General features: G+C 46.0%; 3 protein-coding genes and 2 long non-coding RNA genes across 10 annotated transcripts; 3 read left to right on the forward strand and 2 right to left on the reverse strand.

Moving 5' to 3' along the window:
• Positions 1-472: 472 nt before the first annotated feature.
• Positions 473-8,734, reverse strand: LOC140709637 (uncharacterized). Its single transcript, XR_012090300.1, has 2 exons — positions 8,627-8,734; positions 473-6,162 (listed from the first exon to the last, which is right to left on the reverse strand). It is a non-coding gene; the product is annotated as an uncharacterized lncRNA (long non-coding RNA).
• Positions 8,735-8,916: 182 nt separating this feature from the next.
• LOC103215732 (tyrosine-protein phosphatase non-receptor type substrate 1) lies at positions 8,917-54,894 on the forward strand. 4 transcript variants are annotated; one of them, XM_007962392.3, is made up of 9 exons: positions 8,917-9,024; positions 10,002-10,089; positions 29,823-30,176; positions 36,448-36,765; positions 37,362-37,694; positions 39,816-39,929; positions 42,936-42,960; positions 49,865-49,916; positions 52,457-54,894. In XM_007962392.3, exons 2-9 carry the CDS (start codon positions 10,011-10,013, stop codon positions 52,703-52,705), a joined length of 1,524 nt encoding a protein of 507 aa, XP_007960583.2. In that variant the 5' UTR covers positions 8,917-9,024; positions 10,002-10,010; the 3' UTR covers positions 52,706-54,894. The 4 variants fall into 4 exon arrangements, with proteins under 4 accessions (XP_007960583.2, XP_037850914.2, XP_007960587.2 ...); XM_037994986.2 differs by lacking the exon at positions 8,917-9,024 and adding an exon at positions 9,320-9,338; XM_007962396.3 differs by lacking the exon at positions 8,917-9,024 and adding an exon at positions 9,442-9,509.
• Positions 54,895-62,212: 7,318 nt separating this feature from the next.
• Positions 62,213-123,207, forward strand: LOC119622617 (uncharacterized). Its single transcript, XR_012091449.1, has 4 exons — positions 62,213-62,655; positions 66,492-66,561; positions 81,288-82,025; positions 122,622-123,207. It is a non-coding gene; the product is annotated as an uncharacterized lncRNA (long non-coding RNA).
• PDYN (prodynorphin) lies at positions 94,513-110,418 on the reverse strand. Of its 3 annotated transcripts, none has more exons than XM_007962382.3 (4): positions 109,505-110,418; positions 108,142-108,201; positions 98,650-98,794; positions 94,513-96,678 (listed from the first exon to the last, which is right to left on the reverse strand). In XM_007962382.3, exons 3-4 carry the CDS (start codon positions 98,776-98,778, stop codon positions 96,046-96,048), a joined length of 762 nt encoding a protein of 253 aa, XP_007960573.3. In that variant the 5' UTR covers positions 98,779-98,794; positions 108,142-108,201; positions 109,505-110,418; the 3' UTR covers positions 94,513-96,045. The 3 variants fall into 3 exon arrangements, with proteins under 3 accessions (XP_007960573.3, XP_007960570.3, XP_072868129.1); XM_007962379.3 differs by having other exon boundaries at positions 98,650-98,797; XM_073012028.1 differs by lacking the exon at positions 109,505-110,418 and having other exon boundaries at positions 98,650-98,797; positions 108,142-108,623.
• Positions 123,208-215,663: 92,456 nt separating the features above from the next.
• STK35 (serine/threonine kinase 35) lies at positions 215,664-262,616 on the forward strand. The gene is made up of 4 exons (XM_007962370.3): positions 215,664-216,213; positions 216,806-217,403; positions 231,051-231,800; positions 257,843-262,616. The coding sequence occupies exons 1-3, from the start codon at positions 215,920-215,922 to the stop codon at positions 231,761-231,763; spliced, it is 1,605 nt and encodes a 534-aa protein (XP_007960561.1). The 5' UTR covers positions 215,664-215,919; the 3' UTR covers positions 231,764-231,800; positions 257,843-262,616.
• The last annotated feature ends 463 nt before the right edge of the window (positions 262,617-263,079 follow it).

The following is a 263,079-nucleotide window of genomic DNA, read 5'->3' on the forward strand; positions in this document are numbered from 1 at the left end:
TGAGTAAAAACGTTTTAAACATGTATTCCTCAATGTATGTACATTTGATACTTTTTACAAATTTTTATATATTTCTTTATTGTGTACTTCATAGAACATACACAAAAATAGAAAAATTTGAAATAATGAGATAAAGGTATATAGATCACTACTTTAAAGGACAGGTGAAACTGAAGGGAAAGTGATATAACATTTATTAAGTCCCTCCTGTGTGCCAGACTTTTGTTATGTATTATTCCTTTGAATCTTCAAATAGCTCTGTAAAGAAGCTATCATGAATTTTCCATTTTGCAGATGAGAAACTAAATGATAAGACAAATAAAATCATTTCCCCACAGTCTTGCCACCTGTAGCTGCCACGGCTGGAATCTGGACCCAAGTAAGCTGGCTCCGGAGCCCACTGCCCACGCTAACCACTCCCGTGTCATACAGGAAGCAGGGAGCTGGGGAAACACCCATTTGGTTTTGGAGGCAACAGGCTGAGTGGAGGGCCTGCACAATTTGTCAAGAGCCCTTAATGACAGCCTTGAAGCCGAGCAACAGGTATGAGTCTCAAACCACAGACACAGCTGGGCCAGAAGTGGCCATTTCTTTCCTTTAAATCTTCACTGCTCAAAGCGCAGTCCAGGGACCAGCAGCTTCAACCTCACCGAGAAGTTTACCAGAAATGCAGAATCTTGGCCCCGCTACAAACCTACTAAGTCAGAATCTGCATTTAACAAGAATAAAGTTTGAGAAGCCGCAAATTACTTAAATTCATCTGGTCTGTGAATGTATCCCATGGGGGTGACGTGAAGCAAGCCCAACCTTGGTCATTCTTGGGGCTCTCTCCTCTCCAGAGCCTGCTCAGATCCAGGGTCTGAGAGAGTCTCTGGACATTTGAGGTGGCTTCCACGAATCTGTCCACACTGCTTGCCTACAGCTCCTTGGCTCCTAATCCCACAGTGGCTCCCATCTGGTTCTGAGTAAAAGCTGAAGGCCTCACCTTGGCCTGCATGGGCCCTGCTTCCTCTCTAACCTCATCACCTGCCTCACTCCTGACTAGTTTCCCGTTGCCTGGCTGCCCAGCTGCGCTTGAACTTGTCATCCCAGGGTCTTCCCAGGGTCTTCACACCGGCCGTTCCTTTCACCTGGTGTTCCTGTGGCTCTCCTTCATACTTTCCTTAGGAAACCACTCCCTGAGTGAGACCTCCATGCATCGAACAGCATCCCCTCCCCCTAACTCACGTGTTTATCTTTCCATCTCCCTCACTAGAATGCGAATGCCTTGAGTGCAGGAACTGTGACTATCTCATTTCCAGCATCCAGCTGAGCCCCTGGCCATAGTAGGTGCTCAATAAATATCTGTTGACTGATGGAGGCTGCGCCCATTGTTCCATGCTGAGGGACCCGCATCTCAGCCACCCGGTGAGGTTGTGGGGTCTTCCATGAGGGCAGAGGCCTTGAGACACAGGTATGGCTACCTGGAGCCACCATGAGGCCTGCCCTGGAGGCCTTGTCCCCTCCCCAATCCTGCTGGAGTGGGGGCAGCACCCCCTGTCAGCCTGACCCCCTCCAGCTTCTCCAATGTGCTTGCCCCCAACCTCTCCCAGTCTTTCCTGGGAATCTCTTTGGTTTTAGACCTCACTAAAGACTAAGGGGCCTTCATTTTTCTGCCTAAATCCTTGCAGCACCTGTTTACTAAGCCCAACTATTTGCTTGAAGCCGAAGAGAAGAAACATAAAGAGGACAAACAGACTAATATTTTCTAACGTGGCCTGTCATGCCTACAGGCCGTGAGAGCGCAGGCCACCCATTTCCCTCTCTGCACCTCAGTCTCCTCATCTATTCCCAGAGATTCATAGGGATAGTTACCACCTTTTTTGCTGAAGAGGGAATGAGACACAGTGAGAAAGAAAACTATAATGGTGGAATTTCAAGTATGAACCAGCCCAGGGTTGTAGGCATTGGGGCAGCAGGGTGTGAGTTGGGAGTAACGAGGGAGACTAAGGGATCTGCTATCAAAAGATCTGGGTTTATGGCCTTGCTGTGCCACTAACCCAGTATGTTAGTCAGGTAGAGCCTCTGTTTCCTCATTTGTACAGCTATGAGGCTCCCATCAGGTACAGACCAAAGGGCTCTGGGAGACTTCCCAATCCACTTCCCTCCTTGCTCCAGCAGCAGCGGCAGCATGAAGGCTGGTGTGGCCAACTGCTACCCAGAGGCCATCGTCCCAATCAGAAGCTGCAGCAGCAGAGAAAGTGGTATGTGTCATTTAGGCTTTTCCTGAGAGCCAAACTAGTTCCTACCCAGGGACAGACACTTCCTCTCTTGGGTACAGGAATGAAGCCAACTAGAGTCTTGGCTTCCCTGCCCAGGAAAGCAGCCGGGAGTTCAACGAGGACACCTGTTCCTTCAGGAAGCCCAGGCCACGCCAGGCCCTCAGGGTGGCAGAGCCTAAGCCCCTGGATCCAGCCACCAGTGCCCTCATGGACAGAGCTGCATCTTGCTTCCTGCTCCTTCTTTCACTCTATCAGTAGTTTTGCATGAGGCCCTGCTCTGTGTGGGCTCAGCTCCAGGTGCTGGGGAACAAAGGCAAAGAGCTCTTATGGAGTTCAAAGATCAGTGGGAGAGAGCCATGCAACCAATCAAACGTATAACATTGATATGCTGTCAAGAAATGGAAATGCTATCAAAAAATAAAGTGGAGTAGGGAATAGGAAGTGATGGGACAGTTTTAGCCGAGTGGTCAGGACATGCTTCTCGGCAGAGGTGACATTTGAGCAGAGACCCTAAGGAAGAGTCAGGGGCAAACTAGGCAGCTAGCTGGGGAAGAGGGTTCTAGGCACAGGGAACAGTGCGTGCAAAGGTCCTGAGGTAGGCACCTGCTGGGCATGTTCAAGGAATAGTGAGATGAATTAACTGGAGTGGAGTGAGCAAGGGAGAGAGTGTGGGGAGACCAGGTCAGTGAAGCAGGGTATCACAGGGGGCCTTTTGAGCTGCATCAAGAACTTCAGGTTTTACTCCAAGAGAAGGAATGGAAGGCCATTGGGGGGCTTTTATTGAAGAAGCAACAAGGTGTGGAGTCCAGGAAGTAGGGAGCCAGTGAGGAAGTGACTGCACTAATCCAGGTGAGAAATGAAGGTACTGGGACCACAGTGTGATGCAGGTGGGAAGGAGTGGTTGGATTCTGGGTTTATTTTGAAGGTAGAGCCAAGAGGATTGGCTGGCAGAGAAGAAAGAGAAAGAGATGAGTCAAGGAGGGCACTAAGGTATTTTGCCTGAGAAACTGCATGAACAGAACGAGATGGAGTAGGCAACAAACATCATTCTCAGCTGCCATGCATTGGTGCATATTTTCTCTGTCTCTTCCTATCTCTGTCTCTCGATCTCCTCTTTATGCATTAATCCTGCCCTTACATATTTTCAGATGAGAAAACTGAGGCTGAGACCCATTTGAGATCATGCAGATAGTGAGGGGCAGAGTCTGGAATTGCATGCATATCTCTTAGCCACCGAGCTATACTGTCCCATCAGAACTGGAGTGAGCGTCATCTGTTCATTCCTTATTTCATCCACCAGATCCTTGTGCATCTAAGAACTTTCAGCAGGCCCGGTGCTGGGCACCAGAGAAGGACCCGGAAATCATCAAGCCCAGGTCTCTCAGTGATGGCTGAGGCAATCAGCTCTCTGCCCCTGCAACACCACCAGTACAGGGATGCCCACCCAGAGGTTTTGGGGAGGGCTCAGCTCAGCACAGCTAGGCTCGGCTCTGGGTGGAGCCAGGTCCCCAGAGCCTGAGAACAATGTTTAGGATCTGACAGTGTGGTCCCACCCTTGATGGGCTCCTATGAGCTGCCTGCCTGCTGCGTTGCTCAATTGCTGACTTCCCCAGGAAAGCACTAATTACAGCAAAGCTCCCCGGGCCCTGGCTTGGCGATCTGTCACTGCCCCTAGGCTTCGGAGCACTGGTTACAGTCTCTACAGCAAGCCAAGCGCTGTCCTGCTCTCTGCCTTCATGCTAAGGGGAAGACAGAAACCAGAGGGATGGACAGACTAACCAACAGGGAAACTGGCGCTGGGCTTACAAAGGAGTCTCACCTTGGCTTGAATGGTAGTCTATTCAGCGGTTCTCAAAGTGTGATCCCTGAATCAGTAGCATCAGTATCACCTGGGACCGTGTTAGAAATGCAAATTTTCAGACCTTACCTAAGACCTCCTGAATCAGACACTCCATGGCTGGGGCCCTGGAATCAGTGTTTTAACAATCCCTCCAGGGGCTGTTGGTATCAGCTCACATTGTAGAACCAAAGCTCTGATTCCTGTACAGCTGTGGTTGGAGGGAGGCCTGTGGAGAGGTGATTATGAAGTGGGATGCATTGAAGCACAGGCTCATAGAGACCCACCTTCAAATCCAGGTTGTGCCAATTCCTTGCCCTGAGATTGGATCATAGGCAGAGCACTTCATTTATTTACTTATTATTTTTACTTTTTTAGATAGGGTCTCGCTCTGTTGCCCAGGCTGGAGTGCAGTGGAGCAATCATAGGTCACTGCAGCCTAGAATTCCCGGGCTCAAGCAATCCTCCCACCTCTGCCTCCCAAAGTGCTGGGATTACAGGTGTAAGCCACCATGCCCAGCTCAGTTTTAAAATTTAATACATATTTATTGACAACCTACTGTTTACTGTTGAAAGGGCCTGGGGCTGCAGCTCTGGGACAAAACAATGGCAGTGGCCAACACTTAACCTATATTAACTCATTTAACCCTCACAAGAACCCTTTCAGGTAAGGTCCTATCATTACCCCAAAGGAAGCACAGATCATCAAAATAACTTGCCCTACGGGGCTAGTCTGAGAGACCACTGGAGTGCAAGCCACTAGGATAAACTGACCTGGAGCTAGTTAGGGAGACAGAAAAAATGCAATGGAGACACACAATATTAGCAGGTCGTGATGCATGCTATGAAGATAAAGTAGGGAAGAGGGTAGGGCATACTGGGGAGGGGTGGGGGTGACTACTTTAACAGGGTGGTCTGGCAAGACCTCTCAAGGAGGTGGCGTGTGAGCAGAGCTGCCTCATTTGTAAAATGAGGGAATGATTAGCTCACCCTCCCAGGTGTGGTATGAATGTAACAGTCTGTAAAGCATAGTAGATGCTGAACAGATGGGAATTGTTTGGAAAACTGAGTTCAAATCCTGACTGGTTTGGCAACCCAGAGAAAGGGGCTGTTGTGAGCCTTGGAGATTATCCTTACTCTGCAAGGGCCAGAGGACACAGCAGGGGCTCAGTAAGGTCACTCCCATCTCCCATCCCCTCACCCCACTTGTTCTTCAGCCTGGTGAGCAGCAACTCTTGGGGCAGTTGGTTCCCTGGTCCAGGCTGCCCAGGAGTCCACGCTGTTTTTATTTTTATTGTTCTGGCTCCACAGCTGAGACCTCTAACTCCAAATGGCTCTTCTTGCCCAGAAAAATAGGTCGTTGGCAGCTCCAGCCTCCTGGCAGGCCTGCCTGCTGACGCCAGCCCAGGGTTATGGGAAGTGGGGAGCAGAGCGCGGGCAGGGCTGGAACCAGGTGAAGTTGGGCTGTGCAGGTGCCAGCGTGCCCCACAGGGTGGCCCTGGTGAAGTCGTGTTCTGTCTCTGGGCATGTTTCCTCACCTCTGGGAACCCCGTGGAGTTGCTGAGGCTTCAGATAACATATTTCAAAGGGCCTAGAACACACAAGGGTGTCATCCACCCCCCTGCAATGGCCAAACTCCAGATAGGCCCTGCCATGCTATCATGGCTGCTTTCACTTCTTTGTCACTATTGACCCCATCATATCAGAGTTTGTTATCCCCATTTCACAGATGAAAAGACTGAGGCTCAACATTTTGTTTTGCCCAAGTTGCATAAGTCAAATTGGCAAAATCTTGGCTTCCAAGCCCCTGATCCTCTCCTCCTCATGCCCATTTGTCTTCTTCCCTTGACAACAGGGAAGGAATGTGATCTGACTTCTGTGCAAGGATTCCTCAGGCTGCTGAGTCGAGGAATCGACAGAAGGCGCAAGGTGGAAATAGGGCGCCCAGGTGAGAGCCGTGGAGGCTCAGACGAGGGCGGAAGCAGCGGAGGTGCTGAGAAGTGGTTTGGCTCTGGTTGTGATGAGAAGGCCCAGCAGGCAGGATTTGCTGACAGATTGTGCCCTCTAGGAGTAAGAGGAAGAGTCAAACAGCAAATGCAGGGATGCAACCACCCCTGGCTTCCCATCTCACCTCCTCGGTGAGACCTTCCTTGATCCCTTTTCAAAACTGCAATCTATCCCTCTCATCAGCGCTCCTGGGCCGCTTCCCTGGCTAATTCCTCCACCCCGTAGCACCCATCCCATTTGACGAACTTATCAGTTCGTTTCCTCCCACTAGAATGTCAGCTCCTTGAGGGCAGGGATTTTTATCTGTTTTCCAACTGTTGCATTCCCAGTGCCTGGCACCCAGCAGATGCTTAATAAACATTGTTGAGTGCATGAATGAATATGTGTGAAGGCAGTTAGATTTTAAAGTAGGGCAGCCCAGACCTGCTGTGGCGGTGGCTGATTCACGTCAATTATCTGCCATAATCTCTCTGTGTGGCCTCAGATAAGTTGCCCCTCACCTCAGTTTACCCATGGCCCGTGGGTCTCAGTGGCTTCTCAGCCTTGAGATTGGCCAAGGATGATTTTTATGTGGACAGAGAACAAGGCTCAGGGCCCCCTCCTGAGGGAGAGGTGAGGGAAGCCCTGCTGAGCGCCTTTGCCAAAGGTACTATATATAAATAGCAGGTGGTTCAATTATTATCCTTCCCTAATCCCCAGTTTCCTAATCCCTGGGCAGGTTTGTGAGTGTGTGTGTGTCTTGGGGAACTGAACAGCAGAGCCTTCTGGAAGTCCAGGGCAGGAGGCTGCCTCTTCTCTGACTTCATCAGCAGCCCCCATCTCCACTCCCACCCCAGATAGAGTCTGGTGACAGATTTTCCCAGGAGCCTCCCTGGTCACCTTCATGGTCTAGACCAGATGTGGCCTGAAGAGATGGAGACCTTCCCTGCCCCCACATCAGATACCAGGATAATCCCAGAACAATATCCTTTCTCATTGGTGCCCAATTCCACGCTCCTCTCCCCAGTCCACCCTACGCTTGGAGAGTGGCCTTTTGGACACATAAATCAGACATGGCCCTCCCATGCTGAAAACCCTCTAGGGGTCTCCCAACTGCAGAATAAATGCAGGCTCTTTACCCAGGTCTTGGAGACCGTCCCACCCTCCCCACTCCTGCATGCTGTGCTCTCTCTCCTCCAGCCTAGCCACCAGGGGCCTTCCCCTCCTTGTGCTGGGCCCTCTTCCTGGAACATCTTTCTCCCCAAATCTTCCCCTTGTTGATCCTACTTGTGATTCAGCAACCCATGTCTCAGGGAGGTCCTACTGGCCCCCTTAATAAAATACGCTCACCCCTCTCCTTCTCTAAGTTCAGTCTTCCGTTTTTCATTAATTATTTCTACTTGTCCACTTATCTGTCTCCCCTACTAGAATATAAATTCCTCATGGACAGGGACCTCGTCCTCTCCCACACCCAAAGAAATGAAAATTCCCTTGCACTTCAAATGCTGCCCAAAACCCTGTGGGTTCTCAAGGACTGCTGTCAAACACTTCACTTATTTATCAAATGCTTATGCTGCACTTGGTATATGCTAGGCTCTTTTTAACATGTCTTACAAATATTAACTCATCTAATCCTCACAATTGAGACTCACGCTGGCCTCATTTCAGATGAAGAAGCTGAGGCACAGAAGAGGTAAGGTACTTTCCAGTCTACCCAGCTCATAACAGTAGCCAGGAGATTTGAACCCAGGGAGTTCAGCCCATGTTCTCAAGTGTGGCACCCTCCCTGCCCCCCTGCACAACAGCAGGACCAGGCATTTAACCAGGAGGTTTGGGGCAGGAGGGGAGGTGGTGGTGCTACTTTGCATAGGTCTTTAACCTGGGAATCAGGAATTCAAATCTTGTTGCTACCCCAAGCTTTGCTGTGTGGCCTTAAGCAAACCTATCCCCTCTCTGGGCCTCAACTTTCCGTCCATTTACAGGGCTGGACCTTCTCTCACCTTGTGTTATTCCTATCCTCTTAACTGCCACTGTGTGAAGCAAAATTCTCTCCCATTAGCAGCGGGTCTTGAACTTGTGTTCCTCCCACAGTGCGGAGCCTTCTTCTGCCAGGTGACCAGGACACTGACACTCCCCATCACTGACCTGGCTGCTACAGGAACGGCGTTCCCTCCAGGAAAACCGAGATTCTGTCCTCTCCAACTCCAAGCCTCTGGCCCCGGCTCCCACCCCTCATCTTCTTCTGGGCCGGTCCTTCTCCTGGAACCCATGCCTTCAGGGCCCCGCTCTCCCACACACGCCCTGGCCTGGGCCTCCCCACCCCCTCAATCTGCCCTCCACCACCGAGACACCTGGCCAGGGGGCTCCCACCTCCCTGGGAAGGCCCCGGCCCTTCCCCTCTGTTTCCCCGCCACAGCCCCCTTCTCGCTCCCTCTCCTCCCCGCGCCTCTTTTCCAGGCGGCACCGAAGTCCTTCCTACACACACGCTATTTTTGTACCATCACTCTCTTCTTCCTCTCCCCTTCCCCCTGCGTTCACTTACTTCCTTCTTTTCCTTCACCTCGGCCCGGCTCTGAAAGGATCGGGCCCCTCCGGCCCGCACCCATCCCCAAGAGGGGCCTTCAGCTTTGGGGCTCAGAGGCACGACCTCTTGGGGAGGGTTAAAAGGCAGACACCCCCCGACCCCCGCGCCTCCACTCCCCGACTCCTTCGCCGCCTCCAGCCTCTCGCCAGTGGGAAGCGGGGAGTAGACGCGCGGCCAGAATCCGGAGGCGAGGGGAGGTCGGCCGCAACTTCCCCAGTCCACCTTAAGAGGACGATGTAGCCAGCTCGCGGCGCTGACCTTAGAAAAACAAGTTTGCGCAAAGTGGAGCGGGGACCCGGCCTCTGGGTAGCCCCGGCGGCGCTTCTAGTGCCTTCCAGCCCTAGCGGGCGGCGCAGGTCCGAGCCTGGCAGGGACGGGGAGGGGCAGAGCGGGACGGGTCGGGGCTGGGGACGAACCGCGCGGGCTTCTGAACTGGCACATTGTCGGAGCCGGAGGCTCGTCTAGTTCCGAGCCCAAGCGGGCTGCGGCGGCTCGCGGGGCCGCCTTCACGGGCAGCAGCCGGGGGCCCGCCCGGGGGTGCCGGGGCCCGGGCGCCGGCGCGGGGGGCGACGCTGCCCTCCCCGGCCGGGCGCGCTGCTCGCAGCCCTCGCTCCCTCCCCCGGGGCGCGCTGCTGGCTGGCGCGCAGGCGGGCGCTCGCTCGCCGAGAAGGTGCCGGCGGGGCCGGAGCCCCGAAGCCTCCCCGGGCGGCGGGAAGACGGGAGGAGGGGGGAAGGGAAGGAGGGAGGGGGCCGGGCTGCCGGGAGGGCGGGGGCAGCGGCCGGGACTGCGGGCCGGGAGCGAGCCCAGCCGCCCGCGCCGTGTGGAGCCCGGGCGGGGCAGGTGGGCAGCGGCGGGGGCGGCTCCGCGCGGCCGGGCTTGGCCGTGCTGCCCCTCGCCCCTGCTCGCGCGGTCCTCTCTCCCGCGCTGTCTGTCTCGATCTGCGCGCCGCCTTGCTCACTCCTCGCTCGCTCGCTCGCTCTCCCCCTCTTTCTCCCCCTCTCGCCTCTCTGTGTCTCTGGCTCTCTGCCTGGCTCCCTTGGGTCTGTTTCTCTCTCCTGCCGCCTCTCTCTGGCCGCCCCTGGCTTTATTTCTCGCGCGCTTGGGGTCTCTCCCCGTCTCCGTCTCTCGATTTCTCCTGGGGGGCGGGGAGGGGGGGGTCTCCAAAAACCGCGGCGGCTACAGCGGCTCCTAAGCCGCTCCAGGCGCCCGTTCGGGAGTCGGGGGGAGGCCCAGCCGGGAGGGGGGAAGGGGGGGAGTCTTAGTCATTTCCCCGCTCCAGCCTGCTCCCGCCCGAGCGCGCACTCACGGCCGCTCTCCCTCCTCGCTCCGCAGCCGCGGCCCATGGAGCCCGCCGGCCCGGCCCCCGGCCGCCTCGGGCCGCTGCTCTGCCTGCTGCTCACCGCGTCCTGCGCCTGGTCAGGTAAGCACCCCCCGGTCCCCACCAATGCCCTCCCCAAACTGCGGGCTCAGGCCTCTCAGACTAGCACTGGGACCCATTCAGCTAATGCTGAGCAGTAATAGGGAGAGAGACGCCTGTAACCAGCGTTATAGATGCGGAAACTGAGGCCCAGAGAGGGCCAGCGACATGTCCAAGGTCACACAGCCAAGGGTAGAATCCAAGTCTCTTCTCTGAGAGTTTGTCTCTGTGGACTCTTGACTGTGTGCACTGTGCTGGGCACTGAGACAAAAGAGCTGAGTTGCTTCACTCAGCCCCTGCCCAGTCCAATGGGGAAGGCTGACTGACAGTGGCTTTCAGAGTAGGGCGGTCCTCCTTCCCCAGAATCTCTCCCCATGGACATACGGCTTTCCACGTTTGACTTCAGGGTGTGAGGGGAGGAGGTGAGGGCAGAGGTTCCCCCAATGCTGCCTGGAATGGAACAGAGACAAGCTGTTGCAATTAGGGAAGAGTGAGCCCTCCCTCTGGTGCGCCGAGTAAACCAGTGTTAGTGTGTGCCTGGGAGAGAGGGAACCGGGAGGCCACGGTAACCCCACAGCGAGCTGCTGCGAGCAACAGATCCTTATGTAAAAACACGGTGAATTGTCCCTGTGGTTGCCAAAGCCTCTCCCTGGTGGTCTTGCTCCTTGAGGCGCTCCCAGCTCCCACTTCCTCCTGCCTTCCCCGAGCTTCCAGGCAGCTCCCTGCAGTTCAGGTGCTCCGTGGGGATGTTACCTGTGGCTCTGAGCATGTCTTTCTGTTGGCCTACATCAAACACCTGGCTGTCGCCGGCAGGCGGGCTCTGAAGGCTACTGTGTATGTTCACCAAAGGGTGAGGTCACCATTCAGGAGTCCTTCTTCTTAAATGGGTTTTGCAGAACCATGGGTCTCCTGGGAGGGCACGGGGTTGGGGGCGGGGGGAGCAGAGAAATGGCGTTAAGGGAGTTGGGAGGGAGAGAAGAATGGGGATCCTGTTTTTTGTCCTCTTGAAGCTATGTTGTAGGCAGAGGGGTCTCTCTGTACCTCCCACCCTTGAGGAGGGAAGTAAAGATGAGCTCAGTGTCCAACACCCCCTTTTCCATTTGCCTAGAGATGGTAACCATCTGATAGCAGGGAGAAAGGGAGAACTAGCAAAGAGTGGGTGGAAGAAGAAGTGGGGGGTGGACAGCTGCTTCTCCCTGCCCTGCAGTTTCCCCTGAAACCCAGGAATTCACATAGGTATCACCCCACCCCACTCCCCCCCAACCCCACCCCCAGTTGTTTTCAGTTATAGTTGGGTCCTTGCTGGGTGGAAGGGAGCACTGATACAGTTCACGTCTCTCCAGTGAGTGGCATCTCCTATCTGCTCCTTCCTGCCTGAGCCGGCCATTTGTACCCTGCAAAAGTCTGAGTTCCTGCCCTGCCATCCTTCCTGGCCTGGAAATGCACAAGTGTCAATCACAAGTGCTTAATTTTCCTGAAGAAGGGAATTGGGCCCGAGTTAATTTCTAAATGTCTATTCCAGACCCTTCTCCGACCAGGAGCCTGTGGTTCAGTCCCTGGCAAATGAGCAGTGACGCTGATTAGCAAGTGTTCGGATGGGCAGCCTGCCTTTCCTGGGGCGCTAGCTGGGAACACCAACACCTTTCTTGTGAGCACATCTCCCCCTTTTGCCTATAAAAACAATCTATAAAATGGTAAAGATTGGGCCATAAAACTTCTGTTCCAATCCATTCAGCATCAATAGCCTGAAAAAGTGGGAGCAGCGGAGGGGCCCAGATTAGCTTTGAAATAAATAAATCTTAGGAGGTAAGAATGAATTTCTTGGTCGAGGGTGGTGGGGAAGGGATGGGGTACGACCATCATAGCTCAAGCCTCCCAGCATCCTTCAGTCTCTGTTCTTCGGGGTCCTGGTCACACCATGGGCCTGGGTAGGGAAGTCACCTGGTTTGGCTGAAGGATGGGGCCTCAGGCCCCTCCTCCTGTTGCTCCAGACATGGAATTTACAACAAAGAAGTAGACAGGATATGCGGGTAGGAAGGTACAAGGAGGCAGTTGTCCAATTTTCTAAGAAAATGGATTTGTTCGAGTGAGAAACTGAAATGTCAGGTTTAGGAAGGCGGCTTTGGATTGAATGACTACTAGTGTCTCAGGCAGAACTGTCAGCCTGGGAGGTGTCACATGATTGCTGTGTCTTCACATGATCACTGTTTTTGGGGGGGTGGGGCCAATCATGTGAATTATCTTGGTTGGGGGAGGCAAGGGAAGAAGTTTCTAAAGATTGCTTTTAGCACAAATGCTGCCAAAGGGAAATTCTAAAAAGATCCCAGTGAAGTCACCAACCTATGTTTTTGGACCCAATGTGAGGCCTGTTTCCTAAAACAACTGCACTGAGGGAGATTCTGAGGCTGGGAGAAGGGCAAGGGACTGGGGCCTGGGGACACCTGGCACCTGATTTTGTGTCAGCAGGGCCTGACGCTGAACCCACAGGATGCCTGCTTGGCCCTAGCGAGGTCTTGAGACCTCTAAGTCACTCCCCAGGCCGACCTCAGATAAACTCCCATTCATTTCTTCTGTCTGGCCTGGAGGAGGCCAAGCCAAGTTGCAGTTCAGGATCTGGGGAGAAGCAGAGCCCCCCAGTGAACCTCTGACTCTTTGGTAGAGGGTGACACTCGGGGACTCCTCTGTACTTTCCTAAATGGTAAAGTTAATCTCACTTCCTCTTTCATAAGAAGAGACAACGGGGCGGGGCGGGAGTGCTTTGGCTCGACACGCTCAGGCCGTTGGAAGCTCCTTTAAAGCTATAGTTTTCTCTGAGTACTTTCTGGCCTTTACCAACCCCTCGGGATCTCACCGTAATTCATGTCTGTACTTGCAGTCATGCAGCACCTATGAAGTGCTGGTGTGAACCATGTGTTGAGAGAAGGGAGGAGAACCAACGTTCATTAAACAGTTAACGGCATTCCAAGCTAGATGCTGCACCTGCATCATCTCATCCACAAAACATGAATTGGCTCTTATCCCCATTTTGCAGATGCGGAAAATTGAGTCCCAAACTGGGGAAGCAACTTACAAGTGATAGAGAGGAGCCAGGATTTTGGATACTGGCCTTCCTGCTGGGTGGCTTCTAAGGAATAAGTTCAGTGACTTAATCAGGATGATTTAGTCCAAGCTGGAGAGGGAGTGAGAGAGGCCTCTCTCTGGGCTTGGGCGGTGGATTGTGGAAGAGTTCTTTCTCTGGGCAGAGGTTTCGATGAAGTCACAAGCATTTCTCTGAAAGCCTGCTGAGGGTGGAAATACTGACAGTCCCTTGGTCTTCACCAGTAACAACACATGAGGGGTGATGTGGCTCCCGTAAGCGCCCCCCATCTGGGCTGCTGAGCTCTGGAGCCCCCAGAGCTGGAATATTCCTCCTTGCATCTTCCTGGTGCCCTTTGCGACAGATGGAGAGGGGGTGTGCGAGAGGAAGGGAGTCTAAAAGTGTTGTACGGATCCCACACGCGCTCGCTTGCTGCTTCCAATGGCTCCGTGCGACAGGTTATTTTCTTATTTGTAGTCTTGGACTGACGGAAGGTTTCCCCCCTCTCTCTCTCTTTTTAAATGTGCTCAGATTTCTGGCCTGTCAACACAACTCAGATCATGTCACTCCCCAGCTCAAAACTGTTGAGTGGGTCCAAGTTTTCTTTAAAAAAACCACAAAGCTGCCGTGAGGCCTGGGCTTCCTCCCTGCCAGGCCTGATTTCCAGCCACATGTTTTCCAACAAGCTGACCTGTTGAGATGCTGCAGGATAACAAGGCTTCCTCCCTGCAGACCGGAGCTTTGCTGGCTACTCAGCCATGCGAGCACCCCGAAGACCCTGAGCAGCCCTGCATTGTAGAATCCCGAGCTGGGTCACATTTACTCCAGTGTTCCCTGAACATACGAACAAGAGGTATTTGATTTGTAGAACGCCCATTAGCATGCGGCCTCACTCCGTTTGGTAAATGCTTTTGTACGGATCCATGCCCTCAGCTGAACTCTCAGCTCTGGGCCTCGGCCCGTGCTGTTCCTGCCATCAGAAATGCCCTTCCTGTACCTCCTTGTCTTCCTATGTCCGAATCCTACTCATCCTTAGAGGTTCAACTTAATGTGCCTCCTGCAGGGAGGTCAGAGGAGCCTCTCCTCGCAGACACACAACCTAGCGTAGTGCTAAGACAGTGCTGAGACCCCTGGGTGTTGATCTGAACCCTGCTACTGACTTGGACTATTTGCAGAAATCTGTGTTTTATTTTGCTCATCTGTAAAAGAGGAATGGTATTAGCCACTCTATTGCAAGGATTAAGTTAATTAATGCATGTATAATGCTGGAAGCCATGCCTTGTATGTAGTAAGCACTCAGTACATATTAACCAGTGTTGTAATTAGCATGGCTTTATTCTGTTTTGATTCCTCATTTGTAACATTGGGATGGATTTTCATAAAGCATCTAGCACAGTTGCTTACACATAGAGGGTACTTAAAAAACAGCAAAGGCTGTTACAGTGCACAAATGTCCTTCAGCTTGATATCTTCCTTGTAGCTTTTTCTTTTTTTTTGGACGGAGTTTTGCTGTTGTTGCCCAGGCTGGAGTGCAATGGTGCAATCTCAGCTCAACCGCAGCCTCTGCCTCCCAGGTTCAAGCGATTCTCCTGCCTCAGCCTCCTGAGTAGCTGGGATTACAGGGATGCACCACCACGCCCAGCTAATTTTGTATTTTTAGTAGAGATGAGGTTTCTTCATGTTGGTCAGGCTGGTCTCGAACTCCGGACCCCAGGTGATCTGCCTCCCAAAGTGCTGGGATTACAGGGGTGAGCCACCGCGTCGCCCAGCTTTTATGCTGTTGGGGAATGGACAAGTTGAGTAGGAACCCAGGCTAGAGTGATTTAATTGCCTGTTACTAGGGACTGAGCGCTGTGGGCACAGCCTGCCTCTAGGTGTCTCTGTCTGGATCCACAGGTCTGCAGTTGTGGATTCCCGGACCTGCAAAGCCCTAGGGGGCCTGAGAGAGCCCTCTGTGCTTTCATCCAGTGCCTTACTGTGCGGCCAAAAGAACAGAGAGAAAAAAACTGGCTAGGCCCACGCAGGAGATCCATGGCAAGGCCCGGCTGGAATGCCAAGCCTCCTGTGGTCCAGGCCAAGGCTTTTAAACACTGGACTGTGCTGGAACTTTCCACTGTTTCAGCCAGAAATCTGACAGGATCCCGAATTCCGTGGGAAAACACTACAGTAATACTTATAGGAACCATCTGGGTTCTCTGCTTCCTGGGCTCAGCACTTGGTGTGTGCGACCCTGGTGGTGCTCACAGCCACCTGGTGATACGCATCGGTATCTTCGGACCCATTCGATCGGCGAGGAAACTGAGGCTCTGAACGGTGAAGCAGCTTGCCCAAGGCCACACAGTAAGCACCGGATTTGGATAACCACCGTCAGCCTCATCACAGAGCCTATGTGGTTAACTGTTGTGCCATTCCTTAGCCGTCACTGAGGCTTGCTTGACAGGTAGGGAAACTGAGGCCCAGGTGTGACGGCACCTTGCTCCCTTAGTGCTCCTCTCGTTTTGTTTTTGTTTTTTTGGTTTGTTTGTTTTTTGTCTTTTGATTTTTTTTTCTGAGATGGAGTCTCACTTCGTCGCCCAGGCTGGAGTGCAGTGGTGCAATCTAGGCTCACTACAGCCTCTGCCTCCTGGGTCCAAGCAATTCTCCTATCTCAGCCTCCCCAGGAGCTAGGACTACAGACACACACCACCACACCCGGCTAATTTTTGTATTTTTAGTAGAGACTGAGTTTCTCCATATTGGTCAGGCTGGTCTCGAACTCCTGACCTCAAGTGATCTGCCCACCTCGGCCTCCCAATGTGCTGCGATTACAGGCATGAGCCACCGCACCCGGCCTCCTCTCATATTTCTATCAGTGCACCTTCCTATGAGGTGGGGGCAGTGTGTGTCCCCAAGGTGTGTCCCTGTCACCGTACTAGAGAAGGAAGCATCTATTTTCACAGCTGAATCTGCTTTCCTGTTAACTTTGGGTGTTCCTGGGGTGGTTATTCTGATGAAGCCCTCCATGAGATAGATTTTCCCTGCCAGGTGTCTTGCCAGGCCCTCGGTCCAGAGAGATGCAAAACAGCTGAGGTGGAAGTCGGAAACGCTGCAGAATTGGTTCTTTGTGTCTGTAAGATTTCCTGGCACATTCATTCGGGGGCGCAGGGTGTTAGATGGCTGCAGATTAGCGCCAAGAGCCCAAGGAGATCAGGTGCTCGGATCAGGAGGGAGATTGGAAGCTGGGAGTGAGCGATGGGCCTCCTAGCCAGGAGGGACGGCTGGAGCAGGTGGGCGGTGATACCAGCGCCGTTTCTACAGTTCCATTCTTCAGGCCGACCATCGGTGTTCTCCAGAAATGGAAGCCTGTGGTGGAAGGAAATACTCGGTACACGATGTGCTCGGCACAGGCTGAGCCTTGAACATGTGTTAGCTCTTCCTTATCTTTTTATTTTGGAAAATTTCAAACATATGCAAAATGAGAAGGAATGATGTAATGAGCCTCAGCTTTGACACTGATCAACTCTCTACCATGCTTGTCCCCTGCCCCTATTTTTGCTGGGGAGAGGAGAATCGGGGAGTATCATAAAGCGAGTGCTAGACATGGGGTGTCATTTCACCCACCCATACTCTCTCCACATCCCTTCCTGTGAGCTGTTGTCTGACCCTCACCACGAACCAAACAGTATGGTCCTTCATCCCCACTTTACAGATAAGGAAACTGTGGCTTCCCAAGGCCAAGTGGGGCTCATCCTTAGGCCACACAGCCAGTGAGAGGTAAAGCCAGGCTCCACTCCTCACTTTACCCTTAACCACTTTACAGTCATTATTAGGGTCATTTTAATTGTAAATATTCATTCAACAAATATTTTTGAGCATCTACTATGTGCCAGGGAGGGCTCTAGGTGCTTGGAGGATACAAATGTGAACAAGACAGACAAAAACACCTGCTCTCGTGCAGCGGACATTCTAGTGAGGAAGAAAAAAACACACCCAGGTAAACAAATGATGCCAGGTAGCTGGGGAGAAAAGCAGGAGGAGGGAAGGGAGAAGGTTAGGACAGAGAGAGGGCTGCTCTAAAGAGCACAGGCCTCAAGAAAATGGAGAAGTAAGGCCAGGCACGGTGGCTCACACCTGTAATCCCAGCACTTTGGGAGGCTGAGCTGGGCAGATCACCTGAGGTCAGGAGTTTGAGACCAGTCAGGCCAACATGGCGAAACCCCATCTCCACTAAAAATACAAAAATTAGCCGGGCATGGTGGCGTGTGCCTGTAATCCCAGCTACTCTGGAGGCTACGACAGGTGAATCGCTTGACCCCAGGAGGCAGAGGTTGCAGTGAGCCGAGATTGCACTCCAACCTGGGTGACAGAGCAAGACTCTGTCTCAAAAAAAAAAAAAGAAAAGAAAAGAAAAGAAAAGAAAATGGAGGAGTAGCCAGTAGCCACGGGGATAGCAGGAAAAGAGCCCTCCATGTGGGAGGCATGGCAGGTACAAAGGCCCTGAGGCAGGAATGAGCTTGTATGTTCCAGGAATTGCAAAGAGGCCAGTGGGGCTGGAGTGAAAGGAGAAGAGGTGGGGGAGTGAGCAGGGGTCAGGGCCAGACCAGCAGGATGTGGCTCATTGAGCACCTGACATGGAGCATGTCTGGCTTGTGACAGGATCATTATGCATTCTCTCATTTAATTCTCACCACAGTTCTGTAAGATAGGAAATACCATTAACCCATTGGACATATGAAGAAACTGAGACTCAGAGAGGTAAAGTGACTTGCCCAAGGTCACACAGCTTTTATGTGCAGAGCTAGGATTTAGGCCCCTGAATGCTGCAGCATCCCCATTGGCTGCTTTCCATGGCCACCCTTACACCCTTCAGGCTCTTCACCCATAGCAGCTGGACTGAATCAAGTCATCTTTGGTTCTGCTGAAACCTTTTTCGGTGGTTCCCACCACCCTTAATAGAAAATCAAAGTCCTTACCCCATGGCATTTCTGGACCATGTCTGTCTCTTCATCCTTACCTCTTACCACTCTCCTTCCTCCCTGGGCTTCAGCCTTGGCAGCCTCCTTTCTGGCCCTTCACCAGGTTCTTTCCCACCCCAGGACCTTTGCACCGGTTGTCTCTTCTACAGGAACATCTTCCCTGGTCTTTGCTTCCTTTGGGTCTCAGGTGCCACCTCCCTTCCTCGGATGCTTTCCCAACCATCCCATTCCAAAAGAGGTTCTCGCTTGTGATTTTCTATCACTGGGCCAAATCTGCCTGTTGCCTAGTGCTCCTAGCCATTTCTATATTAATTCGTTACATTATTTCAGCCTTGTCTCCCCCACTAGGATATAAGTTGCAAGAGAGATGGGCTGTGTCTCTTACTCACCGTTGGGCCTCCCAGGACCTCAGTACCTGGCCAGAGTAGGTGGGTTAAAAGATACTGATTGAATAAAAGAACAAGGTGGGTACTAAAAGCCCCCTTTTAAAGAGCAGGCTTGGAGTTATGAGGTTGTACAAGCAAAGCTTATTCCCTAACTACCACACAGTCCCACCTCTGCGGCCAGGGCCAGGATCATACCACAATTCCCTGCCCATCAAGCTGTCATAAAGAACCCTAAGATATCAGGAAGCACAAAGATATCAATACCAGGAGGGATAGGAGGAAGCAGCCAAGAAACCCCAGAATTCGTACTTAAAATTCTGGCTGTACAAACTGCTTGCCCCACTTTAGACACCATGATGAATGATCAGGTGCTGCAAACCATGAAACGTGACGTAATTAGTGCTGCACTCTAGGCTGGGGGTTGGCTTGGAGGCCCCACCTTGAGGTTAGCCTCCCCTAGTGGGTCACTGCATGAGGCAGTCTGGTACGGGGTAGGGGTTAGGACAGAGGGAGGTGGAATCAGACTGCTTGGCAGCCCTGTGACCTTGGCCAAATGGTTGTACCTCCCAAAGCTTCACATCTGGTCCTCTGTGAAGTGGGGGTGGTAACAGCCCTGTCTTACTGGGTTCCTGCAGAGGTTCCATGAGGCCTGCCTTGCTGTGGGCAGTGTCGGCGCTTATTAGCTATTGTTACTGCTGTTATGTGATTGTCATCATTTTATGGTTTGAGAATTTTGAAAGCTGGTGGAGTCCCCGCTCCATCTTTCGCCAGCAGGGAGACCTGAAACCCACTCTTCTGACCCTCAGCCTCAGTTTCTCCTTCTGTGACCAGGGGGCTCGGCTCGGCTCCTCTCTTGCAGGTCCCTTCCAGCCCTGATGCTCTAGCCTGCGTGTCCTCCTGGCCCTTCATCCTGATGACTCCACAGACTCCTCTGGCAGGAGAGGCCATGGAGGGGCTTCTACTTTGGGGCACATTCCTGAATTGGAGTCCAGCATGTGCCGCTTACTGGCTGTGTACTCTGGGGCAGGTGTCTTCCCAGCTCTGAACCTCCGTTTCCCCATCTGCAAAATGGAACTGCTAACGTTATTTCCTCCCAAATGGGTGACTATTGAGGGTTAAGGAATTAAGAGCCGTGGAAAGTGCTTTTGCAAGCTGCAAAATGCTCTATAAAAGGAATCAGTGAATAGTGTCAGCTTGGGGAAAAATCCCGTCAGTCCGGAGACTGACTGCTGCCGGCAGTGTGCTGAAACCCTGGCAAATGTCGTTTAATAAATGCGTGTCGCTTTTAAGGGAGCCTTTATCTTGGCTGGGAAAATGTGTGCGCATCCTTGGCAACCTGAGAATCCAGAAGCCTGAACTGGAGGGAACATGTCGCAGGGAGAAGCGATTGCATGGGGTGGCGCTAGGCTCCAGTGTTGGAAGCCCACCTCTGCCATTTCCCTGCCTCTCCAGGCTCTGCTTCCTCATCTGTAGGAGGGGATAGTGACAATAGCACCTGCCACTCTGGGCTGGAATGTCCTGAGGGCTAAATGAAGGCTTCTGGTTATCTGGCCTAGCCCATGCATTGCTCCCATGAAAGTGTAGCTGTGCAGCAGCAGGGCCTGTCTCAGGGCAATGGTTGGGGCCTGGAGGTTGGGAGAACCTCCCAAGCTCTCAGCCTCTCCAGGCCTCGGTTTCTTCCTCTGCAAAACGGGGAGAAGGAAAGAAGGTCCTTAGGTTGTCAAGGCACCAAGCCTAGTAGATGTCAATGTCCTCTACCTGCTCTTCCAGCCTCTGCTGGTCCCCCAAAAGCCTGTTAAGTCTAAAGGATATTTACACAGATTTGCAGTTCTTTTCCTGCCACTTTGCAAACACGGTCACACTGCAAGCATCGCTTCATCACCTCCAGATTCCATCTGAACCCAGCAAATGCTCCATAGGGCTCCCAGCACTGCCTGTCCCCCCTGACTCCTTGCCAGCAGTGTGCTCAGCCTGTTCACCTCATGCATGCGTTGAGGCAGAGCTGCTTCTCCCTCAGAGAGGATCCTGAGCCTCTCAGGCTGAAGGACGTGGTCATCTGTCGCCCCCATCATCTTTAGACACCCATCTGCATGGTGACAGCTGCTCTGCATTGAGTACTTACTCTGTGCCAGGCACGCTAGCCCGTTTCATTCTCAGAACAACCTTAGTATCATCATCATCATCATCATGAGACCCATTCTGCAGATAAAGAGCCAGAGGTCCAGAGGGGGTGAGACATTTCCCGGAGTCTCATGGGTAGCAGAGTTGGAATCCAAATCAAAACATACTTTCAACCAGTGCCAGGCACTGCTCCAACCCTAGGGAAGAAAACTCAGTTCCTGCTCTCAGAGGACTTATAAGAGTCTATGATAGGGAGATAAGCACTGTTAAAAAAAATTAACAAGGAAATGCGTAGTTTTTTGAGTGGGGATGATATACAGAACAATTAAGCAGAGCCAGGGACATTGAAGTGGATAATATTTTAGACAGAATGGCCAAGGAAGGCCTCTCAGATAGGCCCGAGGGAGGGGAGGGAGCCAGACACGTAGATATCTAGGGATGAGAGTGCCGGGCAGAGGCAATGGTGAGTGCAAAGGCCATGTGGTGAGTGGAGAATCCAGCACAATTGGGAAGAACAAGGCTGTAGGCCCCTGGGTCCACTGTAGAAATTCTGGATTTCACTCTGAGTGCAGTGGGGACTGCGGGAGGGTTTTGCACAAAGGAGGAATGTCACTTGACTTAGGTTTTAGAGGCTCCTCTGGCTGCTGGGGGAACGTGGCTGGTAGAGAGGTGAGGCAGAGGCAGGGAGGTCAGCGTGGAGGTTCAGTCAGGGTGGTAAGAAGAGGTCAGGGTCTGGCCATGTATTAGAAGTTGAGCCAGCAGGATCTACTAACTGATGGGTTGTGGGACGCAGATGAAAGGGAATCAAGGAAATGCCTCATTTTCAGTCCAGCACTTCTAACCACAGAGCATCTGACCTGGGGAGGGAGGGAGCTGCATTTCCTGTTTACAGGTGAGGAAACAGAGGCTTAGAGAAAAGCGACTTTGCCAATCACCCTGCTAGAGACAAGACATAAAGGTCATCCGGTCCCAGAGCCCGAGCTCCGGACGGTCTTACCACCTTAGTTTATCTACTGCATGGAAGGGGCCACCAGAGTCTGCCCCTTCCTTGCAGTGATATGGCACAGCACTGAGTTCTCAGAGCTACCCGGGGCAAGGGTGAAGGAGTGGGGACCCTGAGCCTCTGGGCCAGCCCTCAGCTCATTTACCAGGCCACATGCATCCCCATTTTTGGTGGCTTCAATGCAGGTAGCAGTTTCTACCGCAGCACCTGCTTTGTCCCTGCCCAATGGGTGTATCCAGTGGTGCTGGCAGAATGCTCCCAGTGCTGGCCTGTTCTTCAGATGGGCAACCAAAACCATCCTTCAGGGCGTTAGGTCAGCCCGGTCCCAGGTCCTCCCCATCTCAGCTTCCTTAGAGCCAGTGAGCATGTTCCATGGACTCTACCCTGAGTCCTGTCACCTCTGCATCTTTGCTCATGTGGTTACCTCCTCTTGGAATGCCTTCCTTCACCCTAGCCTCTGTCAACCTTTAAGACCTAGCTCAGGGGCCACCAGCTCCAGGAAGTCTTCCTGGGTTTCACTCTTCCGGAACCCCATTCCCAGACCTCCTCTTGCAACACTGATTGCCATGTGCGTGGTCATTGCTCATGTCCAGGACGGCCCCACATGCTAAGATATTCTCAAGGGCAAGGGCCTGTGTTATTTAGCTCTGTTTTCTATGGTATCTAGGACAGGGTCTGGCAGCAGAGTGAGGTTTGAGAGGGCATGAATGAATCATTCTGACTCCAGAGGAAATCGCTGTGTAGTCATGGCTGTTGGATCCCCAGGTCTCTTCTTGGGAACTGCGGCATCCATGCAGCCATCCACTGGTGCAGCCTCGACCATGAATGCAGCCCCAGCTACCTTTTGCCTCCCTGCATGGAGTCATGGGCTCCAGCAGATGGTTCTGGGCTGGCCTGTTCACTGCTGTGCCCTGCAGCCAGCACATAGTAAGTAGGTGCTCTAGAAAGGTTAGCACCTCCTATCAAGGGCAGGACCCTAGACAGATACCACACAGGGTGTTGACCACCAGGAGCCCATGGCAGACTTGAGGGAAGTGTGTCTTCTCACATCCTCCATCACCCTTGTGCTTGTGGAAACTTACACAGCAACCTCATCTATGCCAGGCACATTCCCAGCTGGACACACTCCCAAACACGGGCGCACGGACACCTGGGGTGCACACAAATAGTGGCATGTGCATACCTCCCTGCTTGTCAGTGCGCATGCCCTCACAATCACATTTACGCATTCACCACTCTGTCACACACGTGCCACCCCCACACGCACACCCTCTACACACACATACACACCACACGCACGTGCATGCCGCTCCTGCATCACCCTCCCACACACTCACACCCTCCCACGCATGCCCAGGCCACCGTGATTCAGACACTCTCCTGCACACAATTCACATGCCCACACCCATGATCCCTAGGCCCCCATCCAGGCACACTCCTGTGCTGCACTCTGACATATTCCGGCACACAGGCACCGTCTCTTTCACACTCCTCCTTGTGCCCACCCATGTGTACATGTGTGTGCAGGTGCTTATGCTCTGTACACTCATACATGTATGTACACATGTGTTCTCATGTGCATACTCTTATGCACACTCAGCACACTCATATTCACATGTTCTATTGCACAGCCCTGTACTACATCCTGTGTACATCCACTTTAATGCACACTTAATGTTCACATGTTCTCTGCATAGCCCTTTATTACATCCTGTATGCATCCGTTTTAATGCACATTTATGTTCACATGTGCTATTGCAAGGTCCTGTATTACATCCTGTGAGCACCCTCTTTAATGCACACTCTTGCACTGCATACTCTTGCACACAGCATTAAGTCACACCCAGAAGATAGTAGAGGCAGCACCTGATGAGGAGCTGCTATAAGTGTGGGGTGGAAAATCGCAGCCTTCTGAGGATGCTGAATAACAATAATGGTGAGGGAAGAAGGGAGCCGGGTATCACTGCAGCCACTCTAGAATGTTGAGCCCTGTGTACTGCCAGAGCTCCAGCCATAGCCTCCCAGGCCCTGGCCATCCTTGAGTACAAACAAACAATCTACAAAGAATCCAAACAGGTGGCCTCCAGCCTGTCCCTGTGACTCCTGCTGTGGTGGCCCACTGCTTCCAGGGGATGGGCATGCAATGGCAGTGAGCACCTGGGCAAGGCTGGCTCTTGGGAAATGTGTTTGTTAGCTTCATTATCCCTGCCCCATGAGACAGGCTTCTGGAAGACTCACATCCCCGGGCAAGGCAGCCCTCCCCACCCCCGCCTCAAGCTTCTGTTCTAAGTTGATATTTTTTCTATTAGGAAAAGCATCTATGTGGGCCGGGTGCAGTGGCTTATGCCTGTAATCCCAGCACTTTGGGAGGCTGAGGCGGGCAGATCGTCTGAGGTCAGGAGTTTGAGACCAGCCTGGCCAACATGGTGAAACCCCATCTCTACTAAAAATACAAAAATTAGCTGGGCGAGGTGGCAGGTGCCTGTAACCCCAGCTACTCGGGAGGCTGAGGCAGGAGAATCACTTGAACCCGGGAGGTGGAGGTTGCAGCGAGCTGAGATCGCGCCACTGCACTCCAGCCTGGGTGACAAGAGTGAGACTTGGTCTCAAAAAAAAAAGAAAAGAAAAGAAAAAGAAAAAAAGAAAAGTGACTATGCATAGTTTTTTTACTCTTTATGAAAATTATTTTCATCTTTTAATCTGAAAAGTCACACACGAACATTGTTTTTTAAGAAATCAAATATATTTTCTAAGTCCCAGTGGTCAGTTCTCAGCCCTCATCTTACTGCATCTCTCAGTGGCATTCGATGCAGGTGGTCGCACCATCCTTGGCCAGTTCAAAGAAGAGAAAGGAGATGTGGCAGGAGAAGCAGGTCACAGCATAGGGGTCAGGAGATGGGATCTAAGATGCCAGAAGGAGCCTCTTGCCTAAGGGTGTTAGATATATTCCGGATGTGATCATTTGAGTGATTTCTTTGAAATCCATCTTTGCCTCGAGGGTGGAAGCTCCATGAGGCCAGGGACACAGCCATTTCACAGCTCTTAGCTCAGGGCCTGGCACACAGAAGGATCCAGAATGCAGCACTGACTGCCCTTCCTGTGGACACTGAGTTGCTCTTACAACAAACATGGTGACTACCCACTGTGCTGACTTCTCCCCTTAGAAAACGTGTTCATGTGTTTTGTTTCATTACTTTAACTTTTTTCCAAAACCAATAAATGTTCACTGCAAAAAAAAATACAATATATGATTTATTATAAAGTAATAAGAAAACATGCCAACCCCCATGCTACCTCAGTCCCATTTCCCAGATGTAACACACCACAACAGTGCCATGTTTAACCTATCGTCCTTGCAAACCTTTTTCTCTAGACATGTGATTGACCAATCAACAAATATTTATTGAGCATCTACACTGTGCCAACCACAGTAGCAGGAGCTGAGGAAACAGCAGGGAACAAAACAGACTAAATCCCTTTAGGAGAGGTTCATTCAAACAGTACACATATGGTAACATACATCATTACATGTATAGGTTTTTTAAAAAACAAAATGAGATGCTATAAATATTCTTTTGTGTTCATCCAATTTAGAGAAGCTGAAAAATGCCCAAAGTAGGAGGGGAAAAAAGAGAAAACCCTCGTGAGGTTTAGATTCATGATCCAAAGAGAGTTACATTTTATAGCTTTTTTTAATACCCTCCAGTTGTTTATATATAGTTTTATTTTACAAAGTCATGATGATACAGAGTATAGATTTTCGTCATCTTTTTTTTTCTTACGAAAGAAGTGCAAACAGAAAACGTAAACAAGAGCAAAATTCCATGTAAATCTACCACTCAAAATAATCATGGCTACTCTTTAATATCATTTTTTCCCCAAAACTGGGAGTTTGGGATCACACCGGATCTACCACTTGGTAACAGACTCTGATCTTGTAACACATTTCCGCTGTAATTCTGTACCATCATTTTCATGGCTATAGACTTGGCCTATAGCTGTGAAAGTGGATTCACTGTAATGGGATCAGCCAGTCTCCTTTCCTGGGATATTAGGATATTTTCAATTTTTTATTTTCATGCAAACACTTAAGTGAATGCAAAGCAAAATGTCTGCACATATTCTTAGTTACCTAAAGGTATGATGTTAGATTGTTTTTCTTCACTCGTATTTTCACTACATCAAAATGTTGATTGCAGTTATCTTTGATGGTGTGATGTGAGATTATTACTTTGTTTTCATACTTCTTTATTTTCTCTAAATGCCTTGCAATGAACAGGTTTTATTTGCATAAACACAATATTATTTAAAATGATGCCATGAAAATTTCTATATGACCGCCGTTTTCATGGTAATGGCTTGTTACGGCTGCCTGTAATTCCACATAGGGGATAGGCCGTAATTCACTTAACCATCCCCTATCATTGACCGTCTGGGCTTTTTCCAACATCTTTAAGATCGTTATACAGGAAACCTACTCCATATCTGGGGTCACGTCCTCAGGGAGCAGCCCAGCAAAGGCTGGTGAACAGATTTCACACCTTTGGTTCATCCTGCCAAGCTGCTTTCCCAGAAGGATGTTCCAATTTCCACTCCCACCGGCAATGCGTGGGAATGCCTGCCCAGCCGCCCTCCTCTCCCTGAGACGGTTCAGGCCCCTGGACAGTTGCGTCCTCTGCCAGGCGGGCAAGAGAGAGCAGGAAATAATTTGGCCAGCAAGTGACCCCAGACCCAGAACCAGGAGTGATTTTTAACAAGCCTGATTCTCAGAACAGAACCTGCAGAGAAAAAGAAAGCAAGCAAGGAAAAAAAAAAAATAAAAAATAAAAAACCTCTCTACTGGAAAAAAACACACACATACACAGATTAAAATAATATTTGGCACTTACGTCGCACTTTTAAAATTCTTCAAACGCTTTATAAACACTAGCTAATTAATTAAGCCGCCTAAATCTGGCTGCAGTTGGTGGAGAGAGCTTGAGAGGAGCTAAAAAAAAAAAATGGGGGAGCCAACCCTACACAACTCCAGATTTTATTGTCGCCTGCCTGGGGTGTGATTACAGGCCTCCGGCTGCACCACAAGAATAGCCCTGCTCCAACATGCCGCACGCCTGACTCCGCAGCCTCTCCTGCGCCTCCTGCTCCCTCACCAACTGCTGACTCACAGCCCCGTGTGGTGTTATTGATAAGGATAATAATAACTGCAAGCCAGGCTCAGTCCCAGGCTCCAGGCCTGCACCCTCTCCTAGATATGCCAGTATCAACTCCATTTAACACAGGAAGAGAGGAGATTTGCCCAGGGTCATGGAGCCGACGAAATCCTTCCTTCATTCGTTACGGTATTCATTCTGCATATTTTTATCGATGACACTGTTTTAGGCAGGAGGTTGGAAACAGTCCCTTGTGGATCCTACATCCTACTATTGGGAATGTGACAATCCAGAGAAAATCAAATATATGAATAATACAGCTATGTGATGATAACGGGAATGAGAATTAAAACTTACCCAGCACCTATGCAGCAGTCTTACCACCGTGTTGGGGTCCTCATGACTGTGCTGGGGTGGATGCCAGAACCCCACTTTGTGGATGATGGAATGGGGGTCCAGGGAAGGTGGGTACAGAGGTGGCTAAGGCAGGAGCCATGCTGTCGCCCAGGCCTGCTGGCCGCAGCAGATGTGCTTCCTCAAGGCAGCCTTTCCAGTTGGTCCAGTCTCGAGGCTGAAATACAGACCTACTGGGAAAGTTCCTAGCTCAGTGCTGCTGGCAGCTGCTGCTGCTGCCTCTGATGTCCCCGCCTGGATGGGCCTCCCACACATCTGGCCACCAGCCTCACCCCTCTCAGGCTGTCTGATTCTGGCTAGGCCTCTGTCCACTGTGGGTTCTGATTTTTCTCCTGTGCCATGAAGATCTTGCCATATTCAATTTCAAATGGAAATGAAATGAGAAGCTGGACTTCCTGACAATAAAAGCAGTTGAGGTCTTAAGTGATTGGTCAGGAAAATAAAGTCGAAATGGTCATATTTACACCCAGAGCAGGTGAAGTGGTCTTAGGTACTCTGAGACTCCACTCACCTGCCATGAGAACTGGGCCGCAAGGGTGATCCCTTGCAGTCAAGACTGGGTGAGGCTGAGAATGGGAGAAAGAGGCAGGACAATGGGCAGATAGCCCTGGGCTTGCTGCAGCGAGGGCAGATAGGGGTCTGTGAGCCTCTTTCCCTGGCTGCCCTGCCCCTGCCAGTGGGGTGGTGCCAGGCCATGGGTTGCTGGGCAAATTCACAGGGTCTCTCTCCTGCCCAGCCAGAGCCAGAGGGGCTGCTCTGGACATCTGCCTCAGCCTTGTCTGATGTACAAGGCAAAGGTGGTCCAGGTCAGGGCAGGACAAGGTCAGTGGAGAGTCCAACTGGGGCCCCAAGTCACCTGTCACCTGCATACCAGGTAGCTGCCACTCCTCTGTCTACCTCATTCTCCTCCCCCATTCTAGCTCTTAGGCATGTGTTTCTCTGAGGTCTTTATGATCATGATCTGCCTTTTTTTTTGAGACAGAGTCTCACTCTGTCACCCAGACTGGAGTGCAGTGGCGCGGTCTCAGCTTACTGCCAGCTCCGCCTCCCGGGTTCATGCCATTCTTCTGCCTTAGCCTCCCGAGTAGCTGGGACTACAGGCGCCCGCCACCATGCCCGGCTAATTTATTTTGTGTTTTTAGTAGAGATGGAGTTTCACCGTGTTAGCCAGGATAGTCTCAATCTCTTGGCCTCGTGATCTGCCCGCCTCAGCCTCCCAAAGTGCTGGGATTACAGGCGTGAGCCACCGCGCCTGGCCTTTCTTTTTTTTGTTTCTTGTACCTCACCTTGTTCAGAATCAAGGCCCTGGCTGTGCCTTGCTCTGAACTGTTCTCACTCAGTCCCTAAGCATCTTCAACGCATCTCATGACAACCTCATCCTACCTTCCTCTTCCTATCTGGGCTCTCTCCCCTGCACCCCAGTCTTTCCACCCAGGGTCCCTGTCTTGTTTGCCCCAGTGTCTCTGATTGGAGCTCAGGCTCCTGCAGCTGACCTCTACAACTCCTTCCAGCTACACATTTGGAAGCCCTTGAGGCCTGGACTGGGTCCAGCTCCAGTGTGTCCCCATCACATTGAGGCCTGGGTCACAGGGCATCAGCAGGTGTTGGGGAGAGTGAAGTTTGAGCTGCAGCCACCGCCTCGTTTATTCAGTGTATGGTAACAACTTCTTCCTCAGTGCCCGGCTCCCAGCTAAGTGACTTCTATGTGTGATCTTGTTTTCTTTTCAGAACAAAGCAGAGGCCTCGGGGGTGTTCTACCCATCCTGTAGATAAGAAAACTGAGACTCAAAAGCAATGGATAAACTAAGGTCCCACAAGAACAAAGGGCGAGCCAGGTTTTAAACCAGGTCTGATGACTCTAAAAACCAGATGCTGCATTTGGACACTGTCCCCAGCCTTGGCTCGTTTTATCCTCCCAGAGATCCATCGAGGTGGGGTCATAGTAACTATTTTACAGACGAAGAAACCAATGCTGAGAGCAGTAAGGGCAAACTAAGGGCAGCTCTTGCATTTGTGTGGCACTTTGCTAGCTAGGCTCAGTCCTGGGCTCCAAGCGGGGACTCAAACACACTGGCATGAGTCTACATTGGATATTCTTAGTCACCTGAGTGGTGGCCCAAGGACACAGCTATAGGCCACTGATCCAGAACTCAAACCACATTCTCCTACTCTCCAAACCGCTGAGTACAGCCTCCATTCTCGGGGCCTGCATCCTGGACCAGGTCGGAAACAGAATCTAACGCCTTGTAGAGCCCCACACATGCCAGGCCCCTTCCTCTGAGACTTTGCCCAGCCTGTTCCCTGCGTCTGGAACACCAGGCTCCCTTCTGGCTCATTCAGATTAGAATTAGAGAGCCCAGCTCAGATGTGACTCTTCCAGAGAGGTTCCAAGCATTCAAACCCACTCTCTGCCATGTCACTTAGCTTTCTGTGCCTCAGTGTCCCCACTTAGAATATAGGCTCATGTTGCAGGTTTGTAGTGAGGGTTAAATGAGATAATACATGCAGTATGCTGACCTCACAGCCTGCTCCTGGTGTGCATCTAGTCAATAAAAGTTGTTGATAAACACTTGAGGCAACACAGAGGATCATGTAAGGATGAAAAAATGACTGCTTTGTGCTCCTTTCCAGGAGTCTTGGGTGAGGAGGAGCTGCAGGTGATTCAGCCTGAGAAGTCTGTGTCCGTCGCGGCTGGAGAGTCAGCCACTCTGAACTGCACTGCGACCTCCCTGATCCCTGTGGGGCCCATCCAGTGGTTCAGAGGAGCTGGACCAGGCCGGGAATTAATCTACAATCAGAAAGAAGGCCACTTTCCCCGAGTAACACCTGTTTCAGACCCCACAAAGAGAAACAACATGGACTTTACCATCCGCATCAGTAACATCACCCCAGCAGATGCCGGCACCTACTACTGTGTGAAGTTCCGGAAAGGGAGCCCCGACGTGGAGTTTAAGTCTGGAGCAGGCACTGAGCTCTCTGTGCGTGGTGAGTACAGCACGGGCCTCCTTTGTCCCCTGATGTGTGACAATGACTCAATAATAACACCCTCCATTCTTAGAGCAACAATCAGGTGTGGTGGTGGGTGCTCCTTTTCATGAATTAATGTCTCCCCCTTTTACAGATAAGGGAAGTTGAGGCCTGGAGATGTCATGCTATTTGCTCAAGGGTCCACGGCTGGTAAAGGGTGGGAACATCTGCATCCTTCATCTGCCTGGCTCTGTAGCCCTGGCCTCTTCAAATCGGGCCCAGCCCTTTGGTTCCACAGATGAGGGAACTGACAGAGTGACTTGCCCAGGCACAGGGCCAGAGCTCACCTGCTGCCTCCAGAGAGCACTTCCCCCTCAGTGTGGCCGAGTCTCCTCTATGCGACAGGCACTCCCTGAGAACCTACTGTGTGCCAGGCTCCACCAAGCTTGTGTTCTCATCCCTTCTGATAAGAATCCACGCAGGGCAGGGAGCAGCGAAGGTGTGCTTTCCTTTATTTCATCACCAAACATCAACTGAGAAGATTCCTAAAAGGCACAGATTTACTGTTTAGTCTGATGGCCCTGGTGAGAGGAGAAGCCAGAGGTTTGGGCATTTTCTGTGGGTCTTTTAGAAAAACCCTTGTATGGTTTAGGGACTGATTGATGCAGTCACTAAAGGCTCTGAACAAAGCTGGGTCATCCTAGAATGTCTCTCACCCCAGGGAGGAGGTCTCCCTTCTAGGTGACTTTGGGTTCCTCAGTTAAGGCAGCAAAGATGCGCATTTTGTATTTACTGCCAGAGCACCAGAATCCTTGTTCTAACTCCGGATCCTGGGACATTAGTGCAGGAAGGACCCTCAGACCATGCAGCCCAACCCCCAGTTACAGGTGGAAACTTGAAGTCAGGAGATGACAGGGGCCTTGCCCACAGTCACAGGACCAGCTGGTGACAGGATCTGGACCAGAGCCCACATCTGATTCCAGGAAGGCTCGTTCCTGCCCGTATTAGACATTGTTTCCGTAGAAGAGCCTGGTGCATCACAGGTGCTGACTGAAGCTCCTTAAACAGAACCGCTAAGCAGGGAGCCAGCACTTCTCCTTTTTGTCAGTTTCCTAAAGGTTCAGAATACTCACATTCAGACCGTTAGACCCATTGGTGATTGGAAAACCTCTCCCAAATGTAAGCCTTAGCATTCGATACTGAGATTTCTTATCAGGATGGAGACCTGCTGCATTGTGTAATAGCTACAGAATACTCCAGCTTATGGAAGTGTCAGATTTATTTTACAGTCTTCCATTGAGGGATACGTAAGTTGTCCCCAACCTTGAGCTATTAAAACAGTCCTGCAGTGGATGACCTTATACATGTGTGACCTTACTCAGGTGGGAGACACCCACTGGAAGTGCCATTGCTAGATCAGAGGGGGTGTGTGTTTTAATGTGTGTGGATATGGCCTAATTTCCCTCCTAGACATTATAACAATCAAGTCTCCCCATAACCGCTGGACATAGGCAGGGAGGGTGGCTTTATCCTGATTGTGCAGATATTACAGGAAGAGACATTGAAGTTCCTAGATGATGCATCCCGTGCCTAGACAGTCCCAGCAAGTAAGTGGCCTAGGTGTGACCCACATCTGCTGACTCCTAGTAGAGTGCTCACTCCTCTTTGCCATGCTGTCAGCCTAAATGATGCCCTGGATGAGAAAAGAGGGAGGTGGGAGGAGGCCATGGAGCAGCAACTGGGCCAGATCCTCATCCTGGCACTTTCTCCTTTTATAACAAGTACTATGAAGGAAAAGCCATTTCTTGCCCCTTTTACAGATAAGGACTCTGAGGCTCAGAGAGGAGACCTGTGTGGTGAGCAAGTGGGGGAGCCAAAGTTTGGTCCCCACCAGCCTGACTCACAGCCCCTGTCTCTGTAACACTCAGCTGTGCTTGTCAAAGTGTGGAGAAATGCTCCACCCTTCTCATTCCAAACTCTTACAATTCTATAGCAATAAGCATAGGCTGAGGCAGGAGAATTGCTCGAACCCAGGAGGTGGAGATTACAGTGAGCTGAGATTGTGCCACTGCACTCCAGCCTGGATGACAGAGCAAGATTCTGTCTCAAAAAAAGAAAGGAAAAACAAAACAACAAATCCTATGGGAGTAGGAGGGACTGGCCCCCATCAGAAAGGTCCTGCAGATGTCTCATGATATGGGAACCTGTTCCTAAAGGACAGGTCTCTGCACATCACTGAGCAGCATCCATGGAGCAGAGTTGGGCCTCCTGCAGCCCAGCAGACCACATGCTCACCTACTCATGGTGCTGAGGACTAAGGATAAGGAGATGAGTCATTTCCTGGTGGGTGCTTGGGGCTCACTGGAGCAAGAGTTTATATTCTCCCCTCAGGCTGTCAGGAGTCCACTGACTTCAGTTTATGGCTATAGGGTAACCAGATCTGGGTGCCCTGGCAAGAGACTTCTCCCTAGAATTGCATGAAGTCAAGGATCTCAAAGGGAAAAAGGGAAGGTGGTGGTTAGTGTCAGGGTTCATGAAGTTCAGGCACTTGCTCAACTGATAGACACGAGAGCTTGGGGAACGCTGGAAATGCCCATTGGGTACTTGGGGGATGAGGAGACAGTGCCTTTGCTTTTCTCAGCCTTGGTTTCCTCATCTGTAGAATCAGACTGGAGTGCAGTGGCGCGATCTTGGCTCACTGTAATTTCCACCTCCTGGGTTCAAGCAATTCTCCTGCCTCAGCCTATGCTTATTGCTATAGAACTGCAAGAGTTTGGAAAGAGAAGGGTGGAGCATCTCCACACTTTGACAAGCACAGCTGAGTGTTACAGAGACAGGGGCTGTAAGTCAGGCTGGTGGGGATCAAACCTTGGCTCCCCCACTTGCTCACCACACAGGTCTCCTCACTGAGCCTCAGAGTCCTTATCTATAAAAGGGTCAAGAAATGGCTCTTCCTTCATAGTACTTGTTATAAAAGGAGAAAGTGCCAGGATGGGGATCTGGCCCCGCTGCTGCTCCTTGGTGATAATCAGGGACTCCTTGGGGAGAATGGAAAGGATTTGAGTTCTTGTGTATAAATCACCCAGTGCAGAGTAGACACCCCCAAATCAAGGTGTTATTTTATTTTTTTTGAGATGAAGTTTCACTCTTGTTGCCCACGCTGGAGTGCAATGGCGCCATCTTGGCTCACTGCAGCCTCCACCTCCTGGGTTCAAGTGATTCTGCTTCAGCCTCCCGAGTAGCACCCACTACCACAACCAGCATTTTTTTTTTTTTTTTTTTTTTTTGTATTTTTAGTAGAGACAGTGTTTCATCATGTTGGCCAGGCTAGTCCTGAACTCCTGACCGCAGGTGATCCACCCACCTTGGCCTCACAAAGTGCTGGGATTACAGGTGTGAGCTACTGCGCCCTGCCATCAAGGTGTTATTTTAAGATGTGTTACCTTGGGCAACCCAGTTCCCCTTGCTGAGCCTCACTTTCCCCATGTGTAGAATGTCGATAATGGTACCAACCTTTCCAGCATGTTATGAGGATGCAGTGAGCCTGGGGAGACGATAGACCTTAGTAAGCAATGGGGTTTTCCCAAGATCATGTGATCTTGGGCGAATCCTGGCTTCCCTTGAGTCCTCAGCTTCCCTGTCTGTGAAATGGCGATGATGATTGCCAACCCTCAGGGGTTCTGTGAGGATTGGAGAGGATGTACACAGAGCCTTGAATGGTGGCAGTGTTCAGGTTGTCACTGAACTCCTGCAGAACTGTGGTTAGGAGAGCGTGGCCCGAGTCCAACTGCCTGGGCCACATCCCAGCTCTGCCACCTCCTGGCTCTGTGACCTGGGAGAAGGCACTCCACCACCATGGGCCTCAGTGTCCTCACTTGTAGGTGATAACACCAGCCTCACAGACCAGGAGTTGGGGCCGAATGAGTTAAATCCTGTAGAGTACTTAGGGCAGCACCTGGCCTGCAGTCAGTGTTCAACAGATGTGAGCTCTGTGATGCCGAAGCCATGCAACCTCAGATGGGTCAGTGTTCCTCCGGCCCTCAAGTAGAAATGGTGCTTAGGCTGTGCTCAGGTAGCTTTCAATCTTGGCTGCTCTTTAGGATCATCTGGGAATCTTGGAAATCAATCCCAGCCTCTACCACAGACATGCCTCTTCAATTGGCCTGACATGGGCCTAGGCATCTAAAGTTTTTAATTAATCCAGAAGATTCTAGTACAGAGCCAGGACTGAGAACCCCTGGGATAGACACCCTGAGGTCACAGAGGACAAGTTGGAAAAGACGGTCCTCTGTGGTACCAGATGGGAGAACAGCTTTTCAGGCTGTGGATGCTTCTGAACAACATGTACCCGGGACAGCTCTTTGGAGGCCCCAGTGGCCTGGCCAGACCCCCTCTTATAATACGGGCCTACGGGCACCAAGATAGGGGCCCCAGACAAAGCCTTGCTCAGATCCTGCCTCAGGGCGGGGGAACCTTCTATCTTGAAAATGTTTGTGTTTAAACAACCACCGGAATCCCAGCAAATCCTTCCAGTTCGGCCCCAAAACCCACCCTGCCTGGACACACCAAGCTGTCACGGAAGAATCTGTTCCCTCCTTTAAAATGCTTCCAGCTTCCGTAAATGGCTCCTCTGGAGGGAGGCGCCTGTGATCTTGTTTGTGTTTTGAAAGCCAATTCGCCAAACTTGTTTCCTGAGGGGCTTGTTTAGAAAAGGGGAGAGAATCCTCACTTGGTGGTTTCTGCTCCTTTTATCATTTGGGTTTGTCATGAGCTGCAGGGAGCAGGGTTTGAGCCTTTTCTTGGTGTTTCCGCTCTGCTTTGTTCTGCTGCCTAAAGGATAAATGTGTAGATTCAGAAGCAGTAATGACCAGACCTCCTGATAACAGGCACAGGGGTCATTTATTAAGCACCTGCTACATACCAGGCTCTGTGCTTGCATTCAACCTCCCTCATCTTACCAGGGTGGGGTTTGTATCCACTTTTGGCCCTGGGCCTCTCTGTGCTTCGTCCTAAAAGGGGCTCACACGAGGATCCCCTCACAGAGATGGAATGAGGATTAACAAGCTGAGGGGCATGGAGGGAGCAGCCAGTGTCCAGCTCCAGAGAACCCCTGGATAAATGGGAACTGATTGCAGCCCCTCAGCCCTGTGGGGACATCCAGGCTGCTGGCCTCGATGACTTGACTTCTTCAAATGACACCCTCCTTACTGTGCCCTCAAAATGTTTGACGGGTGTTAGGGAGCAAGTTAATGTTTACAAATGCAAGTATGTGTGATATGTGCTTCCTGGTGACTGCACTAGGAGGCACAAGGTAATAATTAGCAATTTGGAGACACGTTTAGGGCCCATCTGCAGGGAGAAACAGCCCACGTTCTGATTCAGCCATTTGTGTGCTTTCAGGACCCAGGAAGTGCTTCTGCCTGCTTGGGGGCCCTGTGTCTGTGTAATTATTGATAATTAAGAAATTAACCCCTTTGGCTTTCTCCACACTTGGTGATCTTTAATATCTATCCAAAGCTGACCCCAAAGAAGACCCCAGATTCAGAAAAGTATTCCTTCCTTTCAAATGTAGCACTTGGCACAGATTAGCCCCTGCTGGAATATTTGTGGAGAAAATGAAAAATATGAAGTAAATTCATAAATACCTGAAGAGAGAGCTTTGGATATGAATAAAGTCTGGGTTAAAGTTAGATCTGTTTTTGCTTATTTTTGTGAAGCATCTTCTGTTTATCCAAAGCAAAACTGCTTCTGTTGCCTCATTTAATCCTCGCTGCATCCCAGGAAGGAGAAATGCTGCTGTCCCATTTTATAGACAAGGAGCTGGGGGTGCCAGGCTGCCCCTCTCATGGGCTGAGCGGCCTGGTTCCAGCTGTCGGGGTGATGCCACTTTGCTACTTACTCCCTGTACTGACCTCTATAAATGCTGTCTCTGGGGTTGGCACTGTTTCTGGGGGGGCAGGGTAGAAAGAGTTAATACCAAGGATGAGATGGATCGTTAATTTTGATCCTGTGCCCAAATTGGTGGAAATCACCCTGTGTGGAGTGGAGAAATTTGAACTCAGGCCTGGACTTCCCTCTGGGCCCTGCCCCTACACTGTCTGACCTCACCTCTCCCAACCTTTGCATCCTGCTCTGTAAAATGAGAATAAGGACACCGCCCTCATTAATCCTTCCACATTATTGGAAGGGTAAAAAATAATGTCTCGGAAGGTGCTTAACATGACACACGCTTATCATTAGTGATGGTCATCTCAGTCATGTCTCCTGTTTATCGATGCTCCTTTTGTAGCCAAACCCTCTGCCCCTGTGGTATTGGGCCCCACAGCAAGGGCCACACCTGAGCACACAGTGAGCTTCACCTGCGAGTCCCACGGCTTCTCTCCCAAAGACATCACCCTGAAATGGTTCAAAAATGGGAACGAGCTCTCAGACTTCCAGACCAGCGTGGACCCCGAAGGAAAGAGCGTGTCCTACAGCATCCGCAGCACAGCCAGGGTGGTGCTGACCCGCAGAGACGTTCACTCTCAAGTCATCTGCGAGGTGGCCCACGTCACCTTGCAGGGGGACCCTCTTCGTGGGACTGCCAACTTGTCTGAGGCCATCCGAGGTAGAAGACCCTTACCCAGCCCGAGCCCACACCTGGCTGCCAAGCCCGTTCCCCACCACCCTCCACCCATCCAACTCTACTTTCGCTCCAGGGCTTGAAATGCCTAGAACCTAAATTCCTAACTGCCCACCTCCCATGCCCCTAGATGTGCCGGTCACTTACTAACATTTTAATGGCAGTGGCTAGGTGACCACCCACAGGGTGCGAAGGACTGCACTCGCAGTTTCATTTATTTCACCAATAGCAACTACAATTAATGAGCACCTACTATGAGCTAAGCCTCTGTGTGCTTGGTGGTTTTCTTTATTTTGCTACAGTTGTAACATTCCAACTGCATGCCAGGGGTGGTGCTTATAGATTTCACCCATTCTTAGCCTAGTAGGAGCTACCAGTCCTTGAGCACCTACTATGTGCTGGGCATTGTACTTAGTAATTTCACTCATATGCAAAGAGCACCCTCAATGTCTGAGCACGTGCTGCCTGCCTAGCACTGTCCTGGTGACGCCCTCACCGTGGTGGTGGGAGCTACATTATGGAGCCCTCCCTGTGATCTGTCTGTGCCACAAGGTCACAGCTTCTGCCCTGTGCTGTTTCAGTTCCACCCTTCTTGGAGGTTACTCAACAGTCCATGAGGGCAGAGAACCAGGTGAATGTCACCTGCCAGGTGACGAAGTTCTACCCCCAGAGACTACAGCTGACCTGGTTGGAGAACGGAAACGTGTCCCGGACAGAAATGGCCTCAGCCCTTCCAGAGAACAAGGATGGCACCTATAACTGGACGAGCTGGCTCCTGGTGAATGTGTCTGCCCATAGGGATGATGTGAAGCTCACCTGCCAGGTGGAGCATGACGGGCAGCCAGCAGTGAACAAAAGCTTTTCCGTGAAGGTCTCAGCCCACCCGAAGGAGCAGGGCTCAAATACCGCCGCTGGTGAGGCCTCTATTTCAGCTGACCCAGCTCTTTTAAACTTTTAGTTTTGTGGGTTTTTTAAATGTTAAAAGTAGTAATTCCTGCTTATTATAGAATAATCTAGAAGTCTATAAATATAAAGTAGAATTTTAATGTCAGCTCCATTTCCCCAAATCCCACACTCCAAGAGTCACCACTGGTAAGGGTTTGATGCACATCTTGATAGATCTTTTGACATAGATTTATATCACAGGAGGAAAGAGGGAGAGAGGGGGCCCATCTGTTCATGGCGTCCTGCATCTTGCCTTCTTCACCTGATAGTTGTCACGCTCCCCATTCCTCACTGGCCCAGCCCCTCTTCCCTACTCTTTCTAGCCTCTGCCTCATCTGCCTGGCTGCAACTGGGAGCCTGCCCCACTGGAAGCCGGGGTGGAGTCATTCAGGGTGTTTGCAGCTTGTCTCACGTACAGTCAGTGCTTCAGTGAACATCCTTGTACATGTTCCATCCCACATGTGATTATTTCTGTGTAATTGCCCAAGGAACACTTTAGGCCAAAGGGCATACTCATGTAAGGAGGAGATAATGCTGTCACTCCCCTGAGAGAGTGTGAGGGTGTCAAGGTATCATTTTCTCAGCCCCTGCAACGTGGTGTTGGTGTACATCTCTTCTGTTTGCAAATGGTGGCACCTGGTTGGCATTTCAATGCAGCCATGGAATATTTCATCACCTGTTATCAATGTGGCTGATGCCCTGTACACAGTAGAACCCTTGCGTGGATTAGTAATAGAAGCCATTTATGTCCTTCATGCACCCTTCAGGGAAGCTCTAAAAGAGAGTCTTGGGGCTGTGTCAAAGTGACCGTTTGGTTTCACCAGTGCCGGGTTTTCATAGGACGTGTAGGACATCGGCCAATGCCGGGTTTTCATAGGACGTGTAGGGCATCGGCCAATGCTGGGTTTTCATAGGACGTGTAGGGCATCGGCCAATGCCGGGTTTTCGTAGGACATGTAGGGCATCAGCCAATGCTGGGTTTTCATGGGACGTGTAGGGCATCGGCCAGTGCCAGGTTTTCCTAGGATGTATAGGGCATCGGGAGACAAGATGTGTGGCTTTCCATGCCAGCTGTGTCGCAGACTTGCTGTGTGACCTTGGACAAGTCAGTGCCTCTTTGGGCCTCCACTTGCTCATAGCTGTGCTGAAGGGGATGAGCTTCATGACCTCTCAGCTCTGAGTCTCAGGTGGTAGGGGCCATAATTATCTTGCTCAGCCTTGTAGCTTCAGGGCCTGGCCACAGTAGGCACTCAATAAATGCTTTTTGAGTGAAACAGGATGAAAGAGTTAGTTGGTTAGCTGGTTGGTTGGTTGGTTGGTTGGTTGGTTGGTTGGTTGGTTGGTTGGTTATATAATCCTTACTTAGCCAATGAGGTAGAGATGACCATTGGCCCCAATAACAGAAGCAGCAGCCAGGGTTTGGAGGGCGGTTTAACTGACTTCCCCAGGGTCACACAGCTACTTAGTGGCATTGATTTGAAAGCACTTTTCTGTGGCTTAGAGCCCTGCTCCTGATGAACCACTGTGTTCTAGTCTACAACCCCCTTACCTGTGCCCTGGGCAGCAAAGCCTCCATTGTCATTTCAGGAGTCCTGCTTCAGAGCCCCTGTGCTAACTCCTGAGCCCAATGTGACGGCCCAGGTGCCAGGCACAGATCAGTGGTGAGCCCCTGAGCTGTGCAGACCCTGGTAGCCACACTGCCCCTTCTTCCAGCTGCTGATTCAGTTTCCAGTGGATCTGGGGTACCCTCGTGACCGCTCTGTGGTTCACTCCAGATGAGAAGGAACGTTTCTGTTCCTCAGGAGTGAGATTTCTGCCTGTATCCTGCAGCAGGGGTTCCTCTGTAGCTGTCAGCGGCAAATATATTCCCCCCGGCACCTCAGCATGGTTTTTGTGCTGTTCATGGATGAGCCTCGTGGGCAAGTGTGTACAGACCCGTGAGTGTGCCCATGTGACTCGAGACATCTGAGAAGGCCCAGCCAGATGTTCTCAGCTAATGATGCCTGCTTAGTGGTGAAATGCTGTGGTGGGTTTGGTTTTCTCTGTTTTTAATCTGCATACGTGAAGCCTCTATTCCATGTGGTCCCTAGAGAATACTGGAACTAATGAACGGAACATCTATATTGTGGTGGGCGTGGTGTGCACCTTGCTGGTGGCCCTACTGATGGCAGCCCTCTACCTCGTCCGAATCAGACAGAAGAAAGGTGGGTGCATTCCCCTCTTCCTCCCTAAGGGTTTGTCCCTGGACTGTCCTCAGAGGGAGACGCCATTAGGTGTTTTGGGTTAAGGACATCATCTTCTGCCAGTAGCAAGAAGTCCAGAGGTAGTGGTGCTGGGGCTGGGGCAGTGGCCTCACCACGTTAGAGTCTGGGTGAGTCACTCCATGGCTTCTTCCTCATGGTTACAAGATGCTCATCACTGCCCCAGGCCCCATGTCCTCAAGAGGCCACTACTGAGCAAGGGAGCTGCCAACCTGGGAAGAGGGGAGGCAGGGACTCTTCTTACCTGTCTCAGGGAGGACATTGTCTTTCCCAGGAGCCTCCCGGCAGACTTCTGCTTTCCTGGTACAAATCTAGCTTATATGACCAGCCCCTGGACAGGAGGCCAGAGAGAATGGAGATAATAGCGCCACCATTTGATTGGGAGGACTTAACAAGTGATTGCATGGAAACTGTTAGGGAAGTAACCTGGCACACAAGCGCTCAATAAATGTTAGCCCTGAGTATTACCCATATTGTATGTGAGCCCAGAACTATGAGCCACTTGCCTAGAAAGCCCCCTCACAGGGCAAGGTGCATAATCTTTGACTGCACAGCAGGAGGGCACAGGGTCAAACCCAGGGCACAGCTTCCCCTTGTTCGTGTGCGTGTGTTATGTGTGTCTTGTGTCTGTGTGTGTGTGTTGGTTGTTGGGAGGGTTGGTTGTTGCTGTGGCAGGGCCTCTGACTTTGAAGTCAGACAAACCAGGGTTCCAGACCCTGGTTGTATCCGCTAAGCAATTTGGCCGCTAGAAGCCTCAGTTTCCCCATCTGTAAAATGGGTTTAGCAACGCCTGTCTTGGAGAAGTTACAAGATCCAAATAAGCCCATGTGAAATAACGGGTCTGACACATTCTAGAATCGCCATAAATACATGTTCTTTTTCCCACTCTTGTAGATGACAATTTTAAGCTGGTATTTCTGCAACCTTTTTTTATTACGAGATAGAAATACATTTCACATCTCAACCCAACACATACACACACCCTTTGTATATAAAATTAAAACTGATACTTTCTTTTTTGTCATATTCTTTTTTCTGTTTAAAATGCTGGTTGTGACCCACCACCTCCAAAGGGACAAGTGCTGTCCCGAGCTGCCTTTCTGTGGCTTGGCACAGCTGAGCTTGGATGGGCACTGTACACTAATCACACATCCCTTCGGTAGCTCTTTCACCTCTACCTCCCAGGTTTCCCTCCCTCCTGGGCTGGCTCTGAGATACTGGCCAAGCCTCATGCTCCTGTCTGGGAGGGTTGGAGTCAGGCCCTGCTTCTCCAGAATCTGCAAGATGTCCCACCAAGATGCCTACCCAATGGGTTCCCTAAAGTTCCTGGAGAGCCCCACACAGGGAGGACTCCTCCTTGGGTGGGGAAGCAGGTCCCTTCCCCACCAAAGGTGACAACCCATCCCATGGGATGAAGCATTCGTAGCGGCTGATAGTGAAATCCTGGCCATCCTTTCTGAGTCTCAGCCCCAGGCAGCTTGCCAGGCTCCTGACACGTGTGAGCTCATTACTGTGGGCTTAGGTGTTGCAGAGGAGGAATGGAGTTTGCAGAGCTGCAGCTCTGGTAAAGGGCACCCAGCCCAAGTGGCGGGTCTGTGTGCCGAGCTAGCTCTCAAACACAGGCTCCAGTGGCAGGGACGGCTAGTATCCCCCAGCAATTCCAATGTGCCAGGAACTGCTCACAGGGCTTTCCCTGTAGTAACAGTCAGTCTTCACCGCAGAAGACCTCATGGGTGACATTACTAACCCCACTTTACAGATGAGGAGACTGAGGCGTGGGAAAGTTATAAAACTTGTTCAGGGCCTCACAGCCAGGAGGTGGTGGGGCCAGAATTTAAACCCAAGGACCACGTCTAGGACCACCCTGCACGCTACCTCCCTCCACCATAACTAGATCCCCCTTCTCCCTCATTAGGCCCTGGTGGGGTCTGCCCAGCCTCTCAATGCCCACAGTGAAATGTCCTGATTTCAACTCAACCACTACCCAGCTGTGTGACCCTGAGGAGTCACCTAGTCTCTGGTGTAAAAGGGGGGTGACTGGTGTCCTGTCACTGGATTCCCAGAGATGACTTGTGTCCAGCACTTTGCAACCTGTCAGCCTCCACTCAGAACTCAGACGTTCGGTGCTGAGCAGAGCTTCCAACTGAGGTACTCCTCACCTGAAGATCCAGGACCTGCCCAGGCACCAAGCGTTAACCCGGCAGCAAGAATTCTTGCACTGTGGCAGCCTCCAGCCTATTAAAGTGCGGTGCAGAGTGCATTTGGGTGTGCATGTTGCTTTTAATTACAATTTTACAGCAAAATGGGAGTCAAATGGCTGCTGAACCCTGGAGGCTTCTCTGTGGGTTACCCCATATCACAGGTTTAAAACCTCTAAACCAGATGGACACTTTCTTTCCTTCCAAGATCCTTTTTTTGGAAAGTGGTGGCATGTAAATAAATGGATGCTCAGCCCAACCCTGCAAGTTATAGAAGCTCAGAGAGAGGAAGTGACCCACCCAGGGTCACACAGTGAGTGAATGGGTAGCAGACCCGGGGTTCACACTTGATCCCCGATTTGCAGCCCTGCTAGAATCTGTTTTCAAGCCACGAAGGGCACTGAATGGGACTAGGCTTACTGGAGGGTCTCCACTGAGGTTTGTGGTTGAACGGAGGTGAGACCCAGGCAGAGGTAGGGCGGTTGTCCCCTCCCAGGCTGAAGACTGCTTTTGGACTCCTGGCAGCTTCCGCAAGTGGAAAAGCAGGACCATCTAGCTTACTCCCTCACAGGCTTCCTTGGTGGAAGAGGATGCCCACTGGGTGGGCATGGGGGTCTCCTGTGGTTCCAAGGATGTGATTACAGTATTTCCTCTCCATGTCCCTAGAGGCAAACCTTTTGCCAGAAAATAGTTACATAAGAAAAGCGTGCTTCTAGTTAAACAACAGGCTTTTGTTTCTTTTGTCTTTCAGCCCAGGGCTCCACTTCCTCTACAAGGTAAGTGCATCATTGGTCCAGATCCTCTTGAAGTTATTATTTGGTTGTTTCACAGCCCCCCAGACTATAAAGCATAATCCACATCCACTGACCTCACCGATGTGTTGGTCAACATGTCTCTTTCTCTCCTCTGTAATCTCCTTGCACTGGGTCATGCTGTTTTTAATTATTGTCCCAAATGAGGGGTTTTATTTTGGTGCACAGAGGCGCTGATTTCTTGCGTGCTCTCCCCAGACGACGAGACCCTTGTCTACTTCCACGTGGACTGGGGCAGAGACCTCCTGGGCTTTCTGTCCTCACAGACATCCTGCACACGCCACCGGATGCATCCTCCCAGATCCAAGTTGTTTACTTTACTCTTTCCTTTGTTTAGTAAATATTTATTGAGTACCTTGGCGTGCTGTGGCCCTGGAATGCTGGGATGAGTCGGATAGAATCTGTGCCCTCTGCAAGCTCACAGCCTGGTCAGAGGCTCAGGCGGTGACGTTACGTCACCGATGGCACTTTAATTTGTTGATTCACATTTTTAGTGACTTGAGTCCCTACTGTGTGCCAGCCCTGCTCAGGACCAGCTGGTGATACAGCAGTAAATAAGAATCAGCCCAGGCTTTCACGGGGCTCAGACGCCAGCGAGAGAAACAGGCATAAACGCAGAAATAAAGTGATTCATGGTGTCCTATCAGGTGGCGACAACTCCTACCCTGCAAGGGGATGGAGGTGAATGGTGGGGGGCTGTCTTAGGCAGAGGAAGGGACTGCCTCTGAAAAGGGGATGCAAGCAGGTGCCTGAAACTAGTGAGCTACGATGGAGAGGAGCGTGCTGGGCCAGAGAGGAGGCTTGTGTGCTAGGCCAGAGGGAAGGAGAGGAAGAAGATGAGGTCAGGAAGACGCAGGTCCTCGGCATCTTGTTGTCCTTCGCAGATGCCCCTGTAGCAAGAGCTATTATGAACCATTTTGTGAAAAGCCTTTATCGGCTTTTTGGAAGGCCTCTGATCTTCATCCCCAGCAGAGCAGAGGCAGCACACCGTAATCTGCCATGTGAACCTATCTGCATAGAACCATGTAGACATCCGCGCTAAGGGTGATAAATAAAGCTATAAATAGCTTTGTGTTGGTTCAGACCAGGTTTTGCCAGCAACTGCATAGTGCCAGTCTTTCGATTGTTTAGAGCTTTCTGGGTTCCAGAATTACAGAATAGGAAATGATGATCTGGAGTGGGGCCTGTGGGTGTTAGAAGGACTCGGGATTTTATCCCCAGTGGGATGAAGAACCACAGGATGGACATGATCTGACTTTGGTTTAAAACTGTCACCTGGCTACATGTGGAGCCCATGCTACAGGAGGTGAGGGTGTGTAGGTGACCGTAGCGGTCCCGGTCCAGGCAGGAAAAGATGGTGAACTGGACCAAAGTGGTGGGATCGGCTGAGAAATGCTCAGATTCTAGATATATTTTGAAGGTAGACCCAAGAGGACTTGCTGATAGATTGACTGTAGGGTTAAGGACCACCTCAAGGTTGGGGGCGACAGAGTGCTGTATCCTGAGTTGGGGGGTGCAGGTGATGGGTGGAGTGATGGGGCAAATACCAGGCAAAGCAGTTGCATATAGCAGGAGCAGCTCTTCTGCCGGAGAAGGCTCTGGGAAGCATCGGGTGCCCCGCTCCTGCCCAGCAGTGTGAGTCCAAGGTACTCTTGGGATAAAGCCTTGCTTCTTGCTCTGATCTCCACAGGGACCCTCCTGGTCTGAGCCCTGCCCAACCTTCTGGCCTTCTCCTCCCCCGAACAAGCAGAGCCACCTCTCCAGCAAAACTAGGCTCTTCACTGCCTTCCGGGCACGTGTGTTTTCCTGTTGTCATGCTTGTGCCTGTCACACTCCCACACCTAGGACACTCTTCCAAGGGCAAGACTCATTTCTATCATTTGCCAAAAAGACCTTCAGTGGTTCTCTCTGTCCCTCCAGATAAAGTCCAGCCTCCCTGAGGCTCCTGGGCCCCTTGTGGTCCAGTTGCCTTGAACAGTTTCACTTCCTTCTACCCCCTGTCCTCACATTTCATGACTCAACCACACTGTGCTCCTCCCCTCCCCCACAGGCTGGGCCCTCACTCTCCTCCTCCCCCTTGCACACTGCCCTGTCTGCTGAGGTGTGCTCCCTGCCCCTGCTCATGCACTACCCAGGGTCCCCCAGCTCCAGGGGTGGCAGGCACAGTGGGCTCTGTGAATGGCACCCCCTGGAGTTATGCCATATGGTAGCTAGAGTGGGACCCCTCCTGTCACCTGGTCACCTCCTGCTCCTCCTGAGGTCAGCAAGGGCATGACATCCTCCAGAGTTGGGGGGCTTCCTGTGAACCTTCCTGGTGCCCCAGCATGGACACCCCAGTGTGTTCAAGGTGTCTCTGCACCTGTCCCATTTCATAACCCACTCCTTGAAGCCAGGGCCCATGTCCCTGAGGTTCACTGCAAATAGCTGCTAAACTTGGCACCATGCCTGGAATGGGATAGGTGCTTAGTAAAGGTTTATTGAATGAACAAATGAATGAATGAATGAGTGAATGAATGGATGAGTGACTGAATGAATGAATGGATGAATGAGTGAGTGGATGAATGAATGAGTGAATGAATGCCATCCTAAACCACTGTAGCACTTCCCACTCTGCCTTCTCTGAATCCCTAAAATACTGCTTCCTAGTGACTACACAGCCCCATCTAGAAGGATCTCTCTTTTTTGTTTTTGTTGTTATTATTTTTTTATTTTATTTTATTTTTTTTGAGACAGAGTTTTGCTCTTGTTGCCCAGGCTGGAGTGCAATGGTACAATCTCGGCTCACTGCAACCTCTGCTTCCTGGGTTCAGATGATTCTCCTGCCTCAGCTTCCTGAGTAGCTGGGATTATAGGCATGCACCACCACACCCAGCTAATTTTATATTTTTAATAGAGACGGGATTTCTCCTTGTTGGTCAGACTGGTCTTGAACTCCCGACCTCAGGTGATCCACCCACCTCGGCCTTCCAAAGTGCTGGAATTACAGGCGTGAGCCCCTGCGCCCCGCCCTGTTGTCATTATTTTTTACTTGTCTTACCTCCCTGATTAGACAATGAGTTTCTGGAAGAATAGGACATTGTCAATAATAATGGCATCATTAGCAGCTACCATTTATTGAGCACTTATTGTGCTCCTGGCACTGTCTATGCCTTTATGTATATTAGCCCAATTGTGACTTTAATTCTTGCAGAAACCCTATGATTTATCACTATCCCAATTTTATAGAACAGTGGTTTTCAAACTTGAGTGTGTTACGGAATCCCCAAAGACTTGTTAAAACACAGCTTACTGGGCCCCACCCTCAAAGTCCCTGATGGAGAATCTCTATTTCCACAAGTTCTCAGGTGGTGCTGATGCTGTTCTTCCCAAGCCACACTTTGAGAACCCCTGTTCTATCAGGTTCTTATTGTTCCCTATCCTATGGTTGAGGAAACTGAGGCCCAGAGAAGTCATGACATTCCCGAGGTCCTGCGGCTAGGAAGCACCAGAATGATGACTTCAGCCTTGACATCTCTTGCACGAAAGCTGGTGCCTTCATGACTGTTCCCATGCTTCTTGCTGTCTATTTCTTCTTCCCCAGAGAAACCAACCGTTTTCTGCCTGTTTTTTATTTTTCCAGTGTGAGCCTACCAAGGGAGCCATGAGATCACTTGCTCCCTTTCATCTCTTTAAACCAAAGCAATAGCTAGTGAGTGCTAATGGTGGTTCCCCATGCCTCAGCTGGCTTCGGCTTTGGTTTGCTGGGATCAGACACTTTCCAGAGGACATTGGTGTGAGTAACAGCCGAGCACCTCAGGGAGGCTGCAAGCCGGGAGGCTGCCACTTTGAGCTCAAAGGGTTCTTCAGGTTGCAGGGCTGGTGGAGGGATTGGCTCTCTCTAACTCCCTGGGTTAGGAATGTACAGACAGAACATTGTCTGTAATCTTCCCCAGCTCAGACGAGAGAAAAACGTGTCTCTCTGCTCCCTTAATTGGGCACTAGGGTTCATTCGATCAGCCATTTATTCACTTGTCAGACATTCACTGCATTTATTCTTGGAATATTTAGGGCTTCCCTGAGTCTTTCATTTATTCATCTGGACTGAGCCTAACTCAGTGCCAGGCCTTGAGCTGGGAGTTGCAAAGGGGAGGAGAAAAGGCCTACCCCTGGTCTCATGGCACTTAAGAGCCAGTGAGAAAGATTCATTCATTCATTCACTCACTCATTCATTCATTCATTCATTCAACAAATACATATGGACTGCTGATGATGTGTCAGCCCAGTTCTTAGTGCTGGGGCTTCAGCAGTGAATGAGACTGGCCCGGTTCCTCCCTGTGTGAAACTGATGGTCCGCTGAGGAGACAGGTTACCAGACAAGCTGGAAAGTTAATAAAGGATGTGGTGCAGCTGCTGACTAAATACAATGAAGCCAGGTAAGGGATAGAGCAGATCAAGGAGGTAGGGTCTTGGGTGAGCAGGGAGGGCTTATCTGCAAGGTGACATTTAGAAGGATGAGGAGGCTCCAGCCATGGGAATATCTGGGACAAGACTACACCAATCAGAGGGAACAGCCAGTGCCAAGACCCTGAGACAGGAGCAGTCAGATGCATGCACAGAGCGCAGAGGAGGCCAGAGGAGCTGGAGCGGAGCAGAGGCAGGAGAGGGATGGAGCCTAGAGCAGTCGGCCGGGCTGAGCCTTGGAGCTGGTGTCACTTGACCACCTTGGAGTGGTTATAGAGGGCTTGAGCATTGTGAGCAGAAAAGTAGCATGACATCACTTATGCATTTGAGATAGGGAGAATGGAGGGCAGGGAAGCAGGAATAGAGGTGGGGAGATCAAGGAGGAGGTTCTTCAGGAATCAGGGGTGTTAGGATGGTGGAGAGGATGGGGTGGCTGGCTTTGATGGATATTTTGGAGGTGGAGCCGACCAGTCCTAGGTTGGATTAGACGAGAGCTGTAAAGGAAGAGAGAGAAGAATCAGGGCTGACTCCTACTTCTCCAGCCTGAGCACAAGATGAGCAATGGTAGAGCTATTCACTAAAATAGGAAAATCCAGGGGAGAGACAAATATGGGGAAATGGGTAATTGGTTGTAGTCTGAAATTGCTTTGAAAGAGAAGAACACAGTGTTTTGAGAATGGAGTTTGGGGGTTCAGTTAACATTTCTCCAAGACAAGACTGTTTAAAATAGCATCTGAAGGAAGAAAAGGATTGAAGCAGATGAAGAGGCAGCAGCCCAAAGCATGCAAAGGCCCTGGGGCAGCCTGACTGGCATTCATTCCAAGTCACTGTTTTTGAGCACATGGTCACTGTTTTTGAGCACTGTTTTTGAGCACATGGTGGTGAGGAAGCATGGCAGGCAGGCAGACAGCAATAGAAACCAGATATGCAGATAGACAGGAGATCTGAGATTGTCACGGAGGGGCAGCCCAGCCAGCCCAGCACCGTCGGCAGAGCCATCACAAGGTGACACCATAGTTGAGTCTTGAAGGAGACACGAAAGTTAGCCAAGAAGAAAAATGATCAAGGGGGTCCTTCATGCTGCTATAAGCATGAAGTACATAACATCAAATGCACCCCCCCTGAAATATTTGGTGGGTAGATGAGTGGGTACATGAGGACAGGGCAGTGAATTAGCCTGGAGGCAGCACACCAGGCCACGTGGGACTCTGAGCAGGGCGATAAGTTGGACTTGAACCAGCCAGCCAGCGGGGAGCTCCAGGAAGGCTGGAGGCCAGTAGGGTGGGGACAGATCTGTGTGATCTTCCCCAGCGGACATGGCCCTGCTCCTGGAGGGTTCTTTCTGTGGCCACGTGGGGCTTGTCATGTTTCAGAACTGCTTTCGGAGCCAAGCACTCATGCCAAATCCATTAATAACCCTGCTGCCAAGCCCCACTGCTCATTTCTGACATTATCCATGCTAACATCCCCGGGGTTGCCGGCTTGAGAATTTACACAACTTCTGCCAAGCCAGTGGCTCTGGTTGTGCTCATCACCTTGACCGTGACCCTCCAGTGAGTCAAGCCGTGGCCTCCAATTACAGAAGCAAGTGCACGAACAACTTCTTTGATTAACTTGGACATCTTGGTCTTTTTCTTTTCTTCTTTAATGATGATACATAGATGTTTATAATACAGAACATTTGGAGAATATGGGAAACTAAAAAGGAGAAAAAAAATACCATGCAAAGACCACTGCAGTTTGCATTTTGCTATGTTTCCTTCCAGTGTTATCCACACATTTTTCATAATTGAGATAATCCCACAGAGAATTTTCCTTTTTCACTTATCATTTTAATGTAAGCATTTGTAACTTTAAAAAAAACCTCCTCATAAACCTTTTAAATCTTTATCTGTGGATTTATCCTAATTTCCCTAACCAGTCCCAATTGGCAGAACCCTAAGATATAAACCTCCTCCCCCATCCCGCCCTTGACAAATGCCTTTGTGTTGAAAGCTTTTTCTATATTTTGAATTCCCCCAAAAAAAGTGCAATTATGAGTCAAAAGGATGAGGACATCTTCCAAGCTCTTGATTTTGCCAGCTGCTTCCCAAAAGGGCTGTACTGGTTTGCCTCTCCCACCAGCGACGTATGCAAGCTCCAGTTCATTTCACCATAGCTTCCCCAGCACCAAGTATTATAATTTTTAAAGATCCTTGCCAATAGAGTAGGTTAAAAAAAAAATGATAGTGCATTGTTTACAATTCCTTTTTCGTGAGATTGACCCCTTTGTCCAAACATTTGATGTGCAGTTGTGTTTCTATTATAAGTCCTTCATCCATGTCCTCAACCCATATAGAAAGTAGAGCCTAAATGTTATTCTTATCAATTTGCATGAGCACTTTAGATAGTGAGGGTATTTTTATCTGTGTGTCTCTTTCCTTTTTAGGTTGCATGAGCCTGAGAAGAATGCCAGAGAAATAACCCAGGTACAATCCTTGGTGAGATGCCCTTCCTGGGAAACTCCATGGCATGGTTGCTTCACATCAACCGGAATTGCAGATCTGGTTCTAAATTAAGACTCCCTGTGGGGTGGAGGGTGGAGGATCTTACATTCCTAGCTTTCCCCATGTCCTGTGCATATTCCTTCTCTCTGCTGCAGCCAACAGTGGCTGTTGCAGCCTCCTGACTCAGTGCTACCCATTGCACAACTCCCCAGGGGTACCATTCACAATCCGTCCTATAAAATGCTGCCCTGGAGTCAGGCTGCAGCTCCCTTAGTGTGGATTGTGCCTTCCCACCTCTGTGCATTTGCCCAGACCCATCCCTCTACCAGGAGCGCCACTCCCAGCTCACTGCCCACTCCTCCTCACAGCCAGGCTTTTCTATGCTGTAACTGCACAGCCAGCCTGCCAGGGCCTCTCCCACCTTTGCTGATGGAAAGACCCCATGTCATTAATTACCTCACACAAGGGCACACTCGCTCAAGTTGGAGGTGTCTGGTCAACATTGCTGAGATGATTTTGCAGGCAACATGGTTTCTGAGAAACCTAGCCCTGCTTATCACCGGCTGACGCTGTCAGACCTTGAAGGCAGAGGGCTTCTCAGCATCTTGTAACAGACAGGTCCTGCTCTGAACCCGGAACGAGAGTGCGCCAGCTGTCCTTGACATTTCCAAGGCAGTTGTCATCTTTTTAGATGTAATCTGTTGTCGGGCTGGTGAAAGGCACAGCATTTGTAGACCAAAATGCCTTGGCCCTGCCCTTGTGACCTATGGGGTCCCCCGGCAGCCCCGGACATGAGCTTGGGTAGTAATTAGGAAAAACAAAACCATTTCCAGTCATGAGAGAGGGAGACCTTCTCCCCTGTCATTCTACTTCTGGACTTCCTCCTGGAATCTTCTGGGGGAAAAAAATGATGGTGGAAAAACGGGTCATGGACACCTGCACGAAATTCACATCAGCAGAGACTTACCGGGCACCCACTATGTGCCGCGCACTGGACAGCCAGACAGTCACGGCCCAACTGGCAGAGTGCCTGCGATTCCAGTGCTAGGTGCCAGCCCTGGCCAGGGAGGGAGTTGCATGCTATCAACGTGGATTTCCCAGACAGAAGTAAATGAGAGCACGCAGGGCTCAGGACAGGAGCTGTGCGCTAAGAGCACAGCCGCAGAGTCCAACACACTTTGGTTCTTTGCCAGCTGGACAACTTTGTCCACTTTATTTAACCTCCCTTGGTCTCAGTGTCTTCAGCTGTAAAGTGGAATAGATAATCCTTCCCAAGTAGGTTGTGGTAAGAGTGGATGGGTGATCTGTGTGGTTGTGTGCTGCTTGTAAGCCCTGAGAACTGAAATCGGCCATTACCGTGCACCAGCTAGGAGGTGTGCCGGTTGGTGGTAGCTTTATTCTGTTCTATCACGCAGGGGCCAGTCACAGAGGGAGCAAAGTTTATCATTCATAATGGGCGATTTTGAGGCGGCAGTGGCAGGTTGATAGGATTAGCACATCGGAGGTATCCAAGTTTGCTAGGTGGTTAATGATTGCGAACATTTATTGAAGACAGATGCTCAGTATGTACCAGGCTCTTTTCTAAATGCTTTACCTGGATAATCTCATTCCATTCTCACAGCAACCCTGGCAGTAGACGCTATTATCATCCCCTCTTTACAGATGGAGAAACTGAGACCCAGAGAGGTTAAGTGAATTGCTCAAAATCCCTGAGCTAGAACCAGGATTCAAACTCAGGCTTTCTGACTCCAGAACGTTTCCCGCTTTGCTAACTGGAGATCTCATTCTTACACTGCCCCTGTTCTCTGTCTCCCTGTCTCCAGCTTTGCCCTGAGTGAAGTTGAAATGATTGCCATCCTATTCATTCAGTATGAATCAGACTTCTTCTGTGCCAGCCTTGGTTTTTGAATCATAACAAATGCCCAGTGAATATTTGTGGAATAAATGCATACATTAATGAATGTCCCCACACACATCACCATCAGCACCTACTCAGGCCCCCAAACAGACACGGTCCTGGGTGGTGGGTCCTGTGATGGAAAACAAACATGGGCTGAGGAAGCACAAAGAAGGAACCTAGACCCTGCCAGGAAAGGGGAGGGCCAGGAAGGGTCTTAGGATGAGCCATGCTTCATCTGAAATTTACAGGGTGGATTGGGATTTGTTACAAGGGGAAGCAGGACAGATACCCTCAGCAGAGGCAGGAACATGAGAAATGGGCAAAGACTGCAGGTGGTTCAGGTTGGGAGGAGGCAGGAGCGGGAGGAGGTGACACTGAGGCGGGGCTGTGAGGGGACCACACTGTGTGGGTCAGAAAGACCCTTCAGGCAGGGTGAGGAGGAGGGTGGATGGGAAGGGGCAAGGCTGGAGGCAAGTAACATTGGCAAGAGATGAGGGGAACATGACTTATGGCTGAGCCAGTGTGGGCCGAGAGGACACAGAAGCATCCAGACTTGGTATTTAGTTTGAGTGAGTGGGCCAGGGCCTCTAGAATGACCTTCTCATGAGTTTCTCTTTGGGTATTTTAAATCCAGGACACAAATGATATCACATATGCAGACCTGAACCTGCCCAAGGGGAAGAAGCCTGCTCCCCGGGCCGCGGAGCCCAACAACCACACAGAGTATGCCAGTATTCAGACCAGCCCGCAGCCCGCATCGGAGGACACCCTCACCTACGCTGACCTGGACATGGTCCACCTCAACCGAACCCCCAAGCAGCCGGCCCCCAAGCCCGAGCCATCCTTCTCAGAGTATGCCAGCGTCCAGGTCCCGAGGAAGTGAATGGGACCGTGGTTTGCTCTAGCACCCATCTCCACGCGCTTTCTTGTCCCACAGGGAGCCGCCGTGATAAGCACAGCCAACCCAGTTCCCAGAGGGCTGGGGCGGTGCAGGCTCTGGGACCCAGGGGCCAGGGTGGCTCTTCTCTCCCCACCCCTCCTTGGCTCTCCAGCACTTCCTGGGCAGCCACGGCCCCCTCCCCCTACATTGCCACACACCTGGAGGCTGATGGTGCCAAACCAGCCAGGGAACCGACCTGGGAAGTGGCCAGAACTGCCTGGGGTCCAAGAACTCTTGTGCCTCCGTCCATCACCACGTGGGTCTCGAAGACCCTTGACTGCCTCCCCGATGCTCCGAAGCCTGAGCTTCCAGGGTGGCCCCCTGACCACCACCACCACCACCCCCACCCAACTGGGGCTTAAGTGGGGAAGATTTCCCCTTTAGATCAAACTGCCCCTTCCATGGAAAAGCTGGAAAAAAAAACTCTGGAACCCATATCCAGACTTGGTGAGGTTGCTGCCAACAGTCCTGGCCTCCCCCATCCCTAGGCTAAAGAGCCATGAGTCCTGGAGGAGGAAAGGACCCCTCCCAAAGGACTGGAGACAAAACCCTCCGCTTCCTTGGGTCTCTCCAAGACTCCCTGGGGCCCAACTGCGTTGCTCCACCCAGACCCATCTCTCCCTTCTAGACCTGAGCTTGCCCCTCCAGCTAGCACTAAGCAACATCTCGCTGTGGACGCCTGTAAATTACTGAGAAATGTGAAACGTGCAATCTTGAAACTGAGGTGTTAGAAAACTTGATCTGTGATGTTTTGTTTTGTTTTTTTCTTAAAACAACAGCAACGTGATCTTGGCTCTCTGTCATGTGTTGAAGTCCATGGTTGGGTCTTGTGAAGTCTGAGGTTTAACAGTTTGTTGTCCTGGAGGGATTTTCTTACAGCAAAGACTGAGTTCCTCCAAGTCCCAGAACCCCAAGAACGGGCAAGAAGGATCAGGTCAGCTGCTCCCTGGAGACACTTAGCCTTCTGACTGGGACTGACTTGGCCAAGTTCTCAGCCGAGCCACGCGGCTGGTACTGCAGCCTTCTGTGACCCCGCCGTGGTAAGTCCAGCCTGCTGAGGGCTGCCTCTTGACAGTGCAGTCTTGTCGAGACCTAACGCCTCAGTCTGCTCATCCGTAAAGTGGGGATAGTGAAGATGACACCCCTCCCCACCACCTCTCATAAGCACTTTAGGAACACATAGTAAAGGGTAGGGAGAGTGGCCCTGGCCGTCTATCCTACCCCTTTAGTGTCCACCCCCATCCCGGCTTTCCAAGCTGATCCTTGAAGAAGAAATCTTCCATTTCTGTGCTCAAACCCTACTGGGATCAAACTGGAATAAATTGAAGACAGCCAGCGGGGTGGTACAGCTGTGAAGCTTGGGCTGATTCCCACTCTGTCCCAGAAGGTTGGCCAGAGGGGTGACCCAGTATTCGGTCTTCACTATAACTCTTAAGAGTTGAGATGCTAATGTTCATGACTCCTGGCCTTGGGATGCCCAAGGGATTTCTGGCTCAGGCTGTAAAAGTGAGAAGCTGAGCCATCCTGCCCATTTCTGAAGGTCCTACAGGTGGAACTGCAGGAGCTCAGCACAGACCCAGCTCTCTGGGGCCTGGTCACTTGGTGATTTCAATGATGGCATCCAGGAATTAGCTGAGCCAACAGACCATGTGGACAGCTTTGGCCAGAGCTCCCGTGTGGCATCTGGGAGCCACAGTGGCCCAGCCACCTGGCTTGGGCTAGTTCCAAATTCCAAAAGATTGGCTTGTAAACCTTCGTCTCCCTCTCTTCTACCCAGAGATAGCACATACGTGTGCACACGCATGCACACACACACTTTCAGTATTTTAAAAGAATGTTTTCTTGGTGCCATTTTCATTTTATTTTAATTCTTGGAGGGGGAAATAAGGGAATAAGGCCAAGGAAGATGTATAGCTTTAGCTTTAGCCTGGCAACCTGGAGATTCCACATACCTTGTGTATTGAACCCCAGGAAAAGGAAGAGGTCGAACCAGCCCTGCGGAAGGAGCATGGTTTCAGGAGTTTATTTTAAGACTGCTGGGAAGGAAACAGGCCCCATTTTGTATATAGTTGCAACTTAAACTTTTTGGCTTGCAAAATATTTTTGTAATAAAGATTTCTGGGTAATAATGAGTCCTTCCGGTGTTCAGTATTCTTGTCTTTGTGAGTGTGTCCCGGGGCCGCCTCGGGGGCTGCCCGCCCTCCTGCCAAGGCCTGGAAGAGGATTGAATGGACCCCAGGGTTTGGAAACAACCTACAGCATTTGAGCTCCTCACTTAGGTTTTAGAGACATACAATTTTGGTTTCCCCTGGCTCAGAAGGAGCCAGTGTAAGGTTGAGATAAAATTCCATACAGACAACTGAGTTTGGATCTCGGCTCTGCTGCTTTGTAGCTATGGGAATTCAAACAGCACCTCTTTGAGACTTGGGCCCCACATCTGCACAGTGGGGCAGGAATAGTCCCTGCCAGGGTGACTGTGCGGATTCAAAGAGGTTGGGAGCACTGAGCCCATGCTTGGCACTGGGCAGGCCATCACTGAGGCTTGTGTCTTTCCTTCCTGCCCTGACCCTGCATAGCTGAGTCTCGTGGCCTCTTACCACTGATGGGATCTTGGACACCTGGCTCCCCGTCCTGGGGCCTCACTTTCCTTCCCCACCAAATGCAGAAATCTAATGCTTGTCCTGTAATATCCTTGCCAGATGACTGATGTCAAGTGCTGGTTTATAGTGGGTGCTCAATAAATGTTAGTTTCCTTTCTCTCCCTCCATTAGATCATTAATGATATTAGTGCTAATTATGTAATAAAGTTAAGGCATAAATATGTTAATATTTAGTGGTTACTATGTGTCAACACTTTGATGAATTCTTAAACCTTGTGACTCAAGGGCAATCATGTTACTGACTCTATTTTATAGATGACACAGAGAGGGGGTGTAACTTATACAAGGTCACAGAGCTAATGAGCGATGTTACTGAGCCTCCAATTCCAACTGGATGACTGCAGCGCCTGATGCTTAGCCACTGGGTTAATAATCAGTACATCATGTATTGAGCACTGACTGTAAAATTAACCACTATGATAGCTAATAACAGCTATGACAAGTGTGGTGCCAAGTGCTTCACAGTTATAACCCATTTCATTCTCCCAACTGCCACATGAGGGAGGGACTCTTGTTCTCTGTGCTTTACAGGTGAGGAAACTGAGACACGGAGAAGTCATTTCTCCAATGTCCCATGGCAGAGCAGTTTGAAGCCAGGGAATCTGACTCTTCCCCACACTGTACTTACTGCCTCATTTAATTCTCATGACTATCAGATCGCTCTGGTTGTGCCCATTTTGCAAAGAAGGAAAGATAAGGTTCTGGAAGTGCATGTGACATGACCAGTCTCACGCAATGAGTCTTTAGTCAAGTTGAGACTTGAACTCAGATCCACAAGCCCACTGGGGATCATCCCTACACCCTTGGCCTGGTCCATGTGATCAGAGACCACCTGAAACAAGGAGCTGCCTGCAGGGCTCAGAGAGGTCACCCTTCTCTCAGGCCAGGACCTTGGCTGTAACAGACAGCTCAGCAGTTTCCTGGCCTGTGGCCTGAGTTCAGCTTTCCACCTCCCTCTGGGAGCAACCCATGAAATATGTGCACTGCTTGCAGGAATGGGGTGTTCAAGGCATGAATCCAGGCCGAGTGGGTGGGGAAATGCCTTCCATTCTCTGGGAAGGTGGGGGATGATGGACTGCGTGTCCGGGCAAGGAGACTTGGGGGGTGTATTTTTAGGCAGCACCTGGGCCTTGCTTCTCCACAGCCAAATCTCCAGGGCTGGAGGTTGGCAAGCAAAATGAAAGTTGATGGGAGCTAAGTGGCCCTTGTCCAGCCCGCCAGGAAATCAATCAAGCATTTGGCATTTATCAGGCACCTCCTTGGGGTTCCTCCTGGTGCAAAGGAGAATGTTAAGACTCCCTTCCTCCATGAGGACCAGGCCAGAGTCCTCCGCCTCTACCCATTTTACGTGATAATCAGGAAAATCTCCACCAACCCCCAACCCCGAGATTCGAATGCCCAACTGTAAAAGCCCATGCATCTTCTAGCACATTTCCAACAGCCAAGTTTTGATGAAAGTTTATTGAATTTTGGCATAAGCACATACTACATATTAGACACTCTCCTAAACTCTGGGCAGGTATTTATTAAAATTAATTCACTTTATTCTCTTAACACACCTATGAGTTAAGTACTATGATTATCCCCCATTTAAGAAAGAAATGGAAACACAGAGATTAAGCATTTTGCTCCAAGGTCACCATCCAGGAAGCGACGCCACTGTGGGTATGGTCCAGTCCAGCACTGAATGGGCATATAATGGGGATTGGGGCTGCTGGAGAGAAAGTGGGGGGCATAGATAATGTTCAGGATACACTGGACACTGTCAGTAGCCAGGAAACACCACATCATCTCACCACCAAAGTGTTAGAATGTCAGGGTGGTATGGCTACCTGCCTGCTCACCAGCCAGCCAAGGCACCCTTGAGCCTGCCACTGCTGGGATCCCCAACACCACCCGCTTCACCACCCTCTTCACTGTGCCTGACCAGGTTCTTGGTTTCTTTTCTGAATACAAGATCATGACATTGAAGATGCTTTTTAAGAAGATGTGCTCCTGATGTTCAAAAACAGGCAAAACCTTGGCAACAGAGATCAGAAGAGTGACTGCCCTTGGAGGGAGGACAAGGAGAAGCCTGGGGTGGCACATACTCTACATCTTCCCGAGTCATGGTTATCTGGGGGTTGCATACGTAAAAAGTCTCCCAGCTGCACATTTAAGATGGGTGCATTTCCCTGTATATGTTATACCTTGAATTTTTTAAAAGATGGATGCGCCTGCCCTGCCCCCCTCAACCTTTGATGCCTGCCCCAATCTGTTTTTCAAAGTTAGTGTCAACACCTTATCTTTGGTCCCCGAACCCAGCCCAGGGCCTGGCCCCAGTGAGAGGCCCAAGGAGTGTGGCTGAGTTCATTTGAAAGATGAACATCCCTGTGATCAAAATAGCACACAAAACAGTGAAAGAAAAGATGTCAAACAGCACAAAGATTAAGGATGCCTACAAGGATAAGCCATTATCTGTCATCACTTCATCTCCTGAAATTCCCTCCATCACTTTTCCTCCTCCACCCATGGGAATTGGATACAACCTCACCCCGGAGTCCTTGCCCTGTGACCTTGGGCAAACAGATTCACCACTGAGCCTCTGCTTTGTCATCTGTGAAACAGGGATAGTAGCAGCCTTCACGTCCTAGGGTTCTGGTGAGGATTCGATGAGAAAGTAGATTTAAGACTCTTTGCAGCAGTGTGGTGCAGACAGCAGTCGACATATGCACACAAACACACGCTCACATTCACACTCACGTTGACACCCACACACTCACATGTCAGGCCAGGTTATTACAGCAGCTCTGCAATGGTGGGTCTTCTCTTCTGACAAATAATTTTATCAAGTCCCTCTCTTTCTCATTAGCCTGAGATAGGTCTCTCTTACCAACCTTTGGGGGATGGGGTCCAACACCCCAGCTTGGGTTTGGAGTCCTCTGCCTTACACCACCACCTGACCTGTTCAAGAACATTTCCTGCTCCTCCCCAGCCCCTACTGGACTCCCTGGCCAGGCTGATCTTCTTCTCCCGAGAAATACTAGATAGCAACTCCTTTGACTTCCCTAACCCCAACATGAGTCATTCCTCCAGTGACTCGGTGTCCTCTCAACCAGACATGAGCTCTGAAACCAGAACTTCACATTCTACCTTTGGGATTCAGCCCCTAGGATAAGGGAGACTAAAGCCCACCGTGTGCCACACTGGACTCTGGACACTCGAATTCTTTATTTCATGGAAACTTCACATTCTTTACAAATGGAATGTCAATTTCACAGAGAAGAAAATTGAGGCTTAGAGAGGTGGAGAGTTAATAAGTTCAAGATCTTTCAACCAGTAATTATTTCTCAAGCTCCTATTGGAACCTGGCCCTGTGCAAAATTCTGAGGACACAATGTTGACCAAAAATGGACCACACCCATATGAGCTCATATATGAGGGAGCCCGAGCCACTGGCAATCCCAGTGCCGGGATGAGTGCTGCTGAGAAGGGCGTGACAAACATGACATACAAGTGCAGAATTAACACACTAATGAGTGAGCCAGCAGGGGGGCAAGAGCTGGTTCCAAGAGTAAATGGGCATTTAGAGGCTTTGAAAAAGGAAGGTGAGAATAACATTTTCAAGTTAGAGATCAATCTGGTTAATGTTCTACAAGGCAACAAGGCCATATCTTTGGAGCTATTTTTTTCTGCCAGACAGAAGCCATTTGCACCCCCGCCAGACAGAAGTCTGCAAATCAGCCCCAATCTGGGCCTTAATCAAATACGAAAAACAAACTCAGGTATATTCTTCTACAGAACTAACTAATCCTTCAGTGGGGCTTTTAAACCATGCCCCAGTGTGGCAACGAAATGAAGCACTGTCTTATTTTGCCTTATTTCCAAATTTGGGATACTTTGTCTTATTAAAGGAAAATATACTGGCTTCATTCAGCCTGCACAGGGCAGAAAAGACTTCTTGAAGAGGAAATCCCTGAACTGAGATCTAAAAAATAAGTAAGAAGCCAGATCAGTGCAAAGGAGCCAGTGCAAAGGAGTTCCAAGGAGCCAGCGCCTGGCAGAGACCAGCCTTCCCTGTGTGCACTGGCCCCTACTGAGCTCTCCAGCCCGATTCACACCACTCTCTCCATCACTCCCTGCACTGGCAGCACCAGCTTCCTGCCAGTTTCTAAAATGAACTACAGGACCCCTGCATGAGCTACTCCCTCTGCCTGCAACACTCCCTGGATCTTTCCTGCTGGTCCTCCAATCCAGAGGCTGGGCTAAGTTCCCTTGTCAAACACTTCCATAGTAACCATGTCCAGCACTTCTTTGTAGCCCTCATCACGATTTGTAACTATAAATTGGCCCTGTGATTACGTGATTAATATCCCTCTCCTCTACCGCCCTAGTTGCTGCACTCATCAATGTAACTCTTATGCTAAGCCCATAGGAGGCACCCAACAAATATTAGAGGAATGGGAGGATGTATGGAGTGATGAGAAGAAGGAGGACGAGAGGATAGATGGATGGGAAGGAGGGAGTTTGAATGGGTGGCTGGATTGATGCAGGAGAGCATGGATGGGTGGATGGGTGGGAAGGAAGAAAGGAAGGCAGAGAGGGAGGGAGGGAAGAGAGCAAAAGGGGAGAAAGAAGAGCATAAAAGTTGGAGTCTGCTTGGCATCTTAGGAGAACTGAGAGTCCCTGGCCGGCAGGTTTGGAACTAGAAGCAAACTTCAGTACATCTGACTTTTCCCACTGAGTTTCTCTGCCTTTCATCATGATCCTGGGTTCAGGGCAATCACCTTTTTAAAAAAATGACGCACGATCCCCAACAGGCAAGAAGCCAATGACCCTTGTCTGAGCCTTTGGTTCCTCTCCTAGAGAAACTGGGGCTATACTTAGAAAACAGGATAAAAGATTGCAAAAAATCTGTCTACTCTCAAATTGCACAACCCTAGTGTGGCTGGTCAGTGGCTCAACTTTGGGAGCTTGCAGGGCTCAGCCTCTCAACAGACTTGTCCTCCTGGCTCTGCTTCAGTGACAACAGGCCAAGCCCTCATGGTAGAAGGTGCCGTTTCTACCAACCTGGGCCTTCTGTTCCCGCAGGCCCTCTCTGGGCAAGGTCAGATGGTGCGGCAGCCGGTCGCATGGATCTGGGCCACAGACCTGTCTCTAGAATGAGGTCGGGTGAGAGTTTAATGGCAAGAAGGCTGCAGCCTGACTAAGGCTGTGGGCTTGATTCTGCCATGGCTCCCCCCATGCCAGTAAATGGACCCTGTGCGCATGCAGATTAATGCATTATCACTAATGTTTTGTGCCAGATGCAAAGGCACTTGGGCAGCCAGGCCGAGAGCTGCCATTACCACAGGACCTTTTGCTGGAAAATTTTTCTTGGGGCAATTAAATCTTCAGCTGTCCCTCCAAGGGAGTGCCAGCTTGCATTTTAATTATCCTCAAAAGAGGGAAGTAGGGGAAAGGACACGAGGCAAAGAATGAAAAAATAACAACCCGCTTTATAAACTCAGTGGTTTCTCCCCCATCCACTCCACAGTGCCCTTGACCTTTAGACTCCTGCCTCCCAATACTCTTGGAAGGACCCCTTTAAGGGGAAGAAGAGAGAGGAGGTAGGAAAGAGCATTTCTTGAGTGTGGAATAAGTGTTAGTGCACTGCATTATGCCTGGTTAATTATTTATTTATTTATTAATTATTATTATTATTATTATTACTATTTTTGTAGAGACAAGGTTTTCCTATGTTGCCCAGACTGGTCTCAAACTCCTGGGCTCAAGTGATCTTCCTGCCTCAGCCGCCAAGTAGCTGGGACTACAGATGCATGCCAACAAGTCCAGCTAATTCTTTTAAAAAAATTTTGTAGAGACGGAGTCTCCCTGTGTTGCCCAGTCTGGTCTTAAATTCCTGGGCTCAAGTGATCCTCCTGCCTCCGTCTCCCAAAGTGCTGGGATTAGAGGCGTGAACCACCATTTCCAGCCTCATGGAAAGTTCGAGAACCGGCAAAACTCATCTCTCAGGTGCTGGTGAAAGGGAAGCAATTGACTAAAATCGACAAATGGAACTTTTGGGGAACTGGAAATGCTTATCTTGATTGAGGTGGTGCTTACATGGGTGTATATATCAGTCAAAACTCATCAAACTGTATACTTACAAACGAGTGCATTTTATTGTTTGTAAGTTAATACTTTAATAAAGTTGATTTTAAAATAAATAATAATAAAATAATACGTGTTAATATTTATCTAAACCTTACTATGTGCAGTCCTAGTTGTGCTTCCTATGTGTTAAGCCCTTTATCCCTCACTCCAATCTGTGACATAGGCACTGAGTGCCCCATTGCCCGGATGAGGACATTGAAACACAGAGAAGTTTAGCAACTTTCTAAAGTGACGCAGTTAGTAAGAGGCAGGGCCTGGGTTCAAATGGAGGCAGATTTTGAGCCTATAGCTGAACAGCGAAGTCCAAGATTCCCAATTGGTTATTACTAGAGGCAGAATTAAATCCAGGTGCCTTCCAACGTGACGTAACTGGTGGAAGAGGAAAATGCATTCATTCACTGGGGAAATATTTACTCAGCCTCTACTGCAGGTCGAACTGTAGACACAGAGAGGAACTTACAAATCCCAGGCCCTTGTCGGGGAGGAAAGGGATCATGAAATAATCAGAAAAATAAATGCGAAATGCGGCCAGCGATGAAAGCTCAGAAAGCGAGTTTACCCCTGACCGAAATGCGCGATACTAACCGGGAGTGTGAGGAAGCCACGCCCTCCTCACGTATTTGTGCCCAAATGAGCTGCCTCCCCAGCGTGCACCAAATTCCTGAGCCACCTGCTCCGAGCTCGATTTCCCTTTCAAGCTGTGTGTTGTGCGGGGGCAGCGCGAGTTGCAAGGGCTCATCTTTCAGGACAGGCTGCAAAGGTCCTTTGAAGTCATCCGCCCTGCTCTTGGCACCTTGCGCCTGGAGCTGAGCTCTTCCAAAAATGATCCCTGCGCCTTCCCCTGGTGCGGCAGTGCATCCCATACAGTCGCGGTCCAGAGCAGGGGAGGCAGCAGGGCGTGCGACAGCTGGGAGAGCCGAGGCCCTGAGGGAGGACTCTGCCTCCAGCCAAGCAACCAGGCCCTGCGGCCCTCTCCCCACCTCTCTGTGGCCCTGGCTCAAGGAACCGGGACGGGGCTTTCAGACCTTGAAGGGCAGACCTGCTCCACCAAACATTCCCATCGTTGGCAGATGGAGGGCCCCGAGCTGGGCACTGTGGGTATGTTATCCAATTTACTTCTCTCGGTAGCCCTGCACCATCGCCTCCGTTTCCCAGGTGAGCACAAAGAAGTAGATGACTTGCCCAAGATCACACAGTACTGCAGGAATAGAATTGGCGTCTGGATCTCTCCCCTAATATCCCACGGCCTCCAGAATCTCACCTTGGCCCCTTTCCATCCCCTGAAATAAACACTCTACACCACTTAGTGAATGGTCTTTCGGAAGTCAGAGCCTATAAATTCATTTCCTGGCTCCTCCATTTCCTGGCTGTGTGACCTTAAGCAAGTTTCTTAACCTCTCTGTGTCAGCGTCCTCCTCTGTAGAACGGTGCCAAAAACTGTACCTATCCCAGAAGGTTGCTGTGAAGACCAAATGAGACAAGACAATAAATGTAAAAGTGGTTAAAACTGTGCCCAGATGATAGTGAGCCCTCAAAAACTCATCACTATTCTAATTCCATAGACTTGATTAATTTCTGGCTTTTCATAAGTGAATTTACATCCATACATTTAAGGCACCTTTCCAAGTAAGACATACAGGTCTACCTCATTCTTTCAAGCAGCTTCATAACATTCTTATATTCATTCATTCATTCACTCATTCACCAAACATGTGTAGAGCGGGCAGCTCCTGTACACCAGGCAAGGGCACACAACACACTCAGTCCTTGCTCTGAGTTCTCGTGGGAGGGATAATTGACAAATGCATGAATAAATACTTGAGAGCATTTCACCTAACACTGAGTGCTATGAAGAAAATAAGATGGGGCCAGGCACTGTGGCTCATGCCTGCAATCCGAGCACTTTGGGAGGCCGAGGCAGGCAGATCATTTGAGGCCAGGCATTCAAGACCAGCCTAGGGTTTTAGTAGAGAAAATCCGTCTCTACTAAAAATACAAAAAAAAAAAAAAAAAGCTGGATGTGGTGGTGCATGCCTGTAATCCCAGCTACTCTGGAGGCTGAGGCACAAGGATTGTTTAAAACTGGGAGGCAGTTTGCAGTGAGCCGAGATCTCACCACCGCACTCCAGCCTGGGTGACAGAGTGAGACTCTGTCTCAAAAAAAAAAAAAAAAGAAAAAAGAAAAGATGGACAAAGTGTTAGAGAGACACTGGTTGGGAGAGGGAAAACAATTTACAGACAGTGTGTGAAGTCCCCAGGGATATGTCATTTTACTGCCACCGGAAGGAAGAGAAGGAAGGAGCATGGAGCAGTCCAGGCAGAGGAAGCAGCCAGGGCAAAGGCTAGGAGGCTGGACTAAGCTCAAGTGTGATTCAACTGGAAGTAGAGAATGAGCATTTTTGAAACCAGGTTGGAGAGTCAGGCCAGGGCCCAATGAGACAGTGCCTGTGGATTTTATCCTGAGAGACATGTGAAGTGCCTGAACCCGGGGGTCCTGCAGCTGGGTAGGAATGGATTGGAGAGGCACCAGTGGAGGAGCCAGGAAATTTGTCAGGCTACAGGATTCAGAGGCACGGGCAAGGGGCAATGGTGGCAGGGACTAGGGATGCAGCCTCCAGCCCGGAACTTGCCTCGGTGGCAGAGCCCACAGGACCAGCTGATGGGGAAGACAGAGTTGAAGGAAAAGAAGAAACAAGTTGCCACTGACAGACGTCACCATAATAATTTAATTAACGAATCCCCTATTGATGGAGAGCTGGACTGTTTCTATTTTTTCCCTACTTGCAACAATTTTGTCTTAAACATTATTGCATAGATATCCCCAGATGTGAGATGCTTGGATCAAAGGCGTGAATTTTTTTTGCTTTGTTTTGTTTTGTTTTTATCACATCCAGATGGCCACATTGCCTCCATTCCACTTGTGTCCAGCATGCAGGAGTTCCAGTTTCTACCCTGGAACTTTCTCCTCCTGCTGTGCTCCTGGGAACACTCTGCCCAACGCTGTGCTCCTGGGAACACTCTGCCCAACCCCTCCACCTCTGGCACAGACCCGGTCTCCAATGCATTTGTATTTCTTGCTGCAATCTGGAATTATAAGTTAAGAAGAAAACCTCAGAACCAGGCTAAGTGACTAAAAAGACTGCCCAGGGGCCTCTTTTTCCAGCAGGAGGCAGAGAGAGGCTTCCAACACCCTGAAGAGGGCCAATTTACCCCTATTCTTCCAAACACAAGGAATTGGCCTCCCCCCCCCCCCCCCCCCCCCCCCCCCCCCCCCCGTTCAGCCCTGAAAACAAGCCAGGGCATTGAGAAGGCCATGAAAACAAGCGGTGAAAACAAGCCCTGAGGTTACAGGAAACCCTTCTCCCCATCACTCTCTGAGCGGTGGGAAGGAAGGGAGCCACTGTCCTCTGGGTCCCCTGCCCTTCAGCCCCTCTGGAGCCCCACTGGCCTTCCCCATCTCACATCTGATCAATGCCCCCTGGTTGTGGCCACCACCTGCTGCCTGACCCCTGTTCCATGCCAGCTTTTGCTACCAGAGTTTCCTTTTCATAAGTGGCCTTTTTAAAGGAAGTATTTTCTTTTAATCAGCAGTCACTGCATCTGCAACAGTGCTGAAGCGGAATTTTGTTATTTTCCCATCACTTAGCGCTTATTCGTTCCATTTATTTCGGGGAAGAGTCGCTAAGATTTCAAAGACTCGTAACTAGCTTGTGCGCGGTATCTGATTTTCACTTTGGCATTTGGAGGTGCTTTTGAAGGTGGTTTATGTTATCTTTCCAAGACTTACCTGGTGAGTTACTTAATCAAGAGAGGATTTTGAAACATACTGCTTCTTAATATCTTGTCTTTTGTTTTTGTTTTTTTGAGACAGAGTCTCACTCTGTCACCCAGGCTGGAGTGCAGTGTCATGATCTCGGCTCACAGCAACCTCTGCCTCCCCAGTTCAAGCGATTCTCCCACCTCAGCCTCCCAAGTAGCTGGGATTACAGGTGCACACCAGCACACCTGGCTAATTTTTGTATTTTTAGTAGAGACGGGGTTTTGCCATGTTGGCCAGGCTGGTCTCGAACTCCTGACCTCAAGTGGTCCACCCACCTTGGCTCCCCTGAGTGCTGGGGTTACAGGCGTGAGCCATTGTACACGGCCTATCTTTTCTTTTAAAACAAGTGACTTTTTTTTTTTATAGCAAAATAAATGGATAGCAACTCTTTGACACTGCTAGTAACTATTATTAATTGACTGCTTAGGAAATGTCAGCTGCCAGCCTGGGCTCATTCCCATTGGATCTTCTCCACAACTCTCTAAGGGAGGTGTGAATTTTTGTATACATTTAATGTGTGAGGACACCAAGGCATGGAGAAGTTGACTACTATTAGTAACTTACCCAAAGTTACAGACCAGGGCAGAACTGAGGTGCAGATTTCATATTCCCCAGGGCCCTTCCTTTGTAACCATGGTTACAAAGCCTCTCGGAGGGAAGGTGGTGGGTTCTTCTGCAGGTCACTGCGGCAGTGACCTGGGTGGGGGTGGCAGACAGACACATGTTCTTGTTTGTCCTTACTCTTATCTGTGGCAGCTCTTCCTTCCGACTGCTGGTCCAGCTGATCCGTGGGCCTTCCAAGTCCACACTAGAGGTAGAATCCCTTGTTCTAGATGACTCCTAGAGGCTCAGCATCTCTAATTCTCTGATGGGATGCTGACTAAGGCACAGGGGTTTCAATTCTATTTGGGAAGTGACCCGTTCCCCTCCATCTAGACTAGATAGATTTAACAAATAAAACTATAGGACCCCCAATCACATTTGAATTTCATAAAAATAATGACCTTTTAGCATATATCATGCAATATTTGAGATATAAAAATCACTTGCTGTTTGTCTGAAGTTCAAATGGAACTGGGCATAGATATCCTGTATTTTCTCTGTCCCCCAATAGATTCCCTTCCGGAGAGACCTGCCAGACTGAGCTGCTTCCATCAGCCAGACATGAGAATAAGGGTATTTAGGTAAGTGCTTGGTCAGCGTGGAAGAGTCTTGGGGAACTGCGTGGGATGGGACAGGCTGACAAACCTTACAGGGCCTCAGTTTCCCTGTCTTGGGTTATAATGTGGAGCTTGGAAATCCCCAAGGAGCCCACTGTCCACACATTGACGGTCACTGCTTTTAACATAAAGTCCAGCTTCCCTAGCGAGGCATTGAAAGGTCCTGTCTGCCACCCCACCTCGCCTCCTGCCCAGCTCACACAGCCACCTGGAAGGACTTCAGAGTCCCCCTCAAAACAATCTCTTCTCACCTATACCTTCACTCTTCTTGCCTGGAGAGCCTCTCCCTCCCTCGTGTGCGGTTTAAACTCCTATCCACCCTTTATGCCTTTAATGCCCCCTCCTCCCAGAAGCCTTCCCTGAACACTGCAGGAAGAGAGGCAGTTGCTCTCACTTTCCTGTCTCTTTGGGCCTCTTTGACAGTTCGATTACAATAAAATTACACCTTATGCAAGTGTAACATGTTCTTCAGACAAAAGAAAAGAAAAAATACAGAAAAACAAGAAGAGAGAAAGAAATTAGGTAAGAACCATGTGACCCAATGGGCACACACCCTAAATGGTTATGAGATAGAGGCAGAATCTGCTCTCTAAGCCTCAGTCTCCATAGACCCCTCATCCTACAGCTACCTAAGGACAAGTCTTTTAAGATGAGCTGGAAAACAAACAAACAAACAAACAACAACAACAACAAAAAACTAGCAGTATAGTGGGAAAGAATGAGGGATTTGGTAGACCAGACTAGCTTAAATTCAGACTCCAGCTCTGCTGCTTCCTGGCTATATAACCCTGAACAGGTTGCTAACTCCTCTGTGCCTGGGGCTCCTCATCCGTAAAGTGGGCATAAGAAAAGTTCCAACCTCACAAGGTTGTTGAGAGGATAAAATGAGCTTAACACCTGTGAAGTGCTCACAGTAGCTCCTAATACACACTGGCATTAGATTATATTATGATCTAATATTACCCCAGCCAGTACCCTCTGTGGAAGCTCCAGGGCTGCAGGGAACCCTAACTGTGCTGGACTCACTAGGAGACAAAATATCAGTGCCCAACCTAGTGTCTCTGAGGATTTGCCGGGGGTACTTTTCATTACACTTGATTTTTGTTTTCCAAGCTGACTCGACTGAGTAGCACCCTCAGATAAATCTAACCATCAGATGGACAGTCCTGGGTGAAAATTCCCATCCACCATTTCTCTAATAGTTGTGTGACCTTTGGCGAGTCACACTTTGTGTGAGCTCTGCTCACTTCACCTGTCAAATGGAGACGATGACACCCACCCCCAGGGCATGAGGAGTTAACACCTGTGCTGATGCCTGCTACCTGGTAGATACCTGATACCAAGGCCGCTGTGATTAATTTACTCTTTCCACAGCAGCTGTTGTTACACTGTGTTTCATTTTCAGTTTACATGCTCTTCACCCCACAGTCTGGGAACCCACAAGGATGGGGATTCCTTCCAGTCAGCTCAGGCTCCCATGATCAAGTCTATACCAAAAACCAGGGAGGCACTCAATTAAGGGAGAGAGAGGGAGGGAGGGAGGAAAGAAGGAAGGAAGGAAGGAAGGAAGGAAGGAAGGAAGGAAGGAAGGAAGGAAGGAAGGAAGGAAAGAAGGAAAGAAGGAAAGAAGGAAAGAAGGAAAGAAGGAAGGAAGGAAGGAAGGAAGGAAGGAAGGAAGGAAGGAAGGAAGGAAAAGAAGAAGGAAGGGAGGGAGAGAGAGGGAGGGAGGGAGGAAGGAAGAAGAGGGGAAGGAAGGAAAGAAGGAAAAGAAGAAGGGAGGGAGGGAGAGAGAGAGAAGAAGGAAGAAGAGGGGAGGGAGGGAAGGAAGGAAAGAAGGAAGGAAGGAAGGAAGGAAGGAAGGAAGGAAGGAAAGAAGGAAAGAAGGAAAGAAGGAAGGAAGGAAGGAAGGAAGGAAGGAAGGAAAAGAAGAAGGAAGGGAGGGAGAGAGAGGGAGGGAGGGAGGAAGGAAGAAGAGGGGAAGGAAGGAAAGAAGGAAAAGAAGAAGGGAGGGAGGGAGAGAGAGAGAAGAAGGAAGAAGAGGGGAGGGAGGGAAGGAAGGAAAGAAGGAAGGAAGGAAGGAAGGAAGGAAGGAAGGAAGGAAAGAAGGAAAGAAGGAAGGAAGGAAGGAAGGAAGGAAGGAAGGAAGGAAAAGAAGAAGGAAGGGAGGGAGAGAGAGGGAGGGAGGGAGGAAGGAAGAAGAGGGGAAGGAAGGAAAGAAGGAAAAGAAGAAGGGAGGGAGGGAGAGAGAGAGAAGAAGGAAGAAGAGGGGAGGGAGGGAAGGAAGGAAAGAAGGAAGGAAGGAAGGAAGGGAAGGAAAGAAGGAAGGAAGGAAGAAAAAGAGAGGGAGGGAAGGAAGGAAGAAAGGGAGGGAAGGAAGAAGGAAGGGAGGGAAGGAAGAAGGGAGGGAGGGAAGGAAGAAGGGAGGGAGGGAGGAAGGAAGAAGAGAAGTAGAAGGGGAGGAAGGAAGAAGGGAAGGAAGGAAGACAGAAGAAAGGGGAAAGGAAGGAAAGAAGGGAGGGAGGGATGGAAGGAGGAAAAAGAGGGGAAGAAGGGAAGGAAGGAAGGAAAAGAGGGAGGAAGGGTAGGAAGGAAGGAAAGGAGGGATGGAGGAAGGAAGGAATAAGGAATCAAACTCTTCATTCTCAGGCTCCAGGCTTGTCTGACTGATCAGAGGAATGGATCAATAGCCCTCATTCATTCTCCTATCTCTTTCGGGAATCACAACTTAGGTTTGTAGGTGTCTAATTTATTATTATATGGTGCAGTGCAGGGTAATTATACACTGTGGTATAATTTGTTATAACTTGGACTGAGGCCTATAACTGTATAATTTAAATTATTATACAGTACAGTGTTGAATAATATGAAGAGTATATAATTTATTTCAGGCTTACGAGCCTAACCTGTAATCCAAATGCAACACGCAGCCTATGCAGATGAGTTAATGTTTCTACGGAAACCTCAACTTAGATATTTCTTCATCTCTAGTTCCTTTCTTTGGGTTTCTCAGAACACCTGTGTTACCAGGTCTGGTACTTTTTGTTTGGTGCAAGGCTCACATGTCGGGTAGCTAGCTCTGGCCCAGGTTGAACCGGTCTTGCATATTGGGTCATAGAAAAGAAGGGCCCAGAGCTGTCACCCTGCCCAATGACAGTTGTCATCACAGGGAGGCCACAGCTTGCCAAAGATATTGCTGGCAGCAGATGCAGAACCACGACCAGAGCCCCCATTTCTGGGTCTCCAGGAATGAGGAGGCTTGCAGCACCTCCATCTATTTATTAGATAACTATTCTTTGCTCTGTTCTCAGCACTGGAAATACATCATGGGACCGGGCCCCTCATGAAGCTTACATTCTGGAACTTAAGAGCCTCCATCTCGCTGGTCTCTTGTTTCTTAAAGTGTGGAGCCCAGGCCAGCATCGTCAGCATCCTCTGGGAGCTGGCTGGGAATGCAGCATCTTAGCCGCAAGTCCCACTGCGTCTGCATTTTCACAAGACCCCCGGTGATTCATCCACACTGGAGAAGCACTGCTGGAGTTGCTATATGATTTAGGGAATCATTTTCTTCTCTACTTCCCTTCTACCCAAAATACATACCATTTCACTGAGTTTTGAAGCAGAGTTCCTTTTTTTTTGTTTTGAGATGGAGCCTCACTGTGTCTCCCAGGCTGGAGTACAGTGGTGGGATCTCAGTTCCCTGTAATCTCCGCATCCCCAGTTCAAGCTCTCCTCCCACCTCAGCCTCCCAAGAAGCTGGGATTACAAGCCTGTGCCACCACACCTCGCTAAATTTTATATTTTTAATAGAGACAGGGTTTCACCATGTTAGCCAGGCTGGTCTTGAACTCCTGACCTCAAGTGATTCATCCACCTCGGCCTCCCAAAAAGTGCTGGGATAACAGCGTGAGCCTCCTTGCCTGACCCCTCCTTCTTCTTTTTTTTTTTTTTTTAAAGAAAATATATTTTTTTTCTTTTACCTTGGTCACCTTGGTACCTTTTGGAATTATAAAACAATATATATATAAAACTATATGTGTATATATATCTCTCACCCAGAACCCCACCATCCAGAAGTGACACTGTTAATATTTTAATAACCAATCCATCAGACTTTTTTGTACATACATATACTTTTTTTTCAAAATTTCAAGAAAAGATGCAATAGGGTTGTGTTCAGGCTCAGAAAACAATACCCCAGAATCTGGCACTTTGACGTGCTGAACTGAAGAAGTGGTTTCAAGGTCTCTCTCTGACCTTCCCCTACCTCCCTGTCTCTCTGATCCTCTCACTTTCCCACAGCACCAGGAGGGGCTCTCTCTGGAATTTTCTTATCTGCCTAAGAAAGCTTCTTTCCAGGAGAAATGCAATTTCTTAAAACTCCCCCTCCCTAGGAATCTCATCAAATATCCAGGAAAGATTAACCACTGGAAAGGAGGCTAGATGTAGTCACCACGTTCAGACAGACTTTCATCTATTTTTTCTGAGAGCAGCTCCTAGAGATTACCTGGGAAGCTTTATCTGCATAGTAAGACAATCTTTGTTACAGTGAAGTTCTGCCCATCACCTTCCCACCGCCTCCCCCAGAGCTCAGAAGAATTTTGCCTCAGGCAGTTGTTCTTTAGGCTCGTTGCATTTCCCCTAAAAAATCAGTTACTCCTATGCCTCCCATTTCCCCTTCCCTGATGAAAAAGGGTATATAAGTAGCTGGACCTCATTGGGTTATTGGGTAATCATTCTCCTGCAATTCCCCTGTGTTACTCACATTAAATAGTTTATTTTATTATTATTATTGTTTTTGAGAGACAAGGTGTTCTTCTGTTGCCTGGGCTGGAGTGCAGTGGCACAGTCATAGCTCACTGCAGCCCCAAACTCCTGGGTTGAAGTGATCCTCCTGCCTCTGATTACCAAGTAGCTGGGACTACAGATGCACATCACCATGCCTGGCTAATTTTTTAAAAAAAATTTTGTAGAGACAGAATCTTGTTTTGTTACCCAGGGTAGTCTCAAACTTTTGGCTTCAAGTGATCCTCCCACCTTGGCCTCCCAAAGTGCTGGAATTACAAGCATGAGCTACCATGCCCGGCCTCGTTAAATACAATTTCTTATACCTTTTTCTTCTACTAATATGTCTATTATAGTTCGTTTTCAGCAAACCTTCAGAGGACAGAGGAGAAGGTTCCCTTTGGCGCTTACAATTGCACAGTGGCTCTCAAAACTGAGCATGCATTCACCTGGAAGGGTTGCTCAAACATAGATTGCTGGGCCCTACCCCCAGAGCTTTTGATCAGAAGGTTTGGGACCAGGCCTGGGATTTGGCACTTCTAACAAGTTCCAGGTGATGTGGGGATGCTGGTCCACGGACCACACCTTGGGAAGCCCTGGCCTCAGTGTTCTGAGATTTCCTAAGCACCAGTAGTTGGAATCCAGCTCTGCCACCCACTACCAGCTCACAGGAAAGTCAGGCTGCCTCTCCGTGACACAACTTCTAAGTCCACAAGGACAGTCAGTACCTGCCTTATAAGATTATTATTATTATAAGGATTATATGAGTTAATTAAATTAGTAAAGCACAAAGGAAGTATTAATTATGATGAATATGCATATAATTGTGTAATCAAGATTTCTTAACAATTGTTCAAAAACATTTTTCAAGTCATTATTCTTCAACGTATTTGCTTTCAAAGGCTGTGGGCTTATCCTTCATAGTGATGTATTTATCTAGTCCACAGTCTTCAACTAAACAGTGCTGCAATGAGCATTCTCACGGATAAATCACAGTGCACCTGTCTGCTTATTTCCTTAGGATATAATGTGCTAAATGTGAAATTGCTGAGGAAAATTACATGAGCATATTTAAAACTTTTGATATGTTTTGCTAAATGGCCTTCCAGAAAAATTATACTGATTTATAATGCTACCAGCAGCGTATGAGGTCATCTTTTTCTTACCTTGTTATTAATATCCCATGTTATTGGTTTTTTAAAATTATGCCAATATTTTGTTTGTTAATTTGAATTTCTTTGATGACTACTGAAGTTGGATGTCCCAGCTCCAATATTTCAGGACTTTAAATATTTTTAAAAATCCCTCAAAGCTTGTGTTTACAGAATGTTAACCAGCTCTTTTCTCCTCTAATGAATGAACTCTGTGTCTTGGCGTCTGTCTTGTAGGAGCAGGGGCATCATCTCACAGGTAACAGGTGCTTCATTTAAATCCCACCTGTGCTGCTGGTAACATACCTCCCATTTAATAGACGTGTGTGGACCAGAGGAGGCATGAAACATTAAGAGGGCAAATAGAAGGAGAAAAGTTATTTGTTCCACAAAAATTCCCTCAACATCTTCCACAGGTCAGGCCCTCTGCTAAACTTAGAGGATGCAAAGACAAGGAAGTCTCAAAGTGCAGGGTGGTGGGGTGGAGGAATACACACAAAATAATGTGAAATGTAACAGTGTAAATGAGAACAATGGAGTAGGAATCTCATGAAAGAAATGATGGTATCTTTGAAGTCAGAGAGGACCTGAGTTCAAATTCTGTTTCTCTCAACTCCTAGCTTTGGGCAGTAAAATGCAAAGACTATCTATTTTTAGGCTTAAACTAGTTAAAATAACAGGCAAAAAATACCTGGAAACAGGTAAGGTTTCCTGTTTCCAGGAATCTCACAACTGCAGCCCAAGGGCCAAATATGGCATATAGAAGGTCTTGTTTGGTGCATCCAGTGTTTTTGAAAAAAAATTAATAGAGGAATTAGGATGGCTTAGACCAATAGTTCTCCATCCTGGTTGCCCCCCAACTGAAACACCTGGAAATATATTGGTTCCTTGAGAAGAGATCTGGGCTCATTCACTGACTTCTTCTGATCAAGGTGGAAAAACAGAGAATGGGTTTATCTTCTTAGCTGAAACAAAAAAATCTGGGGAAAATATATGAATCAACAGTTTTCAAGACGTTGGACATCAGGCAACACACAACTGTGATCCCTGAGAGAGACAAAACCAAAGAAAGCCTAGCAATTGCCTCTGCTTACTACTATCTGGAGAGAGTTTTCAGGCCATGGCACAGGACAGGGAGTCCAGGTAGAGCCCAGAGGTCTTCCTGAGTTGAAGAGATGGAGCTGGGTGGCTGCTACGGCTAGAATGTTTTTGTCCCCTGTAAAAATTTATGTTGAGGCTGGATGCAGTGGCTCACGCCCTTAATCCCAACACTTTGGGAGGCCAAGGCAGGAGGACTGCTTGAGGCCAGGAGTTCAAGATAAATGAGACCCCATCTCTACAAAATAATTTTTTTTTAATTAGCCAGGCATGGTGTTGCACACCTATAGTCCCAGCTACTCAGGAGGCTGAGGTTTTAGGAAAGGAAGTCTAGGAGGTTAAGGCTGCAACGAGCCATGATTACACCACTACACTCCAGCCTGGTTAACAGAGCAAAACCCTATCTCCAAAAAAAATAAATTAATTAATGTTGAAACTTAACCCCTAATGCAATAGTATTGGGAGATGGGGCCTTTTGGAACGTGTTTGGGTCATGAGGACTCTGCCCTCATGAATGGATTAATGTTGTTATAAAGGGAGTCTATCCTTTTGCCCTTCTGCCTTCTGCCATATGAAGACACAGCATTTCTCCCCTCTGGAGGACGCGGCATTCAAGGCATCATTTTGGAAGAAGAGAACAGCTCTCGCTAGACACCAACACTGGCATCTTGATCTTGAACTTCCCAGCCTCTAGAACCATGAGAAATAAATATCTGTTCTTTATAAATTACCCAGGCTTGGGTATTTTTGTTGTAGCAATGCAAACACATTAATCCAGAGGCCAAGGTGTCTGGAGTTCACAGGGCAGAGTATCACTGAGAAGAGAGCTTGTGAGGAGGAGTCGGTACAAGAGCACAGGTGAGCTCTGGAGATCAGCAGAGAGCTCCTCCTGTCTTCTGAGTATAATGAACACATGCATGTGTGAAACCTACCTGAGGCCAGCAAAGAACCACCTGAAAAGATTAGAGGGAACGACCCCAGGTACCCATACAGGACTGGGAATAGTTTCTGTTCTTAGGAGCTAGAGTGGAAAACCTCACAGGGCTTTAGGCAGAGGATTCACAAGGTTTTTGCCTTAGTCGTTGGACAAAATTTGCTCTGAACTAAGCATTGATATGGTCCCATCTAAAAATGTTTAAAAGCAAAGATTAAACTAATTCCAAGGAACTTAACTGTGTCCCAGAAAAAAGATCAAACATATTTATAGAAACACACACAAAAAAACCTAGCACACGATGATGTAAATTCAGTGTCTGGTATCCATTAAAAAATCGCCAGGCATGCAAAGAAGCAAGGAAATTCAATCCATTAATGAGGAGAAAATTCAATCATTGGAAACTGACCCAGAAATGACACAAATGATAGAACTGATAAATAAAGACATTAAAACCATGATTATAGCTATATTTCATAGGTTCAGGAAACTAGAGGAAGGACTGAGTATACTAAATTGTGACATGGAAGACAGCAAAAAGACTCGAATAAAAAAGATTAGTAACTTAAATATATAGCAAGAGAAACTATCCAAAATGAACCATAGAGAAAAAAAAAGACTGAAAGAAAATGAGCAGAGCATCAGCGAAATGTGGCACAACTTCTGGTATAATATATATATACACACAACACACAACACACAACACACACACTCATACATAGATGTATATAAGCAGACAGATACATTTATAAGCAGATAAATATATACATATGTATATATATGTTTGTATATATTTTTTTATATATATATACATATATATATATATATATATATATATATAAAAGAGAGCTTGAAGGAGAAGTAATGGTTGAAAAATTACCAAATTTGGTGTAAACAAAACTCACAGACACAAGAAACCCAATGAACCCCAAGCACGTTAATTTATCACAGTCTACCTTCCACTTCCAACTGATATTATACCACTTTGCCTTACAAGATTATACTTGAGAATCTCAGAACATTAAACAAATGACACCAAGGGCCATTTATAATCAAATAACTCAAAACTAGACATAAACAAAAAATCTTAAAAGTGGCCAGAAAATAAACAAACAACCCAGGTTATATATATACATGAACAAACATAAGGCTGGCATCAGATTTCTCGAAACAAACAATGTGAGTAAGAAGAAAATAGAGTAGCATCTTTAAAATGCTCAGAGAAAAAGAAAGTTGACCTAGAATTCTACATCCAGCAAACATGTTTTTTAAAAAATGAAAGGCTGGGCAACATGGCAAAACCCCATCTCTACCAAAAAAAAAAAAAAAAAAAAAAAAAAAAAAAAAAAAAAAAAACCACACACACACACACACACACAAATTAGCCAGGCATAGTGACAGCCTGTAGTCCCAGCTACTCAAGAGGCTGAGATGGGGAGAATCACCTGAGCCTGGGGAGATCGAGGCTGCAGTGAGCCAAGACCACACCACTGTACTCCAGCCTGAGTAACAGAGTGAGACCCTGTCTTAAAAAAAAAAAAAAAAAAAAAAAAAGTATTAATCACCAGCATACCTGTATACAAAAAAAGTGTTGATAAGTCCTTCACGCAAAAAAAAAAAAAAAAAAAAAAAAAAAAAAAAAAAAAAAAAAAAAATACCTGATGGGAGTCGGAATCTACACAAAGGAATGAAGAGCACTGGAAATGACAACTATGGGCAAATAAAACTCCTCTTTTCTCTTACTTTAAAATCACTCTAAAAATAAATTTGACTATTTAAAGCAAAAATAACAACAGTGTACTGTTGAGTTTATAATATGTGAAGCATACTATGTATAACAATAACAACACAAAGGTCAACAGGGGGGAAATGGGAGTATAAAGTTGCAAGGTTCTGATTCTATATGTGAAGTGGTATAATATCACTTGAAAGCAGATTGTGATAAGTTAAAGATGTGTATTATAAACTCTAAACAACTGCTAAAATAATTCAACAATTATAGCTAATAAGCCAACAAAGCAGATGAAATGGAATCATAAAAAGTATTAATTTAAAAAGGAACCAGAACAAAAAAGGAACAAATAACAAATGAGAGAAACAGAAAATAAATAGCAACATGGTGGATTTAAACCCAACCATATCAATTATCACATTAAATGTAAATGGTCTAAACACCCCAATTAAAGAGGCAGAAATGATCAGATTGGAACTTGCCAAGGTCATCTCCTAGACAGAGGTGGGGGTGGGCAGCCTGGCAGCTGTGCTCTAGCATCTCATTTTGTTGCCTCTTGGACATGTGGTCCCTTCTCTGTGGGCCAAAAGGGAAGGCAGGGCACTTTGTGCCAGGAGTAGAGAGTGGAGACTTCCCAGCGTGTGCTGCGGTAATGTCAATGCAGAGCAGCACTGAGTTAACCTCAGAAATCAGCTGCGAGCACCTCAGAATGAGTCTTCATCCACCTCCACCTTCTCCCCGAGATCATTGGCTCTGATTCCAGAGTTCACCTGACTACCATAATCCAAGCAGCTGGGTAACCTCTGGGTGGCCCATCCCACCCTCAGGACAGTGATCTGCCAGCCAGCATTAGAGACAGGATCTCCCTGTGAAGATAAACGCTTGGAAACCAGCCCTAAATGCCAAGCACCCGGATTGTTTTCCCCACTTGACGTCATGTGAGACTTTGTCCAATGTCTGCAGAGCTTCTCCCATGGAGGATAAGCGGCCAGGCTGGACACACAGTCTCAGAGGACCCAGGAAGCGTTACAGGCCTAATTTAAACCCAGACATCCATAGAGATATTTTGTTCATTCATTCATTTGATATTTTGTTCAGCATTCAGTCCATAGAATGCTGATTGAGTGAGTACCTTCTGTGTGTCAGGCACTGTTTTAGACACTGAGAAAGCAGTGAAGACTGTGAAAAGGCTTGTGCCTCCCAGCGGCTCGCAGTCTAGTGAAGGGAGACAGACAGACATGCAATGAACTGTGATGACTGGTAAAATAGCAATCCTGACAAGGTCTGATGGATGCACCCAACCGGGTTTTGAAGGATGAGCAAGAGTCTTCTGAGGTGACAAGGCAGGGAAATCCACCACAGGCAAAGGTCCAACAGTTACAAGGTGGCAAAGGTGAGTAGAAGTGGGATGTGTTGGGAACATCTGGGGCTCTGGTCTTCATGGATAGGACACGTGAGGAGGTAAGAGCCAGGCAAACTTGGAGAAATAGCATGTGCCAGATGATAAAGAACCCGAATACCTGGCCAGGGAGTTTAGACTTGACCCCCTGGCCTGGAACAAGGTGTCCTTAAAGGATTTTATGCAGGTGGATGGCATGAGGATATCAGAGCTTCAGAGAGGCTACTCTGGAGGCAGAGGAATGGGCATGCGGGGTCTAGGGGAAGCCGCTAGAGGCAGAGAGGTAAGAGACAGGGCTAGTAGGGAGAGGCTGGCATAATGGGGGTCAGAGTTACGTAAATATCTGTCTGGCTGACAAGGAGGAGGTGATGAAGAGGTGAAAGGGCAGGGCCTGGAAACTCATCAGACATGGAGGAGGCGTGGAAGCTGGGGAGGGCTGTGCTGGAGCAGATCTAGAAGATGTTTCTGTGGGGGTATCACAGCCCAGGGTATCACGACAGACAAAGGGGAGGGCTGGGGGGGCAGTGTTCTCTTCACCACTGGCTCTGACAGTGATGGAGAGAGGTGGGCCCTGTTACCCACAACACTATGGGTAGCCTGGATTTCTTGCAATCCTATGGGACTGCCCTCTGAAACTGATAGAGGAGGCCAGAGGGGGACTGGGGTAGACAGAGCACCAAATGTGGCCATCCTCACAATACACAAAGCTAAGAATCTCAGGAAGCAATGCCTGGGAGAGTAGTGGGTGTGATCTCTCCACTGCCTCCCTGCCCTTCCTAAACTCTAGCCACACTTGCCTGTCCCCAGGCACGCTGTGCCCACTCTGCCTCCAAGCATGTATATATGTGATTCCCTCTGCCTGAAACTCCTACTGCCTCCATCCTGCTCAATTTGGCTAATTTTTCCTTTAGGACTCAGAATGGATTTCCCAGCCCTCGGGTGACTTAGGGTTCCTCTGTGCCACCCTCCCCTACCTTCTAGTCACATTTCTAATCACAGTGATATGGTGCCCTTTCTTCTTGTCACTCACCACTACTAGACGGTGCGTGCCTTGGAAATTGGAAACGGGTTGTATTAGTTCTTAATTTTCAGGGTCAGCATGAGACCTGAAAGAATGGACAGGCAATGTAGGGGTGGATGGTGGGAAGAAGGGAGGGATTGATGGAGGAGTGATTGGAGGAACCAATAGATGGAAAGAAAGAAAGAAGGAAGGGAGGTAGAAAAGAAGAAGGGAGGGAGAAAGAGAAGGAAGGAAAGAAAGAAGACAGGGAGATATGGGTGGACAGAGGAATGGATGGATTTATGAGGGATTGATGGATGTATAGGAGGAAGGATGGATGGATGGATGGAGAGATTTACAGACACATGAGAGTATGAATTAGTGAAGGAATGAGTAAATGATTGATGGAGTAGGAGAATGAACAAATAATGAGCAGTTGAATAAATAAATGATCAAAAGAATGAATGAGCAAGTGAATCAATGTTTGAGTGGATGGATGAATAAGTAAATAAGAAAATAAGTGACTGAGAGAATGGATGAATAAATGAGTCAGTAAAATCTTTGCATAAAATAAGACAAAAAAATAAATGGATTGATGAATGAGCCGATAAACTAAAGTAGTTAGTAAAGAAATATCGTTGGTAATCTGAGCCTTCCCACCCAGCAATATTTGTAGCCCTAATTTCTTTAGCCAGTTGTGGATGTGGCTGTATTCCCAGTATTTGTAACTGTATCTGGTGCATAGTAGGTATTCAATAAACATTTGATGAATAAATCAATGGATGAATGAATGTTGGTAGACACATTGACCCAGTGCTGTGGCAAACACTGAGGTTGATATTAGGAGCCTGGTTTCTAATCCTAGCCCTTTGCTTTTCAATGATGTCACTCTGAGCTCAGCCCTTTTCTTCTCTGAGCCTGTTTCTCTATCTGTAAAATGGAAAAATTGCCTTTATTTGTCAAGGCTAAGATAAAGATGTCATTGTTACCAGAAAGGGGTCCTGATCCAGACCTCAAGAGGGGGTTCTTGGACCTCACACAGGAAAGAATTCAGGGGAAGTTCATAGAGTAAAGTGGAAGCGAGTTTTTTAGGAAAGTAAAGCATAAGCAGAGCAGTGGTGTGAGCTGCTCAACTGAGTATACTTAGAGTTATTTCTTGATTACATGCTAAACAAGGGGTAGATTATTCAAGAGTGCTCCAGGAAAGGGGTGGGCAATTTCCAGAACTGAGGGTTCCTTCCTGCTTTAGACCATATAGGGTAACTTCCTGACATTGCCATGACATTTGTAAATTGTAACGGAGCTGGTGGGAGTGTCTTTTAGCATGTTAATGCATCATAATTAGCACATAATGAGCAGTGAGGATGACCAGAGGTCACTTTCATCACCATCTTGGTTTCAGTGGGTTTTGGCCAGTGGTTTTTTGTTTTGTTTTGTTTTGTTTCCCACATCCTGTTTTATCAGCAGGGTCTTGTGACCTGTATCTTGTGATAGTAGTCCTGCCGACTTCCTATCTCATCCTGTGACTAAGATTGTCTGATCTCCTGGGAATGCAGCCCAGTAGGTCTCAGTCTTATTTTACCCAGCCCCTATTCAAGATGGAGTCACTCCTGTTCCAATGCCTCTGACACAATAATAAGAGCCACATGGCAACAATAAGGGCTCAACAAGTGTTCATTCACTCTGGTCCCCCAACTCTTTTTGTACTACCTGAAATCCCTTCTGGATAAAGCCCATACCATGTCTCTTCTCTCACAGAAGCACACTTTCTCATTTGCACATCTGAGCAGCTGAGTTTCACCCATAACACCTCTCAGGGCTTGGTCAAAGGAGACAAAGACTCTCTCCTTTGACACAAACTAGTCTGTCTCCTCTGAGTCCTCCACTTGCCTAGGCGACCTGTCTGTCCTTGTAGACTCCAGCTGGAGCAAGAATCCTGCTAAATCAGTTTAGCAAAAATCCCCACTCTTGGAATCCGACCACAGTGGATATCTGATCAGCTTGGCCTGCCTTCAGCAATAATCCTATCACATTAGTTTAGCCAGAAAATCCCTGAGGTTTCCTCTTAGTAATTTTCCATCCATGGACCCCCGCCCTGCTCCTTGGTTATAAATTCTCACTTGTCCCTGTTGGAGTCAGAACTGAGTCCCATCTTTCTCCCCACCGTGAGATCCTATTGCAGCGGTCCCTATACCTATCGCCAGGGATCCTTGAATTGGCCTCACCACCTTCAGCGAGTGCCACGAATAACGTTTTCTTTACGAGTTCTGGGCTCATGAAAAGCTCTTCCTCTCAGACGTTCCAACCTTAGTTGAGAGCTCTCAACATTTATAGTTTACTATTTTTGCTTTTATCATCATCATCATTATTGAAAATTTCCCCTAGAGCTTCAGGCAGAGCTAGGTAGACAAAATACTTCGGGCCTGTTTTTATCTTCGTTTTTAATTTTAAATGGAGAAAACATGGGATAGGCGGAGGAAGCAAAAGTGCTTTCTACTCGAGTGAGGCTTAGATTTCTGAACACCACTATCCAAGCTCACTCTCCACTGGTTCCAATGAGAGCTGGGGCAAACCACCTTTCCCTTTCTTTGCAGTGAGGAAATTGCTTAATTATTTGCAGGCTAAGAGGAAAAACCGCACTGCACAACAACATATTTTAATAGGAAGCACCAAGATTTCTCATCTTAATGCTAACGACCGCCCGTTTATATTAGATGATCCCTGAGCGCCTTTGTTTTTGTCTCATTGAGTTCGAACCGTTAAGACCACCTGGAAGGTAGGGACATCCTCCCTCAACGTGCATTGCTCATCTCGCCACAAGGGGGCGCTCCCACATCAGAGACATGCGGCTGCCGCCCACCCGCCTCGCGGCCGCCACCTCCTGTGCATGCAGCATCTTCGGGCACCGGCCCAGAAGGCGGGGCCAGGGATCTCCTGCCCCATTAGGACTCCCTGAAGTCCAGGTGCAGCCCTGAAGGCTAGAGCAAGGTCACTATCGAGGAACAAGATGTTGCTTGAGACGTCCCGGGATCTCTCTGAAAACTCTGAACCTCTGGGAAGTCAAAGGGGACTGCACTGAGGGCCTACTATGTGCCAGGGCTTTGTGTAACCCAAGTTATTCACTCCACAAACACTGAGGGCCTGCAGAGGTGGCTGTCCAAGAAGGGAAGGAAGCTGAGGGTGAAGGAGGGAGCCTGACCCTCAGACCAGTTTCCCTGGCAGCCAGCAGAGCATTCCGCAGCATGTTGCCAAGCAAGAAAGTGGTCTCAGCTGTGCACTAGCTTCAGCCTGCTCCCAGGGGAGCTCTGGAGCGGGCACTGCACTACCACGAGGTGAGCGACTGGTCTTTTGCACCCCCAGATCTGGAGTGGGGAGGGGTACGACAGCCAGAATTAGGGGCTGGGGTGTGACTCCCATAGCATCCACCCCAAATGTCGGCAATGATTGTTTTCGGATTGCGGTTACGTTGAGGATCCGTCCCTTAGGCAGAGAGCATGGAGGTAGCTCTCAGAGACACTGTCTTCCAGGGCTCCCCAGGGTTCCTCAGTGTCAGCCCCAACTCTTTCATGAGAGTGTGCTAGGACCTCCTTCTCCAAAAGAAAATCTCCAGTGAAGATCAATGTGTAACCTTGGGAGGTTGAGATGAGAGAGCTGATGAGATGATATGGTGGGGATCCTTTAGGAGTTCCCAAGGCCTGCTGGTGCTCTCTGCATACACACCTGTGCCCAAACTGCACCAAGCTCATTCTCGATGCTTTTCCTCTTTCTCTCTCCCAATCCAGTCAGGTGCCTTGTCCTGCCGATTCCATACCCTTAATGTTCGCTACCCAGACTGGCAGTTACCATGTAGTTAGCAGACAAGCAAGGACTTTGGGGGTTACCCCTAAACCCCAACTTAGCTCCTGAGTGGACTTGGGAATGTCAGCGTGGAAGGGATTTTTTGGATGCAGAAAAGGTTTCTTGCAAGTACTTGTTACTTAATATTCAATGTAATATAGTAGCTTTAAAAAAAACCCTAGTCATTCACTTTACAAAACTTATTATTTGATTTCTATGCAGTCAGTTTCAAGGGGCTTTTGATTAATGGTCAATCGACTCACTCGGTTAAACGATCCGTCCCATTTGCAAACTTGTTTAATTAAATTATCTTCAACATTTTACACAGGACTTACTAATTTAACATATTCAATTTCCTTTTTTAAACACTCTCATTGCCTGACCTGACAAGCAAAACTTTCCAAAGTACTTAAACCACTTTGGAAAATCTAATTTAAAAACTTATACAATAGTGAATCTCAAGATCTCTTACACATTCTGGAGTCATTTATAAATTTAGTATAAAAAGATTCATGTGCTTCTGAACAGAAGAATCACAAGTCTAAACTCAATTACACATTTTAAATAGGAGTCACAAGGCTAATTTGTTCATACTCTAATATGCAAAAAAAACCCTCTTCAATGTTATGAATACTTTAAATACCAACTACACAATAATATGAGTTTAACTTCTAAATCTTTGTGAGGTTAAAAGATATCTGCCCAGTGATGGAAAAGTTTTCCATTTTCAGGTAATTGGGGTGACATCTTTCAGTACATTGTACTACCTCAGGGGCAAAGGTTTCATATTGTGGCAGAAACTGCTGGATCCCCGATATCCATGCTCCCCTGCCTCCTTAGAAATAGAACCTCAGACTCTAAATGGGCCAGTTGTCCACCTAGAATAAAGATGGCATTTGCCAGCCTCCTTGCGTCTAAGTGTGGCCGTGTGACTCAGATCTGGCCAGTGAGATAAGCAGAAATATTATGTAGCAACTTCCAGAAAACTGTCTGAAAAGACAGCTGGCGTATATGTCCTTTCCTCCTCTTTTTTACTTGTTCCTCCATCTTGCCACCTGGACCACAGGCGTTGATGCAGTTTGGATATTTGCCCCGTCCACATTTCATGTTGTTTCTAATCTCCGATGTTGGAGATGGGGCCTGGTGGGAGGTGTTTGGATCATAAGGACGGATCCCTTGTGAGTGGCTTGGGCCATCCCCTTGGTGGTGAGTGAGCTCTCACTGAGTTCACATGAGATCTGGTCATTGAAAAGTGTGCGTGGCACCTCCCCCCACCCCTGTCTCTCTCTTGCTCCTGCTTTCGCTATGTGATGTGCCTGCTCCTCCTTCACGTTCCACCTTGGTTGTAAGCTTCCTGAGGCCTCCCTAGAAGCCAAGCAGATGCCAGCACTATGCTTCCTGTACGGCCCACAGAACCATAAGCCAATTAAACTGCTTTCTTTATAAATTACCCAGTATCAGGTATTTCTTTGTAGCAATGCAAGAACAGCCTAACACAGGTGGAATGGTTGGATTCCAGTCACTGTCTTGGACCTGGAGGTCCAGGGTCTCTCTTTAGGGTGGGTGGTGTGATGGATTAGAAGAATTCTGGGATTCTGACAACTTCATGAACAGAACATCCACTTCAACCTGTGAGAGATTGTTTGGGAAGATCCTTGCCATCTCAGTGCTTCTTGGCAATGTGACTTTGCCCTCTTCCCATCAAGAGACAAAGTTTGCTTCCCTCCCTTGAATCTGGATGTGTCCCTGAATCAACCCAGCACTGCGCTCCCACCTTCGTGTGGCAAAATTGACATTGGGTGACTTTTGGGGCCTGACACTCCATGTGAGAAAGCCAGCCTCGCCTCCCAGAAGATGAGAGTCTCCAGCCAGGAACATCAGCTGCTGGCACTGGAGTAAGCCCATGTAGGACCCTTCTGCCCAGGCCACCTTCCAGTTGCCTGCAGTTTCAGGAGGGAGCCCAGGAGAAACCCACAGGGGAAGTTCACCAGTGTGCAAAATATGAAGTGTAAATTGTTGTTTTCAGCCACTAAGTTTCAAGGTGGTTTGTTGAAGCAGTGAAAGCTAAATAAAATCCAGCCCTGTGCTGCCCACCTCTGACTTTTTCATGAGAAAGAAACTTTGATCTTGTTTAAGGCATGATGGTTTTGGGTCTTGGGTGAATGGAATCCTGATGCACACATGCACCTCTGGACCAGAGATTTTTGCTTTGATGTGATACCTCAGTGGCCAGGGTGATTCTCTCTTGCTGCTGATGGATGTGCTGAGCCCTTTTTTTTTTTTTTTTCAATTGGTTGCTATGACAACAAGGGACTCCATTTCCTCTAAAGAGGTTGGTATCTTGTGGGCAATTAGATTCTGGCCATACCATTACCTAATTCTTCCGTCTGATCTGAGATCAGAGTTCCCCCTACCTCCCCCCACCACCCCCTGACACCCCCGCCTTGCTCTCCTCCTGCCCAGGAGGTCAAAGCTGGCTTCCTTTGCTAATCTCCTTATTGCTTAATTGAATTCTGAAGCTGTTTCTTGCCCTTGCTGTCTGCTCAGGCTGCAACTCGGATAGATACTTAGAGGCTTCTTTTTGGTTTCTGCATCTCCCCCTTTCTGATCTCTGAGCTATAACATCCCTTAAGTCAAGTTAGATAGAGAATGAGAGCCTTCTCCTGCCCCAAGCCTCTGTTTTCTTATCTGCAAGATGGAGACAGTTTACCAACCTAGCAGGGTTGTTGGGAGGTCTCTGAGACTCTGTCTACAAACACCTTGCAGTTCTCAGCCCCCTCACTCCCTGCTAAGGCCCCGAATGGCTTCCTGAACATTGGCAACAAAATCGCAGATGCTCACTGTGGCCTTAGGTCCTGCTCACCTCTCACCTTCTACAGTCCTCACCAGCCTCACTGACCTTCCGAGGGTCTGCAGGCCAGCAGTGCTCCCACCTCTGGGCCCTTGCTCTTGCTCTTCTCTCTGCCTGGGGTGTCTTCCCCTCAGCTCTTTCATGGCCACTCCTTCCCCATTCTTCAGGTCTTATTTTATTTTATTTTATTTTATTTTATTTTATTTTATTATTTTATTTTGAGACAGTCTTGCTCTGTCACCCAGGCTGTAGTGCAGTGACGTGATCTCGGCTCGCTGCAACCTCCGCCTCCCGGGTTCAAACGGCTCTCTTGCCTCAGCCTCCCAAGTAGCTGGGAGCCTGCTACCACCACGCCTGGCTAATTTTTTGTACTTTTAGTAGAGACGGGGTTTCACCGTGTTAGCCAGGATGGTCTCGATCTCCTGACCTCGTGATCCGCCCACATCGGCCTCCCAAAGTGTTGAGATTACAGGCATAAGCCACCACGCCCGGCTAGGTCTTATTTTAAATGTCATCTCCCCAGAGAAGTTTTCCCTGACTATATCATCAGAAGAGCAGCCAACCCCATCAAAAGTAAAAAAAATAACATAATGAAATTATAACTTTAGTAAATAGTTCTTAGCTGAAAACTTATGTCCACACAAAAACCCACACATGAATGTCTGTAGCAGCTTTCTTCAAAATTGCCAAAACTTGGAAGCAACCAAGATGTCCTTCAGTAGGTGAATGGATGAACTGTGCAATATCCATCAACAGAATATTATTCAGCGCTAAAAAGAAATGAGCTATCAAGCCACAAAAAGACATGGAGGAACTTAAATGCACATTGCTAAGTGAAAGAAGCCAATCTGAAAACACTACATACTGTGTGACTCCAACTATAAGACATCGTGGAAAAGGCAAAACTATGACAGTACAAAGATCAGTGGTTTCCAAGGGTTTGAGAGGGAGGGATGAATAGGCAAAACACAGAGGGTTTTTAGGACAATGGGACTTTTATTTATATATTATATTACATATTATACATAAAACATATTTATATATTATATATTAATGGGACTAGTATTTTAATATTATTCTGTGTGTTACTGTAATGGTATATCCATGTCATTATGGGTTTTTCTCAAAACTTACAGAATATACGGTACAAAGAGTGAACTCTAGTAACTGTATCAATATTGGCCCATCAATTGTAACAAATGTTCCACACTAATGCAAGATGTTAATAACAAGGAGAACTGCAGGTGTTGGAAGTGAAGAGATGTATGGGGATTGGCTGAACTTTCATTCGAGTTTTCTGTAAACACAAAACTAAAAAATGGGCCGGGTGCAGTGGCTCACGCCTGTAATCCCAGCACTTTGGGAGGCTGAGGCGGTCGGATCACCTGAAGTCAGGAGTTCGAGACCAGCCTGGCCAACATGGTGAAACCCCATCTCTACTAAAAATACAAAAATTAGCCAAGCATGGTGGCCTGCGCCTATAATCCCAACCACTTGGGAGGCTAAGGTAGAAGAATCACTTGAACCCAGAAGGAGGAGGTTGCAGTGAGCCGAGATTGCGCCACTGCACCTAGACTGGGTGACAAAGTGTGATTCATTCTTGAAGAAAAAAAAAAATTAAGTCTATTGTTTTGTTTTGCTTTGTTTTGTTTTATTTTATTTTATTTTATTTTATTTTATTTTATTTTATTTTATTTTATTTTTTTATTTTATTTTTTAGAGACAGAGTCTCACTCTTGTCGCCCAGGCTGGAGTGCAATGGCATGATCTTGGCTCACTGCAACCTCCGCCTCTTAGATTCAAGCAATTCTCCTGCCTAAACCTCCTGAATAGCTGGGATTCCAGGTGCCTGCCACCACACCCGGCTAAATTTTTGTACTTTTAGTAGAGATGGGGTTTCACCATGTTGGCCAGGCTGGTTTCGAACTCTTGACTTCAAGTGATCTGCCCACCTCAGCCTCCCAAAGTGCTGGGATTGCAGGCGTGAACCACCGCGCCTGGCCTATTAATTAAAAAAAAATAATAATAAAGCTCTTACAGCCCTTAATGCATACACACTTACAGTGGGGTTTTCTTTGCTTATTCCTGTTTCATCTCCTAGAGAGTGACTTGATGCATCAGTTGATAGCCCAGGGCTTGGCGCCTGGGCAGCGTTTGTTACGTGGTAAGGGGGTAAAACTGTGCCACTCTCATGCTTAAAATGCAGGAGTAAATTCCAAGCTCATTACTGTGCTGCATAGAGGCTGTCCTGATCTGAGGCTACCTTAGCTGTTAACACATACAACTCCATCGGGTGATGTTGGGTCCAGACCTGCCACCTGGGACCCCAGAGGGAGGAAGCTTTCAATGCTCTTTAAAGCCTTCCAATTCTACTAAAGAGAAAGGCTCTGAGACTAGTAAGTCTTTAACACCCCTCTAATGCTTGCAAAGCTTCCTTTTGTCCTGTCCCTACCAGACTTCGGCTTAGAGCTGGTTCCTCATGGTATTGTTCCTTGAATTGTTGCTTGAATTCATTGTTATGCCACTTCTATTAATGGAATATGATACTGGTTTTCCATTCATGGTAATAACATTAAGCTTCTTTCTTAAATCAGCTCATTCATGGTTTTAAAAAAGTAAGTCGAATTGAAGAAAAATGTTAAAAGATAGTGTTGGCTATGGCAGATTGCATGTCTGAAGTTTAAGAAACACGACATGAATTCTAAGAGTCTTTGGAGCAATGACGTGATTATTTGGTTTTCAAGCTGAAATATGTTTATCACAGAGTTATTTATGATGCAATAATAATAGTAATAACAATGAAAGCAACTCAAATGTTTTTCCCATAGGAAGGGAGACCATATAATTTTTCATCCAGAACTCTTCCAAAAGTGAATGAGGTGCTATTAATAATGACACCGGAGGAAAGGCACAACCTCGGAACATTCTAGGCAAACCATCATGTTCATTAGGAAATGCTGAAGTAAACTATGGTATATCCAGTTTGTGAACTATTATGATTATGCAGATTTATAATTGACACTTACAATGAATGCATAAAAGTGCTTAAGACCTTATAACGTTAAACAAGAAAGGCATATCATCCAGTGTTCGGAGACACACAGAGGAACCACCCTGGGAGAATAGATGTTAAAATATTAATCAGAGCTAACTCTGAGAGGTGAGATCAAGGGCGATTTTTGTTTTCTTTGTTGGAGACTTATGTATAAATATGTATACCTCAGCTTGTTCTAGAAAACTCTTATTCGACACACCTGACCATGCCACTTCTCTTAAACTTCTCCACATCCTTCTTTTGTTCCTGAAACAAAGTCCACACATCATGGCCACGGCCTAGAGGTCTTGTGTGATCAAGGTCCCTGCAGTGTCTCTGCCCAGCCACCAAAGTCCTCCCTGCACTCACCCCCACTCACCCCAGCTCTGTCCTGCCCCTCCACAGGTCTCAGTCACCTCCTCAGGAATCCTCAACCCTTGCCAGGCCAGGTCTCTGCTCCTGACACCTGCAGTAACCTTTGCTGTTTAGTCTTCCCAAAGTAACTCTTTTTATTTTCCATAGTTATTTGCTCTGCAAGGTCTTTCCTGCTGAACTGCAAACTCCTTGAGCACAGAGGTCATGCGCTCATCTCCAATTTATCCCCATTAATGCGTTAATCCTCACGGTGCCTTGGCCTGGGCAGGGGCTCCATAAATGATCTTATCTGAACCTCTGACTGTTGATCAATTTCATGGGAACCTTCTTGATACTTTTCTGGGTTTTACCGATGTTTCTAAATGGACAAGAGATACTGTCACAATCTGTAAAATCAGTGAGGACATTGAATAGCAACATTCCCCAGTGGATTAAAATACAATTCGATTTGCCAAACTTTGATTTATACACTTTCCAATGATCTGTCTTTTATGTAAAGCAAGCCGCAATTCAGAGATTTTTCTCCCCAAAAACTCAAACTACGAGGCTACATTTTTCAAGGCTGAGACGGGAATGGGGAGAGGAGGGCTCCAGGCTGGCTTCTGCAGACTAGTTTCTTAAATGCCGTCCACCACTACCACTGGCAGTGTCTGAGAGTCCTGATGCCTGTGGCTGCATATTAAGGGGAGAACACTGTGACTGGGGCTTTGATCTCGAGAAAGAAAAGCTCCCAAGTCACTCCTGGTACCTCCGTCTCTCACGTTCACTTTGGAGAGTGCCATTCGCTGACAGGGACGCAGAACGTTCCCTCGAGCTCCCTGCAGCCTGCTCTTTATACAACGACCAGAACAGTCCCTTTAAATCTGGGTCAGATCAGGCCCCTCCTATGCTGAAAATCCTCCAGTGGCTTCCATCTCGCCATAGGTCAAAAGTCAATATCCATGGTCCATAAGTGAGGCATCAATACTACACATTATCCAAACCAGGATACTTTGAGAGTAAAAAAGCAGCTCCACAGTCACACGAGGTGACAGCGTAAAGCGGGACGGTGCAAGGTGCCGGACGCCCTCCACCATCTGGTCTCTTCCACTTCTGCACCCTGTTTCCCACCCTCTGCTCTGACTTGCTGCCGTAGCTCCTGACTCTTCTGTACACAAACAGCCACAAATCCTTCTCGAGGTCTTTGCATTTGCTGTTCCCTGTTCCTGGGAGGCTATTTCCCTCACTCCCTTACCCAGACACCCACAGGCTTACCTGCTGCACATCTCTGGTCAAATGTCACCTGCCAGAGAGCCTTGTGCCCTCTCTGAGTGATAGCCTTCCTGCCCCTGTCACTTGCATCCCTCATGCTGTATTTCCCTTCACAGCACAAGCAAGCGCCTGCAAGCTGGAGACCCTGGTTCATTTGTAGGCAACTGGTCTCCCTGTTAGAAAATGAGCCCCAGGAAGTACAGATTTTGCTTAATCACTGCTGAATCTCCTGCCGCTAGCCCAGCGCAGGGCACACAACAGCGGCTTAGTAAATGTTTATCAAAGATTGGAGGAATATGGGAGGGGAGGGCATGAACACTGACTATGCAACAACTTTGGGCCAGACACTATCCCTGTGTCTTCTCGCATGACCTCCCTCTATTCATCAGGGCAGAAACCATCATCCCCATTTTGGGATGAGGCAACTGAGGCCTTGTTGCTTAGTTGACTGACTGACAGGTACAGAGCAGGTGTTGTGTGTCAGCTCCTGAAAAGACAAAAGACCTTACCCTATTTCACCATCATTTTCTCTACCAAAGAGAAAACTCTTTGGGGGAGGCCACAGCCCACCTCCAGTGACTGGTTAGCAGAGCTGGGACTATCCTCACACTCCCAGGTGAGACTCTAACTCCAGTGCTCCTTCTTCAAGTCCAGACAGAGCATGGATCTTACAATAACCAGAAAACCCTTTCTGATTTCCCAAACCTGAGGACAGGCCTGTAGGGACTCACCAGGTGTAACTGGGGTTTAAGACTGAGACAGATGCACGTTTTCAGAAGGCATCCTTCCTGTCAAAGGTGATGAAGGATGAGGGGAGCCCTGAGAATAAAGAATAATGGGGCTTGGTGTAAGTTAGACAGAGATGAGCCAAATCGTGGGGGAATGCAACATAGATGCAGATTTACATATTAGAGGGGTGATTATAAATCTTTGTTATAAATCTGCATAGCTAACGGGAGGCGACATGGAGCCAGCACATGAATGAAGAATGACGAGATGACATCTATTAGGGAACCATTGTTCCTGACACTGTCGTGGGGATTTTTGTTGTTTTCACTTTGTGGCCTTTAATTAACAGACAAGCCCCATGGCCGGGCTCATTTGTGTGAAGGGCTTAGAGCTGGGGGTGGGGGCGGGGGGATCCAAATCCGAGGGATCATAATGATTGTCATGATCATTATGACAAGACTTTCCTCGCTAGTGATGGTGTACGGCGTTGTCGTGGAAACGGTGTGCTTATTAGTAACGTGCTCTTTTAAGGTTACCGGGATGTTGGCATCCCTTAACCAATGCCTGCTCTGTGATCACTGCACAGTGGCCTTTGTAGCATGGACAAAGAACCGGTAATCCACAAGGCCCTCAATGTTTTTGTTCCAATTCTAACTCTGCCTTGCTCCACATCCCCCACAAACAGCCTATTCAAATGATCTCCTTGAGCCCTCTGGTTGCTGGAAATGTTCTATAGTGTGATCTGAGTGGTGACCACACAGGTGTATGCAAATGCAAGATTCCTTTGAGTGCCACACTTAAGATAAGTACACTTTTATAGCACGTATGTTACAGCTCTATTAAAAAATTTTAATTTCACGCTTTTCTTACCACCAGCATAATTTTGTCCCTTCAACAGGTGTGTGCCTCACTCAGGTGACATCAGAAATACCACAATCAGAGGCACACACCTTTAAGAGGGAGCAACAGTGCAAAAATAGCATGCGGGTATAAACCAAAGCTTCTGCCAGTCATCTTAAAAGCACATGGAGCCTTAGAATGAACCCAACACAGAGGAGAAGAGAGCCTAGGGATGCAGAGATTGTGATGTCCTTATTGAGTCCCTTGATCAAACTCTACCTGAAGCTAAATATGCCTCGGTTTTTCATTTATATGAACCAACAAATTACTTGGGATTTTATTGTTGTTGTTTATTTGTTTAACCCATTTGAGATAGTTAGGAGTCATAAACTCTTATGTATCAAGTGCACTTCATATTACTGAATATATTACTGAATCCAGTGAAATCACTATTTTTCTCTCCATTTGACAGACTGCAAACTGAGGCACAGTGGCATTCAGGGGCTTGTTCAGAGTCACCCAGGGAAGCAGAATCTGAACCAGTTCTCTGTGGCTCCTACCATGCTTTTTCCATCCTATGCAGATGTGCTTCCTTGACCAAATGAAATCAGTCCAGAAAAGAAAGTCCAGAACAACAGTGTTCTGCAGTCCATAGCATAAGGGGAAAAGTACTAAAAATGAAAAAAGAGTATTTCTCATAAAAAAAGATTTAGAAAGAACTCACAAAATAATGTGAGAGGGTGATGTGTCTTATCCTAAACATGTTGTTTGTTTTACTCAGTACTTTAAAAAAATTACCTGCCTAGAGATTGAAAAACAGAGATGTCATATGCATCCTGAGATCTCTGTAATCTCTTGGAAATCAGAGAAGGTTTTGCCACTCTAGGGCCACATTTGCCACAGCATATACTCTCCAGTGGGCCCCAACCCCCACCAGTTCACCTTACTCATTGGCATCTACTTATGCTGTGTCAAAATTGATGTATTGATAATAAACTTTAATCTGCTTGAACACTTTTATTGACTTGGATTCCACAACATATTCCGACTCCATACCCTAGGAGGTCTAGCATTCGTTTGATGTCCTACTGGGAGCCATACTCCATTTTCCTCTTGAGAACAACCTACTTCCTTCCCCACTATTTCGAGTGGGGTCGAATCCATCCCTGGCTCCAGTGGTGTCCATGTGATTCAGTTCTGACTAAACAGAGCATCACATCCATCTGTCCACAGTGATTGGCATGAGCTCAGGATGGGACACATGACCCAATTAAAGCCAATGAGATGTCATGAAACTTTGATTGAGACTGCAGTGAAAATAGCATGCAGGTATAACCCAGAGCTTCTGCCAGTCATCTTAAAAGCACACAGAACCTTAGAATGAACCCAACACAGAGGAGAAGAGAGCCTAGGGATGCAGAGACCATGATGTCCTTATTGAGTCCCTTGATCAAACTCTATCTGAAGCTAAATATCCCTGGATTTTTAAATTTATGTGATACAACCAATTACTTGGGTTTTGTTGTTGTAGTTTCTTTGTTTAACCCATTTGAGAGAGTTAGGAGTCATTTGTTTTCAGGTGGCAGACAGTTCTTCCCTGGAGAATCTCCCAGGCTAGTGACAACAGGATCGGGACTCAGTGGGTAAAAATAACAGAAACCTGAACTTCAACCTAACATGAAGATGGAACTTTCCAACACTGAATCATTGAGGAATAGGAATATGTTGTGGAATCCAAGTCAACAAAAGTATTCAAGCACATTAAAGTTTCCTATCAATGTGTCAATTTTGGCACAGGGTAGGTGGATGGATAAGATGAACCCAAGCCTTAGGTTCCTTCCATCTTGATGAGCCTATGAATATGAAGAACGACACCCTCAGAGAAGGATTTCCTAAATACCCTAGGAAGGTTTCTCCTCTATCCTTGTTATCCTTTATCTCCACATCCCAACTATTTCCCAACAATTACCATTATTTTAAATGTTATATTTTTGTCTCTGTGTTTGTCTCCCCTACTAGACTGTTAGTTCCATAACAGAAGAGATCTTGTCCATTTCATTTTTATGTACTTCCACCACCTAGCAAAAGGCCTGCCAAACACAGTAGACCTTTAATTAAGAGTTTGTAGAATGAATGAGAGCTTCCTCACTCTGCATTTTCTATGAAGTCACTCAGAAAGCCAATGTCCAAATGGAACCCATGAGGTCTGTAGCCATTAAATCTCACATTCATCCTATTTAAAGACATCTCATTGACAACATTTAATGCAAAATGTCATTTTAGTCAAGGACATTATGCCACCCAAGGGCTAGAGCATCCTCCATCCTTAATTCACTCATCCTTGTCTAGAACATGTGTCTATCTCCTGTCCTGGTCATCCAGCATAGAAAACAGCCCATGGGAATTATGTGGGATGCAGACTCCCTCTGCAGCACCTCTCCCCACTCTCCTCATTGTGGTGCTCAAGGCTCAAGCTTTGTCACCGTCCCTTATGACAATGTAGGAAAGAAAACTCACTTACTGAGCACCTACTGTGTACCAGGATCTTTGCATATATGAGCTCATCTAATCCTCACAGCGACTCTACAAAATTGGCACTATTAGTCTTTATTTTATGGAGGCAGGAACTAAGGCTGAGAGAACCCAAATGGCTTACTCAAGGTCGCACAGATCCAATGTTCCAATTTAAAGCTGTGACACTCCACAGTTTTTGCTCTTTCTGTTATCCCACACTTGGTTTTCCAACCTGGATGTGTGTGTGTGTGTGTGTGTGTGTGTGTGTGTGTGTGTGTGTGTATGTAACTCTTCTTTATTTCCAGCACTCTTTTCTGCAATTTTTTTTCTCTCTGAGGACTGAGGCTCACACACATGTGCACGTGCACGTACACACACACCCACCAAGTCATCAACATCTTTCTTTTATTTATTGTACTGGAGGAGCAGGAAATTACACAGGCCTATTAAAGGCTAAGCAAATTCCAAGTAAATTGCATAAATGGGATTTTTTTAAAGCACACAAAATAACTCTAAAACAATCTATCCATTTCAGAATATCATCAGATACCTGGGGACTGCACATGAAGAGATGTGTTCAGCAGCATCTTATACAAATTATCCAAACTCAAGCCTGTTTCCTCTCCTATCCAGCCCCATCTCCTGGACCCACAAACCAAAAAAGAGTGCCTGGGAATGAGAGAGCAAGAGAGAGACAGACAGAGAGGACTTCGATTGAAATCAAGATCTCGGGAGGTCTCTGTCTATGAATCAGGGTTATTTGAATCAAGGGAACTCATTTGGCCTCAAGCACTTAATCATTTTATTCCTCTTTCTGGTTTTATTTTGAGACATTAAGAGGAAAGAAGCATCATGGGGACTGAAGAGAGCCTTTTTCTCTTTCTAGCTGCTACTTCTGGAGTCCCTTACCCAATGCCCAGTGCATATGTTGGGCCAGATGGCTTGGACTCTTGGCAGCCAATTCAGCTGCTCAAGAACATGGTCGTGCTTAACTTCATCAACTTGACTCTGCTTCAGTTCACCATGGAGTAGAAGCATGATACCGACCAGTTTAATTAGTTTAATGAGGGCTGAGGGAACTGGTCCACATTTTGAGTTTGTTGCACAGAACAAATTGGTTTGCCTTGCTCCCTCCTTGATCATTTAAGCATTCAAGAGGCTGCTCTCAATCATTTCCTAAAGGAGTTTTCACTCGCTTCTGTAAGGAGTACCAACATGACTAGGAGTTCAGGAAGTCAGTTCTTCAAGAGGTGCTTTTCTGAACAATGAAGACTCAGAGTACACTGACTAAACATTAAACCCACTAGAAGACTGGACCCTCTGCTGTAAGGGTTCCTGATCCAATATAAGGCAATGTTTAAGCTTTGTACCTAAAGCATCGTCCCCAAAGTGGGGTGCACAGGAGATCTTTTGAGATTTGGGAATATAATGTCAGGATTTCTGTGTATGATTATTTATCTTATGTTAAAGCTCTACTCTTTGTTTATGATGCGTATACTATCTGCATGAGGGAGCATGCTCATATTTCTTCTGAGAGAGGCATGTGATTGGTTAAGTTTGGAGATCCTAGACCTACAGGTGCAAAGAACAGGTCGCTCTGGTTCCCTGGAATTGAGGAGTCACGTGAACAGGTTGGAAGGACTGAGATCACAAGCTGCTGCTGCTGGTAGTTTTAGAGTTTAGGCATCTGAGCCAAGCATTAAGCCTGTTGTGGGGAAGGGACATCCACCCTTCCCCACCACAGACCCCAGAGAAATCCCGTACTCCCAGGCAGGAGAGAGACAGGCTGGGCTTGGATATTTTGTACACAGTGCTGAGCTGAGCATGGGGAAGGGGCACATACAAGAGGGATGAATGAGTGTACTCCAACCTGAAAAGGTGTCAGGGGATGCTCCTGACTCTACTCCATGATGAGAGGTGCTTATGCATCAAAAAGCTCTCCAGAGTAAGCATTCGGATCTTCCTGAGACCGAGTCACCACCTTGAACTGGCGCCGGAGAAAACCGCCATAGCGCTTCTGGTTGTCCCACTTGAGCTTGGGACGAATGCGCCGCAAGAAGCCCCCATAGCGTTTGTACAGGTCCTCGTGGCCCATGCTATCACCATCCCCCTCCCCAGCCACCTCTGAGCTCCTCTTGGGGTATTTGCGCAAAAAGCCCCCATAGCGTTTGACCTGCTCCTTGGGGTCCTCCTCAGCGAAATCGAGTGTGCCAGTCTCCATGGCGCCATTGTTCAGCTGGGCATCCCTCATCAGCTCAGACTCTGCTCCCTCCCCAAACCCACCAGAGAGACCCCTGAGCTTCTCCTCCAAGGTCTTGCTCAGAGTGTTCTCTGTTGAGATACTTGGGAGAAACTTGCTTTTCTCCAGCTCCTTCAGGAAGGACCCAGAGAGCTTGGCCAGCTCACTGTAGGGCCCTTCCCCAACCGACTTGCTCCCCAAGTCCCCCTTGTCATTGAGCCCAAGGGTGGAGGGGGTGAAAAAAGACAGAAAGCTCTGGCATCTCTCCCATTCATCAGAGGGCAGCAGGGCAGCCTGGCATTGCAGGGAGCAAATCTGTAAAAGACCCAAAAAGATCACAGTGGCAAATGATCAAAACACATGCACTGCTCTGCCCCAGGCTCCCCTGTCCAGTGTCTGACAAAATAAAAATGAGCACCACTGCTAAGCCCTGGGTTACCCATGTTCATACTCCTGGTGGTGCATAAAGGTAGGGGACTTTGTGCCTGTGAGAAAGAGAAGACAGACTTGGAGAAGTGAAATGGCTTTAGACCCAGGACACATGGCTGCGGGTGGCAATTGCCAGAATTGGAAGTAAGATCTTCCTGGAGTGTTCTGCATGCTCACCCTTCCCTTTCCACGTCTGACTCCCAGACAGGAAACCCCGCCTCCATTAAAAATACAGATTCTCTCCCAGGCTTCTGCAGGTGTGAGGCACGCTGCTAACTCTTGGTAGAGTAGGACAGAGAAGTACAGAATGGCAGAGAACACACAAGAAGACACAGGAGGGTTCATCAGGCTTGGGGTGGGGGGCAATGGCATCACGTCATAGGGCCATTGGGAGCATTCAATCATAATGACGATGACAATAGCAAAGAATACTGAAACTTGAACCCAGGCCATCCAGTGCCATGAGTCTTCATGCTTAAACACGGTGCTTTTTGAGATTGGGCATGGCCCATTGTGTGCATCTCTCAGTGACTAGAATTATGTATTAAATAACTTATTTTGCCAGGTGCAGTGGCTCACACCTGTAATCCCAGCACTTTGGGAGACCAAGGCGGGCGGATCACTTGAGACCAGGAGTTTGAAACCAGCCTGGTGGACATGGCAAAACCCCATCTCTACTAAAAATACAAAAATTAGCTGGGTGTGGTGGTGTGCACCTGCAGTCTCAGCTGCTCGGGAGGCTGATGTACAAGAATCACTTGAACCCAGGAGGCGGAGGTTGCAGTGAGCTGTGATAGTGCCACTGCACTCCAGCCTGGGCAACAGAGCAAGACTCTGTCTCAAACAAACCAAAATAAATAACTTCTGGCCAGGTGTGATAGCCCACGCCTGTAATCCCAGCACTTTGGGAGGCCGAGGTGGGCAAATCACTTGAGGTCAAGAGTCTAAGACCAGCCTGGCCAACATGGTGAACCCCTGTCTCTACTAAAAATACAAAAATTAGCCAGGTGTGGTGGTGGGTGCCCATAGTCCCAGTTATTTGGGAGGCTGAGGCAGGAGAATCATTTGAATTCGGGAGGCAGAGGTTTCAGTGAGACGACATCGCACCACTGCACTCAAGTCTGAGCTACTGAGTGAGACCCTGTCTCAGAAAAAGTAAATAAATAAATAACTTCTTTCACTATCTCATGGAATCACCTCCATTTTGCAGATGAAGAAACCTAGGCTTAGAGAGGGGGTTCCAAGGTCATGGAGCTAGAAAGGGGTAGAATCAAAGTCTGTGTTCTGTCCCCATGCCCTTGGTACCTCTATTCCAGCCTTTCTGCTGTCATGGGAGAGACACGTGGGGGAGCTTAACTCAAAGCAAAGCCAACAAGGTGGGGCCAAGAGGTGCTAAGGCCCAGGAGAGAGGTCAAAGCTTTGATTCTGTCAGCCAGATCTTTGCATTTAGGGGTGGTGGAGACAGCTCCTCTCATGGAACTGTCTAGATTTGGAGGTGCTCATCAGTCCGGGAATAAGAAGCCCTAAAAAGTCAATTTAGAGCTGCTGACTGCCAAAGTCAGCACCACCTCAGCAATGACACTCCCTGTTGCCAGGCGTCACTCTCCCTGGACACCTGAGTCTCTTGTCCTGGCCTGAGTGAACCCATGGTGGTGAGGTCTGGAGTGGGGATAGGAGATGGAAAACAGCAGCCCCTGGTGTCCAGGCCATCTACAGGGCAGGACGCCCGCCACCCTGCACAGGTGGGATGGATCTACAGGACAGCACACAGCTGCCAAGGCCTGCAACCTCCCCTTTCTGTGCTCCCTCACCCAGGCCCCAGGACCTGGGCATTAAAGACCCTTGCCTGAAACCTACCAGGGGGTTGATGGGTTTGGGCCCATCCTGGGTCTTTACCGCACACAAGGAGCACCGCGACAGGCAGTCTGCTGTGGCAGAGGGGAACACGAGGAGGCAGGCAGCCAGCACCAGCCCCTGCCAGGTCATCCTGTCTCAGCAATTCCTGCTGGGGAGGAAGAAAGAGAAGATAATGAAATCCGTGATCACCCCTCTGCAGGCTGTGTTCTGAGCCCACAAATTCATCTCTTTAACTCCTGCCCACAGCACTGCAAAGCATTCTGATTCCCATTCTACAGTCAAGAAAACAGGCCTAGGGAGGTAAAGTGGAGGCCCAAAGCCAAGGGTCAAGGAAGGGAATGAGCGCCTACTGTATACCCAGAGCTTTCCTGTACATTCACTTCCAATCTACACAATACTTCTTCAATGTGGGCTGTGTGCCAGTTTCATTCAACAGATGGGGAAGTTGAGGCTCAGAGCAGGGAAGTGGTTGCACACAGCTAGGAAGTGGACAAGCCACGACTTGCTCTGGGTCTTTCAGACTTCAAAACCCACTTTGGCCACCTGCCAAGCCAGAAGATACTTAGTTAAATGCTTTTCTGAGTTCTCCGAGGTCTTTGTCCCTGTGTCCCAGGCTGTCCCACATCAGTCCTTTCGGCTTTGTGTGGGCTCCAGAATTTTTCTCTCCCACTCTGGTACGGTCACTGATCTCAGCCACGGCTCCACCTTCACTCCCTCTCCTTGCTGGCCTCCCCGCCTGCCTCCAGTTCCTTCTTTGATTCTTCCTTCCCATTCTGAAATGCTCTTCCTGGCATTATCAATTCTGTGAACAGACTCATTGGGTGGGGTCAGGCCTGGCCCTTCTGCCTAAATGTCAGGGTACCCTCAGTCCCATTCCTGCAGTCCCACACTTCAGCTCTGGGCTTCAACCACATCAGCTTCTTGCAATCCCCTTAATGAATGCATCAGGCTCTGACCCACCCCCAGGCCTTTGCACATGCTGTTCCCTCTGCCTGGAGAACCCTTCATCTCCTCTTCTGTTACCTGTCATTTAGGTCCTGGATTAGATATTACTTCCTTCAGGCAGCTCTCCCTGATTGCCTAGGCTAGATGAGATGCTCCTCCTTTCTATTCTCCCAGCAGTGTGTCCCTCTTCCATGAAAATAGTCTATGTGAGTCTTCAGGCTTTGGTTCCATGTCTTGTCTTTTTCTCTGAAGTGGTCACTCGGTTCCTCAAATATGCCAAGCTTGCTCCTACCTCAGGGCTTTGCACTTTCTGTTCTTCCGCTGCAGTATTTTGACCTCAGACTTCTGCATCACTAGCTCCTTCTTTGTCATTAAATTAGTTGTCATACTGGCAGAGAGGCATTTACTGATCACTATGTGTCTAATGAGGCTTCTTTGGTCTCTCTCTTACATCACCCTTTGTTTGCATCAGAACACTCCCACCTCATAGTCTCCTACTTCTTTGATGTTTGGTTGTTGTTGGTGGTGTGTACGTTGTGGTTATCACCTCCCCAGTAGACTGTTAGCTCCTTGAGGGCACAGACCCTGTCTTATTCTCTGCTATATACTAGCTCCTAAAACCCTGGTCAGCACATCACAGGTCCTCAATAAATTCCTGGCAGATGAATTAATGCTTCATAAATACTCTGTTAAAAGTTGTCTGTTTTGCTAGGCATGGTGGCTCACACCTATAAACCCAGCACTTTGGGAGGCTGAGGCAGGCAGATCACTTGAGGTCAGGAGTTCCAGACCAGACTGGCCAACATAGTGAAACCCCATCTCCTTTAAAAATACAAAAATTAGCTGGGAAGAGTGACACGCACCTGTAGCCCCATCTACTCAGGAGACTGAGGCAGGAGAATCACTTGAACCCAGGAGGTAGAGGTTGCAGTGAGCAGAGATCGTGCCACTGCACCCCAGACTGGGCAACACAGTGAGACTCCATCTCAAAAAAAAAAAAAAAAAAAGGTTGTCTGTTTCATAGTCAGCCCTTTATAAATCAGATATCAAGACTCAGGGCCTTTATATTTGATTTGAGGGCACAGTACAGTTCTTTCAACTGGAAGTGCCTAGTTCCCCTAAGACACCCACCCCACCCTGGTCAGGGGCTTCACACTTGGCCCAGCATGGTCTTTGTAACCCAACACCAACAATCTACTCTCAGAAATGGCTGTCCTCTTTTCCTCCAACTTCCCCATCCCTGCAAACCACCTTGTTTGCTCAGGTGTTCAGGGTGTTTCAAAGCTTTCACCCCCTGGGCCCCAGAACCCCATGCTGTAGCCAAAGCAGGGTCTCTGTGTTAAAGCATGCAGTAGGCTCTCCCACCAGAGCATGCTTAATAGTGATCCCAGTCGCCATTTCTCAAACCCCTACTGCGCTAAGTTTTTCAATTCATCACCTCATTTATTCCTTCAGGGAAGTGGCCACTTCTGGTCTGGTGAATTGCCCATGTCCTACCTCGATAGTGAGGCTGGGGGGCAAGGCCTGTTCTGTTTGACCCCCTACACTTAATGACTACAATTTCTAAAGCAATTTCAATTCATTAACAGCTGCGCCCTCCATGAGATCCAAGGGACTTTATATACAAAGCCCCCACTTTATAGACAAGAAAACTGGTGCTCAGAGAGGCTTAGTAAATCTCCTGAGGTCACACAGCAATTCAAGGCACAAGCTCAGGTCCATGTGCCTTGCTTGAGGCTGGCAAGGTCTGCTCCCCTGAACCAGGGAGGCTCAGTGGAAAAGTCAGGGAAGCGGACTTGTGTCCATCCTGTGTCTTTCTCTTCCCCTTGAGTTTCTCTCACGCCCTATCAGCTGCAGAGCGGATTACGTTTCCCCACCAGTGAGCCGTACAGAGCAGGCAGCTCATGTTTTCTCTGATATCAACGATGGCAGGCTGGCCTGTTAGAAGATCAGCAGTGAATTAACCTACTGGGGAGGGAGTACCTACCACACCATCTAACTTTCATCCATTAACTTTATATTTATTGATAATTCTGGTTGATCTGATGGTAATTAAGTACTCACGATGTTCTGAGCAATTCTCATGGATTAACTCACACATATTCACAGAAACTCTACAGCATCGGTGCTATTGTCCTGCCCACTTTACAGATGAGGAAACTGAGTTAAGATTCTAGAGCCTGCCAAGATTCTACAGTGAATAAGTGGCAAAGTTGGGATTCGTACCACGCTGTCTGGCTCCAGAGTTACCTTCGTAACCGCTGTATACTGCCCAGGCCCCTTCAGTCCCCTCATCTCCAGCCTCCAGCTTCTCCCTCCAGGGTCCATTTCAAACTCCACCTGGTTCTGGAGTAGCCTCCAATCTTTCCCTCGTAGACACTTTCCACGCAGCAGCTGGAGGACCCTTCTGAAATGCAGATCTGACTGCACCTCTGCCCTGTGTCCTCTGGCTTCCAGAGGAAGGTCGTCCCTGTCACCAGCACCCCCAGGCTCTCCTAATACCGACAGCTGACATTTGCTAGTGCTCCCTGCGTGCCTGCCCGTGTGCTCAGAACTGTGCGTGTCTTATTGGAAGGGGGTCCTTATGACAACTCCATAAGGCTGGGACTCATATTCTCCCCATTCATGGATGAGAAAATGGAGACACAGAAAGATCACATAGTCTGTTCAAGGTATCCCAGCAAGTACACAGCACCCAGACAGACTGGATGTGAGTTCCGCCCATCCTGGGCTTGACCAAACCACCTGCAATTTCAAAACAAATACTCTATGCACCCCGCCCTCCAAGCCTTTGCACACAGGGTTTCCTCTGCCAGGAACCTCTCTGTCACCCCACTCATCCACTCCCATCACGTTTTGACCTGGCTAATTCTTATTCATAATTCAAAACTCAGCCTCAGTTGCCTCTTTCAGGAAGTGTGTCTGGATTAGTTCCCTCCTTTGAGATCCCACAGCCTCCTATGCTGGCTCCATCACAAAACGACCACTTACCTGTCTGAGTCCCTTATGGGCACATGGTGGGGGGAGGGGGTCGCTGAGGTGCGAGTGTGTTGTGCTTGAGGATGACAAAGAGGCCAGGGTGGATGAAGGGACGTAAGGGGAGAGACTGGGGTTGAAAAGCAAAGAGGTGGGCAGAGGACGGATAATGCCAGTTCTCACAGGCCAAGGGAGAGTTTGCATTTGATCTAAATGTAACTGGAAGACTAAGGAAGTTTGAGTGATGGATGAATGAATCAATGAATGAATGAATGGTGTCCCAGTATTTCACATAGGGCTAGAATGAGCAGGAGCTGCACACCAATTCGTTATGAAAATAAACAGGCAATATTTTTAAATTAGGAAATTTTACATTTAAAAAAAAATCTCAATTTTCAATTTGTCTTGAAAAAACAAAAGACCTGGGGACATTGAGCCTGTATTTCAATATGGCAACAGTCACAGAGGAAGAGCCGTGCTGCCCATCACCACCCGCAGAACCAGCCGGGGCTTCCCTCACTGCCAAGTACCTGACAGACATGTGAGTCTGCAGCCCCTGAATTACCCTTTCTAACTTGGAGAAGCAGCATGGGGTGGCGAGGACACAGCTGGTGAGAAAGGAGAGGTGGGACTGCAAATGCTTTCCTGACCCTGAAGCAGGATCAGCAAATGGTCAGTAACGTGGGCTCAGGTCTCAGCCCACCACTTACTACCACTTTAGGAAAATGACTTAGCTTTACTGTGCCTCAGTTTTCTCAGCTACAAAATGGGGCTAATAATAATGCTTCAGAGCATGGGCATAGGAATTAAATAAATGATCACATGTGAAGCACCTGGCATGTGCTTGAAGTACCTGGCACATAGTAGGTGCTTTGGAGAGTGGAGTACGAAGGCTCCAGTCTAGTCTTACTGGAGCTGTAGGAGATAGGAAAAGAAGAGGGCAAAAAAGAGAGATCATAAAGAGCTTGGCACACTGCAGAAATGAAAAATGCTGCTGCATGACTCACTGCTGTGGACGGAGGGCCTGCTGGGTGTTGGTCTGGGCTGAGTGCCCTTCATCCATGATCCTGTCAACCCAGCAACAGTCACCAATTCTCAGGAGCCTACTGGGAGCCAGGGTGTGCATTACTGCTTTGCACATATTAGCTCCAATCCTCACAGCAACCCCAGAGGTGCAAGTTTTTTTAATACCCATTTTACAGAGGGGCAGACTGAGGCCGAGAAAAGGGAACTTGCTCGTCCAAGTTCACCTGGACTCATGAATGGGGGAGTTGGGCTCCTGTCCAGATCCCTCTGGGTTAAAAGGCGACCCTAGTAGAGACACATTCGCCCTCACAATTTAATAGGTGATCCTATTTCCTTCCTTTTATAGGATAAATACTTTACTGAACAATGTCAGATGGGCCCCGGGGGAAGCATTGCAACCTTTCTGACGGGGATTTGCCAAGGAATGGAGCTGGGAAGTCATACATGAGAGAGAGCCCTGCCTGCCTATCATGTCTGCTTAGGGATGGGCCAAGGAGGAAAGGAACTTGGTCGATCACCAGGATGAGAAGTGGGAAGCAGGCCCCCTCGGTAAGCGGGAGGCGTGATGTCAGCGTCTCATCCTGATGGAGGGCCTGCATGGTGTTCTTTCACAGACTTGGCCGAGGACCCGGAGGCCACACAAAGCAAAGTCCTTTGCACTTGGCAGTTTGTGAAGCTTTATCTCAGCCGCTACCTTGGGTGCTTTGTAACAGCCCAGTAGGGGAAAGAGGGGCTGTTGGGGCAGTGGGGTGATTCTCCCCTAACAGGACGGGTTGTTTCAGACTCACCAGCCTCCCTAATCGCATCAGCCAATTCCTTCCGTAAATCTCTTTCTGTGGATGGGCACACCTTGTTGGTTCTGCCTCCCTGGAGAACCTTGGCTAATGCAACACCCATGCCCCTTTGTTTGCATCTATGTCTGTGGTTGTTTTCATGCTGCAAAAGTCATGTTAATTGTTGAAACAGGGACTGTGGGGCCCAGAAAGCCCAGAATATTTACTCTCTGGTCCTTTACAGACAAGGTTTGCTGACCATACTTTCACTGGTTTTATAAACATTTTACGATTCTAATAGTTTTAAGCTAACTTTCTTGAGTCCTCAGGCATGTGAACATATTCTCAAATAATGAAACATTTTTTATGTCTTGCTAGTGGATGGATCTCTCACAGGAGGTCAGGTGGGTTTCCCGATGGAAAAGGCAGGAAGCGACTGGCCCCGTTCTTCAGCCCTGAGCCCTTTCTAGTTGCCTGGGCTGCTCTCCCCGCAAATAGTGAGAGGACCTGGGGAGGCTTGCCTTGGGATTTTCCTTTCCCTTGAGAGGGAAAGGCATGGGCTCTGTGGTCATTTGGTGCCACCTCCCCCACAAGCCTCACAAGCCTCAGTCTTCTCATCTGTGAAAGGGGTGTATCATCTTCCTGCACTGAGACAGCACCGCTTAAAGGGCCAGCACAAAGTAGACCCTTTCTTCACCCAGGGCCCAGAGTTCCTTGAAAGGGAACAATCTTTTTGACCTCTCGGCTCCTCGATGATACTTCTATATTGTAGTCAACTGAGGGCTCAGAGGAGCCGCAAGCATTTTTATTTAAAAAGCCAGCACGGAATAATAATGGCTTGATTTAACATCGCAATTATCTCTGTGAGCACTTTAGCGCATATGATTATCCCTATTTGATGAAAGAGGAAATGGGAAAAGGTAGAAATGAAGTCACTTGTTTAAGGTCACATCATGAGTCAGGAGGGAAATGGAAACAGAACTCCAGCCTCCCACACCCGAACCATGACTCCCACTAAAGAGATGGCATTGTTTCAATGACCCTGCAATGACAACCATCCTAACAGCCAGCAAGGACTGAGACGCTGCTCTGCACCAAGCACCGCGCACTCCAGCTGCCTCCTGTGGACGCTACGGGGCAGGGGCTCATATTACAGGCTTGGGATCCAGATGGGAAGGTGAGGACCAAGTGATAAAGTACCTTTCTGTGGCCACAGAGCATGACAGAGCTGGGACTCTGAGTCCGTCGCATTCCCCATTTAGGGTGTAACTCTGAGAAGAGACAAGCTCTTCGCTATCCACTTTATCTCAATTATTTCTCTCTTCTCTTGAAGAGAATCCAGTGGGTTGGGAACTACGAGTTCCATTTCCAGATGGGGAAAACAGAGGCTCAGAGAATCTGAAAGACTGGGCCAAGACCAAGAAGCAAGGAAACAGCAGAATAAGATTTCAAAGTCAGTCTGCTGACTCCATGCCACAAACCATCCTGAGGCCTAAATATGTCTCAACTGTCTTTCAGATAACCTCCCAAACTCTCACACTCCTGATGTTGAAACCATTTCAGGAACTTTTACCCCACACTCAAAAGTATAAAGTTCACCCTTGTGGGTCTCCAGGAGGTTGGCAAAGGGAGCCCCTGAACTTGAAACAGTGGTGCCCCTTGTTAGGTGTTAGCGTCATAACAAAAGACGAATGATCAATGAGAAGGAGGCTTGGGTTCTGAACAGAAAGTAAACCCACCCTTTAGCCTGGCAAAGATCAAAGCACAGAATTGGACGAGGGTCCCATTTGGTGGTCAGCTGCATTTGCTGTGCAGAGACCAGAGGGAAAGACGGCCTTGCAGGCGATGGTCCTGGTGGGATCACTCACTGCATATTTAAAAGAATGTTTTTCAAGAGCAAGGCCTGCATGGAACCGCCACCCTTTTTGTTTTCTGGTGCAATTAAGGGATGGGGAGAAAGGCAAAAAGAGGATGAGCTAGAGAGATATGGAGATGAAGAGACACAGAGAGAGAGAGACATAAAAAGAGTTAGAGACAGAGACACAGAGAAAAAGACATGGGCCCAAAAGAATGGCAGAGGTGAGACCTGCACACACAGAAAAAGAGACCAAGACACCAGGAAAAAGCAGAGAGAGGTGGAGGACCATGTGGGAAAAAAACACAAGATGAGACATACAGATGGGGAGAGGACAAATAGGAATAGAAGGGGAGGGGATGAGGAGGAGGGAAAGAAGAGGGAAAAGAGAGAAGGGAAGTGAACAAAATCAGAGGGAGAAGTGGGGAGGGAAAGAAGATTTTGATTCAGGATGCTGACCTATTGTGTGAATCACAAACACCAATTCTCTCCCTCCTGCTGCTCTCTGAGTCTGCCCTTTGTTCCTAGGGACCAGTGGGCAAGAGACCCTGCCACATAATAACTGCTCAGTAAACCGTTGTCAAGTTAAATCAAATTGTCCAGGAATAGGACAGGGACCAAATGGCAGTTCAAGCCAATGCATCAACAGATTGCCTCGGTGCATATGTCTGCAGCTTGTGGCCAACCGCTCTGGCCAGTGGGATGACCTGGATGGACTCCGGGAGGAGCCCCCTGAGCCAAGCCATGTGCCTCATGGACCCGGGCCATTGTCCTTCTGCCAGAAGCATCAGTTTGGATCCAGCCTGGGAGGGACTGATGAGGCTGCGCTTCAAAGCACTAACAGACCTCAATCCATATCGAGCGTCTGATCCTGGGCTTACCTGGGTGTCTCCAGCCGATGTTTACTGCCTACCACAGTGGCTAGCTCTGTCTCAGGGTAACAGGTTTATCACTTTGTCAGACCCAGCAAGATTAGCCAACAATCACGGGCTGAGATGAGTGAATACGGTGAGAGAAATCAGCTGTGTAACCACACTTTCTCAGGCATGCATTGAAATCGAACCAGTAACTACTGATCTCTCTTACCATGATGGAAGAGACCTAATAAATACAACAATTGTGCAGGAATGACCCAAGGAGGTGGGTAGTGGGAGGGGGAGTTAGGGAGTATCGATCAAAAAGAGACTTCATGATCCTGATGCAGCAGATGACATAAAAAATCTTCTGTTGGGATGGGGAGGGGAAAGGAGCACCAGCCCCACAGATGAAAATTCTAGATGTTAGATCATATTTCCTGGACGTAGCACACAGCATGATGGAGTGGGATGATCAGCGATATGATAATCGATAGAGAGAAAAGTCCAACCTCACCACTTTGCAACAGTGAAAATCTGAGCAGTCATACCAGTATTTATTGAGCACCTACTGAATGCCAGGCATATTGCTGTATCCCGTGGAGGCTTGCAATAACCTTAGGAGGTGAATATTATTATTGTTCTCATCATACAGGTAAGGAAAGTGAGACTCAGGGAGGGACTGCTACTGTTCCAAAGTCACACAGTAAGTGTGTGGTAGGATCTGGGATTTCAGCCCAGCACTGTTTCAGGTGTTGTGAGACACACGTGTAGATGACAGATGGAAAATTCCTGGCTCCCAGGAGTTACTTCAAGAAACCTTAACTCCTTCCACGTGTTTTAAGATCACTAATTTCTCAAATAGCCCCAGAGCCGATCCCTTTGCCTGCTCCCTTAAAATGTGCTGCTTTCTGCCACAGAGCCTCGGGAACCAGTGTGACATCCCCCTCCCAGCTGCCAACAGAGACATAGGATTTGCCTGCCACCTATCACAGTTGGGGCAAAGCAGTGGGCTTGAGATCCCGTCAGTGAACGCAAACCACCCCCAGGCAGCATAACTCACCGGCTTGGGCTGCTGCAACAGCTCCCCCCACGCAGATCTCAAAGCCTGGAGATAAATGACCTGCAAAAATAGAACAAAGGCAAGGTGTGGTGGGACTGGGGGGAGGAGAGGAAGGGAAAAGAGAAGGAAGGTGCCACAGCAGGGTGGGAGTGAGGCCTGGGGTGAGAAAGAACAGAAAAGGATGGACACTCTGCAGTGCTTTGCAATGGATCTCAACTGGGATGCCTGTCAAATTAGAAAGGCAAGCCTTGTGTATTTCAGCAACCCTTGGAAGAAAGATGATAATGAAGACTTTCAGTCTGTGGGAGGGGAACTGAAATCAGATCCAATAATCGAAAGAGCTTGTTTCCCCTGGGAAGCCTGGAGACTTAATTAAGTAATGTTTGTAGAGCTTGGAGGGATTCTTGGATCCCCAGAAAAAAGTAAGCAGTTGCAGAATTTACTCTTCAACCTTGGAGTAGTCAGCAGGCTTTTCTTTCTTTCTTTCTTTCTTTTTTTTTTTTTTTTCTTTTTTTCCCAAAGCTCATCAGCTTTTTGCTAGAATCAAACTTTGAGACTCGGTACTTTTCTGAATATGGATCTCTGGACCAGTGAGCAAATGGCTTTCCCTTTGAGCTTCCTCCTGGCCTTGGACTCCTCTGGCTGTAATTAACAGGGGAGCAACAAGTCCTTTCCAAGTAAAATTGACAAGCAAACGCCTGCTAAGCCTGGGCCTCCTGGCTTGTTGTCACTCCCTTTTCCCATTCCCTTCCAACGAAACACCCCCAAACTTCATCCTGTATCAAATTCCATCGAAAGAAGCCACTCAAACCAGCACGCTGTCAGCAATTAAACACAATCCGAAAAGAATGAAAAGGCCGAAACTGGCTGTACATTGATGTACATGTTATGTGATAAATGCCAGAGCCTTAGATCTCATTAATGTCCCCAAGCCCTTGTTCTCTAAGTCCAGTGAGACTCATTGACCTTTAAAATCACCCTGATTAGTGAAACCTCTCACTTCTCCCACCCAGGGTGTCCCATTCCCCCCCGATCCTGGGAATGGTATGGGAACTGCTGTGTGGGAGACTGCAAGGGAATGGAGACCCTGGAGCTAAAGCCATAGTGTGGTCCTCTTGGGAGACAGCTTACCACCTGTTTAAGCTAGGACTGTGCAGAAAGGGAGATTCCAAAGAGCAGTCTCTCACTGGTCTGGCTTTTGTGAACTAGCCTCCTAACTGTAACTACCTTTGCCCCTTTGCTAGATAATCAGACCCAAACCTAAAATCCCCAGCCCGAGCTCCCACCATCTCTAGGTCCAGAGGACCAGGAATAAGCAAATAAAACCAAGAGATAGAATTCCAGTGTCCCCTCTGGATATTACCTGTGCTCTGCTTCGTCCCTGGGCAGCTTCTGACTGAGCAGGTCGGAGGTGGCAGGTGGCCGGTCCAAGGCTCAGGGGCCTCCCTGACTCCGGCTTGGGAGGAGGCGCTAAATAGGCAGCTGTGAACACCACCAAAGCCCCTTCGAATGGCAGTTCTGGTGCCTCTTCCCCTCTTTTATGGACGAGAGCCTCCCCTGTCGCTCAGCCCTTGCTGAGCACAGGCTGCTGGGAGCCAATGGGGAAGTGGCTGAGAGCAGTCAGAGCGCAGACCCCCAGGCCCTTCAACTCGAACTCCCTGGGCCCGACACAATAGGCTTCTCTTCGTGACAGGGATGTGGAGGAGGAAGGCAGCCGTGTTGGGGAGGGGGGCGGATTCTGGGTGTAGTGCTGTTTGTCACTTGAAATCCGGCCACTTCAGTATTTGATGCGTTTCTAGGAGAGTGTCATAGGAAAAAGGAGACAGGGAAGGACAGAGACAAAAGAGTTAGAGAACGAAAGAGAGAGAGAGTCAGAAAAACAGAATCAGAAATGGAGAAAGAGGCAATGTCAGACCTAGGGAGTGTTACAAAGGAGGGGAGAAAGAGAAAGAAAAACAGAGACAGAGAGTGGCAGAGATAGGGAGATGGGTAGAAACACAAGGAGAGAGGGACAGAGCAAGAGAAAAGGAAACCAACCGGGAAGACAGTCAGACTCAAAACACACTGATCCACAGACAGACAGACACGGAGATAGACAGAGGCTGAGAGAGTCTTCTGATCATGGAAGACAGTGGGGAGATGACAGCCGAGTCAGCAGGCACGTGCGTGGCCCGGTGTTGTGTGCCGTGGCAACTCTGTGTTGGCTGGTGCACGCGTGTGCTGGAATCTTTTTGTGTGTACATTTGCCTGCAAACAGTATTCAGCTCTGGTACATGCCTGAGCTGGTGCCAGGCACACTAGCCCTGGCAGACGCACAGCTCTTCCCCGACAGCCAGGAGCTGTAGTTTAGTTTTCTTTGGCGGCAACACAAAATGAATAGCAGGAAAAACCCCTCAAAATATGGGCTGCAATGTGCCTCAGCACACACTCTGGGTGAGAGACGGACCCACCTAGATATACCCTTGGCCTGGACCAGTAGCAGCTTGAAGTTAGCACTCCTCACTGCTACAAAGATCTTCCAGAACATAGGGGTCTCTGAGTTTGGAAGAGAACATGCTTCTCTTCTCAGTCAATAGCAGACAGTTTGTGGTGGGAGGCACAACTATTTCAGAAGTCTGGCAGGGCCGCCCATCTTGTGGGCACCTGGCTGTACCAGGCAGTTAGCTAGAGTCGTCAGATTTAATCCTCATGACCTAGTCAGTTGGTTAATATTATCCCCATCTTGCAGATGAGAAAACAGAGGTTTGAGAGCTGAGAAACTTGCCTAAAGACACACAGCAAGTCATCTAGCTAGAATCCAGTCAGGTTGACATGTCCTCCAAGTTTCTGCCCCATCCCTTGCCTCTCCCCAGGTTTGAATCTGCCCACACTGAGGGCTGGGGCCAGTTTCCTTCTCTGGGACTCAGCCTCTCCATATACAGGCTGTGCTTAATGACATTTAAGATGTGAATTTGACTCAGGTCTGCCACTCACCATCAGGGAGACCTTAAACAAGCTGACAACTTCAACCTCTAATTGCTCATCTGTACAATGGGGACAACAGTATCATGGGGCTCTTGGGCTCTTGAGCTCTTGTGAGGGTGAAAGGAGGATGTGTCAATAGCACTTAAAGCAGCCGGTATGGAGCGAGTGTTCTGCTCCCATCACTCCTGATAAACCACATCACTCCAGCTCTGATGCAGCAGGTTCTCCAGGGCATCCTCCTCTCCCTGCACCTGGCTCATTAAACTCTCACATAAGGGGGAAGGTAGAAGGGGCTGTTTGCTGAGCACTTACTATGCCTCAGACATTTCCACGTTCCATCACATCCTCACAACAAGAAAACCTGTGGTGTAAATCTCACAAATGCGTCCTCAGATGGAGAAGGCAGCAGAAGTTCAGAGAGCCCCAGCCACCCAGGGAGGGAGGAGGAACAGAGACCCATCCCTCAGGTCACAAAGCTGCAGCCCTGCCACACTCCCCTCTGGACCCACAGCCTCACTTTCCTTCTCCTCCCTGTCTCCTCTTCCCAAGGCAGCACAAGGTGTCTGACTGGCAGGTGCAAGCGACTCCTGGTGCCCTAAGGGCAAGCCCCTGTGCAGTGTGTGATAGCCAGTGCACAGGGTCCACAAGCACTTGACCACATCTCAGGCTGGCTTCTTGCATGGTGCCAGAGGACATGGGTGGAGTCTATTTGTTGCCACCCCGGGAATCTGGGAGCCCAAGAGTGAACGTCTTCTTCATCCCCAAGGCCAAAGCCTCACTCCAGCTGCTCTCTGTCTTCATTTTTCATTTCCTCCTTCTCCTAATCTCTGTCTCTATAAACTCTTGGCAATAACCTTCGAATACACGGAGACTCTTAGAGAGGGAGTACAATGGCTCCCATGGCTGGCAGTCAGCAGGCACTGGAAGAGCAGAGGAGCAGGGGCCTCTCCTGACTGTTATTCACCAGAGGGAAGTCGGGGCGGTGAGAGTAGAGACACTCGTGGATAATCCTCATTAAGCCATTGATGTTTAATATCCTTCACCCCTTGAGTCTACTGTCGCCTCAAGAGCAAATAGTTCCTGCATTTGCTTTTCCTTTCCTTCCGCAACCTCCTTTACACACACACACGTAGGAGGAGGCCAGGAGCAGCCTTCCTCCTCAGTCTTGGAGAACCTTGCCATAAAGCTCACCCTCTCCTGGGCTCAGTGATGCACCAGTCATGGTGCCGGCCCTGTGGCCAGCAGCCTGGGGGGTGGGTACCATGGCTCAGCCAGACTCACTTGGGCTTAGATCCCGACGCCACTGCTTCCTCACTGTGTGACAACTGATGGATACTTCACCTCTCTGAGTGCCTGAGTCATCTTCTGAAGACAGAAGGATGCTGCTACCTTTTATACAGACGTCAGGGCTCATTCCAAAACTCTAGCATGCTCCCTTCCCTGCACATCCTCCGTGCACAACCAGTCTCTACTGCAGATCTCGAGGTGGGCAAAAGGCAAAGAATAAAGAAAAGGAAATATTTAAAACAACCAGTCCTCAAATCATTCCATTAGGTAGGATTCAGGAAGCACAGGGTGGAAGATGGAAAAGTTACGAAACAAAGCCAGCATTTCTGAAGGGCTGTCTGCTACCAGGCCCCATTGTAAACACTTGACATGGATCAACACCTGATTCTCCCCACCATTCTGCCATTAGATGCAATTCCTGCCCCCACCTTACAGAGAAGGAAACAGAGGCTGGGAGAAGTTAAGTCACTTGCACAAAGCCATGTAGCTAGAAAGTGGCAGAGCACAGCCTGATCCCAGGCAATCCAACTCCAGGCTTGTACCCCAGCCATGAGCTGCACTGCGTCTGGGCTTCTGCTCCCTGCTCTGCTTCATGCACGGAGCTCTGTGTGCGTTCTCTATTCCCCTGTCGGCCTGGAAAAGTGGCGGCAGGCAACATGGATCACTCAGGAGGACTTCACTGGAATTAAGTTCCGGTCCTCTGGTCAGCATCAAGTCTCCCAAATCACTTTTCATGCTACAATGTGTCCAGCGTGAATGTCCACACCGGGGCTGGGTGGGCGAGTGCGTGAGAGACTCCCACTGCCCAAGCCATCTTGTTTGTGCCTCGCTGCTGCAAGAGGGAGTCAGGAGCTGTGCTCATTCTCTCTCTCTCTCTCTCTCTCTCTCTCTCTCTCTTATTCTTTTATATTGAAACATCCCAATGTACCATTCTCTGTGCTGAGTCCTTAGGGCTTAACACAACTTTGCCCTCTTTGTCCTCACCATCCAGGTTGAGGAGCAGATATAGGAACAGTCACTCACAGCAGTATGGCAAGTAGCGGCTAGGAGGCCTGGAAAACTGTGGGAACAGAAGAGGGGCTCCCAAGCCAGTCTGCTGAGGAGTTGGGAGAAGGCTTCCTGGAGAAAGTGAGCATGAAACTGAGGACTGAGGCACAGGTGGGAGTTTTCCAGGCAGAGGGCAGGAAAGGGCATCTTGGGCAGGGGGAACAGCTCAGGCAAAGGCCTAGAAGCAAGAAGAGTTGAGTGGGATGGTGGGGGAGTCACTCTTGACTCCCCTCTTTCTCTTGCCCTGACACCTCCTCAGCACATCTTCACTGCCTCTGGCTCTATTGCCTGGGCCCCCAGTCGCTGTCACTTCTCTCCTAGATGGCTGGCTCCTGCCTCTGCCCTTACCCATCCTAGTATTCGCTCCTCAGCAGCCAGAGAGATTCTTTTAAATGCAACTCAGGCCAGGTGATGTGGCTTATACCTGTAATCCCAGCACTTTGGGAGGCCGAGCAGGTGGATCACCTGAGGTTGGGAGTTCAAGACCAGCTTGGCCAACATGGTGAAATCCTGTCTCTACTAAAAATACAAAAATTAGCCAGGGATAGTGGTAGGTGCCTGTGATCCCAGCTACTTGGGAGGCTGAGGCAGGAGAATCGCTTGCACCTGGGAGGCAGAGGTTGCAGTTGAGCGGAGATCATGCCATTGCACTTCAGCCTGAGTGAAAGGAGTGAAACCTTGTCTCAAAAAAAAAAAAAAAAGCAACTCAGATTGTACTTCACCCTGCTTAAAACAATCCAGTGGTTTTCATCTGACTTGGAAGAAGGTCCACATGCCTCACTTGGAGGGTCTGCTCTCTGCTGACCTCCTGTCCTCCCCACTTCCTGTAGCTGCCCTGGCCTCGCTGCTGCTCCTCAAACCAAGCACGTTCCTGCTTCGGGGACTTTGCGCTTGCTGTGTCTTCTCTGAGGAACACACTATTCCCCATATTCCTTCCATCACTGCATCTGGTTTTGGGCTTAAACGTCACTTCCCGAAACAGGTCTCTTCTGCAAAATGTATGTTCTGTCCCTCTCCATCCCTCACCCACCTCTGTCAGTCTCCACAGCAATTATCCCTCCCTGATGCAATATATGTATTGGTTTATCTGATTATTGCCTGTTTCCACTGGTGGAGGGTAAACTCTAGGGAGGTAGGCCTTTTGTCTTGCCTGGCACATTGTGGGTGCTCAGTACACATTCGTTGAGTTAGTGACTAAGAGAACAACAAGTGGTTCAGTGTGGCTGGAGCATAGAGTGAAAGATGGGAAATGGAGAAGTCACACAGGACCCAAGGGCCAGGTCAACATAGCACTTTATCTGAAGCATGTTTGGAGCCTGGAAAAGGTTGGCAATGGCTCTCCATGTGGACAGAGAACTCAGAGATCTGGAGGGAAGTTACTCAATCATTTAATCTGGCTCATGAGCATTTCTTGTTGCTCTGGTGCTGGTGATTCAGATTCAAATCCAACATGATTCCTACGCTCAACAAGCTCACAGTCCAGTAAGGGATATCTGTTGTCATAAAATGCCATGGAGTGGGTGCAAAAGCAAAGCAATGCAAGATACAGAGGCAGCAGTGATGTACTCTGCCTGGGAACCCCTGAGTAGGTAAACTCTGAGGTGGGTTTTGAAGGATTAATAGGAGTTTGCCAAACAAAGATGGGTCTCCTAATGCACCTCAAAGAGCCAGTGTCAAGGAAATGGAGACATTGAAAACTTCATGTGTTATGACTGGAATGTAAAATGGTACAGTGCTATGGGAAAAAAAATTTTGATGGTTCCTCAAAATGTTAACCATAGAATTACCATATGACCCAGCAGTTTTATTCCTACATATATACCCAAAATAATTGAAAATAAGGACTCAAACAGATACCTGTACACCAACGTTTATAGCATCATTATCACTATCATCATCGCCATTAATTTAGAGACAGTGTTTCACTCTATCACCCAGGTTGGAGTATAGTAATGTGATCACAGTTCCCTGTAAGCCAGCTTATTTATTTATTTATTTATTTATTTATTTATTTTAGGGACAGGATCTCATTATGTTGCCCAGGCTGGTCTCAAACTCCTGGCCTCAAGTGATCCTCCCACTTCAGTCTCCCAAAGTGCTAGGATTGCAAGTGTGATCACCATGCCCCACCTATACCAGCATTATTCACAATCAGCAAAAGTTAAAAACAATCTGAGTGTTCATCAACAGAAGAATGGATAAACGACATGTGGCAGATGCACATACAACAAATAATTATTTAGTTATGAAAAGGAATAAAGTTCGGATCATGCTACAGCTTGGGCAAACCTTGAAAACATTATGCTAAGCGAAATAAACCAGACGCAAAAGGACAAATACTGTACGATTCCACCTCTATGAGGTACCTAGAACAGGAAAATTCAGAAAGACAGAGTAACGTTTATCAAGAGCTAGGCGGAGGGGAAGGGGGGAGTTACTGCTTAAATGGCCCGGAGTTTCTGCTTGGGGTGATGAAAACGTTCTGGTAGTAGATAGTGGTAATGGTTGCAACAGCATTATAAATCCACCTACCCAGTGGGCAAAATTTCACCTTCTCTCCTATTTTGCCTCAGCTGGCAGCACAACTTCCACACTCTAAGCTAATAGACATTGTCGTCTACTTGGTTCCCATCGCTCTGCTAGTTTGTCTCTATGTATTATTATCTCATTTAATCCTCATAGCAAATCAACAAGGTAGGTGCTATTTTTGCCTTCATCTGCCAGAGGAAGAAACTGAACTTAGAGAGGTGGCCAGTTGCCTGAGGTCATACAGCTCATAAATGGAATAGACCCCAAGTTCCTCTGACTGCAAAGACCATGCTTTGCACTACTACCTCACAGAGGCAAGCTGAAACCCAAAAGCAGCAAATGCATACATGCTATTATCCACCGAGAGTCACCCTGTGCCAGGCAGAACACTAAGAACAGGGATACATAATCTTTAGTAACCTCTCAGTAGCCCAGTTAGGCAGGCACTGTAAGTTCTACTTTGCAGATGAAGAAACTGAGACACTGAGAGTTGAAATGACTTCTCAAGTAGCACAGCAGGACAGGGACAGAGTCAGGACTCACATCAAGGTCTGTATAGCTCCAAAGTCTGTGCCCCTTTCTGCTTTGTCACATCCACCCATGATGCTCCTCTGTCCTTCCTAGCCTTCTGGGACCAAGACTTGAACAAGAATTTGACCAGCACATGGTAAGGAGGGACACCTGTTTACTGAGCACCTACTATGTTCTAGGTCCGGGCTGCAGGCTTAACATTTATGATCATGTGTCTGGAACATGCACCTGACCTCTGCTGCCAGTCAAACAAGAGGTCAGTGGCAGGACTGGATGCCTGGTCTAGACTTCACTGGGTAATACTGTGAAATGCTTTTAGCCCCCTGCAAAAATTAAAAAAAAAGAGAAAAACTTTACATCTAAAATCTAAAAATCTAAAAATCACTAAAATCTAATCACAGCCTCCACACATCAAGTCTCTGCTGGTGCCAGACACATCTCCTAAACTATCTCACTTAACTCTCACAACAACTCTAGGAGGTAAATATCGTTAGCTCCACTTTGTAGATGAGGAAACCGAGCTGAGGGCTCAGTCACTTGTCTGAGATTACACAGAATGTGTTATAGCTGGGATATAAACCCCAGTCTGTCTGCCTCAAAAGCCAGGGCTCTTTTCACTCATCAAGCTACCTCTCAAACACTACCAGCTCCTAATTCCTCAGCAGCAGCCTGGGCATCAGCAAGAGGATAGACCTGCCCAGAGATCCTGGGTATTTGATCTGAAATAAGACCCCTCATCTAAGACCTGCTCCTCATCATCCCATGAGCCCCATAATGTACCTCACTCCGAATAATAGCTCTGTATGCCAGGTAAGTTTCTTTTTGCCAAAGGGGGAGTTAAATTGCTTTTTTCTCAGTCATAAATCTTACAGTTTCTCCTAAATCCTATTGAGCGGACAAATTGTGTGGCCTTTTCTTTTTTTTTTTTTTTTTTTTTTTTGGCATAATCTCAGCTCACTGCAAGCTCCGCCTCCTGGGTTCACGCCATTCTCCTGCCTCAGCCTCCCTAGTAGCTGGGACTATGGGTGCCCGCCACCATGCCTGGCTAATTTTTTTTTTTTTTTTTTTTTTTTTTTAGTAGAGACGGGGCTTCACCGCGCTAGCCAGGATGGTCTCGATCTCCTGACCTCGTGATCCGCCCGCCTTGGCCTCCCAAAGTGCTGGGATTACAGGCATGAGCCACCGTGCCCGGCCAAATTGTGGCCTTTTCTGTATTAATTCCACAAAACACCTGGAGTATGTATTATAAGCCAGGTTTTCTGCTAAACACTCAGCTGCATGACTGAGATGACCCAGTTCCTATCCTCTGGGGATCACAAGCTGGCAGGGATGATAGCAAGTAAACAGTACTTCCAGTAATTTCAGCACCACCTGGACAGGGCTGAGATACAGGTATGGATATACAGAAGTACCCAGGCTAGTCTGTTCAATATGGGAAGTCATCCTGGAGCTGGAGACCAAGGCTGGGCTTTGAAGGCTGAGTAGAAGTGCTCCATGGTGATCAGAAATGGTTCTGTGCAGCCGAAAGAAATCATCCAGGCTTTTTAAAGCAAAAGTTGATTTAACATAGGGGATAAGGAACTCTAAAAGGTGCTAGGGGAGGGAAGGTGCTGGAGGAGTCAACAGGGCCTCCGTAAATGACTCCCAGAATGCTACCTGACCAACCAGGCATGCAATCAGACAGTCAGGCAAACGGGAGACCACCCCTGCAAATAGTGAGTTCAAGAACTTACTGTCACCCTTGGGTCCAGGGATCTGGAAGCTGCGGCTGGGGAGCCACCATGACATCATCACAACTGCCTCTCAACACCCATGAGGGTGGCCAGACTCTGAGATGTTGCTGCAAACCCCCTCATGCTGCCGTGATGGCTCTTGCTGGAGGAAAGAGCCACAGCAGCAGAGGGATGGCCTCTGTTTCAATTCCAGAGTCAAATCTCATACAGCCTAGATAATTGGTAGAATATAATCAACATCGAGAACTTTAGCTGCAAGGGAGGCTGGGGAAAATAGTTTTCAACTCCTATCTCTGCAATACAGGAAAGTGCACCAAGGAGAAGAGGGGGCATGGATGGGAATGGGGGCTGAGGCCCAGGCAGGTGCATCCCCCACAACTGGGAAGGAAAGGAGTGAGTGCCCTAGGCCAGGTGGACACAGATCTTGAATTTCCTCTTCTGTCTCCGCACAGAGACCCTTTTTCAGGTCAACAATCCCCAGGCGGTATAGGGACCACCCACAAAGACCCCATCCCTGTGGCCCTATCAGAGCAGGAGACAATGAATCCAGATTCTCACTTCGGTGATGAGGAAATGGAGGTGCAGAGGGAAGACTATTGTCTTAAGGTCACACAACTCCATGGGCAAGCAGGGCCTAGAACCTTGTTCTCCCTTTGTGTTGTGCCTGCTCTGCCATCCTCTTCTTCACGTTCCGGGGCTGGAGTCTGGCTAGAGCTGGGGGTGGTGGCTGGTGTAGGTGAAGAATTGCAGTCTGGAGAGGGTAAAAAACTCAGCCTCTGGTGTCAATTATGCCTGAGTTCTCCTCCGGGCTCCACTCCTGCTAACTGTGTGACCCTGGGCAAGTTACTCAACCTCTCTGAGCTCCAGTTGCCTCCTTGGTGAAATGGACATAGAGAAAAGCAGAGTTGTCATGAGAATGGCAGATGCTAAATATAATGAAGCATACAGTAGGTATTCTTGAAATGGGAGCTGATGTGACTGGTTCCACAATACTACTATTAATTATAAACTGCTATTATTATCAACAGTAACTGATCCTCCCCGAATTGAAGATGAAAACTTTTTAAAGGTTTTACATGTGGTGTAACCTCACCGCTTTTTATTTTCCTACCTCATTAGCAGCATCAAAAGACCTGCACTGTAACTATTTCCATTATTCTAGCCCACTTGCATTTGCCAATTTCTAACTAAACATCTAGGATTCCTCCCCTCATAGAGATCCTCACCCAGAGACCCACAAGTACCCACAGACCAATATACACAGATTCACACCAAACAAACACTCATACATACACCCGGTTTTGAACAGACACACAAGCATGGTCAAATACACAGACCCTCACTAGTACTCCGATTCACACACAAACTTATAGAAGCACAACCTCACCCAAATACACACAAACACACACAGAGAGAAACAACAGCAGCACTCATGCAAATACATCCTTCAACATGCACACTCCACACCCTCCCAGTTTTGTGACACACTCAGGAATATTAAAAGTTGCGGGGAATGGAAGTAGCTGGGAGCCTTGCTTCTGAGTTCTCTTTAAATAAATGGTCAGTGACAACTCAGGACTCCTTGGAGCCCTCGCTGAAGGACCTTTATCAGCCTAAAGCTGAGCCTTCAGCCTGGGTCCCATCTCAGATAAGATCATTAATTTTCCATTGCAGCTTCTCTCGCTCTCTCGCTCTCTCTCTGAGTCATCTTTACAAGCCCCTGAAACAATGGCATTTAAGGAGGGAGCTTTCTCAACACCCCAAATCCATACAGAAAGGTTCAGCTTCCTTGGTAAAGCATTTACATGCTGGGGTAGGGTGCATGGAGTGACATGGTTTTCACATTTGAGAAAGGTGAGTGGGAGGGAATATCAGACAACCGCACAGTGCAGATCATCATTTAAATACAGTCCCCATGGGGCTCGCTGGCAGCATTAAAATTGCTCCGTGCCTCTGTGGGGGTGTCACAGAACAGCCTTTCTCCTTTGTTCTGCTTTACCACAGAAAGAGGCAGTGTGGTGCAGTGGAAATACCCTAGGGCTAAATCCTAGGATTCAAGTCTGATCCATCATTTCTGGCCTGTGTATAACTAACTAGGCAATTCACTTACCTCTCCGACTAATGATGTTTTTATCAATAGAATACAGTGATTAGGAGCAATGAAGGGCTCCAGAGCCAGACTGCCTGGCTCGGCCCTGGACTAGCTGTGTGATCTTTGGCAAGTTGCTTAATCTCTCTGGGCTTCAATTTTCTTATCAGTGAAATAGAGGAATAACTTCACTTTCCTCATAGGGTTGACGCAAGTATGAAATTAATATATGTAAATGCTTAGCACAGTGTCTACTGCATACTCAGTGATCAATAAATGATAGCAGGTGCATCAGTAACTGTCATTTTGTGTTTTTCATATTCCGGACACCCTACTTTGTCCTCCTCAAGACCTACAGGATCTGGTCTTCGTGTCCCCTAATGTCTAATCTGCTCCACTCACACTGGCTCCCTTTCTGGTCCTTGGATATGCCATATTGTTCCCATCTCAGGGTGTTTGCTCTTGTTGTTGCTTCTAGTTAGAAAGCTGCCTCCCTTAATATTTGCATGTCTTATTCTCTCAATTCATTCACATCTGTGCTCAAATGACACCTCCTCAAAGAGGTCTCCCATGATCACCTTATCTAAAAGACACCTTATCTATCATCATCTATCCTCTTGCTTGGAATTATTCTACACATTTGTGTACTTGTTTATTCTTTCTCTCATCCACTAGAATGTAAGTTTCAGGAAGCCAGAAATCTTGTCTTTCTTGTACTTGACTGTATAGCTGTAGCTCCTATAACAGTTCTAGGCCATGGGAAGCACTCAATAAATATTTATAGAATGCATGAAATAAATATGGGTCAAAATGAAACACTTACTCAGTTGCAGCCTGTTAATCCCAGACCTATCTCTCTTGGGCTACTGTATACCACATATATGACTCTACCATATACATCTGAGTATCTGAGTCAGAACTTCCACAGCCCGTTCTGACTCAGAGCTGCCTACATTCTTGGGTGACAGACATGGATGAAAGCAGCTGGAGAAGGCATCGATGACTGCTGCCTTTTCCTTGCCCAGGAAGAATCTGGATAAAGAATCCACCATTTTTTCAGAACACTTTAAAATAGGACTTTATGGGGCTATGGACTCCCAGTACCCTCTCCCTCCCGCCGTTGTAGAGATGATCATCCTGCATCACCTATCTGCCCAGTGTTTCCAGTTAGCAAGAAATGCCAAGTGGGGACATCTGGAAAAAGAAATATCAGCTTTGGACTCCAAGAGCGGCAGAATGAAGATGTCACTAATAGTCAGTGAAAAGCTGGCTCATACTTCCTCTCTTTATTCACTTCCCCTGGGCTCCATTTTCTGCCTCAGCACCTGCGCCGCCTCATGCTCGGGAGCAGGAATTTGCTTTTCAGAACCACGGACAGCGATTGGCTTGCAGCCGGAGAGTCCAGGAAGCCAGAACGTGGGACTTTGATGCAACCAAACAAATGTTTACTGAGCACATCCTGGGGGCAGGCATACTGAAGAATACAGAGATTTATGTGGTCTTGACCTTTAAATAACTTAATCTCTTCGAGTCATCAATATTCCTAAATTGATACAGCTGGGGCAAGGCCCCAAGCCTCCTGATATTTGGAAAGTGGAGAATCAAAGGGAAAATGTTGCCCGTCTCAAATGAATTTATGCTGTATATTTGCATATGTTATCTAACACTCTCATTAGACTGCCACCCTAAAAACAAACAACAAAGCAAAAAACAGGTACTGCAATGTTCTATTCACCATTATACCGCAAGTACCCAGCATGGTGCATGGCCCACAGTAGACACTCAATAGGTTTTTAATAAATGTGTGGATGAATGAATCCTCACAAAATCCTATTTTACCCATTTTAATTTTACCCCGATTAATTTTACCCCTATTTCCTAGATGAGAAAACTGAGTCTCTGAGAACTCCCTTCTCATGACAGCTATTAAGTGGCACAGCTCAGGTTTGAATCCAGGACCTCCGAATTTCAAGCTGTGCTGTCAAGCAGAGCCACTTAACTATGCTCTGGGCACTCTCGGAGCCTAGAAAAGGCGCTAGCTTGGGAGAGGCTGATTCTAACAATAGCACTGACTCACTATTCAACCTTGAGGGAATCATGTTTTTCTTTCTGGCCTCAACTTCTCCATATGTAAAATGGAAAAGGAGATTGTGTGGCTAAGGGCTCCCCTCCCCACTCCACAAATGGCTTGTACGGTGCTTCCTCGAAGGCTTGGATCTTGCATCTGTTGCAGCTGGACAACGCGACCAGCAGGGGGCGCTACAAAATGAATTTAAAACATCCTTCCCTTGCCTCCGCAGGGCGTCAAAGGAGAAGTGTATTGATATCCCAGCAGACCTCAATATCCTTTTTCATCTTCCTGCTATAACCAGAATACGTGCGCAAGCAGTGCAGGCGCTCTTCTTTTTAGAGTGCAACAAATGAACTTCAACCCTTCTCGAGAAGTGAGTAAAGAGGCAGCCCTAGGACACAGAGACAGTGCAGTGAGGCTGCGGTGACTTATCGCCCAGGAACCCACTGATTGAGTAACTTTGGATAAAGCCTCGAGCAAAGATAACTGTTTAAATGGCTGCGGCAGCGGAAAAATCAGTTTGGCTGATTGATGTCCTGGGTTTCTTGTTAGTGGGTGGCTTCCAGCCATGGCTCTGCCTCAGCTCCCAGAATTACTCCAATAAGTGATTTGCTCATCCCTAACTCTTCCCAGGGGGTGGGGAGAGGGAGCTGAATCAGCCCTCTCACAACCCTGATTGGGACTTAATAGGGGACTAGTGGGCATTGGTGCACTGGGGGCAATGTAGGGAGAGAGGCAGATTTGTCAGGCTTGGCAAAAATATCTGGCTCCTGCCTGTGGGTGTGGAGGGGAAAATAAAGTCAGAAAAGAAGTGATTGCAGAGTGAATGTCTTTCAATTCTTTGAAAAGAATGCAAATCAAATGTGTCACGAAGGCTGTTTCTGTGACCAAATCCTAGTCATTGAAATCTAGATTGACCAAAGTGGGTCTCCAGATTGAAGGGCAGCAACGGGGGAGCTTGGGAGATGTTTGTCAGGGAGCCTTACTCAGTATAGGAGTCACCTGGGATCATCAGAAGGGAGCAGGCTCTGCAATTAACCAGACCTTGATTCAATCGTGGCTCTACCATTGACTGTCTGCAAGGCCTGAATCGAGTTGCTTCATCCTTCTGAAACTCAGCTTCCTCATTTGCAAGATGGGAGAATACTAATAATATATCAACTGTCTCAGCTCTCTATTCTTGCAGATTAAACCACATTAACACTTTGTGGAATAACAAAGCAATCACTTGATTGTGCTCACAGAGTCTCAGATCAGAAATTTAGACAGGACATAACAGGTATGGCTTGTGTCTGCAGCATGATGTCTGGGGTCTCAGATGGGAAAACTCAAATGGCTGGGGGTTGGAATAACCTGAGGCTTTTTCACATAGTCCCAGGCAGAGTTGCCTCAAAGGCTGGGTTCAGCTGGAACAATGACTTACCTGTGGCCTCTCCAGCAGGATTCTAAAAGCTAGTGTTCCAGTGAACAGGCGGAAGTTGCATGACCTTTTATGATCTAGCTTTGCAAGTCACATAATGTCACCTCCTTTGCACTCTGTTGGTCAAAACCATCACAAGCCCACTCAGATTAAGAGGAGGGGACATAGACCCTATCTCTAAGTGGGAGGAGTGTCAATTTAAAGCCAAGTTTGAAAACTACCACACCTACCATGCATGGGTATTACAATAATTAAATGCCAAGTACTTGACAGCAGCTACTACTCCTGTTCCCTCAGAGGATCAAACGGTTCTTGGTGAGAGCTTTTCATAATTCTTAGATAAAATCTGTACATCCTTACCTGGCCTACAAGGCCTGGCATGCTCTGGGCCTGATTTCTTCCCTAGCTTCTTTCGGCCCATCTCATCTCTCAAATGCTTTGCCATGTGCCTTCCTTCAGCAACTAAAAGGCATCATGCTCCTTCCCAACTGCCAAGTCCCTTTGCTCTGCTGCTCCCTCTGCCTGGAACACTCCTTGCCCATTTCATGGCCTGGCAAAAATTATGTATACCTAGGCCACTGCTTCAGGGAAATCCTTTCCAATTCTCCAGACCTACATCAGGACCCCCTTTATATGCTGTTAGAGAACCCAATACTTTTACATCATAGCACTAATCACAATCACTATATAATTATTTATCTAACAGCCCTCCCTTGCCCCATGCTCTACCTGACCACCATCATGTTAACTAACAGACAGGGGCCCCTGTCTGTCTTGTGTTCTCAGCACCTAGCACAGAGAATAGCACAGAGTAGATGCTCATTAAATATTTGCTGAATAAAGAGTGAATGGATGATTAGGCCACCAAAGCTTTGTGTTTGGGCTGGAATCACATTTACTAACAGTAATTAGCTCAAATTAATCAGAGACCTGGTTGGCTTTGATGTCACCATAGGGCTTACTGGTATTCCAGGGAGAAGATTTTGGTATTGAAATGAGACCTTCTGGGGTACACTTTTGAGGGTTGGTCTTCTGGAGAGGCCGCAATAGCTCCCATCTCAGTTGTTACACTCAGTACTCCCTGGGACAGCAGAGAATGTAGAGGATGTCTATCTGAACTCTGTAAGGTGCAGCAAGAATTTTGGTGTACTAATTCATCTGAGCCCAGCTTCTTTTCATCCAAGTGGTGCCAACAACACCAAAAGCATTAAATAAATAATTAAACAATAGAATTGTACACACTTAACACACTCTGTGTGCTAGGCACTGTGCTAGGCAGTAAAAATACTGTGAGAATGAGGGCAGACATATCCCCTGTTCTCCTGGGCCTTAGAGTCAAATGGGGAGAAAGATTCAAAGCAGATAACTAGAGAATAGTAAAAGTTACATAACACAGGCATCCCAAGGACCTGTGAGAGGACAGGGATGGCAACCATCCTACCTAGGATGGTCGGGGGAGGGGGTAGTTAAGGAAAGCTTTATTGAAAAGGTGATATCCAAACAAAGATCTTAAGAATGTTTAGGCAGTATTAGAGAAGGTGACAAAAAGGAGCTCCAAGAATGGGAATAGCGAAAAGCACTAAAGGAGAAAAATAGCATGGCTTTGTCAAGGAAGTACAAAAAGTGAGTGAGAAAGAGTGGCACAGGATGAGGCTACAGAGCAGGCAGAGGCCCTAGAATTAAGGACAAACTCTTGGCCATGTTAGGGAGCTTGTATTTTATCCTGAGAGCGATGGGAAGGCACTGAAGGATTTTGAGCATGGAGGTCACAGGCTTCAATGTGGAAAACAGGTTATACGGGAAGACACTGGAAGCAGGAAACCAGTTGGAAGGCTGATCATTGTCCACACAGGAGGTAATGGTGGCCTGTACCTGAGAGGCACGATGGAGTAAGAAGAAATTGGCAAGTTCCAGGGATGCCTGGGAAGAATAACAATGATTCGTTTTAAAATGAGGAATAGAGGAGACAGACGAGTCAAGGAGACCTCCAGAGTTCTGTCTTGAGCACCTGGATGAAAGAGGAGTCAGAGTCTCAAGAATAAAAACAGGTTTTGGCAGTGGAAGGTGATGCGCTCACCTTTTCATGTATCGGGCTGGAGGTGCCTGTGAACACCCTTGTGGAAATGCTATGCTGGTCCTGGAATTCCCTAAGGATTTGTCTTTATTTAGGGAGTGGCCGGAGTTATGAGGAGAGGGTTTCATTTTGGCCAAGAGTCTTCTTCAAACTCAAAACCTGACCAAATCTTCTGAGTTCTCAAATCCAATCAGCTTCCTCTGGGATCAGTTCAGGATGCAGACAATGTCCTGGCATGTGCCTGCCCTGTGGTATAAGAGAACACGGTGTAAAGAATCAGACACTAAGGGCTCTCATTAGAACTGGAAACTGAGTTCTCTCCCAGTAGATGCATTTAAGCATAGGCTTCAGAGAGCTGTTGTACAGGAGACTCAAGTACTGGATAAGGAATCAGAGCAGGTGACCTTTAAATACCCTTAGAGCCTTGACCTCCACTTATTGTAATTCTCTATCTGCCACCTAAAAAAACAAAACTAAAAAACTAAGTAGCTCATTATCTCACTCGCCTCATCTGCAGAAGAGGGTGCAGAGTATGATTTCAAAGGACTCTTCTAGTGTGGTAACTACAACTGTTTTTTCAACAGCCTCATGTTGATAGATCCCAAGGGCCCTTCTCAGTTCTCATCTTGACTGATCCCCTACAAGTATTTCACGCTGTTAATTACTCTCTATTTCTTGACTCATTCTCTTTCTGGGGCTTTCGTGACAAAGAACTCGCCTGTGTCTCTAAGTACTCCTCTCATTCTCTTCCACGGGCTCCTCTTCCTACCTGTCTTTTAAAATGGGCTTCTCTTTTCTTCTCTCTTGACACATTCTTGTTCCACAATCTCATTCACCATCATTGCTTCCATGCTCACAAGAGGCATACATATCACTCAAAACTCTTTTACTAGACCTGATCTCACCTAGTTTAGGAAATAAAAAAATTATTGGCACAAGTGATTGAGAAGTCTGGAGACCAAGCACAGATTGACCATGGGCTCAAACAATATCCCCTAGACTGGCTAGGGATTCTCATCATCCTCAGCTCTGGTGCTCACCTGCTGATGTATGGCTCGCTCTCTCTCTCTCTCTCTCTGCCACTTACCCTCAGAAGGCAGCCGAAGAAAGGGATCTAATAAAGTAGTCTATGTATCCCTGGGCTTATCTCTGAAATAAGCATATATGCATCCAATCCTAAACATATACCAAAGACTTTGAGAACTGAACTAGAGAACAGACCACCACCAAGATCCCAGGCTGGCCAATGGACAATAAATATATGCAGAATACATCTGACTAGCACCAGAAATCCGTTGAAAACTAAACTGATAATGAAACTACAGCCCACAGAAAGTGGATCAAAACTTGTAGCCCAAAACTAAGTGGGTCAATTTCCTGGCTAAAAATAATAATAACAATCAGCATTCTATATAGGATTTAAACAAATATGAGACCCAGAGTCTCATGCCATGACATTCCAATGGCCAGGATACAATACAAAAAGTACTCCACATATAAAGAATCAAGAAAAACTTTAACAATTTCAGGTTAAAAAAAACAACAGATGCCAATGGCAAGAGGGTCTAGATGTTGAAATGATTAGACAAAGACTTTAAGGTACTATAATCCAAGAAGGCAAACACTGTTGAAATGAATGAAAAGCTGAGAAGTCTTGGTAGAAAAATAGAAGCTATAAAAAATAACCAAATTAAATTTGAGAACTGAGAAATACAATAACCAAAATTTTAAAATGTGGCTACTTGATAAACTCAATAGCACAATGAAAATAACAGAGGGGAGTCAGTGAACTTGAAAACAGATTAATGGAAATTATCCAATCAAAAAAAATTGAAAAATTGAAGAGAGCCTCAGGAACCTATGGGGCAATACAGAAAGGTCTACTTTCGTGTTACTGGTGTCCCAGAAGGAGAGAGAAAATCACGTGGTACAGAAAAAAGAAGTATTAAAAATATAATGGCTGGAAAATTCCTATAGTTTGTGTAACACATAAACTTGATTCAAGAAAATAAGCAAATCCTAAACAGAATAAATTAAGAAATCCATGCTCAAGCATATTATAATAAAAATTGCTGAATGTTTAAGACAAATAAAAAAATCTTGGCTGGATACAGTGGCTCATGCCTGTAATCCCAGCACTTTGGGAGGCTGAGGCAGGAGAATCACTTGAGGCCAGGAGTTTGAGCCTAGACTGGGTAATATAGGGAGACTCTGCTTCTACAGAAAAGTTAAAAATTAGCTCAGCATGGTGATGCATGCCTGTAGCCCTAGCCACTTGGGAGGCTGAGATGGGAAGATCATTTGAGCCCAGGAGGTCAAGACTACAGTGAGCTATGATCATGCCTAGCCAGGGCAACAGAGCAAGAATCTCAGTCTAAAAAATAAATCATCTCAAAAGCGGCCAGAGAAAAATAATGTATGACATATAGAGAAACAATTATCCAAATGACTGCAGATTTCTCGTTAGGAATCACAGAGGCCAAGAGAAGGTATAACAACATTTTAAAGAGATAAAAGAATTGTCAACCCAGAATGCTATATCCAGCAAAAATATCCCTCAGGAGTAACAACAAAACAAAGGCATTCTTGGATGAAGGCAAACTAAGATTTTGTCACCAGAATACCTGTTCTAAAAGAACTATTAGAAGCTCTTCAGAAGGAAAGGAAATAATACCAGAAGGAAACTTGGAACATGAGCACTGAAGAAGGAGCAATAAGAATGGTAAATATCTGGATAAATAGATTGTCTGTCTCCTCTTAACTTTAAAATAGACTGGCACAGTGGCTCACGCCTGCAATCCCAGCACTTTGGGAGGCCAAGGCAGGTGGATGGTTTGAGGCCAGGAGTTAGAGATCAGCCTGGCTAACATGGAGAAACTCTGTCTCTACTAAAAACAAAATACAAAAAATAGCCAGGTGTGGTGGTGCATGCCTGTAATCCCAGCTACTCAGGAGGCTGAGGCTCAAGAATCTCTTGAACCCAGGAGGCGGAGGTTGCAGTGAGCCAAGATCACACCACTGCCCCCCAGCTTGGGCAACAGAGCGAGACTCGAAAGAAGGAAGGAAAGAAAGAAAGAAAGAAAGAAAGAAAGAAAGAAAGAAAGAAAGAAAGAAAGAAAGAAAGAAAGAAAGAAAGAAAGGAAGGAAGGAAGGAAGGAAGGAAGGAAGGAAGGAAGGAAGGAAGGAAGGAAGGAAGGAAGGAAGGAAGGAAGGGCAGTTGAAAGCAAAAAGTTATAACATTGTTTGGTTGGGTTACATACAGATGTAGTATGTATAATAGGAGGGCCCAGGGACCTGTTTAGGATAAGGTTACATGTAAGACCAGAAGTGGTAAAACACTGATTCTAGTAAACTGTAAAGTCATGTATGTACATTATAATCCCTAGAGCAACCATTAAAAACTATATACAAAGAGATATAGTAAAATAACAATAGAAAAATTTTAATGAAATACTAAAAAGTATTCAAATACTCCAAAAGAAGCCAGGAAAGAGAAAATACAGCAAAGAAAAACAGAGTTGACAACCAAAGAAAAAAAAAAACAACCCATAAAATAGTAGACCTAAATTCAAACGTGTCAGTAATTACAGTAAAGGAAAATTGTCTAAACACACCACACACCAGGTAAAGGACAGAGATTGCCAGATTTGGACAAAAAAAACAAACAAACAAAAAAAAAAACAAGATTCAACTATAAGTGTCTACAAGAATTCCATTTTTAATATAAGGACATAGGCATTGAAAAGTAAAAAGATGAAAAATAATATACCATGGAAATACTAATAAAAAGAAAAGTCACTGGAGTAGCTCTGTGAATATCAGACAAAGCAGACTTCAGAGAAAAGAAAATTACCAGAGATCAAGAGGGTTTTAAATAATGAAAAAGCATCAATCAGAAAGAAGTCATAACACTCTTAAAGATTATGTATTTAACAACAGAGTTTCAAAATATGTGATGCAAAAACGGCTAGAACTGAAAAGAGAAATGAACAAGCCCACAATTAGAGTTGAAGAAGTGAACGCTACTCACTCAGGAGCTGATAGGACAAGTACACAGAGAATCAGCAAGAACAGAGAAGAACCGAACAACACCGTCAGTAAACTCATCTAATTGACATTTACAGAATACTCCATTCAAGAACAGCAGAATTCACATTCTTTTCAAATGCTGAAGGAACAGTCACCAAAATAGATCATATTCTGTGCCATAAAACAAACGCTAACAGTTTAAAAGAGTTTAAATCATCCTAAGAATGTCTCTGAACACAATGGACTTAAATTAAAAATTAACATAGGAAAGTTATCTGGAAAATTCCCCTGACACTTAGAAATTTTTAAAAAGACCTTTCTAAATAATCGATAAGTCAGTGTGGAAGTCTTAAGGGAAATTACAAAATTTTTAACTGAAAGAAGATGAAAATACATCTCAAAGTTTGTGGGATGCTGCTACAGCAGTGTTCAGAAGAAAAATGTATATAATTAAATAATTATATTTGAAGAGAAGGAAAGTGTCAAATCAACAATCTAAGATTCCACTTTAAAGAACTAGAAAAAGGAGCAAAATAAACCCAAAGCAATCAGAAGAAAGGAAATAATAAAGATAAGGCCAGAAATCAATGAAATTGAAAACAGAAAAATAATAGAGAAAATCAATCAAACCAAAAGCTGTTTCTGTGAAAAGATCAATAAAATTGATAAACCTCTAGTCAGACTAAGAAAAATAGAGAGAAGACACAAATTACCAATCTCTAGAGTAAAAGTATTGGAATATTACTACAGACCGCACAGACATAAATGGATAATAAAAAATACTATGAACAACTCTATCCACTTAAATTTGACAACTTAGCTGAAATGGGACAACTTAGCTGAAATGGGCCAATTTCTTGAAAGCCACAAACTATCAAGACTCACCCAAGAAGAAATAGATGACCTAAATATTCCCATGTCCATTACAAAATTAAATTAATATTAATAGTTAAAAAAATTCAACAATATAACTCCAAACTCATACATATGGTTTCAACAAAATATCAGCAAATCATGTACAGTCATCCACCATGTAACAACTTTTTGGTCAATAATGGACCAAGTATACAACGGTGGTCTCATAAGATTATAACAACAAAAAGTTCCTAATACCTAGTGATGTTATAGCCATCCTAATGTCATAGTGAAACACCTTACTAGCATGTTTGTGTGGATGCTGTCATAAGCAAGCCTACAGTACTGCCAATCATATTAAAGTATAGCAATACAATTATGTACAGTACATAATATGTGGTAATGATAATAAAAGACTGTGTTATTGGTTTATGTGTTTATTATGCTATATTTTTAATCCTTATTTTAAAGTGCACTTCTATTTATTTTAAAAAGTTAACTTTAGGGCGGTCGTGGTGGCTTATGCCTGTAATCCCAGTACTTTGGGAGGCCAAGGCAGGCGGATCACAAGGTCAGGAGATCAAGACCATCCTGCCTAACAAGGTGAAACCCCCTCTCTACTAAAAATACAAAAAAATGAGCCAGGCATGGTGGCAGGCGCCTGTAGTCCCAGCTACTCAGGAGGCTGAGGCAGCAGAATGGCATGAACCCGGAAGGCGGAGCTTCCAGTGAGCCGAGATTGCACCACTGCACTCCAGCCTGGGCAACAGTGCAAGACTCCGTCTCAAAAATAAATAAATAAAATAAAAATTAAATAAAATAATTTTTTTTTTTTAAAAAAAGTTAACTTGAAAACAGCCTCAGGCAAATCTTTCAGGAAGTATTCTAGAAGAAGGCACTGTTATCGTAGGAGATGGCAGCTTCACGTGTGTTATTGCCCCTGAACACCTCCCCCTGCAACAAGATGTGGAAGCGAAAGACAGTGATGCTGATGATCGTGACCATGTGTAGCCCTAGGCTAATATAGGTGCTATGTTTTAATTTTTATCAAAAAAGTTTTAAAAAAATAAAAATTTTTAAAAAGGGAATAGAATAAAAATATAAAGAAATAAAATACTTTTGTGCAAATGTGCAATGTGTTTTAGGCTGTTCTTTCAAAAGAGTCAAAAAGTGTTTTAAATTAAAAAGGCTATAGTCCAGACACAGTGGGTGGCTCATGCCTGTAATCCCAGCACTTTGGGAGGGTGAGGCAGATGGATCACCTGAGGTAGGGAGTTCCAGACCAGCCTGACCAACATGGAGAAACCCTGTCTCTACTAAAAATGCAAAAAACTAGCCAAGCGTGGTGGCACATGCCTGTTATCCCAGCTACTCTCGAGGCTGAGGCAGGAGAATCGCTTGAACCCGGGAGGCTGAGGTTGCAGTGAGCCAAGATCGTGCCATTGCACTCCAGCCTGGGCAACGAGAGTGAAAGTCCATCTCAAAAATAAAAAATAAATAAAAATTAAAAGTCTATAAAGTTACAGTAAGCTAAGGGTTAATTTATTATGGAAGAAAGAAAAATGATTTTTATAAATTTTGTAGCCTAAGTATATAGTGTTTACAAAGTTCACAGTCATGTGCAGTAATATCATTCACATTCACTCAACACTCACTGACTCACCCAGAGCAACTTACAGTCCCGCAAGCTCCATTCATGAGAAGTGCCCTATACAGGTGTACTTTTTTTTTTTACCTCTTATACTATATTTTTACAGTACCTTTTTTATGTTTAGAAATATTTAGATACACAAACACCATTGTGTTAAAACTGCCTACAGCATTCAGTACAATAACGTATTATACAGGTTTGTAGCCTCAGAGCAATAAACTATACCACACATAGTAGTGTACAGTAGGCTATACCACCAAGATATATTTAAGTACACTCTATGATGTTCACACAGTGATGAAATCACCTGACAACACATTTCTCAGAACGTATCCTCATTGATAAGTGATACACGACTGTGTATATATGGATATGCAAATCACACACACACATACATGCACACACCCACACATGCATACTCACACACACAAAAATATATATATGTATGTTTTGGCCAAGTGAAATTTATCTTGGGAGTCCAATGACAGTTCAACACTTGAAAATCAACGTAATCTAACATATTAACACAGTAAGGAAGGAAACCAAATAATCATATTAATTGATGCAGAAAATGCATTTAACCACACTCAATATTCATCCTTTTTTTTAAATGTTTCTCAGCAAACTAGAATTAAAAGGCAGCTTCCTTAACCTAATAAAGGGCATCTACAAAAAGCCTTCAACTAACATAATACTTAATGGTGCAAGAGGGAGCTTTTCCTCTGAGATTGGGACCCAGGCAAGGAGGTCCACCATCACCACTCCTATTCCACATTGTACTGAAGGTCTTAGCCACTGCAATAAGTCAAGAAAAGAAATAAAAGGCATACAGATAGGAAAGTAAGAAATAAAACTGTCCCTATTCCCAGACAATATGATTGTTTCAGACCATCGGAAATTCCAAGGTATCTAAAAACAAAAAAGCAACTAATAGGTAAGTTTGACAAGGTCACAGAATACAAGGTTAATGCATAAAAATTAATCATATTTTTGTATACCATCTATGAACAATTAGAAACGGAAAATTTAAAAACAGTACCATTTACAACAAACCCCCAAATTGTAAAATATTTTGGTATAAAACTAATAAAACATATATGGAATCTGTATGCTGAAAACTACAAAACACTGATAAAAGACCTAAATAAACAGAGAGACATACCAGACTCATTGATTGAAAGACTCAACATAGTTAACATGTCAATTCTCCCAAAATAATGCAATTCTAATCATAATCACAGCAGGAATTTTTCAGTAGATGTAGACAAACTGATTCTAAAATTTATATGTATAAGCAAAGGAATTAGAAGAGCCTAAATAATTTTGATGATTAAAATAATGTTAGAGGGCTTACACTACCCAATTTTAACATTTGCTATAAAGGTACAGTAATACAATCAATGAGGTATTAACAAAAAGACAGACACATAACAGTGGGACAGAACAGAGAGTACAGAAAGAGACACATAAACGTAGTCAACTGTTTTTTGACAAAGTTGCAAAAGCAATTCAATGGAAAAAAGTCTCTTCACCAAATAGTGTTGGAACAATTGAACATCTATGTGCAAAAAAAAAGCTGAATCTCAACTTACACATCATGCCTTACATAAAATTAACTCAAAATTATCACAGATGGAACATTTGAGACAAAAGTCTCTAAAAACAAGAGAAATCTTCATGTCCTTTGGTTAGGCACAGAGTTCATAGATATGACACCAAAAGCATAATCCATTAAAATTTTTTATAAATTGGGCTTTATCAAAATTTAAAATGTTTGCTCTGCTAACAGAGTGAAAACACAAGCTACCTGTGGGGACAAAATATTTGCAAGCCACATATTTTACAAAGGACCTGTCTTCAGAATATTTAAAGAACTCTCAAAAATCAAGAAGAAGGAAAAAAATTTAAACAGCCACTTTACCAAAGAAGATACATGAGTTAACAAATAAGCACACGAAGAAATGTTCAACATCATAAACGCTTATGGAAACGCAAATTAAAGCCAAGATGAAACCGTCACACGCCTATTAGAATGACTGAAATCAAGAAGGGAAAATCTAATATCATGTACTGATAAGGATGGAAAGTAACTGGAACTCTCATATATTGCTGGTGGGAAGGAAAATGGTACAGTCACTCTGTCCTTTAATAATTGATGAGCAAATTGTGGATTATCGACACAGTGCAATAAAAAAGAACAAACTGCTGATACACACAACAGTATGGATGTATTTCAGAGTCATTATGCTGAACAAAACATATCAGCATTAAAAGGTCACATACTGTATAAATTCATTTATATGACATCAATATGGCAAAACTATAGGGGCAGAGAATAGATAACTGGTTTCCAAGGACTAGGGATTAGGGAAGATTTGTCTCTGAAGGGGTAGCATTAAAAGTGTTCAGAGGATCATGGTACCATTTTGTATTCTGATTCTTGTTATGCTTATGTGACTATCTGATATATTAAAATTTATAAAATAGTATACCAACAAGTCAATGTCACACTATGTAAATTTTTTTAAAACCCAATGACAGAAAATGGTAGAGGAATGTTTACAAAGTTCTGAACGCAAATCCCAGAATTGTGTATCTAGCCAAGTTTTCATTTGTATATAATAGCAAATCAGAGACATCTTCAAGCATGTATGAGCTCAGGGAACATAGCAGCAATGAGCCATTCTTGAAAAAAAGTTCCTATTTAGGAAATCCAGACAATAAAGAGATAAGTCAAAACAAAGATTTCAGGAAACAAAAGGCCTGGTGGTGTGCACTGAATGTACTTAAATACGTACGTAATCTTAGTAAATTAAGATTAAACAGCTCCAGTAATAATTATGATTGCCAAAAAATGTTGACAATATAATAATAATTACCAGCTTGGACAACATAGTGAGACCTTGTCTCTACAAGAAAAAACATGAAGAGAAAAAGCTGGGTGTGGTGGCGTGCACCTGTGGTCCCAGCCACCTATTTGGAAGGCTGAGGTAAGAGGGTCACTTGAGCCCAGGAGGTCAAGGCTGCAGTGAGCCATGACCACACCACTGTACTCCAGTCTGGGTGACAGAGCAAGAGTATCTATATCTACTGTCTCATAGTAATAATAATAACAACAATTAACAGAAATTGACAAGTTGGGGAAGAGAGAATAAAAATAATTATAAGGGTGCTAATATCATCATATCTCTTAACAGGGAATGACTCCTCTAGAATAAAAATAATCTAGAGGAATACTCTCTAGAATAAAAATATAATTAAAATATATACTCTCTAGAATAAAAATATAATTAAAAACTATGCCAATCTCTTGTGTTTTATAATTTTTTTCCTTAAGCTTAAAAGGATCTTTTGGAAAAGTTTTTATTTTGAAATAACTTAGAATAGTTGAAGAATTACAGAAAGTAGAAAATGTAGTACAAAGAATTCAGTACGCCCTTCATCACTTCCCCTAATGTTAACAATTTACATGACCATAGTAAAATTATTAGAACCAGGAAATCAACACTGACAAAATATCATTAACTAAACTACAGATCTTATTAAAATATTGCCAAATCTACCATTGATGTCTTTTTTCTGGCCTAGAATCCAATCCAGGATCCTACATTGCATTTCATTGTCCTATCTCCTTAGTAAATTTTTTAGAGCAATATTAGGAAATAGTAACTCTTGGGTAAAGTCTCCTCCAGGAGACTTTGCTTCTAACTCTTTGACCAGAATGATCACTCCTAAGTGCAAAAGAGTCTGGGAATATGAGTATTTAACCTGAAGATATGAACATTGCAGATACCCAGAATCATGATTCTTTTAGTAAGGAAGAAGGGAATGCATATATTTTGACTAAGCAGTTAACAATTTCTGCTAGACAGGCATAAGATTAACAACTCCAGACTATGTCAGTGAATGGGAGCTACAGACAAGTGGGTACATTTGAGATATTTAGGAGGCAAGATAGGCAGAACTTGGTAAATGATTGGCGGTCAGATGTAAGGAAGAGAGATGAATGAAGAATGTGTACCAGATTCCTGTGTTGGTAGAATACGTGAATAGGGATGCTAGGATTGGAGAAGGGAAATGCCACCTTCTATTTTCTTGGGGCTCCCGGTATATTGAACAATATTAGAAAAGTTTTCCTTAATTTTTAAAATAATAATCGAAACAGCTACCATCTAATAAGCCCTTACAATGAGCTAGGCATGTTACCAAATGCTTTATATGCATTATCTCATTTAGTCCTTATAACGACTCAGTTCATTTAATCTATTTTGGTCGTTGGAATTTCACCAGTGCCCAGAACAGCACCCAACATATAGTAGGTGCTCTATGAATATTAAATGAAGGAAGGATTATCATCATTTTATAGGTGAAAAAATCTGAGCCAGAGAAGTTAAATGGGTTGCCTCACTAAGCCTGGACATCTGTAGAATGGAGGAGCTCAGATATAGCTCAGCTCTGTACTTCACCATGATTTACTGCCTTCCCGTTGAAGACATGAAGCTCCCACTCCATCAGAGAAAATGGAACCACAAGGAAGTTAGAATCCTTCCAGGCATCAAATCCTTCCACAGCCTCCAAAGTCCTGGGTGATCTCACCTCCCAGTGCCTTCCCAACCCAGTCTCCTCTCTCTCTCCTCCTTATTGCATTAAAGCCACTTTGCTTCTTGCTCACACCGAGGTCTTCTCAGCCTCAAAGTTGCCCTCAGGCTCTCTTCTCTGCCCTGAAAACTCCACCCAGCTCCTGGTTGGATGGATAGTTCCTTCTTATCCATAACTCTCAGAAGCCTTTCCTGGCCCCAAGACTAGGCCAAGTTCCCTAGGCACAGGGTCTCTTAACCCCATGGAATTCTTTTCTTTTTTTCTTTTATTTTGTTTGTTTGTTTGTTTGAAATGGAGTCTTGCTCTGTTGTCCAGGCTGGAGTGCAGTGGTGAGATCTCAGCTCACTGCAAGCTCCGCCTCCGGGGTTCACGCCATTCTCCTGTCTCAGCCTCCCAAGTAGCTTGGACTACAGGTGCCCGCCACCACACCCGGCTAATTTTTTGTATTTTTAGTAGAGATGGTGCTTCACCGTGTTAGCCAGGATGGTCTTGATCTCCTGACCTCGTGATATGCCTGCCTCGGGCTCCCAAAGCGCTGGGATTACAGGCGTGAGCCACCGCACCGGCCGCCATGGAACTCTTTTCTATAGCACCTCTTGGAGCCTCTGATTAATAAATTACTGGCGTGATTATGTGTCTATTGACTGAACTCATGCTAGAATGTAAGCTCCATAAATGCAAGGGCTCTGTTTGACTTGTTCATTATAACCCCAGTGTTCAGCACAGTGCTGGTGGATAGTGGCTGCTCAGCACGTATCTTATGCATGCCTAATGAATGGAGAAATGAATGTGATGGATGGGTGGATATAATGGATGGATGGGCAGATGGATGTCCATAATGGATGGATGGACAAACAGCTAAACACACGGATAGATGGACGCTGTAGATGAGCAGATGCTATGTATGGGTAGAAGGATAAATGGATAGATGGATGGGTTAACGGCTTTCTCTAGATCACCTATGCCAGAGGTTTCTCCATCTCATATTCCCAGGTTTCCTGGCTGGCAGCCCCCTGCTGCAGTTTTTATCACTCCTTCCTGTGCTGACAAAGACAGCCTGGTTGGATCTTACCTGGGCCCACACTGCTGGGAAAGTGGCCAAGAGACTGCAGATCTGACTTGGGTATGCAGCAGCAGGAGATTGTGGGCTGATGTGGAAATATCCTCTCCTGGGGAGAAGGTGGGCCCATAGCAATTATGCAACAGAAAGGGCTCTTGAAGTAAATCTATCTTGCACAAACAGGTTAGAGTTAAATTTGACCTGAGCATGAATCACGCTGTCAGTTTCCCATTCAACCACATCACTGAGCTAGCAACCTCTGTGAGTGCTACTATTTATATAGATACAAATACATGTATTTATACAGACAGAGGTATGTGCGCAACTGAAGCTTTCTGATTAATTGTATCCTTGGAGAGAAAGACTTCTTTTTATAACACCTCCTTTTATGCTCAGTAAAAGCTGGTTCAAGGCTACAGAGAGGGAAGTCCTTGAAGGACTTGAGGGTGCCTGGAGTGGGAGGAAAGATCAACAATTCATTCAGCAAACATTTCCTGATGCTTACTCTGGGGCAAGCACTTAGAAGTGTTAGTGGGGTGGTGAAGGGTGTGAAAATTAATAACAAGCTTTTCGCCCCCATGTTATTCAAAGTCTGGTGGGGTTGCTGACTGACACACGGAAGGATAGTGGGTGGTTAAGGATTTAGACTTTAAAATCAAATAGGTGGAGATTCAACTCCCAGCTTCACCACGTACTTGCTGTGTGACCTTGCCAAGTTATTCAAGGTCCCCGAGCCCAAGCTCTCACCTCCATGGGTAATAGATACAGATATTATATAGATATATAGATAGTATCTACCTCCTAGAGTTTTTGTGAGCCTGGAATAAGACAGCAAATGTGAAGCCTGGCACAGAGTAAACACTCAAGAATCATCATCATCATTGCTTCATAGCTAACCTTTTTCAGTGTTTAAGACGTGCCAGGTACAAAAAGCACTTATAGGTATTAACCCACTTAATCCTCACAACAACCCTTGGAAAGTGATATTATTCCCCATCCCACCCCATTTTCTCAGATGAAAAACTATGGCACAAAGAGGTTAAATGATTTGTCCAAGGTCACACCCCTCCTAATTGGTGGAACCAGGCTTCGAACTCAGAATACCAACCTGGGTCCAGATGGTTACAAGTCCACCCCAGGGTTTCTTTAGCACCCTTTTAGCATCCTTTTCGAAACTGTGATGATCCTCTAGGCCGGTGCCTCGAAGACAGAGGGGAAATTGCTTCTTTGATCATTAATTATTGTTACCTGCCAGGTATTTCATATATACGAGAAGCAGTATTGTGTAGTTTTTATGGTTTGAATCTATGTTCTTATCCCAAGTTAAAGAAAAAGTTAGAAACAGTAGTAATAAGAAGAACAATCTAACTTAAAAGGCATTGTACAGGGGAAAGGTTTTAGCTCAGATCAGCTTCTGATACTATCTACCTGCTATCTGACTTTGGGCAAGTCAAGTCCTCTCCAATGCCCTTTCAGCTACTCTCAGCGCTTTGCTTATTTAATAAACACTTCTCTGGTCGTTCTTCGGAGCATGTGGCTAATATTAAGTTTCAAAGTAATCCTATCAGATGGGAACTTGGTATATCCCCATTCCGTGGAAGGGAAAACTGATACACAAAGAGGTCAGACAACTTGCCTAAGATCAGAGAACTGGTCAAGGGCAGAGCCAAGATTCAAACCAAGCAGTCTAGCCCCATGCTCAGTCTTCTTAAACATGACCCTGTCCAATCTCATGCGCCCTATCACATTGCATCCGCCCATCCACCCACAGCGGGTAAATAGTATCATTGCCATTGTACACATGAGGATGCTGATGCTCAGAGAGGAAAGCCACTCACCCAAGTGCTCTGACTTGTAAGTGGCAGTGCCCTAAGATCAAGACCAGGTCTGCCATGTGTTCTCCACACAGCAGCCAGCAGGATTTTTCTGATCAGTCCACTTTCCCAGTCAGGTTCATTGGCTTCTCCTTGCTCTTAGGATTAAGTCCGAGGGCTTTAACCCAGTTTACCAGACCCTAAAAGATCTGGCCAGCAATGTCTCTCACCCTGTCACTCACCACTCCCCCTCACTCTACCTGAGCCAAACTGAATAATAGGCAGTGCCTAAAGGTGCCGGATTCTTTCCCAGCAGAACCAAAATCCTGCCCTTGATTCTGCCAGGAAAGAGTCTGGCACCTTTGGGAGCTGCCTGTTATTCCCTCAAAGAGCCTGGGATCTCCCACTCCATAGCTGTCCCCAAACTCCTGTGACTTCCATGGGGCTTTGCCTGGTCCACTCTGCTGACCATGTGAGCAAGGTGAAGAGGTGCTTTACTGAGTGACATAACGGCTCAGAGGAGCCCACAGTGGGTAGCTCCTCTCCACAGGCAGGTCATCCCGACATCTGCTCAGCTGTCAGCAGGCAGGAGACCTGCAGTGGGTAGCTCCTTTCCACAGGCAGGTCACCCTGGCATCTGCCCAAATCTGGTTGAGTCTGGGGTTTTTATGGGCTTCAGAGGAGAGGAAGTGCATGCTGATTGGTCCATGGCCGGCCATGGGTGGCCCAGAAAAAGGGCCATAAGTTCTTACTCTGGTCTGCAGAACTGGCAGCCCAGTCCCCAGGCCTCAGGCTGTCCCTAGGCTGAAGGTGGCATTTCACCAGGGACCCACCCCTTTCTACTCAGGAGCCTGTCCACCTCCTGCCACCATTAACATTCCATGCACAGTGCCCACAGTGCCCAGGCTGTTCATGCCAAGGGGTGCTTGCAGGCCTGTGCTGAGCTGCCCTAACTGCCCCTCTGCCTCCCTTCCATACTTGTCAGCACTCAAAGCCCAGAGGGGGCTGAGGCAGCAGGAGGCTGGCATGTCAGTGCTGCCCCCAAGCACATACACACCTGGCCAGGTCGTGACAGTGCCCCAACTCGGCCACAACTTTGCTCCAAAATTGGAGTGGGCACCAGGAGCAGGAAGAGGCCAGGCAGTGGGAGCAGGCACTTCTGAGCCTGTGGGGGTAGGAGGGGTTCCCAGGCCCAGAGAATGCAGAGATTCCTGGGTCCACAGCCATGTCTGGGCAGCTGCAGCTGTGCTTGGGAGGGCAGAGCTCCCACCCCTTTAACTTGGATGGGAGCAGGGCTCCCACCTGTTCCTGGCTCCCACCAGCTCCGTGTGCAGCCCCAGCCACACCTCCCCCACTGCAGCTGGTGTCATGGCAGTGGCCGCCCCAGATGGGTTGCCACTGCCATCATAATTAATATGCAAATATAGTTGTCCCTCAGTATTCTCTGGTTATTGGTTCCAGGACCCACTTCAGATACCAAAATCCAAGGTTGCTCAAGTCCGTTATATAAAATGGTGTAGTATTTGCATATGATTTATGAACACCCTCCCATATACTTTAAATCATCTCTGGATTACTTATAATACCTAATACAAATGTAAATGCTATGAAAAATAGTTGTTATACTGTATTTTTATTTGCATCACTTTTATTGTTGTATCGTTATTGACTGTTCTTTTTTTGAATATTTTTTGATCTGTAGTTGGTTGAATCTGTGGATCCACAGAGCCTGCAGATATGGAGGACTGACTATACTGTCATTTTATATAAAGGATTTGAGCAACCCTAGACTATGGTGTTCTCAGGGATCCTGGAGCCAATACCCTGAGGACAGGGAGGGATGACTGTACATTGCAGAATGGCTAAATCAAGCTATGCAACATACATATTACCTCATATACAGTACTCATCATTTTTTTACGCTAAGTGTTTGTGAGAACACAATATCTACTCTCTTAGCAGTTTTCAAGAATACAGTACATTGTTATTAACTATGGACACCATGTTGTACAATAGATCTCTTGAACCTACTTCTCCTATCTAATTGAAACTTTGTATCCTTTGACCAACATCTTCCATTTCCTACTGTCAGTCCCTGCTAACCACCATTCTTCTCTCTGTGAATTCAACGTTTTTAGACTCCACATGTAAGTGAGATCACATAGTATTAGACTTTCTGTGTCTGGCTTATTTCACTTAGCATATCTTCCAAATTCAACCATGTTGTCAAAAATGACAAGATTTCTTTCTTTTTGAAAACTGCATGGTATTCTATTGTGTGTACATACTACATTTTCTTTATCCATTCATTCATTGCTGGACACAGGTTGATTCCATATCTTGGCTATTGCGAATAATGCTGCAGTGGATGTATGAGTGCATGTAGGTATCCCTTTGGCATATTAATTTCATCTTGTTCGGATATATACCCAGTAGTGGTTTTAATTTTTGTTTTGCTTTGTTTTTTACTATCAGGAAAACACACTCTTCTGAATGGAGCCAGAAGACATAGAGCCCTGGTGCCAGTGATTACAATTTGGTGGCCACAAAGGGAGATCCTGCTGCTCACTGAGGATTAGCCCCCTCCGCACCGAGGGAGCAGAGGAGAGAAATACTTAAAGGGAGACATCATGGTCACATTGCTGCTGGATTCATCCTCATCTGAAGCTGGATCTACCCTCAGCTTTTTAATTATGTGAGTCAATAAATTCCTTTTCTTGGATAAGTCACTTTAAGTGGCATTTTTGCTTTTACTTTCAAATATAAGCATCCTAGCTCATGTACAACACCCTGCCAAATTGTTTTTCAAGAGTTGTCAACATTTGCAATTAGGCAGAAATTATTTTGAACCTATTAGATGAGAGAGTTGCTTCTGAGAATTCAGTAATTCAGTATATCAGGGGTCACAACGACTCTAGGATGTTGACTCATTCAGTTTGGACCTTCAATGAGCTATGGAATGGGAAGTGGAGCAATGTCTGTCACCCTCACCCCCACTATCTAAAGGACCAAGTAAATCTTCCCAGATGGTGCTGTGAAATTTTTTTATGTCTGAAAACTTTAAGAGTAATTTTTGCTGGTTTTAAAAATATGAAACAACTCTTGTTCATTACAGAAGAATAAAAATAAATCTATGTTTCAACTATCTATTTTTGTGTAACAAACCATTCCAAAATTTGGCAGCAGCTTAAAATAACAATTTTATTATGCTCCCACATTCTGTGAGTCAAGAATTTGGAAAGGGAATAAGGAGGGTGGGCAATGGAATGTATTTGCTCCACCAGGGAACCTCAACTAAGATGACCAAAGGCTGGGGTTGACTTGATTGCTGGGGGCAGGATTATCTGGAGATGTCCTCACTCACATGTCTGGCTATTGTTGCTGGCAGTCATGCAGGACCTCAGCCTGGGCCATTGGCTGGAATACCCACATATGACCTGTCCATGTGGCCTGGGCTTGCTTATAGCATGGCTACCTCAGACTCCTTGCAAGGCAGCTCAAGGCTCCAAGGCTTGTATATCAAAATAACTAGCTAAAGCCTCCTGGCCTTTGATGTCCTAGCATTCGAAGTCACATAGCATCACTTTTACAGCACTCCCGTGGACATTTAGTCACTAAAGTCGTTCCAGATTCAGTGGGAGAGGATGGAGACCCCATCTTTTGCTGGAAGGAGCATAAACTTGCAGGCCTATTTTTAAATACCCCAATATTCCAGCAAAAAGAGGACAATAAGCAACAATGCAACCCTGCCCACCCAGAGATCATCACAATCAACATCTTCGTGTATGCTTTTCTGGATACTGCTTTGTCGTTGATTTTTATAAAGCTGAAATAGTTTTAGTGGAGACTCTTTTACTAGAAAGTGAGAGAAACCCAGTTCAAACTAATGTAAGCAATAAAGGAAATATATTGGCTCATAGAACCGAAAATCTCAAGGGGCTGTCTTCAGGAACAGGTGGATCCAGGAGCTCAATAATATCATCATGGATCTGTCCCACTCTCCCTCTTGGCTTTGCTTTCCCTTGGTTTGTTTCATCTGAAGCAGGTTCTCCCACATGGTGGCAAAGAGGGATCTGACAGCTCTTAGCATGCACGGTTTTTAGAACTTATGCCTGTGGAAAGAGAGGTGCTTCCCTCCTGAGAGGTTTATCGTCATCCTAGGATCTTTCATTGACCTAGCTTGAGGCATAAGCCCAGGGGGTACACTCATGACATGGCTTGCCCAAGAATATCTTGAAGGGATGAAAAGCTCATATCCATACACAGAGTTTTGTTCCTTGCTTTTTTTCAATTAACTTTATATTTAGGCCAGTAGGTATGCTTCCAACAATATCATTTAGAATGATTGCTTTTTAGTCCTCTGTGTGGATGTGCTGTTATTCATTTAATTAAATACCTATTGTTGAACAGTTAGCTAGTTCCAGTTTTTCACTGCAACAATCAGCACAGTGTGCCTTTCAACGAAACCTTTGCCAACATCCACTACATATTATTTCTAGCATGGAATTTTGAAGTCAAAAGACATGTGTGTTTTGAATGCTCATAATGCTGTTTGTCAAGCTGTCTTCAAGAAAAGTTGTAACAATTTATACTCCCACCTACGTGATTTAAGATTGCTGATCTCCCCTTGTCCATACCTATACTAGGTATTAACACTTGAAAAACAAAATATGTGCCAAACAAACTAAATAATATTGTGTGGTTTTGATTTGCTTTTTTTTTTTTTTTTTTTTTTTTTTTTGAGACTAAGTCTCACTCTGTCACCCAGGCTAGAATGCAGTGGCATGATCTCGGCTCCCTGCAACTTCTGCCTCCTGGGTTCAAGTGATTCTCCTGCCTCAGCCTCCCGAGTAGCTGGGACTACAGGTGCATGCTACCACTCCTGGCTAATTTTCTGTATATTTAGTAGAGATGGGGTTTCACCAGGTTAGCCAGGATGGTCTTAATCTCCTGACCTCGTGATCTGCCTGCCTTGGCCTCCCAAAGTGCTAGGATTACAAGCATGAGCCACCATGCTCGGCCACTTTTCTTTTATTGCTAGTCAGGCTCAATGAATTTCAATTCCTTCTGTACAAATTGTATTTCCTAATAGAGAAGCAAAACACTGGTTAGAGTGAACTGGCTCAAGGCTTACAGGCCCAGTCCTGAGAGACAACAGTGAGTGACAAGTGTTCTAATTATAGTGATTATTTAAATAATAGTGGCTGCCACTTAGAGAGCATCTACTGTATCAAGCATTGTGTCCATTCCCATCCACTTATTATTGTGTTTAACTTCCTCGGATGCCATCCATTGAGGTTCCCTGTTGCAGATGGAGAGCATTTCTCAGACCTCAGCTTTATGGCTATAAAGTCTTCCCCATGATTTCTGCAAAGGGATTTTCTTTACTGTGCCCTCTGCAGGAATGTCTCTGTTACCTCCCGATCTACTCAGCCTCTTCCCTTATCTGTCCAGGAACTCCACTCCCACTGAGCATTTTGTGAGTTTTGTCAACTTGATTAAACTCTTGGGAACTGCAGTAAGTAGGCAAGAGGCTTACAACACTGTCTGACCAACTTCATTCTTCCCCGTTGCCTCCCTCCCTCTCAGGAGCAACAGACATTCCCCCTCACCATCTGCACAGCAGCATGGCAATCACCTTTGGTGGTTTTATTCTCTGAAAGGGGTGGGTGCATGTCTCTCACCCTCCACAAGCTTATCAAAGTATGTTTTCCAAACACAGGGAAAAAAAGAGAAAACAAAATGTTCTCTCTGGCTTTTAACATCTATACATAAGGTAGGGTGCTAACGCTGTTCCATTTTGTAGATGAGAAAACTGAGGCTGGCAGAAATAAGACAATTTATCCAAGGTCCTAAGAACTTCTAAGGGATGCTGCCCTGGCAACAAGAACTACCTACTTGCCCTAAATGTGCAGTTCATCTTCTTGCCCCCCGCCTTCTCTCCCACTGTTTCCCTGCTGCTCACTGACTGCACCACAGTCTCCCATTATCTCAATGTCTGTTGCACAAAAAGACCATATCCTCATCCTTTAACCCAGGAAACACAGCTCAGCATATAAGGGTCGGAGAGGTCAGTCACACACACACACACACACACACACACACACACATTGTCATCATGGAATGTAAGGCAGTTGTGACCTTAAGACCTTACCCTCCAGCACCCCTAGCACTCAGTCTTGAGAACACGGAGACCTGGGGAAGCTCTGGAGTGGGACACAGCTACCTGGGCCATGGGTAGAGATCAGCTTGTACCAAGGCTGATGACTGACTCATTCACCCAGACACGTTTCCATCTTCTCAGCTCAGGCAGCTCCTAATGCAAGGCTGAAAATTCTCCTCTGCCTCATTGTGTGCCTGCTCTTGGAGGCGGGGGCTTTGGGTAGGTTTCTGAAGAGCAATTATGCTTATTACTGGTTAGGATTTCAGAAATCTTCTCTGTTTGCTGAGTGCATTAATTCTCAGCTCTTTCCATCACTCATTTTTCCTGACAGCCCCATTTTGCAGGTGTAAATGTGCAGATGGAGAGCAATGGAGAAAGCCTGTATAAAAAGCCAAAGATGGGGAAGAGAGAGTCAAGGATGGAAAGAGAGATTCCTAAGGACATTATTGGTGTCCGTGGCGTTCCCAAGGCGTCTCTGTGGATGCCTCAATTATGTGAACCAATAAATTTCCTCCTTTCCTTAAACCAGTTTGTGGCAAATTTCTCTCATATGCAATCATAAGGCTTTATGCCTCTTAGATGTGGCATGTTTAAAAACAAAACAAAAATGTTTTTATCGCATTTTAATTTGTTTTACAAAACATAGGTTCATTTTTAAAACTGAAACCATGTAAAACTGTCTATGCTATAGATTTATAGTTAAGCATAACCAATGAAACACATAGTTACCTCTGTGCCCCTCCACACTCTCACTATAATTTCAGAGATCAAAGAGATGACCCACAGGATAAGGAGAAGGGGAGAGAAGACAACAGCAATGAAACCTTAGTGATGCTATGCAGCAAATGGACCAACGGAAACTGACTTAGCAGATCTAAGAAAGCTGAAACCTGTGCAGGCAGTATAGAACCAGAAAATGCATCTAATTTATGCTATGGATCCCCACAAAGCTCAGGAACTAGCAGTGTGATGTGCCTCTTAAAAAAAGGTACAGTTGAAGCAAGAAGTTCTGGCCTTGAGGTGTTCCATCCCCAAACGGGGAAAGGGCTGAGTTATGCGAAAGGTATCACTTAAAGGCTGAGGCCTCATTCTCCTCTCTACTGTGACAGACTCGGGCTTTCACTCCACCAGTTGGGAAGATTCCACTCGGGGGAAAATGAGCAGTTCAGGAGAGAAGACCCAGAGATACTCACAGCTGGGGCTTACCCTGAGCAAACGGCCCAGCTATTACAGATCAGGTCTTTCTCAACCAACACCTCTCTCCTACGTATTTATTAATATGTACAGTAGCTCAAAAGGAAGGACGGTTGTAACTGCACACGCAGTTCTGCCACTTGCTTTTTAAATTTAATTATGTGCTATGGGCACATCCATATCTACCCATATTAGTCATTAGGTGCAGTGGAGTTATATGTGTGAAGAATAGGATTTTCACACTATCTCCAAGTGTCATCCTAAGGGTTATTTATTTACAGAGGTGTGAGGGTCCAGATCTGACAACCACTGCTTAGCCAAGGGATTGAATTCAGCATCACCAGTGAGGGACAAGGGACAAACTGATACGACATGCCTTTCTGTGTGAGGCACTAATAAGGACATGACATCACTTTGGAGACATTGCCGTCAAAAATGCACGTCCTGAATCTAACCAGGAAGAAGCAATCAGATAGATCCAAAGCATGAGATATTCTCCTTGACTCTTCAAATATGTTAGTGTTATGGGGACGGGGGGCACTGGGAAAAGGCTAGGGAACTGTCCTAGGTTGAAGGCAACTACAGAGACATGACATCTCATTGTAGGGCATGGTCCTGGATTGAATCCTAGATGGGAAAGAAACTAGCTGAAAAGGACATTTGGGAGACAATTGGGAAAATTTGAATATAGAATATGGATTCAAATATAGTAGCGAATGTATGTTATTAACCTTGAATTTCCTGAGTATGGTGCAAATGTGACAAAATGTTGAAGGACTGGTGAATCTTGGTGAAGGATGTATGGGTATTCATTGAACTTGTTTTGAATTTTTCTGTAGGTTTGAGATTTTTTTAAAAAAATGAAAAGCTAGGAAAGAAGAGAGTTGGCCTCTGGAATGTGCTCCACCCAAACCACTTGGGCAGGTGACTCAACTTCTTCAAGTGTCATTTCCTCCTCTGTCAAAGGGAGTTAATAATAGAACCTACCTCATGAGGCTGTTGACTTAAATGAGATAATGCCTGCAAAGTACGTATCATAGTTCCTAGTAAATGTTAACTGTCATTATCTTCTGCCTCCCTCTCTTTAATGGATGCATATTTCCATTGTCTTCAGTTTCTCTTCATTTGGCAGCAAAAGTCATCACCCAGCTAATGAGCTCTGTGGTTATCTTGTCAGTGCAAGACAAGGTGGTCACAATTTGTGCTGTCTGCTACTGCTTGGAGCAGAACGAGGTCTTGCTCTGACTGTTGACTTTGGGTGCCTGACTGTAGACACCTGTGGTTTAGAGCCCCTTTCCCTACCTCCCTAGGGAAATAGAACCCCCTTCTCTGTGTATGGAATGCATTAAATGTGGTTCACCACCACAGTGGTAGCCACTTACCCAGACCTGGACAAAGTTCTCTTTTTGCCTGGCCATAGTGGTTACTTTAAGGATAAGCATCATCTCAGACAGAGTCATCTCTGGGAGATATTTGTCAGCACAATCTGGAATACCCATGATGAACCAGAAATACACAAGTAGATGAAGCCCAGCCCTGGTCCCAGGGAATCCTTGGGCCTAGAAAGGGGAGACAGACAATATGCAGATCCAGCTCCCCAGGACTCCAAATCCCAAAAGTACTCCAAAAGGTTTAATGCTTTTACACCTCTCTGTCACCTTCAAATGAGGCACCAAAATTGAACTTCTCAGAAACTTGCTTTATCTGCAAGGGCAGAGATTTAAGGTTCACTCTGAAACACTGGAGGAGCAATTTTCTTCCAATTATCACTGGTTTCTCGTCAACACCATTCCCCTGGGGGCCATTAATAGAGGGGAGATAGTACCGGATGATAATGTCAGGGAACCAGCACCATTAAATAACTTCTGGAAATCCCCAAGGTTTAATGACAATGCCGTTCCTTTTAACTCCTAACTTCTTCCTCTTCTTTTTTTTTTAAACACTCTCCAGTTATTTCATTTTATTGTGTTTAGGCCATCCTTTGACGCAAATAGGACGAATATAGTCACATCCATCTCTCTAATAGGACAGGGTGGTTCAGTTCACAGAGGAGAACAGTCTCTGGCATCAGACTGCCTGCATTCCCTCTTGGCTCTGTCAATGAACAGCTTTGTAACCAGTGACTCTGCATCTCTAGGCTTCAGTTCCCTCATCTGTAAAATGGGGATAAAAAGGACCCACTGCATAGTGTTGTGGTAAGACTAGGATAAAATAATGAATGCAGTGCAAGACCTGACTCATAGTAAGTGCTCAATAAGTATCAGCTTTATTATTATTATGGACAGTCCAGGGCTGAAATGTAGACAATTATGAAGAGCTGCTAGGTAGAAGCACAGCACTAGTCGCAGCTAGACACAGTGCTAGATCAAGGCAGATCCAAAGAAAATTGTCCCTGCTCTCAAGGCTATCACAACTAACTTGAAGAAAGAGACAAAATGCAGTGGTAAACAAAACAAAAATCAAAGCAGTTAGAAAAGAGTCCCCTGTAAGGGATGTTCAAGGTGACTCCAATAGTTAGACACACAGCAGAGGCATTTGGGTGAGATCCACAAAGCAAGGACAGCAACTGGTTCATCTCTGTGGCTGTGCATCAGCATAGAATCAAGCCCAAGGAGATGCTCAGGTGAATAGCTATATAAATGCTTAAGTATTTAGAATAGGAAAACGTGTTAAAAGACACATGTGGTATGAGAAGTGTCTTGCCACATTCTCACAGCGAAGTAATGTTAGAGAGTCACAGAGCTGACCTCGTCTAGAATCCAGGTCTGCCTGACATCAAACTCCCAATCTTTCAATGACATCCTGTTGCCTTCATTGACTTATCTCTCAATCTCTACAAATTCTGAAGTGTAATAGGTGTCCACTCCATACTGGTGGAGAAGATGGAAGGATGAGTAGATGGTGTTTGGTGAAGAGACAGTGGAGAGATTAATTGATGGTGAATGAGTAGTAGGTGAGTGGGTGGATAGGTGGATAGTAGATGAATGGATGGACGGTGGATGGATAGTTGAGAGATGAGTGGATGGTGGGGTGATGGTTGGATGGTAGGTAGATGGTCAAAGGCACAAAATTGGATGGACAGTAGACCAGAGTAAAGTGGGAATGAAGAAGCAGCCACATATAGTCAGGTACTTAAGAGCCCAGTTATCCCTTGTTAAAATAACAGCTACTTAATACTATTCAATAAGTACTATAATCAGTACTTATGTGACAGAGCCTGTGCTAAGCTCTTTACAGAGGTCATCTCCTACCATCCTCAGAAAAATCCCAAAGTCATTATTATTATACCCATAAGGGAACTGGAGCTTAAGGAGGCAAGTCTCCAAGCTGCTTGGCAAGTAGTTGGCAGATTCAGTGCTCAGACTCAAACTGCTGGAAACTCAAACTGCTCTTAACGTCTGTGCCAAATAGCAGTGATTGACCTTCTTCTTCCCAGGAGAAGTTCATAATACAAATCAGGAATCAGGAAATATTTCCCAGGGAAGGAGACACCTGAGCCGAGTCTTAAACGCCAACAGAAGAAAGGGCTTTCAAGGCAGAAAGAACAGAGAGCCTGGCACCAAGACATGTAAGAATGGGGCAGAAATAAAGACAAGGCTGGACAGGTAGGCTGGGAGCAAATCATGGAGGCCCTCGAGTGCCACATGTAGAACAATTAATAACAATATTGTGAGTCGAGAATGCTGCTGAGTCCCTTTACCTGTATTATCTCATCTGATTCTCTCAACTATCTGAGAATAGTTGCTACTATGAACCCATTTTGCAGCTGAGGACACTGATCCTCCAAAAGATTCTGTACCTTGCTGAATGTCACACAGACAAAGCCACGACATGAGCCCAGGTCTCTGACTCCATGCTCCATACTCTTAACTACCAAGCTGTACTGCTCTATGTCAGCTTGAACTTTGTCCATTCCACAAGGGTTTGGATTCATTCTGCCTACTGGGAAGCCATCAAAATCTTTGAATCAGGAATAATCTGATAAAGTGTGTGCTATTAGAAGTATCCTCTCTGATGACTCTGGAAGTTGGACAGAGGAAGACAAGGCTGGTGTCTTTTGTAAGCCCCTCTTTGGCCTCTTCTGCAAGCCTGCCTTTGCCCAGATAGCCTGCATCCCTCCTTCCAGGCCCTTGAGCCCATTCACTAAATGGGAGGCCAAGATCTGCTGTGTGATCTTAAGCAGGACCTGACCCTCGCTGGGCCTCAGCTTTCTTAGGTGAAATAAGAAGAGACTGGGCTCAAGAATCTCTCCAGCTCTGACATTATAGCTTCCCTCTGATGTTCTCTGGGACTGTGTGGCTAAATGTACCACTTTTAGCCACTTAGCCTCAGGAAAGTTGACATCTGCATTTTTTTTCACTATCATGAATTTTCCATGGCTCTTCCTCCCAATATACAAGAGTTATTTTTGGCCACTGTTCAATATAAAGCTTTCGTTCTCCCAGCCCTCAGGTGTCATCATCAGTTTGTCTCTGCAGAATCCTCTTCAAGACACCTTTGCCTTCCAGAGCCACAACTCCAAGGGGGAAGCTATTTATAAGCCCCTGACAGTGTATAATCACTGACTGTGTGTAGCTGAGGAGTTGACAACAAGTAGCATGATGCCGGAGGTTGGCTCTTGAAACACCAGCAGAAGTGTCAACTGCCACTTGCTGGAGACACTGGGGAAGGTTTGCATTCCATTTAAATGTGGCCTGAGAACTAAACTGGGGAGAGGGGAGGCTAATTATAAACAAAATGGGGAACACGACCTCCAGCCCTGTGCTGAAAAGTGTTCAGATCGGACTGCTCCTGTCAGTGTTGATGGAAGGGCAGGCAGTATTGTGAGCAGTGGGCAATATAGTGTGGTATTTGTAGGTGTGGATTTTAAAGCCAGACTGCCTGGGTTCAAAGTCCAGCTCCAATCCTTATGGGAGCTGCAACCTTGGGCAAACTATTTAACATCTCCGTGCTTCAGTTTCCCCATCTGGAAAATGGGGATATTGTGCGTTTGAGTGAGGCATTGTGTGTGACGTCATTAGAACAGCATCAAGCACAGAGTAAATGTTCAATAAGATGTTGGCCGCTATTATTATTAGGACTTTAGGGGCAGTGAGAGGCCCCACTGACCTGAAGAAGTAAGCATACCATAAGGTAGTAGTTCTCAAATTGTGGTGGTCCACAGGTTCACCAGGGAACTTACTAGAAATGCATATTCTCAGATCCCATCCAGCCCCACTGAATTAGAATCTCTGGGGGTGAGAGCCATAAATCTGGATTTTAACGAGCCCTCTGGGTGATGTGATGCCAGAGGCGTCCCTCCATACCTCCTAAACCATTCCTCATGGGCCATTTCCCTCAGAGGAAGAAAGACAGCAGCACTGGCTGTGAGACATATGATGGGTCTTTTCCTTTACCTGTGCCTCACTTTTTCCACTAAAATGGGGTAAAAATACAGGGCTGTTGTTAGGAGTCAATGAAATAAAGGATACGACAAACTGAATATCCCATCGCATCTCTGTTTTATCTTCTCAGAAGACCTTAGGAAAATGTGCCTAGGACGAGAGGCAGGCCCCAGCAGAATCAACAACTGGTCCAGCCATCTGTAAACATGGGGGCAGGGGGCTTCGAACCTGGTGACTAAGGGAGGGAGAACAGGTAGGGATGACCAGGACTTAAATCTTGGCTTTGGCAGAGCAACAGAGGCAATTTACTTCACCTCCCTGAGACTTTCTGTAAAATGAAAACAATCATAGTTCCATTCAGGGTTGTTAAGACAACTAAATGAAATCTCTTGCCCAAGAGAACCTTATTAAGCACCTGCCTGTGCAGGCTCTGTTCTGGCCCTGAAGGTACAGTAGTGAACAAGACATGCTCCCTGCCATGGCAGAGCTGACGCTGTAATGAGGCAGACACATATTCAATATCTCATTGTAAAATTAATTATGGTACAATTGTGACAGATACATGGTAACCTAAGAGGGACCCACCTAAAATGGGAGGTTAAGGAAGAGTGAAGGCATGATGGTCGAGAGCAAGAATTCAGTAGGCAGAGTTGGAAGGTCAGGGGTGATATTCAGTCAGAAGCAATAACACATACAAAAGATGAAAATGAGTATCGGCAATTGCAGGAATTTTTTTTTTTTTTTTTTTTTTTTTTTTTTTTTTTTGAGACAGAGTCATGCTGTATTGCCCAGGCTGGAGTGCAGTGCTCCAGTCTGGCTCACTGCAACCTCTGCAGCCCAGGTTCAAGTGATTCTCGTGCCTCAGCCACCTGAGTAGCTGGAATTACAGGCATACACTACCATGCCTGGCTAATATCTGTATTCTAAGTAGAGACGGGGTTTTGCCATGTTGGCCAGGCTGGTCTGAAACTCCAGACCTCAAGTAATTCACCTGCCTCAGCCTCCCCAAATGTGGGGATTACAAGCCTGAGCCACTGCACCTGGCTGACAGTTGCCGAATCTTCAAGGCCACCTTGAGAATTTTGAGCAATAAGAAACAATCAGAGGATTTTCAATAGGGGAGTGGTATGACTAAATTTGAATTGTTAAAAAAACATTCCTGGGACGGGTGCAGTGACTTAAACCTGTAATCCCAGAACTTTGGGAGGCTGAGGTGGGTGGATCATCTGAGGTCGGGAGTTTGAGACAAGCCTGGCCAACATGGCGAAACTCCGTCTGTACTAAAAATACAAAAATTAGCCAGGTGTGGTGGCAAGCACCTGTAGTCCCAGCTACTCGGTAGGCTGAGGCAGGAAATCACTTGAACCTGGGAGGCAGAGTTTGCAGTGAGCCAAGATCACGCCACTGCACTCCAGTCTGGGTGACAGAGCAAGACTCTGTCTCAAAATTAAAAAAAAAAAGAACATTCCTATTTTTAAAAAGAATCAACCATATAAAGTGTTGGTGAGGATATGGAGCAACTGAAACTCTCATATGCTGCTGATCGAAACACAAAACGGCACAGCTACTTTGACGAATAGTTTGGCAGTTTTCTGCGAAGTTAGAAATACCCTCAAACCAGCAGTCCCACTTCTAAGTATTTACTCAACTGAAATTTAAATGTATGTTCATGTAACTGAGTACCCTCATTTTTCTAAGAGATAATTTAATAATTTTTTCTCTCTCTTTTCTTTTCTCCTTTTCCCCACTTCCTACTTAGCCCTTTAGAAATGAAAATACAGCCTTCTTTCCCCTTCACTAGACACTCCCTACAAGGCAAGTTCATCTACAACTATGTGCTTAGGAGCTCCAGAAAGGAACTCTCACCCGCTAGGAGGTTACCTGGAGAGATAACAGTCAATTACAGCCCAAAGTATGCCTGCGCACAAAAACACCAGCAGTCACCAGCTTGACAGCCTGGTAGATAAGGTACTAAGCTAACAGAAGACCCCTACCTGCTTATTTCCCCCCTACCCCTCCTCAAGCTGTTCATGTTAGGCCCTCTTTAAAAGTGCTCACTTTCTGCTCTAAAAGTAAGTGGTACCCTTAAAGCAGGAAGCCTGTATTTCTTCCCCTAAGCTAGCTTTGGAACAAAAAATCACTTTATACGAGACCTCACTGTTAATTGGACTCTGCAAGTGGCAAGCAACTGAACCAGCATTTCAGTTCCATTCACACACAAGCACAAACTGGAGGTAAATGTTTGTATTAAACAGCAGCTTTGTAGAGAATCACCAGAAACCTGGAAACAATTCAGAGGTCCATTGGTGAAGGGATAAACAAACTCTGTACATCTATTCAATGAAATACTACTATTGAGCCACAAAACGGAACAAACTACTGAAACACACAACAACACAGATGAATCATGTAAGAATTATGCTGCATGAAAGAAGTCAGACTCAAAAGAATCCTACTATGTTACTTTATTTATATGGTATCTTTTAAAAGCCAAAACTATATGGATAGGAAACAGAGCAATGCTTGCAAGGGGCTGGGGGTGGAGGAAGGAGTTGCCTGCAAGAAGCCTCAAGGAAACTTCTTTGGGTGGCAGAACTGTACTGTTTATTTTTTAATTTTAAAATTTTAATTTTTAAAATCTTGGAATTGTTCTAAATTTTGATTGTGATGGTGGTTATGTGACTGCATGTGCTTGTCAAAATTCACAGAACTATACCTCAAAAAAGGTGAATTTTACTCTATATGAATTGCACTTTTTTAAAAAGACAACACCTTTGCTGCAGAGAGGAGAACTGATTTGGTTGGAGACCAATTAGAAGACCTTTGCAGATAAGAGATGAGATGATGTGTCTGTACTGGGATGTGGCAGTGAGGATAGAGAAGTAGGCAGATCCAAGAGCTGTTTAGGAGGTAAGCATAATACACAAAATGCCATGCAGCATAGAGCTGGCACCTAGTAGGCTCACTCTCAGTTGCTTTCTCTGTCAGTTATATGAGCCATCTGTATCCTAGACAACTTCCCAATAGATATCTGCAACTTCTGCCAATCAAAGCATACTGTGGCCTTATAATTTCAGAAGGGGAACGAGACAGGGACAATAGTCAGGCGAGTGGGCAGAGGAACCACTGGAGACCCAGTGGAACAGAATTTCATATTACTGCAGGGCAGATTGGAATTAAGACACGCCTGAGGTATGAACAGGATCTCAGGTGATGGCTGCAGAGAGTCAACCAGCCCCCATCCATGAATGAGGAGACCAAGGTAAAGGTGGCAAGTGACTCTGGCAGGCTTTTAGGGGATTGCCATGACCCCTCCTTGAATCTGCTTGAATTTTCCTTCTCATCTGAGGCTTTCAGCTCCAACTTTAGGACCTCAGAGGAGAGCCATGAATCACAGGTTAAATTTCAGGTCTAATTACTTCCTCCGGTGATGTCACCTTCAAATCTTGGAGACAGAGATTGAATTCTGTGCAGTGAGACCTGGAATGGGAGTCATAAGACCTGAGTCATCATCCTGGTTCTGACTCTGTGACTTTGGGTGGCTTATTTTCACTTTCTAGGCTTTGACTTCTTCATTTGAAAAATGAATAAGTTGATCTCTAAGGACTCATCCGGCTTTAAAAATAAGGGTATTCTACTTGAAGGATGTTTATTTTAGCCATCCTAATCCTGCAATGTATGTAAATTTTAGAAGTTTACTGAAAGGAATAGAGCAGGATAAAATAAATAGATTAGGAAATTGAGATGAAGAGAAAGTAAGAGGAGGCCAGGGGTAAGAATACAGACTTAAAGTTTGCTAGAAATGTACCTTATCTTTAACTCTGAAGATGAAATTTATGTCCAAGCTTTCTAGCAGCCAAAGCAAAGAGATGGCCAAGGGTCGTTAGAGCTGTTAAATAGAAATTTCTTCAATGGAGGAAATGTCCTATAGCTGCAGCATTCTACTGTAGCCACCACTACCCACATGTGGTTATCGAGCACTTGAAACGTGGCTGGCATGACTGAGGACTGGAATTTAACATTCTTACTTAATTTTAATTAATGTATATTGGAGTAGCCACATGTGGCTACTGGACTGCTGTATTGGACAATGCAGTGTCAGATAACTTACAATGTTTGTTCCATGTGCCAATTACAAATTTACTGCTTCTCAGCTCCAAATTCTCCCTTTATTGCCTGGTCTGCAATAATAGAGGTGGACCTTGTGAAGATTTTTCCTTTGCCAGCTAGCACAATGTTAAGCTTTGACATTAGGGGACACAGAAGAGACACTGAAGGAGAAAGGTGTTTCTCTTGTTTTTCCCAGTGCATTTCTCTCCACAGGTTTTTGTGGTTTATGCATCACCTTGTTCTGGAAGTGCAGGCTGCTTCTGCAGGTCCCAGCTCCAGTAGCATAGCAGCTTCTCCAGTGCCTGGCTTCTGCAGCACCTGACTCCAGTCTTGGCTTCAACTTCCAACTCCTAAAGGGCAGGCACCAGTCCCTACAGGGGGCAGCAGCCAGCAGCACCCAAAGGCAAGCAGATTTCCCCATAACCAACTTAGGTGACCTCAGAGTGGAATGCCACAGTTGAGATACCTCCATGTGAATTGCCTCTGGTGGCACCCCTTTGGGCAGCTTTCCAGCAAGTTTCAAGGCACAGCATCTCTGCATGGATGCTCCTCATTGGGATGCAGGAAGGCAGATTTCAGCAAGTCCTGCTGGGGCAGTAGCTTGGACACTGCTCCACTAGTCAGCGAGCCATAGCCATGCCTTCTCCAACAAGGTCTGGATCACAGTCTGGAGCTAGGGGATCTTCCTTGAGCACTCCATCTCAATCCTAAGGGTAGTGGGTACTCCTTATAGCTGCTATTCCTGCATTCTTTGCAGTTCTTCACTTCTTACCAGCCAATCCCTTATTACTCCAATACTCTCCTATAGTTGGTAATGTTTATATTAAACTTTCTCTGTTCGAATTACTGTGTGGTTTTTATCCCCTGACTAGACTCTGACTGACATAGGAGTAGTCTTAGGAAATAGATCTGTAAAGATGGGACTTGGGCACTGGTTTGGTCGTGCCCTTGGGCTTGAGCACAGTAATGAGCTCCTTACCAATGGGAAATGGGATGCTAGCAATTCACTGCGTGCAGTGCCAATTAAACAAGCTACAACCAACCGAAGCAAGTGCCCAGGGAGCCCAGGAGGATGCTCCACTTGATTGTTACAGCAGTAATGATGACTATAATGATTGCAGTGTGGAATATATTCTTTTGAGTGGACTTGAATGCTTACAGGGAGAAAATGCCAAACTCAGCTCAAATCATGCCCTGAAAACCAGAGAGGTTAAATGAATATTTTATTTCTTAAAGATACAAGGCTGATAGGGCTGAAAAAGGTAACAAAAATTTAAATGTGCAGATTGCCGAATTATAGTGTCAGCCAGATTCACAAGCTTACTAAGTTGCTCAAATGAAAGTTGATTGGAAAAAAATGGAATCATAAAACTGGAAACAGGGACATCTGGTTGGACTAGATGAAGTTGATAATCTTGAATCCCAAAATCACTGTGGGCTTCTCTTAGCAGTGGAAGTAGCTTGCCCTCTGGTGTATTAGGACACTAGCGTTTCTTTGCTTGATAGCCCTGGGACAACCCCATCTGAGGCAAATGCCTTGAAAAGGTACGGTCATTCTTTTCCAAACTCACCACAACCACCTTTTGTTGCCCCTAGACCCATAACTAGGGTCAAATAACAGCAGGTTCCAGGGAGACAGGTACACATTATGACCTTGGAGAAAATAGCTTAAACACCAAAAGAATTGCATAAATGTGTTAATGCATATCAGCATTAACCTGGGTAACGTGTGAGTATGGAGTCGAAAGGTGTTAGACCAAGGAGGGTAGATTTTAACACTATACGGAGCAAATTCACTGATGCAAGTGAACTTACTAGTGACTGGATTTGGGGGAGAGCATGAGAACATCATACTTTTAAGGAGGATAGCTCTACCTTGTATGGACCTCATGTTGCTGGAAGCGTCTCTAATTGCTTACTTGGTTGTTGACTAAAACTTGGGCTCAACGGTGACTTACATTTAATGATATTGAGATGCCAGAACTCCCCTAAAATTACACAGAGGAGGAAATTCAAAGGCTTAGAGAGACCAGAAGGTTTGCCTGGATGTATCATGTGCAACCTGCCCACTCACCTGCTAACTGTCTTCATAAGAAGGCCCAGCAGACACTAACTTGACTAAGGCAATGAGAAATACTAGCTTTGATTATTTCCCAGGGTGGAAATACTTCAATCAGAGAACGCAAAAACGATTCCATTGAATTGGAAGGTGAGGCTGTCACTTGGTCATTTGGGGACACTTTATACCACTGAATCAATAAGCAGAAAAGGGGGTTACTCTATGGGTTGGAATGATTGATCCTGATTAACAAGAGAAAATTGGATTGCTGTCACAAAGTGGGGACAAGAAGATCTATTCCTGGAATGCAGTGGATTCTATGGATCGCCTCTGAGTGTGTCCATGCCCAATAGTAAACATTAAGATAAAACTGTAGCAACTTCAAAAAAGGCAGAATAATTGAGGACTCAGGCCATTTGAGAAGGAAGGTTTGGATTGCCCCATCAAATAAGGAATCCCAACTAACTGAGGCTCTGTTGGAGAGCAAAGGAAACACAAATTGGGTAGTGGAGGCTGGGTGTGGTGGTTCACACTTGCAATCCCAACATTTTAGGAGGCTGAGGTGAGTGCATTGCTTGAGCTCAGGAGTTTGAGATCAGTCTGGGCAACATGGTGAGGCCCAATCTCTACAAAAAATAAAAAATTAGCCGGGTATGGTGGCACATGCTTGTAGTCCTAGCTACTTGGGATGCTGAGGTGAAAGATTGCTTGAGTCTGGGAGGTCGAGGCTGCAGTAGCTGTGATTGCACCACTGTGCACTCCAGCCTGGGAAACAGAGCAAGGCTCTGTCTGTTGTTTTTTTTTTTAAAGGGTAGTGGGTAATGGAAGAAGGAAGCCATGGATATCAACTATGACCTCATGACCTATTACAGAATCAATGCCTGTAGCAGCTCTTCATATGTTCTCTTTGCTTGTTATAAGAATGTGCTAACTGCTTTATTCTTTTTCTTCTTATTTTTGTTTTATATTTTACAAATTTTTGAAGCTAAATTTTATAACTTAGCCTTTAGATAACAGAATATTCAGTGGTACTATAACAGATTGAAAGGCAATTAATATATCCAGCAATGGATATAATGACTGTCAGGATGGTACAGTACCTCATTTTGGGGAGAAGGTGAGAACTGCTTACTAATGCAAGGAGGATAACTATATCTTGTTAGATGGGAAGATGATCTGTTTTATTATACAGGACTCTAAATGTGTGTAGAGGGTGCACATGTAAGCCGAGTAGCTGTGGTGACACATGCTAAGGCAATCCCCAATAAGTAAGGGCTTTGTATATCATCAATTCCCCCTTAAATTTAGGCAAAACCTGTGACTTACTTCTGGCCAGTAGAAAACAACAAAGGTGATAAGATGTAACTCCCATGATTACATTATGTGATATAAGTCTCCATTTTAGCAGATTTAAGCCAAAGGGTCCTGTGCTGGCTTTTAAGAAGCTGCCATGTCATGGGCGGAGGGTTATGAGACCTGTGACAGGGCCACGTGGCAAGGTACTGCGAGTGACCTCTAGGACCTGAGAGTGATCTCCAGTCAACAACCAGCAAGAAAATGGGGACCTCAGATCTACAACCACAGGGAACTGAATTCTGCTCCCAACTACATGAGCTTGGAAGAGGATTCCAAGCTCCAGAAAGGACCACAACCTAGAAGACACCCGGACTGCAACCTGATGAGAGCCTGAGCAAGAAACCCAGCTAAGCCAAGCCCAGACTCCTAACCCATGAAAACTAAGGTCATATGTGTAGGCTTGGTTTTTCATTTTGGTTTGGCTTGGATTTTTTTGTTTGTTTTTAAATGTACAATTCAGTGGTTTTTAGTATATTCACAATGATGTGCAACTATCACACTATTTAATCCCAGAATATTTTCATCACTTCCCACCAAATAACACCATACCTCTCAATTTTTCCCTGCACCCTTCTCTCGGTAACCACTAATTTACTTTTTGTCTGTATAGATTTGACTATGCTGGACATTTTATATAAACGGAATCATACCATACGTGGGCTGTTGTGGCTGTTTTCCTTCACTTAACATGAGGTTTTCAAGGTTTATCCATGTTGCAGCACGTGTTAGCATTTCACTCATTTTAATGACTGAATAATAGGCCACTGTATGAGCATGCCACATTTTGTTTATTCATTCATCAATTGATGAACATTTAGGTTGCTTCCATTTTTTGATGGAACATTCAATCATTTGACCGCTTTTATACAAATTTTTGTGTGGATACATGTTTTTAATTCTCTTGGGTATATACCTAGGAGTATAATTGCTAGATCACATGACAGCTCTCTGTTTAACATATTGGGGAATTGCCAGATAGTTTTCCAAACTGGCTGCATCATTTTACATTTCCACCAACAATATGTGAGGGTTCCAATTTCTCCACATGCTCAGCACTTGTCATCTGTCTTTTTCATTGCAACCACCCTAGTGAATGCAAAGTGATATCTCATTGTAATTTTGAAATTTGAAAATCTCCCTAATGTCTAATGATGTTTAACAACTGACTTTGCCCATTTTTAAATTCAGTTATTTGTTTCTTTCTTGTTGAGTGGTAAAAGTTTTTTTTGTTTGTTTGTTTGGTTTTTGTTGTTGTTGTTGCTGTTGTTGTTTTTGAGACAGAGTTTCACTCTTGTTGCCCAGGCTGGACTGCAATGGTGCAATCTCGGCTCCCTGCAACCTTCACCTCCTGGATTCAAGCAATTGTCCTGCCTCAGCTTCCCAAGTTGCTGGGATTACAGCCGTGTGCCACCATGCCTGGCTAATTTTGTATTTTTAGTAAAGATGGGGTTTTACTATGTTGGTCAGGCTGGTCTTGAACTCCTGACCTCAGGTGATCCACCTACCTCAGCCTCCCAAAGTGCTGGGACCACAGGTGTGAGCCACTGTGCCTGGCCAAGATTTATTTCTATATTCTGATACCAGGCTTTTATCAACTACATGATTTGTAAATATGTTCCCTCATTCTGTTGGCTGTCATTTCACTTTCTTAATAGTGTCCTTGGATGCACAACAGTTTTTAATTTTGTTGAAGTTCAATGTATCCATTTTTAATTTTGCATCTCGTGCTTTCGATAACACGTTTGAGAAACCATTGTCTAATTCAAGGTCACAGAGAGGTATACTTGTGTTTCCTTCTAACTGTTTTATAGTTTGAGCTCTCATATTTAGATCTTTCATACATTTTGAGTTAATTTTTGTATATAGTGTGAAGTGAGAATCCAAAGTAACTTTTTTGCCTGTGGATATCTAGTTGTCCCAGCACCATTTGTTGAAAAGATTGTTTGTTACTCTTTTCTCACTGAACAGTTTTGGCATCATGTCAAAAAATCAATTCACTATAGACGTATGGGCTTATTTCTGGAGTCTCAATTCTATTCCATCAATATATATGTCTATCCTTATGACAATACCCCACTGTTCTGATTACTGGTAGCTTTGTAGTAATGTGTTTTGCTTGCAGCCTCCAAGTTTATGGTAATATGTTACATAGAAAGAAAACTAACAGAGTAACCAAAAGGTAGACTCAATCAGTTATTAACATATTGCCTCCAAGCTCTAACGTTACCCTTCATTCTCTCTCTATAATAATGGAGCTGGGCTTGGGCTCTGTAAATATATCTCCTTCTCGAGCTTTGTCAGTAAAGAATGCTGTGGGACACTGGAGGAGGAAGAAATCCTCTTCCGGGCTCCTACGTACTCCTCCAGGCAGGTTTCTGAAGCACTGCATGCTTTTCCAGCACTGGGTGTGGCTTTACTAGTGCAGCTCCTCCAGTGCAGGTGGCCTCCCCAGTGCTGCTCCCCCATAGCATACACAGCTTCTCCAGTGCTTGCCTCCTGTGGTGTATGAGGCTCCTGCAGGACCCAGCACCAGTGGCCTACATGGCTTCTCCAGCACTTGGCCTCAGCAGGGTATGACTTCTCCAGTGCCCTATAGCATGCAGTGGCCATCAGCTTTCTCCCACACCTCTTGGACAACTTTGCAGCAGAGTGCCACTGCCAAGGTATCTCCCTGTGAGCACCTCCTCAGGCAACCTCTCAGGCAGCTTTGCAGTGAGCACTAAGGCATGGCATTTCTTCATGGGTGGCTTCACCCATATCCCAGAGGCCAGAGTCCCCAAAGTCCTGGTGGCACTGCAGGTCAGCCACATGTCTGCCACAGCCTTGCCCCCTCCAACAAAGTCTGGACCTCAGCCTATAGAGGAACAGCACCTCTTTCTTGGGCACTCTCTCTCAGCCCTAAGGGCAGTGCCTCCTCCTTATACTCTATGATTCCTGTATTCTTTAAGTTACACTTTAAAGTGGTGGGGGACAGGGAGTGCGGTGGGGAGGGGAGGACAAAAGCACCCTCTCCACCAAAACAAACAAAAAACCAGCTGATCAGGATATCAACTGCCCCTAGGTAGCTGGGAACTAAAGGAACTTCTCCCTCAGCCCCCCAGGAAATAAGGTAGGGAATGTCTTCCAAACCAGCTCCATTTCTGTCACTAGACCTAAGCATGCAAGGTTCTTTTTTGAGACAAGGTCTCCCTTTGTCACCCAGACTAGAGTGCAGTGCAATGGCACCATCATAGTTCACTGCAGCCTCAACCTCTTAGGCTCAAGTGATCCTCCTGCCTCAGCCTCCTGAGTAGCTGGGACTGCAGGCACATGCCACCACACTATATTTTTTATTTTTTGTACAGACAGGGTGTTGCTTTGTTGCCCAGGCTGGTCTCAAACTCCTGGGCTCAAGTAATTCTCCTACCTCACCTCCCAAAGGACTGGGATTATAGGCATGAGCTGCCGTGCCCAGCCCACAGGGTTCTTTTTTTTTTTTTTTTTTTTTTTTTGAGACGGAATTTTGCTCTTTCACCCAGGCTGGAGTGCAGTGGTGTGATCTCAGCTCACTGCAACCTCTGCCCGCTGGATTCAAGTGATTCTCCTGCCTCAGCCTCCCGAGTAGCTGGGATTATAGGCACCCACCACCACACCTGGCTAATTTTTGTATTTTTAGTAGAGATAGGGTTTCACCATGTTGACCAGGCTGGTCTCGAACTCCTGACCTCAGGTGATCCACCCATGTTGGCCTCACAAAGTGCTAGGATTACAGGTGTGAGCCACTGCGCCCGGCCCCACACAGGGTTCCTGATAAGCAAAGTGAACCACTCTGCCAGAACTGAGCAACCTGGGCCAAATCTCCTGACCTCTCTAAGTCTCATGTCTGAATTGGGGGTCCTTCATACCGTAAGATAAAAATTCAAGTGCAAGTAGTTTATTTAAGAAGTGAAGGGAAAACTGACAGGAGAATAGAGAGGTGAGGGACAGAAGGAAAGAGCCAACAGAGGGTATGTGATTAAGGCAGCTGCCGCCATGGGCAACTGGAGTTCAATCCCACTGGGGATTTCTGGGAGATGGTAGAGAACACACACCTCAGGGTTACCCCCGAGGGTCAAGGGAGCTAGGGTATCAATGCACAAACTCCCATCAGTCAATGTTTGAAAGCTGCTGGTGAAGGGGTTATAAATTCTTCCAGCCTGCTGGGTCAACAGCAAGAGGAAACCCTTGGGTGCTAGCTCTTAGTGTTCACTAAGTTGGTTGAGGCAGGAAGATATGAGTGAGGACTTGAAAGGGTCTGTGACACTGCAGTTCCCTCCTCTATAAAATAAGGAAGAGAATTTCTACCTTACAGGGTTGCTGCTGTACTGCTGCATTGCAAATTCCGGGGGTTACTGTTCATACCTTGGAGGCCCTGAGTAGCTGTGAAAACTAAAGGAGGTGGTGTAGAGACAGAACTATATGTCAGTAAGTCCTCAATATGAGTATTCCTTTTTCTTTTTAACAATCGCATCATTTACTCTGTGCCAAGCACTGTACTCGATGTTACCCACACCTGAGATACAGATACTAGCCATCTTTTACAGAAGAGGAAAAGAGGCTCAAGGAGTTGCAGTAACTTCTGCCAGGTCACGGAGCACATCAGAGCCATGTCTATGTGACCGCAGAGCCCTTGCTCTTAGCCTCTGCACTGAGTGGTCAGGGCTGATTCTGACACACTGCCCAGCTGTGCTTAGTTCGGAGGTCAGGTGCCAAATGCCTTGATCAGCATCGTGTCTTGTCAGACATGACCCAGGTCAGCTTGGGGAGAAGCTGCGGCCAGGAACTGACATGTCTTCTACTGCTTCTCTGCCTGCTTAATTGGTGTCCCTCCAAAATAGCTCAGGTGGGTGGGAGAAAGTCTTATTTCAAACTGCCTGAGGCTTTGGCCTCTTCTGCCCACATATGCCCCACAGGCATGTTGTAGCACCCGCTTTTGAGGAATTAATTTTGGCATCTTAAGCACCACCCTTGGGGGAGTTAATTTTGAATCTCTGCCTCTAGGTTTGCAAAGACAAGTGGCAAGGCAGGGCCCTTTGTTCTGTCAAACTGGTTCAGCTAAGCCCAAAAGAAATGAACGTTGTGCCCACTTTTGTCTTTCTGCCTTGGGAGGTCCAAGCTGTGACTGCTAACCTTTCTTTCCAGGGCTCCTGGGATATCCAAATCTGGGTTCCTGTGCAGAGGAGATTATTCAGCCTTCATGAAGTGCAGGCCTCAGGCCAGGTCCTGACTGGGCTCTGGAAATAAACGTATGATGGACATTGTGGCTGACTCCTCAACATCCCTTCCATTCAATCCTACATGTGGAAAGTCTGTGGTGTTTGGAATTGCTCCAGTTCCAGAAATAGGTCCTGGCATTTTTGGCTAGTTATTCACCACATCCATTTTCCTTTCCTCTGGAGATGCAGCTAGACTACATTTCCCAACCTCCCTTTCAGTTAGGTGTGGCCACGTGACTAAGTTCCAATGCTGTGCTGGTAAATGTTTAACAACCAGGTTCACCAGGGTGACTGGAGGCCCTGACTGTAGCATTTGGTGATTCCCATGTATGGCTGATTTCAAGATACCAATGTGATGTCACTGAAAATGGAGCTAAGGATGGGCGTGTGCTAGCATACTATTTCAAAGCATTCCTCCATACAGATACAATGGTATTCATAACTCTAGAGCATAAGTACTACTTGCCAGGCACTGAGTATGTGCTTTTCATGCTGTCACAGTTGAGACAGAGTTTAGTGTGCAGGACACTTATTTAAAAAAGCCCTTGGATCAACACTTGATGGCAGAGAGTGGATCAAAATAGAACTGGGCAGAAGAAGAAGTCAAGCTATGATGCAGGTCCAATAACAGCACTGGCCAAACCCACAGAAAGCTCTGAAGGTAGAATGGCCCTTCAATCTTGTCCCAAATTGGGCCATGATGGCCAGGCCCTTATGCTTCTATGTCAGTCAGTCTTCAGATACGAGCCACCATAGGGAGATTAAAACCTTGGACAAGAAGACTCTCTGCAGCTGACACCCTCCCAGCATCTGGAGCAACGAGTCTTAGAGGAACTCTGAGAAACACACACATTATTTTATTCAACAACCCTATGAAGAAGAGACTATTCATAATCCCATTTTACAGGTAAGTAAGTAGAAGTTCTGGGTGTTTAAATACTTGCCTTAAGCCACAGGTCTGTGTGATTGGCAAGCTCATGTTCAGTTTTATCCCTTATATCCTGTCCTACTTGCCCCCAGCCCTCATCTGCAAGGCAGACTTGGCAGATGGGGCAGGAAAGGCAGGGAGGACTGCCTGGAGTTCAAAGCACTAACTGTCCTTGGAATGTTGGAAAGTTATTTGGAAAGTCCTTCGGATCCTGGGGCACATTCTTCTGAAGAACTTTCTTAATTAGAAAAGTCCTGTGCTTTGAGGATGGAATTGAATGTGTGGGGACAGCCAAAGGTCACTAGGAAAGGAGCCACAGTTGCAGGGAAAGTAAGCAAGCTCAGGGACACCATTAGAGATCGAGAGCCAGCCATAGCTATACAGAGACAGACCCAAAAGAACAGTCACCTCCATCAGGGCCATGGCAGCTTCCATGGAGGAAATCCTAAGCCACCCAGAGGATGAGTGCCCCAAAGTTGCTCATTAGCTGTGCCACCTAGAGAAAGTCAGTCCACTTCTCTGGTACTCAGCCTTCTCATCTGAAAACTAGGGACAATGACCTGATCTGCCTGAAGCAGCGCAATGGAGCATTTAGGATTGCTGGCTTTCAAATCAGACAAGGAGTCCTCGACTCTGCCACTTACTGTGTAAATTTGAGCAAGTTCTCCAATTTCTCTGCGCCTGTTTCCACATCTGTAAAATAAGAACAAGAGTACCTGTGAAACAGGGCTATTGGGACAATTACATGAATTGACATAGAAAAAGGATTTTGAACTGCACCAGGCATACTGTAAGCACTCAATAAATGTTAGTTTTTGGTTTTATTACCTTAGAGTGGAGTATGAGGATTAAAGGAGATAGTATGTGTGGAAGGTTTGACATATAATTTGGCCTAGAGGCTCAGCTCAGAAAATGGTGGCATTCTGGTATCTAATGCTGCATCACAAGCCATTCCAAAGCTCAGTGGCTTAAAATAACAGCAGTCATTAACTTTGCTCATAAATCTGCAATTTGGGCAGAGCTTAGCAGGGTTGGCTCATCTCTGCTTCAGGCAACATCAGCTGGGGAGGTGTGAGTGGGGCTGGAGGATTTGTTTCCAAGCTGGCTCACTCACATGGGTGAGTGCTAGCTAATGGCTAAGAGCTTGACTGGGGCTATGCACCAGTGGCCTCCATTATCTCTGCATGGGCCTCCCTGCAGGGCTGCTTGGGTTTCCTTACAACATGGCAGCCAAGTTCTAATAGCAAGCATTCCAAGAAACACAATCTGGAAGACTCCAGCCTCTTAAATCCTGGGCCAGAAAATGGGTACAACTTCACTTCTGTAATGTTTTATTAGTCAACATTCACTGAGTCTGCTCAGATTAAAGGGGAGAAACACAGACCCCTCCTCTTGAATGAAAAGAATGTCGAAGAATTTGCAGATATCTTTAATCTACCACAGGTAGTTTGCATTCTCACTCCAGGTACTGGCCCCAGATAACTATGCTCAGACACAGACAGGTAAGTTCTTCTTCCCCAAACCATGTTCCAACCTAGAATAGGTGATCAAATGGGGAATGGAGAAGTGACTCCTCACAACTGAGGTAAGTCCTACTTGTCATTTAAGATTCAGTAGAAGAGAATCAGAATCTCCCATCTCCCAAAATCCCTGAGTCAAGCGCTCCCTCTGCACTCCCATATCCTGGCTTCTCAGTTCCTGGAGCTGGTCAGGGAGGAGACAGTGTATTCAGGGGCTGCAAGTCAGAACGGAGAAGAGCACAGAGCTTGGGTGGGCTTCCTAAACTCACTGTGCCTTAGGTATCTCATCTGGAAAACAAGAAAGATAATCTCTACATCATACAGCAATTCTGAAGATTAACTGAGGTCACAAGTAGGTAGGGTGAAAACAAATTAACAGGCAACAAATCAAATGCATTTCTGGAAAACGTGGCATTATTTTTTGCTTTAGAAACACATCTCCTCTTGCACTTCAGCTCCCTACCCCATTAGTTGTGGTGAGTGGGCAGAGAAAAAGGAACTTTAAATAAGCGATTAAAAGTATGCCTTTCTAAGATGGGAAGCTGTATATATATTTAGCATGATCGCAACTATGTAAAAAGATAGGAACTAGAAGGAAATGTGCCAAAATGTTAACAGTGGTTGACTCTCAGAGGATGATGGTATGACAGGTGATTTTATCCTATTGCTTCTTTAGACTTTTCTAGTATGTCTCTACATCTTACCAGTTTTTGTATTACTTTTATGATACACACACACACATATATATAATGAATAAATATGTGACAGCACCCCTTCCACCTACACCCACACACTCCCACACAAGTTCATTCCTCTGTAGAACAGGCTGTCTACAAGATGGTGCTATTGGAGCTTTAGGCCTGACAATTCTTCCTATTCTGAAGTAAATCACACACTGCAGAACATTTAGCCTCTCTGCCCTCTGCCCACTTAAATGTCAGTAGCACTCCTAGTGTCAACCAAGAGCATCTCCACATGACGCAGAAAAATGTTCTTATTTTTCAGAGAGGCATTCAGGGGTTGAAATGTCACAATAGTTGTAATTTGCTTTAAACTGCTTCAGAAAAAAATAGATAAAACGATTACAGCCAAATCCCCCACATAACTGAGAAATCCATGTGATAGATATACGTGTATTTGTTCCATGATTCTTTCTACTTTTCTGTAGTGGGTGGAAAATGCCCCACCTATTTCCAAATGCCCCCTGCTAGTGTGATGTCACATCAGGTTGAAAACCCATGCCTCATTGCATCTCATCCCCTTTTTCATAAATATTGCATCTGATTATCAGGTTAAAATCTCTACAGGGGCTGCTTTATTTTTCTTCAAATGTTTTCTCCTCTGCTTCCTTCTCCTCAAAATGACATCTGGATGTAGGGAAATGTTCTCATGACAATGGGGAGAGGTGGCCCTCATACAGTCCTTTGACTACTGGCTGGTTTCACGAGATGCCCCTTGCTTTACCTAGCCAGGGGTGACCTGATGGCACCAGCTGCTAAAGCCCATACCTGCTGAAACTCACAGTCTATTCTTGCCACCACCACTCTCCTGGGCACCTGAGCCCCAGCTGCATCCTCCATCCAGCTTTGCCTCAGCTGGTCACCCCACAGTTCCCTAGGCTCCCTGGTTCAAACCCCTCAGCAATCTCCCCCATCCCAGATTCACAGGAACTTCTGGATCTCTCCCAGGCCATGCACATCCATGACACGGTTCCTAGTACAGGAGACAAACTGCGATGGGATACGATGCAGAAATCGGAGGATCTCAACCCTCCACCCGTACATTACACGTATATAGCATCTTACCCGTGTCATGTCCACTCTGTTTGAAATAACAAACCCTTTCTGGGTACCTACTCTGTGCCAGGCACTGTACTAAGGGTCTGGGTGCCCCAGCTCACTTCAGATACACACCAGGTACTTGCTGATACGGGAAAAGGCAAACAAATCATCATGCACCTATGCAAGTTAACACCGGGAAGCTGTTGAAAAGTATACAATTAATTGACATGTGTTGATAAGGAAAGGTGCCAAGATATGTAGTTAGATGAAAAGGTAAGTTTTAATACAATAGGTAGGGTATGATCTTTCTTTCCATGAAAATATACATATAATAATGAGAACTGTGAGCAACACATTTTTCTGCCCCTGCCTTAAACAATACTGGGGCCAAGTAACAGTAATTTAGCTGTTTGCTCCAGGAAATGCCTGCTCTTGGAAGATAAGACCGAACCAACTAAACATCTTACTTATCAAAATAGATAACTTGCTCATCAAGAATTACTTCAAAGCTCTTTCCTCTCTGGGCTCACCAATCCAAAGCAATTATGTCATAAATTCTGCCCAAGCCCAGCCTGTCTGTATCACTTACCTAAAAATTACCCAGAGCAGCCTAAACCCTGTGAGTGTCCTTTCCTTAATTTCTTCATTTTGAAATACTAGAATAACTTCTTAAGGTGTTGTTCTCCCTTACTACAGTTAACTGAATATGCTTAGCTTCGTTTGACCAACAGTTTTTCCTGGTGGGCTTTCAGGGAATCAGTCATCAAAAGAGTCATTTAATATGTGCTGAGCACTAGACCGAGTGTTTCATACACTAATCCCACTCTGAGATTTTTAATGTCAGTCCCATTTTACAGATGAAGAAAGTGAGGATTAGAATTTGAACAACTTAAGGACATGAACAGACATGTCTCAAAAGAAGACATGCATGCAGTCAACAAACATATGAAAAAAAGCTGATATCACTGATCATTAGAGAAGTCCAAATCAAAACCACATGAGGTACCATCTCATGCCAATCAGAATGGCTATTACTGGCCAGGCATGGTGACTCACGCCTGTAATCCCAACACTTTGGGAAGCTGAAGTGGGCAGATCATGTGAGTCCAGGAGTTGCAGACCAGTCCAGGCAGTATGGTGAAACCCCATCTCTACCAAAATACAAAAAAAAAATAGCCCAGTATAGTGGTACACGACTATAGTCCCAGTTACTTGGGAGGCTGTAGTGGGAAGATTGCTTGAGCCTGAGAGACAGAGGTTGCAGTGAGCCGAGATCGTGCAACTGCACTGCAGCCTGGGTGACAGAGTGAGATTGCATCTCAGAAATAAAAAAAAGAGAAAAACAAAAAAAGAAGGAAAAAATAGCCTGGCTATTATTTAAAAGTCAAAAAAACAACAGATGCTGGCGAGGTTGTGGAGAAAAAGGAACACTTTTACCCTGTCGGTAGGAGTTGTCAATTAGTTCAACCATTGTGGAAGACAGTGTGGCAATTCCTCAAGGACCTAGAGGAAGAAATACCATTTGACCCAGTAATCCCATTACTGGGTGTATACCCAAACAAATCTAAATCATTGCATGACAAAGATACATACACATGTATGTTCATTGCAGCACTGTTTACAATAGCAAAATCATGGAATCAACTTAAATGCCCATCAGTGATACACTAGATAAAGAAAACGTGGTACATATACATGATGGAATACTATGCAACCATAAAAAGGAATAAGATAATGTCCTTTGCAGGGACATGGTTGGAGTTGGAAGCCATTATTCTCACCAAACTAACACAGGAACAGAAAACCAAATACCACGTTTTCTCACCTATAAGTGGGAGCTGATTGATGAGAACAGATGGGCACACATGGTGGGGGAACAATACACACTGGGCACCTGGGGGCTGGGGAGGTGGGGGATGGAAGAGCATGGGGAAGAATGACAGATGCTGGATTTAATACTCGCATGATAGGACAATCTGTGTGGTAAACCACCATGGCACACATTTACCTATGTAACAAAACTGAACATCCTACACATGTACACCTGAACTTAAAATAAAAACTTGAACAACTTGCCAAATATTACACAGGGAATAAGTTTCAGAGACCACATTCAAACCCATGCAGTCTGGCTGCAGAGTCTGAGAGCTTAACCCCCTCATATTGCCTCTTTGCTGGTTATTATGACTATGTAACAAATTACTCAAAACCTCCATGACTTAAGAAAACAACTACACTTATTTTGCTCGCATATCTTCAATGCAGATAGGGCTTTAGGGGAATAGATTGCCTCTGTTCCAACTAGCGTCAGCTGAGGTGGCTTGAACACTGAAAGATGGAATCATCCAGAAGCTCTTTCTGACAATTGATGCTGTCAGCTGGGATCTCAGCTGGGAAATCAGCCAGAACACTTGCATGTGGCTTCCTCATGTGACAGGGCTTCCTCACAACATGGTGGCTGAGTTCCCAGGGTGAGCATCCCAAGAAAGAGACTTCCAGGTGGAAGCCATAGTGTCTTTATGACTTGGAAGTCATGAAGTATCATGTGTGACACATTTTATCTGCCAAGGCAATCACAAAGCCCTCCCCAGTTTCAAGGGGAGGGAAAATATACTTACCTCGTGATGGGGAATGGCAATGTCTAGAAAAGCACATGAGACCAGAAATATTGTTAGGATCATTTTTTGAATTGTGATCTTCCACAGACCCATATATTCAGTGTGTATATATATAAATCTGAAATATTACATAACAGATAGTTAGCTATGGTCATTTCTGGGGCTGATAGGCAGTCTTTTATTTTCTATAATGTTTATTGTTGTAACACGTGTAAAAAGCACTGTGGCAACATTACTTTTCAAAGACTTGGTGTCTATCCTCAAAAGCTCACACTGAAGGTAAGTACCCTAAGCATTACCCACTCCTTCTCCTGTATCCATATCTGCCTCTCTCTGCCTTGCTGTCTGTTCCAGGAGACAGAACTTTATACAATCTATCACCCAAGCTCCATCACCCTCTGACCTGTGGTTGGTTTCAGCCTATGGGAGCAGTGGAAGGAAATCAGAGGGGGAGAAAAAAGAGAGGTTGTAGACATTTGTTCTTCCCTCCCCACCTGTCCACCTGTTGGGCAGTCCCTGTTCCATAGCTATAGGTATCACTAAGTTCCAGTAATAATTCTTTCATTTTAATCCTTCAAGCCCAAGACTAGTAATGGCTTCTGCTTATGGCTAGGCCCTGGGCGCTTCATCATCCGTTATGGGTTCCCTTAATCCTGTCTAATCCTCTCTACAATGAACCCCATAACTGTGCTTTCTGTTTCCTACAAGTTCCTGATTGATCCAAGGCATTGATGGAGACCAATCGGCAAACAATGGCATTACAGTGTGATGATTGCTTTGAGAGGCATGTATTGAAAAAGAAAATCTGTATTTTTCTAGAAGAATCAGGGAAGCCTTTCTAACAAAAGTGATGCTTAAATTGAGACACAAGAGATGAATTGACATTCACCAGTTTGTGAAAAGGGGATTTTCATGGAAAGGAAATAGGCCCAGAGAGGCAAGGTGGCTTACCCATGGTCATACAGTGAATAGCACAAACTGAAGCCTTCTGCTTCATCTACACACTAGAGGACAAGTTTATTGTATCAGTTGAGATGTTTATGGCTGTAAATAACTTTAAAAAGTCTTAATTAGGCCGGGCGCGGTGGCTCAAGCCTGTAATCCCAGCACTTTGGGAGGCCGAGACGAGCGGATCACGAGGTCAGGAGATCGAGACCATCCTGGCTAACACAGTGAAACCCCGTCTCTACTAAAAAATACAAAAAACTAGCCGGGCGAGGTGGCGGGCGCCTGTAGTCCCAGCTATTCGGGAGGCTGAGGCAGGAGAATGGCGTAAACCCGGGAGGCGGAGCTTGCAGTGAGCTGAGATCCGGCCACTGCACTCCAGCCCAGGTGACAGAGCGAGACTCCGTCTCAAAAAAAAAAAAAAAAAAAAAAAAGTCTTAATTAGTAAAATGAATTATATAATGATATGAAGACCAAAGTAAGGTAACTCCAGGATTGATTAAATTAAATCAAATGCTTAATAATGTCATCAAGATGAAGTCAAAATAAATGGAGTGATATACCATGTATTACAAGACTCAATATTGGTAATTAGTTCCCTTGAAATTGATTTATAGATTTAATGCAATCCCAACCAAAATCTTATAAAGTATAGAAATTATCAAGCTAATTCTAAAATTTACACGGAAATGCAATGGACCTAGAAACAAACTAGGCAATCTTAAAGAAGGATACACACCGCCAGATATTAATGCTTACTGTAAAGCTATAGTAATTAAGGCAGTGTGATATTGGTGCGAGGAGGGACAAATAGACCAATGGAATAGAATTTAGACTCCAGAGGTGGACCCAAACATGTATGGTCACTTGATTTACAACAAAGGTACTACCGAAATTCAGTAGTTTGGGAGAAATTTATGTTAACATAGAAAATAATCGATATGAAAAAATGAATGGAACATTATACAGTGCTCTTTTTAGACAGATAAACTAGCCTGGGCATGGTGGCTCATGCCTGTAATCCCAGGTCTTTATGAAGATCAGCCTGGGCAACATGGAGAGACCCTCTCTCCATTAAAAAAAATTTTTTTTAATTACCAGGGCATAGTGGCATGCACCTATAGTCCCAGCTACATGGGAGGCTGAGGCAGGAGGATTGCTTGAGCTCAGGAGTTTGAAGTTGCCGTGAGTTATGATCGTGGCACTGCACTCCAGCCTAGGGGACAGAACCAGATCCTATCTCAAAAATAAATAAATAAGTAAATAAATACTACCAGTGTTACATAATTACATTAAAGAAACTCAAAAACATGTTGAGCAAAAGAAGCCAAGTGCAAAAGAGTTTATACTATATTATTCAATTCATATAAAGTTCAAGAACAAGTAAAACCATGGAGACAGGAATTAGGACAGTGGATTTAAGATGGGCAAAGGACTTGAATAGATAATTCCCCAAAGAAAATGGCCAAAAAGCACATGACAAGATGCTCAGCATCACTAATCTTTTGAGAAATGCCAATCAAAACCACAATGTGATATCATCTCACACCAATTAGGATGGCCATCATCAAAAGAACAGAAAACAACAAGTATTGGCAAGAATGCAGAGAAATAAGAACGCTTGTGCACTGTTGGGGGGAATATAAAACAGTGCAGCAGCTATGGAAAACAGTATGGAAGTTCCTCAAAAAATTAAAAATAGAATTACCATATGGCCCAGCGATCACACTTGCAGCTTTATATCCAAAAAAATTCAAAGCAGGATCTCAGAGATATTTGGACTCCCATGTTCACTGCAGCATTATTCATATTAGCCAAGATGTAGACACAACCCAAATTTCCAACGACAGATGAATGGATAAAGAAAATGTTATTTGTGCATATACGGGAATAGTATGCAGTCTTTAAAAAGAAGGATTTGTTGGTGGGAGTGTAAATTAGTTCAACCATTGTGGAAGACAGTGTGGCAATTCATCGAGGATCTAGAACCAGAAATACCATTTGACCCAGCAATCCCATTACTGGGTATATACCCAAAAGATTATAAATCATTCTACTATAAAGACACATGCACATGTATGTTTATTGCAGCACTGTTCACAATAGCAAAGACTTGGAACCAACCCAAATGTCCATCAATGATAGAATGGATAAAGATAGTGTGGCACATATATATCAGGGAATACTACGAAGTCATAAAAAAAGAATGAGTTCATGTCCTTTGCAGGGACATGGATGAATCTGGAAACTATCATTCTCAGCAAACTAACACAGGAACAGAAAATCAAACACCGCATGTTCTCACTCATAAGTGAGAGTTGAACAATGAGAACACATGGACACAGGGAGGGAAACTTCACACACCAGGGCCTGTCGGGGGGTGGGCGAAAGGGGAGGGAGAACATTAGGACAAATACCTAATGCAGGCGGGGCTTAAAACCTAGATGACGGGTTGATGGGTGCAGCAAACCACCATGCCACATGTATATCTATGTAACAAACCTGCACGTTCTGCACATGTATCCCAGAAGTTAAAGTAAAATTTAAAAAATGTAAAAAGAAGGATATCCTGCCACATGCTATAACATGGACGAACCTCAAGGATATTTTGCTCAGTAAACTAAAGTAGTCACAAAATGGCAAATACTGTATGTTTCCACTCATATGAGGCATCTAAATTAGTCGAAATCGTAGAAACAGAAAATAGAATGGTGATTGCCAGGGGCCAGGAAGAGGTGGGAAAGGAATTAGTGTTTAATGGACATAGAGTTCGGGTTTTACAAAATGAAAAAATTCCAGAGATCTGTTACACAACGATGTGAATATAATTAACACTACTGAACTGTACACATAAAAATGTTTGAGTGTAAATTTAATGTCATGTGTTCATAACCACAATTAAAAACAACAACAACAAAAGGTTGTTAAGGCATTGGAACACTGAGGATTGGAAATTGCCTGGGAAGGGGCATGAGGCAGCCCTCGGAGAGCCAGAAGTGTGCTGTATCTTGATCGAGCTCATGGTTACAAGAGTGTGTATACACATAAAATCTTCCCCAAGCTGTACACTTAAGATGTGTGCACTTTATTGTATGAAAGTTGTACCTCTGGTTTAAAAATATGCCACCAAAGAGGACCCAATTCTTTTTATATTTTCACTGTGACAGCCTCAGTGTGTGGACTTTGTCTTAATCATAAGATAGCAGCTGTAAGAGCCAGGCATTACATATAGTAAGGAATATGTCTGGGGTAAAAAGAGACCCTCTTTCCCTGTGTGTTTTTGAAAAGTAAAGACACATTTCCCAGAGCCATCACCCCTACCAGCAGATGCCTTCTCACGTATTAATGGCCACAACTGCATCACACGTCCTGGCCTATGCCAATCGCTGGCAAGGGAAATGAGAATGTCATGATCAGGGTTTACCTTTCCCCAGGTCACGTGGATTATTGGGTCAGTGATCAATACTATGTTTTGATTTTTGTTTGTTTGTTTTTGTTTTGTTTTTTTTGAGACGGAGTCTCACTCTGTCGCCCAGGCTGGAGTGCAGTATCTCGATCTCAGCTCACTGCCACCTCTGCCTCCCAGGTTCAAGTAATTCTCCTGCCTCAGCCTCCCGAGTAGCTGTGACTACAGGAGCGCACCACCATGCCCAGCTAATTTTTGTGTTCTTAGTAGATACGGGGTTTCCCCTAGTTGGCCAGGTTGGTCTCAAACTCCTGACCTCAGGTGATCCACTGGCCTCGGCCTCCTAAAGTGCTGGGATTACAGGAATAAGTCACCACACCCAGCCAACTCTACAAGCATAATAACAAGTCACTGAACAAGGGACTGGACTGCCCCACAGAAGACAACCTACAAGGGTAAAGCAGCATCTCTTCTTCTACACCTTCCTTTTTTTTTCTTTCTTTTTTAAAAAATATTTTTTCCAGAATGGTGTATCATCACTGTTTTTCTAATTATGTGATTAATGTTCATTGTGAAAGTTTAACCAGTAAGTGAAAATAATCCAAAATTAACCCTCCCCACCCCACCATAATAAGCAATGTTAAAAGTCTGGTCTATAGTCTTCCAGATTTTTTCTTGTCATATATGTCATTTTATGTACTTAGACAATTTTTTAAACTACAGAAATAGGAGCACAACATATGTGTCAAATACTGTCATTAGCCTACATACATAACAAGCAGTTCTCGATCATTTCCTCTGCTAACAATCCCAATATTCTTCAAGGGGGAAATCAGCCCCTTCCCTAGTCCCAGGAGGTGAAGTATAATTAGCATAAAAGAATTGTTTTGTTTTGTTTTTTTGAGACAGAGTCTCGCTGTGTCCCCAGGCTGGAGTGCAGTGGCACAATCTTGGTTCACTGCAACCTCTGCCTCCCAGGTTCAAGTGATCCTCCTGCCTCAGCCTCCCAAGTAGCTGGGACTACAGGCACCCGCCACCACGCCTGGCTAATTTTTTGTGTTCTCAGTAGAGACGGGGTTTCACCATGTTGGCCAGGATGGTCTCGATCTCTTGACCTTGTGATCCACCCACCTCGGTCTCCCAAAGTGCTGGGATTACAGGCATGAGCCATCATGCCCAGCCAAAAGAGTAGTTTTGAACGCTGCTATTCATTGAAAATACCGAGGGAATTAAAACCATATACATAGCCCAGGTCCCACCCCCAGAGATACTGCACTACAGATTGTTGGTGTGTTGTGGACTCAGGAGCCTAGACCTTGCAAGTAGTATTGCTAACACATGGCTGGAGTTGAGAGCTACTGGTCTCAACTCATTGTTATAGTCCTGCTCTTACCACTGACTGGTTTAAGAATTGTTATATTCCTGTTCCCGTTACCAATTGATGGAGGTTCTGGAAAAGTTTTCCCCAGTCTCAAAAAGGGACGTGGTTAAGATATTAATATCCTCTGCCTCTACATACTGCCATTAGCATAGCATTTCTGGAGCAATGGCAATCATCCTGGGCCTTGGAGGGAATAAGACTAAGACAGGGGTCCCCAACCCCTGGGCCACTGACCAGTACCTATCCGTGCATGGCCTGTTAGGAACTGGGACACAAAGCAGGAAGTGAGCAGGGTGAGCAAGCCTTACTGCCTAAGCTTCGCCTCCTATCAGAATCAGCAGCAACATTAGATTCTCATAGGAGCAAAACCCTACTGTGAACTGCGCATACAAGGGATCTAGGTTGCACGCTCCTTATGAGAATCTAATGCCTGACGATCTGAGGTGGAACAGTTTCATCCTGAAACCACCAGCACCCTCCCCCACCTTTCCCCCTCTCCCTGCCACCTGTGGAAAAATTGTTTTCCGCCAGACTGCTCCTCGGTGCCAAAAAAGGTTGGACTAAGAGGATGAGCCAATGATCTGGGGATGGCAGAACAGGTATATAGAAAGAACTCAAATCCTTGATGATATATCTAAGGTTGAATTAGCCAACCCTGGAAACACTCTACTTCTGAGCTTCTTGAGTGAGATAGCATTTCATTTGCATTTTCACATTTGAGTTACATACAGCCAAAAGCTTCGTAACTAGTACAAGCTGGAGTACAGTGGCATAATTATGGCTCACTGCAGCCTCTAACTCCTAGGTGCAAGCAGTCCTCCTGCCTCAGCATCACAAGTAGCTGGAACAGGCAAGTGGCACCCCACCCAACTGATTTTTTATTTTTATTTTTGTTGAGACGGGGTCTTGCTATGTTGCTGGTCTTGAACTCCTGACCTCAGGCGATCCTCTCACCTCAGCCTCCTGAGTTGCTGGGATTACAGACATGAGCCACTGACCCTGGCAGTTTTTTAAAACTTCTTTCTATTTAACTCCTTCAGGTATTGCTTATTATTAATTCATGATATATTTTTATAATTTTGTTTGAGAAAATTTTTTTTTTTAAGCGGGGGGAAATAATAACCAGTGTCAGGATTGTGTTCAGAAGCACATGGAAGAAGCTATGATCAAAAAATGATATAAATCATCCAGTCAGAGTGGCTCACACCTGTAATCTCGCACTTTGGGAGGCCAAGGTGGGTGGATCACCTGAGGTCAGGAGTTTTAGACCAGTCTGGCCAACATGGTGAAACGACGTCTCTACTAAAAATACAAAAATTAGCCAGATGTAATGGTGCATGCCTGCAGTGCCAGCTACTTGGGAAGAATCGCTTGAATCCAGGAGGTGGAGGTTACAGTGAGCCGAGATCTCGCCACTGCACTCCAGCCTGGGCAACATAGTAAGACTCCATCTCAAAAAAAAAAAAAAAAAAAAAAAAGATATAAATTACTAAAATGCTTATATGTCTCATGTAACAAGAAGCGCTGGGTATGCCTTATGCCTCTTCTTTCCTTCTTTCCTCTCTGCACAGTGTGAAGACTCATCGTCAGGCTTTGTAGTCTCATGGCTGTACGCTGTTTGCTGCACTCTAGACAACACTTCCATGTTCCAGACAGGGAGAATGGGGAAGGGGCAAAAAGACGAGAGAGGCAAGGAACAGGGGCTGTTCTTTCCATAAGAGTGTTCCTGAAAGTCTCACCCAGTGACTTCCACTGCACTTCATCGTCCAGGACTCCTTGGTACTGGAGGGTTGGGTCACTCTGTTGTGTTTTTATACTTCTACATGTAATTCTAAACTTCATTAAACTTATCTGGGATATAATGAGTATCTTTTTCCCAAAGATAATTTTTAAATGTTCTATTGCGTTTCAGGGGTATAAATATAAATGTTTTTCCTATGTAAGCATTTGCCAAAAAAGGCATTGCTCTTGAGAGATATGTATTCTCTCAAGTTTGAGTATTATAAATTAAGAATGATTCCACTGGGAAAAGGTTAACCAGAGAAATATTCTGCAGTATACCCTTGAATACTGTGGAGGTTTTTCCTTACCTCCAGCTCCACCTTATCTTTGGTAAGTTGCATAGTAAACATTCCACTGTGTGGATAATTAAAGTACCTTGTCCCCTACTGTTGAACATTTAGAATGTTTCCAGTATTTCACAATGATAAGCAAGGCTGCATTGAAGATCTTTATAGAAACACTCTTGACCATTGGTCCAATTATTTCTTTGGGATCCTTGAAATGAAATGCTGAACTGAAAGTTCTGCAAATTTTAAATTTTGAAACATATTGCCAAATTGCCCTCTGGAAAGGTTGTACCAGCTCCACTGCTTCTCCATTGCTGGAATAACGAACATGCATCACAATGGCACTCTGGCCCTCTTACATGAAGAGGAGGATAGATGGTTCTGTTAACGTAGCCTTTGGAAGCAGAGAGCTTCATAATTCAGACACCAATTACATTTGGAAATGAGATTAGTACAAGGAATCTTCCCATTTATCTCTCTAAAAGTTTCAAGGTTCCATTCCTGGGCAGATGAAACAATAAAACAAAACCAGTGAAATGAAGTCAATGTGGAGCCAAGACATTTACTTTGATAAATGTTTCCATTTAGGATCAATTTTCAGGGCAGCTTGCTTAGCTCTGACTTGAAGGAGCGTCACTACCATGCTCCACCCACAGTTTCTCTCTATTAGTGATTTTTCTCCCTAAAACACACACATTGACCTCATTAGCTCCCTTTTCAAAAGTATGTCATGATGCCCCACCCCACACATGTTTTTGAGAATGATGCCCAGTATCCTAGTAGACGAGCTGCAGTTGCTTGCTGCATAGTAGGGACAGTATCAGCAATCATATAAAAGTTCGCAGTTACTTAATGGGGAGTTAGTGTTTAATGAGTCCAGAGTTTCAGGTTGGGATGATAGAACAGTTCTGGAGATGAATGGCGGTGATGATTGTACAACAATGTGAATGTATTTATTGCCACTGAATTCAACTCTTAAGGATGATTAAAGTGGTAAATTATCTATTTTACTACGATGAAAAAAAAAATTTTTTAATCACAGACTTCCAGTTTCTAGTTCAGCATGTGACATGTTGGAAGTTGTCATTTCATCCTAACAAGTCAAAAACTGAACAAACTGAAAAATCAACAACTCTTCTTAGATTTGTCAGAGAACTGAGATCACAGGACAAACTGCTGCCCTCTAAATTGGAGAAAGACAGGCAGATACATAGAATCACAATTTACCAGAGCAAAAATCCTCCAGTAGAAAGTTGTGCAGGAATCAGTACTAGATAGGAAAACCTGACCTGCAGTTGACAAACCGATGGAAGCTCAGTGTGGAAAAGTCTGAGAGATAAAAACGTCAGAAGGGTCCAGTCATAGGGAGGCCCCCACACTTCTCACCTTTTTACCTTCAGGAGCTCTATGGGGTTTTCACAGTGAATATTAAAGAAAAATAAAGGCTTCTTGCAGGTGGAGTGGGGAAAGGAACCATTATGAAATACGCCAGAGCATTCTGTTCATGAACAAGTCTGCCCTCAGGAAAAAATATTTTGCCAGAGTCTGACCTATTGGAGTTTTAACAGAACCAAACCAACCTAGGGGAAGGGAAATACCCAACTTCCCCAACTCTAGCCATCTTGTCCCACTTAAGGGGGCAGAGGGGACTAAGAAGCACATGTGAAGTTTATAGCTCATAGACACGGACTCACTAAAAGACTGAGACCTAATCATAGGACTACAGAATGTTTCCCCTCACCCTACACCTTTCTACCACAACGCTAAAGACCTATCTATTGAAGTTCTTTTTATGCAGTACATCATGTTTGGCTTTGGACATAAAATTACAAGGCATACTAAAAGGCAAAAACAATTTGCCGAGAGACCAAGCATCAGAACCGGATTTAGATATAGCAGGGAGGGATGTTGGAAATTTAAGACCACTGTGATTAATATGCCAAGGGCTCTAATAAGAAAAATAGACAACATGCAAGAGAACACACAGGGCATGTGAGCAGAGAGATGGAAGGTCCAAGACAAAGTTAAAAAGAAATACTAGAGATTAAAAACACTGTAACAGAAATAAAGAACGTCTCTGGTGGGCTCAGTAGTAGATCGGATGTGGCTAAAGAAAGAATTTCTGACTTTGAAGATACGTCAGTAGAAACTTCTAAAACTGAAAATAAAAAAAAAAAGACTGAAAACAAAACAAAGCAAAGACAAGAATATCCAAGAACTGTGGGACAATTACAAAAGGTATAACATATGCATATAGGGAATACCAGAAGAGAAATAAAGAGAGAAAGGAACAAAAGAAATATTTGATGCAATAATCATTGATAATTCCCCCACAAATAATGGCAGACATCAAACCACAGACCCAGGAAGCTCAGAGAACATCAAGCAAAATAAGTGCCAAAAATCTAACAACAAACCAAAAAAAAAAAAGACATTTGAACCATATCATATTTGAACTGCAGAAAATCAAAGATAAAGAAAAAATTTTGAAAGAAGCCAGAGGGAGAAAACAGCTTACTTACAGAGAAGCAAGGATAAGAATTACTTGTGTCTTCTCTTCAGAAGCCATGCAGGCAAGAAGATAGTAGAGTCACATATTTAAAGTGTTGAGAGAAGAAAACAGAAAAAAGCAACCGAGAATTCTGTGCTCTGTGGAAGTATCCATCAAAATGAAAAATAAAGACTTTTTCAGAAAAGCAAAGATGGAAGGAATCTGTTGCCAGTAGACCTGCCTTGCAAGAAATGTTAAGCAAATTTCTTCAGAAAGAAGAAAAATTATATAGGAGAGAAACTCAGATCTACGTAAAGAAAAGAACATTGAACGAGGAATAAGTGAAGGTAAAATATAATTTTTATTTCACCTATTCTTAATTGATCTAACAGATGACAGTTGGTTAAAAATAACAGCAAAGATGTATTCAATTATGTATGATTATGTGTGTGTGTATATATACACACACTTATGTATAAATAAAATGAGTGACAGCAATGACATAAGAGATGGGAAGGAGGAATTAGGAATACTTTGTTATTATGAGGTACTTGCACTACCTGTGAAGTGGTATAGTGTTATGTGAAAGTGGACTTGTATTCATTGCATATGTATTTTATATATAGACACAATTCTAGGGCAACCACTAGAATGCATATGTGTTATATATAGCTGTATACACATTATATATATGTATAGAGAGGGTGAGAGAGTAAGCGAGTTCCAGGGCAGCCACTAACAAAAATATAAAAAATAGAAGTGTGATATACCCAGAAAGGAGATTATATTAGACCTTTCATTGCATTGCTGTAAAGAAATGCCGGAGGCTGGGTAATTTATAAAGAAAACAGGTTTATTGGCTGTCAGTTCTACAGGCTGTACAAGCATGGCACCAACACCTGCTGGAAGTCTGGTGAGGCCCTCAAGAAGCTTTTACTCATGGCAGAAGGCAAAGTGGGAGCAGGCACATCAGATGGCGAAAATGGGAGCAAGCAGAGGGCGATGCCTCTTTTAAACAACCAGATCTCATGAGAAATCATTCACTATGGTGAGAACAGCACCAAGGGGAATGGTGCTAAACCACTCATGAGAAATCCACCCCCATGATCCAATCACCTCCCTCTAGGCCCCACCTTCAACACTGGGGATTACATTTCAAAATGAGATTTGATGGGGCAAATATCCAAATGATATTGGAGACACAATAGAATAATATAAAGTGCTCAATTAAAACTGCAAAAGGCACAAAAAGAGTGAGACAAAAATAGGAACAAAGAAAAACGGCAATGAATAGAAAACTTAACAAATATTGTAGATATGGATCCAACTATATCAATAATCATGTAAATGTCAGTGATCTAAATACATCAATTAAAAGAGAGATTATCAGAGTGGACTGAAAAATAAGACCCGGCCAGGTGCAGTGGCTCATGCCTGTAATCCCAGCACTTTGGGAGGCTGAGGTGGGTGGATCATGAAGTCAGGAATTCCAGACCAGCCTGGCCAACATAGTGAAACCCTGTCTCTACTAAAAATACAAAAATTAGCTGGGCGTGGTTGCGGGCACCTGTAATCCCAGCTACACAGGAGGCTAAAGCAGGAGAACCACTTGAACCCAGGAGGTGGAGGTTGCAGTGAGCCGAGATTGTGCCACTGCACTCTAGCCTGAGTGACAGAGCAAGACTCTATCTCAAAAAAAAAAAAAAAAAAAAAAGAGACCCAACTATTTGGGTCATAAATTGTTTACAAAAAATCCTCTTTAAATATAAAGACACATATAGATTAAAAGTAAAGGGGTAGAGAACAATATGCCAGGACAACGCCAATCAAAAGAAAGCTGAAGCCTCTATACTAATTTCAAATAGAGTCCAGGTGCAGTGGCTCACACCTGTAATCCCAGTACTTTGCGAGGCCGAGGCGGGAGGATTACAAGGTCAAGAGGTCGAGACCATCCTGGCCAACATGGTGAAACCCTGTCTCTACTAAGAATACAAAAATTAGCTAGGCATGGTGGCACATGCCTGTAGTCCCATCTACTCTGGAGGCTGAGGCAGGAGAATCGATTGAACCCAGCAGGCAGAGGTTGCAGTGAACCGAGATTGTGCCACTGCACTCCAGCCTGGACAACAGAGCAAGACTCCATCTCAAAACAAACAAACAAACAGACCAACAAAAACAGAGCAGACTTCAGAGCAAGAAAATTATCAGGAAAAAGAAGAGCATTACATAATGATAAAATGGTCAATTCTCCAAGAATAGACATAACAATTATGTCTCCAGGAAGATATAACAATCTTCAATGTCTACGCACTTAACAACAGAGCATCAAAATACATGAGGCAAAAACTGACAGAAATGCAAGGAGAGGCCAGGCACAACAGCTCATGCCTGCAATCCCAGCACTTTGGGAGGCCAAGGCAGGTGGATCACTTAAGTCCAGGAGTTTAAGACCAGCCTGGGAAATGTAACGAAATCCCATCTCTACAAAAAATAAAAAATTAGCCCAGCATGGTGGCTCATGCATGTGGTCCCAGCTACTTAGCAGGCTGAAGAGGGAGGATTGCTTGAGCCCCAGAGTTTGAGGCTGCAGTGAGTTGTGCATGCGCCACTGCACTTATCATGGGTGACAGAGAGAGACGCTGTCTCAAAAAAAAAAAAAAAAAAAAAGCAAGGAGAAATGGATGAATCCACTATTATAGGTAGAGACTTCAATACTCCTCTATCAGAAATGGGCAAATTCAGCAGGCAAAAAATCAGTAATGATATAGTTGAACTCAATAGCACCATTTATCAACAAGAAATAATTAACAAATACACACTACTTCATCCAACAACAATGGAATACCCATTCTTCTCAATTTCAGATGAATATCACTATGATAGACTACATGCTGGTCCATAAAACACACCTAAACACATTTAAAAGAATAGAAGTCGGCTGGGCTCAGTGGCTCACGCCTGTAATGCCAGCACTTTGTGAGGCCAAGGCAGGCAAATCACTTGAGGTCACGAGTTCAAGACCAGCCTGACCAACATGGAGAAACCCCATCTCTACTAAAAATACAAAATTAGCTGGGTATGGTGGTGCATGCCTGTGATTCTAGCTACTTGGGAGGCTGAGGCAGGAGAATCTCTTGAACCTGGGAGGCGGAGGTTATGGTGAACTGAGATCGTGCCATTGCCTGCCAACCTGGGCAACAAGAGCAAAACTCCATTTAAAAAAAAAAAAAAAAAGAATAGAAGGAATGGAAGTCATACAATATCTACTCTTAGGCCGCAATGAAATTAAACAAGAAATCAATAACAGAAAGACAGTTAGAAATTTTCGAACTACTTGGAGAGTAAACAACACCTTTCTGAATAACAGGTCAAAGAAGAAATTTTGAGAGAAATTTAATACTATTTTGATATAAGTAAAAATGAAAATATAATTTATCAAAATTTGTGAAATGCAGCAAAAGCAATACTTAGAGGGAAATTAATAGCATTAAAGATATACATTAGGGAAAAGAGGCCGGGCACAGCGGCACACACCTGTAATCCCAGCACTTTGGGAGGCTGAAGCGGGTGGATCACTTGAGGTCAGGAGCTCGAGACCAGCCTGGCCAACATGGCGAAACCTCGTCTCTACTAAAAATACAAAAATTAGCTAGGTGTGATGACACACACCTGTAGTTTCAGCTATTCAGAAGACTGAGGCAGTAGAATCGCTTGAACCCAGGAGGCAGAGGTTGCAGTGAGCCGAGATTGCACCACTACACTCCAGCCTCGGTGACAGAGCAAGACACTGTCTCTAAAAAAAGAAAGAAAAAAAGAAATAACTAAAATCAATAATCTAAGCTTCTATCTTAGGAAATTTTTTTAAAAAGCAAATTAAACCTAAGTAAGCAGAAGAAAAAAAATAATTTAAAAAAAAACACAAAACAATGAAATTAAAAACAGGAAGTCAATAGGGAAAATAAACAAAACAAAAAATTGGTTATTTGAAAAGATCAATTTTGGCCAAGATTAAATAACCCTTGGCCGGTGTGGTGGCTAATGCCTGTAATCCCAGCACTTTGGGAGGCCGAGGTGGGTGGATCACGAGGTTAGGAGTTCAAGACCAGCCTGGCCAACATGGTGAAACCCCGTCTCTACTAAAAATACAAAAAAAATTAGCCTGGCATGGTGGTGGGCACCTGTAATCCCAGCTACTTGGGAGGCCGAGGCAGGAGAATTGCTTGAACCTGGGAGCCAGGAATTATAGTGAGCTGAGATCTTACCACTGCACTGCAGCCTGGACAACAGAACAAGAAATTGTCCTCAACAAAATATTAGCAAATCAGATCCAACAATGTAGATGAAGGATTATACACACCATGACCAAGTAAAATTTATCCCACATATGCAAAGATGATTCAACATTCAAAAATCAATTAATGTTTCAATAGCAGACAGATACTAAAAGCAAATTAAAAATAAATAAATAAATGTAATCCACGTGAACTGGCTAAAGAAGAAAAATCACATAATCATATTAACAGTCGCAAAAAAAGCTAGTGACAAAATTCAACATCAATTCATGATAAAAACTCTCAGCAAACTAGCTGGGTACAGTGGCACACACTTGTAGTCCCAACTACTTGGGAGGTTGAGCCAGGAGGATCACTTGAGCCCAGGAGTTTGAGTCCAGCCTAGGCAACATAACGAGACCCCGTCAAAAAAGAAAAGAAAAGAAAAGAAAAGAAAAGAAAAGAAAAGAAAAGAAAAAGGAAGGAAGGAAAGAAGGAAGGAAGGAAGAAAGGAAGGAAGGAAGGAAGGAAGGAAGGAAGGAAGGAAGGAAGGAAGGAAGGAAGGAAGGAAGGAAGGAAGGAAAAAAATTAACAAAAAATGTGAACTTTCAGCAAACTAGGAACAGAGGGGAACTTCCTCAACTTGATAAAGAGCAGATATAAAAACCTTACAGCTAAAAACATATTTTGACAAAAACAACTCACTAGAACTAGTTAGTGATTATAGTAAGTGTGCAGGATACAAAATTTATGTTTAAAAGTTAATCAATTTCCTATACACCAGCATTGAACAAGTGGAATTTGAAACAGAATACTATTTACATTATCACTTCAAAAATGAAATACGTAGGCATAAATCTAACAACGTATGTCCAAAATATATATGAGGAAAACTACAAAACTATGGTAAAAGAAATCAAAAAAGAACTAAATCAATTGAGAGATATTTCATATTCATGGATAGGAAGATTCAATATTGTCAAGATGTTGGCTCTTCCCAACTTAGCTCAATGGACTCAATGCAATCTCAATCAAGATCAAAAGCAAGTTATTTTGTGGATATCAGCAAATAGTTTATATTAAGAGGCAAAAGATCCAGAATAGCCAACACAATATTAAAAGAGGAGAACACTATTAAAGGAGAAAAACAATATTAAAGGAGAAGAAAAAGTGTCAGGACTGACACAATCTGACTTCAAGATTTAATATAATGAATGCTACATACTTTGGAGGCTGAGGTGACAGGATTGCTTGAGCCCAGCAGTTCAAGGATGCAGTGAGCTATGATCATGCCACAGCACTAAATAGATAGAATCAATAAGAAGAGAATTGCTTTGACAGATGACACTTTGATTGCTCGATATCTTGGCAAATACGGCATCATCTGCATGGAGGATCTGATTCATGAGTTCTATATTGTTGGGAAACGCTCCAAAGAAGCATACAACTTCCTGTGGCCCTTCAAATTATTCTCTCCATGAGGTGGAATGAAGTAACAGACCACCCATTTCATAGAAGGTGGAGATGCTGGCAACAGGGAGGACCAGATCAACAGGCTTATTAGAAGAATGAACTAAGGTGTCTACCATGATTGTTTTTCTAATCTGGTCAGTAAATAAACAGTACCTGCTCTCAAATTGAAAAAAATTAAAACACACACACACACACACAAAGCTACAGTAATTACAGTAATCAAGACTGTAGTATGGGTGAATGAATAGACAAATAAATCAATGAACCAGAATAAACAGCCTAGAAATAGACCCATATAAAAATAGTTGATCTTTGACAAAGGAACAAAGGTAGTACAATGGAGAAAAGATAATCTTTCAAAAAATAATAATGGAACAACTGGTTATTCACATGCAAAGAAAATGAATCTAGACACAGAGCTCACACTCTTCACAAAAATTAACTCAAAATGGATCATAAGCCTAAATGGAAAACACAAAACTGTAAGACTCCTAGAAGATAACATAAAATAAAAACTAAATGACCTTGTGTATGGTGATAACTTTTTAGATACAACACCAAAAGCGTGATACATGAAAGAAAGAACTGATAAGCTAGCCTTCATTAAAATTAAAAGCTGTTCTTGAAAAGACAATGTCAAGAGAAGGAAAAGACAAGCCACAGACTGAGAGAAAATATTTGTAAAAGACACATCTGATATAGGACTGTTATCTAAAATATACAAAGAACCATTAAAAACTCAACAGGAACAAAAAACAATCTGATTTTAAAATGGGCAAAGGACCTGTACACACACCTTTGTGTGTTGTGTTGCGAAGATATATGGATAACAAATAAACATCTAAGCAGATACTTCACATCATATGTAACCAGGGGACTGCAAATTAAAACAATGAGATACCACTACATACCCATCAGAATGGCAAAAATCCAAAGCACTGATGACACCAAATAGTAGTCAGGATGTGGAGCAACAGAATCTCTCATTCATTGCTGGTGGGAATGCAAAACGGTATAGCCACATTGAAAGACAGTTTGGCAGATTCTTATAAAACTAAACATACTCTTACTGTATGATGTAGCAGTCACACTCCTTGGTATTTACCCAAAGGAACTGAAAACTTATGTCCATGTAAAAATATGCACATGGATGTTTATAGCAGCTTTATTCATAATTGCGAAAACTTGAAAGCAATCAAGATGTCTTTCAGTAGGAGAATAGATGAAAACTGTGGTACATCCCGACAATAGCATATTATTTAATACTAAGAAAAAATGAGCTATCAAGACATGCAAATGGATGGAAGAAACTTAGACGTACATTATTAAGTGAATGAAGACTATCTGAAAAGGCTACACACTGTATGATTCCAACTATATGACATTCTGGAAAAGACAAAACTACGGAAACAGTAAAAAGAATCAGTGGTTGCCAGGGATTGGGGGCAAAGGATGAATAAGGAAGAGCACAGAGGATTTTCAGGGCAGCGAAACTACTTTGTATGATAATGTAATGGTGGATACATGTCTATTCTGCCCAAGCCCAAGATATGTACAGCATCAAGAGAGAACCCTAAGGTAAACTATGGACTCTGAGTGATAAAGATATGTCAGTGTAGGTTTGTTGATTATAACAAACATACCACTCTGGTTTAGGATATTGGTAGTCAGGGAGGCTGTGTGTATGTGGGAGCAGGGGAAATAGGGGCTATATCTCTGTACCTTCCACTCAGTTTTGCTATGAACCTAAAAGTGATCTAAAAAGAAAGTGTATTTTAAAATTAAATTTTAAAAAGCTAGCATTTAATGTGTGCCAGGCACTATGTATACATAATTTTTTATTATTATTATTATTTGAAACAGAGCCTCGCTTTGTTGCCCAGGCTGGAGTGCAATGGCGCGATCCCGACACACTGCAACTCCTGCCTCCTGGGTTCAAGCGATTCTCCTGCCTCAGCTTCTAAAGTAGCTAGGATTACAGGCACCCACCACCACCGCGGACGGCTATTTTTTTTTTTTTTTTTTTTTTTGAGACGGAGACTCTCTCTGTCACCCAGGCTGAAGTGCGGTGGCACAATCTCGGCTCACTGCAAGCTCCGCCTCCCGGGTTCCCGCCATTCTCCTGCCTCAGCCTCCTGAGTAGCTGGGACTACACCTACTGGCTAATTTTTTGTATTTTTAGTAGAGACAGGGTTTTACCATGTTAGCCAGGATGGTCTTGATCTCCTGACCTCAGGTGATCTGCCTGCCTCGGCCTCCAAAAGTGCTGGGATTACAGGCATGAGCCACTGCACCCAGTCTATGTACACATAATTTAATCCTCACAACGATGTCATAAGATGGTTCTATTACTGGGTTGGAGTATACTATTTCAAATGAAATTCTGTACCAAAACTGACCTGCAAAAGACCTCGGGAGTCTTAGAATTGACCGTGGTTAGGGCGGGTGTGGTAACTCACGCCTGCAATCCCAGCACTTTGGGAGGCTGAGGCAGGTGGATCACGAGGTCAGGAGTTTGAAACCAGCCTGGCTAATATGGTAAAACCCTGTCTGTACTAAAAATACAAAAATTAGCCAGGCGTGGTGGCACATGCCTGTACTCCCAGCTACTCAGGAGGCTGAGGCAGAAGAATCACTGGAACCCAGGAAGTGGATGTTGCAGTGAGTCGAGATCGTGCCACTGCATCCCAGCCTGGGCAACAGAGTGAGATTCCGTCTCAATGAATGAAAGAAAGAAAGAAAGAAAGAAAGAAAGAAAGAAAGAAAGAAAGAAAGAAAGAAAGAAAGAAAGAAAGAAAGAAAGAAAGAAAGAAAGAAAGAGAGAGAGAGAGAGAGAGAGAGAAAGAAAGAAAAGAAAGAAAGAAAAGAAAAGAATTGACCATGGTTTATCCCTGTGGAGGACAGAAGTATGAGGCAGAAGTCATTGAAATAATGTTCATGCCTCTCACCAAAACCAGATTTGGGTTTTTGAGAGTTGACTCTGGCTGCAATATAGGAGATGAATAGAAGAAGAGGAGAATGGCATTTGAGAAGCAAGCCAGGAAACTGAGCAGGCATCCAGATGAGAGATGGGGTGGCCTGAACCTGGGCAATGCCTGGGAGGAGTAGAGGATTTAGGAAGAAGAATCCCCTTGGTCCAGGACTAAGTGCATTGCCAGGGCAGGAGGAAGGGTATCCAGGCAACTTACTCACCTGTCTCAGTTCATTCCTTATCAGTGAAGGTTCCTAACCGCAAACCACAAATACCAACTCTGATCAATGTAAGCAGAAAAGAAATAAACTAGGAAGATACGGGGCGGTACAGAAAATTGCCAGAACTGACTAACCAGGTTAGGGGAAGAAACAGGTGCTTCAGGTGCCCCATGTTACAATTGCTTGGCCCCAGCTGTCATGAATAGTTCTATTCACACTGATCGTGTTCTACTTCAGGGCACTACTCCATCTCTGCTTTTCTGCCTTGGGACTTTCTTGAAATCTCAGGAGTCTGCTCAGCCCACGCATAGGTTCAGTTCAAAAGTGCAATGACCACTCCTGGAGGCAATCCAGTGGGGAAGGACTCTGGCACATAAATGCCTACTATTCCTTTTGCTTCTCAGAGGTCCCTGGAGTTGAGCCCCATTTCCTTTAGAAGTCAGCTAGAGAATGCACCCTTTCTAGGCTTTTCCTCCTTCCTGCTGTTGTTCTCCTTACTTCCTCATACCTACTTCCTGGGATCACCTCCTAAATAAACCATCTCCACCTGAGGTTCTTATTTCAAGCTCTGCTTTTGGAAAAACCTGAAGGAAGACAGAGACTCTTTAGCAGGGAACCATGCTGAAAATAAAAGTACAGGACTAAGTGGTCCAGGAAGGACACCTCTGATCTGGGGGAGCACTAGACATGGTGAAGTACATCACTGACCCCTCCCACGTGGGAGCCTGGATGCTGCCTCAGCACCACAGCCACCCCTCCTGCAGGAACATGCATTTCCTGTGACTGCTGCCCCTGTCATGCAAGCCTTCCTCACCATCCTCATTTCCTGTGTCACTTGTTTTCTTTCCAAAGTGTGGGTGAGTGTACCTGACTGGCTGAGCCTAGCTCACATGACCATCCTATAGCTGCAAGGGAAGCTGGGCAATTGAATGTCTCCTTGGAGGTTTTCAAATCTCAAGTGATGTCTGCCTCCCATTAAGACTCATAATATGAGGAATTCTCCAAATATAGCAAACAGAGGCAGGGCGGCCCCCAAATAAATAATATTCATCCCACATATCACACAGGTTAGGACTGGACCCACTTGGATACTTCATTCCCCTGTCCTGAGAAGCAGTAGCATCTGGTGCTGAATCGGACAGTTGAGGTGTTGCCTTGACCTTGACTTTCATTTACCAAGTTCAGATTCACTTTTACAGTATTCAAAAGAGCTTCAGTAAAATCCAGCCCTACTAGGGAGCCTAAGGGCAGAGGCACAAAGAATTGTGATAATTGCCCTGCCTTCCCCTTTTTCTTTTTTCAGACAACGCACTCTGCCTTCTGCTGGGCTTTGAAGTGTAATTCAAAGGACTGAGCTGATTTACTCCTATCCAGACCAGCTCTCAGCCCAATTAACAAGTGCTTCATCCTGAGACTGGGAACACAGGTGCTGCTGGGAGAAGTTGGGCTTTTCCACCCAGAGGCAGGAGGCACATTCCTCTAAAAAAGATGGGGAAAGCCAACAGATGGGGAAACACCAAGTGGTCACCTAAACTCAGAAGGGAAGTTGGGGGCCAGGAAAGACTTCCTGGAAAAGCTGATATTTAAGATAAGTCTGGAAAGAAGAGTAGGAATTAACTCCACCTAATAGGAAAATGATGATCTAGTCAAATTACCTGCATGTGCAGAGGCCTGGAGATGTGTGAAGGTAAGATATATTCAAGGAATAAAGCCAGGGAGAGAGCTTAGAGACTCAGACAATAAGCGGATCATCAGTTCTTAGGGGATCTGAGAACCTCTTGAAGAATCTGATTAATTCTACCCCAAAATTGAGCCCATATACCTGCATATACAGAAACTGGCACACTGCCATGGGATACAGGGATCCAAGATTAAGAATCTATTATGTCCCCAACCGTTCAGTTGCAGATGCACAACAGCCCCAGAGAGGGCTGAAGTGGAAGTCGCAGCAAAGCATTGTTTCTGCAACAAGATTTGGTTTGGTCTCTCTCATTCAGGTTGGAAACTTACCTCAAGGGACTGACGATCTTTATCTCAAAGGGAGGCAAGTAAAAGCTGATGGAAAGCTTAGTAAGCATGGAGAGGGTTTGACAACTGATGCATTTCCTTATAGGGCAATTGAGGGTCTAGCCAGATTTTTCACTGAAAAGTTCCAAAGGTCACGATTGCAGGTCCATTCTCTGGGGCAGTTCAATTTCTTCATAGAAAGAAGCTCCAGTCCCTTGCCTGTTAGGGGATAAGGGACATTGCCCAATGAGCCTAGATGTAATGTTCTGATGCTGGGCTAGGAACAGGTTGGAGGTGTCATCATTTGGGATGCAATTTTTAGTTAACCCCTATGTTTGGTTCAGCCCCCTCCCGCCTCTCCCCTATATTGTGGCCAGAGTCAACGCTCTCTTTGTGGCCACTAAATCTGTAACCTGTCTGATTCAAATTTCCCAGAGATCAAATCCCCGGTGGCCTCTGGGGACAGAAGTGTGTGGCTGCAGAAGGTCAATAATGCCCCCACAAAGACTTTCAGTCAATCCTCATGTTTTCAGCACCCTGCTTTCCCTCCACCTCCTCAATGTCTGGTTCTGCTAATTCCTGAGCCTTTCTGGCTCACTGGGGTGAATTGGACGTTCCTCAATAGATGCCCCTTCTAAGGCAGCAGGGTTAACCTTCTTCCACTCTGCCAAATTGTTTACCATTCCCCAACACATTTTTTGTCTTCCTTTACAGTGTTGCAGGGCTAGAGATGTTCTACTGGCTTCATCAAAGATGGAAAGGGTGTTTCTGTTGCATGTTCTCCTAATTGTCTGGAGTGGATTTAATGAGAAGAGAAGTGGGTAGAAGCAAAACTTGGCCCTCCTTGAATATACTTAACACTGTTGATTTTTACACTTTGTAAAGTTGTTCAGTTGGTAAATTTAAGCTATGTGTTTTATTTTTTCACCACAATTAAATACAAGACAAATAAGCAAAACTCAGCCATCTTACCAGAAGTGTCCCCACTGAGTTTTCCATACATTTTGAAAAACAAACACAACAAGCCATTTCCTTTGAAATGTATTTACATGTAGAACATGAATATTTTAACTCCTCCTAAACAATTTATTGAGTCTATTACAAGGACCATCTAGAGTGGTGCCTCTTAGAGTATGGTTCCTGCACCAGCAGCAGCCACAGCACTTTGAAACTTGTTAGAAAAGCACATTCTTGGGCCCTACCCCAAACCTACTAAATCAGAAACTCTGAGAGCGAGGTCCAGCAATCTGTGTTTCAAGAAGCTCTCCATGACAAAAGATGACCAGCTTTGTGATGGTTGATGCCCAGTTAACATTTGACAACCACTCATCCAGAACAATATGGGGGAAAAAACAAATGAAGGAGGTTGAAGGTCAAAGGAAGGGTCCAACTTCATAATCTGGAGAAAAGCTAAAGGAAATCATGAAAGGAGAAGAAAAGGTAACTGCCATTCATTGAGTGCCTACCTTGTGCAAGGTACCATGCTTCCCAGTTTATATGTGTATCTCATTTAATCCTCAGTTTCCTTCAAAAGAAAGACGTATTTCCCCCATTTTACAGATAAGAAAACTAAGGTTTAAAAAAGGTAAGCAAGTTAGCTATGTAAAAAGGATTTCAACCAAGGGTCCGCCTGACTCCTGGGGCTCTTCTATTTATTTTCCATATGTCATTTTTTTTTTTTTTTTTTTTTTTTTTTTTTTTTTTTTTTTTTGAGACAGAGTCTTGCTGTGTCGCCAGGCTGGAGTGCAGTGGCACAATCTTGGCTCGCTGCAACCTTCGATTCCCGGCCTCAAGTGATTCTCCTGCCTCAGCCTCCTGAGTAACTGGGGCTACAGGAGTGTGCCACCATGCCCAGCTAATTTGTGTGTTTTTAGTAGAGATGGGGTTTCACCATGTTGACCAGGATGGTCTCAATCTCCTGACCTCGTGATTCACCTGCCTCGGCCTCCCAAAGTGCTGGTAATACAGGCGTGAGCCACTGTGCCTGGCCCCATCACTTTTTAAAAATTAACATCTTCACTGAGAATATCACTGACTATGGAAGAACAGAAAAAAAAGAAAAGAAAATATCATCATTGCTTGGTAAATCCTATTCTTCCTCCTAAGCAGAACTCAAATGCCACCTCCTCTGGGAAGTCTTCCAGGACTGCCCTGCTCAAAGTTAACCTTCCCATAGTACCTTGCACATACCAGCCCTGCAGTACTTCACAGACCTTATTGTAGAAGTTCTCAAACCTTGGGTCCCAGGGCCTCTTAAAAATAATTAACATTCACAGGCAAATATAAACTTTGATCTAAACCTCACACAAGAAAATTAATTCAAAATGGATCAAAGGTTAGATATAAAACATAACACTATAAAACTTTTATTTTTTTATTTTTATTTTTAAGAGACAGGTTCTCACTCTCTCCCAAACTGGAGTGCAGTGCTGTGATTATAGTTCACTGCAGCCTCAACCTCCTGGCTCAAGAGATCTTCCCACCTCAGCCTCCCAAGTAGCTAGGACTACACTCATGAGCTACCAGGCCCCACTAATTTTTTTAATTATTTTTTGTAGAGATGAGGTTTTGCCATGTTGCCCAGGCTGGTCTCAAACTCTTGGCCTCAAGTGATCCTCCCACGTCAGCCTCCCAAAGTGTTGGGATTATAGGCATGAGCCCCCATACCTGGGGTATAAAACTTTTAGGAAAAAAACTAAAAAACCATAGGATATCTTTGGAATGTAGAGCTGGGTGAAAAATTCTTAAACTTGATACCAAAACATGACCCATAAAAGAAAAATGGATAAGATGGATCATTCAAAATGAAAACCTTTTGCTCAAAGACCCTGTGAAGAAGACGAAAACATTGAAAGTATTTGCAAACCGCATATCTGAAAAGGCACAGTTATCTAGGTATATAAGGAACTCTCAAAACTCAAGAATGAAAACAAACAATTTAATTAGAAAATGGGCAAAAGACATGAATAGACATCGCACTGAAAAGGATCTACAGCTAGTAAATAAGCAGGTGAAAATATGTTCAACATCATTAGCCATTCAGGAAATGTAAATTAAAACCATAATGAGATATCACTACATAACTATCAGAATGGCTAAAATAAAACAGCTGGCGCAATGACTCACGCCTGTAATCCCAGCACTTTGGGAAGCCAAGGCAGGCTGATCACCTAAGGTCAGAGGTTCGAAACCAGCCTGGCCAACATGGTGAAACCCTGTCTCTACTAAAAACACAAAAATTACCCAGGCACGGTGGTGGGCGCCTGTAATCCTAGCTACTTGGGAGGCTGAGGCAGGAGAATCGCTTGAACCTGGGAGGCGGAGGTTGCAGTGAGCCGAGATTGTACCACTGCACTCAAACCTGGGTGACAGAGCAAGACACCATCTCAAAAAAAAAAAAAAAAAAAAAAAAAAAGCACCAAATGCTGGTGAGAATGATGAGAATGGTGAGAATGGATCACTCGTAAATTGCTGACAAGAATGTAAAATGGTACAGCCACGCAGGAAAAAGATACGGCAGTTTCTTCCAAAATTAAACATGTGCTTACCATACAACCCAGCAATTGTACTTTGGGCATTTATCCCAGAGAAATGAAAACTCATATTCACACATGAACGTTCATACCAACTTTATTCATAATACTCAGAAATCAAAAATGTCAAATATTCTTCCACAGATGAATAATTAAACAGATGGTGTTACATGGCCACCATGGAATACTATGCAGTCATGAAAGGAATGAACTATTGATACATGCAACAACATGGATGATCTCAAGGGAACTATGCTGAGTGAAAAAAAAGACAATCTCAAAAAAAGTTCCGTATTGTGTTATTCTACTTATATGACATTCTTGGAATGACAAAATGAGAGAGAGAGAGTACACAGGGATTAAGGATGAGGGAAGGAAGAAGGTGGCTGTGGCTGCAAAATGGTAGCATGAGGGATCCTCATGATGAAACTGTTCTGTATCTTGACTGTGGTGGTGGTCCCACAAATCTACATGTAATAAAGTTGCATAGAATTAAATACACACACGCACACATACGCGAGTGCATGCCACACATGACATCTGGATAAGGTGGGTGGATTATATCAGTGCCAATTTTCTGGTTGTAATATCGCACTAAAGTTATGCAAGATTTTACATAATAACACCAACCACTGGTAAGAATACAGAGAATGGTAAGAATGGAGAGTACAGATCACTCATAAATTGATGGTAGGAATGTAAAATGGTACGGTGACTATATTTGGGTGAAGGGTATGAAGGATCTCTGTATTATTTCTTACAACTGCACATGAGTCTACAATAATCTCAAAATTAAAAGTTTTTTAAAGTATTGAGGACTCCAAAGAGATTTTTATATTGATATTTACTGTACCAGAAATTAATAGACATTTTACAAATATTTGTTAGTCTATTTTTAAGGCAATAATAAATCAATTACATGCTAACATAAACAAAACCTTTTTGTGAAATATGACTATATGTTTCAAAAAACATAGTGTGAAGAGTGACATTATTGCCTTATATTTCTGTAAAGCTCTTTAATGTCTGGCTTCATGGACAACTGGATTCTCATGTCTGCTTCTCTATTACGATGTGTTGATAACCACACACCATGTAACCTCTGCAGGCTTTTCTGGAGGTATGCAGTTGGCCCTTGACCAACACGGGTTTGAACTGCACAGGTCCACTTAGACACAGATTTGTTTCAACCAAACGCAGACTGAAAGTACAATATTCGCAGGATGTGAAAACAGCATTTATAGAGGGGCTTTGGTTTCCAGGGGTTCCACAGGGCTAACTGCAGGACTTGTGTATGCACTGATTTGGGTATTTTCAGGGGTTCTGGAACCAACCCCCAGTGTATACAGAGGGATGACTGTATGCATCTGGGCTCGATTCTGGGAACCTTCTGTACGCTTGTGAAAGAATGAGAGTGAAAAAGGCAAATAATGCCTCGGTGTTATTATGAGAATAGTTTTAACCTCATGGATCCCTTCAAAGGGTCTCAGGGTCCCCCAGGTAACCCCTGATCACATTTGGTGAGGATCTGTCCATGCATGCTCTGGCCCTTACAAGTGAGTTGTGGTAAAGAGAGCGTCTTTTCATCTTTGTATTCCAAGTGCCTCGTACAATGCCTGGCACTCAGAGAGGGAGACAGAGCAAGGGAGTGAGAGAGAGCGTGCGCCAATCTGGTTGACAGCATATTGCTTTAGACTTCTAGTTCTGAGTCAGAGTAAAGGTCAGAGCATTCTGATATAGCTTGGTCTCACGGAACAAACACTGTTCTGAGAAACCAGTTTCATGCTCCTGGGGCATGAAACATGGGTATGCAATGATGGAGTGGCCTTTTGAAAAAGGTTGCACTGGGTCACAGTTTCTCACAAGTCTTGACCTTGAGGCCTCTACACACCATTCAGACCAAGCACAGAGAGAAAGGGGTTGAGTGGGTTATGCAGACATATAACAAATGATTTCCTCCTAATTTACTACCTTCCTCATAACTCCCGACTCCTGTCCGACCCCAAAGCACCCATTAGGGGCCAATCTCAGTCCACTTGGTCCACAGCTGCTCTGGGAAGTGGAAAATAATTCAGGCCACAATTTCAGATTACGAATTGATTCTCAGTTCTCATCCAAAGTACTCATCAAAGCACAATTTAGCCAGGAGCATAGAAAAATGCAGATGCTGACTTAAAATTGCCCCCGAAAAATGTCTGTTGGTATCTACTGTGTGGCAGACACTGAGTCAGAACTGTGGGAATATTCCAAGATGACCCAGCTTGGCTCCTGCCTCAAAGAGCTCCCCATCTCATGGTGAAATGACTTGACTCCAGCTGTCTGGCAACAAGAACTCTAAAGTGGAATGAGCAACCAATGAAGAGAAATCAACTCTCCCAGGATCAGGGAAAGGAAGTGCATTTGATTTTGTTTTTGAAAGGAAGAGAGCGATGTGGCCAGTAGAGGGAGGACAGCATACGGGAAGGTATTGTATTAGGGAAGATAGTTAATTGCTTTGACATAAATCTAAAGTCACAGTGGTCAAATAAAATAGGTTTCTTTCTTTTATAACAGTCCAGGCTTATGTGTTCTGTGGCTCCCACAGTGACCCCACAGCATCAAGAACCCAGACTCCTTCCTTGCTGATGCTCCACCACACCTGAGCCCCAGTCCTCATCTGTTTGCGTGGTCCAAAGCCATCACATCTGTGTTCCAGCCAGTGCAAGTAGGGAAAGGGGATAGCAGGCATGCTCTTCCCTCCTAAGAGCACATTTCAGAAGTTGCACGCTTTACTCCTGCTCTTGTCCCATTGGCCAGAACACAGTTACAAGGGAGACTAGGAAATACAGTTTTTAAATGAGGGTCTCTGTTGCTGTAGAAAAAAGTGGGAGACAACTAGAGATTTCTGCTACAAGCACAGGGGTGTTTTAGAAGGAGCCAGTAGCTAAGTAGGTTTAAAAATTGTTGGAGGAAGGAAATACAGTAGGAAAGGTAGGTTGGGTCCACAGTTGTCCCAGACTGTGGGGCTACTTTATTCTGTAAATCAGTGGTTCTAAACTTGAGTATATATCAGTATCACCTGGAGGACTTGTTAAAACCCACATTACTAGGCCCCACCCCCACAGTATCTGATTTCACAGGTCTTAGGAGGGGCCTGAAAATATGCATTTCTTTCTTTTTCTTTTCTTTTCTTTTTCTTTTTTTTTTTTTTTTTTGACAGAGTCTTTCTCTGTCACCAGTCTGGAGTTCAGAGTTCAGTGGCACGATCTCAGTTCACTACAACCTATGCCTCCTGGGTTCAAGCGATTCTCATACCTCAGCCTCCCGAGTAGCTAGGACCACAGGCACACACCACTGCACCTAGCTAATTTTTGTATTTTTAGTAGAGATGGGGTTTCACCGTGTTGGCCAGGATGGTCTCGATCTCCTAACCTCGTGATCCGCCCGCCTTAGCCTCCCAAAGTGCTGGGATTCCAGGTGTGAGCTACCATACCCAGGCGAAAATACACATTTCTAACCAGTTCCCGGGTGCTGCTGGTCCAGGAACTTCGAGAAATGTGGAGCCACAGAAGGTTCTGAAGAGAGAAATGGCATCTGTATTTCAGGAAGTTGTCTGTTACAGTAGAGAACAAGCCGTACTGAAGCTTCCCAGAGCACCAGAGCTTCACACCTTCTTGATCCTTCATGTTCCTGAGAAATTGCACTCAAGAAAAACAGGGATGATAAAGAGCCTGCAAAGCAAGTTCATAGAATTTCCAACTGCCCAGGGCGCAAGGATTACTTCCCACTTCCTGGCAGGGCTAATGGCACCAGCCTCAACTATCATTTCTTTGCTTTGTGTGCGTGCAGAAGCCTGGATATTGGGTGGTGTTGGGCAACTCCCTTTCCTCCCTGCAACCGGGTTTCTCCATCAATAATAATAATGAGGACCATTTACCTGTCTTAGGTGCCAAAGACGATCAGATGACACAGATCAAAAAGCTGGACAATGTCCCAAGACTGTGGAGAATCCAGCACTTGCCTACACTGTGGACTGGAAAGTGAATTGGCATGGCCCCTAGAAGGCAATTGGACAATCAAACCAGAATTAAGATGCTCAAATCCTTTGACCTAAGAGTTCTATTTCCAGGAATTGAGCCTACAGATATACTCACGTTCATGTGCAAAAGACAAAGTTGTTCAATACCCATCATTTTTACTGGCAAGAGATGGGAAACAACCTAAATGGCATCCACAGAGGGCTGGTTAACCAAACCATGGTGCATCCAAAAATGGAATAATAGACCAGGCCTTAAAAATATTAAGTTAGAGCTACATGATCCCATTTAGAATATATACATCTCAGAGCACATCTCTGGAAGGATTTAGAGAGAGAGTTTGCCTTTGAGGATAGGAATTGGAATGGAGGTCCAGGTTGAGAAGGAAACTTCCTTCTCATGCTAACCTTCTATTTACTTGTTTGATTTTTTTCTACTCTAAGTATGCATTACTTGCTTAAATACATAAACACACAGGTAGTGCCAGGTGCCTTCCATGCTTTATCTCACTAAATCTTCAGAATAACCTAGAAGGGAAGCACTCTTATTATTCCCAAGGCACAGGGAGTTTAAATCATTTTGGGGAGGGGCTGCAGGAGAGAGAGGAGGGAAGGAGCCTTGATTGTAGTGCTGCCCATTTCTACAGTGTAAATACTCCCACTGTGGCTGATTTCAAGCTCCCAGCATGATGTCACTGAACAGAGTTGGAAAGAGATGCACACAGTCAGCTCTTAGAAGCACAGAACAGCCAACTCCAGCACACACACCACTGTAGGGAACTTTGCACCCGTAAGGAAGGCACCATTGTCTCTTCCCACTTCATTCCTGAAAAAGTTGGTTTCCAAGAACAAAAGAAACGCAAGCAAATACATCACTTCAGGACCTAAGAGCAGCTTTCCCGGAACTTTATAAGTACTGGGGAGTTTAGCTATAGTGTAAACAACCCGCATTGTTTTGCAATGGATTTGAAACAGAAACCCAGAAATTAAAATTAAGCATCTGGGTTTTATATTGGCAAATTGCTTTGTCATTTTCTTTATGAAATACTGCACACAGCTATACAGCCATAAGGCAATAAAAGAATAATAAATTAATCAGCATTAGCATTCTGTCAGCACAGCTTCACACACTCATGGAGGGCCAGCGATCTAAATTAGGAAGGTGGTTTAGAAACTTTCTCAGTGCTTTAACGGGAGAGATGAGTCAAGAGAGAATCAGACAGGCTTAGATTTGCATCCCAGTTCTACCACTTGCTAGGTACCTCGGACAAAGCACCTCACCTTCTGAGTCTTAACTTATTCATGTGTTAAATGGGGATAGTGCCCACCACACAGACCTCTACAGGTTGGCTGGAATGTTTAAGAAACAAAGTCTGGCCAGGAGTGGTGGCTCACGCCTGTAATCCCAGAATTTTGGGAGGCTGAGATAGGTAAATTGCTTGAGCCCAGGAGTTCAAGACCAGCCTGGGCAACATGGCAAAATCCAGTCTCTACAAAAGTTAGCTGGGTGTGGTGGTAAGCACCTATAGTCCTAGCTACTTGGGAGGCTGAGGCAAGAGGATCACCTGAGCCTGGGGAGGTCAAGGCTGCAGTGAGCTGTGATCACACCACTGCACCCCAGCCTGGGCGACAAAGTGAGACCCTGTCTCAAAAAAAAAAAAAAAAAAGAAAAGAAATGAAATGAAGTTAACATACAGTATACACCTGGACATAATGCACGGGGTTTTTTCCCCAAAAAAATCTCTCAGAAGAGAGAGTTGCCTTATATTTAAGTTCTTATAAAAGCTCACAGAATCTTTCATATTCCCTAGACTCTCTCAATTACTTTCTTTTAAACAACAAAGTATTGTTGGAGGTAGGCCAATCTATAGAAGTCATCTGAAGGAAATAGTTTAAAAAAAAAAAAAAAGGCAAGCAATTTTTGACATGGATGTAAGTCATTACACTGGGGACTGACCTCACACACTTTATAAAGATGTAAGCCTTAAGAAAGAGCACTTTTAAAAGCAATACATAAAATGTCTGGATGTTGTGATCACAAATATAAACCGATGGGAGAAATGGAAAAACAATCTGTCCTAAGATTTAGTTCACTGAGACTTCTAAACTATTTCAGAGAAAGCGTCATATAAAGGCTCAAAAAGTACTGGATCATAATTTAGATAGGAGTGAAAATTATATGACCTAGAAAGTGGGTTGTGTGACACAGAAACCATCCCCAGTGACTGAGATCAAAGGTGCTCAGAAAGAGATGAAAAGAAATTGTTTTGTGAAATGGAAGAATGGGAGAAAATCCAATATTTCCAAATAATCTTGAAAGTGTGTATGTACCTAAAATAATAAATTAAATATTACATAGATGTTTGATTATTTATACCACTTTAAGAATTTATATATTCAAGTTGAGCCCCCGAATATTTTCTCTTCTGCGATCTTCTTAATGTGACAAATGAGAGGGACACCTTATATTTTGGGCCACCCAATGTTGAGACATGTTTAATAGGTGAAAGCACTTTAAATCCCACAAAGCTTTGTATGATTTGTGACAAGTATTGTTATGGTGGTTAATACTATTTTTATTATGACTGTTCTACTACAGGGTGGGCTCTCTGGCTATGCTCTTCTAAGCACTTCTCCAGGTGGGACTCCCCTGAACTATTTCCTAGCTGTGTTATTTATTTATTTATTTATTTATTTATTTATTTATTTATTTTTTGAGATGGAGTCTTGCTCTGTTGCCCAGGCTGGCTGGAGTGCAGTGGTATGATCTCAGCTGACCGCAACTTCCACCTCCCGGGTTCAAGCCATTCTCCTGCCTCAGCCTCCCAAGTAGCTGGGATTACAGGCACCCGCCACCACGGCTGGTTAATTTTTGTATTTTTAGTAGAGATGGGGATTTCACCATGTTGGCCAGGCTGATCTCGAACTCCTGACCTCAGGCGATCTACCTGCCTCAGTCTCCCAAAGTGCTGGAATTACAGACATGAGCCACTGCGCCCGGCTAATTTCCTAGCCGTGTGATCTTAAGCAAGCTGCATAACTTCTCTGTGTCTCTGTTTCCTCATCTGTCAAATAGAGATAATAACAGGATTGAGAATTCAATAAATTATTATATTGAGAAGTGTTTATAACAGTGTCTGGTCAATGCTTCTTAAATGTTAGTTATTATTTTCAGTAAGGGAGAACTGTAACTATTTGTAAACACATCAGTTTTCTTTACCATATGGTGAGATTTTACCACCAGGGACCGTCTTATTCATCCCGAGATCCCCAACTCAAACATGGGGGCTAACATACAGTAAATGTTTGTTGAACCAATAATAATTTCTATAGAGAAAGAATGGTAGTATATAAAGTTCAGGGCCCAGCAGAGACCCTGATTCCCACTAGTTGAAAGAGGCACACCGTGAATGTTCATAATGGGCTCAGCCTCATTTCTCACTTACCAACCAAACTCTAAAACAGCATCACAGTGCGATAGAGCTGGAAAAGACTCAAGACTGGATGTTTCCTCGTGTCTTCTCTAGACCATGAGTTCCTCTACAATAGGAACTGAGTTCCATTCATCTCAGTCCCCAATCTGGCAAACAGTAGGGGCTTAGTAAGTACTCATTGACCAAATGAGTGATGAGGTACATTCTACACTATTGTACATTACTTGTTTTTTAAACTGAATTTTACTTTTTAAAATACCTACAAAAAAGAACTCAAATTAATACCCAAATATACGCATAAAAACTTCAAATCATACAAAGTTATCCTGAAAGTGAAAGAATCACTTAGGGAGAATTCTTGGCATCTAGAGTATTATTTGTACAAAAGTTTCCATTATGTATACAAAAATTAACATGTAAGTACAAATGCTGTATCATGTACTAGTTCAAGATCAAGAGCTTTGGAATCAGATACACCAGGGCTAGAATCCAAGCTCCATCACTTTTTAGTGGCATAGCCTTGAGAAAGTAATATAACCTCTTTGTGCCTCAGTTCCTATGGAAAATAGAGATAAAAATAAAACCTACCCTAAGGCTTATTGGATTAATTAATTAGTTATTACATATGAGCACTTAGAACCATCGGAATACACAGAAGTAACTCAGTGAAGGTTAGCAATTATCTATACATGTTTAAACAAAATGAGGTCATATTACAGATGCCTGTTTGCATTTGCATTTTTATGTAACAAAATATTGTGTATGTGTATTGTATAGTAGTACACACAGAGCTAATTCCTTCTTGTGATGGGCATATACTGTATTTAAATAAATGACTCTGTGTAACCAAGCCTCTACTTTTGATATTGTTTCTAATATTTTATTATAATATATATATATCACAATAAAATCCTTGTTGCACATATATTTTTCCACACTTGGTTGAGTATTTCTATAGGATAAATTCCTAGAAATGGAATTGCTGATCAAAGTGTATGAATTTTTAATTATATTAATAAACAATGAGTTATCAATTTGCCTTTCTAAAAGGCTGTATCACTTTACATTTTGATTAATGAGTGTACTTTGTTGCCTTATGGCTGTGTACATTTTAACCAGACGCCCCAATAATATATTTTGAATGTCCCAGTAGTTACAGAATTAAGGCCTTTGCCCTGCTCATTTGGCATTATAGCCCTTTATCTTTCCAAAACTCATAAACAACTCCTAAGAACTTAGCAACCAATTTCCTGCAGCAAATATTCAGATACATAGCCTGACAAAAATTTGTATGCCATTCCCAAATGGGAGAGGAAGAAATGTCAGACATTTCTTAGCCTTTTCAGTGGCCAGTAGGAAGAACACTTGAAATTAGACCCATCCATTAAGTTTTGGAGTTAGGGTGGCTGTTATCTGCACCCATCTTTGTTTTCTGTAACTGAGACCCTCATTTAATAGACAAGAAGCCTCTCTGTTGAGTCTTACTGGGTGCAGTGTCTCTAATCCAGTGTTCCCCAAGTGTCATAAAAGTACTACTGTTAGCTCTCCAGATGTGTTTGGGTAATACAAGCAGGACAGGTGAACCCCTGGCCAGAAGCTGAACAGCGCCACCAAGCTGACAGGCTGCTTCAGTGGTGGCTAAAGCTCATGCCCACTTTTATTTTTAATTTCAATTTTAATCCAAATGATAAATAAACATAACGTTTAAGAGTTAGATACCATTACAAGTTAAATACTACCACAAAGCTTATAACAAAAATCCTGTTTCACCTCTGATCCCATTCCAGAAGCAATAACTTATTATTCTGTATTTTTCCACACTTGATTATGGGATCGCTCCTTGATTTAAAATTTTATTAACTCATGGCTATGAAAGATAAGGATTTAGTTATCTCTCCTTTTCTTCCCCCTCCACCATACGCACAGACACACTTTCCCTCTCCAAATCTCCCAATATAATTATATCATAATTTTTAGTTACGTCAAAGTGCTGTTTTACATGACAATGACAATGTAATATTATTTCCAGCTGAGTGTTGTAGTTTATGATGATTACAATGTTTTTCTTATCAATTGTTTTTGTTTTCTTGACTTTAATAATCACTTCATGTTTTATTTGCTTAGTTTCCTAGGTAATTCATTCAGCTCCTATTCATCCTCGACTTCTTACCAGAACTCAAATCCTCTTCAGTTCCTTCTGCTTTGTGCTCAGTCTAGGAACATTACAGTGTGATGTAGTGGTTCTCAAAGCGTGGTTCCAGGATAACAATGTCAACATCAGCATCACCTGCGACCTTGCCAGAAATGCAATTATCAAGCTCTACCCGAGACTTACCGAATTAGTCACACTGTGGGTGGCTCCAGCTAACTGGGTTTTAATCAGCTCTCCAGGTGATGCCAGTGGATTGGACACTCAAGCTTGAGAGCCATAGGTCTAGTGGTTGAAAATATGGATACCCAAACCTAAGGCTGCTGGGGTTCAAATACCAGGTATGGTGATGTAACAACTTCCAACCCTCAGTCTTCCTGTTTGTGTTTTTTTTTTTTTTTTTCTTCTTTTGAGACAGGGTCTCACTCTGTTGCCCAGGCTGGTGTGCAAGGCATGATCTTGGCTCATTGCAACATCTGTCTCCCAGGTTCCAGCAATTCTCCCACCTCAGCCTCCCAAGTAGCTGGGAGTACAAGCATGCGCCACCACGTCTGACTAATTTGTGTGTTTTTAGTAGAGACAGGGTCTCACCATGTTGGCCAGGCTTGTCTTGAACTCCTGGCCTCAAGTGATCCACCCACCTCTGCCTCCCAAAGTGCTGCAATTACAGGCGTGAGCCACCACATGCGGTCAGTCTTCCCATCTATAAAATGGGGACTAAAACAGCCTCTCCCACGTAGAGTTATTGTGAGTTGTATGGTGTTAGGCATCATGACAAGCTCCAGTGTTTCCTGGAGACAGCCTTCCTGGAGCCCTCTGAAATCCAGAGCCTTCATGGGGGGGGAGTTCTCCAAGGCGACTGCATACTCTCCTCCAGGCCTCCCTAGTACTCCCTGCTCAGGGAATCTCCTTCATTGAGGTGGCCACCTCAAGCTTCTGTCTTCAGCACCTCCTGCTCCTGAGATCCTCCTCCTATACCCCTGTGCCAGCCTCTCTGCCTTTAACCCTCTCCCACCCTTGGCTCCCCCTTCTACAACCACCACACCACCTGATTCCTAGCCCCTACCCCCATGCCAACCCCAGCCTTAATCCTCAGCCCCAGTCCTTCCTCCTTGCTCTGCATAAACCCTCTCCCAGCCCCCTGGAGCAGCCTCAGCCCCCTGTCTCCTACCTTCCATTCTTCCACACTCCTTCACTTCATCCACCCTTCCCTCCCAGGATGAAGCTCCCTGCTTTCCCATGACACCACCCCTAGGGCTGGCTGCCCCTCGGGTGTCCTCAGCCCCCGAAGTACGGAGATGGATCACCAGCCTCAGCCTTACTGTTCCGCCTTCTCACTTGGGACAGTTCTTACCTATTTGAGCTTCAGCACTCTCGTGTGAAAGGAGGACCAGTGGTGTCCAGCCACATCACCGACCATAGTGCTTGGCATACAGCAAGTGCTCAGTAAGTCCACCATTCTTTTCATGGTCACCAAGTCCCTGCCTCGTTATGGGGCCCCACACATCCCTCTTCCCGTGTTTCCCACCGCTCTTCCCCCATTCACTCAGCTCAGGTCACATTGGCCTCCTTGCCTGCTCCCTCCCACCTATGGCCTTCGCTATTCCCTCTGATCTGAAATGCTCTTCCAGTAGAGATGCAGTTGACCTATTCTTTAATTTAAATCAGGTAGCTGCTCAATGGTCATTTCCTTAGAAAGCTTTCCCCAAACCATCCATTCTAAAATACCACCTACCCCAATCGTTCCTATCTTTTATTTTATTATTATTATTATTTTTTTTGGTGGGGGGGTGGACGGAGTTTCACTCTTGTTGCCCAGGCTGGAGTGCAATGGTGCAATCTCGGCTTACTGCCACTTCTACCTTTTGGGTTCAAGCGATTCTCATGCCTCAGCCTCCTGAGTACCTGAAATTACAGATGCGTGCCACCACGCCCGGCTAATTTTGTATTTTTAGTAGAGACGGGGTTTCTCCACGTTGGTCAGCCTGGTCTCAAACTCCTGACCTCAGGTGATCCGCCCGCCTTGGCCTCCCAAAGTGCTGGGATTACAGGTGTGAGCCACCGCGCCCGACCCCCATCCCTTGCTATCTTTTGCTTACTTTCTGGTCCCCCATAGGACTACTGTGATGCAGGACTGCACAACTGCACTGCTGTATTGTCTCTGTCAGCCCCTCAAAGGCAGACACTGAGTTTTCTCCTGCTCATCCCCAAACATCAGCTCCAAAACTGCACACAGAGGAGTAAGGGTTCAAAAAATGTTAGTTAAATGAATGACTTTTCTTACAGTAAAAGTGTAGCCGTTGCTTTATTCAGCCAGTGTCAGTGATTCCTCGAGTGTAGAGAGCACAGCCAGTGATGTGACATTCCATGCAGCTCTCTGTGCTCAGCAGAGGAAGGGCTTCCTTCTGCATCCCTGTCCTGCTGGAAGGGTTGAAAACCTCACTGCTTGGTTAGGCATGGTGGCTCACGCCTGAAATCTCAGCCCTTTGGGAGGCCAAGGTGGATGGATCACTTGAGGTCAGGAGTTGAGGCCAGCCTGGTCAACATGATGAAACCCCATCTCTACTAAAAACACACACACAAAAAATTAGCCAGGTGTGGTGGCAGGCATCAGTAATGCCAGCTACTCGGGAGGCTGAGGCAAGAGAATCATTTGAATCCAGGAGGTGGAGGTTGCAGTGAGCGGAGATCACACCACTCCACTCCAGCATGGGCGACAGAGACTCCATTTTAAAAACAAACAAAAAACCTCACTGCTGCTCTTCTCTTCATTTCTTCATGTCACTAAATATTGAGCTCAGGTGTTTGGCATTGTCTGAGGCTCCAGAGATATTGAGGCAGGCATGTTTGTCAACAAGAAAGATGTAGAAGAGGGCTCGCTGTAATGTTGACACTGCTTAGCTTGGGCAGGGGCTGAGTCCAATAAAGAGGTGTGGAGTGTCTGGAGTCTCAGTTTGAAACCCAGCTGTGCCAGCTTCACATTCAGTTTCTTCATCTGTAAAATGGGGCTAATGAAAGTCACTACCTTATGGAATTGTCATAATTCTTTGTTAATCCCTGTGCCTGGCAGATAGAAAACTAGTAAATGGTGGCTATTAGTCCTAACAGTAAAGTATAGTTTACTTCCATAATTTAAGCAAGACAAAAACAAAAACTAAAAATTTGGTCAAGCCATCAATGATTTATCAAGTAGTCTGGCCCCCTTTACAGCATATAAAACGATTCACACTCCTTCTGGTCCTCCCAGAACTTCATATTCAATCTCTCTCAAAATTCAGGTAAAGGATGCAGCTGGAGGCCATATCCTAAGCAAACTAACTCAGGAACAGAAAACCAAAAACCAAATACTTCATTTTCTCACTTATATGTAGGAGTAAACAATGGGTGCTCATGGACATAAAGAAAGCAATAGACACTGTGTACTACTAGGGTGGGGAGGGAGGGGGCAAGGGTGGAAAAGCTACTGGTTACTATGCTCATTACCTGGATGATGGGCTCAGTTGTATCCCAAACCTCAGCATCGCACAATATATGCATGTAACAAACCTGCACAGGTACCCCAAAATCTAAAAAAAAAAGCTGGAATTATAAAAATAAATAGGCTGGGTGCAGTGGCTCATGCCTGTAATCCCAGCACTCTGGGAGGCCAAGGTGGGAGGATGGCTGAGCCAGGAGTTCCAGACCAGCCTGGGCAACATGGTAAAACCCTAGTGGCATGCATCCACAGTCCCAGCTACTCAGGAGGCTGAGGTGGGAGGATCACTTGAGCCCAGAAGGTGGAGGTTGCAGTGTGCCATGATCATGCCACTGCACTCCAGCTTGGGCAACAGAGCAAGACTCTGTCTCAAATAAATGGATGCCTAAAAACAAAATAAAAACATGTATATGTGTATTAGAAAACAAAACAAAACAAAATCAGGTAGGAAAACTAGCCAGGAGGAAAGACACTGCTGGCTGTGCTCAACCTACGAAGCCAGGGATACAGGAATAGGGCCAGGGCCGCACAACGCAGCCTTCTGTCCTTAGAAACTGCTAAGTAAAGACATAAGTGTTCACGGCTACAGGGTTTTGATGTTTTCTTTCATGTTTTAATTCAACTTTATTATGGTATAATTTATACACAATAAAATTCTATCACCCAAAAAATTCCCCTGTGGCCCTCAGCAGTCAATTTCCACCTGAAAAACAACCACTGATACAATTTCTGCCACGCTAGACTATTGTTGCTTGACTTTCTATTAATGGAATTACAGTATGTGCTTTTTTCCCTCCAATATTTTTATAGCTTTATTGAGTCAAAGTTGTAAAACCAATTTACATAAGTACACCTAATTTACCGGGTACAAGTTGAAGTGTTTTAATACATTCCTACCTTGAAACTATTACTACAGTCTAGATAACCCATCACCCCAAAAAGTTTTATGTCCTTTTGTTTTCTATCCACCCTTCCTACCCTAACTACTGATCTGCTTTCTGTCACTACAAATTAGTGTGCATTGTTAAGAATTGTATATAGAATCATCTAGCAGGTACTCTCTTGTGCCTGGCCTCTTTCACTCAGCATAATTATTTTGATTCATACATGCTGTTGAATCAATACTTTATTCCTCCCCCCACCAACACACCCTCAACATTTCATTGTATGGGAATAACACAATTTGTTTATCCATTCATTTATTGCTGAACATTGCAGCATTTTCCAGTTTGGAATTCTTATGGGAAAAACCACTGTGAATGCCTATACAAGTCACGTTATTAACAAAAGTTTTCATTTACCTTAGACCCATGGAATTGCTGGGCCACAGGGTAGAAATATATTTAACTTTATAAGAAACTGCCAAACTTTTTTTTTTTTCCCAAGAGGTTGTACCATTTTAAAATCTTACCACGTGGCTGGTTTCACAAGCTTGTATCCATCTCATGGCTTTTGTACTTGTTCTTTCTTCTTGGAATGACTTTTCATTAGGTTTCAGAGCTGGATTCTTGACATTCAGGTTTCAATTCAAATGCCAAATGCCAAAGAGGCTATTATGGACTGAATTGTGTCCCTCCTCACTCCAAATTCATGTTGAAATTATAATTCCCGTACCTTAGAATGTGACTATATTTGAAGATAAGGTCTTTATAGAGGTAATTAAGATAAAATAAGGCTGTCAGAATGAAGGGCAGAAACCATACAATCATTTCAATTGATGATGAAAAAGCATTTGATAAAAGTCAACATCGTTTCATGATAAAAACCCTAAAAAAAAAAGGGAATAGAAGGAAAATACCCCAACATAATAAAAGCCATATATGACAAACCCACAGCTAGTACCATACTGAATGGGGAAAAACTGAAAGCCTTTCCTTTAAGATCTGGAATACAACAATGACGTCCACTTTCACCACTGTTATTCAACACAGTACTAGAAGTACTAGCTAGAGCAATCAGGCAAGAGAAGGAAATAAAGGGCATCCAAATAGGAAAGGAAAAAGTCAAATTATCCTTGTTTGCATATTATATCTTATATTTGGAAAAACCTAAAGACCACCAAAAAACTGTTAGAACTGATAAACAAATTCAGTACAGTTGTAGGATACAAAATCAACAACAAAAATCAGTAGCATTTCTATATGCCAACAGTGAACAATCTGAAAAAGAAATTTAAAAAGTAATCCCATTTACAATAGCCATAAATAAATTAAATACCTAGGAATTAAAGAAAGATCTCTATAATGAAAACTATAAAACACTGATGAAAGAAATTGAAGAGGACACACAAAAAATGGAAAGATATTTCATGTTCATGGATAGGAAGAATCAATATTGGTTAAAATGTCCATACTACCCAAAGCAATCTAAAGATTCAATGCAATCCCTATCAAAATACCAATGACATTCTTCACAGAAATAGAAAAAAACTATCCTAAAATTTAAATGGAACCATCAAAGACCCAGAATAGCCAAAACTACCCTAAGCAAAAAGGACAAAACTGGAGGAATCACATTACCTGACTTTAAAACGTCAAATTATACTACAGAACTACAGTAACCAAAACAGTATGGCACCAGAATAAAAGCAGGAACATAAACCATTGGAACAGAATAGAGAACCCAGAAACAAATCCACATACCTACAGTGAACTCTTTTTCAACAAAGGTACCAAGAACATACACTGAGGAAAAGGCAACCTCTTCAATAAATGGTGCTGTGAAAACTGGATCTCCATATGCAGAAGAATGACACTGGAACCCTATCTCTTGCCATATATAAAAATCAGCTCAAAATGGATTAAAGAATTAAATCTAAGACCTCAAACTGTGAAACTACTATAAGAAAACATTGGGGAAACTCCAAGACATCAGTCTGGGCAAGGAGTTCTTGAGTAATACTCTATAAGCATATGCAACCAAAGCAAAAATGGATAGATGGGAGCACGTCAAGTTGAAAAAGCTTCTGCTCAGCAAAGAAAACAATCAACAAAGAGACAACCCACAGAATGGAAGAAAATATTAGCAAACTATCTATCTGACAAGGAATTAATAACCAGAATACATCAAAAGCTCAAACAACTCTATAGGAAAAAAAATCTAATTATCCAATTAAAAATGGGTAAAACGTTTGAATGAACATTTCTCAAAAGAAGACATACAAATGGCAAACGGAAATATGAAAAGGTGCTCAACATTGTTAATTATCAGAGAAATGCAAATCAAAACTATAATGAGGTATCAGCTCATCCCAGTTAAAATGGCTTATATCCAAAAGATATGCAATAACAAATGCTGGCAAGGATGTGAAGAACATATACTGTTGGTGGGAATGTAAATTAGTACAACCACTATGGAGAACAGTTTGGAGGTTCCCCAAAAAACTAAAAATAGAGCTACCATATGATCCAGCCATCCCACTGTTGGGTATATACCCAAAAGAAAGGAAATTAGTATTTCGATTTTCCTGTGTTTGTTGCAGTTCTGTTCACAGTAGCCAAGATCTGGAAGCAACCTAAGCGTCCATCAACAGATGAATGGATAAAGAAAATGTGGAACTTACACACAATGGAGTACTATTCTGCCATGAAAAAGAATGAGATTCAGTCATTTGCAACAACATGGATGGAACTAGAGATCACTATGTTAAGTGAAATAAGCCAAGCACAGAAAGAAAAACACCTCACGTTCTTATTTGTGGGATCTAAAAATCACAACAATTGAACTCATGGAGACAGAGAGTAGAATGACGGTTACCAGAGGCTAGGAAGGGTGGAGGGGGAATGAGGATGGGGGAGGGTAGGGATGGTTAATGGTCATGGTTAAAAAGACCTTCTGATCACCATTTTGCAACCGTAATAATTGTTTCAAGCAAGAATCACCATGAATTCTAAAACCAGTGGGTAAGAGTCTGAAGAACAGGATATTTAAATAGTCTCAAAATATCTTTCCACAGAATACTTAATACTTACAAAAGGAAAAATCGTAACTTTATGGTGGAGTGTACCTCCCCCTACACCACCTCAACCAAAGGATGGCAGTTAACACCGGGAATACGGGGACAAACACAATGTCATGTGCCTCCTGATGAAAGGCCCTGAGGAGGCAACTTTTTTCAGTAGCATTCCTGCCAAAAAATGCATACCCTCTCAGAATAGCACGGGATGGGTGGGTGGCGGGGGGGAGGAGAGAAAAATGGATACTCTGAATCTAATCATAAGAAAACATCAGATGAATAAAAATTTAGGGACATTCTACAATATACCTCGCCAGTACTCTTCAAAAATGTCAAGGTCATGAAAGACAAAGCAAGGCTGGATAACTAACTGCCCTTCCAGATTGAAGGAAACTAAAGAGGCATGACAATTCAGTGCAACGTGTGATACTGAATTGGATCCTGGGGAATAGCTATAAAGGACATTACTGGGGCAATTAGCAAAATTTAAATATGGATGGAGTGTATTAAACAATTGTATAATTGTTAAAATTCCTGATTTCTGACCACTGTACTGAGATTATGCAAGATAATGTCTTTTTTTAAGGAAACACACAGAAATATTTGGGATAAAGGAGCTTGATGTTGGAAACTCTAAAACGATGTAGTAAAAATTATATACGTTTTATATGTGTGTGTGTGTGTGTGTGTGTGAATATCTATATACCGTATACTGATTTCCTTTCTTTTGGGGTATATACCATATAGATATCCACACACAACATGTATTTGTGTATATATACACACATACGAGAGGATATGGAAATGCAGCAAAATATAAAAATTTGTTATTCTAGTGGAAAAGCATATGATCTTTACGATTCTTGAAATTTACGTGTAAATTTGAAATTTAATCACAAAAACAGTTAGCAGCTTTCAGCGACCAAATACATTATCAGAAATGGCCTGTCCCCAGTGAGCACTCTTTAGCTCATTCTTTTTCTACATCGCACTTATCACTGGCAAAAATTATCCTGTGCATTTATTTAATAATATTTAACATTGTGTGCAAGGCTGTCAGTGCTTTACCTGTATAACCTCTGTGAATCTTCTTACAGGTGAGGAACAAACACACAAGAAGGTTGATTAACTTGCCCAAGGCCACCCATGTGGTTTGTCTCCTGCAGTGGCACAGAACCTCAACCAAGGCAGAAACTGCATTGTCTATTAGACTTAGAATGTCTATTAAACTTAGACTTAATCAGCGACTTAGAATGGTGCCTAGCACATTACGGGTGTTCAATAATTATCCGTAGATTCAGTTAATAAACACTGGGCACCCACTAGGCCTACATCGGAATACAAAGTACAGAACAAAATATTCAAAAATCTGTGCCTAAATGGAGCTTTGAGTACTAAAACTCAGTCCCACACCAATTAGCGTCCATCTAGGTATTTCATTTGGGTCTATCATTCCTGAGAATTAAGGCCCATTCTTAATGGATCCTCAGAGAAATGGATGCTCAGGGTGGGTCAATGATTTGCACAAGATAACTGTCTTGGTAGAAGGGAAGGTCGGGATTCCAACCCAGTCCCTGAGGTTCCCAGGCCCGACATATGAATCAAACGACCAAGACATCACCCAATCAGATTTATTAGACGCCTACTGCGGACGATTGGTCTTCACGCAGGTAAGGCGAGAAGGGGTGGTGATGCGCGGGCCGCTGCGGAGACCCGGAGCCCGCCGCGGATCACGGGAATTTGGCGCCTATTTTTTGTTGGCTGGGTGTTCTCGCCGGTGATTGGGTCTCGGCAAGGCGTGCCGGTGCGCTCGGCTGCGGCTGCTCCGTCGACCTTGGCAGGACCGGGCGGTGCAGGACTCACTCGGCTGGCCTCCCGGGGGATGGGCCACCAGGAGTCTCCGCTGGCCCGGGCGCCGGCGGGAGGTGCAGCTTATATAAAGAGGTTATGTAAAGGGCTCAGCTGGCGCGAACACGTGGAAAGCCACGGGAGTCTAGGAGCCTGGGCCTCCCCAGCGAGCGCCGCAGCAGCAGAAGGATCCGCTGCCCGCCGAGCTCCGGCCACCACCTCCCGCGCTGCTAGGTCCCGGAGGCAGCCGAGGCCCGGAGCGGACCATCCCCAGGCAGGGGCTCCAGGGGGGAAACGGACCGCCCGGAAGTGGAGGTGCGCGGGCCAGGTAAGGGCGCCGTTCGAGGACTTAAGGCCAGCGCCGAGGCTGGAGTTACTGCCACTGCCTCCGCGCTTGGGAAGGGAAATCGGGTCCTCGGCCGGTCGCGCTCCGAGAAGCCGAACTTTTGAGCCAATCCCTTCTACCCGCCGCCCTCGGGGACTTGGGTCGGTCCGCTGGGCTCCGCTAGGGCTTAATTCAATGGACTGTTTACACGCGGGCGAACACAAGGCGGGGCGCGGGGAGGGGCGTCACGGAGGGGGCCAGGCAAAGAAAAAGATTTCTGCCGGCCAAATCGCGTGCTAAGGCGGTTTTCAGAAGGCGTGAAGCTTGCTGGCTCTTCTTTTTCCTATCGCTACATGACAAGCTAACAGAGAGAGCGGAGAGTTTTTGCTTTTCTTTCCGGTTCCCCCTCTGATCCGCTGCCCAGTGGTTCCGTCTTTCCCGCTTTCCCCTCCCCTCCGCCGTTCAATCAGCGGTGGTGGCTTCCGTCTTAAAGGGGCCGCGGCGGCCGGGGGAGGAGGAGGTGGGACGCCCCGCGGCCTACGCTCCTGGCCTCCCCGCCTCGGCCTGGTCGTTTAACTGATTCTTTCGCCCGCAGGTCACAATCCAAGGTCCCGCTCCTCCGCGTCCCAGGGCCGGACGGAGGGATGAGGCAGGGGGGGCCCGGGCAGCGCCGTTGCTGCTCCCCCCGCCGCCCGCAGCCATGGAAACGGGGAAGGACGGCGCCCGCAGAGGTACACAAAGCCCGGAGCGGAAAAGGCGAAGCCCAGTGCCGCGGGCGCCCAGCACGAAGCTGAGGCCGGCGGCGGCGGCCCAGGCCATGGATCCGGTGGCGGCCGAGGCCCCGGGCGAGGCCTACCTGGCGCGGCGACGGCCGGAGGGCGGTGGCGGGTCCGCGCGGCCGCGCTACAGCCTGTTGGCGGAGATCGGGCGCGGCAGCTACGGCGTGGTTTATGAGGCAGTGGCCGGGCGCAGCGGGGCCCGGGTGGCGGTCAAGAAGATCCGCTGCGACGCCCCGGAGAACGTGGAGTTGGCGCTGGCTGAATTCTGGGCCCTCACCAGCCTCAAGCGGCGCCACCAGAACGTCGTGCAGTTTGAGGAGTGCGTCCTGCAGCGCAACGGGCTAGCCCAGCGCATGAGTCACGGCAACAAGAGCTCGCAGCTTTACCTGCGCCTGGTGGAGACCTCACTGAAAGGTAGGAGCACCGCGGGCCTTTCCACCCACGCAGGGCCTGGACCCCCTGCTCTCCGGACGGCTTGACCCACGCTGTTCCCGGCTCTTCTAGGCCTCAGACCTGGTCCCTGTCACTCTGTGCCCAGACACACCCTCCTTTCCTGGTTCCAGGCTTTCGGCCCTCTCTCTTCTCCGGTCCCAGGATCAGTCCTGGAGCCTAACGTTGGCTGGTATTTCCATAACAAGAGCTCGTTTAAGTGCTAACCATTAACTTAATAACTGCTGAACATTTGTGAGCTATGGTTATTAAACGTCTTCTATTTTTAAGATCCGTCGGGGAGTGGAGGAGGGGTTGGGTTCAGTTAGTAGCAAAGCTGCAGAGTCCCCTCACCCCCTAGGACCTCTCTGTTTCCCTCCCAAAACAAACAAAAAGAAAAAACTTTACTGGACCCACCCACACCCTCTGCCTGTCTTGCTTTCCCAAGTTTCCCGACACCCTCCAGCTCCAAACCCCAAACTCTTGTGGCTTCCTCGTCTGCCTTTTTTTCTGAGGCCCCCAGCCCTTCATCCCAGGCAGCCAAGCAAACTGACGGTTTTCTGGCTTGGTCCTCTGAGGCATGCAGGCTGACAGCCCTCACAGGTGGCCTTGAGAGCTGTCACATAACAAAGCATCCAACATCTTTTTTCTCCGTTTTACGTTCTTAATCTTTTTAACCTCAGAGGCTGGCTGGCAAATGGTTTTACTTAAAAGGAAAATGGGGTTCATTGAGGCAAGAGGTCTTGCAGTCCTGGAAGAACTAATTATCTTAGTTTCCGGGTTTTACCTGCAGTTAGGGAATGTGTTCATCCTAACTACTCAGTACCTACAAGCCTTTTTCATACCACCAGTAGCTAAGTGTCTGCTCGGAGAGGAGGAGAGGGGCAGTAGAAAGTTTGAGGAGACTTTCTGAGGCAGGAGGATCCAGGGGAAGAGAGTTTACTAATCCGAGTCCCAGCTGTGGTCTTAGTGCTGAAGTAATTTTTAGGTAATAACTTCAAAAGTAGGTTCTATCCTCTTTCTATAAATAGAGAAACTAAGACTTAGAAGTGAACAAATAACTTGATCAGGATTAATCCACTTGAAAGAGAAGTTAGACTGGACTTCTGGTTTCCTTATATTTCTCAGAGCTTAAGTGACGGGAGCCCAGATCTGTCTTGATTCAAGGCCTGGATCCTTTCAAAGGCGTAATGCTGTTCTCCGTACCCTGAGGATGAACTTTTAATAATGGGTAGGATTTGAGGTGAGTTTGGAGAAGGTGGTTTCCTAAGACCTTGTTTGGAGCTTTTGCACAGCTTAAAGATTGAGAGAGTAGGCAAGAACTTCAAGCTGAGGTTGAAGGTTCGAGACTGGCATCAATGAACTGAGGACACAGGAATAAACATTTGGCAAAGTGAAGTCCCACATCCCAAGGCGGTCTTGTAGTAGGAAGTCTCTTTCCCAAGAGAACGCTTTGTCCCATTACAAGTCAGTTGTTTGACAGTGGAGTTGGAAACGTGAATAAGTATCACCTGGAGTCCTTCAAATAGATGTGTAACTTTATAAAGTCCGTCCCTGCCCCATCCATTCTGAGAAGCCTGCCCTCTCCCCAGGGTGAGTGTTTTTGTTTTGAAAAGACTTCCAGCAGGGCACGATGGCTCACAACTGTCATCCCAGCACTTTGGGAGGCTGAGGCGGGAGGATGGCTTGAGCCCAGGAGTTTGAGAACAGCTTGGGCACCAAAATGAGACCCTGGTCTCCACAAAAAATAGAAAAAAAATAGCCGGACGTGATGGCACAGTCTTATAGTCCCAGCTGCTCGAGAGGCAGAGGTAGGAGGATCGCTTGAGCCTGCGAGGTTGAGGCTACAGTGAGCTATGATCCTGCACTATAACCTGGGCGACAGAGCAAGACCCTGTCTCAAAAAAAAAAAAAAAAAAAAAAAAAGGCCGGGCGCGGTGGCTCACGGCCTGTAATCCCAGCACTTTGGGAGGCCGAGACGGGCAGATCAGGAGATGGAGACCATCCTGGCTAATACGGTAAAACCCCGTCTCTACTAAAAATACAAAAAATTAGCCAGGCGTGGTAGTGGGCACCTGTAGTCCCAGCTACTCGGGAGGCTGAGGCAGGAGAATGGCATGAACGCAGGAGGCAGAGCTCGCAGCGAGCCAATATCGCCCCACTGCACTCCAGCCTGGGCGACAGAGCGAGACTCTGTCTCAAAAAAAAAAAAAAAAAAAAAGGCTCCCTAGGATATTCTTTTATCTTACCCATATTCTAGGAGCACATCACTTATTTTGAAGTCCTTCTATTCTCAGACTTTTCCCAGTCTTCTCCTCTACTGCCAATGAATGGTCTGGACTTCCTACTACAAGATTGCCTTGGGATGTTGGACTTCACTTTGCCAAATGTTTATTCCTGTGTCTTCAGTTCATTGATGCCAGTCTCGAACCTTCAACCTCAGCTTGAAGCTCTTGCCTACTGTGTCAACATATAAATACTATGTAGACTTTCCTAACCCAAAGAATTTGTCAAAATTCCAAAGTGACCCATGGCAGCATAGCATAGTGGTTAGTACCATGGATTTGGGGTTAGACCTCCTGGCTCTTCCCAGGACTGACTACACAAAACATGGAGCAAATTGTTTGAACCCTGTGAGGAGCATTCCTTTATTGTAAGATAGTGAGTATGTACCTATGACATTAGGTACATAGGGTCACTGTGCAAACTGTTAATGTCAGCAAGTGCTCCACATAGGGAGGAATTCACTGCCTCATATAAGTTCACACCATGTTCTGTACTCTTCTACCCTCACCCGCTTCAAGATTCACATTGTTCTTGCTCAAGTTTCCCAAACTTGTTTCACCATAGAACACACCTTATTTTCTGTGTTGTCAGGCACACCAAGTTGACAGAAACACTGGTGTTTTCATCCTCCCTTTGCGAACTAAAACTGAGACCTAGAAGAATGAAATCTTTTGCTTTAGGCCACATACTAGATTGGATCCGTCCCTTTCAGTTGATTGTTGTATTGAAAATATTTGAACCTCTACGGTATTCAGGGCTCAGAGACAGAGCAGTGAAGAAAATGTGTGGTGTTTCTGCTTATGAAAATGACATTCAAGCTTACTTGCAATGTGTTGATTTTTCAAGTAGTAAATAGGTAATCATTTTTGTTTCTTAATATTAAAATAGAGGACAGAGACCAAAATTACTGGAAGTTAAACTTTCCTTATTCTGGATTCCAAAATTGAGGGGTCTTGATCTGTCCTGGGACCCTGGGTTTACACATGCAAATACCACCCAGTAATGTTAGAGCTGGAAGGAGTCCTAGAGATAACCTGGTTCAGCCCTCTCATTAAATAGAAAAGTTCTTTGCAGTCACCCTTGACCCTGCCTCCTAAAACTCAGAATGATTTTGAAACAGGCCAAAAAGTGTGAATTTGTCTTGAAGTCTCAACTAAACCTAATGCTGAGTCCCTGCTGTGGTATTTAGAAGGGAAAGAAAAAAAGCAAAGCAAAACACACCACCCCTTGCCCCAAAGGAACTTATATTTGAAAAGTTTGAGAGCCAGAGGAAGACTTAAATGCTATTCAAGATCACTGGAGGAAATGACCAGTCAACTCATGAGCCTAGGGCTTTGTACAAGAATTAAGAGGAAAGAATCAGGGGTTAGGGAGAAGGTGGGCTTGAAAGTAGGGTGCCTAGGACTGTGGATAGGTGAAGAGACAAAGTGAGTCCGTTTCACTGTTTGGCTAATAAAATAATCCAGTATGAAAAAGAGAAATGTCCTGAAATGCTGTTCTTGGTCTTACCCCATTTTGTTTGAGAGACTTAAATGCATTGTCTCCTTCCGTTCTGTGCACAGACCAAACATGTCCTGCCCAGAAGCGTTAAGACAGCAGAAGCTTTGGAGGAATAGAAAGAGGTCGTAAATGTGTGACCTGGCTGCCTGTTTCACAAGGAAGGAAACTGAAGCCCAGAAAAGGGACAAAACTTTATCCGCAATGAGTTAGTGATAGCACTCAAAGCAGCCTCCCAGGCTTTTTAAAACCACATTTACAATCCTGTAAATTATTTGGTTGAAGGGTTGGTGCCCATGTTTTTAACTTTGAAATACTTCTCACATAAAGAGAGGAGTGAAGGCATCAACAGTTTGCTTTTATCCCCTTGTTTTCCATTGCTAGAATGCCTGTCCTGAATGTGCCTAAAACAAAGTAAAACATTACTGCCACTTAGACAGCAGGCAAGCCTGAGTCATTGTCAGTCAGAAATTCTGTTGCTTTGTCTAAGGCACACACTGATTATTCCGACAAATAGTAAGTGAGGACACACACACACACACACACAAAAATACGAATCCAAGACAAACTCTCAAGACTCATACAACAGAATAGGTAGCAGTTTGGTAGAGCTGGGAGCCTAGCTTACACTCAACTTGATAAGACGCTAATTGTTCTTTACCAATTGTTTGATGTTAATGCCTTTAGGTGGCTGGGAACCCAGGCCTTGGAAAGTAACGTTGCCTGCACACCCAGTGGCTTTGAGCTGGGCTACTATAAGAAGCTCTGCAGAGTTCTTCTCCATGAGGCATGTAGAGGACTCTACACCCACATGAACATAATGCAGGGTCACAAGTGGTAGCATCCTAGAAAACAGTACAGTTCTCTGGGAGTTTAGTTGGGGGCATTGGGGGAAGCAGGGGAAGGAAGTAACTGAGGGAGGAACTGTAATAGTATAGGAGAGACCAGGGTCTTAGCAGTAGATAGGTTTTCAGCCCTCAAACTTCCCCAACTTGTCGAGCGCCTAGGGAACCTTCGGAGCGGAGCAAGGCCATTCCCTCCCCGGCCCTTAGAAAGCAACTCTGAAACCTCTTCTGTGACTTGGGTCTTGGAGTTTAGAGAGCCTCCAGGTCAAGACGCAGAGAGCTGGCTGGCATTGGGGAAATGTAAGTTAACGCAATACAATAGAATGCTAGACTCAGAGTCAGAAGGTTTTAGTCCCAATTTCACCCTGTAAATAAGAGTTGAAACTTGCAGGTTGCTATGTATCAGGTGAAGTCAATACGGTGATTATCTTCATTTTACAGGTGAGGCAAGTGAGGTACCAAGGTTAATGAAATTGCCCAATGTAAAACAGCTAAGCAAGTAACCAAGTCAGGATTCAAGCCCAGACATTCAAACTTGAGAATGCTTTCTTAACCGCTGTGGGGTACTGCTGGGACAGGTAGCTTAAGTTCTAGGTTATTCTGTTTTTCTTGGTTGTAAAATGGACATAATCATATTTTAGTCAGAAACTAATGGCTCAGGCCGGGCGCAGTGGCTCACGCCTATAATCCCAACACTTTGGGAGGCCAAGATGGGCGGATCACCTTAGGTCAGGAGGTCGAGACCAGCCTGGCCAAAGTGGTGAAACCCTGTCTCTACTAAAAATACAAAAAATTAGCCAGGCGTGGTGGCGGGCGCCTGTAGTCCCAGCTACTCGGGAGGTTGAAGCAGGAGAATCCCTCGAACCCAGGAGACAGAGGTTGCAGTGAGCTGAGTTCGCATCAGTGCACTCCAGCCTGGGCAACAGAAAAAAAAAAAAAAAAGAAACTAATGGCTCCTCTTTGTTTTTAGTTGTATATTGATCAGTGCTTGTGGCACTGCTGATTTCTGTTGGTTCATTCTATGTGTCTCAGCTGCCAGGGACCCCACCTGCTCTCTGCTTTACTCTTGAATGACTTGAGGCAACCACACAGACTTCTTGCTCCTGACCGACTGCTTTTTATGTGCATTGGATTTTAGGTACCAGCCTCAGGAGATAGAAGCAGCCCTTCCTTAATTAACAGCTTTGGTTAATTGGGTAAGGTCTTTCATAGTGTGAACTCTCGAGGAGTGCTTCCTAAGTAGAACTTGAAGTAGTCTGTTCATTTTCACCTCAAATATGGCCTTTGCCGATATCTTCAGGGCTAGGAACCCTCCTTAGTGACTTCTAAATTCTGGATCCTGACCTAGTTGTCTTTAACTTGTGTATTCTGCATACCCTACTACTAGTTTCTATGTTCTTTCTCTTTTTACACCTCTCCAGCTCATGACTTTTATGTTGATTTATTTCACCCTCTTATCGACCACCTAGGTGTGCGTGTGGTATACCATGGGGAACCCAGAGACTTGATTTCATTCCACCGTGAGTGCCCAGTCTACTGGGAGATGGTTACAGTACAACAGATGTTACTTCACTGCAGCCTGTAAGAGGTGCTCTGGGGAATCAGCTGCCAGGGATGTGGACTAAATCTGGGGAAATGAAGGATGAGTTGTAAAAGGGTAAATCAGAAACAACCCTGGCAAGAGCTGAGGCTTAGGTGTGTGGCAAGGCCCATGCATATGGAGAGAGATACTTGAGCCCGGACTGCCCTGGATTAGGGGTGCCCCAACTCTCTGCCTGGCTGGTGGATTCTACATTTTAGCAAACCCCTGTAATGTTCCAAGTAGTAATAGCTAGTGTTTCATAGTATTTTCGTATTCCTTTTTCTCATTTGATTATTGCCACTGTAAAGTTGTTTTTATAACTTGTTCTTACAGACAAGAAAATCAATGTCCATCAAGGTCAAGTTGCTTGTCCAGCACAACACTAGAGAAAGGTCAGGGCCTAGGTTTACATCCAGATACTCTTTTCAGTGTCCATGTTCTTGACAGGCTGCCTTATAACTATTGGACAGCTGCCAGTGGTGTCCAGAGATATTAGCATAATTCACACCCAATAGCAGTCTGCTCTGGTGTCCAGGCACCATTCAGCGTGCTTTGTATGTCACAGTTAAGCCTTAGAGCAGTCCAGTGATGTAGGTGTTTCTTCTCAATTTATAAAAAACTAAACAGATTCTTAGTGTCCTAAGAAGTTTGCCCAGGATCATATAGCTATGTAATTGGGGAGTCGGGGGGCAAGTAGTAGAGGGAATGTTGACCCCAGGCTTGGCTGGCTTTACAGCCCCTGTCTGGCCGGTGGGTTTACTCTTGTCCTCTTCTGGACACTGTTTTGCCCTGGCAGCCAGCATAACAAGTCTGTTAATCTTAGGAAGTACTTTGGACACACCCTGTGGTGTTGCTATGGTACCCAGCCTCTTTATAATGACATAACAGCCCAAAATCATTGAGAATGGGACCAATTCTTGGTCCACATGCTCATATTTCTTTGGGAAGACGTGCCAGGATGGGTCTGTGTCTTTAGCTTCTCAGGACAGATCTTCACCTGAGCCAGTTCTTTAACTCCTAATTAAACAGGGATGGCTATGGTCATAATTTATTCAAACTTCGTTTTTCGGGGTTCCCTCTAATCCTTTTTCTTAGACATAACTTTATAATTTTAATATTCTGCCTTTTTCCCCCCTTCACATTAAAACTTGCTTATTACATGCTATGTGACTTTCTCTTTTGACTTTTTAAGTAAACTTTTGTTGAAGTATAATGATACTTTAAAACTTTCAGCCAGTTGGTATTACCATAGTTAACTGTTACTCATTCTCATTCTTGGACAGTTTTCCAATCCTCCACTTTGACTTACTCTGTATGGCATAGCAGTTCTGAGTGTTTCTAGTGTTTGGTGTGTGTTTTTTTTGTTGGGTGGGGAGGCTTGTTTGTGTCTTTTTGACACTTTTGGAATAAATTCCTCAAGTGGGATTTTTCTTTCAAATGGATTGAGCATTTTTAAGACTTCCTATATGTATTGCTGAATTGCTGTCATCCTAGTGTGCATAAGTCAAAGTCCTGATTAGTCCTCTGCTGAAAGACAAATCTGCATGTTGTATGGTTGGACCATCACGAGGGACTGGATGAACATTAAACTCTTGTGGACATGCATCAGAGTCCACTGTGGGAACTAACACATCCAGGTGTGCGATTTTGCTGCTGGCACTGAGGCAATTGCAGTGCTTCTGCTGAGAATCTAGGCTATGAAACTCAAGGTCCTGCCCTCAACGAGGCAAGTTACTTAATCTGCTCCTGAGTCTCCTCACCTATGAGAGGAAATGTAATTACTATCTGAATAGATACTCTGAATTCTTCCTTTCTGTCTTACGTGACAAGTTATTAAATTTTTATTTATCCTAAACTTCTAAGACCTTTCACATCCTCTTCTCACCTCCTCCCTTGCCAGACTTCACTTCACCGGGTTTCAGAGCCTCTTGGTAAGTCAGTCAGCCACTAGTCTGTCTTCCATCGCCAACCCCTCATGCCTCCTTAAGAAACTTGTTTCATTGTTGAATATATGCTTTTTCACAAGTTAACGTCTCTGAAATCAGAGGTTGACTTAGTCAATGGTGTGTCCATAGTGTTGTCAGTAGCCTATATGGCTTACTTAAATGGTATGTCTTGAAATTGGTGACTTGTAGATTCTGTAAGCAACATATCTCTAAAATACGTCAGTGGCCAGGCGTGGTGGCTCATGCCTATAATCCCAGTACTTAAGGAGGCTGAGGTGGAAGGATTGCCTGAGCCCAGGAGTTGAAGACCAGCCTGGGAAACATAGGAAGACCCTGTCTCTACAAAAAATAGAAAAAAATAGCCAGGCATGGTGGCGCATGCCTGTAGTCCCTGCTACTCAAGAGGCTGAGGCGGGAGGCCCCCTTGAGCCCAGAATATAGAGGCAGCAGTGAGCTGTGATTGGCTGCACTCCGGCCTGGGCAACAGAGCTAGACCGTTTCAAAATAAGTAAATAAATAAAATATATTAAGAACTTTCGGTCACTTCCCATTTCTTGGAGTCTAAATCCGCCTTAGAAGCGCTCCAGCCTCGTTGCGGCACATTCACTGGAACTCTTCTGTGATTACCTAGACTGCTTGTGTCCCTGGAGCACACCCTGGTGCTCCTGTGCCCACTCCCCGCATCCTGGGAGACACAGCTGCAGGGCCTCTTGCAGTTATTCTCAGCTTGCCTTCCTCTCATCCCAGCTTCTCTCCCGACTCCTGGCAGATCTGGGCCTGCTGCCTAGTTCTTACAGCTGTAGTCATTCTGCTTCTAATGGCCAGAAGCCTATGTAAGGGCAGGGGTGCCCCTCATCTCACTGCACCTCTGTGTCTCAAGAGCAGTGTGTGCTCAGAAATTGTTTAAGTGGCGTTGACTAAAACCTGGAAATCTAACTTCTGGAGGAGCCTTAAGGATAGGCTTGTAAAATCCAGAGCATTTTGTATTTCTTTCCAGGAAGTGCCTGTCTTTCCAAAGCTCCTACTGGCTTGTCCTTATGCTAAGCCTGCTGGCCTCACGTTTTTCAGCGAAGCAAGCCATGTTTTATTGGGAGCTTCAGCACTACTGATCAATTTCCATGACTAATGTGATGCGAGACACCTGCTTGGTTTTGTTCTTGGGTTTAAGCATCTTCTCTCCCCGTGAACTGGCATAGGATATGTTTTGAAATACCTAATTTATATTATGGTCGCCTGACTGTCAGACTTGAGGGAAAGGTAGGAAAACTGTCCCCAAAGGCAGACCTGGCTCTCGGAAGTACATTTTTTAGCCCTCTGTGAGCTGGGAGGCAGCATGGTCTGGGGGGGACCTTGCTGTGGGGGCTGTCTCCTATCCTCCCCAGTTACTCATGGCAGCGCCCTTGGGCAGACTCTGAAGCCTTTCTCAGCCTTAGTTGCCCCACCTGTAAAATGGTGCCTGGTAAGATGAGACAACTTGCATAATAAACTTTTAAAATAGTACCTGGAACCCAGTAGGCTTTCACAGGCTAATTTACCTCAAATCCTTACTATGGCCAAATAACCTGTCTGTTTTCTCCCTCTCTGGGAAGTAAGCTAAATTTGTAACTCTTATTAATCTTATACAACTGTCAGATTATACCGGACAAGGGAATTATAAAACTTAAGTAAATTTTGTTTGTTCCTCTCAGCTCAAAAAACTGAATTTCATGTGGGGATTTTAGTGGTTGCTGCATATGTCTATTGCAATTATATATCCTGAAACTGGGGAAATACCCACAGTTGTGGGTGGGGTCGGGGGCCCGCTGTGAGTTGGGCCTGAGCTAAAACTCCATGGATCACCTGCCCTCCATCAGTCCTGTTCTGACTGGTGGACCGCAGTGACACTTTGGTTCTTTGGGAATTGGTGTCTTTTTGGAACTAGTGTTCAGTAATCCACTAAAGTTTCGTTACTTTCCCTTCCTCAATGCACAGGCACCTTGGAAATGACTGTAGGTCTCCCTGGGGAGGCCGGAAGACTGAGTAAGAAATCTAGTCCCCCGACCTCAAAACATCTGCAGAATGTGCTAGCATTTCTCAGGGTTAAGTAGAAGAGTTAAGCCATAGATTGCTGACCAGGATATCTGGTATAATTTAACAAAAACTAAAATAAAAATATGAAACTAGGGCCTTGGCCGGTCAGAAGAGGGAAGGTACTGGGAAATCAGGTGAGTGTAAGATAGATTGGCATTGCAGCTAGCCTTAAGGTGCACATTTCAATTGTACCTGCAGAGATTGTGGGGGCAGCAGGCCTAGGGAGAGGGATCACTTCAAATAGGAGTAACCTGGTCTACCTAGAACATGGGTTTCAGCTGTTACAGCCTAAGAAGTGTGATGTCTTAGATGGAATAATCCATTTTTATTCGATGATCTAAATTTCATCTTTTGCCTAACATGTAAAAACTTACTTGTATGGCCTACAGCACTGGGATTATTGAAATCGGTGACTTCCAAGGATTTGGTTGGGGTTGAGTGGAAATGATAATGTTGGTGATGGTCAGTGGTTCATTTCCCCAAAAAGATCTTATGTTTTGCCAAATGTAGTTCATATCTGACTTAATTCACAGTACTCATGTGGTATACTTTCATTATCTCATTTGATGGATGTGAAGACTGAAGTACCAAAAAGACTGAGGCTCAGAGAGGTTCAGGGACTTGCCCAGGGTTCTAGCCATCTTTTCATCACACCTCAGTCTCACTGTATTTTCCTTGCTTCTCATGAAGTAAGTCCACGGGCCCTTCCTGCGCAAGGAAGTACTTTTGAGGCTGGGTGCTATTGAGAAGCTGGGACTATTGAGGCCGCTGCACCCGGCCTCAAAAGTACTTCTTATGGAAGTACGTCGGGAAGCCAAGGCGGGAGGACCACTTGAGCATAGGAGTTGGAGGCCACTGTGAGCTATGGTCGCACCTCTGCTCTCCAGCCTGGGCGACAGAGTGAGACCTTGACTCGTAAAAATAATAACACTTTTGTATCTGGGACAAAGAGCTGCGCTCCCAGTTTTCCATTCTGTCATACCCACTGTTGCTGAGTGTGATTCTGAGAATACTTCTTCCTGTCCAGAATTTTCCTCTCAACAAACAGCCCCTCCTGTAGCATCTCCTGAGTCTAGCTCCTTCCTCAGAACAGCTCCTCAGTCCGAGGGTCCAATCTCCCCCAACCACTCACAAACTTTGGGGTCTTTTTTTTTTTTTTTACCGTTTTTTCTTTCCCTGGATTCTCATAACCTGGACTTAGATTATAGTCTGTTTTGCAGACTTGTTTTCTTTTTCCTTAGGTTGCCATAGTTACTAACTTTGTATATAAAATAATCATCATTCCTCTTTATTCTCCCACCAGAAGTTTCAGTGTTTTCTGATGTGACCTTTGCAAAGGGAACTGGATGGCTTTTTAATCTTTTCCTTTCTGGTTCTACCTCTAATACACATTTCTTGCTCTCCTTTTTGTGGGTCGTTAGCATCTAGATTGACTTGTGCTTCAGATTGATGCTTCATTGTGCAGTATTTTTACATAGAGGGCCTCTGCCCATGACCTAGATAGAGGATTATGAGAGGGGAAATAACTGATTTGAAAAGAACAAAAAACATCTGCCCTAAACTGGTTCTACCTGTGTTACTTTGATTGTGAGTAATATAAGCAAATAAATTATATAATTACAAGGGAAGTGAGGTCTATCCGATTGTGATAAAAAACCTAAAGCTTTTTTTTTTTTTTTTTTTTTTTGAGACAGAGTCTCGCTCTGTCGCCCAGGATGGAGTGCAGTGGCCGGATCTCAGCTCACTGCAAGCTCCGCCTCCCGGATTTACGCCATTCCCCTGCCTCAGCCTCCCGAGTAGCTGGGACTACAGGCGCCTGCCACCCCGCCCAGCTAGTTTTTTTGTGTATTTTTTAGTAGAGACGAGGTTTCACCGTGTTAGCCAGGATGGTCTCGATCTCCTGACCTCGTGATCCACGCGTCTCGGCCTCCCAAAGTGCTGGGATTACAGGCTTGAGCCACCGCGCCGGGCCCAAGCTTTCGTTTTTTACGTCACATCGTCTTGGTCCAACCCAGAACTCAGACCACTGGCTTTAGTAGACTGTGTGCCTTGGTAATTTCAGGGCTGTTTGGGTTAGCAGAGTCTCACCTAGATCACTGCTTTTCATTATAATAGAGTAAATGACTAGTAAAAGGAACCCTCTGCCAGAAGCTATCTGAGGAAGTGCAGTCATTTTTGGTAGGATGGATACTCCATACTGGGGCCAGAGAGAGGATTTCTCTTCAGGTCCTGGCTCAGTTACAAACAACCTTGTGACCACCCAGAGCAAGGCAGCACATTTGCAGGCCCAGCCTCTCCTCATCAGTGAGATAAAACATCTGCCTTCTTAGACTTAGCTTCGGGAGCAGTTGTAGTCATCAAACAACATCCACATAAAGATTCACTGGACTGTCAATTGCTTTATAAAGAATATTGAGATTTGCTTGGAGAGGTTGGTTACCAGCTTTCCTAGAGTTTCAAGCCCACACAATTTAAATCTTATCTTGTACATCGACTTTAGACTCTGCTGTTCCCACCAGCCTTCCTATTTACACCTTTCTGGTCTTTTTGTCCGTGTGTTCCATCATCCATTCCATCTTTCAGCCTAGAATTACCTTCCTGCTCCCCCACTGATCTACTGCCTGCCTTTTTACAGGGTAAGTTCAGTCCTGCCCCCTCTGACACCTTTAGATCTGGCGGCTCCTGCCCCCATTTCACTGTGTGTAGGTGTTGACTCTGATGGAGATGTACGGCTTTTGATGGTTGCTGCTGTGGATACCTGTCATCTCCTTGAAACTAAGCCTCATAGAGACAGGGCATGTTATGTAGCTAACTTGTGCTAGGCATATGGTGGGCTCGCAGCAAATATTGATGGATCGGAGTGTGCCTCTGAAGTAAACCAAGGAAATTGTAGGAGCGTGCCTCTGAAATAAAGGAAATGGTAGTGCCATTCTAGGTACGTTAGCAAGAATCCTTCTGTAAGTCAGGAAAAAAAAGAGGGAAGGTCATTTGCTCCGCATGGAGTAACAATGATATTAGAAGCAGCAGACCCGTGACAGCCTTCTTGCATGCTTTTCCTTGTCCCATCTGCCCAGCAACCTTGGGAGGTGTGGGTGGTATGGCAGTGCCTGTTTGGAGACAGTATAATGAAACAAAAAGGCTTTGCGGTCCACCAGACAGCAGTAACACCTGAGTTTCCACCTGGGCCTCATTCCAAACCCAGGTGCCTGACACCAGTCCCTGGTGCCCATGTCATACCTTGACTTGTTCTGTGTGAGTAGAAAGGGACTCAGTGCCAGTTTTGCGGGTCCCCTTGGAGCAGTTGTTTGTCACCAATGTCACTCTTGAATACACTGCGTCCTTTAGTTCAAAAGAAGTGTGACTATGTCCATCTCACTCAAGCGCCTTCCTGTCTTCTTTGATTTAGGAGAAAGGATCCTGGGTTATGGTGAGGAGCCCTGCTATCTCTGGTTTGTCATGGAGTTCTGTGAAGGTGGAGACCTGAATCAGTATGTCCTGTCCCGGAGGCCGGACCCAGCCACCAACAAAAGTTTCATGCTACAGCTCACAAGCGCCATTGCCTTCCTGCACAAAAACCATATTGTGCACAGGGACCTGAAGCCAGACAACATCCTCATCACAGAGCGGTCTGGCACCCCCATCCTCAAAGTGGCCGACTTTGGACTAAGCAAGGTCTGTGCTGGGCTGGCACCCCGAGGCAAAGAGGGCAATCAAGACAACAAAAATGTGAATGTGAATAAGTACTGGCTGTCCTCAGCCTGCGGCTCGGACTTCTACATGGCTCCTGAAGTCTGGGAGGGACACTACACAGCCAAGGCGGACATCTTTGCCCTGGGCATTATCATCTGGGCAATGATAGAAAGAATCACTTTTATTGACTCTGAGACCAAGAAGGAGCTCCTGGGGACCTACATTAAACAGGGGACTGAGATCGTCCCTGTTGGTGAGGCGCTGCTAGAAAACCCAAAGATGGAGTTGCACATCCCCCAAAAACGCAGGACTTCCATGTCTGAGGGGATCAAGCAGCTCTTGAAAGATATGTTAGCTGCTAACCCACAGGACCGGCCTGATGCCTTTGAACTTGAAACCAGAATGGACCAGGTCACATGTGCTGCTTAAAATTCAGGGCTAAGCATTTTGGGTGATTTTAAACTAGGTGAGTGCTTTCTGTTGTTGTTTTTTTGTTTTTTGTTTTGAGACAGGGTCTCACTCTGTCGATCAGACTGGAGCATAGTGGGTGCAGTGGCAGGATCTCGGCTCACTGCAACCTCTACCTCCCGAGTTCAAGTGAATCTTGTGCCTCAGCCACCCGGGTAGCTGAGATTACAGGCATCTGCCATCATGCCCAGCTAATTTTTGTATTTTTAATAGAGAAGGAGTTTCACCATGTTGACCAGGCTGGTCTCGAACTTCTGACCTCAAGTGATCTGCCAGTCTCAGCCTCCCAAAGTGCTGGGATTACAGGCGTGAGCCACCATGCCCAGCCTCCCTTTTTTTTTTCCTGTGTGCCCACTTCTTGTACTGGGTTCTTCATTCTGGACCCTGGGATGGGCCCTGTGAAGTTGTGGGGGGACTACAAAGTTGAAGAAAACTAAGTGCTTCTTATCAAAGATCCCCCCCATGTCTTGATGGGAGAAATGTGCAATTATCTGAGTACAACTTGGAAAGTCTAGAGAAGTCTTCTGAGAGGAGGTTGCGTTTAAGCTGAATCTCCCTTTTTTTAAGAAACACTCTTTCTCATCATTATAAATGCTCACTGTAGAAAATGTGCGTAAGAGGCAAACAGTTTTTCAGAGAATAAACTCTACCTCTAATTGTATCCCACCTACTCACACATCCAGTTCTGCATAGTTTAGATCTTGCCCTAGCTGGTTGAGGTCTTTCTCTTTTTACTCATTACTAATCTGAACATTCCTCCATGTCGTACTTTAAAAGTATGGCTTTTCAGGGACGGTGTGACATTCCCGTTATATGTACCATAATTTAACCATTCTCCTACTTTAGAAAACATTTTTTCCATTTTAGATACTATAAAGAATGTATTAGTGAATATTTATGTAGAAGTCTTTGCTTATTTAAAAAATTTATTCTGAGGTGGGCGGATCACGAGGTCAGGAGATCGAGACCATCCTGGCTAACACAGTGAAACCCCGTCTCTACTGAAAATACAAAAAATTAGCCAGGCGTGGCGGCAGGCGCCTGTAGTCAAAAGAAAGCTACTCAGGAGGCTGAGGCAGGAGAATGGCGTGAACCCAGGAGGCAGAGCTTGCTGTGAGCTGAGATTGCGCCATTGCATTCCAGCCTGGGCGACAGAGACAGACTCTGTCTCAAAAAAAAAAAAAAAAATTTATTGCGAGCTTTCCTTTGTCAAGTACAGTCATGCTCCGTGTGAACAACGTTGTGGTCAACAAGGAATGGCATATATGATGGTGGTCCCATGAGATTATAATGGAACTGAAATTTTCCTGTTACCTAGTGATGCAGCTGTTGTAATGTTACAGTGCATATTATGATGCAGTGTGTTACCTTTTCTGTGTTTAGATACATGAAAACTTACCATTGTGTTGCAACTGCCTATAGTGTTCAGTACAGTAACATGCTGTACAGAATTGTAGCCCAGGAATGATAAGCCATACATGTCATCTAGGTGTATAGTAGGCTACACCATCTAGGTTTGTGTAAGTACACTCTTGACATTACACAACAGTTGCCTAGTGACTCATTTCTCAGAGATCGTTAAGCAGCCCATTGTTCAGCGACCCATGACTGTACTGTGCTAGGCTCTGGGGTGACATGATAAGCCAAATCAGAGACTTTCCCCATCGTCATGAATTCTGCATCTTAATTAGGGAGAGAAACTCCAAGTTGAACTTGGTTTCATGTGTAGTATTCTCAATGAAAGTATTTTTGTAGTGAGTCACTAGGTCTGATTCTTCCAATCATAATTGTTTTATAGCTGTTTAAGGAGAAGAGGTATTCAGGGAAATTGATCTTTCGGGTGTTGATGCACAGAGTCAAGAGGAGGGAATTGGGGGTGAGGGAGCATCCCAGACAGACCAACCTCTGCAAAGGACCTGAAACCAGAGGGAGCCTGGCACATTTGAGAGACTAGACCAATTTGGGTTAATGAGGAATGTAGACGTGGAAATTAGGACAGGGAACAGTGTAGACAGAAATCGAGCTGGAAAACCCAAAGGTGTATTTATAGGAACAGCAGAATAGTTCAATTGGACTGAAGTTTAATGTATGTGTAAGAGAAAATTGACCAGCATATATGCTAGGTAGTTTCACATGTACCATTTTGTTTCACCTTTACAGCCCTGCAAGGGATTAAGTAATTTACCCCAGATCCTACTAAATTAAGGATGGGTATATCTTATCAAGCATCCCCCACCCCCTTTTCCCTTAATATGGTAAGCTAGAAGTAAGCTGCTCTTACACTGTGCTGGTCTTGATGAGGTGATGGAGCTAGTGCTGATCTCCTAGTGGTCACAGGGAGCCTTAGGAGCCATAAGGCACGGAGCTTTCCATCACTTGGGTGGGTTCCCTCCCTTTCCCTTCATTATCCTCTGGTTTCTAGGTGGGGTTGGCTCATACCAAGTTGAGCTTGGTTTCGTGTGCAGTGTTCTCAGTGAATGTATTTCTGGAGTGAGTCACTTAGGTTTAATTCTTTCATTCCACAAACATGTATTCCAGGTGCTGGGTCAATTGGTCCTACCACCCGTGGGTAGGAGAACAGCACTACCCAAAGCTAGGTTTAGGTTAGTGCTATATTAGAAACCGAAAGGGTTGGCTAGACAGTGTTTTCAGTGTATTTTGTGCTGTCACTTCCCATTTCCATCGCATCCTTTCTGCTTTTGAAAGACCTCTTAAAATTCAGATTTGCTCTGGCGTAGGAAGGTTGTCCTTAGAAGAGGGACCTGAATTTAGGTTACGATTATGGGGTTGTCATAACTAATTGAGATCAGGGCTTCCATTTGGATATCCACACTTGAGATTTGTGCTGTTTAGCAGGGCAGAGTTTTGGCTAAATTGGAGTGATTGCTTCATCTAGGAGAAACAGGTGACCTTGAGAAGAGGGGGAAAGATTAGGAATATGGTTACTGGTGAGTTCCCAGGCTGTTTTGTTAATTCATTTTGTGGCTTTTATAGCTAATCTTTACAGTACTAGTGGTGCCAATTTGACCATGGCCTATCCTCCCCTGGCTTAGGTGGGCACTTAGAATTGTGGGTCTGGGCCAGGTCTGTGACCAGAGCCAAACCCTGTGTTGCCAGAAGCTTCAGATCAGTTGTGTAGATGAGCTGTATCTGACTGGTCAGAGAATCTGAGGTTTGATTCAGGAAGAACATTGAGTCTGACCTCCCTTTCTCCTGCCAAGTTTTGTAGATAGACAAGCTAATTTCATTTATTTGTTCAACATGTTCTTTGGAAACTATTTCCAAGTACCATTTTAGACACAGTGAACGAAACAAATTTTTGCAGTGCGGAGCTTAACATTCATTCTATTGGGAAGACAGACAGTACCCATAGGTAATGTACAAGAAAGTGCTCCGTGCTGGGTGCGGTGAGAGGGTAGGGTGAGAAGAGTAGAGCAGGGTAGGGGAGATATGAAGCTTGGGTGGCAGGGAAGGGTGGGGTTGTACTTTTAAATGGAAGATATCAGAGTGGGTCTCCCAGAGACAGTGACCTTTGAGCGAATGTTGGAAGGAGTTGAGGGAGTGAGTCGCAAGGATTTCTGAGGAGAGAGCATCTCAGACCGAGGTAATGGCCACTGCGAAGGTCCTGAAAGTTGGCTAGAGTGAGCAAGGAGTGTATAGGAAGAGATAAATAACAGGAGCCAAGTAGTAGGCCTCGTAAGCCTCTGTAGAAATTTTGGCTTGTGTTTTTGGATAAGAGGGAAGGCCATGGGGATGTTTTCAGCTGTGTGGTATCTGCTCTTTTGAAAGGATCACTTTGCATCTTGAAATAACGGGACAAGGTGGGAGGCTGTTGCAGTAATCCAGGTGAGAGATGACGATGGCTTGAAACAGTGGAACAGAGAAGTGATTATTGGATTTTGGGGGGTTTTTTTTGAAGTCAGAGCCGGCAGGATTTCCGGCTGTATCATATGTGAGGTATGAGAGAAAGGAATTAATCATCACTTCAAGGTGTCAGCCTAAGTGATTGGAAGAATATTGAGCTGCCATTAAATAAGGTGGGGAAGGCATTGGGAAGAATAGGTTTGGCAGGAGAAAGTTAGGTTTTAGTTATCTGAAAGTTTGGCATGCCTATTTAGAATCCAACTACAGGTGTAGAGTAGACAGTTGGATGAGTCTGGAGTTCAAGGGAGGGGTCCAGCCAAGAGATACAAATTTAGAGATTTGCCACAGTACTGGAGTGGGTAATAGACAAGAGGAGGTCAGAGGAGTGAGGTCCAGGCGGTGCAACATTGAGGGTGGGAAGAAAGGAAGGAGCCAGAGAGAGGGGAAAAGACATCAAGAGGAGGAGGGAGCCAGCTGTGGCATCATCTGCTAGTTGATTGAGTGAGAGGAATTGCCTGTTGGATTTAGTAAATGGGAAAGCATCAGTACTTATGAACAATTTTGGTGGAGTAATGGGGAAACCTGTAACTAGAGTGGATTTGAGAGGGGAAGAGGAGAGGAATTGGAGACAGTGAGGGAATAGACCAGTAGTTCTCAAAGTTTTTGGTCTGAAAGCCTCTTTACATTTTTGAATTTACAGACTCCAAAGAGCTTTTGTTTTGGGTTATATCTGTGGATGTTTGTACTATTAAAAATTAAAATAGGCTGGGTGTGGTAGCTCATGCCTTGTAATCCCAGCACTCTGGGAAGCTGAGTAGGGGCAGATCGTTTGAGCTCAGGAGTTTGAGACAAGCCTGGGAAACATGGTGAAACCTGGTCTCTGCTAAAAATACAAAACTTAGCCAGGTGTGGTGGCACATGCCATGGGCCCAGTACTTGGGAGACTGAGGCATGAGAATCTCTTGAACCAGGGAGGCAGAGGTTGCAGTGAGCCAAGATCGCACCACTGCGCTCCAGCCTGGGCGACAGAGAGGGACCCTGTCTCAAAACAAAATAAAACAAAAAAAACAACAAAAAACTCTAGTTGCATAAGTAAACACACTTGACGCCTATACCACCATGATGAAAAAACACCTCAGTGTTTTAGGATTATAGATTTCAGAGTCACATTTAAGTTAGGGCTAACTAGTTTTAGTTTTTTGCAAAAATAAAAGGAAATGCATTTGGTTTGGAAACCTGGGATTCCCCTGAAGTGATGTCTAGTAACAATGCAGGGATGGAGTCTTATTTCTGCGTTTTCCTGACTGTGTGGCCTTAGGCAAATTATTCCACTTATGAGGGCCTCAGTTTTATTATCTATAAAATGGAGTTGATCCTATATATCTTATTGAGGTTGTTGGGGGGATCACAATAGGTTGTGAAAGTGCCCTGTGTAAACAGTTGGAATTAATTGTAATACAGTAGCATTGTTTAGATCCACACTTTGGCCTAGGTAGAAGTGTTGGCTTCCGTTTCCCTCTGAAGACAGTGGTCTTTGGTAGCTTCACTTTGTGGATTGCGAAATAGCTTTTCTTTTGAAACAAAGATGTAGTCAAGGCCCACCCTGTCCAATCACTTGTTCTAGAAAAGTGTATCTATTTTTAAAGATCACTCAATGATGGGTCTGATCTCTTTCTTATTTGTCACTTTTGAAAGATATTTAATAATTCCTAATGGTTTCTACCAGCTAGCCACAGTCTTTCACCCCAAGCAGGAAGCCAGCCAAACTGATGTTCCAGGTGCCTCCGCCCACGTGTTACCAGGGAGAGTGTTGTGGGATGAGGGAATCTGCATTCATGGCCAAGTCTACTGTCTGATATACAAACCTCCGTTACTAGGGCCTTTTGAAGCCAAAGCCCTCGAATGACGTCTTTTTGGAGTGGGCAACTAAGGCCTACTGAAGGAAATCAGATGTTGGTGTGACCTGAGGGGTCACAGAAAGTATTTCTAGTTCCATATGAGATCTTGGTAGCTGCCTAACATCAGAGAAGGAAATCAGGCCTAATTTCTTGTTGAAGTAATAGATGACACATTTATCCCTTGCCTGGGGTCCAAAGATGTGACTCTGGGCTAACGTACTGGGTTACCTGGATTGGCCCCTTGACCTACGCTTCAGATTTCACTTCTATTCTGCAAGATCTCAGATTGTACCCCAGGTGTCCCCAGACCTCTAGTACAACCCTAATCTAAGACAGGAATTCACAAGCCCTTTCGGCTTAGCTGACAGTCAGAGCGTATTTACCTGTTGAAACCATACAAGCCCAATTCAATGACCAATTTGTTTGCTTTGTGCTAGAATTACACCCAAACTGTGTTGTTACACTATAGCTATCAAGTTAATCAGTAGTGATACTAAAAAATGGAAAACAAATGCTTAATTAACATGGTTTGTTTTAAACAGCAAAGTATTCAAAACAGTCTCTGGAGGATAAATTTTAAAATGGTTTGAGGTGAGAAGTTGGGACCCCCAGTACTGGATAGGTCCACTCTATGACTTCCTGACCCAGCTCTCAGGATGGCCAGGAACTAGCTCCTGCCTTACAGGACTGCCCTCCCTTGCCTGTACCTGGTGCCTGGCTGAGGAGTGTGGCAGCCTGAGGGGTAAGGCTGTGAAGAAGGGCGGCAGTGCCAAAGATGACCAAAACAGCAGTGATTCATGGTCATCCCTGGGCTGAGTGCTTTATGACCAATAATTCCTTTACTTATTTTCAAGTAAATTCCTGAAAGTCACAGAGCTAAGAAGGGACAAAGCCTAGGCTTGAACCTAGGAGTCAGTCCATGGCTTTAACCAGTTTGGTGTATTGCCTCATTGAATCATCTTTAAATTTAAAATGTTTTCCTGATTGAATTCAACAAATAACTGAGCATCTAAGTAGATGGAATTTCCTGCCCACCAAACCCAGAGCATCATGAGATGCGTGGTATGGAACACTTAGTAGGCTTCAAGAGGAGATAGTTCCTCTCCTACTCTGAAAAGGTCAAGAGTATGGTGATGAGCAGCCAGGGAGCCTAAAGGAAAGTAGAAGCAAGGAAGGTTCTTCCTTCATGGGAAGGTGTAACTGCCAGGGGGTCGAAGGCAGTGGTTTGGTTTTGCACCCCACAAGCTGATCCCTGCTTAGTCTTTGGTAGAGCCTTGAATTTCCCAAAGGGAGGATGGGAGACGGAAAATGCTAAGCTGTACCCTGAAGTGGGTAAGATTGGAGGTTTTATTAAGAGCAGAGAGATCGTGGGGTCGAGATGGTGTCTCTTGATGATCAATTCTTTGATCCAGGCAGATCCAGAACCCCTGAACCCCTGAGACCCCATACAGTAGGGGTCACAGCTTTGCCACACCCCATCTCACTAGTGCTAAACAGCTTCACAAGAGGTGGGGGTTGTGAGTGAAAAGTCGGAGTGTTTGGTTCTCTTTTCTCTCAGGAAATTGAAGCCCAGTCTTCAACTGTGAAGACCCTGGTGGCTCTAGGTACCTTTATACAAAGAGATATGTCCCTTGGGGCCTCATCTCTCTGCTGGTGTTTTCTGAGGCGTTTTCCTCCCCAGGTGGGGAAGGCTGGTATTTTATTTTATTTTTTTTTGTAAGTCCCACAAGCTCCCCAGTGACCTGCTGTTGCCATCTCTTGATTGTTTCTGCCGCATCAACAGCAGGAAGCTGAGCTGTCAGTTATGTAATGGGGCCAATGGCCCCCCAGGGATAATCTGTCCCTTGCAGCTCTGCAGGACATGAAAGCATCCATGAGGGGACAGGCCTGGCCCGGGGCTGTTGACGTCAAGGCCCAGTTGCTGCTCACATGTTCTTCCTCCGTGGCATCCTTGGCTCCACCTAACCTAGATAGCATCCCTTTGGGTAAATCAAAGTGGCTCTTGTAATCGTCCAGCTGTGAGCAAAGCTGCCTGATGTTCAGGGGTGCTTCCACCTCCCATTTCCTCTTACCCCAGGGACACAAAGACACTCCCATCAACAGTAATAGCTACTGGTTATCAAAACCTGCTTTGAGGGACCCCTTGACTTGTGCAGGGCAGAGACCCTGCCTTTTTATTCCGAGCCCTGAATTAAGCACTTTACATGTGTCATTATCATATATCATCTGCTTAGCTATTCTGTTATGTGCCCTCTTTTCTGCAGATAAGGAAAGGGAAAATCACTTTCCTAAGGTTTTGAGAGCCAAGATTTGAGACAAGGTGTATCTGTCTGGAAATTCTGCTACTCCATTCTGCGTTCTGCAGCCTCTTAAAGCCACTTTTAATGGATTTCTATTCTGAGGCAGATGGTGGCTTCCCCTCCAATAGCACCACACAGTAAAGCACCCAGGGCTGCCATGGGCGTCCTTCACAGTCTGACACTGGTTTCAGCACAGGCACACTGTTTCAGGGCCACCAGCCATCCCTTCAGGTGAGGTCAGCCTGCACGTGGGTTCCTCCTGTGTTACAATGACTGCCCCAAACATTGGCAGAGGAGGCAAGGCTGAGATAGTGTGAGGTGCCCGTATAACCAAGGTCTGGCAGCAGAGAAGGCAGGAGCCAGGTATGCAGCCAGGTCAGAATTGCCAAAAGGTTGGAAAGTAGGAGATCCAAAGCACACCTCCACCCACCAGCCGCTGGGAAAGCACGCAGCACTGAGGGCATGCTGTCAGTCAGCCAGTGTCTGGCACCAGCTACGAGGAAACGGCTCCAATAAGAGCCAAAGGCATTGTACGTGTCTGTGGTCCTGGTGCCCTGGCAGAAGCCCATTCTGAGTGAATCCAGCCAGGGATTTAAGGTTGATGAGGACCCAGCAGAATGGCAGCAGTTGCTTTATTTCTTTCTGACAAATCTTCCAGCTCACTCATTGAATCCTGACTTAAGCAAGGGATTCCATCACTGGTGCTTACTCTGAATGATGTGGCTGCCCATAGCCCTGTGTTGAAAGAGTCTAGAGCCAAGTCAGATTTGGTGGGCAAGAGCCCTTCTGGCATATGGTAGGCACTTGCCCAGTAGAGGCATTGATTGTTTGGACCCCAGTGTGGTCTCCTAGGAACTTAGTTTAATAATGCAGATAAGATATGGACACTTGGTTGTAGTGGGTTATAGATGGCTCAGTAGAGATACAGGAAGACAGGAAAGAGTGGAGGAGGTGGTATTCCAGGCTGGTTCTTGAAAGTAAGTTTAGGGGTACCTTATAAGCCAGGTGAGATGTGAAGGGGCCACATCTCAGGGTACATACTCAGGTTTGGTTTGATTACAGTATTCTCAGCTACAGGAGGAAAGGGTACTGTTCAGGTAGTGAAATTCCCAACTGGAGATACATTGTGGACCCAGGACCTGGGGAGAGTGCCCAAGGTTCTGTCTTGTTTAGGGCAGCTGCGTTCGGGCTCCTAGCCCCTCTTTTCATTTCCACTAGTGAGTCCACTGTGGTATTACAAAATCAGAGGAAATGGAGATCTCCTCCAGCGTTTCTAGGATTCAGAGGCATGGCAGGCCTTAAAACTGCCAAGCAAGTTTAAAATAAATCAATACCGTAAAACACTGCAATGAATTTCCCAACTTTAAAGAAATTTCACTTTCAGTTAGAGGTGCCAGGGGAAAGCTATAACTCAGCCTGCATTGTACACAGGTCAGAACTCTGTATTTTGTTTCTTTATTAAAGAAAGTGATGTCTAGGGACATGGGAGGAATGGATTAGGGCCACCCGGGCACTCCACAGGCCATAGTGAGGAAGATGAAAATGCATTTTCCCAGGCTGCAAAAAGCATCTTGATGTGGTGCTTGGGGAAGTCGCTTTATGAATGGGCACCTTTTTTTTTCCCCTGAACTCAGAGGCATGGCAGTGTAGCTGTAATGGGAGGCAGGTTGGCCTTGTTATATCTTGTTGGGTTTTAGTATTGATTGTCTATTTTAATGGGAAAACCACAAAGATGATGTGAACCAGTTGACTCATTCTGCATATACTTCCATCTTTGTGGGGAAAGAAAACCCTTCACCGCATACAGCACCGCTTTGTTTTTTCTTTTCTACTTTTTTTGGATGTGCTTAAGACATGCCCTCTCAGAAAGCTAGGCACGCCCAGGGCAAATCTAAGGCATGGAGCTGGGAGTATAGTGTTGTCAGATTTTGGCAGGTTGTATGGGCATTACCAGCACAGCCCGGCCTTGTACCAGACATAGAGAGAACTGGAAGTCACAAGTAAACACTCTGTTGTTAGTAACCAGATTGCATCTTGGATCTGATGACGTTTGGAAGGAACCCTTGGTTTGCATAGAACAGCAGAAATAAGTGATTGTACCACACCCCAGACAAACAGGCTAACTTTAACTTTTAAAAATATTTTGGAGTTTAGGCCAAGTGCCTAAACTGAAATCCAGATGTCACCACTGACATGGTCCAGAGGTCCTCCTCCCTCTTCTGACCTGAGCATCTTAGGGCCGAGGTACCAACAGGTGTAGCAGGAAAAGCCTTCAGAGAGCATGTAGCTCCTTCCTGCTGCTCTGGAGTCCTGTAAGCAGGACAACAGCTGTCGCAGTAATGTCAGACTCCCTCCTGCTCTTAGAACTGAGTTGGGATCGATGCCCTGCGGAGACCCAAATATGAGTCTTCAGCCTAATTATATAAACCTGGGTGAAGTTTAACCATGGTTAAAAAATTGCTTTCATTTTATCTGCAGCAGGAACAGAGGATGTCATGAGTAAGGAGTGTTGGTGAAGATGTCTTCAAGCCCTTGTCTCCTTTCTGCTCCTCCTCACTCGATCCCACCCCCCAACACACAGTGTCAGTGAGAAACCCTAGCACCAGTGGTTCTCAGGATGTGCTTCCCAGACCAGCAGCATCACCTGGGAACTTGTTAGAAACTCGTATTTCTGGCTGCACCTCAAAGCTACTGAGTTGGAAACTGGGATAGGGTATTGTGTCAGCTCTCCAGATGATGCTGATGAACACAAAAGCTTCAGAACTGCTCTGGCAAAAGAGGGTAAAGGTGCAGTCATCCACCCTGCCGTCTTTTAAACGTGCAGACCATTGCCCTCACCTTTTACCCTTTTACCTTCAAAAAGCTTGGACCTAGGCCTGAGAATCGGAAAGGCCTGTAAGGTCCTGTAAGGCTTCTATAATTCCGTAAGTAATCGTATAATTACCTAGCACTGTGACTTGGGCAAGTCACTCCTCCAGAGAACCAAGGTACCTGAAGGACCACTCTTGTCCCTTTCACCCATTCCTTCTGCCCTGGCATGTTCCTAGTTCCATGGTGGATGTGGCTCTGGGACCCTGGGACAACTGACTCCCACTCAGGCTCGCTCTCTTTTTTTTTTTTTTTTTTTTGAGGCGGAGTCTCGCTCTGTTGCCAGGCCAGAGTGCAATGACACGATATTGGCTCACTGGCTTCACGCGATTCTCCTGTCTCAGCCTCCTGAGTAGCTGGGATTATAGGCGCATGCCACTACCCCAGCTAATTTTCGTATTTTTATTAGAGACGGGGTTTCACCATGTTGGCCAGGATGGTCTCAATTTCCTGACCTGATGATCAGCCCACCTCGGCCTCCCAAAGTGCTGGGATTATAGTCTTAAGCCACTGCACCAGGCCTCTAAGTGGAATCTTAAACGTAACTTTGAATCGTGACTAGCAAACTTCTTTTTCTGTTCCATAGACATGTATTGAGCACCCGCTGTGAGCCAGGTTTGGGCCGTGGAGATGAGAATTCCCAGCCTCAGTTCATGTAAACCCTGGGCATCTCTCTGACCCTCTGAGTCCACCTCCGTAAAGGGGGGTTGCTAACACCTGGAGGATTTGCCATGGGGATTACACGGCATGTGAATGAAAAGCTGGCGTAGGTCTGCCAGGTATGCAGCAGGTACCGCACAGGCGTTGGGTCCTGCTGCCCTTTCATGCCAGTTCTCAGGCATGCTGGTGGCAGAGCGAGAATTAGTATCTCGGAATGTGTGCAGGCTCATGTGCTTCCCCCCTCCCCCACCAATAAAAAGGAAAACATGCGTGCCCGAGGGGGCCCGTTAATCTTTTGATATAACACATGGGTGAAAAAAGCAGACATGGTCCCCACCCTTGAGGTGCTGAGTTTGAGAGACATGTCATATGGGAGTACCATAGGTACGGTTTCAGTTTTGTGTAAATGAAAATAGCAGAAAATGAGGACTTGCCCAAGGCGGTCAGAGGAAGGTTCTCTGAGGAGGTAGCATTGAAGCCAAGACCCAAAGGATGAGGCCTCTGCCAAGCAGAGAAGAGAGCTGGCTGGAGTGTGGTGGTCAAGGCGTGGGAGTTTAGGAAGAGGTCACTGGCTGCACCTGCAGGTGTGGAAGCAGGGAGCCCAAGTAGGAGGCTGTGGCTGTCCAGGTTAGGGGAGGTAGTGAAGTGGGAGCGAATTCAAGGTGCATTTTGGAGATTCAAAAGGGCTCTCAGATGGGTTGAATTTGGAAAGTAGAAAGGAGTGGCTCAGAGCTGACTCCATCATCAGTGGCTTGAGTGACTGGGTGGTGGGGGCATGTAAGAGTGAATGTTGCAGCAGGAGAGGGTTTCGGGGAGTAGGGAGATACATAAATGTGTCTTGGTCATGCGGACATGACTGTACTCTCTGCTGCGTGGGCGTTTGTGGTAAGTGGCGCCCATTTATCTGGGTCTTCTCAGGACTGTTGGATCTGTTTTGCTGCTGAACAAAGAGCACCTTCACAGGCACAGAATGGCCCCTTGGACTCAGGGCTGCATTCACGACTGAGGCTTGCTACGTTTTGTTCTTTTCTTGGTAATCAGCTTCTCATTAGGTGATGATGTGTTGCTCTTCTGTCCTTATTTGCATCTGCACTCTGCTATAATTGTGTCTCAAGAACATGGCGTTTTGTTGTTTTTGTACTGTTTTGCTTTTTAGAGCTGAAAACCTATGCGGGGTCCTGTCACATGGGCAGCCTGGTGATCCTGTCACAGGGCAGCTCTCCAGTGTGGGCATCTCACTCTCTCTTTATTTATTTATTTTTACTAGTTATATAACATCAGAGTCATGATTGCTGGCTGTAAAATTGATTTTGAGAACCACTTTAATTTGTAAATTGGGAAATACTTTCTATTTTGGGTTAGGGAAAGGCATACAGGGGAGGGAGGTGGAGGAAGAAGGTCTGTAGTCCCTGGTTTCAGTAATCTTCAGGTTTCTAAGTGCAAGCATCAGGAGCTGAGGGGCGACCCTCCAACCTTATCTGAACGTTCAGCCAGTGGGGAAGGGGCTTCGGAGTCACTCCTTTGGCCATCCTGTCACACCATGGTTTGAATGACAATATAGGCCATGGGTAGAGGTTGCGTCATCTGCCTGCTCACCAGACCCCGTTCCCTGGATCCCTGGGGACCCTAGGTCTTTACACAAATTTAGCAAATGGTTACTGAGAATTAGGAACTTGCCGATCATCCTGCATTCACTATAGACTCATGCATCACTTAATGATGGGGATATATTCTGAGAAATCCATTGTGAAGTAATTTTGGCTTTGTGCATACATCATGGAGTGTTCTTACACAGTCCTAAATCAGACACCTAGGCTATATGGTAGATAGAGCCTATTGCTCCTAGGTTGCAAATCTGTACAGCATGTCGTGGTACTGAATACTATAGGCAGTTGTAACACAATGTTGTTTGTGTTCTATACGTGTAAATATAGAAAAGGTACAGTAAAAATATGGCATAAAAGGCAAAGAATGGCTGGGCTTGCTGGCTTATTCCTATATTCCCAACACTTTGGGAGGCCAAGACAGGAAGATCACTTGAGCCCAGGAGTTTGAGACCAGCCTGGGCCACATAGGGAGACCCCCATCTCTTCAAAATTATATTAAAATTGTTTTGTTTTTTCAAAAAACAGATTAAAAATAGTATACCTACATAGGGCACTTACTGTGACTAGAGCTTGCAGGACTAGAAGTTGCTCTGGGTGAGTCAGTGAGTAAGTAATGAGTCAGTGTGAAGGCCTAGGACATTACTGTACACTATTGTAGAATTTCTTTAAAAATAATTAACCTTAGCTTACTGTAACTTTTTTGCTTTCTAAGCTAAAAAACTTTTTAAAACTTCTTGATTCATTAACATTTAGCTTAAAACACAAACATGAGACAGGGTCACGCTCTGTCACCCAGGCTGGAGTGCAGTGGCACGATCTTGGCTTACTGCAGCCTCAACCTTCTGGGCTCAAGCTGTCCTCCCGCCTCAGCCTCCCAAAGTGCTGGGCTTACAAGCCTGAGCCAACGTGTCTGGCCCTTCTTTCTTCATATCCTTATTCTATAAGCTTTTTTCTATTTTAAAAAATTATATATTTTTTTTACTTTTTAAACTTTTTTGCTTGAAAACAAAAGCCCACACATTAGCCTAGGCCTATGCAGGCTCAGCGTCAGTACTCCCCACTCTTTTTTAAATGTTGTGAAATCCTCACCTGCGTCCCGAGTATTGTCGTCCCAACTCCCACTCCAGAGAAAGGAAGTGATTTACCACTGGCCACATGGCTAACTCATGCCAGCTCAAGGGCCAGAGCTCCAGTGCTCATGCTCTCCATCGAGCTACCAAAGAGAGGTCATCTGAGCAAGTCCGTATGCACCACACTGTTTCAGGGTCACCAGGAGCTCAGAGGAGGGAGCTGGCTTTTGCCGAAGAAGTAAGTGATGGCAAAGTAGAGGACACGTGACTTAAGATGGACCTTGAAGAAAGACGAACAGATGAGGATATTTGAAGTAGGGGACATAGCACGTCCAAAGACAGAACACTGGAATTTGTGGAGAATGCCTATCCCTAGGTGTGTTCACACCTAGAGTTCACACCTAGAGGCTAGAGTAGAAAGCTAAATATGGCTAAGTTGCCAAGAGCCTTGAATGCCAGCCTGAGGAGAATGAACTTCATCCTGCCAAAAAACATGAGGGTGAGTGGGTAGTGGTGAGCAAGGCTATATTTTAGGCAGGTGAGTCAGTAACAATGAGGGGAGAACTGTCAGTCCCCCAGGAGGAGGACTCCAGGAGACACCAGCAGCACATGTCTCTAGAAAGTGTGAGACTGCACAGGCACCTTCCAGAGCATGGGAAGGCGGAAAGGGGAACATCTGAATAGGAAGATGAGAAACCTTTGCTTCTGTATTGGTGTCAAGACATCAAGAGACTTGCTGTTGAACCTGTTGGACTGGTCAGTCTAGGTTTAAACGGCAGCTCTCCTACTTACTAGCTGGGTGGCTTTGGGCAAGTGATCTACCTTCCCTGGGCCCCCATTTCCATGTGTGGTCAGTGCAGTAAGTGTTGCTCAGTGTAGGCTGTGTCCGGCACGGTTCCTAGCTCCTAATGAGAGCTGAGTCAATGATGGCTCAGTGTATTGCCCCCATCCTGCTGTTTTGTTTGTTTTTGCCAAATCCTCATAGGCTAATCATACATTTTCACTTTGCTTCTCACTAACAATTTGTGATAGCATTCTTTCCCCCAGAGAGATCTCCAAACCCCTTAGCAGGTGCCTCCAGTGAGTTCCCCTTGGCTTAGTGGGCTTTAACTGGTTGGTGTAACCAGAAGTTCATGTGGACCTCTCTGTGGGAACGACCTTGTTGGCATCTTTCTTTTTGTAACCACAAATTATTCTGTCCCCATATGGAAAAGTGACCGCTTCCCTGTAGCTAGTAATGGCACCTCAGCATCTTCCTCCTGGCAAGGGCCCTGAGAACCTCAGCCTTTCCCTTAGGTTCTTTCTTTGCTAATCACAGCAGCCACAGCTGAACCTGTCTCTCTGGGGACCAACTGAGGCAGTTGGCAGCTTTTTTATTTTCAGCCCCACACTTAATAAGTTGAGGAAGGGAATTAGGGTATCCATGCAGCTAACTACCAATTACCCATGCTGTTTCTGGAGACAAATAGTTCCCCTTAGTTGGTGTTGAGTTCTACCCAGTGCCTGTGTACTAGCTAAAGTGCTTAGGGGAACTACCATCCCAGTGCCCTATTGCCTTTTGACCTCCCAAGGCCAGAAAGACGAGGTTTAAGTGAGTCTGGGTTCTCAGACGCAGACAAGATGACTCAGTCAGTGTGCAACCCTGCCTGCTGGTCACCACGGAGACCTGCAAATCTCAGAATCTGCAGTCTTGCCTTCTGTTTCTCTGTGTGCATTTGGCAAACTTTTTAATGCTAGCACTTTTGGCAGTGTACTCCAAGGAATCAAATTGTTTAAAACAATATTAAGCAAGTTTTCATGTCTAGGAGCTTTCACAGTAACTGTTTGCTCCACTGCCCTGACTTTCTGGCACACTTGAGATGCAGCTGACATCTCTTTGCAGCAGCATGCTGTCTCAGCTTTAAGCTTTGCTCAGACCTTTTCCCTCAGTAAGTCATACCGTGCTGACTTACTGGGCCTTACGTGGGCCTGCCACTTGTTGCTGCAAGAGTGTGTGTATCTTCCTTGTATAAGTGGGACGTGGATTGAGCTTCAGGGACGCAGCATAGAGCCTGTCTCCTGCTGATGACATTCATCCACTTTAAAGGGGAGTCTCAGGCCGGGCATGTGATGCGCGCCTGTAATCCCAGCTATTGGGGAGACTGAAGCAGGAGAATCACTTGAACCTGGGAGGCGGAGGTTGCAGTGAGCTGAGATGGTGCCACTGCACTCCAGCCTGGCAACAGAGAGAGACTCCGTCTCCAAAAAAAAAAAAAAAAGTGGCGGTGGGTCTTGGGTTCTGCGAGAAACCTTCAAGGAGGAGGAAGAGGACTCACTGTTGCCCTGTTAGAAAGGGCTGTGGTCCATTGGGCTGAAGTCTGCCTGCCTTCAAACACTCTTTAGCCTGATTTCCCTCAGCGCCAGCCACACAAGTTGTACTTCTCACCTGTGCTGATGGCGCCCTGTTGAGAGGACTCGTGTGCCGCTGTCCAGTTAGTTTTTGCCTTAATAAATAAGGGGCCTACAAAGGGCTTCTTTCTTCTCAGTATTCTTTGTGCCCTGTTCCTTTCTCAGAATCTGAATGGTGTATTATTCTACCATTAAAAAAATGCCTGGGGCCAGGTGCAGTGGCTCACGCCTGTAATCCCAGCACTTTGGGAGGCCAAGGCTGGTGAATCACCTGAGGTAAGGAGTTCAAGACCAGCCTTGTCAACATGGTGAAACCCTGTCTCTACTAGAAATACAAAAGTTAGCCGGGCGTCGTGGCACACACCTGTAATCCCAGCTACTCGGGAGGTTGAGGCAGGAGAATCACTTGAACCCGGGAGGTGGAGGTTGCAACGTGAGCTGAGATTCTGTCATTGCACTCCAGCCTGGGCAACAGAGTGAGACTCTGTGTCAAAAAAAAAAAAAAGAAAAAGAAAAAAAAAATGCCTGGGATGTACATTAAACTACCCAGCCTTCAGGGGCTTTGCAGAACCTGTGCATCCTTGGGGTTAGAAGGAGTCCAGATTAAGAACCCCTGTGCTGGCCCCAAGTCCTTCATTTGGCAGGTGAAGAAATGAAGTCTCCAGAGGAGAGTAGGGAGAGAGCTAGAGAGGCCTGGAACCAGGTTTCCCACCTTTACTCTTAGCACTAGGCAAGATCCTTCATCTTCCTGTGTTTCACTTCAGTGCCTCTTAGTAAGTTGCCTCCTGGGAGCACATTCCTGTGATTGCATCTGTGCTGTTATAGCCTGGGCGACCGTCCACGTTTCAGAGAATCCGTGGGACTGGCTTCCTCTGGATACACTTAAGTAGGTGAACAGAATTTGGAAGATGGCTGCAGGGGGTGGCTAGGTAAAGGGTGGACCCCTGCTGAGCACGGGCTGGTACTCAGTTCCTTTTGTAGGGCTGCCCCAGCCACCTCTTTAAACAATCCGTATGTTTTGAATGTGGCATATGGTAGTCCTCCACCAGCCCCACCATACCTGGCAGCACCCCAGCCAGGACTCCACCTCCTGGACTGCTTGTTAGCTAAAGAGACTTGTAGGATGTATTTGCCATTTTACAAATGGTTGGGTCTGGAAAGAGGCTTTGTGCATTTTAACATCTTGGGCAGGGCATTGTGGCTCACACCTGTAATCCTAGCACTTTGGGAGGCCAAGGCAGGAGGATCACTTGATCCCAGGAGTTCAAGACCAGTTTGGCCAACATGGCGAAATCGTCTCTACTAAAAATAGAAAAATTAGCCGGGCATGGTGGTGCGCGCCTGTAGTCCCAGCTACTCAGGAGAGTCACTTTGAACCCAGGAGGCGGAGGTTGCAGTGAGCTGCACTCCAGCTTGGGTGACAGCAAGACTAATAAGACTAATTAGCTGGGCACGGTGGCATGCACCTGTGGTCCTTACTCGGAAGACTGAGGTGGAAGGATCACTTAAGCCAGGGAAGTCAAGGCTGCAGTGAGCCAGGATCATGCCTTTGCGCTCCAGCCTGACAAAGCAAGGCCCTATCTCAGAAAAAAGAAAAGACATCTTGGGAAGTCCATAGCTTCAGACTAAACCACAGTGTTCCAGTCATAATTCTACTCTTCTCATTAACTTCTTACCATATCTAACTTGGACTCAGGGGACACATTCTGAGGCCGGGCCTGCTCCAAATAGCCACACTTGGATTTCAAGGACCCCTTCCACGTAAAACAGATGTATTTGCCAAAGTTGGCCATCTTCTTGCCCTTGAAAGGCAGCCTCCTGTTGATAAGTCAATAAGGGGAGGAGCAGTGGAGAGAGCTGAAATCTAGACAAGAGCCCCCTGGTAGTGTAACTGGTAGGCTATGTAACATCAGGAAAATCTACAATCCCTCCATGCCTTATTTCTCCCACCCAGCTCTGAAGGTGTGAGAGGGGAGCAGCACCCTGTAGCATGGTAGAAAAATAGCATGGACTTCAGACTTGGACACAGTCCCAGCTCTGTACCTTACCAGCTGCTGGAGTTTGGAGAAGTGGCCCAGCTCTCTGAGCATCACTATCCGTACCTGGCTTGCCGGGATTTTCAGTGGGAACATGTGCAGAGCACTTGGCAGTGACGCAGGAACTCAACCAAAGGCAGAGATTTTTTTTTTATAATCATGTGTTTATGTTAAAATCCTATCATGTGGAATGAATGATTCTGTGAAGTTTTATTGCTGTGTACTAATTCCCGATTTCTAGCAATCACCTGGTATTTGAGTTCTTCCTAAAAACCCAACACTGCTGCTTGGTCACCTGAGAGGCTTAAGAGAAGCAGCAGACTCTCTCTGTCCTGCAGGAAGCTCGGGGTCTAAGATGGTAAGGTCGGAGCACACGACAAGGCTAGTGGGATCTGAGGTCATCGATGCCTTTTCACTGGGCAGGGGGATAGAAGAGTTCCCATAGAGACTGGGCCCTCTGGGAGTGTTTCCTGGGGAAGGCGTATGGAGGGGAACCCAAAGAGTGAGTGCGATCTGAGTGACAGATGGGGGTGGGAGTTGGAGTAGCCAGACCAGCAGGAGCTGAAGACCCAAAGCAGGAGGGAGGCTGTCACCTCAAGAGAAGATCAACTTGAGGCCAGGCATCTGGTATGGAATTTTTGCCCCAGCAAGTGACTGCGGTGAGGTTTTGTGAGTTTGGTTGTATATTTTTGGAGGTGATTTGCAGCCGCGGTTGTACTTACTAAGGTACCTCCTGTGCACCTCACTCTGCCTGCTATGTATATTATCACTGGTCTTTGTGCCCGGAAATGTAGACGTTTCCTCATTTTAGGCTGAGCAAACTGAGGCTCGGGGAACCCTGACTTGGTGAAGGTCAGCTGAGATGTAAATTTTGGATCTTCCTACTCCAAAGCCCATGCCTTGAGAGAACACCACCTCCGAGCCACGTTCCTCTGCATTTGGGGCCTGCCCCTGGATATCTGCCTGTGGGTGAGCTGCCTTGGTTTGGTCTCCTGGTCAGGGCTCAGATGTCGTAAGGCATGGACCTGTGGTCTTCTGGGTTGTCACGGAGCACTGCGAAGCTCCTGTTGTATATGTTGTTATAATCTCTGCCCTCTTGCTCCTCTTTTTCCTAACATCTTGCTCCTTCTGTATACCTGAAGACTGAAAACAGTGTTATCCCATATGCACTCCCATTCCTTCGACCCTGACAACGGGCACGTTCACAGCACAGTCATCCCTGTTTTTGCCCTACTTTAAGCACCACAGTTGGGAGCTCAGCCTTAGAGGAATGATGCATCAGAAAGCGTGACTCCTGGCCTCAGTGCCTCTGACTGATTGGAAGAGACATTCGTGCTGGGGCCACCGAACCCCCCAGGGCTGGCATGTTGATGTCTGAATGTGAAAAGCCAGATGCTTCGGTGTATTAAATAAGTGAAGAATGACTCATTTGGAAGCTAACCCCACTTAGAGGAAGGGGAGGACTGCCCTCTGTGACCCTGACAGATGACTTTCCCTCTGTGCACCTATGAGACCTGCTTGCTCCACAGCACGATATGCTGAAAATTAATAACCTGAGCCTCAGTTTGCTCATCTGTAAGATGAGGATAATTCTTACATGGTCCTTGGGACAAATGAGGTATTGCATATTAAGCTTGCATGGCGGCTAGCATGTCATGGGCATTATTAGCTTCAGTGATAATACCACTACACAGGGCTGCGGGCGAATTCAGGGAAGAGTGAGTTCTTGGCTAGCCACCCAGTAATACCCCACTTTGAGTTTATACTGTGCCTTAGTCTATGAGTATGCCAGTGGGATGACTTTGTTTTCTATTAACTAGATCTGAGAGGCAAGATAGAAAGAGAAAACTGGGCTTTGGGTTTGAAGTCCCAGTCTGTGATACCCTAAGAACTAAAATGACCATTAACATGAATGACAGCAAGATGGATCTTACTGAATGCCCCACCCTGTGTCAGGTGCCATGACAGGCAATTAACTTGAAGAATTCTTCACTCTTCACAGCAGGCCCCTGAAGAGGAAAGAGTTCCATGCCCATTTTCTAGTTTAGGAGAAGGAGACTCAGATCAATAACCCCTTGTCTCCAGCAGAGCTTGTATTTGAACCAGGACTGTCTGCCGTGGAGCCTGTGCTCTTCCCTGAGAGAGCACTGGAGTGAAGATAAACCTCGTGGTTACCAGACTTCCTTATTTCCTAAGACAGTGCAATTTTAAAAACTGGGGAGGCAGGTCCGGGAGGGAAGCAATTTTTAAAACCATTCATACTTTCATCATCATTTCATCAAACAAATGACGTTTTAGGCCAGACATGGTAGCTCATGCCTATAATAATCCCAACACTTTGGGAGGCCAAGGCAGGAGGATTGCATGAACAAAGCCAGGAGTTTGAGACCAGCCTGGGTCATGTAGTGAGACCCTGACTCTAGAAAAATAAAAATTCAATCTAGCCAGGTGTAGTGGCATGTGCCTGTAATCCCAGCTGCTCAGGAGGCTGAGGCAGGAGGGTTGCCTGAGCCCAGGAATTTAATGCTGCAGTGAGCTATGGTTGCGCCACTGTACTCCAACTTGGATGACAGAGTGAGACCCTGTGTCTTAGAAAAGAAAGCAAAAGGTAATGACATTTTGACACTAATAAAGTAGGAAGGCCATCCTTTTAGAGTAAGGGATAATCACCAAGGTATTCTGTGCCTGCAGGCTGAGGAGTAGGGAAAGGAGGTGAACACATGAGCCATCCTTGTCTCCAGCCCCATCCTCCTGTGCATGTTCCCCTCAGATCTCCCAGGCTTCTGCTCTCCAAGCTGCTAATGGCCTTCGTGAGAGTAGTTTCTCAGTCTCCTTAAACAGACCAGACACCTGCCTGACTGGCAGAGGAGCTTGCTGGAAGACTGTTCACTGCCTCATTGGCACCAGGTCCCCCTTTGTTCCCCGAGCACTAGACCTGTGTACCGGCACGTAAGCCTTCCATGAGCCTTTTTCTGAGTGATTCTATTTATAAATGAAGGGATTAGATGAGTTTTAAACTCCACTTAAGCTCTTCTTGTCTTCTCTAGGAAGGGATTTTACATCGTTACATGTGAAAAGCAGGGGCTTTGGAGTAAGACTGCCCTGAGTTAAACCCTTTTCTCTACCACTTACTGGCTATGAGGCTGTTCTCTCTTGAGCTTCAGTTTTCTCATCTCTAAGACTAGGGGGACAATAACCCCTACCTCTTAGGGTTGCTGGGGTGAAATGAGGCAATGGATAAAACATTCGATCCTTTAACAGTGATTGGAAAGCAGTGTTACTTTACGAGGTTGTTCCCTATAATGTAGTTAGAACTTGCACATACAGACTGCTCAGTAAGTGATTGCTGTTATGCCAGTTAGAAATAAGAAGGTAGGATGCACTGAGAGAACTTGGTCCAAGAGCTGAAATGAGAAAGGTAAGGATTCATAGCACGTTTTCCCAGATCATTGGCACCTTCCACCCCCAGGATCATCTCAGATGCAAGCTGTTGGAACCATTGCTGAGCCGGCTTTGGAAGCACTGATTGAAGACTGTCATAGTGCAGAAACTTTGGGTAGTGAAGCTGGAAAACTTTGGATTAAGTGCTGGTTCTACTGCCCAGCAACTCTGGTGTGCCATCTCTCTGGGCCTGTTTTCTTGTGAAAACTGGCCAAATCCCTCCTCACAGTAATCATGGAAGGGCACTACAGATGTCATTTGCAGGTTTATCACATCACTGCTTTTCATTATGCTTAGCAGGTGTGACTTTTGCCCTCAAGGAGCGGGCTCTGGTCCGAGGTAGGGGTTCCACAGAGAGGGATAAGAGCCCCAGTGGAAGCTGGTAGCCTGGCAGTCAGGCACAGTCTGAGCGGTGAGGGAGCTGAGATATGGCATCTGCTAGGATGAAGCACCACAAGCCTAAGGCCTCTCCAAGGGCCCACTGGGACTGAGACCTACAGCCTTTATTGTGCCCACAGGTACCTGGGAGGGTCTGCTGCTTAAACTCAGAACCGTGTGGTCTGAGCCATTCCTGTTCATAGCTACAGAAAGCGCCTCCATTACCTTCGGTGAGCTTACTGTGCTGTTAGCTCCCTGGGAAAAGTGCTCTTTCTGTGGTGGCCGACGGGAAAAGAACCCCAAGCCAAGATCCTCTCCCCAGTGGAGAGCCCTCTTCTTCCTTCTTTGTGCCCGCAAGAGCGAACCAGACTCAGACCTGTAGGCTGTTCTGAGGCTTCCAACAGGAGGACCAGAGCCAGTGCCAGGGCTAGAGGGAGCAGGGAGGAGCCTTTGGGAAATGTCAGCTTCACTTCCTGGCGTGGGACGCAGTGATTACAGTGGTCATTACAAGCTGGTGTCTGAGGAGTTCTTGCAGAGTGCTGTGCTGTTGGTCTGACCTTCTGCAGTCACACTGTGTTCTGCTAGTTTATTATGTAAAAAGGAACCTCTGGTTTCTGAACCTGCCTCCTTGCCAACACTGCTTTTTAGCTGCCACGTGCTACCTTCCTGCTGATGGGCATCCTTTTCAGGAGATCGTCCGCAGGGAGGGAGGAAAGGAATGCCGGAAAGTCATAACTGGTCCCAAAGATTATTTTAGCACATCACATGTGGCTGTATAATTTCTCGTCGTATTTCACAAGGTCTTAATGTCTCAGATGGTAAGGGCCTACCCTATATACCCTCTTCCCCCATCTTCAGGTTGATCTGCTGTGTCTATGGAAAGCACAGAGAGAAAGCAATAGGCATGCTAAATAGAGCTAGAGTTTGAGATGGCTGCTGAATCATCAGGGAATATGTTTATGATGATTTTCTTTTTCCAAGTCAAAAACTGGGATACAAAACCCACTAGTGGATTCTTTTTTAGGGGAATTAACAGACCAAGGAATAGAAGCAGCAGAGTGAAAGACTGGGCCGGAGAAATCCTGTATTTTCTTTCCAGATCAGCCACACCCACTTTCTGGGTCACCCGCTCCTTGGGCTGGTAGAGCAGGGAGTCACACAGTCTAACCTCCTGTTTGGCAATGTGGAAGCTCTCCTTTTTCCACTGGGCACGGAAGAGTCCAGACGAGACCCCACATCTGGACCTTTCTATTGGAGCTGCCGGCTTTTCTTGTTCTTTGAAGTACCCTATTTTTCCTATTAAAAAGTGAAATGTGACATTGGTGTGTGTTCAGTATTAAAAATCAGAAGTGGGGGAAGAGGAAAATCCAGTCACAACAAGCACAACATTTTGGTGTATTTCTTGTCAGATTTTCCTACACTGGGGGGTTTGTGTTTTTACATAGTTATGGTCATGCTGTGTGCTACACAATTTTGTAACCTACTCTTTTCCATCTACCCCAGGGAAGTGCTTTTGTCATAATCTTCAAAATGTCACGCAATGATCTCATTTCCTCTGTAGTATATCAGTGAGTTGAAGGATCATTTGCTTACTTAATCCTTATTTTTGGACTTGTGAGTTATTGCCTTGTAATTTAAATATTTCAGTTAACTTCTTTATCCATAAAGTTCTTTTCATATTTAGGTTTATCTGTTAAGCTTGGCTTTCAGGAGTGGAATTTCAGGGAGCCACCAGTCTAAACACCTTTGAAGCCCTAAAAACAGTGCCAGACTACCTTCCAGAAGCCTTTTCCCCTCCTGCAGCAGTGTGAGGGGCACCCTCACCAGCAGGAAACACTTTTAATGGTTGCATGGCTGAAAATCATGGCCTGTTCAGATTTAACACGTTTATAGTCTCTGGTTGGGGACAATTGGCTAGGAAGGGGTGGACTCATTGAGTATGTTCGTACCTGCTATGGGCCAGGAACCTGAGTCATTCCACTCAGACCTCAACCAAGAACGCCCAGTGGTCAGAGGAAGAAACTGAGGCCAACAGGCAGTAAATTATCCAGTATTGTCCTATCCTGCTGCCTCTTGGGAGGACTAGCCAGGTCCCTTCCCAGGAGCTGAGGACAACGAGCTGGTGTTGTCAGACTGCGCAGGTGGCAAGTCATGGCAGCCACGGTGCTGGCTCTGCCTCACAAAGGAAGCCGCTGGGGGATTGCATGCACAAAGACTTGTCTGCTTTGGTCATTCAGGCTGAAAACAGGCACTTTAAAAACTCCTAGATGGGCCAAGGTAGGTGGATCACTTGAACCCAGGAGTTCAAGACCAGCCTGGACAATATGGCAAAACCTCGTCTCTACTAAAAATACAAAAATTAGCCTGGTGTGGTAGCATGTGCCCTGTAGTCACAGCTACTCAGGAGGCTAAGGTGGAAGGATTGCTTGAGCACAGGAGTTCAAGGCTGCAGTGAGCTGTGATCAAGGCACTGCATTCCAACCTGGGTGACAGAGCAAGACCCTGTCTCAGGAAACCTCCTAGATGATTCCATGTGCAACCAGTCTGGAGCACTGTTGCCCTAGATGGCCTGCCCTGCCCAGGACAGTGCTATACTTAGCACTGATCCAATAGCTCAGAGTGGGGACTCCCCAAGACTAATCTCTGTGGGCCCTTGTATTCTCGGCCTCCAGTAGAATAAGCCACTGAAGGGCAGACTTCTTGTCTTATACCTGAGGCCTGGCACTAAGGCAGTTTCCAAATAATAGCCAATACTAATAGGATCAGGCACTCTTCTTGGTTTTACGTTTGTTTAATCTTCATAATAGCCTGTGACGCAGTTACAGATGTGAGACCAGGGAACAGAGGACTTAAATTCCCCACAGTCAAGTGGAAGCTCCTGTTTGCTCGGTCACCCGTTCTGGCTCCAGAGCCCTCGTTCTTAACCCCCGCAGTGCACTGCAGCAGACAGTGCAGTCTGGTCCAGCCCTGCCCCTGGGTGTGGGATTCTGGCCCTTCTTATGACCTTAGCAGGTAGCCTGGTTTGGATTCTCAGAGGCCTGAGCTTCACTCTTCTCTTCTGTAAAACAAGACTACTGAACCTAGAGAGGGTTGCTGTGGCATTTATAACCAAGCACAATTAGTCACAAAGAATGGGGAAGAAAGCATGGGTGGAAACAATGCTAGCAGGGTCTGTGGAGACAGACTGTCCAGGGTGGGCCCTGCGGTGTCTTGCTCCTAATAGTACGGGGAAGCCAGGATTCACGATTGGTTTGACAGGTAGAGCCAGCAGGCTTGGGTTCCCAGCTAGCGTCTGCCCCTTAGTCAGTGTGATCTTCGGTAAATTACTTAACCTGAGCCTCAGTTTCCCTATCTGAAAAATAAGCCTGTGTGTCTAGACCAGGGAGGTTGTGAAGCTAGATTTACCCTATCTATTTAGAGCTCTGCCCCACAGAGCCCAGCACACACAACTTCAGTGTTCCTCTGGGTTGGGAGCTGGTGCCCAGGCCTGCTGACCAATGTCCTCTCCTTACCCACTTTCTGTCTTCCAGGTCGATTCCTCGGGACCCACAGTCTCACCACGTCTCCTACAGAGGACAGCAGAGGGTACAGGTGGTGGCTTGGCCGGTTGGCGATCTCCCGACGGCTGGATCTCCGGCAATGTGAAGCTTTTGTTTGGGTTTTCCTGCTTCTTTTGTTTTGCTTTCTTTTTTTCTTTTTCTTTTTTTTTTTCCTCTTTCCTTTTTCTTTTTTAATTTAAACCTTTGAGACTTCAGAAGAGCAGGAAGCAATGCTGTGGACAGGCACCAATTTCTTTAAAGAAATTCAGTGTGGACAAGGCATATGTATAAATTTCAGTTGTACTTCTTGTAAGGGGTTAGGGAGCTATTTTTGGTTTTGTCCTTCACTTTCCCTCTGTCTTCCTTCTTTATCCTTCTCTCAGTTCTACTTATGACACCTCACTTCCCCAGAGAAGGCGTGCCTCCCCATAGGGAATCTGGGGGTTTCTCCTGGAATGGGGCATGAGAACACAAGGAGGCCTCTGGGCCACGCCTCCCTGCCAGATGCAGGAACTCCCGGACTCCTTGGTGGGCTGGCCCTGGCTAGCCCTTGGGCCTCGGAGATGATCAGAGGCGAAGAACCACCGGGAAGAGGAAGGCCAGGGTTTGGCCAGGAGAACTAAGAAGGTCTCAAGTCCAGGCTTTGTTCTGTTTAAGCTATTGGGAGCCCCAGGCCACACCAGGACTTACAGTGGTGGGATCCATTCCTCTTCCACCCTGTGTTGCAGGGAACGGGGAGGTAGGGGTGGAGGGTGACCATCTCGCACTTGCTGACGGTGGAGCAGCCATCCCAGCGCTGTAAGCCTGCCTTTCTGTTGGGAAAAACTGTTGTGCCAAACTGTGTGGAACACAGCTGGGTCTTCAGCAGGCATCTGTCACTACCATGAGGTCAGCACTTCTCACCTAACTGCCTCCTGGATTGTCATCTTCCCACATGTGTCCCGTAGTGTCCACGTGTCACAGAGACGGCCTGAGGCCCTCAGATCTGGTTGTGACTTTGCCATGATAACAGGGTGTCCTGCACTGGCTGCCACTGTCGTGTCCTCACAGTGAAGGGCGTGCCCTGTGTGCCGGGGTCCGTGGTGTCATATGCAGTGACACATAATGTCAAGCGCCATTTCCCTCACCCCTGGAGACTTACTATTAGCTGCCTGCCCTCAGTATAGACGTATCCAATGGGAAAACAGCAGACCTGCCCAGAGCAGGGAGGTGTCGTGGGACTGGGTAGACCCCCTGCAGCGTTAGGGGCCCATTTGTGGGCTCCCCACCTTCAGGCTTCCCCAGCCGTGATGCTTCAGCCCCGCCACTCATGCCTGTCTGCTGCAGCCATCCTTGCACTCTGCAGCGACACTTGCATCTCCCTAGGGGAAGCCTCCCTCCCCCGGACTGCTGCTCTGAACCCATCTGCTCTCCCCCTGCAAGAAGGGGCAGTGCTCCTGTGTTTTCCCTGTCTGGATTTGCCTGGCCACTCCGAAGGCTTTTCACCCCATTATGGCCACATAGTATAGGGCCTCTGGGGAGGGGGAAGGGAATCCTTCTGTGTTCGTTTTTGTTTTTTGTTTCACCTAAACCAGCATAGGATTGATAGGGGAGATGGTTGAAGGGCATTTCCGTTTCTATGTGACCAAGGCAGGGGCTTTTACCTGCTAAACAGCAATCCTTTGGCCCTGAGAATTTGGGAGCGAACAGTGCATCAGGCCAGGCTCAGCAACGTTTGCTCACATTCTTTCAGCCTTCTCTCACCCCCTTAACACCAAGCTTTCTTCCTTGTGAGCGGAAGGTTGACTGCTATTAGCAGGATCCCACAGGTGATAACCAGGCCCTTCCCTTCCTGGGCCAAAACCCCTTGTGACTGCCTGTCTCTCCTGTCTCTGACATCTCAGGCAGCCTCCTGAGTGCACTGAGTTGTAGCCAAGAGGATGGGAACAGCAGCGTCCCCTAATTGCAGTGCACGTTCGTTCTCTGCCCGCCACCCTGCCTTCTCTTGGGGGCAGCTGTCTCTTTGTACATGAGCAAATGGGAAAAACAGTCTCCAAACCCAGCACCCCTGTCCCTGGCTGCAGCCCACGCCGTAACATCCCTAGTGAGGCTCCAGCCTAATGAGCCCCTTATTTTCTTTTTCTTCCCTCCCCAGGTCCCGTAGCTCTAACTAAATAGTAAGTTCTTGGAGCCATCGTGCTTCCCCTTTGTTATTTTTCTTGCTATCAGAATAGCAAGAAACAGCACCCCTGTAGGTGTCAGGTGGGCAGCCTGGTAGGGGTCACCAGCCTTCATGCCCCCTCATCTTCCAGTTCTTGCTTACTGGCATGACTTCTTTCCGTAGCGTAAATGCAGGCCAGCTTTTTAGCCCCAAGTGCCTGCCCCTCCTCCTTATCTCTCCCCTGCTTTCTCAAACACTTGCCCACCTCAGGCACTCAGCCGACTCCTCCATGGTGAGAGAACTGGCCATGGCTCAGCCCCACGTAGCACCTGTAGTCTTCTCAGTGCCACTCTCCCCTGTCCCCTTGTGAATCGGCTTCCACTTGCTGTCGCGTCCCCACTCCTGCGTCTTCACTGGGTCTCAGGCTGTCAGTAGCTCTCTGGTGTGTCAGCTCAGCACCGCCAAGTTTGTAGGACCTGTCCAAGTTCTAGGAGTTTTCAAACCTCAAAACGGCAGTCATTCATTCTCCTTGGGTCTGTGGCAAGGATAGCCCATTGGAGGGGGGCTCTTGACCTCGGCTGTTAGGGATCTCAACTTGGTTTTCCCATCAGAAGAATCAGCAGGACAGATTGTAGTGCCTTATTCCATTGTCCTCCCCTGACCAGGCCTCCTGGCTCAGCTGGAAGTGCGTGGCTTCTTTCTCCCTATCTGTGTCCTCTGTCACTTGCTCTTTCACTGTCTCTCTCATTCCCAGAGAGCCACGGGGGAGGGATCACCCTTTCACCCCGCACACCCTCTTCCTGAGGGCCGTAGCCAGGTCCACATCTCCCCACCACCACCAGGGCACTCACTTGCAGCTATAGCCCAGGACAGAAAAACTGTGCTTTGGACAGGTGCACACTCTCTGCCTCTTACCTCTAGCCAGGAGGATGCCTCAGTCTGTTCATTCGAGACTGGCCCCGTCTGAACCCTCTCTGGGCACTGGGGACTAAGGTTGCAGGCCTTAGCCTCGTCTCATCCCAGAGGCATTGGGTCAGGAGAATGGGAATTTTTTTCCTCCCACCTGGACATAGTTTGCCCCTGTGGCTGCCTTTCTGAGGGAGTATATTAAATGTTTACTTAAGAAACACCCTGTTTACAGTCAGAGAAGAAACACCCAACACTGGGTGGAGATTTGACTCTGGACAGGGCCTGGCCTCCTTAGTGGCACTGCCAGGGGGGCCCCTAAGTGAATGAGGGCAGAGGTGCCCCGGGCAGGGGCGAACGCCCTCCGCTCCCTCTGCTCCCGACCCTGTGGTGCTAGGACCACTCCCCGCCTTCCTCACAGCCTCCTTGCGCTGCACATTCCCCACCTCCACATTCCCTTCCTCCAAGATCTCAGCTCCTTAACATATCAGTTGTCTCCTAGCCTAGAAAACCAGTGTTTGGAGCAATAAGATGATTATTTTTGCTTGAATCTTTTTCTAAGAGAAGGAAAAGAGCTGGCATTGTGGGAATTTTCTTTTTATGCTGTTAGCTGTTTACCTTCTTAGAAGACATCTTAATAGGATGGATGTCTGGGTTTTAGCCTTGGGGTATCTTTTGGAAACTTAGAAAAGCAGGAGTCAGGCTGCCACCCCCTAAGGAGGGACCCTAACTTTCTGCCCTTGCCTGGTTCCATGTGGCTCCTTCCAGCCCTGCCCACCAAGTGCTGCTCCCACTCGCCATCCTGCCCGTGCGCCCCTCTTCCCCCCACATCTGGGGGCGCTGGTGGCACTTACTCTTGGTGGGTCTCAGACTATCCCTCCCGTTGACTGGTTTTCCCTCCTAGGCCTGTCTGGCAGCCCCCAGACAGACATAGCTCCTGGGAGTCTCGGCCCTGGCAAACTTGGAAGAGCCAAACTGACATTTTTTAGCTCTTCAGGCCACTGGGTTTTGGAGGCAGAAATCCAGAGATACTGGCTCTGCCAAGCTGTCGTACTGGGCTGTGGCACAGCCTTCGAGACAACACAGGTGCATCTCTGATCCTGCCCTACCTAGGCTTCGAGGGGCTTCTGTCTGGAGAAATGCCCTCAAAGGGTAACCAGTAGGTGTGACATTGAATTGGCCAGTGTTAGCATCTACAGCTGTCAAGAGATGAGTCCATTGCCGTTGCCTGCCCAAGGGCCCCCTAAGATTACAGACAGTATCAGCAGGGAGGCCGTCCTGGTGTTTTTTTAGGAGAGCCCACAGGAGGAAGGGAGCCTCTTCAGGGGCACTGGAATCTTTTGTGCCAGGGGCTTCTTTTCATCAGAGCTGGGGAGTACATTTCAGTGACTTCTTAAATATTTGTGTGGGACAGACGAGTGTGAGGGAGGTTTTAAGCCAGGCACAAAGTTAGTTTCAAATACTAGTTAATAAATCTATTTTTCTTCATTTCCTTTTTTTGCACAGAAGCTGGTAATCTAGGACCTACGTGTGAACAACTTTATATGAATATTTTTTGTACTTGGTTTACTTGGGTTGGTATGATACATTATATTTAAGTTCCTTGAACACTGTGGATCCCCTAATGTGTATGAATGACTGAGGCTTTGTAAATTAAGGGACGTTTGTGTGAATAAAGTTATTTGATGGGGTCAAAGAAGCCATATGTGATTTGAAAAAGAGTGTTTTGTGGTTTGTTGCCCCTGTTTGGGAGGGTGGCGAGGCCAGCCCATGCTGCAGCTCCCCATCCCAGCTGGTGGTTGGCAGGAGAGAAGGATCCTTGGCTGCTTCCATGTCCCCATGCTTGAGGAAGCTGCCTGGTGGCTTTTGACTGGCCTTCCCATTCTACACCTGAGAAACCAGCACTTAGAAGTGCAGGAAGCTGTCTAAAATCGTGCAGCTGCGACTGGGGGATCCTGGATCCAAACCAAACCTGATCTGCCCTTCCAGGGGGTCCAGGGCCTAAGTAAACATTGTGGGCCCCTCCTCCAGACATCTCAGAAGCCCGCTCAACCCCTAGCCCTGTGGTTCTGCAGGTTCTACCTTTGAGAGTTTTAACAAAGAGCTAAAATGGGTGGGCCTCCATACCACAGCAACAAGGGTGTAAGGATCAAGTTTTGGAAAAGCTTAGCAGAGAAGTCAG

Source organism: Chlorocebus sabaeus, chromosome 2 (genome assembly GCF_047675955.1).
Source record: "Chlorocebus sabaeus isolate Y175 chromosome 2, mChlSab1.0.hap1, whole genome shotgun sequence".
Taxonomy (NCBI): Eukaryota; Metazoa; Chordata; class Mammalia; order Primates; family Cercopithecidae; genus Chlorocebus; species Chlorocebus sabaeus.

Excerpts from the sequence above, each read along its gene's own strand:
- LOC103215732 (XM_007962392.3), top strand. The coding sequence starts at position 10,011 with ATGGAGCCCGCCGGCCCGGCCCCCGGCCGCCTCGGGCCGCTGCTCTGC. Across the intron at positions 36,766-37,361 it reads CTTGTCTGAGGCCATCCGAG|TTCCACCCTTCTTGGAGGTT; the intron begins GTAGAAGACCCT and ends GTGCTGTTTCAG. Across the intron at positions 39,930-42,935 it reads CCGAATCAGACAGAAGAAAG|CCCAGGGCTCCACTTCCTCT; the intron begins GTGGGTGCATTC and ends TTTGTCTTTCAG.
- STK35 (XM_007962370.3), top strand. The coding sequence starts at position 215,920 with ATGGGCCACCAGGAGTCTCCGCTGGCCCGGGCGCCGGCGGGAGGTGCA. Across the intron at positions 216,214-216,805 it reads AGTGGAGGTGCGCGGGCCAG|GTCACAATCCAAGGTCCCGC; the intron begins GTAAGGGCGCCG and ends TTTCGCCCGCAG. Across the intron at positions 217,404-231,050 it reads GGTGGAGACCTCACTGAAAG|GAGAAAGGATCCTGGGTTAT; the intron begins GTAGGAGCACCG and ends TCTTTGATTTAG.
- PDYN (XM_007962382.3), bottom strand. The coding sequence starts at position 98,778 with ATGACCTGGCAGGGGCTGGTGCTGGCTGCCTGCCTCCTCGTGTTCCCC. Across the intron at positions 96,679-98,649 it reads CCAAACCCATCAACCCCCTG|ATTTGCTCCCTGCAATGCCA; the intron begins GTAGGTTTCAGG and ends GGTCTTTTACAG.